The sequence below is a fragment of the Bufo bufo genome, chromosome 3 (genome assembly GCF_905171765.1).
Source record: "Bufo bufo chromosome 3, aBufBuf1.1, whole genome shotgun sequence".
NCBI lineage: Eukaryota > Metazoa > Chordata > Amphibia > Anura > Bufonidae > Bufo > Bufo bufo.
This window is the reverse complement of record NC_053391.1, coordinates 404930600-405218957: the sequence shown is the minus strand read 5'-3', so window position 1 is coordinate 405218957 and position 288358 is coordinate 404930600. Positions and strand designations below refer to the sequence as shown.

The 288358-nt window shown below is 42.6% G+C and overlaps 2 protein-coding genes across 2 annotated transcripts; one reads left to right on the top strand and one right to left on the bottom strand.

Annotated features, from left to right (window-relative positions):
- Positions 1-3108: 3108 nt before the first annotated feature.
- Positions 3109-39568, top strand: RCC1L (RCC1 like). The gene is made up of 12 exons (XM_040424826.1): positions 3109-3312; positions 6505-6795; positions 7322-7451; positions 15680-15808; positions 18587-18653; positions 21356-21407; positions 21579-21663; positions 27328-27509; positions 29229-29316; positions 37190-37363; positions 38867-38952; positions 39277-39568. Exons 2-12 carry the CDS (start codon positions 6517-6519, stop codon positions 39352-39354), a joined length of 1350 nt encoding a protein of 449 aa, XP_040280760.1. The 5' UTR covers positions 3109-3312; positions 6505-6516; the 3' UTR covers positions 39355-39568.
- Positions 39569-84812: 45244 nt separating this feature from the next.
- Positions 84813-248858, bottom strand: CASTOR2 (cytosolic arginine sensor for mTORC1 subunit 2). The gene is made up of 9 exons (XM_040424824.1): positions 248468-248858; positions 165763-165833; positions 117631-117824; positions 114925-115057; positions 110044-110167; positions 103240-103350; positions 99755-99837; positions 99119-99213; positions 84813-86564 (listed from the first exon to the last, which is right to left on the bottom strand). The coding sequence occupies exons 1-9, from the start codon at positions 248578-248580 to the stop codon at positions 86499-86501; spliced, it is 990 nt and encodes a 329-aa protein (XP_040280758.1). The 5' UTR covers positions 248581-248858; the 3' UTR covers positions 84813-86498.
- Positions 248859-288358: the final 39500 nt, after the last annotated feature.

The window sequence follows — 288358 nt, the reverse complement described above, 5'->3', positions numbered from 1 at the left end:
ACACTGCTGGCACCTTGTTCTGCGCATCCATCTTGATGTCTGGGATGTAGTCTTCAGCTCCACCGCTGCCATATTTGCCAGGGTCCTTGGTTAGCGTGCCTGGCTCTCCTTACTATAGCAACCCCGGGAGCACTCCCCTCCTCCTTACAGCTCCCGCCAGCACTCCCCTCCTCCTTACAGCTCCCGCCAGCACTCCCCTCCTTCTTACAGCTCCCGCCAGCACTCCCCTCCTCCTTACAGCTCCCGCCAGCTCTCCCCTCTTCCTTACAGCTCCCGCCAGCTCTCCCCTCCTCCTTACAGCTCCCGCCAGCTCTCCCCTCCTCCTTACAGCTCCCGCCAGCACTCCCCTCCTCCTTACAGCTCCCGCCAGCACTCCCCTCCTCCTTACAGCTCCCGCCAGCACTCCCCTCCTTCTTACAGCTCCCGCCAGCACTCCCCTCCTCCTTACAGCTCCCGCCAGCTCTCCCCTCCTCCTTACAGCTCCCGCCAGCTCTCCCCTCCTCCTTACAGCTCCCGCCAGCTCTCCCCTCCTCCTTACAGCTCCCGCCAGCACTCCCCTCCTCCTTACAGCTCCCGCCAGCACTCCCCTCCTCCTTACAGCTCCCGCCAGCACTCCCCTCCTCCTTACAGCTCCCGCCAGCACTCCCCTATTCCTTACAGCTCCCGCCAGCACTCCCCTATTCCTTACAGCTCCCGCCAGCTCTCCCCTCCTCCTTACAGCTCCCGCCAGCTCTCCCCTCCTCCTTACAGCTCCCGCCAGCTCTCCCCTCCTCCTTACAGCTCCCGCCAGCACTCCCCTCCTCCTTACAGCTCCCGCCAGCACTCCCCTCCTCCTTACAGCTCCCGCCAGCACTCCCCTCCTCCTTACAGCTCCCGCCAGCACTCCCCTATTCCTTACAGCTCCCGCCAGCTCTCCCCTCCTCCTTACAGCTCCCGCCAGCTCTCCCCTCCTCCTTACAGCTCCCGCCAGCACTCCCCTCCTCCTTACAGCTCCCGCCAGCACTCCCCTCCTCCTTACAGCTCCCGCCAGCACTCCCCTATTCCTTACAGCTCCCGCCAGCTCTCCCCTCCTCCTTACAGCTCCCGCCAGCTCTCCCCTCCTCCTTACAGCTCCCGCCAGCTCTCCCCTCCTCCTTACAGCTCCCACCAGCACTCCCCTCCTCCTTACAGCTCCCGCCGGCTCTCCCCTCCTCCTTACAGCTCCCCCCTCCTCCTTACAGCTCCCGCCAGCACTCCCCTATTCCTTACAGCTCCCGCCAGCTCTCCCCTCCTCCTTACAGCTCCCGCCAGCTCTCCCCTCCTCCTTACAGCTCCCACCAGCACTCCCCTCCTCCTTACAGCTCCCGCCGGCTCTCCCCTCCTCCTTACAGCTCCCCCCTCCTCCTTACAGCTCCCGCCAGCACTCCCCTATTCCTTACAGCTCCCGCCAGCTCTCCCCTCCTCCTTACAGCTCCCGCCAGCTCTCCCCTCCTCCTTACAGCTCCCACCAGCACTCCCCTCCTCCTTACAGCTCCCGCCGGCTCTCCCCTCCTCCTTACAGCTCCCCCCTCCTCCTTACAGCTCCCGCCAGCACTCCCCTATTCCTTACAGCTCCCGCCAGCTCTCCCCTCCTCCTTACAGCTCCCGCCAGCTCTCCCCTCCTCCTTACAGCTCCCGCCAGCTCTCCCCTCCTCCTTACAGCTCCCGCCAGCTCTCCCCTCCTCCTTACAGCTCCCGCCAGCTCTCCCCTCCTCCTTACAGCTCCCACCAGCACTCCCCTCCTCCTTACAGCTCCCGCCAGCACTCCCCTCCTCCTTACAGCTCCCGCCAGCACTCCCCTCCTCCTTACAGCTCCCGCCAGCTCTCCCCTCCTCCTTACAGCTCCCACCAGCACTCCCCTCCTCCTTACAGCTCCCGCCGGCTCTCCCCTCCTCCTTACAGCTCCCCCCTCCTCCTTACAGCTCCCGCCAGCACTCCCCTATTCCTTACAGCTCCCGCCAGCTCTCCCCTCCTCCTTACAGCTCCCGCCAGCTCTCCCCTCCTCCTTACAGCTCCCGCCAGCTCTCCCCTCCTCCTTACAGCTCCCGCCAGCTCTCCCCTCCTCCTTACAGCTCCCGCCAGCTCTCCCCTCCTCCTTACAGCTCCCACCAGCACTCCCCTCCTCCTTACAGCTCCCACCAGCACTCCCCTCCTCCTTACAGCTCCCGCCGGCTCCCCCCTCCTCCTTACAGCTCCCCCCTCCTCCTTACAGCTCCCGCCAGCTCTCCCCTCCTCCTTACAGGCAGCACAGGCAGCATTGATGCACTTACATGCCATTCAGAGCGCCTGCGCTGATGAATGGCATGGAAAAGTCTACGGCGTATTGGTTCACCTTAAACGTTTTTCAGAGAGTAAAACAACCTGAACAGGCGTCTCTGACGCTTGTACAGGCGTTATTGTGACCTCTGGTCTGAAGTCATCCCAACATTCCCATATCATCAATACAGTGTAATACCGCCAGTAATTACCCGATGAGCAAGCAAAGGGGAGATCGTGCTAATTACAGTCTGCCGCTGACAAATAACTGTACGGCATGGAGCCAAGCGATGGTACAACGATTGCTCCTCCCCATCCTGTGGACAAGATGGCTGCATGTAATAGGAGCCATCACCTCAGCAAGCAAGCAGGCGATTCCTTCCTTATCGCCTGGAAAATCTGCCTATGTAATACAGCATTACACACACTACCAACAACATACAATCCCACACAAGACACCCCCCTCAGCATCCACACAGCTGCCCCCCATCTCGGTGTACAATCCCTCACTGCCCCCCCCCCCCCATATACAACCCAAACACCTACCTAGAACACAGGCCCCCAGTCTCAGCATAAGAACCCCTCCCCCCATATCTCAGCATACAATCCCTCACAGCACGTCCGCTAACATTTCCAATACAAAATAAGTCTATTAGTAGGATTCCGCATTTCCAATACAAAATAAGTCTATTAGTAGGATTCCGCCTACTTCTACTGCGCTGCAGGGTTTTTAGTTCACTCTCGCGGGCTCCATGATGCATATCAAACTGCGCGCGGCTCTCCTGTTTCCGAGCCACGTGATCTCGGAGTGCCACGTGATGTTGTGACGTCAGCAGGTCCTTTCCGGGTATAGTATTTAGCCATTACCAAGGCTGCTCCGCGTTCACACATGAGCCATGCTGCACAGTGAGCGAGCTGTTCCTCCAGTCTTATGGCGTGCAGTGTCTGCTATGAATGACGCTGGTTATTGGCAGCCATTCTTCTAGTGGTTGGCTCTACTCGCATTCATCCTAGGCCTGGAGGAGAAGTCTGTCACAGGTATACAGGGCTCATTGAGACCCGTTCACACTGATGGCATTAGCTCCCCGGTTTTGTAGGACCCATGTTGTGTATGACAGATCTGTTTGGCAGGTAAATCATTTTGTGTAGACTATTCTGACCAAGGAAAGGGAAGCTGGAAGAAAAGCACTAATGTAAGGGTGAGCCGGATCTAAGGCAGCCCTAGTTCATCTACTGTAGGTGGCCTCATTGACCAGACATAAGGCACCAAGACGGAGGGGCTGAAATCTGTCATTGTAATGATGAAATATGCAAATGATTACAATATTAGCTTATTGGGGAAAACTGTACAATAAAAGGAGGCTCTAGGACCCTGTTGGCCGCCTCTAGCCTGGATACAGATACAGTTGGGCATGGAGGCATACAGTTTCTATATGGTATCCTGTTGGCCGCCTCTAGCCTGGATACAGATACAGTTGGGCATGGAGGTATACAAGCTCTATATGGTATCCTGTTGGCTGCCTCTAGCCTGGATACAGATACAGTTGGGCATGGAGGTATACAAGCTCTATATGGTATCCTGTTGGCCGCCTCTAGCCTGGATACAGATACAGTTGGGCATGGAGGTATACAGGTTCTATATGGTATCCTGTTGGCCGCCTCTAGCCTGGATACAGATACAGTTGGGCATGGAGGCATACAGGTTCTATATGGTATCCTGTTGGCTGCCTCTAGTCTGGATACAGATACAGTTGGGCATGGAGGCATACAGGCTCTATATGGTATCCTGTTGGCTGCCTCTAGCCTGGATACAGATACAGTTGGGCATGGAGGCATACAGGTTCTGTATGGTATCCTGTTGGCTGCCTCTAGCCTGGATACAGATACAGTTGGGCATGGAGGCATACAGGCTCTATATGGTATCCTGTTGGCTGCCTCTAGTCTGGATACAGATACAGTTGGGCATGGAGGTATACAGGTTCTATATGGTATCCTGTTGGCCGCCTCTAGCCTGGATACAGATACAGTTGGGCATGGAGGCATACAGGTTCTATATGGTATCCTGTTGGCTGCCTCTAGCCTGGATACAGATACAGTTGGGCATGGAGGCATACAGGTTCTATATGGTATCCTGTTGGCTGCCTCTAGCCTGGATACAGATACAGTTGGGCATGGAGGCATACAGGTTCTATATGGTATCCTGTTGGCTGCCTGGATACAGATACAGTTGGGCATGGAGGCATACAAGTTCTATATGGTATCCTGTTGGCTGCCTCTAGCCTGGATACAGATACAGTTGGGCATGGAGGCATACAGGTTCTGTATGGTATCCTGTTGGCCGCCTCTAGCCTGGATACAAGGTGAGATACAGTTGGGCATGGAGGTATACAGGTTCTGTATGGTATCCTGTTGGCCGCCTCTAGCCTGGATACAAGGTGAGATACAGTTGGGCATGGAGGTATACAGGTTCTATATGGTATCCTGTTGTCTGCCTCTAGCCTGGATACAGATACAGTTGGGCATGGAGGCATACAGGTTCTATATGGTATCCTGTTGGCTGCCTCTAGCCTGGATACAGATACAGTTGGGCATGGAGGCATACAGGTTCTATATGGTATCCTGTTGGCTGCCTCTAGCCTGGATACAGATACAGTTGGGCATGGAGGCATACAGGTTCTATATGGTATCCTGTTGGCTGCCTCTAGCCTGGATACAGATACAGTTGGGCATGGAGGCATACAGGTTCTATATGGTATCCTGTTGGCTGCCTGGATACAGATACAGTTGGGCATGGAGGCATACAGGTTCTATATGGTATCCTGTTGGCTGCCTCTAGCCTGGATACAGATACAGTTGGGCATGGAGGCATACAGGTTCTGTATGGTATCCTGTTGGCCGCCTCTAGCCTGGATACAAGGTGAGATACAGTTGGGCATGGAGGTATACAGGTTCTGTATGGTATCCTGTTGGCCGCCTCTAGCCTGGATACAAGGTGAGATACAGTTGGGCATGGAGGTATACAGGTTCTGTATGGTATCCTGCCGCACAGATGTTGCACCTGGGCCTGTAGATCCTACACACTTGTAGGTTGCTGAAGCTGACGTCCTGGCTGGTCACATAAATACTTGCTCCATTCAACTCTATAGGACATCCGGAGATGGCCAAATGTAAGCACTCCCCATAGACTTGAATAGAGCGTGTGTCTGCTACCCCATTCATACAGGGGCACCGACACAAGTTATTGTACCTGAACAACCCTTTAAATGTGCCATGTTGCCACCTGACTGCGTGATCTTCTTAACCAGGAAAGGTGACATCTATTAGACCCATGGGTCTCCTGGTTAGGCCCACTTTGCATATGTCAGTTGTGTACAGCACTTCAGGGCACAGGTCTGACACCTGTCTACTGATGTCACCAGACCGCCATGGAGACATTCTGTAAAGCAGAACTGGCTTAGTTACCCATAGCAACCAATCAGATTCCACTTTTCATTTTCCAAAGAAGCTGTGAAGAATGAAATTTGGAATCTGATTGGTTTCTGTGGGCAACTAAGCCAGTTTTCTACTTTACACCAGTTTAATAAATGACCCCATCAGTTTTTAGTGTGCCTATAACCTTTAATGACGGTGTAGATTTAGGGAACTCTCACACTAGCTGCAAGGAGCTCCGGCAAATTCCTTGCCGCTAGTGTGAAACTAACCTTAGGGTACTTTTACACTAGCGTTCTTCTTTTCCGGCATAGAGTTCCGTCCTAGGGGCTCAATACCGGAAAAGAACTGATCAGTTTTATCCTAATGCATTCTGAATGGAGAGCAATCCGTTCAGGATGTTTTCAGTTCAGTCTGTTTGACTTTTTAGGACGGAGATAATACCACAGCATGCTGCGGTTTTATCTCCGTCCAAAATTCCAGAACACTTGCCAGATCCGTCATTTTTTACCATTGACATGCATTAATGCTGGATCCGAATGTTCCGGCAAAACGGATCAGTTTTTGCGGTCTGCGCATGCTCAGACCGCCAAAAAAATGTGAAAAAAATAAATGCCGGATCCGTTTTTCTGGATGACACTGGAGAAACGGATCCGGCATTTCAATGCATTTGTCAGACGGATCAGGATCCTGATCCATCAGTTTGCATACGTTTTGACGGATCCGGCAGGCAGTTCCGGTGACGGATCCGCAAGTGTGAAAGTAGCCTTAAACCTTTTTGTGCTTGTGTATGTTTTCCAGCTATATGTTACAATGCGGCCTTCATCATTACTTTTGCGCCTCAATATTTGGAACCCTAAGTTCACATCTGTGCGACTGCTAACAACGGCTGTGGGGAGAAGCAAGTCAGGAGATGACCTTCCGACCTTTCAGTACGTTGGGCACAAACCTAGAAGAAAGGACCGTGTTTTTGTATGGGGCTTCTCTCACACGGGAGCATTGGGGATCCCAAGCTTTGTAGTACCTGACAAAGGGAAGAAAAAGCCGAAACAATACCAACTAACTCCTTATAGGCTCGATGTGGATGAAAAGGTAATGCTACATCATGTATTCGATAAAAACAAGAAGTGTTTGTAATATGTATGCGTGCCTTGATATGTCGGGGTAGATTAAACATACTTTAAGCCTATTCTGCCCACAATAAAAATTTGACCTTGAAGGGATTGTCCAGGATTTTGATACTGATGAGTCCAACCCCCTGCACCCCTCCCCCAGTAAGCTGATAACTGCAGCACTGTCCCCGTTCATGTCAAAGCTACAGTAAACCAGCTGATCGGCAGGGGTGTGGGGCGTTGGAGCCCTGCCTATCTGATATTGAGGATAGGCCATCAGTATCAGAATCCTGCACAACTCCATACAGAACCCAAGCGCATAGGTGTATGGAGGTGTGGTACAAAATGTTTAAAAAGATGTGTAAAAATAAATAAAAAAACGGTTAAAAAAATTAAATATCTTTAGGAGGTTACCTAAAGGTTGTGTTTCACAAGTAGGTTTTGTCGCATAAGGTTTTATGTGCATCAGTGTTTAACCATATCATTTCCACTGTGTCCTTTCTCAGATATCATCTGTAGCCTGTGGTTACGGCTTTACTCTATTATCGTCCAAGACAAGTGACGTGACAAAGGTGTGGGGCATGGGGTTAAATAAGGATTCCCAAATAGGATTCCATAGAAGCCGAAGAGATCGAAGTAAGCATTTTCCTTATAAGCGTTGGGTTTGGTCTGTCACCAGACCATATTTTACACTTTATAAGCATATATGTAGTCAAAAGTGGGATAACAAAATCCTAGCATAAAATATGGCATCAAATTATTGTATATTGAGGCTATCACGCCCTCTAGTGGCTGCAGTCAGTCAGTATTTTATTATTATTATTATTATTTTTTTAAGAGTAAATCTTTTTATATAAACTTTTAATATGATGTCCCTAATAAAACGATCTCTAATATACTTTATTAATACATTTTCTATTTTTACTACACTTTTCCCTGCCTAAAGTGCACTATTCCCCGTGTGCTTAAAACTCTGTTCTCTGAACACCGCTGACCGCTCAGCGGTGTACAGAGTACATTTTATCAATGGGCCGCAGCAATATGTGCTCCTGCCCGTGCTCCCCAGAGGATTACTAACTCCTGGCATAGAACATGGGTACCCTGTACCTGTGTACTATGCCAGGATTAGTGGAGCGGGCTCCTGCTTCTGCCTACTCCGCTAAGCTAAGAGCCGACATGACGTCCTCTTAGCTTAGCGGAGCAGGCAGAAGCAGGAGCCCGCTCCGCTTATCCTGGCATAGTAGATGGTTATTGGGTACCCATGTGCTATGCCAGGAGTTAGTAATCCTCCAGGGCGTACAGGCAGGAGCAGCAATGTGCGCTCCTGCCCGTACTCCCTGCGCTGCGGCCCCATTGATAAAATGTCTCAGCGGTGTACAGAGAACAGAGTTTTATGGGCACAGGGAAACGTGTAATAAAAATAGAAAATTTTATTAAAGTACATTGGAGATAGTTTAATTAGGGACATCATATTAAAAGTTTAAATAAAGGTTTAGTTACTCTCTAATTTCTATCCTGACTTGAGATTTTGAGAGCTTTGGTATCATATCATCAGGTGCAGATTGAATATGTTTTCTCTCCCCAATGGTAATACCCGTCGGTAAGATTTTGGTTGTGACCTCACTGTGGAGACCATTCCAATTCTATGAACAGGTACAATGTAGTCCCATCAGCAATGACTTCCATGAGGCCATAGTCACATGTTAGACATTCCAAGTACAGTACATTGCTGGTGAATTGTGCCGTTATCCTGTTACAGTAAAACTGTGCACCGGTTTAGAGCATGGTGTAGATTTTCATATCTGCAGCTTGTTTCATATCTGCAGATTTATTTTGGAAGTTTGCAACACAAGGATTTTGTTTCAGCAGAAAATTTCCACCATGTTTAACCCCTTAGTGACCACCAATACGCCTTTTTGCAGCGGTCACTAAGGGGCTCACTCTATGCGCTGCACAAGTCTCCCATGCAGCGGAGAACGGGGGGGCTTGGCTCTAACATGAGAGCCATGCTCCTGCTCTAACAGCCTGGATCGGTACTTCTGCCGTTTAAACCCTTACATGCACGATAACCTGCGCCATGTAAGCGTTACAGAGGGAGGGGACTGTCGGTCTACCATCGGCGCCTCACAAATAGGACATAAGCAGGACAAAAAAAGTGTCTTTTTACATCAGTGCATGAATGCCGGATCTGTTTCTCCGGATGACACCGGAGAGACGGATCCGGCATTTTCCTATCGCCCATGACAGCACCACCGGAGAGAGGAGGATCCGCCCCACAGAGACAGGAAACCTGCAGAATAAAACGGGCGGGCATACTCCTCCTCTTCAGTGTGGTTTCCTGTCTCTGGTGGGAAGCCTGCAGCATGGATGCAATAAGATCCCTCTCTCTGGTGGCGCTCCGCTACTGACCTGCGGTCCCTGGAAGTTGGCGGCATCGAGGTGCGCTGAGGGCCGAGCAGAGGCACAGCTGAACTCCGGAGGGGGTACTCAGTGTGCTGGAGCTGGGGAAAGCCGGCACCTCCATGGAGATGCCGCGAAGATTGAACGCCGGCCACCAGGGGGAGGAAGAGGAGCGGCTTCGGCAGTGAGTGCCGGATAGCGCTCCTGTAGTCATGTGACCGGCGTAAGCGTCGGCGGTGACGTCATCTGCCTGCGCCCTAGGAGAAGGAGCACGATTGTCGTTGCCGGTGTCTGTTTACGACCTGGCTGAGCTGCCTGCAATGGAGGAAGACAAGCCCTCTGAGGAGCCTGCTGTCCCTCCTGCTCCGGTACCTCTGAAGGGGTGAGTGTGGGTCTTATGACCTAGATACTCTTATACTGATAGGCATTACTGTTTATTTACAGGTTAAGCCTAGGAAAGTGGTCAAAAGAATAATAGAGAATGTGTTTTGTGTAAAGTGGGGTTTCCCTCCGGCGGGAAAAAATGTGCCAGACCTGTATAGACAAAATGGTGGCAGAAGAATCTCCTTCCTTTTATAAATGTCTACAGGCTGTGGTTCGGTCAGAGGTTAACTCCTCCTTAAACCGCTAAAAGGAACAGTGGCCTTTCGTTCTACTATAGAGGGAGGCATCAACTTCATCTTTTAGGCCCAGTATAGCCTCCACCTGTACTGCCCGTTCCTTAATTGTTTGGCTGTCTGAATTAGAAACGAGATTCTGGCCTCCCTCCCTAAAAAAAAAAAAAAAAGCAGCTGACTTTTTGGCGGATGCGTCTACTGACTCGGTCAGACTAGCCGCTAAGTCAGCAGCCCTATCCAATTCGGCTCGGTGAGCACTGTGGATAAAAAATTGGAGTGTCGATACTGCCTCCAAGACAAAGCTCTGCGGAGTTCCGTGTGAGGGGGAGTACCTCTTTGGTCCTAGTTTAGATGACCTCCTGCATAAGGCGGCTGTCAAAAAGAGAAAGTTTCCCGGATTTCAGAGCTCTTTCCCCAGTAAAAGCAGGTTTAGTCGCTCCTTTCGTCCCTTTAAGGGAAACCAGGAACAAGATAGAAAACCTAGAGAAGACCGGTTTAGGGGTCAAAGGAAGAGCAGGAACTTTTTCTTTAGCCAGCCCTCCTCGGATAAAAAAATAAAGTCAGGCCAACAATGACGCCAGCACTCCGGTAGGGGGCAGACTGAAGGATTGTGCATTAGAATGGAGGAAGATTTTCTTGAGCCCTTGGGTACTCGATACCATATCCAGAGGCCTTTATCTGGAATTCCTTCAGTCTCCTCCTGCTAGATTCTTACCCACCGTAGTTCCTTGTTCCATGCAAGGAAGATCCATCAGGGAAAAAGAGGTGTTAAAATTATTAGAGAAATCCGTTTAAATCCCGGTATTGGAAGAGGAAAGAGGAAAAGGGTTCTATTCACCGCTTTTTCTGGTCAAAAAACAAACAAAAAACAGACGGTTCCTGGAGAACCATTATAAATCTAAAGAGATCCCGTCCACTAAGAAACAGGTGTTCCTTGGCTTAATTTTGGACTCTTCTCTCCAGAGATGTTTTTTGCCCATAGAGAAGATACAGACCGTTCAAAGCAAGATTACAAGTCTAACCCAAAGATCGGTGACCTCCATAAGGAAGGCAATGTCAGTCCTGGGCTCCCTCACGCCCTGTATTCCAGCAGTAAGGTGGGCACAATTTCATTCCAGGGCCTTACAGTGGGAGATTCTAGCCAGTTGGGAGAAGAGCAAATCACTGGACGCCAGTTTGGAAGTCTCTTCCCAGACTATCCAGGAACTAGCCTGGTGGCTAGAAAAAAAAAATCTCACAAAGGGGGCCCCGTGGAAGATCGAAAATTTGGTTGCCTGACTACGGACGCAAGTCCTTGGGGGTGGGGGGCCCACATTCAAGGTTCTTCCTGTCAGGGCCGTTGAAATTCCCTTCAGAGAATTCAATCCTCAGATCTAAAGGAACTTATGGCGGTAGGCTTAGCTATGAGGAATTCACTTTCAAAAATAAAAGGAAGGAATTTAAGAATTCTTTCAGACAACAGGACGGTAGTATCCTATTTAAATAAACAAGGAGGAACGAGATGCAGAGCCAAAAAATAATAATAAAAGGAGAAAAAAATAAATAAAAATCTAGGCAGTATCAGAGATCCGGGTTATCCTGAACAGGTTAGGGTGGATAATAAACGAGGAGAAGTCAAGACCCCGTCCATCGAGGAGGCAGACCTTCTTAGGCCTAATACTGGACTCTTCTCCAGAAAACCTTCTTACCTACAAGCAAGGTAGTAGTTGTCCAGAACAAGATCCGAAATCTAACCCGGAGACCGGTTACTTCAGTAAGGACAGCAATGTCGGTCCTCGGCTCCCTCACATCCTGTATTCCGGGAGTAAGGTGGGCTCAGCAGCACTCCAGAGCTTTACAGTGGGAAATCCTGTCTGCTTGGAAGGAAAGCCGGTCCTTAAATGCAAAAATGGAGGTCTCAGTCCAAACCTTACAGAAGCTATCATGGTGGCTGGATACGGAAAATCTCGTCCAGGGGATCCCGTGGAAAACGGGCGGATTAGTGTGCCTGACTACAGATGCAAGCCCTTGGGGGTGGGGTGCCCACATTCAAGGAACTTCCTTCCAGGGTCGTTGGGACCCCCTACAAAAAGTAGAGTCCTCCAACCTGAAAGAATTGATGGCAGTCGGCCTTGCGATGAGGGCCTCCCTTCCAAAGATAAAAGGGAAGGACCTAAGGATCCTTTCGGACAACAGGACTGTAGTCTCCTATTTGAACAGGCAGGGAGGGACAAGATGCAGGGCTCTTATGGAGGAAGCTTATGTCACTCTGAGTCTGGCAGAAAGAATATGCACCTCGATTTCAGCAGTCCACATCAGAGGGGTAGAGAACAGACAGGCGGATTTTCTGAGCTGTCATACCCTGTCCCAGGGGGAATGGTCCCTAGACCCCATGGTTTTCCAGAGGATAGTAGATCTTTGGGGGTTCCCCGAAATCGACTTATTTGCCACGTATTCAAACAAGAGGGTGGCCAAATTCTATTCCCTAAGCAGAGCGGGATCCCCCTGTGGGATAGACGCCCTGACACAGGAGTGGAATTTCCGCCTGGCTTATGCCTTTCCCCCTCTTCCCCTGATTCCCCGAGTTTTACGGAAAATCAGGGAGGAGCGGGCCACAGTGATCCTGATTGCGCCCTTCTGGCTCAGGAGGTCCTGGTTCTCGGGACTCCGAACCATGTCGATTGCCGATCCCTGGGTACTTCCGACGGTCCGGGGCCTTCTGAGCCAATGACCTGTGAGACATCCAGCTGTAGACAGCCTACATTTAACGGCCTGGATTTTGAAAGGTGGTTATTAGAAAAGGAAGGGTTCTCTAATGCCTTGGTTTCTACCCTGCTAAAAAGTAAAAAGGAGGTTACTATAAAGATCTATAGCAGAGTTTGGCGCAAGTTCTTAAATTTTGCCCAGATCCAGTTAAGGAGCCTACCTAGGGTTGCTCCCTTGCATTCTATTCTTGAGTTTCTCCAGAAAGGTCTAGAGATGGGTCTGTCAGTACCCTGAGAGTTCAGGTCTCTGCCCTGTCGATTCTTTTTAATCAGAACATAGCTAGTAGCCCTTGGGTTGCCAGGTTTTTTAGAGCTGTGGAGAGGTCTTCCTTGGTGGTAGTTCCAAAAGCCCCCCCTGGAGTCTGGAGGGGGTATTAAAAGCTTTGTCTGGGCCCCCCTTTGAGCCCATTGATTCTATTTCAATTAAACACCTTACCTTAAAGCTATCCGTTCTGATAGCCTTGACTTCTGCTCGGAGGATTGGTGAGATCCAGGCCATCTCCATCAACCCTCCGTATACCTTGATTTTAGAGGACAAAGTTATCATCCGTCCTGACCCGGCTTTCTTCCAAAAGTCGCCACCAAACTCCACCGCTCTCAGGAGATTGTTCTTCCCACTCTCTGTCAAAATCCTTCCTCTGAGGAAGAAGAATCTCTCCACTGTCTGGATGTCAAGAGAGCTCTTTTGGCCTATCTGTCCTCTACCTCTTCCTGGCGGAAATCTTCCTCACTCTTCTTACAGTTTCAAGGGAGAAACAAAGGTTCTGCTGCCTCAAAGAGTTCCATATCTCGGTAGGTCGTGTCAGCCATCTCCTTATCCTACCTTTCATCGGGTTGTCTCCCCCGGGGGGCCTAAGGCCCACTCGACCAGGGCGGTGGCTGCTTCCTGGGCTGAGAGGTCTTCTGTTCCAATGGAGAAAATTTGTGAGGCAGCGACCTGGTCTTCCCCTTTGACCTTTTTTAGGCACTATAGGTTGGACTTGAACTCTTCTGGTGATCCTTCCTTTGGTAAAGGGGTTCTTCTTTCTACTTCCCACCCTTATGGATTACTCTAGTAAATCTCCGGTGGTGCTGTCATGGGCGATAGGAAAAAATGGTATTACTTACCGGTAATTTGATTTTACAGAGCCCATGACAGCACCCTGGGTTTCCCTCCCTGGTGGTTCTTTATTACACGGGTGTTGCAAAAAAATAAAAAATAATAATATATGTTCCCTGTATACAAATTGCATGTCTAATTCATGTGGCGGCCTTCCTCCGATACTTGGAAAACTCACTGAAGAGGAGGAGTATGCCCGCCCGTTTTATTCTGCAGGTTTCCTGTCTCTGTGGGGCGGATCCTCCTCTCTCCGGTGGTGCTGTCATGGGCTCTGTAAAATCAAATTACCGGTAAGTAATACCATTTTTCAATGCATTTGTCAGACGGATCAAGATCCTGAGCTGTGTGACAAATACCATCAGTTTGCATACATTTTGACGGATTAAATATTATATGAAACGCTCTAATCCTTTAAATAAAATTAAAGAATTAGACATGCAGATGCTGAAGAACCTCTTTTCTGAAAAGTAAGGAAGAGATTGCTGTCCACCGTTGATTGCTTGGTTAAGGCCTCGTCCTTCTCACAAGAAGGTCTGCAGTATATGAGATGCTGCTTTTTGTGTTGTGCCCACACTAGTGATTATGAAGGGATTGTCTAAATTCTAGAGTACATTTAATTTCGGCGAACCCATTGACACCAGAGTAATATACAAGTGGTGCGCAGCCATAATATAGCCCCCAAAGTAGTCTATGGGGCCTTACTGTACCCAAGGGTGTAACTAGGCGCAGAACTTGGAAACACCCAAAGCAACTTCCCCTAAACCTCTTCTCCCGCAGCGAGCCCTGCACCGTTTAGGAGGAGGAGTCAAGAGCTTATTAATCAGTGGTTGATGAATGTACCCCCCTCCCCTCCATCTACATGCAGCAGCTTCCTGATAGTCCTCTTCTCTCAGGGTTTGGGTCCCTGTAGTTTCTAATCTTCTTCCTTTACTGTAACCTAATCCTCTCTCCTCATACTGACCTTCCACTTACACACAGCAGCAAAATGTAACAGGCAGTGCTGCAGTGTAAAGCATGAGGGAGATGCAGAACAGCAGACCAAGTTTATATGGAGACAGCACCTCCTATACACAATGCAGCTAAGCTGCAGTCAATGATTATAAGTCCGCGTAAAAAATAAAAGAATGCCTGAATTGCTACTTTTTGCTTAGTGTTATGTACCCTAAAATAATACCAATGAAAGCTATAAGGCATCCCACAAAAATCAAGTCCTCATACAGCTCTGTATAAAGAAAAAAAAAGAAAAAATGTTATGGGTCTTGTGATGGGGCGATACCATTTATTTATTTTTTTTAACAAAAGAAAGTTTCTATTGTGCAAAAGTAGTAGAATGTAAAAAAAAAAACAAAAAAAAAACCTATATGTATTTGGTATTGATGTAATCGTACTGACCCAAAGAATAAAGTTATCATGTTATTTATGCTGAAAAATGAACCCAGCAAAATTTATAATGTAAAAACTCAGTGGCAGTGTAGCTGTATTTTCCCATCCTCCTCCCAGAAAGAGTTTATGAAAGTTAGTCTGTAAGTTATGATGCCATTAAAAACGACAACTTATCACGCAATATACAAGCTCTCATATGGGCACATCGAGAGAAAACGAAAACATTATAGCTCTTGGAAGGTGATGAAAAAAATACTTGGTCATTAAGGCCCAAAGGAGGCTGGTCACTAAGGGGTTAAACACAGCCTTATTTTTATGAAGGAGCAGGCAAATATTCCAAACCAAGACTTTGCTTACCCCTGTGATGTGGAGGCTTGGGGAAAAGGTTGGCAGTCCGATCCTTGGTTTTATATTGCTGAATTTAAGGCGGCCTTGTTTTTTAGCGATTGTTGGCATTATTCCTAGTACTGATGTGCAGGGTACAGCAGCTGGTAAGTCATTTGCAAATGTATCATAACTGTGCTGCTTTCTATATAGTATAAAAATGCCAATTCACTTTCATTTATGTTTTGTGCGTGCAGAAGGTTTGGTTTTTCACTCATGGCCTGTCCTCTTTTAAAGCTAAAGGTTACGAATACATCCTGGAGCCATCACCTGTACCCCTACCTCTGGAGAAACCACAGGCTACACGAGTTCTGCAAGTATCTTGTGGCAGAGCACATTCCCTTATTTTGACAGATAATGAAGGAGGTAATTAAAGTGATCTGAACTTCATGAAAATTTCACTCTGTAACATTAAAGGGGTCTTGACTTCTATGGGAGAGTCTTCTAGCCATGCTCTGTCACCTGTGTAGGAAAGAATAGATAAGCCCTGACAATCGCCTATTGTGAATGGTGGATCCTGTCTTATCTATACACAGAGGTGATAGCATTACCGGCAGGATTACAATGACAGATAAGCAGATAACTGCAGTAAAGGGATCTGTACAGACCAAGAAGTAGCGCCAATTATTAGACATAGGGCCAGTGCAAAAACTGCAGGATTTTTTTGTTTTAGTTTAAATATAAAAAGTAACTTGGAAAATAAAAAATAACATCATCAAAAATTTATTTAAGAATGTTAAAAAACAGCAGATCATTTTCTGATGATAAATTCCCCCTAAAATGAGATCACACCATTCGAAGGAATAACTCGTACAATAAACTTTATACTGTATTTTTCGCCTTATAAGACCCACCGAAAAAGTGTGTGGGGGGGTGAGGGTGGCAGTTCGTCTTATAAAGTGATGGTGTCATTTTTACATGGCTGACACTGATGTATCAGGGGCCGGTATGCTGCACAGCTCGGCCGGCGATACATCAGTTACAGTTATGTGGGGTGGGAGGAGGGGCTGGAGGTTGGCAACTCGCGGCGAGGCCCGGTGCAGTCACTGTATTACACCAGGCACTGTGCACAGCAGTCTCTTTGTATGTAAAGTCTATTTCTTTAATGCTGAAGCAATAGCTCTTTGATAAACTAGCCTAATCGAATGAAACAGTACTCATTCTATGAATGCAGCGGTCCGGCCGGCGCGTGACGTCAGTCGCGCTCCTGCTTCATTAATGAAGTGGGAGGAGTGTGACTGACTGACGTCACGCGCCGGCCGGACCGCTGCATTCATAGAATGAGTACTGTTTCAGGCGATTAGGCTAGTTTATCAAAGGAGAGCCATTGCTTCAGCATTAAAGAAATAGACTTTACATACAAAGAGACTGCTGTGCGCAGAGTGTAATGGGACACATATTAATAAAGTAATGCTGTGAAACAAAGGGCCATGAGGGGGACCAGCATAAGTTGCTATGTGTGTCATCAGTACTAGGAATATAGCTGTCCCCCATGACAGTGCGTCAGCCACAGGTCCCCCATGACAGTGCGTCAGCCACAGGTCCCCCATGACAGTGGGTCAGCCACAGGTCCCCCATGACAGTGGGTCAGCCACAGGTCCCCCATGACAGTGGGTCAGCCACAGGTCCCCCATGACAGTGGGTCAGCCACAGGTCCCCCATGACAGTGGGTCAGCCACAGGTCCCCCATGACAGTGGGTCAGCCACAGGTCCCCCATGACAGTGGGTCAGCCACAGGTCCCCCATGACAGTGGGTCAGCCACAGGTCCCCCATGACAGTGGGTCAGCCACAGGTCCCCCATGACAGTGGGTCAGCCACAGGTCCCCCATGACAGTGGGTCAGCCACAGGTCCCCCATGACAGTGGGTCAGCCACAGGTCCCCCATGACAGTGGGTCAGCCACAGGTCCCCCATGACAGTGGGTCAGCCACAGGTCCCCCATGACAGTGGGTCAGCCACAGGTCCCCCATGACAGTGGGTCAGCCACAGGTCCCCCATGACAGTGGGTCAGCCACAGGTCCCCCATGACAGTGGGTCAGCCACAGGTCCCCCATGACAGTGGGTCAGCCACAGGTCCCCCATGACAGTGGGTCAGCCACAGGTCCCCCATGACAGTGGGTCAGCCACAGGTCCCCCATGACAGTGGGTCAGCCACAGGTCCCCCATGACAGTGGGTCAGCCACAGGTCCCCCATGACAGTGGGTCAGCCACAGGTCCCCCATGACAGTGGGTCAGCCACAGGTCCCCCATGACAGTGGGTCAGCCACAGGTCACCACTGTAGCATTAAAGGGTGTTGCCCATTTTCAGGGTTAAACAGGGCAATGCAATAAAATAAAAAAGGACACTTTACTTTCTGAATAGCATAAAGAGTAACTGTTCTTTCACACAATTTAATTTAATAGAGAATATAATTTAATAGCAAATTTCTAAATCGCTTCATTTAAAAAAAAATATGCCTGCATCCACCAGAAAAAAGCTGCAAAGTCATGACCACTAGGGGTCTCACTTCCACTTAAGGTGCAGTCAACTGCCTGTTGTCAGGCAAGATTTGTTCCTGTTAACAGAGACTCAGAAGACTGCTGAGGGGAAGTAGGGGTGTGTCAGAGCTAGCTGCGATTGTAAGCCTGATGATAAAACAACTGCTTCCAAACTGAATTTGGACATGACATGAGCCTCCTGCTTTTCTGTGTGATTTGTATTCCTCCCTATAAGCTTTCTGAGCTCCCTTGTAGAAAACAAACATAGTAGGAAGTGAGGTCATATTAGTAAAGTGCTGGTAGACTTGCATAGAAGGGAAACTCCCTCTGTTCTGAGTGAAATGCATCTAGCTGTGCAGCTGAAATGGTATATTATGGCTAAAAAACATTAGTGAAGCCCAAACATAACTGTTATTTTACAAAGAAGCACAGCCATTATGCAAACTTTTTTTGAAAACTCTGGTACGATTTAAGGTGTGCTGCTGTGGTCCTCTCAGACCACACAGGTACATAAAGTATATTGTAAACTGGAAGGAATATACAAAGTAAAATTAATAATCTATAATTGTTGATCATACAACCCATTTAAATTTACAAGCCTTAAACCTATCCTAAATCTTAAACTATATCAAATCAACATTTCAGGACCTAATATGATTGTTTCAGTTTTCAGCATTGGGAATAATTCCTATGGACAGTGTGCAAGACGAATTGTTGAAAGTGAGATTTACAGGTGAGAAATATTCAAAGCATGGTAAACCTAAAGCCCACCTTATCTACATTTATTGTCGCAGTGAGACAGATTTACCAACGACGGGCATGTCATAAATTTGCCACATCTTTAGCAGTCTGTGTAGCAGACGCACGCTATGAATGTCATAGATTTGAGCTATGATTTACATCGGTTCCTGGCACACATTATAGTAAATTTGGTGGGCCACACTTGGCCGCCCTACCCACTTCCATTAAACACTGCTCACTTTTCTTTCCATTTTGAAGAATTGTCAAAAACTGCACAAAGTTGCAATTTATGACTCAAATATGGCATGCTTCATAATTTGTGACTTTGTCTGTGGTGTAATACATATCCCCCTATTTGTTTTAAAGAGATTTGTCATTAGGACAGTCTCTGGTAAACGATTCCTTCGTTCTGGAGAAAAAGTATTTTTAATCCATATGCAAATGAGCAGTAAAGTGCACCAAGGGTGGTCCTAAACCACTCTGTGCATCCTTGCTTCTCCTACTTCATTTGCCAGAACCTCCCTCTCCTTTTTGATTAACCAGGCCAGGTGAGATGGCTATGCAAGAACCTGGCACTGTTAATTGAGAAGTAGGAGGAGCAAGGGTGCATACAGTGGCATGGACCCACCCGCAGTGCTCTTAATTGCTCATTTGCATATGGATTAAAAACTACTTCTCCAGGAAGAAGTAACGGATAAGTAAGTGAAAGGTGTCAATGCCGTGCAAGGCATTAAGGTGAACTTCCTGCATACACACTCCCTTTAAGTGAATAATCTTATTGTTACACAGATTTATAGATCTCTAATAATGGTATTATGACTTTATTTGTGTAACACTTGTAAATGTGTATTGGAGCCAGACTTTTCCTCATAACTGCATGCATTTCTTAATCTCCCCAAAAAAAAAAAAAAAACCTCAGTGCAAGCCTTTGGGAAATGCATCAGTCACCCCTCAGTCAAGCACTTTGTATTCCGGTCTTACAACTTTATTGCTTAATCGGGCAGACTTATTGTTTGCCAAAAATTGTTCATATTTAGGCTCCATTCACACATCCGCAAAATGGGTCCGCATCCTTTCCGCAATTTTGCGGAATGGGTGCTGACCCATTCATTCTCTATGGGGACGGAATGGATGCGGGACAGCACACAGTGTGCTGTCTGCAGCCGCAATTGCGGAGCGCAGCTCCGCAAAAAGATAGAGCATGTCCTATTCTTGTCCGCAGCTTGTGGACAAGAATAGGCATTTCTATGGGGTTGACTGGCTGGTGTGTTGCAGACCCGCAATTTGCGGGTCCGCAACACACCACGGACGTGTGAATGTAGCCCTAAAGGGTTTCTACCACCACATTTTGACCTATTTAGCTGTCAGACACTAGCGATCTGCTAGTGTCTGCTCTACCTAACCATGCTATTGTAATTCCTTTCTGTGCAGCGGTTACCCTAAAAAACATAGTTTTATTATTGCTATGCAAATGAGCCTCTAGGTGCTATGGGGGCGTCTTTTCAGCACCTAGAGGCTCTGTCCACTCACTCACTATTTCCGCTGCCCAGCGCGCTCCAGCCCGCCCCTCTCCTCAAGATTGACAGACTACTTCTCTGCATCTCGGCCGAATTCTCGCGCCTGCGCCGTGTGCTTCGGTGTTCGGCGCAGGAGCAGTGACTGTCTCCCTGCGTCGGCATCTTCACTGCGCCTGCGCCGATTACGGCGCAGGGAGCATTATAACAGTCACTGCGCTTGCGCCGAATACAGAAGCACACGGCGCAGGCGAGAGTGGGCTGTCAATCTAGAGGAGAGGGGCGGGCTGGAGCGCGCTGGGCGGCGGAAATAGTGAGTGGACGGAGCCTCTAGGTGCTGAAAAGACGCCCCCATAGCACCTAGAGGCTCATTAGCATAGCAATAAAACTACGTTTTTTAGGGGAACCGCTGCAGAGGTAGGAATTACAATAGCATGGTTAGGTAGAGCAGACACTAGCAGATCGCTAGTGTCTGACAGCTAATTAGGTCAAAATGTGGTGGTAGAAACCCTTTAAACCACGTTTACCCTTATACTTTATTTATTTTTTTTATGCTATCTTACCGGCAAAATAAAAGAGCCTGACACTCTTTACCATCCCCCTTTTCTAAGACATGGTTGTGTTTTTTTTTTAATGGTTTGTAGTAAGGTGTGCATTTAAAGGGGTATTTTGATTCTATAGGAGTTCTGGAGGTAGCCAGGTGCTGTACTTGGCTATCTTTTGAACTCCCATAGAAATGAATGGAGCCGGTGCGTACATTTTGGTCATTTCAGGGGAGCAGCAGGGGGTACAGGGCCTCGTTTTCGTGCTCGGTGGGCATCCCAGTGGTAGGACCCTCCCCGATCTGATAGTTATCACCTATCCTTTGGACATTCTCTGCTAGATTTATATAAAAGCTGGCAGCTTAGGGGGTATGCACCTTCTCGGGGAACGTGTCCTTTCTACTGCAGCTAGTGTCAGTTGACGGATAGAACTGAGCATGTTTTCATCTCAGAGAGCAGGACAGAAATTAGAAGGCCAGATGGCGCTGTACAGATAGATTTCAGTGAATTACTCACTGGCTATACTACATTTTTAATTATATGCAATTACAGAAGTATTCAGATTCAGGTGCTGGTTTCAAAAATGTAGAATATTTATTGTGTGACAACCCCTTTAACTACTGTTTGTTTGTTGCTAGTGAAAGCCAGTTGATTCACAGGGTAAAGCAGCTTGACAGCGCAGTTGTCCAGGTAAGGCACAGTATCGGTGTACTTAAATTGGATTTTTTTTTAGTTACACTTTACCACTTCTAACAGGTACAAAAATATTAACAAGGAAAACGGGGGAGAGGTCTGAAAATCTTTTTAAAATGTTTTAGGTTTATTTCCAAACATTTTGATGCTTGGTCTTTGTGTTTGCAGGTTGCATGTGGACAGGATCATTCTCTATTCAGGACAGAGCGAGGAGAGGTTTATTCCTGTGGCTGGGGAGCTGATGGGCAAACAGGTTCTTTTCTAATGGGTTTAGTTCTTGTAGATTTATTCCGGTGTCTGCTGATGTATGATATAATAAAAAGGTCATATTAAAGGGTAACTGTCATGTTTTCATAAAAAAAATCAATTTTGCATATGTTGCTGCAGCAGCATTATGCATAAAGCAGTCTTTAGTTTCTTCACATACCACTGTTTTTCTTGAGTTTTTCCTTTTAGTTACGGCTGTTTAAACATTTACAATATGAGGACCTTCTCAAGATGGCTCCTCTGCCAGTTCTCTGAGGCTAAAACTGCTTTCCCTCACTTCCCATACACACTTGCTGTAGCCAGCAGCTCCCTGCCAGCCAATCAGATTGGATTACTGAGAGACACGCCTCCTCACTCTGAAGCCTAATGCAGGCATGCAATGTGAAGGACCGCCCCTCCGTCTTCCTGTCTTCTTAGCCAGAGACAGACAAGCCATAGCAACTGTCTTTTAAGGGAGCAGTGGAAAGGGACAGACAGGGCCGGATTAACGTAGGGGCTGATGGAGCTGCAGCTCCAGGCCCCTACCATAAAATAGGCCCATCTGCCAGCCAAAAGGCCGTCGGGAGGGTTAAAAGTCCTCTGTTGTACACAGCGCAGCCACATAGCACACAGTCAATGCAGAGACGCTCACCTCACGCTGGCAGCAGGGAGCCTGAGGGCGGGACTCGGGAGGAGCGTAATATGATCCTAGAGTGGAAGCTGCTTCTGCCAGCCCCTCCCCGCCCACCAACCAATCAGAGCTGAGGCAAGGCAAGCACTTCACAGGTCCTGTAAGGGAACTGCACAGTGTTAAAGTGTAGTTCCCAGGTTAGAACAGTGCATCTGCCAGGACCTGTGATGACATCATCTTCAGCATCACAGGTCCTGCAGAATCTAGCAAAGGAACTGCACCAAAAATGGTGTAGTTCCTAGGTTTCAAAGGTACATCTGCCAGGACCTGTGATGACATCATCACAGGTCCTTCAACCCCTAACAGCAAGTATTTGAAGTTCACAATCAGCTCTGCATTGATCCATACAGACTGGAATGGAGTGGTAAGAGGAGGTCCTCCACTTTTCATCATTTACCCCCCCTCCATGCCCTGTTTTTACTCATTGCTCACTCATGTATAATACTTCAGACAGGTACAGTGACCACAACCTCATGTACTTCACACACACAGTGACTATAATGTATAACTGACCACATATTTCTATAAACACTGCATCTACAGTATTATACCTTGTATGCCTCACATCTATCTATATATATATATATATATATATATATATATATGCACACACACACACTCTGCATATATTAAACAGTATTATAGATGCAATATGTACAGATATATAATATATATTGCAGTGTACTGATATGTGAGGTACAAGGTATAATATATGCAGTGTGTATAGATATATTGTATATACAGCAGTGTACTGATATGTTAGGTACAAGGTATAATAGATGGTGTGTACAGGTATATTGTATATACAGTATTGGATTGATATGTGAGGTACGAGCTGTAATTTATACCTCATATATCAGTACACTGCTGTATATACTATATACCTGAACACACTGCATATATTATACCTTGTACCTCACATATCAGTACACTGCTGTATATACTATATATCTGTACACACTGCATATATTATACCTCGTACCTCACATATCAGTACACTGCTGTATACACTATACATCTGTACACACTGTATCTATTATACCTCGTTTGTGTGCCAGGCCTGTTTTGTAATCCCAATCCGGCCCTGATGGCATAAATTATAAAACAGCAGCGAACATAGTTCATGGAACAAAGAGAGAGGCCTGGAATGGGTAGTGGGAGGGGCTATAAAAGGGCAATGGGGGCCCAATTTAGATTCTTGCTATGGGGCCCAGTGATTTCTATGTACGCCTTTGACAGGAGCAGAGAGATAAGAGAAGTGACAGATGACACAGAGTTTAGATTACAGGTTGAATTAACCCTTTAGGATCAAATTGGCTTCTCAGGAGATATATATGTTAAAGGCATCTCATTCAGTAGCTATATAACTAAGGGTGGGTTCACATCTCCTTTATGGATTCCGTTAAGTGGGGACTGTGGGGACTATTTTATTATCAGCCAGTGACTGTGTTACTGTAATACTGTTATCAATTCAGCACATAGTTTTCCCTGTGTGTGCATTCACATTTCACTTCACTTGGTTCGTTGTACTACTGTCAGTGTCAGACTGTTGTCACTGTGGGTAACAATGCACAACAGACAACAATGCACACCACAGTGACAGCTCCTGACTCCTGTCCTGAGTACTCCTGTCCGGCGTCAGCCTCAGCTTCCCTTCACTATCACTATAATCAATCACTCTTCCTGATCCTGACTCACTCATTAGAGAGCTGAAGAGCCGACTGAGTCAGCAGCAGCAAGTGAATCGAATGGATAGCATCTGCGCATGCGCACCGGCACCTAGAGTCTTCAGTTCACTTGCGAGTCAGCTCAGCAGTCAGTGACTCACCAAGTGAACCGAAGATCCGATTCATGAATCGGTTCATTTGAATGAGCTGATTCAAATGAACCGATTCATCTGAAAGATCCGAACTTCCTATCACTACTGAGGTCATATCCGGCGGGCCGCGGCATTACAGGAACAGCACCAGCTGCTCTGACGTCCTGCCGCCGGATATACGTCACAGGATATCCGGCGGCAGGACGTCAGAGCAGCTGGTGCGGTTCCTGTAATGCCGGCCCGCCGGATATGACCTCAGTGCGCCCGCGGTTATCCCTCCTGCACGCTGCGCTGTGTACAACCTACTCAGCAGTTTCGACCAGCACACGGCCCACAGCGCTCAGCCACACCAGCCCGTGAGACAGCAGGAGCTTCTGGAGCAGGGCAGGTATCAGATAAACTCATCCAGTTGGAAGGGAGGGCAATCATAGTGCTGTTCTGATTTATGGACACAGCTCTCAGCATGCTTATCCAGCCTTCTATCTGGCTGTTTCTGAGCCTGTGGACTGTGACTCTCAAGAAGCACAGCCAGATAGAAGGCTGGCTAAGCATGCTGAGAGCTGTGTCCATAAATCATAACAGCACTATGGAAATTACTGACTGGCTAAGCATGCTGAGAGCTCAGTCTAAATAACATAACACATTAAAGAAATTACTGTTTCTAGTTGCTAGTCCACAGCAGCTAGAAACAGTAATTTCTTTAAAGGGATTCTGTCACCAGGTTTGACCCCTGTCAGCTAAAAATATGCTGATGTTCAGGGCGTCTTCACGATTCCTAATGTGGGCTTATAAATGTCATCTGTGGGCTTATTTAGCTAAAAAACAGCTTTTACTAACCTGTCAGTCAAACAAATAAGGTGCCCAAAGGAATGTTAATGGGTGCAAGATGCCCGCCGCACCCACCGCCGTTCGTGCCCAGCGCCGCCTTTCCGGACTTCTGCACCGCCTCCTAATCCTCTGTGCCGCCTCTCGCTCTCCCTCCCTCCCCCCTCCTTCTGCTGTAAGATCTCGCGCTTGCGCACAGGGCTCTGCCTGATGCGCCCGTGCAGACTTCTCCATTTGGCTTCTTACAGCGAAGTGCGCATGCGCCGGCACTTCGCTCAACCCCTGTATGCGCAAGATCTTACAGCAGGAGGAGGGGGGAGGGAGGGAGAGCGAGAGGTGGCACAGAGGATTAGGAGGCGGCGCAGAAGTCCGGAAAGGCGGCGCTGGGCACGAACGGCGGCGGGTGCGGCCGACACCTTGCATTCATTAACATCCCCTTGGGCACCTTATTTGTTTGACTGACAGGTTAGTAAAAGCTGTTTTTTAGCTAAATAAGCCCACAGATGACATTTATAAGCCCGCATTAGGAATCGTGAAGACGCCCTGAACATCAGCATATTTTTAGCTGACAGGGGTGAAACCTGGTGACAGAATCCCTTTAATGTGTTATGTTATTTAGACACAGCTCTCAGCATGCTTAGCCAGCCTTCTATCTGACTGGCTAAGCATGCTGAGTGCTGTGTCCATAAATCATAACACAGCTCTATGAAAATTACTGTTTCTAGCTGCTGTTGTCCACAGTCCACAGCAGCTAGAAAACGGTAATCTTCATAGTCATGTTAAATGATCACTATAGTGTCAGGAAAACAAAGCGGTTTTCCTGACACTATAGTGCCCTGAGGGTGCCCCACCCTCAGGGTCCCCCTCCCGTGGTCCCCCTCCATGTTGCCAAGATAGAAGCCAAATGAAGGGGTAGTTGCAGGAACAAAATACTTTAATGGTATCGATAAAATATATAGGTAATTAAGACACTGAGTGCAGTTCCATAAAAAGGCCCAGCAAAATCCTCAGCACCAGGCCCATGATGCTCTTAATCCGGCCCTGGGGACAGAGGACTGTTATTATGAGGTAATTACAGATCTTTTGACAATCATTGACAGACTAACTCATGTATACATGCCTAACTCTAATAAACTAGCAAAAAAAGTATGACAGTTACACTTTAAGAAGAAACTCTTGAGTCTTCCTTTGCCAGAAAGGCTACTGCTTAAAGGCTATGTACACCTTCAAGGGGCATTTTTTTTTATGATTGCCTTTTACTCATTTCTGCTAAGAATTTTTTTTTTCCATTGGTCATTATTAAAAATGTTCAGCCGTTTCTGAGGTACACGTGTTAATCAGTCTGTTTGCAAATTGTCACATTCTGTTTTGTTTGAATCCCCATCAGCTGATGGCTCATGTGTAACTCTTATCTTTGATCTCCTGACCTCATAAACACTTATTTAAGCAATATTCTTATCAGTTTAATAAGAATTGAGCTATAATAAATGGTTATGAGGTCAGGAGATCAGAGATTATACCTCTTAATGAGTCATCAGCTGATTGGATTCAAACAAAACAAAGTAACAGCTTGCAAATAAACAGTTTTTTAAGCCCTGTATCTCAGAAAATACCAATTGAAGAAATGATTTTAGCCCAAAATGTGTAAAATGCAATCGCCAAAGGTGTCCATAGCCTTTGATATTCTTTGGATTGTGAATCCTTCAGTGATCCAGTGTTATCACTAACATGCTAGGGTGAGGAGGTTGGTGGTCAGGACCCATTAAGGGGGCTTACTAATTCCCAGCTATGTGGGGTTTTTTTTGTTTGTTTTTTGTGTATTATATCTTTTGTGCAGTAGTTTTGAACAAATGCATAAAGTACTATGGAGCTTGTAGTACCTCTGTTGGTGTGAATTTTTACTTCTATTTCTTAGTACATGTTTATAAAAGTAAGCAGCCCTTATCCACTTTTAAAGCAAAAAATATATTTGAAGATTAGATCATATACTAAATGAAAGCTTATTTTTCTTGGAAATTTCTCTACCTTGTGTAAAAGGGTAGCTTAATTTACATTTTATATGATGACACATGCCACCATTTTTATTTTTTATATTAGTACTTTACCCATGTGTAACTCTGTATAAAATAAGAGCGGCCTGAAGTTGTAGCAGGCTATAGCCACCATATTTCAGATCTGTAGTACTTGTCTGTGTATAAGTGCCTTAGGGAGCCAGCGCCCATGAAATAGGTATGTTGTCCTGGACCACGTCCCCTTCCCCACCTCTTAGTGGCCTCTACTATTACAGAACTGTACATATTGTGAATAGCTTTCTTTTTTGTTCCCTGTTTCTGCAGGTCAGGGACATTATAACATCAGCAGTAAACCTACCAGGCTGTCTGGTGATTTGGTCGGTGTGAATGTTGTGCAGGTAGCCACTTTTGGAGATTGTTGCCTGGCAGTATCGAGTGAAGGAGACATTTACGGCTGGGGAAATTCTGAATATTTGCAGTTGGCATCTATAGCTGATCTCACGCAGGTAAGATAATCCTTTACAAAAGTAAAAGCAAGAGAAAAAAAACACATTTGTTTTAAAGGTTCCCCTAAGAAAGTGCCTTTTCCTCTATATTGTGTCTGCATGATACAAATCTTTACCATGATCCGATACAGGATACTCTGTGACATGCACTGAAGGTTTTTATTGCAGGGATTTCGTGTCATATTATATTGTCTTTGTAGCTTTTTTTTTTTTTTTTCAGATAGTTTTTATTAAACAGCTTTTCCAAAATTATACAAACAATAAGGACTCCTTCTTTACAGATAGTATTGCAGCCAATCAAATGAATTACATACAGAGCCATTATTTAAGCCCACCCAAAACAAAAGGAAATAAACTCTCCCAACCGCCCACCCCCTAGCGAAGAGACGGTCCGCCATTTGTAATAACCATATCGCATCTCATCATACTGTCCAACTGATAGTCAGTAAAAAAACATATCCCTCCCATGTACATGCGTAGGGCCTATCAATAATACCTAACCACTTAGGCAGGCCACCGGAATCACTCATTAGTCCACCCTGGTTTGTTTCTTGTCATATCCTGACTTCTACACAAATACTGATTTCCAGTCACTCATCCCGGTCTGCCCCCCACCAGCTTAAGGGGAGTCTAGACAGACCCAGTGGAGGAGGACTCTGCCCCAGCGGAGAACCACTTATCCCATATTGCTGTAAACTTGGCCTCACACTTCCTCTTAACATACACCCACCTTTCTAGATGGAGTATATCATTCATCCTGTTAAGGAATTCAGCCACCGAGGGAGGCTGAGTTCAGAGAAGAGCTACTAAACTGGTACATGGATTGCAGGATAAAACTTACCAGGAAAGATTAAAGGAACTTAACATATATAGCTTGGAAGAAAGACGAGACAGAAAGGATATGATAGAAACTTTTAAATACATAAAGGGAATCAGCATTGTAAAAGAGGAGAGAATATTTAAAAGAAGTAAAACTGCTTCAAGAGGACATAGTTTTAAATTAGAGGGGCAAAGGTTTAAAAGTAATATCAGGAAGTATTACTTTACTGAGAGAGTAGTGGATGCATGGAATAGCCTTCCTGCAGAAGTGGTAGCTGCAAATACAGTGAAGGGGTTTAAGCATGCATGGGATAGGCATAAGGCCATCCTTCATATAAGATAGGGCCAGGGGCTATTCATAGTATTCAGATATATTGGGCAGACTAGATGGGCCAAATGGTTCTTATCTGCCGACACATTCTATGTTTCTATGAAATCAGTATCGAACTATCAGTTTTTGGGCTTGAAGTAATAGGCGTTGCACCCCAGTCTTTGTAGCATTTGTAGTATGTATTTTTTTTAAATCAAATCTTGCATTGTAATATAGATGTTTTATTGATATACCTACGGTATATTCATTTAGGGCTCATTTAGATTAACGTAGTGTGTGCTGCACGGGCACCACCCGGAGGCATTGACCCGAAATCCCACAGAAGTGCATCATAGTGCTTCTGTGGGCTTCTGATCTGTGCCTCTGTTCCGCAAAAGATAGGACAGGTCCTATCTGTTTCCATATATTATGGATCACAGATCCTTTCAAGTCAATGGGGCCGTGCCGTTTGTGGGCCACAGTACGGGCACTGAGCCCTTACGGTCTTTTATATTAATATGACTTTTAACTGTATGCTGTATTACCATTTGTATTGTTTGGGTCAGAGTGTATTTTACTTTTTCCTTTAGGTCAATGTTCCACAGCTCTTACCATTCAAGAATGTTGGGAAGGTGAAGCAGGTGGCTTGCGGTGGAACTAGCTGTGCTCTTTTAAATGGTCAGTGTAAACTGTGATGTTAAAATAAACTCTAATAGCTGGCTGATATGGGTCTGAACACTGGCACCTCAATCGGCTAAATGTCAGGGTAGCTGCATAACAAACTGGAGTTGTCATGATGGAGCGTGTGCAGGTCCAAGCAGTGTTATTTTGTATGTGCAGCCATGCACAGTTGAAACCAGAACTTTACATACACTATATAAAAAGACACACATGCATGTTTTTCTCAATATCTGAATTTCTCAATATCTGAAATCGAAACAGACCTTTCCTGTTTTTGGTCAATTAGGATTACCATAATTATTATTTGCCAAATGCCAGAATAATGTCAAAAGTTTACATGCCTTTAAACAATTCTGGACTGCCCATATGATGATGTCATGTGTTTGGTATATCTGAGTTAAAGACACGACTGTGGATGTATTTAAATGCCCAGGAATAATAGTAAGTGCACTTAGATCCCTGGGCGCCGCTCTATGTAGCCTGCTACTTGGTTCATATTCTTTGTACCCATGAAAGGTCCTCTTTAATTACATTCATTGGTGGCGCAGTGCACCCCCCCTCCCCCTTAGAATTAGTATCATTGGTGGTGCAGTGCGCCCTCCCACCCCCCCATTATTAGTATCATTAAATAAACATATTACATATCGCCACATCCGAAAAAGTGTGAGCTATTAAAGTATTAAAAAATATTTCCGCTCTGGTGAAGGCCATAACAGAAAAAAAAAATCAAAACCGCTCAATTTGCCATTTTTAGTCACCTTGTCCCCCAAAAGATGTCACTGTATGTGAGAGGTATGTGGTGCTGTATTCTCTTATATGTACCACAATGGGCAGCACATTGAACACATTTTATAAGTTGTCAGAAACTTGTAAATAACTCATGAAAGAATAAAGTTACGTTAAAACCAAGCACACCATTGTTTTTCTTGTGAAATTCCCAATAAGTTTGATGTGTCAAATGACCCTCTTCCTATTGAAAAAACAAAAGTTGGATTCAAAATGGCCGCCATGGTCATCACCCATCTTGAAAAGTTTCCCCCCCTCACATATACTAATATGCCACAAACAGGAAGTTAATATCACCAACCATTCCCATTTTTTTAAGGTGTATCCATATAAATGGCCCACCCTGTATAATGCAGGAAACTATTGGATTTGGGAACTATTCCGGACTCGCCATTAACTGGGATAAGTCCACGATTCTTCCACTTGATCCACTCCCAGCCTCACTAGATCTAAAAGGCTTACCCTTACAAGTAGCTGATAGATTTAAATATCTAGGGGTGGTGGTGACTTCATCTCCGACCGACTACATTAAATTAAACATGGATCCACTGATTGCTAAATTTGTCACTAAATCCAATACTTGGTGTAAACTACCGCTTTCAGTTATAGGTCGCAGCAATTTTATAAAAATGGTGCTTATGCCTCAGTTGTTATATCTCCTCCATAACTCTCCAGTTTGGATTTCACAAAGAGTATTTTTAAAAATTCAAGGGATTTTTAGATCCCTAATTTGGAGGAAAAAGCAGCCGCGAATAAGTATTGCAACGCTCAAAAAAAATAAAGAGGGGGGGCGGACTATCTTTACCGAATCCATGGCTCTATTTCATAGCTGCCCAGATTCAACATTTTAAAGGATGGCTCCGGACTGAAGAGTTGGATTCTTCGGCTGCCATCATCTCATCTCATCGATTGCCACAGTGGAAATGAGACCCTTGCGCTTGACCACGTTCCTTACTCTGTTCTTAGTGACCAAAGTATTGTCTAAATTTTAAAGTATGATAGGTATCAGTGCTTTTTGTGATGCTACCCCTTTATGGCATAATCCCCAAGTGCCTGAGATATTTCGCCTGGAGGGTTTTTCTCCATGGGAGAGAAAAGGTTTATTGTTCCTGGGACAACTTCAATCAGAAGGAGATTTCAAATCCTTTACGCAGTTGCAGGATGAGTCTAGCTTACCTAACTTTTCTACCAATATTTACAACTGAGACATGCGTTTCAGACGCAATTTCCCAGGGGTGTACGAATTTCTGATCTTCCCCCAGTGGTTAAACAGTTATTAAAAGCCTCTTCCACTAAGGGCCTTATATCTTTGCTATATAGGCATATTATAGATGTCTCCTTCTCTTCTACTACCATTAAGGCAAGGGTCCAATGGGAGAGGGATCTTGGTGCATTGTCCCAGGAACAATGGACAGATATTTTGGCCCTCACTCCCTCTCTGACGGTTAGTGAATCTCAGCGACTATCACAATTGTATCTCGTACATCGAGTATATAGAACCCCACAATTTCTCTTCAGAATTGGAGTGCGTTCAGACTCAAAATGTCCTAGATGTGGGGAAGGGGATGCGACATTGCTCCATATGATTTGGAATTGTGTACGATTGCGATCCTACTGGGAGGATGTCAGACATATTATAACAATGGCAACTCGAATACGTCTACCTGATGACCCTAGGGTTTGTATACTGGGGATACTGGACTCTCCGGGATTGGGAGACAGGAACTCCCTATGTATTCATAGACTCCTGTTCCAGGCTAGGGTACTAATAGCTAAACACTGGATACGAGAGGCCCTGCCCACAAAACAAGAGTTCATTAATAGGATGAATATAATTTTGAGATTAGAAAAGGGAGTATACGCTAAACGAAAATGTCCAAATAAGTTTCTATCTTTATGGCAGGGGTGGGTTGAGTCAGCACAGTTAGCGTCCCAGGCACTAGTTCAAGAATGTACACGGGGACAAATGTCTTCCTTACACTCTCTCTCCAGGGGAAACACATAGTTACCGTATAATGTTCAAAAGGCTGGCCTATTGTAGATAGACGGAACTGTTTTGGCGTCCAATTGTATAACTACTCTTACACATACTGATATGGATGTCTCTCTGCTCAAGTTAAGCTAGGGTGGGGGGGGGGGGGATGTTATTGTGTTATTTTATACAAGGTACAACGTTCAACTACCTAAATGCTGCAATATTCATATAGATCTTGATTTACCATAAATTGTCATGGGTGTCTGCGTACACCAATGTTTTTGTAAGTTGATATACTTATAACCGACTATACAAAGCTACGGACTCCTTGATGATATTCATGTGATGATGTTTATTTCAATAAAAAATAAACTGATTTAAAAATAAAAAAAAGATGGCCACTATACCTCGCCTGGTAAGGGAGAAATTGGACTGCAAGGTGCACCATAGAACCAGAGAGGTGTAATAGCTACAGAAAATCTGGAGATGGTACAGGAACTCTACCTCTAAAGGGAGCAATGTGGCTGCTTGGGGCATACTAGACCCAGGCATAAGTAATGGCTACAGCCCTTGGAGATGGAGCACCATAGGGCCAGACAGGTGTAAAGATTACAGCATCTGGAGATGGTATAGGTACTCTACCTATGAAGGGAGCAATGTGACTGCTTGGTGCACACTAGAACAGATAGGTGCAAGAGCTACGCCAATTGAAGATGGCCTCTATACTCGCCTGGAGGAGGAGAATACGGCTGCATAGTGTACTGAAATGGCTACAGGCACTCACTTTGGAGAACCAGGGCTCCCTCTGTATATATGGTTGCGTGTCGCACGCTAGCACCAGAATGGCTGTTTTAGCTGCAGCGCCTGGCGGGAACACTCTCTTTTACTAGGAGGGTGTGTTGAACATAGCTCCTGGTACAGGGAAATAGCTGAAGTGCTGGCAGTGGTACATGTACCCCCCTGATAAGGGGAAGGCGTACGTACTTGCGACACCACGTAGGTGTGCTGGCATGCTAAACACGTGGCGGGCTGACTTACCAGTGTGCAGCCAGGGGAGCGTCATCCGAAAGTAGACTAGAGGGGATACCAACCCTGGAGAGGAGAGGTTCCTCAGTGGACATTTGTCTTTAACCACCCAGAGAGAATCTGTATGGTGGAAGACCGCCTGATGCTCTGTTACCGAGAGAGAATCGGAGCAGAGGTGTACCCCCGAGGCAGCGGATGAAATGGCAGGGAAGGATTTGTCGCCAGCCACAGACCTGTCCTGGGAGGGACCCGAGGATGCCGAGGATAGATGTGACAACCCAAGGTCGTCCTAGTAGAGTGTGCCCCATCCGCGGAAGGATCCCTGGGAGGGTAGAGGTGGCTGCAATTTTGGGCAGGCAATCTGTGCCGTGACCCTGCCATAGTTTTGGAGAGTCAGACAGGATTCCCTATTGCTTTGGACAGGGAAGAGGCCCAGTCAGGAGAGACCGACACAGAAGTGGGTCAGGGCGACCATGAGGGGGCTGGGGAGCTACCGCTCTCAAACAGGGACAGGCAGACCGCGTAAGTGGTGTCTGTATGAACTGTGCACGGACGTCACTGCAGTCCACACCCAGAGAAGACATTACTAGAGGGGTCAGGTTACATCATGTGGGGAAAATATATATGTATACAACATAATACTGGACGGTCTGGTCATCTCAGAACAGTCCGACTGCCAGAGAAACGCAATCACTGGAGGGGACTCGGGGAAGCAGAGGGGGAGGCTGGGAAAGGGAAAAAAATGCCAGCCAGAGGCTGTCCTACCAGGCCCCAGGTGCTGTCTCCCGAAGAGGAGCTGCAGAGGGGACCAGGGAGGTTCCAGGAGAGATGCCAACAAGATGGAGTCATCTTCTTCCAGGCAGAGGGAGGAGGGGGAAGCTTGGAAGCCTAAGAACACCACCCCAACTGTGAAACACGGGGGTGGCAGCATCATGTTGTGGGGTTGTTTTGCTGCAGGAGGTACTGGTGCACTTCACAAAATAGATGGCATCATGAGGAAAGACGATTATGTGGAAATACTGAAGCAACATCTCAAGACATCAGCCAGGAAGTTAAAGCTTGGGCAGAAATGGGTCTTCCAAATGGACAATGACCCGAAGCATACTGCCAAACAAAGTGGCTTAAGGATAACAAAGTCAATGTTGGAGTGGCCATCACAAAGCCCTGATCTTAATCCTATTGAAAATTTATGGGAAAAGCTGAAAAGGCAGGTGCGAGCAAGGCGACCAACAAACATGGCTCAGTCACACCAGTTTTGTCAGGAGGAATGGGCCCAAATTCTGACCAACTATTGTGAGCAGCTTGTGGAAGGATATCCAAAAAGTTTGACCCAAGTCATACAGTTTAAGGGCAATGGTGCCAAATATTATTGAAATGTATGTAAACTTTTGACTTTGCAGAGCGTAATAAAATGCCTTATAGGGAACCGGTCACCGGGATTTTGTGTATAGAGCTGAGGACATGGGTTGCTAGATGGCCGCTAGCACATCCGCAATACCCGGTCCCCATAGCTCTGTGTGCTTTTATTGTGTAAAAAACCCCGATTTGATACATATGCAAATTAATCTGAGATGAGTCAGAGCTTGAAAATATGACTCTTTGGTCACACAAGTAAGATATGACTCTTTTTTTATGTTAATTTGCATAAAAGGTGGAAAGTACAAAAATGCATAATACTTATTGAATTCATCTGCTTAAAAGTGTAATTTATATGTTTAGGGTAACACCATGAACATTTAGAAACGCTCAGTGAGGGTAGCATAGTAGAGGTGACAGGTCCTTTCTTTCTTTCTTTCTTTCTTTCTTTCTTTCTTTCTTTCTTTCTCTCTTTCTTTCTCTCTTTCTTTCTTTCTCTCTTTCTTTCTTTCTTTCTTTCTTTCTTTCTTTCTTTCTTTTTTTTTTTCTTTTTTTCTTTTTTTTTCTTTCTTTCTTTCTTTCTTTCTTTCTTTCTCTCTTTCTTTCTTTCTTTCTTTCTTTCTTTCTTTCTTTCTTTCTTTCTTTCTTTCTTTCTTTCTTTCTTTCTTTCTTTCTTTCTTTCTTTCTTTCTTTCTTTCTTTCTTTCTTTCTTTCTTTCTTTCTTTCTTTCTTTCTTTCTTTCTTTCTTTCTTTCTTTCTTTCTTTCTTTCTTTCTTTCTTTCTTTCTTTCTTTCTTTCTTTCTTTCTTTCTTTCTTTCTTTCTTTCTCTCTCGTAAACTTCTGGTTTCAACTGTAGCAAGGTAACAGTGCTTTCTCTTCATGATGGAATTTGTAGTTCCTAGAGATAATAATCTTGAGATTTTTAGTCCAGGACTCTATATGTTAATGCTGTATTGAGATAAAAACTATAAAATGGGTTGTCCGTCCTTAAAGGATAACTGTCGTATTTTATTGTTTTTGGAGTATTGGATTGTGGTGATTAAATACACAGTGAAAAGTTGAAATAGGGCCACCAAGGAGATATTAATTACCCCTTAATTCCACATTTTTGTTCCCTGTACTGCCTATTTTTACCTGTGCTTAAAATAGGGTTGCTAGGCATGGTCCCACAAAAGTCTCACTAGGCATGCGCCGAGCCCAGTGACGTAATCTGAGCGCTATTGCCTCAGGAGCTTGATGATCATGCAGGCGGTACTGCGCCTGCGCGAGATTTCTGGTGGCCGACAGGAAGAGGAACAGGGGATTTCTTGAAGGTAGAAGATGACGTGGCAAGGGGGCGGAACCATTTGCCGGGGCTGTGGGCGTTCTTGGGCTTCAAATTAAGGCGGGCTGGGCACTGCAGGGGGGGGGCATCACTGGGCTCCAGAGAGGAAAAAAACGCCCCTCTGGGCACCTTGGAGCTTCATTAGCATATCGGAAAAAGAGCTTTTTTTATCAAAATGACAAAACGAAATAAAGTAAGAAGACCACTGCAGGAAATAAGGTACTTTATTGAACATAGCAATGTTGAAAGCTTAAAATGCTAAAAGCAGGTGACAGATTCCCTTTAATTATAACTTTTTGTGAATTGGGACATTTAAACTTGCTTTTTTTATTTTTTATTCCAATTTAAATTTAGTAGGAGTCGGTTCAGGTACCCAAAATTGCCTCAGACTCCGATTCCTCAGCCCTGATCAACAGATACAGCCCCCCCCCCATAACAGTGCGTCCTCAACAGATCACCCTCCCATAACAGTGCGTCCTCAACAGATCACCCTCCCATAACAGTGCGTCCTCAACAGATCACCCTCCCATAACGGTGCGTCCTCAACAGATCACCCTCCCATAACGGTGCGTCCTCAACAGATCACCCTCCCATAACGGTGCGTCCTCAACAGATCACCCTCCCATAACGGTGCGTCCTCAACAGATCACCCTCCCATAACAGTGCGTCCTCAACAGATCACCCTCCCATAACAGTGCGTCCTCAACAGATCACCCTCCCATAACAGTGCGTCCTCAACAGATCACCCTCCCATAACAGTGCGTCCTCAACAGATCACCCTCCCATAACGGTGCGTCCTCAACAGATCACCCTCCCATAACGGTGCGTCCTCAACAGATCACCCTCCCATAACGGTGCGTCCTCAACAGATCACCCTCCCATAACGGTGCGTCCTCAACAGATCACCCTCCCATAACGGTGCGTCCTCAACAGATCACCCTCCCATAACAGTGCGTCCTCAACAGATCACCCTCCCATAACAGTGCGTCCTCAACAGATCACCCTCCCATAACAGTGCGTCCTCAACAGATCACCCTCCCATAACAGTGCGTCCTCAACAGATCACCCTCCCATAACAGTGCGTCCTCAACAGATCACCCTCCCATAACAGTGCGTCCTCCACAGATCACCCTCCCATAACAGTGCGTCCTCCACAGATCACCATTAGTTCAGAACCCACCAAAAGCACACCTTTTGGTTCAAAATATTTTTTCTTTTCTTATTTTCCTCCTCAAAAACCCAAGTGCGTCTTATAAAATGAAAAATATGGTAGGTCCATAGCATAGGGATTGCTGACTCCAAGGCTAGAAGACCCCTTTAACATTATTGTTATTAGAAATGTGAGAGTTGATTTTATTCTTTCACATTGATGTTTATTGCTTTTATATTTACTTTGACTGTAGAAGATGGACATGTCTTTGTTTGGGGTTATGGCATTCTCGGAAAAGGACCAAACTTTACAGAGTCTTCTGTACCAGAGCTAATTCCGCCAACGCTGTTTGGCTTAAATGACTTCAACCCAAATGTGAAGGTGTCCGCGATCTCCTCAGGCCTCGGGCACTTTGCTGCAATAACAAGTAGGTTAATGCCGACATTTTAAAAATATCTACATCCAAATCTACAGAATTTACAGTACCAGTAAAGTGGACAAAATGTTAGAAATCTCATCTTATCCTGCGCTGCAGATTTTCAAATGGAGGATGTCAAAGGTTGAAAGCAGTGGAGGTTACTCTGCAGTCCCGGCAGCGATTCCTCTGCAGTCCCGGCAGCGATTCCTCTGCGAAAACCATAATTTTGTGTGGTTTTCTTCCTGATCCACTGCATTTTCCTCGGTCACTGGATTTTTTTACTGCATTAAGGGCAGCATGAACTAGTGACAAATTCCTTGAGAAAAGCACGATCGCTTTCTTAAATTGACTAAAATCTTGTATTGAAGATCTCCAGAGCTAAAGCCTTTATTAACACGGTGCAGGATGATTGGGTAATAAAATTTATGAGGCTGGCCGCTGTAGCAAATGTTAATCAGTGGCGGGAAGAGCAGAGTACTCAGGAGTATCGGGACTTGCCAAGCCCATGTCCTGGGTATTGAACAGCTCCAGCTCTGGAGCTGTTCAATACATGATTTTAGCTAAAATGGCTATAAAGTCCGGTATTTCCCTATGTTTATTCTACATCACACATAAAGCCATATTAAACCACTGGGATTGATCACTGATTCTGCTTTAATTTTTTCCACTATTGATTATGGAGAATGTGTGAACTAAAGGTTATAATTTAAATGGTCAGTGTTCGAATGTATTTGCTCGTTATGTTTCGGTAACACAGAGAGCACAGTAGAATTTCTAAGAAAAGCCTGTTTCCCTGACAGATATTTAGGGATGCACTCTGATTTTCATGTCTAAGGCTACTTTCACACCTGCGTTGGGTGCGGATCCGTCTGGTATCTGCACAGACGGATCCGCACCTATAATGCAAACGCTTAGATCCGTTCAGAACAAATCCGTTTGCATTACCATGAACAAAAAAAAAAATTACAATTTTTTTATTTATTTTTTTGTTCATGATAATGCAAACGGATCCGTTTTGACTTTACATTGAAAGTCAATGGGGGACGGATCCGTTTGAAAATTTAGCCATATTGTGCCAACTTCAAATGGATCCGTCCCCATTGACTTACATTGTAAGTCCAGGCGGACACCCGAACGCTGCAAGCTGCGTTCAGGTGTCCGCCTGCTGAGCGGAGCGGAGGACAAACGGTGCCAAACTGATGCATTCTGAGCGGATCCGCATCCACTCAGAATGCATTAGGGCTGGACGGATCCGTTCGGAGCCGCTTGTGAGAGCCTTCAAACTGAACTCACAAGCGGAGCCCCGAACGCTAGTGTGAAAGTAGCCTTAGCCTGTATTTTCTTGTCACCTATAGGCACACTGTGCCTAGTCCTGGTGCTGAGTCTGTGTTGGGCCACATGGCACAGAGATTCAGTGCACCCCTGTGTCGTGCACCCGTGGCTCTGCATTAGGGACAATAAAATGTGCTTGCTTGGAGTTTTTCTTTATAAAACCTTTTTTTTTCCTTGCAGATATTGGGGAGCTGTTTGTTTGGGGTAAAAATTTGAGAGGCTGCTTGGGCACTGGAAGACTTGAAGATCAGTATTTTCCATGGAGGGTAATATGTCTTCCTACACATCAACAATCTCTTAGTCTGAGCTTCGACCTTATGTTTAATTTGAACGTCATGAGGGCAGTTTCTAGGGTCCTAAAATATCCAGGGTGCAGTCACATATGTTACAGAATCCAGCAGAGGGTATATACAGGTAATACAGTAGATGGGGACAATGCTGCCTCCTGAGATCTGTGCATTGAGGGACAGCTGGTCTTTTTGTCCCATTTGACTGCAAAAATAATTTTGATTTTAGTTATTCTACATTTGTTATGTCCATGTACATTGCATAAGGAGCATGATATAAAAACCTATTTTACTTTCATGCAGGTAACTGTTCCTGGAGAAGTGGTGGATATAGCTTGTGGTGTCGACCACATGGTAGCACTTGTGAAGTCACTTAACTGATGAAAAGGGGAAACGGTGGCTTCATTGTTACATATTTTATTTGCTGTTCCTCATGTTGGACATATAAAATCTTCCTGTATAATCATGTAAAACACAAGGATGGAACTCGGCCCCGACAGTGCAGCGCCTTTTAGTCAATGGGCTGCGTTTATCGGATAATTATAGTTTTCAAGGTACTGTAAATGTGAAGACTTTTATAATAAACCACTTCAGTCATGGAAATCTGTAAGCAAAAATGATTCTTTAGAATACATTGCTATTTTGTCAACTTCATAAGTTCCTTTTTTGGAGATACTGTGAAGAATCTTTTTTTAGACTATAAGACGCCATTTTAGCAAGAAGAAATCCTGCTAAAAAGTGTCTGTCTTTTAGTCCACAGTCAGGGTAGTCCAGCAGTGCCAGACCCCCTGACTGCTTCAATAATGACTTGTGCTCCCTCTCCCTCCTACTGCTGCACCACAGCGCTACCCCAGGGTTGAACCCAAACCTCACCCCCAGAACGCATCACTGGCCCTCGACTGTTCCTGATAGGTGCCGCTCGGTATCTTGCCTCTGTCTGGTGCTTCACCATGATGGCCAGTGGCAAGCAGAAGCAGGAAGAAGAAATTGCTCCGGGACATGACCAGCCTCCCTCATAACCACAAGTGCCTCCTGTGACCAGCACGGCCTGACCTGCGCCAATATGACGGCAGGGTCCTCCTCTGTCTTGTACTGGCTGTTGCCTGTCACGGCTCATGCATGGGAATTTTAGACAGGGGAGATCGAGAGGGCTGGGTGGCGAGCATACATGTACATTTACAGCTTACATATGACATTTCATACATCTGCCCATAGAGGGGCCACAGAGTGTGTAAAATCAGGGCTAATGGCTGCAATAGAGGGGCCACAAGGTATGTACTGTAACATCAGCATAATATGACTCATTATTAGTTGCCATTATGAGAAATAAATGATCGGGTCACTTATTAATGTGATGTACATGGTGTTATTAGTTTAGCACGTTCGTGTGCCTCACATTAATAGTAAGTGACCCCATCAAGTACCTCCTCATAATGGGCAACATGGGGTTAATATGAGGTACATGATGAGGTTACTTAGTATTTATGTGAGGCACAAGGAGGTTTAAAAGTAATAACACCATGTGGCTCACATTAATAGTAAGTAGCCGCATCATGTACCTCACACATTAACCCCATGTTGCCCATTAGATGAGAAGGTACTTGCTGTGTGTGTAAGTTACTGATATTGATCCCTCCACTTCATTAAGGGAAGCTTTAAAAAGTCAAAAAAAATAATTCTAATTTTGTCTAAACCTGGGGAGTCTTACAGTGCGGAAAACAGTTACCGTATACTCCTTGTAGCTGCCGGTGCTTTCATATAATAAGTGTGTATTCAAACATTGTGGTCATAATGCAGTTTTTGCTGTGATCACAAAATTTTAAGAGAATTGTGGCAAAAAAACAAGATATATGTCCCATTTATTGAATACCAGCTTATATGCATCGGTGCTTGGAATTTCATATTCCATACCCGTTTACCGATCTGCATTCACGTGTCCTGTGGGGCGTAGTGACTCCACTTATAAAAGCGTTTTTTTGCCATAATGCATTAAGCAGCCGCAATTTACACAATTATGTTCTTTAACCCTTTAGTGACTAATCCTGTTTAGGCCTAGAACTACGTAAAGGTTATGCACATCCAAATAATTCTGACGTCATTTTTGTGTTTTTCCGTCACACATTGTATTTCACTTAGGTGGTAACATTTAATCGATATGATTTCTGTAAACTTATAAAAATTTGCAAACATGTATGAACATTTTTAAAAATGTTCACTTTCCTATTTTCAACTGGGATATTTCAAGTATTGTTTGAGAAATATACACTCACCTAAAGAATTATTAGGAACACCTGTTCTATTTCTCATTAATGCAATTATCTAGTCAACCAATCACATGGCAGTTGCTTCAATGCATTTAGGGGTGTGGTCCTGGTCAAGACAATCTCCTGAACTCCAAACTGAATGTCAGAATGGGAAAGAAAGGGGATTTAAGCAATTTTGAGCGTGGCATGGTTGTTGGTGCTAGACGGGCCGGTCTGAGTATTTCACAATCTGCTCAGTTACTGGGATTTTCACGCACAACCATTTTTAGGGTTTACAAAGAATGGTGTGAAAAGGGAAAAACATCCAGTATGCGGCAGTCCTGTGGGCAAAAATGCCTTGTGGATGCTAGAGGTCAGAGGAGAATGGGCCGACTGATTCAAGCTGATAGAAGAGCAACGTTGACGTTACAACCGAGGTATGCAGCAAAGCATTTGTGAAGCCACAACACGCACAACCTTGAGGCGGATGGGCTACAACAGCAGAAGACCCCACCGGGTACCACTCATCTCCACTACAAATAGGAAAAAGAGGCTACAATTTGCACGAGCTCACCAAAATTGGACTGTTGAAGACTGGAAAAATGTTGCCTGGTCTGATGAGTCTCGATTTCTGTTGAGACATTCAAATGGTAGAGTCCGAATTTGGCGTAAACAGAATGAGAACATGTATCCATCCTCTGATGGCTACTTCCAGCAGGATAATGCACCATGTCACAAAGCTCGAATTATTTCAAATTGGTTTCTTGAACATGACAATGAGTTCACTGTACTAAAATGGCCCCTACAGTCACCAGATCTCAACCCAATTGAGCATCTTTGGGATGTGGTGGAACGGGAGCTTCGTGCCCTGGATGTGCATCCCTCAAATCTCCATCATCTGCAAGATGCTATCCTATCAATATGGGCCAACATTTCTAAAGAATGCTATCAGCACCTTGTTGAATCAATGCCACGTAGAATTTAAAATATTTAAATTTTTCAGAAGTTTAGGAGACTTACAATTTTAACATTAATTTAAACATTTTTGAAGTACCGTGTTTTTTGCTTTATGAGACGCAAATTTTCCCCCCTAAAGTAGGGGGGGGGGGAGGGAGGGAGTCAGTGCGTCTTATAAAGCGTACCTGTGAAACATGGCTGCTGTACAGGTGGGCTGAGTGAGGACGGGTGCAGTGCAGGGAGTAAGAAGTGAGCGCAGGCACCGCACCGCACATATCAAGAAGCGGGCCTGGCTTCATGACCGATCATCTGCTGCTCGGCTGCTTCAACAATCCACTTCAACCAATCAGTCTCCCGCCCGGCCACTCGCCGCCATAGGATAAGAGAAAGAAGGAGGGAGGGAGTGTTACTGACCCTCCGATCCCCCAGCATCAGTGCTATCCCTTGGGACTCCTGGACTGTCTACACCTGGGTAAGTGACAGCCAGGATATGAAGGGGAGCTCAGCAATATGCATGAAATAAGACTATTAAGCTTCTCATTCACAGGAATAACCCATGGACTGCACTATATGGGTGCATTCCTATGGATGAGGGAGGTTATAGTCACATTTAATATAAACACTGTCCAAGGATTGTACTGTAATTAGCCTAAGTGTTTATATTGGGCTACTTTCACACTCGCGTTTTGGCTTTCCGTTTGTGAGATCCATCATGGGCTCTCACAAGCGGTCCAAAACGGATCAGTTTTGCCCTAATGCACTCTGAATGGAAAAGGATCCACTCAGAATGCATCAGTTTGCCTCCGATCAGTCTCCATTCCGCTCTGGAGGCAGACACAAATGCTGCCTGCAGCATTTTGGTGTCCGTCTGACGAAACTGAGCCAAACGGATCTGGCACAATAGAAAACTGATCAGTCTCCCATTAAATTTCAATAGAGTTCATGACTGATCCGTCTTGGCTATGTTACAGATAAAAACGGATCTGTTCATGATAGATGCATGCGGTTGTATTATTGTAACTGATCTGTTTTTGTTGATCCATGACTGATCCGCCCAAAACCCGCATGTGCAAGTAGCCTTAAATGTGACCATAACACCCTTCATCCATAGGAATACACCCATATACTGCACATATTTTAGTTCCGTTTGGTTCCAAATATAATTTAAAAAATTTTTTCCCCCTTTTATCTAAACCCTAGGTGCGTCTTATCATCAGGTCATCTTATAAAGCGAAAAATATGGTACATAATTTTCTCCTGCACCGGGCCAAGTTTGCAGAGGCATATAGGTGCCAGAATAATAGAAACACCCTAGAAATTACAACATTTTGAACCTACATCCCTTGAGTTATTAATTGGAGGTGATACCAGTATTTTGACAGTTTTTTTTTTATTATTTTTTTGCAGGAATTAATGTTAATCTTTTAAGGACTCAGCCCTATTTCACCTTAAGGACTTGGCCATTTTTTGCAAATCTGACCAGTGTCACTTTAAGTGCTGATAACTTTAAAACGCTTTGACTTAGGCCTCTTTCACACTTGCGTTGTTGGGATCCGGCATGCACTTCCGTTGCCGGAGGTGCCTGCCGGATCCGGAAAAACGCAAGTGTACTGAAAGCATTTGAAGACGGAACCGTCTTCCAAATGCTTTCAGTGTTACTATGGCACCCAGGACGCTATTAAAGTCCTGGTTGCCATAGTAGGAGCGGGGAGCGGGGGAGCGGTATACTTACAGTCCGTGCGGCTCCCGGGGCGCTCCAGAATGACGTCAGAGCGCCCCATGCGCATGGATGACGTGATCACATGGATCACGTGATCCATGCGCTTGGGGCGCCCTGACGTCACTCTGGAGCGCCCGGGGAGCCGCACGGACGGTAAGTATACTGCTCCCCCGCTCCCCACTACACTTACCATGGCTGTCAGGACTTTAGCGTCCCGGCAGCCATGGTAACCACTCTGAAAAAGCTAAATGTCGGCTCCGGCAATGCGCCGAAACGACGGTTAGCTTAAGGCCGGATCCGGATCAATGCCTTCCAATGGGCATTAATTCCGGATCCGGCCTTGCGGCAAGTGTTCCGGATTTTTGGCCGGAGCAAAAAGCGCAGCATGCTGCGGTATTTTCTCCGGCCAACAAACGTTCCGTACCGGAACTGAAGACATCCTGATGCATCCTGAACGGATTACTCTCCATTCAGAATGCATTAGGATAATCCTGATCAGTATTCTTCCGGCATAGAGTCCCGACGACGGAACTCTATGCCGGAAGACAATAACGCAGGTGTGAAAGAGCCCTTATCCAGGCCATTCTGAGATAGTTTTTCGTCACATATTGTACTTCATGACACTGGTAAAATGAAGTAAAAAAAATATATTTTTATTTATATTTTTTTTTTACTTCATTTTACCAGTGTCATGAAGTACAATATGTGACGAAAAACTATCTCAGAATGGCCTGGATAAGTCAAAGCGTTTTAAAGTTATCAGCACTTAAAGTGACACTGGTCAGATTTGCAAAAAATGGCCAAGTCCTTAAGGTGAAATAGGGCTGAGTCCTTAAAAGATTAACATTAATTCCTGCAAAAAAATAATTAAAAAAAAACTGTTAAAATACTGGTATTATACCCAAATACCAAATTTGTAACAAATTTAAAATTTCCAAGTTTCAATTTCTCTACTTCTATAATACATAGTAATACCTCCAAAAATAGTTACTTTACATTCCCCATATGTCTACTTCATGTTTGGATCATTTTGGGAATGATATTTTATTTTTTGGGGTATGTTACAAGGCTTAGAAGTTTAGAAGCAAATCTTGAAATTTTCAAAAACCCAATTTTTAGGGACCAGTTCAGGTCTGAAGTCACTTTGCGAGGCTTACATAATAGAAACCACCCAAAAATGACCCCATTCTATAAACTACACCCCTCAAGGTATTCAAAACTGATTTTACAAACTTTGTTAACCCTTTAGGGGTTCCACAAGAGTTAATGGCAAATGGTGTTAAAATTTCAGAATTTAGATTTTTTGGGCAAATTTTCCATTTTAATCAATTTTTTCCAGTAACAAAGCAAGGGTTAACAGCCAAACAAAATGCTATATTTATTGCCCCGATTCTGTAGTTTGCAGAAACACCCCATATGTGGCCGTAAACTACTGTACGGGCACACAGTAGGGCGTAGAGGGAAAGGTGCGCCGTATGGTTTTTAGAAGGCAGATTTTGCTGGACTGGTTTTTTTGACACCATGTCCCATTTGAAGCCCCCCTGATGCACCCCTAGAGTAGAAACTCCATAAAAGTGACCCCATCTAAGAAACTACACCCCTCAAGGTATTCAAAACTGATTTTACAAACGTTGTTAACCCTTTAGGTGTTCCACAAGAGTTATTGGCAAATGGAGATTAAATTTCAAAATTTCACTTTTTTGGCAGATTTTCTATTTTAATATTTTTTTTTTTTACAGTTATAAAGCAACGGTTAACAGCCAAACAAAACTCATTATTTATGGCCCGATTCTGTAGTTTACAGAAACTCCCCATATGTGGTCGTAAACTGCTGTACGGGCACACGGCAGGGTGCAGAAGGAAAGGAATGCCATACGGTTTTTGGAAGGCAGATTTTGCTGGACTGTTTTTTTTTTTTTTTACACCATGTCCCATTTGAAGCCCCCCTGATGCACCCCTAGAGTAGAAGCTCCAAAAAAGTGACCCCATTTTAGAAACTACAGGATAGGGTGGCAGTTTTGTTGGTACTAGTTTAGGGTACATATGATTTTTGGTTGCTCTATATTACACTTTTTGTGAGGCACCGTTTTTTTTTTTTTTGTTATTTACAACATTCATCTGACAGGTTAGATCATGTGGTATTTTCATAGAGCAGGTTGTCACGGACGCGGCGATACCTAATATGTATACAATTTTTTTTATTTATGCAAGTTTTACACAATGATTTCATTTTTGAAACAAAAAAAATCATGTTTTAGTGTCTCTATAGTCGGAGAGCCATAGTTTTTTCAGTTTTTGGGTGATTATCTTAGGTAGGGTCTCATTTTTTGTGGGATGAGATGACTGTTTGGCACTATTTTGGGGTGCACATGACTTTTTGATCGCTTGCTATTACACTTTTTGTGATGTAAGATGACAAAATTTTTTTACACAGTTTTAATTTTTTATTTTTTACGGTGGTTACCTGAGGGGTTAGGTCATGTGATATTTTTATAGAGCCGGTGGATACGGACGCGGCGATACCTAATATGTATACTTTATTTATGTAAGTTTTACACAATGATTTCATTTAAAAAAAATAAAATCATGTTTTAGTGTTTCCATTGTCTAAGAGCCATAGTTTTTTCAGTTTTTGGGCGATTATCTTGGGTAGGGTATGATTTTTGCGGGATGAGATGACTGGTACTATTTTGGCGTACATGCGACTTTTTTGATCACTTTTATTACCTTTTTTGGGAAGTAAGGTGGGCAAAATTTCAATTTTCTCAGTTTATTTTAATTTTTATGGCGTTCACCGTGCGCGGAAAGTAACATGACCGTTTTATAGATCAGTTCGTTACGGACGCGGCGATACCTAATATGTGTAGTGTATTTTTTTATTTATTTTTATTCAGTGATAAATGTGGTTTTTTTAATCTTTACTTTTTTTCACTTTTTTTTTTTTTTTTTTTTTTACCCAGACCCACTTGGTTCTTAAAGATCCAGTGGGTCTGATGTCTGTATAATACAGTACAGTACACTATATAGTGTATTGTACTGTATTTTACTTACACTTTGTCTGAACACATCTATGCCTTTAGCACAGATCTGTTCAGCACCATGGACAGCAGGATGCCTGAGAAGGTGTCCTGTTGCCATGGGAACCTTCCCCGTCTGCTCGGTTGTGGCCACAACTGAGCAGACTGGGAAGGGTAAGGAGGGGGGCTCCCTACCTCTGTGACCCCATCCTGTCTGGGGGCTGCAAAGGCACAGCAGCCCCCCCCGATGGGAGAGGGAGGGAGCTCCCTGACAGTTAACCTTTTCCATACAGCGGTCCGTACGGACCGCGGTATGGAAAGGGTTAAACGGCTGACATTTGCACAGATGTCAGCCGTTTATACCACTCAATTTATTTGGGCAATCATGACCTGGATTTTTTCAGTGGGACTTGAGTATTATCACTAAAATGCATAACTGCTAAAATACAGGAGTGGCATAGGCAGCACTGGTTACCCAGCAAGAGTTGTGGCCAAGAACATTTGTGGGGGTCCACATTCTGGAACAGATAAATATAGTCTTCCACACAGTAAACTGCCTTGATAAAAGTAGTTTGTGAGTCCTGGAATAATTGAAATAAAAAGTAAGTAATTTTATTTTTTGTTGTCTGAAAAAATATGTTCCACAGCCTTTCCCAAAGGATCCCTCCCTTCCTCCATGGAAAGTACACAAACTAAACTAAAACTGAGAATAAATTGACTTCCAGAAAAGACTGCTCCCACCCTTTTTGGTATTACTCCCTTTCACTACCAGAGCCATAACTTTTTTTATATTTCCGTTCACATAGCTGTAAGAGGGATTATTTTTGCGGGACAAGTTGTAATTTCTAATGGCACCATTAATTATGGTATGCAATGTAGTGGGAAGCGGTAAAAAAAAAATCCAAATGGGGCGGAATTGAAAAAAAAAATCTCCACCATTTTACGGGTATTGTTCCCTTGGTGTTTCGTTTGCGGCAAAACTGACCCATTCCTCTTATTCTCTGGGTCAGTACGATAACAACGATACCCCTTATGTATCGGTTTTGTATGTCTAAATAGTATAAAAATAAATGTAAACTTAAAAAAAAAATTTTTATTTTTTTTACATCACCATATTCTGACCCCCATAACTTTTTTTTTTTTTTTATACTCATGTCTACCGAGCTGTATAGGAATTCATTTTTTGCAGGACAATCTATAGTTTTTATTGATACCATTTTGGAGTGTGTGACTTTTTAATCACATTTTATGAATTTTTTTTTTGGTGAAGAGAAGCAATAAAAAAAAAAATGGCAAATCGGCCATTTTGACCCTTTTTTCCCTGTTACGCCATTCGCAGTATTGGAATTTGATTTTGCTTTTTTAATAGTATGGACGTTTTCAGTTGTGGTGATACCCATGATGTTTATTGTTATTTTTATTTTATTTTTATTATCTGGAAAAGGGGGTGATTTTAACCTTCTTTTTTTTTTTTTTTTTTGCAATCATTTTGAGCCTATAAATTCTGTTTTTTAATTTTGTACAATCGACTAAATTTTTTAATTGAGTATGACTGTTAATTGGTCATTTCTTATGTTGCCCTGCCATCTGGTGGCCAAAATAAGAATTGCCACATGAATACTATAAGCCTCGTCCGTGAGAGGCTCATAGTATTCAGTGCAACTACCGACAGCCCCACTGGCCCCAGTGGGTGTCGGTAGGTTGCACATTTAGATGCCGTGATCTCACTTGATCACGGCAGCTAAAGCCTTTAATTAGTGCGATCGGCATTATTGCAGTCACGGTAATTAGCCTTAGGTCTCTGCTGTTTGAAACTGCAGAGACCTGCCGGCCATGAAGCCCACTGCCCGTGCAAGCGGGCGCCATGTTTACACAAGGTGCTGGTAGCGAAGGGGTTAAATAAAATTAATAATTAAAAAACGTTTGGTACACTTCAAAACAGGGGTGTATTTGCAGAGGTCTGGCAGTAAAAGCAGGTATCTTTCAAATTGGAAACTCTCAACCACCACCTCCTGGAAGTCGAGGAAGCTGAGCATTCCTTGGGCCTTTTTAAATAAAACAAAAACATTATAGGCAGAAATATGATCGATTTGCTACTAATTTGAACCAGACCCTGTTTTTTCACTTCATAGGGTTGAAGTGCCTGGTCCAAGAGGTTTACACCGCCCATAAATTTGTTGTGGTCTGTTAACCAGACTGGTTTGTGCTGATCAGAAGTAGCCCCCCTCTCCTTAAGGGCTCAAGCACATGTATGTATTTTGCGGTCTGCAAAAAAATACGGATAACGTCCGTGTGCATTCCATATTTTGCGACAGAACACCTGGCCCCTAATAGAACAGTCCTATCCTTGTCCGTGTTCAGACATACGGAATGCACATTGAGTCACTTCAGTTTTTTTTGCGACCCCCCCCCCCCATTGAAGTTAATTGTTCTGCATATGGCGACAAAAAAACAAAAACAGAATGGACATGGAAACAAAATGCGTTCGTGTGCATGAGCCCTAACTGCTATCGTGGTGTCTGCGTGCACGGTGGTCAGCATGTAAACATCCTTCCTGTCCTTTCACTTCACCGCAAGCAGCTGGTCACTTGCAAGAGCAAAGGATATTCCTCTCTCCAAACACTTGGACACCAGTGGTTATGGGAATTCCACTCTGTTTTTACGTAATGTCCAACAAGCCCCTGTGTTTGCAGCATGAAGAGATTTAAAATAAAAAGGGGTACAATTGTATAGAAATTATCGATGTACATGTGGTACCCTTTGTGTAGGAATGGCGCTAATAGGTCCACACAATTTTGCCTGATGTCCCAATAATTTCTGGGCTGCTTGGGGAATTAAGTTGGCAGTCTCTGCTCACATACACAGAAAAACTTCAGGCGTAACCTGTTGTGTTCCCACACATCTTATATAATTTCACCCTATATCTGGCACAGTTGGAGAGAAGGAAATGTGGCCTTCGAAACTGAAAAGGGACTTGGGGGGTGTATAATTTTAGGAATGAATCTTTGAGGACAATTAAGGGCCTCCATTTATTTAGCCGCTAATAAGTTAGGTCAGTTCTGGGGGGGCACTTGGGAATTCTCAAAAAAATGCATAAACCACATTAGGGCTTCATAGTAGTTTCAGCACATAACTGCTACAAACACAAGGTTTGAGACAGCACTTGCAGACCAGTACGATCGAACAGATTATTATTATTATATATTTTTTTTAACTAGGCCCATATTAATGGTACAGCCCAATTTATTTATTTATTTTAATTTTATTTTTTACGGTTTCCCTAACTCGCAAACCGCATAGCTTGCCATGCTACAGGATTCTGTAGCTCTCATGCACCACAATCGATGCTACTAAAACGGAGAGTGCTGGAGCACGCTGTTGTTTCCCGGCCAGCTATATACCGTATTTTTCGCCCTATAAGATGCACACCCCTATTCCCCCCACAAAATGGGGGAAAAATGTCCCTGTGTCTTATGGGGTGAATACTACTGAGCGCTTCCATTATGGAAGTACTCTTTAGTACTGGCTCTGTTCTCACCGCTTCCTGTTCCTTCGGCTGTTGGTCGCACACAGTGTGAGGGCGCTCTGTGACTTCACGCTGTATGTGTTGGGTCACAGCACAGCCGCTGCAAGAAGACAGGAGGTAAGGAGCTGCGGTGTCTGGAGCATGAGAGAAGTGTTTTTTTTATTTTTTTATTTTTTTATTTTATGTGCTATGTGGCATTGGGGCTGATATGAGGCATGGGGGGGCTCAGGTCTTTTTAACACTGGGTGTCTGGTTGGGGCTGTGAGCTGAGGTCTGATTTAACATTGGGGGTCTGCTGTCTGATCTGAGGTCTAATGAAAATTTTTTTTTCTTATTATACTCCTTAGGGATGAGCGAATCGACTTCGAATGAAACATCTGAAGTCGATTCGCATAATACTTAGTTTGAATATTGGACGGAGCAGAGCGAGTATTAGAATGTATTGGCTCTTATGAGACTTCGCATAATAACTTCATACATTAATTTCTACTGTAAAAAACCGATTTCCCGAACTCTGGTTTGGTTCCTCCTCTAAAACCTGTCTAAAATGTCACTGTCTCTCCATGTACGTGGATTACATTTTACTTTGATCCTCTCTAGTGAATTCTTTTATTTCTTTTGAAAGGAAGAAGCAAAAAAGTAGTTCTAATTCTGAAAACATACTTGCATTTTATTATTCCCCACAGTTCACACCAGAGAGCAGCGATTGTTTTTAATCTCAGAGTCTGTGAAAATAACAATGGTAGCTAAGGCAAGTTAATGATATTCGTATTTACAGCTGTTTAGAAAGTGAATGGCGCAGTAATTGTTACTGTCGTGTTTTTTTTGTGTTTTTTTTCTTCTGCTGCGGCTAGTTATGCTTATATACTGCCTAATCTTCAAAGCATTGTTTCCTGCCACTGGGTGCCATTTAGAAACTGTCTATAGATTTATACTGAAAATTGATCTGTACTGTGCAAGTAGAAATGAAGAATGTGTAAAAAGCTCCTTGTGGTCATGCCCGAGTGTGATTTAACCTTTAGGCTGCTGAGTATAGTGAGAGCAATCACAAAGCAGCTACACAATGGTCTTGGTGATGTGATCACATTTCTGCAGCAGCTTCTAAGGTTGGACGGCTTGGATACATGCAGTGCGCGGCTGTGCTTTGCTAAATATCGAAGGGCTTGATTTTTATTCATGGTGTGATTGTGCTGCCAGCTGGGCTTTGTTACAGAGTAGTCTGCCTTTGTGATAGCAGGATTCAGTTACCTTGAGGCAAGCACGAAAACAGATATTTCAATAGCCAACCTGTAGCAATACAGTAATGAATAATAATTAGCGCCAAGATGAGACAATGAGCCGAAATCCTGGAAACACCTTCAGCGTGGCCAGTGATGCCCTTGAAATGAAAGGAGTATTGTGATTTCTAGGTCACAGTGATTTTCTAATTCAAATTAGAAAGCAAGGTCTTGGTAAGAAATATATTCTGCCATTTCATCCTGGGAGAGTGACTCAGATAGCAGCAGGAGGGAGCGCTTGTTTTCTCGGTGTGCAAGTGCTGATGTCATTATCTGTCATAATTTATCACTAAATGCAGCTCTGTGCACTAAAGAGAAGACCTGCATCGTCAAGACTGTACTCAATGGTAAGGAAACGTATCAGCATCACAATGTAAAATGGAGGGGACTATAGAAACGGAACCCTTCTCCATATATCGTCACTCGTGTTATGTTACTGCTTCAATGGGGTTTATGTCGAAACTAGTATTTTACAAGCCAATCCAGTGCTGAAACAATGGACTCCCGTTTTCAGTGGGAAAGATCTGACAATAAGCTTGCTGGGCTGCAATCAATTCAAATTTATCACCGTTGCCTTTTATTCTTCCTATAGGAAGGTGGCCCAACAGTGTCAATTAATTGCTTTTTACAACCAGTATAAGCAAGTTAGACCATTTCCTAATACATAATTGTACACCAAACATACAATTTTCATTTTAGAACAAATAGTTCTCCTGAAACTAAATGCAATGCAAACCCAAGGAAGCAGGTAGACCACTAAAAACACAACATTCGAAGAGCCACACTTAGAACACCCAGTTGTAATGCTAATGTAACGATCAAGCCAAACTAATGGCCAGCAAACGCGGCATACCAAACACACTTTGCGCAAGCCGCCACACTCTGAACACCCTTGAAGCCCGGGGTACTCTTCACCCACCTTCAGCAGGAAGGGGGACTTTGGCAGAGCCCTCCACAGGTGTTAAATAGCGTGGTGGCTGGGCACACCGACTGCAGTTGGGCAAAACCCCAAAGTAAATACTGTGACACTATGCAATGGTCAATAGGGAAACACAAAAATGACACTGCCGACGTCACACCAAATCTCCATCCTCAGACCAGGGAAGCATAGGTGAGGGTTAAGAGTGTGCAGAGGAAGGAAACTCCCACCACATGTCCAGTCGGGAGACATTACAACAGAGGTTCCCTGGCAACAGCTGACGCTAGGAGTTCCGGAGTCCCGGGACCCCTGAGAAGCGTCAACTATGGGAATGACGGCGTCCCGTCTCCTAGCAGTACCAAGATCCGGAGTGGATCTCACAGAGCAACGCGCATGCGTAAAGCGGGAATCTTTATTGGCTCCGCCTTCCAGTGGCGACACCCCGGCCCTCGTGGCCAGTGAGGGATGTCAAGCTAGAGACCACCTGAGAGAATAAGAGACATGTCTTCACTTGGTGACATGCTTCCTGTGAGACTGCGTCTGTCTCCCTAGCTGCCTGACACCAGTATATAGAGCCAAGGTGCTGAATACGTTTGCCACCATCCAGTTGATTTTGTCATCTAGGTGACCATGATGTTTCTTTGGGTATGGCCACACTTGCAGGTTTTTTTGTGCGGTCTTTGAAGTCAAAATTAGTAGTAAATCAAAGTGAGATGAGGGCTGGCACTCCACTGTTTCAGTAGAGTGTATGGGAGCTGCAGAAACTGCGTAGCGAAACAGGCAATAGGAAAATAAAAGTAGTGATCTGGACTCATTACTTGCAGTACTATTCATGTAGTTTATTGGAGAAACAATCAGATGGTCGCATGTCTAAAAGTCCTCTAGGGGAACTTTAAAAAAAATGTTAAAGTTTTTAAAAATATTTAAAAAAATAATCAAGTCACCCCCTTTCCCCATATTAAAAATAAAGAAACATGTTTTTTTTGCCTTCCTCTGGATAAACTTGCAGGATGACAGGCCGAACTGGATGGACAAATGTCTTTTTTCGGCCTTATATACTATGTTACTAAGTATATCCCCTAGTACGTTATATATACTGATTCATGCACTTATCTACATTTTTCCTATTTTTATTCTACTGTAGTCATCTTCAGTACACTATGCGCACATTGGAATTAATTATACAACTATCCAATAGTCTGAAAGAACAAAACTTACTTGGTGGCACCTGCGGCAGCCCCATGTTCTTTCCTTCTTGTTTTCTATGTTATAGTCTGCTAAAGCCTGATGTAGCACTTGCATGCCAGGCTTTAGCAAGCAGCGCTAGCAGACACCAGCAACGCTATGGAGCTCCTGCCTGTACAGCACTTACAGTACGGCCCAGCCACAGGTAGAGAGTTTAGGTACACTTTAACAGCCATTAATTTCCAGACACTTGGACATGGCTTTTTCTTTCTACACCGGTGAATTTCTCATTCACTTTCTGTAGATTGTGGCAGTGTTCTTGTAGAAATTTCTTGATTACTACCTTGCTTTCATTCTGACCTTTACAATGTGGAAGATCTTGGTTGCTTTCATTGCCGCTAAAGCTAGTAGAAATATTTATTAAAGGGTTTCTACCACCACATTTTGACCTATTTAGCTGTCAGACACTAGCGATCTGCTAGTGTCTGCTGTACCTAACCATGCTATTGTAATCCCTTTCTCTGCAGCGGTTACCCTAAAAAACATAGTTTTATTGGTATGCAAATGAGCCTCTAGGTGCTATGGGGGCGTCTTTTCAGCACCTAGAGGCTCCGTCTACTCACTATTTCCGCCGCCCAGCGCGCTCCGGCCCGCCCCTCTCCTCTAGATTGACAGCCTACTTCTCTCCATCTCGGCCGAATTCTCGCGCCTGCGCCGTGTGCTTCTGTATTCGGCGCAGGCGCAGTGACTGTCTCCCAGCGCCGGCATCTTCACTGCGCCTGCGCCGATTACGGCGCAGGGAGCAGTCCAACAGTCACTGCGCCGAATACAGAAGCACACGGCGCAGGCGCGAGTAGGCTGTCAGTCTAGAGGAGAGGGGCGGGCTGGAGCGCGCTGGGCGGCAGAAATGGTGAGTGGACGGAGCCTCTAGGTGCTGAAAAGACGCCCCCATAGCACCTAGAGGCTCATTTGCATACCAATAAAACTACGTTTTTTAGGGTAACCGCTGCACAGAAAGGAATTACAATAGCATGGTTAGGTAGAGCAGACACTAGCAGATCGCTAGTGTCTGACAGCTAATTAGGTCAAAATGTGGTGGTAGAAACCCTTTAAAGCGGTTTTCTGGGATTATTTATATATTGATGCCTAGGGATAAAACCTCGTTCTAATACTGTACAGAGCATGAGCTCCGTACAGTATTAGAATGTATTGGCTCCGATGAGCCAAAGTTATTGTCTTGCGAAGCAATAACTTTGGCTTATCGGAGCCAATACATTCTAATACTGTACGGAGCTCCTGCTCCGTACAGTATAAGAACAAAGTTTTATGCGAATCGACTTCGGATGTTTCATCCGACGTCTATTCACTCATCCCCATTGATGACCTATGCTCAGAATAGGTCATCAATATCAGATCAGCTGGTTGAAGAGGCCCTTCATTGTCTATCTGCTCGCCGTCGACATCACAGCGGTGCGCAGGTGTAACTACAAGAAGCTGTCCTATAGAAGTGAATAAGTAGGCTTGTGGTTACACCTGCTTACCTCTGCGATGTCGGCAGCGAGCAGGTAAACAATGAAGTGAAGGCTGTGCTCACACAGAGCATAGCCTTCTCTTCCACCAGCTGATCAGCGGGGCTGCCAGGTGTCGGACCCCCATGGATCAGAGGATAGGTCATCATTATTAAAATTTCAGAGAACCCTTTTTAAATTTAATAAGGTCAATTATTCACATAAAAGATTGCTCAATTTATTCAGTATTGTAAATATGAAATAACAGGTACAAATACTGTGCAAAGGCTTTAAATAGTTTTAGGCGTGTGCTGTGTAGTCATGTGAATAGAAATAACCTCTAAATGACACGTATGGGCTGACACTATTCTAGTGGGTTGACATACATTCCTTTTAATATGCTAAAATAATGTAGGTTAGCGAAGTGATTTTGTGTTAGAGTTGGCGACTATATCAAAGAACTATCTGAAGTCCTCATGGAATAAGCGGCAACTGTAGATTTAAGCAGCTGACTGTACAGTTGACTAAGTGATTGAACAGCTGCCAGCACTTCTGCTGTCCGATCAATGAACTGTTGTAATGTCACAAGAAAAGGTCCAGTGCTGTCCCTGTCATTATTCTGTAAAGGGTTAGTGTGACTTTAAAGTGGACATATCACTTAAAGGGGTGTTGAAAACCCTTTCAACTTTTATAGACAGAATTCCTGTTCAGGACCCTCATCGATCTCATAATGGAAAGTGGCAGCAGAGGGGGTATTTTATTATAAGGCTCATTTTGGAAGTCATTTTTTATTTATTTTTTGGGATTGTCTGCTGTTGGCTTTTTTTTTTGTGACAAATTTAACAGATGTTATGTGCTATTCTTAATTTTGTCACTTTTTTTATTTGTTTTTATCATAACTATTTTCTTATTTTATTTTTTTTTGCTACCAGGGGAAGTGGAATTTTGTTGTTTTTTTGCGACATTTCAAAATATTTCAAGTGCTAAAAATCAGAGTTAAAGGGCTTCTGTCACCCCACTAAAGTCATTATTTTTTTTTTGGGCTAGTTAAATTACTTATATTGCGATGTATGAAAATATAATGGTCTTACTTACTTTGATTCAGCAGTTTCTTCTAAAAATGAAGTTTTATAATATCTAAATTAGGTCTCTACCAGCAAGTAGGGCGGCTACTTGCTGGTAGCAGCTGCAGAAAACCGCCCCCTCGTCGTGTTGATTGACAGGGCCAGCCGGGATCTCCTCCTCCGGCCAGCCCTGTCGGCATTTCAAAAATCTCGCGCCTGTGTTCATTCGGTGCAGGCGCTCTGAGATGAGGAGGCTCGCCTCCTCAGAACTCCCTCAGTGCGCCTGCGCCGATGACATCACCGAAATAGAAGACGTCATCAGCGCAGGCGCACTGAGGGAGTTCTGAGGAGGCGAGCCTCCTCATCTCAGAGCGCCTGCGCCGAATGAACACAGGCGCGCGATTTTTGAAACGCCGACAGGGCTGGCCGGAGGAGGAGATCCCGGCTGGCCCTGTCGATCAACACGACGAGGGGGCGGTTTTCTGCAGCTGCTACCAGCAAGTAGCCGCCCTACTTGCTGGTAGAGACCTAATTTACATATTATAAAACTTCGTTTTTAGAAGAAACTGCTGAATCAAAGTAAGTAAGACCATTATACACTGCTCAAAAAAATAAAGGGAACACAAAAATAACACATCCTAGATCTGAATTAATTAAATATTCTTCTGAAATACTTTGTTCTTTACATAGTTGAATGTGCTGACAACAAAATCACACCAAAAAAAAATATGGAAATCAAATTTTTTAACCCATGGAGGTCTGGATTTGGAGTCACCCTCAAAATGAAAGTGGAAAAACACACTACAGGCTGATCCAACTTTGATGTAATGTCCTTAAAACAAGTCAAAATGAGGCTCAGTAGTGTGTGTGGCCTCCACGTGCCTGTATGACCTCCCTACAACACCTGTGCATGCTCCTGATGAGGTGGCGGACGGTCTCCTGAGGGATCTCCTCGCAGACCTGGACTAAAGCTTCTGCCAACTCCTGGACAGTCTGTGGTGCAACGTGACGTTGGTGGATAGAGCGAGACGTGATGTCCCAGATGTGCTCAATTGGATTCAGGTCTGGGGAACGGACGGGCCAGTCCATAGCATCAATGCCTTCGTCTTGCAGGAACTGCTGACACACTCCAGCCACATGAGGTCTAGCATTGTCTTGCATTAGGAGGAACCCAGGGCCAACCGCACCAGCATATGGTCTCACAAGGGGTCTGAGGATCTCATCTCGGTACCTAATGGCAGTCAGGCTAACTCTGGCGAGCACATGGAGGTCTGTGCGGCCCTCCAAAGAAATGCCACCCCACACCATTACTGACCTAATGCCAAACCGGTCATGCTGGTGGATGTTGCAGGCAGCAGAACATTCTCCACGGCGTCTCCAGACTCTGTCACGTCTGTCACATGTGCTCAGTGTGAACCTGCTTTCATCTGTGAAGAGCACAGGGCGCCAGTGGCGAATTTGCCAATCTTGGTGTTTTCTGGCAAATGCCAAACGTCCTGCACGGTGTTGGGCTGTAAGCACAACCCCCACCTGTGGACGTCGGGCCCTCATATCACCCTCATGGAGTCTGTTTCTGACCGTTTGAGCAGACACATGCACATTTGTGGCCTGCTGGAGGTCATTTTGCAGGGCTCTGGCAGTGCTCCTCCTGTTCCTCCTTGCACAAAGGCGAAGTTAGCGGTCCTGCTGCTGGGTTGTTGCCCTCCTACGGCCTCCTCCACGTCTCCTGATGTACTGGCCTGTCTCCTGGTAGCGCCTCCATGCTCTGGACACTACGCTGACAGACACAGCAAACCTTCTTGCCACAGCTCGCATTGATGTGCCATCCTGGATAAGCTGCACTACCTGAGCCACTTGTGTGGGTTGTAGACTCCGTCTCATGCTACAACTAGAGTGAAAGCACCGGCAGCATTCAAAAGTGACCAAAACATCAGCCAGGAAGCATAGGAACTGAGAAGTGGTCAGGTCACCACCTGCAGAACCACTCCTTTATTGGGGGTGTCTTGCTAATTGCCTATAATTTCCACCTGTTGTCTATCCCATTTGCACAACAGCATGTGAAATTGATTGTCACTTGGTGTTGCTTCCTAAGTGGACAGTTTAATTTCACAGAAGTGTGATTGACTTGGAGTTACATTGTGTTGTTTAAGTGTTCCCTTTATTTTTTTGAGCAGTGTATTTTCATATATCGCAATATAACTAATTTAACTAGCCCAAAAAAAAAAAATTACTTTAGTGGGGTGACAGAAGCCCTTTAAAATATAATTCCTCCCGCAAAAGAGCGACCCATTAGTAAATACAAAATGGCAGGATTCTCACAAACCACATAAAGCAATTTGCAAACCCTAGTCCAACAACAAAACAGCTAAAAACACTCCAGTTTTCTGGTGCAAAGCCTTCCATACATTACCCCAAACAGTTTCTCTTGGTCTGGGAAACTGAGTGTATTTACGTTACATGGACCAGACATTGATTTCCATGGGCGTCATGTAATGTTTGGCAATTGTTAGCATGCAAGGATATTGCTACTATGTTTCCCTACAGATTTCAGCTGACCGGGGTGCTGTGCAGAGCAGCCATTTTTCCTACGGGTACAGGGAGGTTTTTCCGCCCCCCTGCAGCCCCAATCGCTGCGATTGGCCGGTTTCTGCAGACCGGCCAATCGTAGCTCCTGATCATTCATGGAGCTGCAGGGGGTGGTACAGGGCTTGTACAGGGGTGACTGGTGCTGAACTAGTCAGCACCAGTCTCCCCTGAGGTCCGGCCGGGGGACACCAGTGTTTGGCGTCCCCTGCCAGCGCTGCGATTGGCTGGAACAACGCTCCAGCCAATGGCAGCGCTACAGCAGCACAGGTAAGGGCAGAACCTGTCTGTTGGCTTGCTGGGACTTTTGGTGCACCACCACTGCTATTTAACACTTTCCTGCTGAAAAATAAAAGAAGAAGAAAATCTGGAATTGCTGCAGATAATTTTTTACATTTTTTTTCATATGCAGCAGTTCCAGATCCCTAAACCACTCCCTGTCCCTGTTCCTTACGGCCCCCCCCCCCCCCCCGTCCTTTTGTTACGGGCGCCATTTGGTCTGCGCTTTTTTTTTACTTTACAATATTCCAGCTCTGCACCACTTTTTCTGCGTGCGAGCTGTGACTGCCAAGTGCTGTTCAGTGCATATCTGCCTGATCAGCACCTGGGAATTATTCTTTGCATTATTATTTTTTTTTTTCCCCACATCTTTGCTTATTATTTTTTTTTTGGGGGGGGGGGGGGGGGGGGGGGTTTGCCAATTTTTATCCTTTTTTTGGTTCAAAAAGAAGAAATTGTAGATAGGGTTTTATATAAATATATTTAGAGTTCTATATTTCTATATCTCTAGATATGTTAATTTTTAGTCAGTGTTCACTTTTTTTTAACACTGTAGTGAATTTTTATACTACAGTTTTTGCACGCACGCTCGATCTGTGTGCATGCTGCAGAGCACCAATCAGTAGTGTGCTTATTTACATCTGCACATTTATATTTTTTTAATTTTTAATATTTTTTTTTTGTGTGAAAAAAGAACTGCAGTTAGTGGTAGTTAGATATATTTCAGTTAGGCCTCATGCACACGGCCGTGTTCCACGGCCGAGAGTGGTCCGTGGTAACCCGGCTGGGATTCCTTCTGACAGCAGGAGCGCACGGCGTCATTGGTTGCTATGACGCCGTGCGCTTCATGCCGCTGCTGCTGTACAGTGATACACTCGTATAGATCATACGAGTGTATCACTGTACAGCAGCGGCGGCATGAAGCGCACGGCGTCATAGCAACCAATGACGCCGTGCGCTCATGCGGTCAGCAGGAATCCCGGCCAGGTTACCACGGCCGCGTGCATGAGGCCTTAGTGTCAGTTTAGATTTTTGCAGGAACGCACCATCTGCGTGCGTGCATTTTGCAGAGCACTGTAGTGAATTTTTATACTACACTTTTTGCACAAACGCACCATCTGTGTACGTGCATTTTGCAACCATTGAGCACCGATCAGTAGTGTCCATTACTGATCGCATCTGCTCAGTTTGCACTGCAAGTTTATTTTTGTCCAGAAAATACTTTTTATTTGCAGAAAACTTTTTAGTATTTTTTATAAAAAAAAAAAATCTCCTAAATTTCATTTAAAATTTATTACAAGCCCCTTCACGTGTGAAAACACTACATACACACCCCTCACACTAAATAAAGATTTACACATTTCACACCCCAATAAAATAAAAATGGCCTGTCCATTCCAACGAGTATACTCAGCTGAAGAGGCATACTCAGGTATACTCAGTTGAAGTGCCTCCGATACATCGTCTGCCAGTGAGGGAGAAGAGGATGCTACTTTCCTCTACTCCTCTACCCCATCATCCTCATCTGCTGATGAAGGGACTCTCTAGAAGGTGCCCCAGGGTAGCAGCGGAGGAAGCCCCCCCAGAGTGAGCCCACATGGACCCCACTCACTGATGATTATCAGCCCCAAATTCCTGAGTTTGTGGGCAACTCAGGAATTGAGATTTTATTTTTTAAATCGTATTTTTTTTATAAATTTTTGATGGTAACCCAAACAAATTTATACGCTGAGCAATTTATTTCCCAGAACCCCACAATGCCATAAGCTAGACCCAAAAGTTGGACCCCAGTAAATGCAGTAGAGTTGACCTTTTGGGGGCTCTTGTTGCATATGGGCCTTGTTAAAAACCAAAGATTAATCAGTATTGGAGTGCGAATGTCTTGTACCAAACTCCAATTTACAGTAATACCATGGCCCGTAATTGATTCCAATCAATACTTAAGTTTTTGTATTACAACGATAATGTACAGTGCCCTCCCCAGAATTACCCCGCATTTGACCGTCTGTTCAAAATTAGGCCCATCCTTGACCACTTCAACCTAAAGTTTTCAGAAGTGTACACCCCAGAACAAAATGTCTGCATAGACTATTCCCAATTACTTTTCAGAGAGGGTAAAATTCCGCCAGTACCTGCCCAGTAAGCGGGCAATGTATGGCATAAAAATTTATAAAATCTGTGAGAGTAGCTCTGGGTACACTCACAAGTTCCAGGTTTATGAAGGGAGGGACACCCGGATTGAACCCACAGAATGCCCCCCCCCCCACCCCCGTCCTAGGAGTTAGTGCAAAGATAGTGTGGGACTTACTGCACCCACTGCTGGCTAAGGGTTACCATTTATATGTGGATAATTAATACACGAGTCTACCACTGTTCCGGTCACTAACTTCCAGAGGTACTGTGGCGTGCAGCACAGTACGCAAAAATCAGAGAGGCCTCCTGTTGCTGGCCAGCTAAGGAAAATGCAAAAAATCCGCAGCACTCGCCAGTGGAAAATCAGGTGGTGGTTTATTCACAAAACAGCATGGTTCAGCTAAGACCAGTCCTAGGTTCTTAACATAGCTTATATGTTTATACAGCTAGACCTGCCAATAACCTTTAATACAGTTCCTATGTTTGTGTGTTAAAGACAAAAGCAGAGTTATTTACAGTGACTTCATGTTTGGATGTCATATAACTGTTATATATATTGTGTTTACAGAAGCAGAAAAGATAATATGCCTTTGAGAATCATAATATGGATGTGAGGTAAGCTCAATGACACAGCAGAAACAGAAAGCATAGAGTTAAACTGCTGTTGCTGGGCAGGAGTCTAGACCAATCACAGCCAGCCTCACACACAGCAGGAGTCTTAGCCAATCACAGCCAGCCTCACACACAGCCTGTGTGGGAAATTCCCCAGCAGGAGCTGCTAGAAATTATTATTCACCAGAGAGAGAAGCTGAACAGACATTCACTCCACTAAGAGCTGTGTTTTATGGAAGCAGAGAGGCCAAAATAGGTATTTAAAAAGTTATATAATGTTCCTACTGTTAATATAGTGATTAGAACTGTATACTGAACCAGTTATGTGTGTTTACTTACAGTTCCACCAATTGCAAATACCATACAATTGCAAACTACAAAGTTCACAATTCAAATTCCATATTGCAATCCAAATTGCATACAACCATACCAGATCATACTCAACCAATCTGCAAATAGTTATTGCTAACTGCATATTGCAAAGTGCGACCAAATTCAGCAAGTGAACAATTAGTTAGACCTCAGATATACCTCTCAGAGAGATCATAAAGTGCTTAAATAACTTAAAGTGAGAGTACAGATACTCAAGAGAAATATATCCACCATTTTATGTCGAATGACAAGATTGAACAGTTGAATCACCATCTTATGCATACTGCCATCTTGTGCTATCTTTTCAACACGTGTTATGTACATGGACTATCTGATGCGGAGGCGGCAGTGTTATATATGAAGAAAAGTTGAAGTTAATAAAAAAGTTATTTCAAGCATTTGGTGTGCTCATTAAACCTACTGTTTCCATAGAACGGCGCTAGAAGAATTACAGCATAATAGACAGTCTGGTTAGACCAGTGATGGGCAAACTACGGCCTGCAGAGCTGTCCGGAGGCAGCAGGAGTGGAGATGAGCGCTTCCATTGTGGAAGCGTTCATCTCCATATTAATCTGTATCGCCATCCTCAGGACAGCGATACAGATGAACAGTGCGGGGCAGGGGAGAGGCGTCTCCCTTGCCCGTTCCTCTTATAGGCTACAGGCACTAGGTCTGTAGCCTATCAGAGGCCTGCATCGCATCACTGACAGCAGAATAAGGTAAGTATATGTGTTTATTGTTTTTATTATTTATAGTATACTGTGGGGAAAAAAGGGGGTGGGGGCCCTATACATTGGCACAATATGGAGGGGTACTATGGAGAAGAGGGGAAGCACTATGGGGGCCCTATATACTGCCAAAATATGGGGGCACTATGGAGAAGAGGGGGAAGCACTATGGGGGCCCTATACACTGGCACAATATGGGGGCCCTATATACTGGCACACAATATCTATTCTGTGAATTGCCACAACAAAGCTAACTCCAGACTTTGATGCCTTAGCATAGCAGAAAAGGGAGACCAACAACACTGTTCCCACTAAAATTGAAGGTGAGTTATACATACTATGTTATGAAAGAAATACATAGCATAAAAGTTTTGTACAATAACTCTCTTTATGCTTTTCTAACCTGAATTAAACTATGAAATTTAATTTATATGAATTCACACAAACGCCCCATCCATCTACTCTTGGTCTGGCCCCCAGGTCCAATATATGAACCCATTGTGGCCCATGAGTCAAAAAGTTTGCCCACCTCTGGGTTAGACTAAAAGTCAGAGATACCAAAATTCTTCTAATGCCACAGCGCAAAAGGCACTTCATAGTGCTGTGCCTGCCACACCTCCCTAGATCCCTGGTAGGGCAGCCACTAAGAAAAGGAGACAGCCATGCTCTCCTCAATGAGAACATGTTGGCGGTTGACTACAAGGACAAGTGGGATGTCCTTTTGCTGAACACCATTCACAGTAACACCAGTTCCCCTGCCCCTGTACATGGTACCACTACCACTGTCCCGAAACCAGACTGCATTCTGAACTACAACAGGCACATGGGCGGGATTGATCTTTCAGATCATGTTCTGAAGACCTACAGTGCCACACGAAAAACAAGAGTGTGGTACAAAAAGCTGGCCATGCACATTGTACAGATGGCGCTGTACAACGCGTATGTGCTATTTAGATCTAGAGGCCAGACAATAACATTCCTACAATTTCAAGAGGTGGTGATAAAGGCCCTAATTCTTCCAAACCAAGCAATGGAGGGCCCCAGTACTTCTGCAAGTTACCGTGCCCGAGTTGTACCAGGGCAAAATTTCCCTGGTAAAGTCCCCCAAACAGCAAGGAAGGGAAGGACCCAAAAAAGATGATGCAGGGTGTGTTCCAAAAGTGGGATAAGGAAAGACACCATTTACCATTGCGAAAACTGGCCTGTGCATCAAAGATTGTTTCAGAATCTACCACTCATTCATGGAGTATTAATTTAATTTCATCCATGATGTACCGGTTAGGTCAAAAGTGCTTTTTCCACCCCTTAAAATGTTCGGGGGTGCTCTTTCCAAAATGGGGTTATTTCTTATGGTTTTTAATTTCTGGGGACCTCGGGAATCTTTTAAATGTGACAAGGCACCTAAAATCCATGTCTCTTTATTCAGGCCTGCAAAAACCATATTTTGCACTTTTCCTCTAGAGCCCTGCTGTGCACCCATACAGCAGGCTGCAAGCACATATGGGATGTTGCTGTATTCGGAGGGAAAATGGTAACAAAATGTGGGGTGAATTTTGTTCGGTTACCCCTTGTGAAAGTGAAAAATGTGGGTGTAAAGCAACTTTTTCTGGAAAAAATAGTAAATTTTCATCTTCACATCCAAGTGTTTCCTAATTCTGTGAAACGTCTGGGTCAAAGTGCTCACTACACACCTTGAGGGATCTAATCAGGGTAATAAATAATGAGGTTTAGTTTTCTTTTAACCCTTGCTAGGTTATAGCAAGAATGGAAGAAAATGGAAAAAAAACTAAATTTTTTAATTTTACCTAAATTTCCTGTTAATTCTTGTGGTACACCTCAAGGATTACCAATAATTGAAGGGGTTTAGTTAAAAAAAAAAATTGGGTCATTTATGGGTGGTTTCCATTACGTAAGCCCCTCAAAATCATTTTATAATTGAATTGATGCTTAAAAAATGGTTTTGGAAATTTTGTTGACAACTTGAAAAATAGCTTCTAGCTTTCTAATGTCCTAAAAAAATATAATTACATTTACAAAATTATGCCAACATAAAGCAGACATATGAGAAATGTTGATTTGATAAACATTTTATCAGGTATTACTATTTGCCTTTAAAAGTAGAGAAATAAAAATTTTGAAAATTGTGAATTTTTCATTTTTTTGTTGTAAATTTGGGATTATTTTATAAATAAAGTTGAAATATATTGACTCAAATTTACCATTGTCATGAATGTGTCACGAGAAAACAGTCTCAGAACGAATTGGATAAGTAAAAGCGTTCCAAAGTTATTACCACATAAATTTACACGTCAGATTTGCAAAAATCGGCCTGGGATTTAAGGTGAAAAGTGGCTCGTTACTGAAGGGGTTAAAAAGACATTAGATGGGGTGAGGAAGAGTTTTCAATCTACAAGGGAAGGGTGAAGAACGCAGTAGGTGGGAGTAAATGCAGCTCATTTGGCTGTGTGGTGGCAGCATTCTTATTGCAGATGGTAGGCTTTCCTGAAGACATGGGTTTTCAGTAGTGATGTGCAAAGTGAGCTTTGGATGCTACATCAGAAGTCGCTTCGTTCAAAACTTTGGATTAATGATGTACGGAGATTTGTCTCTGTACAACATTAAAATGTATGGGCTCTGATGAGCCGAAGTCAGTTTTATTAGCGAAGTCGCGTGAGACTTCGTTGAATAACTTCGGTAGAACCTGGATACAAACTCGTCTTCGGTTCCGAGGTACTAGTCAGAACCAAAGCAGAGTTAGGTTCCGCGTTTTAACCCCTTAGTGACCATCTGTATAGCTGTATGAGGGCTTTTTTTTTGTAGGAAAAGTTGCAATTTTTAATGGTGCCTTTGTGAGGTACACCTAACTTTCTGATAAACTTTTATTCTCTCTTTCTGGGAAGGGAGATGGGGAAAAACAGAAATACTGCCACTGAGTTTTTCCGTTATAAATTTTACGGCATTCATTTTTCGGTATAAATAACATAATTCTCTGGGTCAGTCCGATTACAGCGACACCAAATGCATGTATTTTAAAGTTTAACTACTTTTGTGCAATAAAATACCTTATTTTAAAAGGAAAAAAATCTTTTTGCATCGCCACTTCCCAAGACCCATAACTTTTATTTATATGGAGTTGTGTGGAGTTTTGCAGGATGACTTGTAGTTTTCATTGGTAATATTTTGGAGTAAATTTATTCCTTTTGATCGCTTGTTATTAAAGGGGTTGTCCGGGTTCAGAGCTGAACCCGGCCATACCCATATTTTCACCCAGGCAGCCCACCTGATGTTAGCATCGGAGCATCCCATGCTCCGATGCACTCCCTTGCCCTGCGCTAGATTGCGCAGGGCAAGGGCTCTTTTGTTTACAATAACACTCTCTGATGGGCGTGCTTTAGTGCTGCCCTAGCAGTTTTACTGGCTAGGGCAGCGCTAAAGCCTGCCCATCAGTGCCAGTGATGTCACCGGGCTTCCTGGCAGCCCCAAGGAGAGCCTGGTTCGTCAACGGAACTCCAGAAAATGCCTTTGCCCTGCGCGATTTAGCGCAGGGCAAAGGAGAGCATTGGAGCTCAAGTCAGGGGGGCTGCCTGGGTGAAAATGGAGGTATGTTCGGGTTCAGCTATGAACCCGGACAACCGATTTTAAGTTTTTTCGGTGGTAACGAAGAATAAATTTAACAATTTTGTCTTTTTATTTTATTAATTTTTTCACCGTAGGGAATAATTTACATGATATTTATGGATTGTGTGTAGTTACGGACGCAGTGATACCAAACAATGCAAATTTTCAATTTTTTAAATTAAAAAGTGTATTTTTTTTTTTACTGGAATTTTTATTTATTTAATAAATGTGTTTGGTTTTTTTTACCACTTAATAGTCCCACAAGGGCACTATAACAGACAACATTTTGATTGCTTTTAAAATGCGTTTTAATGTTGGTGCTATACTGACATTGACCAGCAGGCTCCACCAGGGAGGCACAGCCGGCTGGAAACTACTCAAGGCTGGCTTGGGGCCTATACCAGACCCCAGCCAGCCTTTATGCACATCGGCACCCAGCAAATTTGATCGCACTTGCGGTGTGTTGATGGGAGACTGAGGGAGTTCAGCTCCCTCTGTCACCGCTTTACATGCTGGCGAGCGGCATTGCCCACAGCATATAAAGGGTTTAATAGCCCGGATTGCCACTTCTGCCGGTCCGGGCTGTTAGAGCAGAAGCGTGGTTCTCATGTAAGACCCTGAGCCCCCGCTCCCGGCTGCACGGGGGTCCCGTGCATTGCTTAGACCGGGCAGCCGGACTCATCGGAGCCCATACATTTTAATGCTGTATGAAGACTGATCTCCGTACAGCATTAATCCAAAGTTTTGAATGAAGCTTTGCTCAACACTAGTTTTCAGATTACTTTTGCATGTTGGGGGAGTGTCTGATGTGCTGGGGAGCAAGTTCCAGAGTATGGGAGATGCACGTGAGAAATCTGGTCAATTGTGGGAAGAATTGATGACAGGAGAACAGAGAAGTAGGTATTGTGAAGATCAGAGATTATGTGGGGATGAATCGAGAAAGCAGGTCAGAGGTGTACGGAGGGGACTGGTTGTGGACGGCCTTATATGTAGTTAATATTTTAAACAGAATTTGCTGGGCGATGTAGAGCCAGTGAAGAGATTGGCAGAGGGTGAAACAAGGGTAGAGGCGGATTAACCGGTAGCAGAGTTGAGAATACATTGGAGGGGAGCGAGTGTGCTAAATGGAAGGTCACAGAGGCGAATGTTGCAGTAGTCTAGGTGGGAGATGGCGAGGGCTTGCACTAGGATTTTAGTTGACTCGGGTGAGAAAGGAGCGAATGCAAAATATGTTCTTAAGTTGAAAGTGGTGGATGGAGGTGAGGGTTTGGACGTGTGGCTTAAAGGACAGGGCAGAATCAAATGTTATTCCCAGGCAGTGGACCTGTAAGACTGGAGAAAGCATTGTGCTGTTAACTGTAATGGATAGGTCAGGTAAGGGGGCTGAGTGACATGGTAGAAGGACAATAAATTCAGTTTTCTCCATGTTGAGTTTTTGGAAGCGGGAGGAGAAGAATGAAGATATAGCTGACACACACTGGGTTTCTGGATAGCAGATAACTATTATCTAGGCCAGATTAGTGTCATTAGCCAGATTTGAGTGTCATCAGCATAGAGGTGGTATTGGAAGACATGGGACTCTGTCCCAGGCCAAATGGAGAAAAGTAGGGGACCCAGAACTGAGCCTTGAGGGACACCAACAGAGAGGGGTGTGTGATGAGGAGGTGGTGGATGAATGGGAAACACTGAAGGTTCTGTCGGCGAGATACGAGGAGATCCAGAAGAGGGCCAGGTCTTTGATGCCAAGGGAAGAGAGGGTTTGTAACAGGAGAGAGTGGACAACTGTGTCAAAGGCAGAGGACAGGTCAATGAGGAGGAGCACAGAGTAGTTGTGAGATAGGGTGATAGTTGGATAAAGACGATGGGTCTATGGAGGGCTTCTTGAGTATGGATATGATGTTTGCATATTTAAGAGAAAGGGAAGACACCAGTGGTTAGCCATAGGTTGAAGAGGAGGGTTAAGGCAGGGATAACTATAGTGGTGAGGATGAGGTGGGATGGGATTGGGTCAAGGGTACAGGTAGTGAGGTGTGACTTGGAGATTAAGGTGACAGTGGTAATCTGGGTTATGTAGCAAGAGCACTTAACAGCTGTGTGGGGGGAAATGGGACCAGGTCAATTCCTGGTGGGTCCCTAGTCCCCCACCCCCTGCATGAGTGGCACAGTAGCCTGACTGCACTACATACAAATAGGCAGTTTATTATTATAGATTCATTAGTTGGCTGAGATGACTTCAAGGAATGGAGGCAGGCCATCCAGTATCCTTTTTCTCCATGACCTGCCTTCTCACAATTGCTACAGGGACAACCATATTCCATAATTATTGATACAGTGGTCCCATTGTGGTAAAAAAGAAGCACTAATTCTGACATATGTATGCACAGGCCTGTTGTAAAACAGTATTATATCTGCTCCTAACAAAATTATACAACACAGAAAACTTAGAAAAGTTGCAATTTATTTTCCACACAATTAGCAAAGAAAGTATGTTAGTTGTCCATTAAGGCTCAGTTCACACCTGAGCGTTTTACAGCGCGTTCGAACGCGCTGTAAAACGCTCAACACATGAAAACCAATGCTTCCCTATGGCCCTGGTTCTCACTTCAGCGTTTTACAGCGTGTTTGAACGCGCTGAAAAACGCCCTACGCTCAAACAAGTTCTTGAGCTTCTTTGGGGCGTTTTGACGCGCGTTTATGGCCATAGGACACTGCAGTCAATCACACAAACGCGCGTCAAACGCGCGTTTACTATTGCAAAAAACGTGCATAAAAACGCGCAACAAAAACGCGCGTTAAACGCGCATATCAAATACGCTCAAGTGTGAACCCAGCCTAAATGTGATTTTCAATCTGAAGAAGCCATGAGGAATGGCTTCTTTTAATAACCACTTCAATCATTTATTTGCATTAATTGATTTCTTAGGATTCCTTCTTATACCTAAACGAATATTGTTCTTAAATTCAAACAGTTCAAACTGTATTACAAGGAATATAAATCTCAGGGATTTGATGAATACAGTCCTGGTCGGATGGGGGTGTATGTGTGACTGTTACATTTAATTAAAATAATAAACCAGCCAGTGGGAATCTCATATCCACAATGCAGTAGTGCTATGGACACCCTTTGGGGGTTTTTTTTTCCATTATTGTGTTGTACCTATTGTGGACTAAAAACATATTTTCCCATCCCGTGGTACCAAGATTTTTTACAGTAATAATTAATTCCTGAAGGTATTAGGGCTCTTTCACACTTGCGTTGTCCGGATCCGGCATGTACTCCACTTGCCGGAATTACACTCCGGATCCGGAAAAACGCAAGTGTACTGAAAGCATTTGAAGACGGAACCGTCTTCAAAATGCTTTCAGTGTTACTATGGCAGCCAGGACGCTATTAAAGTCCTGGTTGCCATAGTAGGAGCGGGGGAGCGGTATACTTACAGTCCGTGCGGCTCCCGGGGCGCTCCAGAATGACGTCAGAGCGCCCCATGCGCATGGATGACGTGTCCAATGCAATCACATGATCCATGCTCTTGGGGCGCCCTGACGTCACTCTGGAGCGCCCCGGGAGCCGCACGGACGGTAAGTATGCTGCTCCCCCGCGCCCCGCTACACTTTACCATGGCTGCCAGGACTTTAGCGTCCTGGCAGCCATGGTAACCATTCAGAAAAAGCTAAATGTCGGCTCCGGCAATGTGCCGAAACGACGTTTAGCTTAAGGCCGGATCCGGATCAATGCCTTTCAATGGGCATTAATGCCGGATCCGGCATTGCGGCAAGTGTTCCGGATTTTTGGCCGGAGCAAAAAGCGCAGCATGCTGCGGTATTTTCTCCAGCCAAAAAACGTTCCGTTCCGGAACTGAAGACATCCTGATGCATCCTGAACGGATTTCACTCCATTCAGAATGCATGGGGATAATCCTGATCAGGATTCTTCCGGCATAGAGCCCCGACGACGGAACTCTATGCCGGAAGAAAAGAACGCAGGTGTGAAAGAGCCCTTACACGGTCTCGTGGAACTTCGCGACGTAATAACTTCGGCTCTTCTGAGCCAATACATTCTAATACTGTACGGAGCAGGAACTCCGTACAGTATTACAACAAAGTTTTTTGCAAATCGACTTCGGATGTACCATCTGAAGCCGATTCGCTCATCAGTATCTGATCAGTGGAGGTCCAACACCCAGTACCCCCTGACGATCAGCTGAGCGGCAGTGTGCTCCTGTGAGCACCATGGCCTTTTTCTCTGCTTTTCCTAGGCCAAGTGATGACATGTTCAAGTGTCATGTGGCCTAGGAGCAGCTCAGACCGATTCAAGTGAATGGGGCTGTGCTTGGTAAGCTTCGAGAAGGCCATGACACTCACAGGAGCACCCGTGTCTTCTCAAACAGCTGATTGGCGGGGCTCCAGGGTGTCAGACCCCCACCGATCAGATACTGATGACCTATGCAGTGGATAGATCATCAGTTAAAAAAAAATCTCGGAAAACTCTATTAAATGTTAAAAAATACAAATGAGTTAGTTTATTTTAAATCTAAGTACATGAAGATTGCTTGCTAGTAAATTAATGTATTTTATACGGTATTTGTAGAGCTACAAATTCCCTGCATAGACATACATTTAAAGGGCATCTGTCAGCAGATTTGTACCTATGAAACTGGCTGACCTGTTACATGTGCACTTGGTAGTTTAAGACATTTGTGTTGGTCCTATGTTCATATGTGCCCGCATTACTGAGAAAAATGAATTTTTAATATATGCAAATGAGCCTCTAGGAGCAATGGAGGTGTTGTCGTTACTCCAAGTGGATCAGCTCTCTCTGCATTTTGATTGACAGGGGTAGGCATTATGATGTTTACACTGCCGAATATTGTCAAAGTGCAGAGGGCACGGCCATTGCTGAGAAAGTGGAGTCTCTAGATCAGGGATCAGCAACCTCTGGCATTCCAGCTGTTCAGAAACTACAGCTCCCAGAATCCTCCAATCCAGAGTTACAAGAACAGCTGAATAAATGTGCATGCTGGGAGTTGTAGTTTCACAGCAGCTGGAGTGCTGTAAGTTGCTGATCCCTGCTCTAGGAGTAACAGCAATACCCCCATTGCTCCTAGAGACTCATTTGCATGTATAAAAGCAATACAACACAGATGCCTTCACCTGCCAAACGCACGTGCAACAAGTCAGCCACTTTCATAGGTACAAATCTACTAATAGATGCCCTGTTGACATTCTGTTTACGAGTAGCCATCATTAGAGGGAGCATAGGAGTTTACTGCATATGGTTTATACCAGAATGCATTGAACTCCTATGCTCCCTCTAGTGGTGGCTTTGAGAAACCAGAATGTAATCTTATCTCAGTGGCCTTGCAATCGTATTTGAATTTCAGAAACGTAGAGTTCCTACTAGTTTAAAAATATAAGAAATCAGTGTGCATAATTTAGGACCTAAGAACAACATATTAGAAAGTGGGTATTTAAGCAGTTTGGTTCAGTCTTTTTTCATGTTCTTTCATTATGCTTTAGGGGATTGAGAACACAGGGCAGATGAGTGTATGAACTATAGTAATACTATTTTCTATAACTATATTCAAAACACATAAACTGAGTTCCAAATTGCTTCCATTTTGCACGTTATGCCTCTCCTGTAGGAATTAGATGCCAATTACACAAGTGTTTTGTTTTTTTCTGTATACTTTTGGTAGACTTTTCTGTTCCAGGAATATACATTTTGGACATCATATGATACCTGCAGGAGAGTATTCTAACAGTAATACAATCCCTTACAAATTTCTGCTATTTTCAGAAAAGTGCAGAGATGAAAATGGTGTTATAGGGGTTAAACATGCTGCAGTAGAAAATATGGAAGGCATTAGAATGTTTGATATAGTACCAAAATGACTTCATCCGGGAAAACTGGACAATAATACAATGTATGCCACATTTTTGCATGCCTCATTGTGCATGAGCCTTTACTGTGTGTTTTACCCAGAAATCTGCAGAATAATTGTGCATTTGTCATCCTGCACATGTTAATATAACTGAGATTAATGCACCTATGTTTAGAAAATAGAGAACTGTTGGTAGCCGTTAATCAACCTCATCTAAATGCATGTGTTAAGCTACTTGACCATCCTTATGTTAAAACAAGATCATCTTTGTTTGCCATTCAGAAAAAAAGTGGTTATTGCATCCCTGACTCGTCTGCTACTATTTTGTACTGTCCATATCCTGAAAATACCAGACTATCAAAAGGATGCTAAATGAATACTACTCTTGGACTGTAGTATTCAAGGTAAATTGCCATATTATCACTTTGCAATAAATAAGTGGGTTGTAGGGTTGCAGTTTGGGAATTCGGCCTCTAAAAGGTTCACCATCACTGATGTATGGTCATTTTCCTATAAATTTTCAAATAGGATTGCAGATCTGTGTTACTGATAGAGATGAGCGAATTTCATATTTTGAAATTCGTTCACACTTCGTTTGTTGGTAAAAGGTGAATTGCGTTATGGATTCCGTTACCACAGACCATAAAGCTATTCTATAACTGAATGCATAACGGAATGCCTTTAGAGGCCTTCCACTATTCATTCCGTCATAATAGAAGTCTACGGGCTGCAAAACGGATCCGTCCCGTTTCCGTTATACAGGGGAGTCCTCTCCTGCATAACTGAAACGGGACGGATCCGTTTTGCAGGTTATAGACTTCTATTATGACTGAATGAATAACAGAATGCCTCTAGAGGCATTCAGTCATAGAATTGCATTTTGGTCCATGGTAACTGAATCCATAATGCAAATCACCTTTTACCAACAAATGAAGCGTGACCGAATTTCATAAGCGGAAATTCGCTCATCTCTAGTTACTGACTTTCTAAGGCTCCTTTCACACTAGCGTAATCTTCAAGCGGATCCGTTCCCCATTGACTTACAATGTAAAGTCTGAATGGATCCGCTCAGACTACTTTCACACTTAGAAAATTTTCTAAGTTTTAATGCAGACGGATCCGTTCTGAACGGATGCGAACGTCTGCATTAAAGGAGCGGATCCGTCTGATGAAACATCAGACGGATCCGCTCCGAACGCTAGTGTGAAAGTAGCCTAAATGACATTGGTTTAGCATCAGTGGATTGTACACTGTAGAAATTAGTTGTTTTAAGCAGATGGCACCGGAATATTTCTCAGCATGGCTCGTCATAACCAGGACGACTGTTATTTGTTTCACTGCTCAGCACAAGCATGTGCATTCGTAAAACCTCCAAATGTTATGTCCCATACAAACCTAATAATGAAAGTCTCTTTATTCTATGGAGATCATTCCTACGACAATTGAGACATGAACGCAATTGTTGGTGCAGAGGAGCTGACTTTTCTCCCCCCATAGTCCTGTTAAACAGTTACAGACTGCAATAGACTAATCTAATTGTTCGTCATTGCCAAGGATGCAACTTTCGCTAGTTAAGCTTCATGTCTCTTCACTTGTGTCTCATTGATTTGATTTTGGAATTGAAATCCAGAGTTGTGGTTTCAAAATGTGCAAAACCTATTTTAGGCTACTTTCACATCTGCGCTTTCCCTTTACGCTATTGAGATCCGTCATAGAATCTCAATAGTGGGGGGAAAACGCTTCTGTTTTGTCCCCATTCATTGTCAATGGGGACAAAACTGAACGAAATAGAATTCACCAGAATGCATTCCATTCGGTTGCATCCCCATCGTGGACAGAATAACGCTGCAAGCGCAGTGTTTTTTCTGTCTGCGATGTGGTACGGAATAAGGCAGATCTGTCCTGACACACAATGTAAGTCAATAGGGAAGGATCAGTTTTCTCGGACACAATAGAAAATGGTGTTCATGACGGATCTGTCTTGGCTATTTTAAACATAATACAACTGGATCCGTTCATAATGGATGCAGATGGTTGCATTATCATGACTGAAGCGTTTTTGCAGATCCACGACGGATCCAGCAAAAACGCTGGTGTGCAAGTAGCCTAAATGAATTTCCATGGTGACCGCCTGTATGAAGATAACTGTTTTAAGACAAGATGGTTGTATTTTTTTTTTTTTAAGTCAGAGAAAAGGGAGGTAGTTGTAGCAGAAGAAAAACCACATGGAGAGGACAGTTCCTAGATTAAGAAGACACCTTATGTTTAATCAATGGCTGTGTGAGGCCGTGTAGGAAAACAGGCAAGGGGGGAATAGCCTTCTTATTCTATATTGAGAATTGAGACAGAATGAATTGGCACTTAGGAGGGGATGATTTAAAAAATGTTGTCATCGCAACCCTGAAACCAGAGATGTTAAGATAGGTCTTGGTATGACGAATGGTAACAAGATATTCTTTATATGATAGTGGGTTTGTTACTGTTCTTCGGAAAGATGTGCTTTTCTATGAAACTGTATTAGCTGAATACCAGCTCCCTTTTGAAGGGCGTTGATAAGGGTACTTTCACACTTGCGGCAGAGGATTCTAGCAAAACGTATGCAAACTGATGGCATTTGTCAGACGGATCCGGATGTGGATCCGTCTGACAAATGCATTAAAAAGCTGGATCAGTCTCTCCGGTGTCATCCAGAAAAACAGATCCGGTATACATTTTGTTCGCTTTTTATTCGGTATGCGCAGACCGGAAAGCTGGATCCGTTTTTCCGGAACACTTAATGCCGGATCCGGCACTAATACACTTCAATGTAAATTAATGCCGGATCTGACATTCTGGCAAGTGCTCAGTCTTTTTGGACTAAGATAATACCGCAGCATGCTGCAGTATTTTCTCAGTCCTGAAATGGCAAAAAAACGGAACTGAAGACATCCTGAACGGATTGCTCTCTATTCAGAATGCATTAGGATAAAACTGATCAGTTCTTTTCCGGTATTGAGCCCCTAGGATGGAACTCAATACCCGAAAAGAATAATGTAAGTGTGAAAGTACCCTAAGAGAGGGAGAACAACCCTTCGATTTTTTTATGCAATTTTTTAATGCAATTTTTTTAAGAATGATGCTTCACAATGTTATTTCCATGTGAAATAACTGCAACTGTTGAATTTCAGTCAACAAGTGTCATCCCTACCCTAAGTGTAGTAATATTGTACCTTGTGTTCACTAGGAAACATAAGGTTTCCACATCTTACAATAACTGCATTCTCCAATAGTAGATGTAACATGTGAGACAAATAAAAATGCGGTACACAGAAATATGGTCGTTCAAGCATAAAAGTAAAATAATTTGCTTTTATCTATTCATTCACAAATCCTACACAATGAGACTAAATCCAAGGGTATAATTATCAATAAAAACACAATTGCAAATGTAGGTATGAGAAAGGCACCAATACTAAGGAGAATGAGCAAAGTAATGAGAAAAGACTTGCTTCTTTTTTATTATAAAAGTAATACTTCTTTTCTTTGGATAACTTGTGCAAATTAACACCAAAGTAATTTAACCTGGAGTGTGAAACATATTTGGAAATGTACAGAAAGGAAAAAAAATATAAAATTAACCAAGTTACATAGATTCCTCCCAAAAATTTCAATCACAGAAGTTAAAAAAAAATCTGTGTTTATCGCCTTAAAACAAAAATTGCCAAAGAATTAGCAAAGGCTTCCAATCCCTCAAGGCTTACTTAAAGGGGCTTTATGGAATTTTAATATTGATGACCTATCCTCAGGATAGGTCATAAATATCAGATTGGTGTGGGTCCGCGATCAGTTGGTTGAAGATAAGGCCGCACTATTTGTGAGCGCAGCCTTCCCTTTATTGTTTACCTGTTCGCCTCCTTCCTATTCAAGTGTATAGAAACGAGCCGCCCCATAGAAGTGAATGTGATGACTTTTATAATTACACCTGATCACTGTTGTGAGGATGAGCAGGTAAACAATGGAGGGAAGGCTGCGCTGGTATGGAGTGTGGCCTTCTCTTTAACCAGCTGATCGGTGGGGGGTGCTGGCTGTCGGACTCCCACCGATCTGATATTGATCAATATTACAATCCTGGAAAACTCCTTATGAGATTGGAAACAGCACCACTCTTGTCTTCTGTCTCTGGTATTACAGCTTTTCCCTCAATGACCCAAATGCTGTTGAGCTGCAATACGAGACCCATGCAGTGCCCATGTTAAAAAGTGGTGCTGCTTCTTGGAAAATAATCTCCAAAAGAAAACATAACCATTATACAGATATATGGTAGCTGAACCCAGTGATAAACAGATATCTGCATAAATGAAAGATTATCAACAGAGCAACCTCAGTATTCCCTAAGTAATATGTCCACTTTAATGCGGACGTTAAGCTGTGAGGAGGCCTCAGCGCTCAAAGGAGTGCTGCATACTCAAATATATCCCAGAGAACCCTTTAATATAATTAATACACCTCTTCAGTCAATGTGGGTCATACCACAACAAGTCCCCTCTATCCGTCTCTAATTTGCTATTATTAAAGGGGTAAGAGTCAAAATATGTAGTAAAGACAAAGTAACACAGGCACAACATGTTGTAAGTGAAGCAATGTCTACTGTATGTTCCATATGTAACACTCCTGCACTAATACTAGATGGATGTCTAAGGAGTTTAAATGGGAAAAGTATGAAGCTGCAACTCCCCCCCCCAAAGTTGAGTAAACACGTTAACCTGCCTTGCAATAAAGATCTAGACTAGGGGGTAGCACGATGGCTCAGTGGTTAGCACTGGTGCCTTGCAGTGCTGGGGTCCTGGGTTCAAATCTGACCAAGGACAACATCTGTACGGAGTTTGTATGTGTTCTACCGTGTTTGCGTGGGTTTCCTCCAGGTACTCCGGTTTCCTCCCACAATCCAAAGACATACTGATAGGGACCTTAGATTGTGAGCCCCATTGGGGACAGCTTAATGCTAAGGTCTGTAAAGCGCTGCAGAATATAGTAGCGCTATATAAGTGCATCAGAATAGAGTTCCATATTAGAGTCTATTTTATAGCAAATACTTCAATAGAATAGAGTTCCATATTATTAAATCACACAGTACATAGGGTTAGGATTGTCAGAGAAAAAAAAAAAGATCTGCATCAACCAAGTCATCCCACGCTGCATAATTAACATACAGTATGAATTCCTGTACTATATTAACAGCTTTATGTATACATGCCTATTTCCAAATTGGACAATGATGGAGGTTGATGAAGGAGATTTAATAGGTATTCTAGCAGAGTTGTAACTCACTAGACAACCACCTCCATGAAACCTCTGTATAAAAACATAAGCCTGGCGTGTCTCACACATTTTTTTTTTTCTGGTATTTTTAAGGGGGCTTTAAAGTTTTTGGTGTGTGTGGTTTTTTTTTTTTGGTTTTTTTTTTTAACGGTGATTATTTGCAGCGTTTTTAATTGCCTTTTCCAGATGTTGCACAGAAGTCTATGGGAAATTTTAAACGCAGGACATTTTTTGATCCTTGAGGTGCATTTTTTGGGTCAATGGTGTTGAATCAAATGATGCTCTGGGTCTGTTGTTTTTTTCCTCCATTGCCTGGTGATTTTCACCCATGGACATTGTTTTTGCTTTTTTTAAAAAAAGTTATGTGCAATGCGTGTTGGCATTTTTTGTACCAATATTTTTTTCTCCATACTGCTGTACAGACGAAGTAACATTACAAGGGGTACAAAAGCGCCAGGTGGTAAACCACATTATATAGCCAAAAATGCTTTAAAAAAGGCTACAAAAACACTCAGCAATTCAGACCTTTTTCATCTTAGATGGTAAAGATCTTTCACTATAGTCAGTGTCAAATTAAATGCCAACTATAATTGTTAGATATCATGTTAGATATCATTAGGGATGAGCAAATAGACTTCGGATGCAACATCCGAAGTCTATTTGCATAAAACTTCATTTGAATACTGTACGGAGCAAGCACTATGTACAGTATTAGAATGTATTAGCTCCTATGAGCCAAAGTTATTATTTCGCAAAGTCTTGCGAATTAATTTCTACTGCAAAAAAACTTTTACTGAACTGTTTCGGTTTCAGGTGGAATTTTTAATTATTCTTTGTATAGTTATTGTAGGAGTCCTGAAGATATAATGTTTGACTGTAGGGTTAAAGAAGCATAAGATGCCTTGCATTTCAACATGCAGATCCTTTGTTCTAATGAAAGGTAAGTCATTGCCAGAGATGTATGGGAGCGGCTTATTCCCCTTTACTTTCTGAGAACACATGCATTCTTGGCCAAAGTAAGAGTAATGCTGAACGTAAAGAAAGTGTATGGGAACCTTCCAGCTTCTAACAGACAAAAAAAAGTTCACACATAGGGAGCCACTTCTAAAAGGTGGCAACGTGATTCTCTTTCCATATTATTTTCCTATGGAGCACTGTCACTAAGTCTCTATACACAGGTGGCCTCCTTAAAGGGCATCTGTCAGCAGATTTGTACCTATGAAACTGCCTGACCTGTTACATGTGCACTTGACAGCTAAGGACATCTGTGTTGGTCCCAGGTTCATATGCGCCCCCATTGCTGAGAAAATGTATGTTCTAATAAATGCAGATGAGCCTCTAGGAATTACGTGGGTGTTGCTGTTACACCTAGAGGCTCTGTTCTCTCTGCAACTGCTGTCCCCTCTCGACTTTGATTGACAGGGCCAGGCATGATGACTTTTTCACTGCCTGGCCCTGTCAATCAAAGTTGACAGGGATCCAGCAGTTGCATAGAAAACAGAGCCTCCCGGTAGAATGGGAAAGCCCCCGTGGTTGCTAGAGGTTCAATTGCATATATTTAATTTTTCTCAGCAATGCAGACACATATGAACATGGGACCAACACAGACACCTGCACATGCAGTTTCATATGTACAAATCTGCTGACAGATGCCCCTTCATAAGAAGCTTCCAATGGACAAAGTTAAGCTGCCAGTCCATCAGGGAGAACACTAAGGAACTCAGGCAACATAATATGGGTCAGTTTTTGAGTGGGATTTTTCCTATTTACCATATTATTGTAGATTAGTACTTGAACAATGCACAGGATTTAGCAAAATCTTTTACAACTAGAAATCATCTTTGAAATCATCCTGGAGTTTTGGATGATGGATATTGCTGGGTAGTCCAATGATTAACCCCAGTATGGCCCACCTCTTGGGTTTAATAACATGGAATAAAAAAAAAGGCATCACCTTTAAGGAAGAAATGCACATCACACATCCTGTATCAAGAAAGGGCCTGAGTGCAATGTATATAAAAATAAAAACTATCAATGTTTTCATTCCATTAAGGCTTTGAATGGTTGCTGTCAAGTTCTACTCTCTTGTTTCATGGTCCTTCCAGACAGCAATACTATAGGAGAAACTACTTGCTGGTGCACATATACTACAAACAATCCCCCACCATACCCTATGCTGCATGTTTTCTAAAAGCAGAGTCTTTGGCAGAGCAAGAAAATAAGCCAAGACGAAATGCTGAGAATTCAAACATCTCATTGAACAGGCTACACAGACTATATAGGATTTATTTCAAGGCGTGCTCTGCTAAATATGCTCATTCACTAAATGGGTTAGCACTTTCTAACAGATCTTTGATGGAAATTTCTCTAAGCTATTTAATATTTAGTCATCACCTAATTACAATAAAGGCAATGCAATCTACGGACCAACAGCAGTAAATCAATGCACTGGATCAAAGTAAACCAATAAAATCTATATTCTCAAGAATACCAATAAACTCAAACAACTGGACTGATAATCACTGAATTAACTCAATATAATGATGTCAATGGTACATTTTATGTACCGTGAGTACCAGATTAGAAATGGGCGCATTGATTTTAACAAACTGATTTGTCTCATCAGCAGGGCTTCTTTAGCTGTGGATAAGGGGGGGGGGGGGTCGGGGGTTGTACCCAAAGGTGAAGAAGCTGCCACCTGCCACAAGATTGATACGGCCAGACATACAGCCCAACCCGGACAATTTCCTGCCTGCACTGTTTCTCCAATTAGCAGAGCTCGGCTTCAGAGCAGTGTCTCGGCAGGTGCCACCCCTTCAGAGATGTTACTCCAAAGAAGTGCCTGTGCCCTTGTTCTGTTAATAAGAGCAGAGGTGTAGGCAAGAGATTGTCAGGAATCCTAAGGCAGGTGGTGCTTCTTCACCTGTGGGGACAGCCCCCACAGGTAAAGAAGCCCTGCTGATGAGATGAATCAAGTCGTTAGAATCGATTCGTTCATCTCCATTGCAGATATAGTTTTTGGGGAATCTGTCTTTCAGAAGACTTCAAACCTGAAACCCACATGCCTTATGTAAAGTAACTATTATTCATTCATCTTGAGATATGTTAAAATGTGTAATCACAACTATTTTAAGATTTCAAGACATTTCAGACTGTGGTAGACTGCCTCTGATGTTCTTCATTGGGTTTAATGACAGCAAGCCTCCTGTGTGATGGAAAATGGGCTCTTCCATCATGATATCATGTTAAGGCAAGTATGTTCAGCTTTAAGAAGTTCCTGACAATGTCCAAATATATCTTAATATTAGGCTAGAAATTAAAAGTATCTTAGACTAACATGGAACACTGCTTCTACAAAATAGACAAATAACAAATATGTAGGGGCAATCTGAACCAGGATTTATCTTTGGTTCTGCAAAAATTCATGAAACATCTTTAGTACCTTTTAAGGCCTCATGGGTGACACTACAGTCCCCATTATACTTCATTATAGCTTATGCAGGTTGACTTCATGTTCACGATATGACCCAGATTGTCAGATGGTTACAAGCCGTATGGATCTCCATATGCCAGTCATATCAGACTAACTTTACACAATTACAGGTTTTATGTAGCACCCATGACATCCCCTGTACAGCCCTTTCAGTATTCTTGCTGGCATTATAAACTACAGACTACTGATTCATATTTTTTTGTACAAGGAGATAATGACTTTCCAAAATTAATGCCTGGTTGCACCAGAAAAATAATGGGTTGTATAAGACAACGCCATGGCTCTACCTTTGCACTTAGTACTCTCCCCTTTACATTTGAGTTTGAGCAAAAGTCCATAAGAAAAGTGCAATACTAGGAGATGTGCAAAAAAGTGACACATGCCATGTGGCTGAAAGACTCAACAGAAGCAACAAACTGATATTTCTTCTGTTGTCTTAGCCAATTCTTGCTCTCCTTGTCCTGCAGGCACTTTTCCAAAAGTGGCTCTAGTTTCTGTATATACTGCACAGTTGGGAAAAGGAACCATACACTCGATGTGAAAGAATCATATCTAGAATTTTACAGTTACATTAAAGTTGGGCAATTTTCTAGCAGCTAAACAGAATGTTTATGCAGACACCTGCAATAAAAAAAAACACAACATATTTTTTCGCTTTATAAGATGGACTTTTTTCCCTCAAAAGTGGGACAAAAATGGCAGTGCGCCTTATAAAGCAAATACTAATGAGTGCTTCCATTATGAAAGTGCTCATTAGTATGTGGGGAGCGGTGTGTGTAGCTCTGCTAGAGCTGGCTTTACTCACCTCAGCCTGGTCTTACAGGTTTCCTGCTTTCTTGTGTCCTGACTGCATATAGCGTAAGGACGTAGTGCAAGTAGGAATGTACTATAACCTGACGCAGTGCGGCGTCGGCAGAAGACCTTGGAGCGGTGAGTGCAGAAACAGCACGCCGTCCAGAGCAGGAAAGGTAAGTTGTTTTACTTATTTTACGGTCTGATTAAGATTGGGGGTCTAAACTGAGGTCTGGAGAATATTAGGGGTCTAATCTAAGGTCAGCATAAGATTCCAGTCTGATGAAAAATTATTTTTCTTATTTTCCTCCTCTAAAACCTAGGTGTATCTTATAAAGCAAAAAATACAGTATAAGGGTCACTAATGAATTGGGATTACACCTCCCTCATATAAATAATTCCTATGTCTTGGTACAAAAATGTTTGATCATTAATGATTTATTAATTATACCATAAATAAATTGCAAATTGTTAAAAGATCATGTAAATCTTTCATGAATTCCCTTAAGGCCTCATGCACACTACTAGGATAGAATAACTAAGGTAGCATTGCTTCCATATGGCAGCACATAGAGTGTATGTTGCTGTACAGGTTCTGTACACATAGCCATACAGTGTGTATGAGCCCTTAGCCGAATGTGTGTACTAGGATTACTCCGTGGCTTGTGTGAGGAGTTTCCCAAAGGCTCCAAAAATTGGTAGTTCATTCTCTATAATGGTTCTAGCTATTATCTCAGCAACTCCAGTCGGCTCCATTTTTTGTATCAAAGAAAATAACATGAAAGTAAACTTAAACTCTGTTCATGTACAGGTGAAACTCAAACAATTAGAATATCGTGCAAAGTTCATTTATTTCAATAATGCAACTTAAAAGGTGAAACTAACATATGTGATAGACTCATTACATGGAAAGTGAGATATTTCAAGCCTTTATTTATTATAATTTAGATGATTATGGCTTATAGCTTATGAAACCCCAAAGTCACAATCTCAGGTACCCTTTGCTCAGGGGGTACGGATTAATTTGCTGACTAGAGTGTGACACTTTGAGCCTAGAATATTGAACCTTTTCACAAAATTCTAATTTTAAGTTGCATTAACGCAATTCCTTTTAATTTGCATTACTGAAATAAATGGACTTTTGCACGATATTCAAATTTTTCGAGTTTCACCTGTATGTGCTGCAGGTTCTGCAAGGAACCTGCAATGCAGAATCAATCACATTTCACACAAAAATATAATGCTGCATGCAGTGATTTTTTTTTCCAATGAAAATAACAGACACCATAGCAGAACCAGACAAGGCCTATTATGAGTCAATGGGGCTGATAGGCGCAGTTGGTATGCGTTGTATGACAGAAACAAAGGTGACCATGATGCAGATGTGAACAGAATGTAACTTTACAGAAACTTTAGTTTTTATTTATCTTACTGTGCAGTGTCTCTATGAACTGGCAGAAAACCACAAGGGGCAAAATAATGGCACGAATGGTCATATGATGGTGCCTTTTCACAACTGTTTGTAATGATAGTGCAAGAGAAGTGAATCGATTTACATACATGAAGGGTTCATGACCAGTGATATGATTATTTTAAGTTCCAAACACAAATCTTTAAATACGTTGATATGGATTCTTATTGGCTGGATACTGCATATGTTAAAGTTTCAGAAAAATGTAAGCCTTTACCAAACAAGCAGGTGCTTGCCAGGATATGTCTACTAGGAAGAGGTCTATTATTTCATAATGTCATCTGTGATGATTGGTAGGATTATTAGTGTCTTCCAGTTAGTTAAGAACTATGTAAGATCTAGATTTTATGAACGGGAGATTATTGACTTTTAGATGGCTAAATAGACCAAGAACATTAACAATGAATGTAGTAAAATTGATGTCGTTTGATGTATTTTCAAAAAAACGGTAAAACATTAGAGGAATACAAGCTGGTTTCAGAGTGACCACCCAATCATCTAAAGTGTATAGGGATGTCTCGATTAGGGAAAAGAAGGATCAGGCTCTTGGATTTCAATATTCGCAATCCTTTTCTTCTCAGAGGAGATAAGCAGCCACCAGAGGTGTCTAGCATCAGCTTATTCACCTTTCCTCATTTAGAACACATGCAAACTCAGACAAACACACGTGTATGGGCGTTCGAGAGGAATAGCTTTCAGCCAAACAAAATCTAAACTGTTCATCAACAGCAATCTAAAGGGGTTCTCCAGGAAACAAAAGAATTGTACTCACAGGCTGAAGAGTTTTGCAATGACCTACCTCACCCACAGCAGTGTGTGTCTGGTCTTCATTCCTACACTTCAGCCTTTGAGTACCAGGTGAGCTCTATTCCGAGGCCCATGGACACAGATGAGCGCTTCCCTCAGGTGTGATCTGCACATAATATTCACTTTCACAGTGCTGACGCACTCAGAGAATGGGGCTCCTGTGCTCTGCATTCTGACATCCTGCTATGTACAGTAATTAGGACGGATTCCATGCTTAGTAATCTGAAAATGGCCATTTTAATTTCTCCCGATTGTCCCTAGACTAAACGAGCCATTATAAATAATGAAAGGCATTTAGGAAGGTATTTATAATAACATGATTTTTCAGTAGTTTCATTTTTATTTTATTTTTTCCCCTGGAGAACCCCTTTAAAAATCTGGTAAATAACATTTAACCTCAACCTATTTTGCTGACCCTTAATAATATGCAAAAATTCTAGAGGTCAAATGCAAATATGAGATCAATGCCATTGTCTTAGATCAGGCATCCTCAAACTGCGGCCCTCCAGCTGTTTTAAAACTACAACTCCCACAATGTCCTGCTGTAGGCTGTTCAGGCATGCTGGGAGTTGTAGTTTTGCAACAACTGGAGGGCCGCAGTTTGAGGATGCCTGTCGTAGATTGTGTATAAATCTAAATTATCATAGCCTCTCCCCCTAACAGAGACAGCCCTTCTGTGGTTATACCTGTACTGGTCAGTATGTTATTGTAGGAGGTGACTGACAAAGGTTAAATGTCTGCCACTTCGAGGAGAAAGGTTAGGAGTGGCACTCGCAAATATCACAAAACGATATGGAAAATAACATAAGTAGAAAAGAAAAAAACAAAATCTGATTTACCATAATATGGCATAGATACCCTAATGTCTGCCACAACTTGGTATTCAGTCACAATTCAGTCTTTAGTACAGTAGTCCTCTGTGTTGCATAAGCGCCTAGACGTAGAAATTCACACAAGATAAAACTGACAGTATTTCAAGGGATAGCCTATAATATATAGTGTAATAGGGAAGGGCTATGACGAAGTCTCAAACTCTAAGAGTGAAGATCCACTCTTGACATGCAGCAGATTTTCTCTTTTCTTCGCTCAATAATCAAATGAAACCAGTTTATGAACCACTGAAGTCAAAATTACATTTTTTTTTGTTGCAGCAAAGCACTTTTTTTTGCCTTTTGAGGAGACTTTGAAAACAAGTCCAAAGAGATGATGCTTGCATGACTGGGGTGGACATGGTTCAACAATTAAAAACCTCTGAAAAAGTTTTTTTTTTTTTTGGGCTAGAAGAGTCACTATGAAACAAAAATACAACAATAACACAGTTCACCATGCGTAGAAATAAAAGGGGGTCAAAGCAGAGTCAAGGTGCAGAGAACTATACAAAGCTGCCAACACTCCCTCTTTCATCCCTGCATGGAAACTGCAGTGCGATCAGCCGATGGGGATCATTGGTTCTGCCCAACAAACTTCAATCCGTGTCTCAAGCAGGAGCAGCCTGCAATCTATTGCTCTCAGGAACTGGCAAGGATAAGAGACGCAGGACTATTCAACATGTAGTACTAGTTGTGGTATTACAATCTTTGAGACGTGTGACGAGGAGTAGATGGATACAGTGCAATATTCTTTACCATTTTGTGATGTTCATTCCTTTTTCAAGCGTCTAAAACTTTCCACACACGTTTCTGAACAAAATTTTCACACTCATCTATAAGGTGCAGATCATGTCTACAGACAAGGCTGCACAGCATCCCGGTAATAACTAATTGCAACTGTGCAATGATTTTTTTAAATATTTTTTTTCCTTTATCTTTTTTACTTTTTTCCTGGTTTTCTTTTTTTTTTCCATACCAAGTTAGCAGGAACGTTACAGAACACTTTGGAAACTAACATAAGAGAATAAAAAGAAAACAAAAAACTTGCTGAAGACTTTCACATTCATCTCTATTTCAGTGTCTCTCTTCCTTCATGGCACTTCTTGAGATTCAGCTTGTTTCGAAATACTGCACAGATAATAAAAAGAAGCTAGCCACCAGCCAGAAGACTTCTAATGCTTTTCTGCTTGGCTGACCTGAAGAGCATTAATGACACCATTGATGTTTTCTTCGGGTACCTGCAAAGATCAAACAGAATATGAAGAAGAAATCTGCTGTAGTAACATGCCCGTAAATAAGAACAAATGCAATAATCAATACTTCTCGTTAGCAATGCAGAAAAGGGTCAGCAAACAGCTATGTAAACAACTTTGAAGCAAGACGTAAGGAGCGTTAACCGTCTAGTCCATTTACCAACATCACATGTTGCAATAACATAGTATAATGTTTTCGTAGATACATTCATGTCGCTCTCCCACAATCAAATGATAAGTAAAGCCACACATTTTAAACAACCTATACTGGACTCCCTAGCAGGGCCGACTCCAGGTTCATGTAGGCCCTTAGGCGATAAAGACACTGTGGCCCCCCCCCCCCCCTCCCCTTGTGGTACTTTGCACAAATTACTCAGCAATGAAACTGCAGTGGGGGGAGGGGTCATACTGTATGGAGAGGGCACTGGGGGACAATATTCTGTATTGGGGTCACTATAGTCTGTGAGGAGGCCAAAGGGGGTCATAATACTGTATGGGGGGGCAGACCCATGATCCATAGTCACAATGGACAGGAGAGGAACCTATTGACTTCTATGGGAGAGTCTTCTAGGCATGTTCTGTTCCCTGTGCAGAGGTCATTGTACAAGGAAAGAATAGATCAGCTTTGATAATCACCTATCGTGAATGGTGGATCCTGTCTTATCTATACACAGAGGTGATATCATTACAGGCAAGATTAGAATGACAGATAAGCAGGTAACTGCAGTAAAGTGATCTGTACAGACCAAGACGTGATGTCTATTATTAGGCTAAAAAATTAAAAATTAGTGGCCAGTGCAAAAACTGCTGGATTTTATGTTTTTTGTTAAAATTTAGATAGTGACATTGAAAATTAAAAATAACATCACCAAAAATTCTTTAAAATATGTTAAAAATAAAGATGTTCTTTAAACAATAGGTCATTTTTTGATGACGACCATATGCTGTCTGCAAAAATGTGGATCCGGTTTTTTGCGGACAGTTCAGCATGTCCGCAAAAAAACTGACTGCATTCCGCATAGAGTTCAATGGGGCCACGTCCTGACTTTCACTGACAAGTATAGGACATGTTTTATTTGTTTTGCGGAGACGTAGAACGGAAGAAAAGGGCCCCACAGAAGTGAATAGGTCTGCATCTAATCCACAAAAAAAACAGATCCGCATGTTTGCAGACAGCATACGTCCGTCTGAATAATCCCTTAATTTAATGACCCATCATGGATTGCAATGATATGCATATTTAGAAAAATTAGAGCAACTGAAAAAAGGCGCAGTACTCCGAAAAGTATTACTGTACAGTATGTCCACTGAGGCAGACTGCCTTGAATAGCCTGCAGTTCTGACAAGAGCTCATTGTAAAGGATCTGTCCCCATACAAATGACACATGGCCGCATTACATACACCATGTTTCGAACCCTTCGTTTTGTCTCAGTAATGATTGACCGCCATCAGTTAGTCCACTCATAGATCTCCATGGCTTGGTGTATTGACAGATTTGTAAAAGAAAGAAGCTTCAGTTTATAGGTTTGCTTTATTTCAGTTAAAAACTTACTGGTGAAGAATAGATGTAGAGGTTAAAACATTAGGGCACAGCAGACTGGAGTATACACTATGTACAAGGTTCATAACTCCAATAGAAAAGGGTGAGGGGCTTTACTTAACACCATTGCACCTTACTTTCAGAGCTCCTTTGGAAAATGAAAGGTGAAATATTGCTGGTTGCAATGGGCAACTAAGCCAGTTTTCCTTTACACCAGTGTTGATAAAGCATGTTAGCCCTCCCCATCTGATGCCCTGTATGGTTTAAAAGTAATGTGTCATATATAATTTTATCTGTCACTTAAAACCAGGTAGTAACACACACTTTTTCCTAATCTTTTTTTATTTCCTGATTGCAGATTTTTTTATTCTATTTCCTGGGGGTTGCCATCTTGGCTGAGCTGCTGTTTACAGCAGCCACCAAGGGCCATAGACATAGTCTACTCTACAGGGAACCCACTGGCCCTGATTTGTCATGCCTTCTTTCCAGAATTCTGGCTTTTGTGACTATTTGCACTACCTTGAGGAAAAATTTTGCAACATTTTGCATTTTTTACACCACTCACTCCAGTTTTGAAAACGTGGGTGGAAAAGTGGATGTGATAAGCTATGTTAATGAGTTTCACTGCAGATTTTATCACTCAGCCTTTTTTTTAAAGAGTAGGAAAACTGGAGTAGCTTTTTAGACAAAAGTGTTAGATTTAAGGATAAGACAAATTTATCAAACATGCGACATTTGATAAATGTGACAAAGTACACTAACAAAGACTCAAGCAAAACTGACTTCAAATATTCTCCTCATGATAAATCCCCCCACTGACTTCTATTGGAATTTTCTAGGCATGCTATGTGATGCAGAGGGCACTGTACAAGAAAGGAGTAGTCAATCTCCCATATGAATATAGCTACCAACAGGCATTACATCTGAATCTGCTAAATCTGCTGATAAATAAATAACTATGAGGCCTAGCTGACCTGCATCCAAAGACCATCAGGGTAAGGGCTCATTCAGACGGCCGTATGCTGTCCGCAAAAATGCGGATCAGTTTTTTTGCGGAATAGATGTCCCATTTATTTTTATGGGGACCTTTTCTTCCATTGCACAGCTCAGCAAAAAAAATGAAACATGTCCTATACTCGTCAGTGAAAATCAGGACACGGCACTGTTGAAATCTATGGATCAGCAAAAAATACTTCAATTACTCTTACCGGTAATATGTTTTCCATGAGCCCATGACAGCACCTGTGAGAGATCCTCCTCCTTCCGGACAGGAAACAGGAACTTCCCAGATCTTTAAATTGGTCCCATGCCTTCCACCTTCAGTATTTGACAAGATTCCTGGGACCAGCAACGCACCTATATATAGTAAAAACTAACAACATAGGCGAGAAAACATAATAGAAAAAACTCTGCGCCAAATATATGCCAGGCATATCTCTTCTTTGGCACTATACTAAAGAGTAAATTTCTCCTTCTCTCTTTTTTCTTTTTTTTTTTTTCTTTTTTCCCATCATCATTCTTTATAAATAAAAGTCTTATTATTATTATATATATATATATATTTTTTTTTTTAAATAAGGGAGGGAATTATGACGTTGCTGTCATGGGCTCATGGAAAACATATTACCGGTAAGAGTAATTGAAGTATTTCCATTACGCCCCATGACAGCACCTGTGAGAGACTAGACTAGATAATTATTAGGGAGGGACTACAGCCTGCAGCACCTTTCTCCCAAAAGACATATCCTGCACAGATGAAAGGTCCAACCTGTAGTGCTTGTAAAACGTAGAGGGAGAACTCCACGTTGCAGCCCTACAGATCTGTTCTATAGTAGCACACCCTTTTTCTGCCCAGGAAGAGGCTACTGCCCTGGTAGAATGGGCTGAAAAATCTGAAGGGACCTGACACTCTGATAGTGAATATGCCAAACCTATCGCTCTCTTGATCCATCTGGCTAAGGTACGGCTTGTAACCTTTGAGCCCCTGTTCTGACCCCGAAATTGAACAAAGAGTTGCGGGGTCTTTCTAAAGTCCTTTGTAGACTCTAAATACTCACAGACACACCTTCTAACGTCTAAAGTATGAAAGGATCTTTCTCCCTCATTCTTTGGGTCCTGACAAAAGGAAGGGAGAACTATCTCCTGAGACTTATGGAATACAGACACTACTTTGGGCAGGAATGCAGGGTCTGGTTTGAAAACAATCCTATCCTCCAGAATCTGAGTATATGGTGGGGAAGAGGACAAGGCGGACAGCTCTCCTACTCGTCTGGCAGATGTAATGGCCACTAAAAATACGGTCTTATAGGACAACATCTTTAAGGGGATGTCCCCCAGAGGCTCAAACGGAGCCTTGGTAAGAGCAGAAAGAACCAGGTTAAGGTCCCAGGGGGCTGACTTAGATCTAACTATAGGACATAGTCTAGAGGACCCCCTAATGAACCTTTTGACCCAAGGATGAGTAGCCAATCGAAAGTCAAACAGGACACTCAGAGCTGAGACCTGCACCTTGAGAGTGCTGGGTTTAAGCTTTTTGTTAAGGCCTTCCTGCAAAAAGTTCAAAATTAACGGGATGTTGGGTGAGCTCAAGTCTAAGCCTGGACCTGCAAACCGAAGGAAGGTTTTCCATACTCTCAGATAGATTTCGGAGGTGACTTTCTTCCTACTAGCTAGGAGAGTCCCGATGACCTGTTCTGATAGGCCTCTAGACCTGAAGAATGTCCTCTCAAAATCCAAGCCGTCAGGTGGAGGTTCTTGACTTCCGGATGATGTAGAGGGCCCTGATATAATAGGTCCTGTCTTTCCGGAAGCACCCAAGGATCGGCTATTGATAGTCTCCTCAACCAAGCAAACCAGACTCTTCTTGGCCAGAATGGTGCTATTAGTATCACCGTCGCCTGCTCCCCTCTGATCTTCTGGATCACTCTGGGCAATAGACTGATGGGAGGAAACGCATAGACTAGGCCTTTCCCCCACGACTGTGAGAGCGCATCTGTGCCTATCGACTGATCCTCCCTGCTGAGAGAAAAGAACTTTTTGCACTTTTTGTTTTCCACTGAGGCGAATAGATCTATCGTAGGGGATCCCCATAGGGCCTGTATTTGGTGAAACACTTCCTGATTCAGACACCAATTCGCCTGACTGAATCTGTGTCTGCTGAGAAAGTCCGCCTGGTGATTCTCTGAGCCTTTCAGGTGCACCGCTGAGAGGGACAGAACTTTCCTCTGTATCAACAAGAAAATCCTGGATGCCAGCTCCATTAGTCGATAGGATCTTGTCCCCCCTTGTTTGTTTATATAAGCCACCACCGAGGCGTTGTCTGATAGGATCCTGACATGCTTTTGGGACAAAAAAGGGAGACTTTTCTCTAGTGCGCACAGGACTGCTCTTAATTCCCTGGCATTTTGGGACTGAGCACTCTGGTCTCTTGACCAAGGACCTTGGAAAAACCCCAAAACTGAATGGGCCCCCCATCCCCAAGGGCTTGCGTTGGTGGTAATTATCAAGGGATCGTGTCTCACCCACTCTACCCCCTGACCGAGGTTCGAAGCCTTTAGCCACCAAGCTAGGGACCGGGTTACTGAACCCGGGACCACAATCTTGTGATCCAGGGATAGCGACCTCCCATCCCATTTGGATAGAATGAGCCGTTGCAGTATTCTGGACCTGAATTGGGCCCACCTCACAGCCGGAATACAAGCCGTCATCAGACCCAGAATAGACATAGCTTTTCTTAAGGGGACTTCCTTGACCTTGCTGAAAGACCTGATCTTCTGCTGAATCCCCTCCTTTTTGTCTGCTGGAAGATAAGATTTCTGAGTCTGAGAGTCTAACAGGATGCCGAGGAAAACGCATCTGGATGTTGGAATCAGGGATGATTTGTCCCAATTTATTAACCAGCCCAGGCTCATGAGGATCCCCAGGACCTTCTGTATGTGAGATTTCAACTGCTCTGGGGACTGCCCTACCAGGAGAAGGTCGTCCAGGTATGAGACTATAATGATGTCCGACCTCCTTACTTCCGCCATTACCTCCGCCATCAGCTTTGTGAAGAGCCTCGGCGCCTGTGATACCCCAAAAGGAAGTGCTCTGAACTGTAAATGGACGATTGATTCCCCCATCTTCACTGCCACCCTCAGGTATTTTTGGGACGAGGGATGGATGGGCACGTGGTAGTAGGCGTCCTTTATGTCTATTGAGGCCATCACGCAGTTGGGAAACAGATGGAGGACCGTGGAGGAGATGGACTCCATCCTGAACTTCTGGTAGGACAGATACTGGTTGAGACCTTTTAAATTTATAATCAGTCTGAACGTACCGTTGGGCTTGGGGACCAGAAATAGGGTTGAATAGAAACCCTCTCCTTGTTCGTCCATGGGGACTGGGACAAGGACTGCCTTTCCCAGGAGGTTGTTTATTTCCTCCGAAAGTGCCACCTGTTTTGGAGAATTTTGATTTAAAGAAGTAACTTTGAATGTCCTGGGTGGTAGTCTCTTGAAGTCTAGGCGATAGCCTTCCTTTATAATATCCTTTACCCAGGCGCTTGCGGTAATATTTCGCCAGGCTGGAAAAAATAAAGAAAGACGACCGCCCACCTGGGGTCTGGCGTCATTGTTGAGTGGAACCTGATGTTTGAGGTCTGGGTTTAAACAGGACACTTTTTGATTTATCAGATCTCCACTCCCTCCTTTTCTTTGGATCCCCAAAAGCCTTCCTTCTTTCATTATTCCGAAATGGCTTCCCCTGTTTAGGAAAGGACGGTGCTGGAAATCCTTTCTTTTTATCGGATGCCTTATCTAAAATGTCATCTAAGGCTGATCCAAATAAAAAATCTCCTTGGCAAGGCAAGGCGCAAAGCTTAGATTTTGAAGCTACGTCGCCCCTCCACCCTTTCAACCATAAGGACCTTCTGGCTGAATTGGATAGGGCAGCCGCCCTAGCGGAAAGCCTCAATGCATCAGCAGAGGCATCAGAAATAAAGTCCACTGCCCTGGACATAGTTGGTATTGCCTCAAGCAGCTGATCCCTAGGAGTCTTATTCTCTATATGAGACTCTAATTCCTCCAACCAGAGCTTTAATGACCTAGCCACCGAGGTAGTTGCTATATTTGGCTTAAAGGCAGAGGTGGAAGCTTCCCAATTCTTCCTTAAGTATGCGTCAGCCCTTTTGTCCATGGGATCCTTAAGGGACCCTAGATCCTCAAACGGAAGGGCTGACTTTTTATTTATTTTAGCTACAGGAGCGTCTACCCTTGGTACCTCCTGCCAAGCTGAGACCTCCTGATCATCAAAGGGGTACTTTCTCTTGACCGCTCTAGGGATAAAGAATTTTTTATCGGGCTTCTCCCATTCACGTTTAATCAGGTCCTTTATACAGTCCTGAATGGGGAAAACTCTAGACCTTTTGGGCTTAAGGCTCTCAAACATCAGCTCTGGTCTAGACCTGGACTCCTTTTTCTCCCCCAGCTCCATCGTGGATCTAACCGCCTTCAATAATAGGTCCGTATCTTCAGCTCTAAACAACGGCTTCCCTGTCAAATCCTCGGAAGAGGAATCTGAGTCTACAATAGCGCCCTCCTCAGACTCTGAGTCCGTAGTATCCTCCGCTACCGCCTGGGCCTTCTTATGCCTGGATGAGCTAGGCAGGGATTTTCTAAGCTCCTCTACGGACGAACGGACTTCATTTTTTACTAAATTCTGGATACTCTGTAATAAAGATGGCGACTCCTCTGCCACTAACTTATCCAGACATGGCTGACAACATGTCTTGGAGTAAGATGAATCCAACTTCCTCTTGCAGATTCCACACTCCTTAGCTCTTTTGTGGGAAGCTTTCCTTGGGGCCTCTTTAGCCTGCATTTAATAAAACATCCCATCAGTTTAACCTGGCCAAAATAATAACTCCCCAAAGGGAGATGGTGGGGGTTAACCCCTCTTACCCCCAGGAGTACCATGCTGGGTTCCAAAAGCTGCTCCTGTCTGTCGGTGCGCTGTTGTACATCCCCTTCTTCCTGCATCATCGTGCTGTGTAAAGGGGGGCAATCGAGGGCTGTAGGTGCCGCTTGTGCCAGTCGATCCTGCTGCTACTCCCTCGACGCTGGCTGGCCGGCGTTCCCTTTTTCAAATGGGCCGCGCAGCGCCCGCCATGTTTTAGCTCCTCCCCTTCCGGCCGGTGGAACGCACGCGTCACTTCCGGCGCGACGCGCGCGTCCAGCACAGCCAGCCTCAATGAGAGGGAAGACGCAGCTCCCCCCTCATGCCGCGACTTCGCCGGCAGGCAAACGAGGCAGCCCAGGCATCCCCCCATGGCTCCGAAGAAGGGAAGAAAAATGCAGACGCCGGACTTCTCAGCGGCTCCTAGTGGAGACTTACGCCGACAGGTACCTCCACTAGGTTTCGTCTTAACCCTAGAGGTCCTGCAGCCACAAAATAGACCTGGAAAGAAATCCTCCTGTCCCTGGACAGGAAACAGGAAAGAACTGAAGGTGGAAGGCATGGGACCAATTTAAAGATCTGGGAAGTTCCTGTTTCCTGTCCGGAAGGAGGAGGATCTCTCACAGGTGCTGTCATGGGGCGTAATGGAAAATGTAATGCAATCCTTTTTTTGCGGACATGCTGAACTGTCCTCAAAAAAACATCCGCATTTTTGCGGACAGCATACGGCCGTCTGAATGAGCCCTAAGAGAGAGTGTTTTTCCTGAATGATATTGTATACAAGAAAATCTGTTAGGCTGGCCCCACACATTTGATGTATATCAGCTGGACTTGGGTGGGTTTTAGTGACCATCTAATATATATGAGAACTTCTGTTCCTCTCCTAAGGATAAAGCATGTTGGATTTCAACTGCCCAACTATTTTGTTTGCTGAGAGATAAGCAGTGTCAGAGGACTCTGGCAGTGGATTTCTCCCTTCTCCTATTCACTACATATGCTTGCTTGGCCAAGCATGCACAAATATGGGAGGACTGGGAGAGAAAGCTGTCGCCTGAACGATGGCTATCTCCCGAGTATTGCCAACTTAGTTACTAAATGGTGGGGCAGGGGAAGAAGAACTAGGCATTTAAACCATACTTGTAAACTGTCTTTTAATGTCCAAATAAAGGGGAGATCTTCTGGACTTCCAAAAGAGCAGGTAAGCTTTCTGGGCATCGCCTATTTGAAATATAAAATCTATCCCTGTTCCTGAAGTCCTCAGTAAGCCTAGGCACCACTACAGAGAATATCTATCTGTACATCTCGTCTGGGGTATGTTTTTGAGGGTAGTCTGTTATGTAGTTTGTATTTTGGGGATAATCTCTTATTTACTTAGGGGGGAGTCTGATATAGGATCTGTATTAGTTCCTGTGAACTGAAGGGTTTGTATTTATTCCAGCATTCTCGGGTCAGGGATCTATATATGTTGAGGAAGTCTGCATTTATATAGGAGGTCTTTTTTGATGGTCTGTATTATTTTTGGCCTTGATTAAGGGGGTCACATGGATTCTTTGGGACTCTAATACTGTAGATTGAGGATATGTCCTATGTAAAGAGGTGGGACATTTGGCCCAAAAAATTGCAGTTACAGTGTTTCATGTGTTTATATCACTTTATACCTCTCTGATGTTCATTCTCAAAAGTTAGCATGGATAATTTGAACAGCTTGTTACATGAAAACACAGAATCAAATCATCGAAACTATGGGGCAGATTTTTCATAGCCCGGTGGCGTACGTCGGTCTAAGATAACCAGGCATGCTGCCAAATGCTTTGCCTAATTTATGACTAGGCTTACGCCCCAGATGCTTTGACAGGTCGTCCTGTAAATTGATTCCCTACCCCATTTAACCCCTTAAGGACACAGCCTTTTTACACCTTAGGACCAGGCCATTTTTTGCAAATCTGACCCTTTAAGTGCTGATAACTTTAAAACGCTTTGACTTATCCAGGCCGTTCTGAGATTGTTTTTTCGTCATATATTGTACTTCATGACACTGGTAAAATGAAGTAAAAAAAAAAATTTTTTTTGCACCAAAAAATACCAAATTTAACAAAAATTTTGAAAAATTTGCAAATTTCAAAGTTTCAGTTTCTCTACTTCTGTAATACATAGTAATACCCCCAAAAATTGTGATGACTTTACATTCCCCATATGTCTACTTCATGTTTGAATTGTTTTGGGAATGATATTTTATTTTTTGGGGATGTTATAAGGCTTAGAAGTTTAGAAGCAAATCTTGAAATTTTTCAGAAATTTACAAAAACTAAATTTTTAGGGACCAGTTCAGGTCTCAAGTCACTTTGCGAGGCTTACATAATAGAAACCACCCAAAAATGACCCCATCTAAGAAACTACACCCCTCAAGGTATTCAAAACTGATTTTACAAACTTCGTTAACCCTTTAGGTATTGCACAAGAGTTATTGGCAAATGGGGATGAAATTTAAGAATTTCATTTTTTTGCCTAATTTTCCATTTTAACCCATTTTTTTCACTAACAAAGCAAGGGTTAACAGCCAAACAAGACTGTATCTTTATTGCCCTGACTCTGCCGTTTACATAAACACCCAATATGTGGCTGTAAACTACTGTACGGCCACACAGCGGGGCGTAGATTGAAAGGTGCGCCGTTTGGTTTTTGGAAGACAGATTTTGCTGGACTGGTTTATTTACACCATGTCCCATTTGAAGCCCCCCTGATGCACCCCTAGAGTAGAAACTCCCAAAAAGTGACCCCATTGTAGAAACTACGGGATAGGGTGGCAGTATTGTTGGTACTAGTTTAGGGTACATATGATTTTTGGTTGCTCTATATTACACTTTTTGTGAGGCAAGGTAACAAAAAATAGCTTTTTTGGCACTGTTTTTTTTTTTTTGTTATTTACAACATTCATCTGACAGGTTAGATCATGTGGTAATTTTATAGAGCAGGTTGTCACGGACGCAGCGATACCTAATATGTATGCTTTTTTTTTTTTTTATGTAAGTTTTACACAATGATTTCATTTTGAAAACAAAGAAAATGTTTTAGTGTCTCCATAGTCTAAGAGCCATAGTTTTTTCAGTTTTTGGGCGATTATCTTAAGTAGGGTCTCATTTTTTGCGGGATGAGATGACGGTTTGATTGGCACTATTTTGGGGTGCATATGACTTTTTGATCACTTGCTATTACACTTTTTGTGACATAAGATGACAAAAAATAGCTTTTTTTACACCGTTTTTATTTTTAATTTTTTACGGTGGTCATCTGAGGGGTTAGATCATGTGATATTTTTATAGAGCCGGTCGATACGGACGCGGCGATACCTAATATGTATACTTTTTTTTAATTTATGTAAGTTTTACATAAGGATTTCATTTTTGAAACAAAAAAAAAACATGTTTTAGTGTTTCCATAGTCTAAGAGCCATAGTTTTTTCAGTTTTGGGGCGATTATCTTGGGTAGGGTATGATTTTTGTGGTATGAGATGACGGCTTGATTGTTACAATTTTGGCGTACATGCGACTTTTTTGATCACTTTTATTACCTTTTTTTGGGAAGTAAGGTGGGCAAAATTTCAATTTCATCATAGTTTTTTATTTTTTATTTTTATGGCGTTCACCGTTCGGGTAAAGTAACATGACCGTTTTATAGATCAGGTCGTTACGGACGCGGCGATACCAAACATGTGTAGGGAATTTTATTTTTTTCATTTTTAATCAGTGATAAATGCGTTTTTTGATTTTTACTTTTTTTTCACTTTTTTTCACTTTTTTTTTTACCCAGACCCACTTGGTTCTTGAAGATCCAGTGGGTCTGATGTCTGTATAATACAGTACAGTACAATATATATTGTTCTGTACTGTATTTTACTTACACTGAACAGATCTATGCTTTTAGCACAGATCTGTTCAGCACCATGGACAGCAGGACGCCTGAGCAGGCGTCCTGTTGCCATGGGAACCTTCCCCGTCTGCTCAGAACTTCGCAGACGGGGAAGGGTAAGGAGGGGATCTGTCGGGGGGCTGTCTGGGGGCTCTCTCCATCGGGGGGCTGCAAAGGCACTGCAGCCCCCCGATGGGAGAGGGAGGGAGCTCCCTCTTACTGTTAACTTTTTCCATACAGCAGTCCGTACTGACCGCTGTATGGAAAGGGTTAAACGGCTGACATCGCATTGCAGATGTCAGCCGTTTATACCAGGGTGCCAGCAATGTGCTGGCACCCTGGTATACCCACTAGAAGCCAACGATTATACAAGGGGAGGTGGGCGGGGGATCGCGATCCCGCCTGCCGCACCGCCTGCCGCACCGCCCGCCTCTCGCACCGCCTGCAACCCTCCCCCTGCACCTCCCACGGGGCCAAAATCACTCAGGGGTGCAGGGGGGGGATACAGATATAATTTGGACATTATAAAGTTTCTGATCCTCACGGTCAGGGACCGCGGGGATCAGAAACTGCAAAAAGCGCATCAAACCGCAGGTCTGAATTGACCTGCGGTTTGTTGCGATCGCCGACATGGGGGGGTCACTGGACCCCCCCGCGCATTTAGCCTAGGTGCCTGCTCAATGATTTGAGCAGGCACCTTGTTCCGATCACTGCCGGCCGGGCGGCAGTGATCGGAACACCACATGACGTACCGGTACGTCATGTGTCCTTAAGTACCAGGACATCATGACGTACCGGTACGTCATGTGTCCTTAAGAGGTTAAACTGCTAAGAAGGTCATCACCGTATACAGCAATCATCTTTTAGTTGATTTAATTAGGCTTCTTTTTCTCCTTTGTAAGGAATTTATTCACAGAACAAAGCTCCGAATCCCTCACTTTCTTTGTAGACGTACACTGTACTGCACTTGCCATCCTTTCACTTCCAGTGCTTTCATCAGACTAAACTGCTACTGTGTGTGTTGCATGTCCAAACAAGTCTTAACCTGCAGAGACCAGCTCAGCTAACACTGACTGAACATGCTGGGGTAGATAACTTATGGAACACCCCTCGTAACATATACAGTATTGTGTCTCAAAACATAACATATAAACTTACCAGTGCATGATCAAATTTAAAGGTACTGATATAATATGCTGGGATGTCAGCAGCAGCTAAAGGTTCTGAGATTTGGGCAACAATCCCGCATTCATCTGAAACAAGAAAATAATTTAAATTTCTTTAAGAAATTGCAATTTTGTTAGCTTTTTTTCTTTTGTGAGTGTATGAAGCTGTATAACACACACAGAACAAGGCTCATGAATATTGTCCTTGATGCAATGCACATCATGAACAGTCCATAACACATTATATACGCAGAGGAAGGAACCACAATAAATGCTACTGCACAATGAGACAGCCAAAGGGTTCAGTTTTCCCTAAACTTGCCCATCGTACCACAGCTGCACTGAACCCCAGAGAATGGAAACAGTAACTTCTGACCAGATGAGAGGGCTACCTACTCTTTCTAGAATGTGTGCAGAAATAAATCAGCGTCATGTCACTACTGGTGAAAAGATAATTTACCACTGGGATTCTTCCTTCTGGCCAGGTGTGTAACTAGGTGACATTTAAAAATCATTCATCAGTTATCACATGCTGTTGCAGCACATAGTATGATCTTTGAGTCTTCAGTCTGCATAAAATCCTTTGTAAAACTATTTATTTACTGATAGAATTAGTTATTTGACATACCGAAACCTAGAGGTTGTCCGCCTATACGAACCATCTTCCAAAGCTCGCCCGACGCACTTGTAAACAGCAAATTATTAGGAAACCTATAACACACAAAAACCATTAAGCTAGGATAAACTAGGTCTAACTCAAAGATTCAAAGTGAAACCCTGAATAATGAATAAATTAATCCCTGACAAATTTCTAATGAATTAACAGTCATGTGACCAGGGGCGTAGCTATAGGGAGTGCAGAGGTAGCAGTCGCTACTGGGCCCAGGAGCCTGAGGGGGCCCAACAACCCTTGTGCCGCATATGAAGACACCAGTATTATAGAAAGTGCATGCTGGTCAAGTTAGACCTCTGACTGGAGGGAAGGGGTTAGGTCAAGAATTTGGCATGGGGCGGGTGTACCATTTCAATTTCTGCCTCAGGCAGCATGAAGGCCTTGTGCTTCCCTGCCCCTGGCCACAAAGCACTGAGGGAAGGGGGGCCCAAGCTGAACTCTTGCATCAGGGCCCATGAGCCTTTAACTACGCCCCTGCATGTGACTCTCCAGCCAAACACAAAATTTGACTATACATAAACACATGTATGGTTAACAAACCTGGTGCCCTCTGTTCTGGTCCTCCTGATGATTCATTTGAAGATGGTTGGCATCTCAGCCTTCCCCATGCAGAGTGCTTTAGGAAAGTCTAAGACACAACCCCCCACCACACTTCTTGGATGGACAAAGCACCTACATCACTGGCACTGTTCTATCCAAGGGCGGTGAAGATGAGGGAGTCTCAGACTTTCCTATAGAGCTCTACATGGGGAAGTCTAAGACGGTTATGGCTATCTTGAAATATGACAATGAGAAACACAGGTGACAGACTGAGCAGTACCTTTGCCAAGACAACTATACAATGGTGGAAGCCTCTCATGCCTCCAACATGTTACACTTGCTTGGTAGCAATGCTGCTCACTCTGCCAGCTGTGTTTTCCACTGTCACAGTTAATTTAAAGGAATTCTGTTGCTAGGACATTCAGTGGTAAACCAGGCACCATGCCTTGTAGGACTAGCTTAGCTGAATGTAATGATACATTTCACTTAGCAATCAGCTGCTTCATTCGGGAGAAGTACTTTTAATCCAACATTAATAATAGGCAGTTTAGTGCACTGAAAGTGGGTCAGCCCACTTTGCACACCCTTGCTCCTCCTGCTTCCTCTTCCAACCCCTCTCTCCTTCTTGATTGACAGGACCATGTTCCTGCATAGTCATCTCTTCTGGCCTTGTCTATCAAGAACTAGAGGGAGGGGCTGCCGGAGAAAGCAGGAGTAGCAAGGGTGCCCACTTAAAGGAGTTCTATACCTTTTTCTTGATCTATCTTTTGGATAGGTCAATAGCATCTGATCGGTGGGGGTCCCACAACAGGGACCCCTGTTGAACAGCTGTTCAAGAAGGCAGCAGATGTCATGGTGATGCCATGGCCTTCTCGCTGCTTCCCACAAGCCAGTGACATCACCACTATGTCACGTGGCCTGAGCATAGCTCAGCCCCATTGCAGTGAATAGGGCTGAATTGCGGCCAAGCCAGAAAAACATCACTGGCCTGCGGGAAGCACCTCTACCTTCTCAACCAGCTGATCGTCAGGAGTCTAGGGTGTCGGACCCCGTCAATCAGATATTGATGATCTATACAAAGGATAGATGATCAGCAAGAAAAATGGATATAACCCCTTTAACCACTCAATTGCATATGGATTATACAGTGGGGGAAATAATTATTTGACCCCTCACTGATTTTGTAAGTTTGTCCAATGACAAAGAAATGAAAAGTCTCAGAACAGTATCATTTCAATGGTAGGTTTATTGTAACAGTGGCAGATAGCACATCAAAAGGAAAATCGAAAAAATAACTTTAAATAAAAGATAGCAACTGATTTGCATTTCATTGAGTGAAATAAGTATTTGAACCCTCTAACAAAAAAAGACTTAATACTTGGTGGAAAAACCCTTGTTTGCAAGCACAGAGGTCAAACGTTTCTTGTAATTGATGACCAAGTTTGCGCACATTTTAGGAGGAATGTTGGTCCACTCCTCTTTGCAGATCATCTCTAAATCCCTAAGGTTTCGAGGCTGTCTCTGTGCAACTCTGAGCTTGAGCTCCCTCCATAGGTTTTCGATTGGATTAAGGTCCGGAGACTGACTAGGCCACTCCATGACCTTAATGTGCTTCTTCTTGAGCCACTCCTTTGTTGCCTTTGCTGTATGTTTTGGGTCATTGTCGTGCTGGAACACCCATCCACGACCCATTTTCAGTTTCCTGGCAGAGGGAAGGAGGTTGTCGCTCAGGATTTCACGATACATGGCTCCGTCCATTTTCCCGTTTATGCGAATAAGTTGTCCTGTGCCCTTAGCAGAAAAACACCCCCAAAGCAAAATGTTTCCACCCCCATGCTTGACGGTGGGGACGGTGTTTTGGGGGTCATAGGCAGCATTTTTCTTCCTCCAAACACAGCGAGTTGAGTTAATGCCAAAGAGCTCTATTTTGGTCTCATCAGACCACAGCACCTTCTCCCAGTCACTCTCTGAATCATTCAGGTGTTCATTGGCAAACTTCAGACGGGCCTGCACATGTGCCTTCCTGAGCAGGGGGACCTTGCGAGCCCTGCAGGATTTTAATCCATTGCGGTGTAATGTGTTTCCAATGGTTTTCTTGGTGACTGTGGTCCCTGCTAATTTGAGGTCATTAACTAACTCCTCCCGTGTAGTTCTAGGATGCTTTTTCACCTTTCTCAGAACCATTGACACCCCACGAGGTGAGATCTTGCGTGGAGCCCCAGAGCGAGGTCGATTGATGGTCATTTTGTGCTCCTTCCATTTTCGAACAATCGCACCAACAGTTGTCACCTTCTCTCCCAGCTTCTTGCTAATGGTTTTGTAGCCCATTCCAGCCTTGTGCAGGTCTACAATTTTGTCTCTGACATCCTTGGACAGCTCTTTGGTCTTTCCCATGTTGGAGAGTTTGGAGTCTGCTTGATTGATTGATTCTGTGGACAGGTGTCTTTTATACAGGTGACTAGTTAAGACAGGTGTCCTTAATGAGGGTGACTAATTGAGTAGAAGTGTCTAACCACTCTGTGGGAGCCAGAACTCTTAATGGTTGGTAGGGGTTCAAATACTTATTTCACTCAATGAAATGCAAATCAGTTGCTATCTTTTATTTAAAGTTATTTTTTCGATTTTCCTTTTGATGTGCCATCTGCCACTGTTACAATAAACCTACCATTGAAATGATACTGTTCTGAGACTTTTCATTTCTTTGTCATTGGACAAACTTACAAAATCAGTGAGGGGTCAAATAATTATTTCCCCCACTGTAAGTACTTTTTCTCCAGAATGAAGCAGCGAATCACTAAGTGAAAGGTATCAATACATTCAGCTGAGCTAGTCCTACAAGGCATTGTGCCTGGTTTACCAGTGAATGCCCTGGTGACAGATTCCCTTTAATACTTGCTCACCTCTGCTGTGTCTGTACATCCATTACCAAGGAAATGTAGCCCTCAATGAGAGAGAAGGAAAAGAAGCGGATATGACCAGATTCCTCACTGCCCACCACCGAATCTTTTACTCTGTAAAACAAATGGTCAATGACAAAGACATCACGTCATGAATTACACATAAAGAGAATAACAAATTTCCTAAACTTCACAATTGTGTATGATTCTCTAGCCTCTCTTAATGAGCTGAACCCGGATATATCCCCATTTTCACCCCCATGGCCCCTCTAACATGAGCATCAGAGCATTTCATCCTCCAATACTCTCCCTTGTTCTGCACTGGATCTCACAGGGCAAGGGCTTGTTTGTATTTTCACATTGCTAGGCGGAGGCTTTAGCGCTACCCTAGCAGTTTTACAGGCTAGCCTCCACTGAGCAGTCCGAGCATTTCATGCTCTGATGCTCATTATCAGGGGGGCTGCCAGGGTGCAATTGGGGATATGTCCGGGTTCAGAGCCCAGACAAACCCTTTAACTACTACATGTAAAGATATAGCAATATATTTAGATCTTTTTAATGGGGACCATGCCACAATTAAGCCCATCACAGCATTCTATAAAAAGCCTCGAAGGAAAAGCCTGTCGGATCTGTCCTGCCGCTAGTGAACGTGTGCCCCCTGACTGCCGCTCCGTCCCCATTGACTATAATGGGGGCGGGGGCGGAGTTCCCGGCGAGGCACGACGAGAGGCTGCCGGAATAATTGTCGGACATGTCGTAGTTTTATTCCGGCAGGCTCTCGCCGGGAACTCCACCCCCGTCCCCATTATGGTCAATGGGGACGGAGCGACAGTCTGGGGGCACTCGTTCACTAGCGGCATGATGGATCTGACAGGCTGTTCACCCGATGGAACAACCTGCCGGAGGTCTGTGCCTCTAGTGTGAAAGTATCCTAAATGTGCGCCTGAATGTATAAAATACCAGTTATACTGTATCTTTTCCCCCAAAACTACATCAAGCTGCTCAGCTCCTCAGCTCCTCCTGCTCCATACCACGCTGCCCACAGATTGCACTGCATGCACACCTGGTTCACCCATTTCAGCCATACTAATAGTCAAATTCATATGATCAAGCACAATGCAGTGTCATTTCTAATTAAGTAAAGATTACTCTACTAAGGCCTTTTTCACACATGCGTTTTGCAGATCCGACATGCTGTTTCGGCCAGGAACATCCTGCCAAATCCATCACTGCCAGAATTCCGTCCAGCTCCAATTACTATGATGGGGACCGGAGGAGATCCGGTCGCCACCTGTAAAATACGTATGCCGAAAATCGGGTGAACACGGCAGTTTTCGTCTGGCTGATTCTTAGCATGTTTGCCGGGTTGCGGCCGGATCTCCACCTGTCCCTATTATAGTCATTGGGGCGGGTGTCAGCATCCTGCAGTACCGGATCCAGACATCTCCAGCAGACTGCTCCTTGCCGGAGATGTGTAAAGCTACTGTGAAACTAACCTACCAAGTCGGTTTTTTTCCCAGTTTCCCCTCCATGGCAGACAATGAAAGGTTGTCTGCCACTCACCATAGACATGCAATCTATGAACAGTTTTAGTTTTGTTTATGTGAAGTGATGACATCTAGGACCAGCCATGAAGTAATAGATTAAACATTAAGCAACACATTTGGGAATTACAGTGCCCCTCTGCTCAAAGTGCCAGGCGTTAATATGGTAATCCACTCATTTTATATTGATGGCCTATCCACTGGAGAGGCCATCAATATCTGATCAGCAGGGGTCCCACACCATGCACCACCGCCGGCCAGCAGTTTCAATATCTTATATGTGGGGTTCCAACACCCTGTATCCCCGCTGATCAGCTGTTTGAGAGCATCTTCAGTACCCGAAGTTGGTGCAGACACTACACAGCTTGTAACTGCAGCACTGCTCGCATTCACTTCAATGGATAGAGCTATGTTGCTCTGATGCTGACTTTCTGAGCCAGAGATACTCTGAAACAGCTGATCTGCTGGGGTGAAGAGCATCTGAACACTGTCAATTACATATTGATGGCCATCAATATAACAAGAGTGGACAATCCCTTTAATAACAAACAGCAGTGGCCAATCTTACTAATGCTCTTATTAATATATAAATATATAGATCCCTTGAGTCATGTGGGGGGATCAAAACTAGTGTAAAGGAAATGTGGTTTAGATGCATATAGCAACCAGCCAGACTGATCCTTTTATTTTTAGAGCTCCTTTGGAAAATGAAAGTTTGATTTTGATCGGTTGCTATGGGCAACCAAGTCTGTTTTCTTTTCCAACAGTTTTGATACTTCTCCCCATAGCTACATAGTTCCCAACTGTCCCGCATTTGCAGGGACAGTCCCTGGTTTTCTGAGACAGTCCTGGCAAATTCAGGCTGTCCTGGGCCAAAAATGAGTGAAGCTAACGATAGCCCCACCCAAACATGGGTGTTCCCAGTGGAGTTGGGTGTTCCCAGAGGCAAGGTTTTCACCTTGGTAAGTATGCATCTATAATTTAGTGGAAAGTATTTTCAGAAAAGTGGAGCGTTACAGCAGCAGTAGAGGAAGGACACCAAATACAGTCTGTACTTTTAGAATAACACACTCAACAAAAAATGTTTAGGTAAAAGTGCTCATCAAAAACCTAATTGCATCTTTTAAATTAGGGTCTGTTCATATTTCGATTTTACTTTTACGCGTGTGCCGGCAAATATTCTAAATGTGGTCCACCATTTATCCAGTGGAGGAAAAGAGTGCCCTTCTAGCCTCTGTCAGGGTTGGTATGCCTCAAATGTTAGTATGTCCCTTTCAAACAACTCAGGTGCTGTTCACACTAAATCTTGAAAGGGAAAAACTTGATAAACATATGACTTTTTATATGTTTATCCTAGTATTAGCTACTTGTGAAGTGTAGTGATGGTTTTGAACCTAGTATCAAGCAGTACTGTGACTTACTGTAGGTTGAGCGTACACAACATTATTGGCATCAGCTGGGGAAACCCATGCAGGAAGCCCGAGAGCCACATATTGCTCATTATCTTGAGCCACTGGTTGGGGTCCACTGTTCTAGCTAAAAGTTAAAGGACATCTGTCAGCAGATTTGTACCTATGAAACTGTTGAATGTGTGCTCGGCAGCTGAAGACATCTGTGTTGGTCCCATGTTCATGTGTGCCCACAGTGCTGAGAAAAGTGATGTTTTAATATATGAAAAAAAGCCTCTAGGAGCAACGGGGGCGTTGTCATTACACCTAGAGGCTCTGCTCTCTTACTGCTGCGCCCTTTTCACTCTGACTGACAGAACCATGCAGTGAAAACGTCATCACACTTAGCCCTGTCAATCAAAGTGGAGAGGGCTCAGCAGTTGCAGAGAGAGCAGAGCCTCTAGGTGTAATGGCAACACCCCCATTGCTCCTAGAGGCTCATTTGCATATATTAAAACATCATTTTTCTCAGTAATGTGGGCACATATGAACATGGGACCAACACAAATCCCTTCAGTTGCCAAGCGCACATGTAACAGGTCAGCCAGTTTCATAGGCACAAATCTGCTGACAGGTGCCCTTTAAGACCGATATGACTTGGACATATCTTTGATAGACATTTTCCCTTTCAATATTCAGTACTGCCCAACACAACATGTCATTATTATTTTTATTTTTTTAAGAAAAGGCTGGGGACCGAATGCCCAGTTAATACAAGATGGCATTAGTCCCAACTGCTTTGTATTATATTTTCAGTTGTGTGTGTGGATAAACATACAGCAGTCTTCTTCAGTCCATCCACAAACTGTGCTCATTATACCTCTCTATTTCATAAAATATTAGTCATTTATTGTCATTAAATGCCTTCTGACACTTTTTGGTAGAAAACTGTCTTGTAAGTTTTTTTTACGTTTAACTTTTTTTTTTAAAGATAATTTACTTGTTACAGTCCTCGCTGTCATTTTCCTCTCTGTACTTGCTTCAGTTTTACTTGGCAGACAGCCAGTCCATTTCTAAGTTAATTTTTGAGAACATCTAAACAGTTCTAAAGCAAAAAAAAGAAACATTACAAAACATGTTTCTATATGGTGGGAAGTAGCATTCTGATTAGGGATGAGTGAATCGACTTCGGATGAAACATCCGAAGTCGATTTGCATAAAACTTCGTTCTAATACTGTACAGAGCAGGAGCTCCGTACAGTATTAGAATGTATTGGCTCCGATGAGCCGAAGTTATTGCTTCACGAAGTCTCGCGAGACTTCGCACAATAACTTCATAAATTCATTTGTACTGTAAAAAAACATTTCCTGAACTCGGGTCGCTTCCAAGGTACCACTTGGAACCGAACCAGAGTTTGGGAAAACTAGATTCTTGTACTTACCGTAAAATCTGTTTCTCTTCCGTTCATTGGGGGACACAGACTTGACCATGGTTATAGCTGCTGCCACTAGGAGGCGAACACTAAGCACAAAAAGTGTGAGCTCCTCCCTTCAGCTATACCCTTCCTACAGGGACTAAGCTAAATCAGTTAGTGCAAAAGCAGTAGGAGAGGCAACATACAAATTCACACTATGTTCAAACCCAGAACCACACAGGCGCAAAAAGGGTGGGAGCTGTGTCCCCCAATGAGCAGAAGAGAAACAGATTTTACGGCAAGTACAACAATTTTGTTTTCTCCCCTGAATAACACTCTGCACTGTGCATGTGCTAGTATCCTGTGTTGTGTGCAGTATTATTCAATGTAGGTGGCTGTTTCAACGGATCTGGTCTCGTGCCCCTCTGTGGCCATGTTGGGACTCAGCCAGGGACATTGGGGCTGAAGCTGTAAGAAATATATATTAAAAATGTCTATACCAATGATTGGCTAATACAATTGCAGCCGAGTACAGTGTCCACTTCTTTCAGTCCGTGTGCTTTCAATCAGATTGGAGACCCTCCTGAAAGGATTATGTCCTATAACCCGTATTAAAGAGCTGATTTTGCTAGGGGAAGCTGCTGCAAAGAAATTTTTAGTATTATATGGCAGCCATTGAAATGGAGTCATCTTAGGCCAGTGATGTCTAACCTTTTAGAGACCAAGTGCCCAAACTGCAACCCAAAACCCACTTATTTATTACAAAGTGCCAACACGGCAATTTAACCAGAATACTACAGTCCAATACAGTATATCTTCCATGTATTTATCATTTAGCTATTAAAGCCTGCCTACATTCAGTGCGCTGCCTGTGCTGTTCATAGTGCGCCCTGCTCTGATGAACGGCAGGAAAAGTCTAAGGCATATTGGTACACCACAGACTTTTTCCAGGGTGCGGGTGCCCACAGAGAGGGCTCTGAGTGCCGCCTCTGGCACCTGTGCCATAGGTTCACCACCACTGCCTTAGGCCATACAGGATGGTCCTGAGCAGGGGCGGATTGCCCATAGACCTTACAGGAAAATTTCCCGGTGGGCCGATGTCCAGGGGGCCACCCAAGCCTTCCTCTCTGCCGCTGGTCAGGTATATAATGAGTGGTAATTAATGCTGTGAGAATCAGGTATTCATGTACCCGGCCAGTGACCACACGTATCCACCTGCATTGAGCTGCTGTGGCTCGCATCTCATCTCCTAAGCCCCCTGCTCTATACCTTAATCAGAGACAACTGGAGGAGGAGGACAGCAAATGGCATCTACCGATGGCCACCACAGAGGGACCGCTTTTGGGGCAATATATTGTGCTGCACCATGGTAGATAGTTCTGCTGGGACGGCCCTACAACATGGGGCCACTTTTAGGTTTTTAAGTTCCCAGTCCACCCCTGCTCCTGAAGCAGGCACACACCTATCCAATTACATCCATAGGTAAATAGGCAGGGTTATCTTCATTTTAAAAGCATAGCAACATAGAGGTAACTAGGATTGTCTTGTAACACGAAAGCTATTGGTTCAGTTCTTGATATCAACACAATACACATGGCAGATGTGTTCTCCTCATGAAAACATACAGTATGTCTTTTATTTGTACCCTAATGTCCTTTTATTTTAAGCCCCCCCCCCCTACCCGCAAAAAAAAAAGGAAGATCTTGGTGTATCATTATCTGACCAAAGAGTAGTAGACACTGTTCACATTTAATGTTTTTTACATTAAAGAAATACAGAAAAATTCACATTCTCTATTCAATTGGTCCTATTTTTTATCATGTTACATATAAAAAAATCTTTCCGTGTCCCAGGAGCTCATGACCCCCTTCTAACAAGATGTACGACAAGTGACAGCAGCAGGAACCTCCCTGCTGTGTCCTGTCCGCAGCAGCCATCAGTCTTGTGGGAAAAGATTCAGTAAAACCTGTAATTTATACATTTATATATATATCAGTACAGGAGGGAGGGGTGATCAGTAACTGACAGCTATCTCTTATGCACACAATAACTCCTTCCTCCTGTGCCAATGCTGTTCACAGGAGATGAGAAAAGCAAAGATAGAAATGTATAAATTACAAGTTGTTCTGAATCTTTTCCCACTAAAAATATATATTAATCCACTCAGCTTCTCCTGCTCTATAATATGTGCTTTCAGATTGCATTGCAGTTTGTGGTGACAGGTCCTCTTTAACCCCTTTGTTCTCGACAGGATTTCTATAAGACTGTCAGGATCATGCAGACTAATGTCACTCACGATACCCCTCATAAAATAATATACAGCACTGTATTGATCCCTTTGGAAGCTCTATTGGGACGTGGGCAAGTTTGGTGAATGCAGTCTCCGTAAAGCTCTTGCTTTACACACCACAATGCAGTACAGATGTTTTATGTCAACAACCAAGTATTTTAGGTACGTACCCATTGGAGTAAAACATAACATCCATTAGGAGTGTAGTCACACTTGGAAGGGTATAGGGATCCAGGCTGGTAACACAGAACATATTGCTTGGACTGGAAAGTGGGTGGATAACTGGCCTCTGAACTAAAAGATTAAGCAGTACAGAAATGACAAAGTAAGGTTAAGATATACAAAACAAAATACAATTATATCTCGAAATGGTAATTATGGGATTATAATGCAACAAAATAGTATGTGACGTATAAATATAAAATAACAATATAATAGTGGCAGAATGCATTCATAGATGATAAAAATATACAAAACCAACTCTCTGGAGATGAGAGTAACAATGTGAAATATATAGAAGGATTTCAGTAACAAAAACCTATCTGGAGGACAGCTAAACAGGAAGGTACCTTAACCCCTTCAGGACCCTGCCATTTTTCACCTTAAAGGGCTTCTGTCACCCCACTAAACAGTTTTTTTTTTTTGTGTACTTATAATCCCTATACTGCGATTTATCCATACATAATGTGATCATTTTGGTTCAGTAGATTCTACCAAAAACGTACTTTTATAATATGTAAATTACCTGTCTACCAGCAAGTAGGGCGGCTACTTGCTGGTAGCAGCCGCATCCTCCTATCATAATGACGCCCCCTCCGCATGTTGATTGACAGGGCCAGCGAACGGGATCTTTCTCTGGCTGGCCCTGTCTGCTATCAAGATCTCGCGCCTGCACCGTAACGGTATTCAATCGGCGCAGGCGCACTGAGAGGCGGACGCTCACTCGGCCACTCCATTTTCAATGCGCCTGCGCCGATGACGTCACATCTACACCCGGCGCAGGCGCATTGAGGATGGAGCGGCCGAGCGAGCGTCCTCCTCTCAGTGCGCCTGCCCTACTTGCTGGTAGACAGGTAATTTACATATTATAAAAGTACGTTTTTAGCAGAATCTACTGAACCAAAATGATTAATTACATTATGTATGGATAAATCGCAGTATAGGGATTATAAGTACCCCAAAAAAAAAAAAACTGTTTAGTGGGGTGACAGAAGCCCTTTAAGGACCAGGCCATTTTTGGCAAATCCGACATGTGTCACTTTATGTGGTAATAACTTTAAAACGCTTTTACTTATCCAAGCCATTCTGAGACTGTTTTCTCATCACATATTGTACTTTATGACAGTGGTAAAATTTAGTAAAACATTTTGATTTTTATTTAAAAAAATAAAATAAAAAAATTATAATATTTTTTTAAGAATTAGCAAATTTCAATTTCTCTACTTTTATAATACATAGTAATACCTCCAAAATAGTTATTACTTTACATTTCCCATATCTCTACTTCATGCTTGGATCATTTTGTGAATGCGATTTTATTTTTTGGGAACGTTAGAGGGCTTAGAAGTTTAGAAGCAAATCTTGACATTGTTAAGAAAATTTCCAAAACCCATTTTTTTTAAAAAGGACCAGTTCAGGTCTGAAGTCACTTTGTGGGGCTTACATAATAGAAACCACCCAAAAATGACCCCACTTTAGAAACTACACCCCTCAAGGTATTCAAAACTGATCTCACAAACTTTGTTAACCCTTTAGGTGTTCCACAAGAAGTAATGGAAAATGGAGATGAAATTTCAGAATTTCACTTTTTTGGCAGATTTTCCATTTTAATCAAATTTTTTCCGCTAACAAAGCAAGGATTAACAGCCAAACAAAACTTTAAATTTATTGCCCTGATTCTGTAGTTTACAGAAACATCCGATATGTGGTTGTATACTGCTGTACGGGCACACGGCAGGGCGCAGAAGGAGAGGAACGCCATGTGGTTTTTGGATTGCGGATTTCACTGGGAAAATTTTAAGCTGCCATGTCACATTTGAAGACCCCTCTGATGCACCCCTAGAGTAGAAACTCCAAAAAAGTGACCCCAATTTAGAAACTATGGGATAAGGTGGCAGTTTTGTTGGTACTATTTTAGGGTACATATAATTTTTGGTTGCTCTATATTCAACTTTTTGTGAGGCAAGGTAACCAAAAAAATAGCTGTTTTAGCATCGTTTTTATTTTATGTTATTTACAATGTTCATCTGACAGGTTAGATCATGTGACATTTTTATAGAGCAGGTTGTCACAGACATAACAATACCAAATATGACTACTTTTTCGTTGTTTGTTTCAGTTTTACATAACAATGCATAAAAATAAAAATAAAATTTTAGCCATATTTTTCTTTCGTTTTTGGGCGACTGTCTTATGTAGGGGCCCATTCTTTTCGGTACGAGATGAAGGTTTGATTGGTACTATTTTAGGGTGCATATGACTTTTTGATCGCTTGGTATTACACCTTTTGTGATGTAAGGTGACAAAAATAAATTTTTTACACGCTTTTCATATTTTTTACGGTGTTCATCTGAGGGGTTAGGTCATGTGATATTTTTAAACAGCAGGTTCTTACGGACGCGGCGATACCCAATATGTATACTTTTTTTTCATTTATTTAAATTTTACACAATAGTCTGAGAGCCATAGTTTTTTTTTATTTTTTTAGAGAATGTCTTAGGTAGGGGCTAATTTTTTGCGAGATGAGGTGAAGGTTAGATTGGTATTATTTTGGGGGGTATATGCCTTTTTGATCGCTTTGTGTTGCACTTTTAGACCAAAAATGATTTATTTAGCACAGTTTTTATTTTATTTTTTTGACGGTGTTCATCTGAGGGGTTAGGTCATGTGATTATTTTATAGATACGGTCGATACGGACGCAACTATACCTAATATGTCTACTTTTCTTTTTTTCCCTATTTTGTTCATTTTTTTTTTACTTCATTTTGGGAAAAGGATGCTTGTTTTTCTATTTTTTTTACTTGAAACTTTAAATGATTATTTTTTAAACTTTATTTTTTTTAAATTTAATACTTCTGTATTGTTATTTATTGGCTGCAAGTGTATTACTCAATGTAATACACTTACAGCCTGCGTGCTGTGAGATCCAGGGGGCTGGATCTCACAGGCTGTCGCAGAAGGCAGCCATGATGCCTAAGTAAGGCATCGGGCTGCCTTCTCTGCCATCGGGTCCCCTTCACAGCAGCGCGGGGACCCAATGGCCACCCTACACATGTCTGAAGCCCGCACGTGCCGCAGTCAGCGCTGACCGCGGCCGTGCAGGGGTTAATGCGCAGGCATCAGTGATTTCACCAATGCTGGCACATACAGCAGGGGTCCGGCTATCAGTCACTGTCGGACCCCAGCTCCTCCACCCGCCCGATCACCATGACGTACATGTACTTTTCTGGTCCTTAAGGGCTTAAAATCAAAAATATATGAACCTGACTAAATTGAAGGCATAACAATAAGTAAGTCCACAAGGAGAGAGGGAGCTCGTTCTATACATCCCCTTAAAGCATATGACATACATGTATGTAAATATGCGTTAAGGGGTTAATTGGAAAACCTTCAGGTGTGAACTTGGACATAAGAACCCACTGCAGCCAAACACCTCCAGGACCAGGGCCACAGGCGCCTGACAATCAGTGTGCAGGAAGTGAAAGTAAACAGTCCTTGCAGACCCCATATTCCAGCACTAGATTAATTCACCCCTTTTAACCCTAAACACTGCAGTACATGGGTACATTCTTAAAGGCTATGTACATCTTTGGGGGCATTTTTTTTATTATTGTATTTTACTCATTTTGGGCTAAAAAATTCTTTTTTCAGTTGGTCTTTATTAAAAATATTGAGCCGTTCTGTCACAAAGGGTTAACTGTTTTTCTAGCTGTGTGAATGGTACTTTCACTTTTTGCAGTCATCTAATAAACCTTATGTCTAAATTACTAAAAGGTCATAAAACTAATGCCTGTATTAGACAAGAAGATCAGCAAGCGATTGTCGGGAGGGGAGCATTCCTTCCCGGCAATCGCTTGTTAGCTAGCGGAGGAGACCACTGCTATTACATGCAGCGATCTCCTCTGCAGCATGGAGAGGAGCTATCACTATGCCATCACTCCTCCCCAGGCCATCTAGTGGTTTTCCAGTGGCAGATCGGTATTAGATAGCATGATCTGCCGCTGACAAGTGCTAATTTTTAAACGTGCTTAAAAATCTGAATTGCCCGATGAACAAGCGTTTGCTCGTTTATTGGGCAATCAGCAGCAGTATTACACTGCAAGATGATCTCTAACTAGTGTTCATGTGTCTAGTGTTCATGTTATTTAAGCCACATTCTTATCAGTAAGATCATAATTAAGCTATATGAGTGAACTTCAAGTTTTAAAATTCAGGTTGCGGTTCGCCTATATAGTGAATTGCGTTATGGATTCCGTTACCACGGGCCATAAAGCAATTCAATCATGGAAAGAATAACGGAATGCCTTTAGAGGCATTCCATTATGTATTCCGTCATAATAGAAGTCTATGGTCAGCATAACGGATCAGTCCAGTTTTTGTTATGCAGGAGTCCTGCATTATGGTCCGTGGTGACGGAATCCACAACGCAATTCACCATATACCTGAACCCAAACTTGAACTTCAAAACTTGAAGTTCGCTCATCCCTAATAATGAGTGTTTATAAGGTCAGAGATCAAAGATAAGGATCCTGTCAGCTCCCTGCCTGATGGAGCAGAGAGAAAATTAAGAACCAGCTACTAGATAAACTCAAAGCTGTGCAGGGAAAACACTGAATAATGATAATAAGTCGAGAGAGTTGTGAGGGATAAGAACACATTTGACTGGATTTGCTTTATGCAAGTGGTCTAAGACAGAGGCCCTTAGCTTACAATATACAGAACTATGACCTATCTGCCTCATATCTATCCAAAGTCATATCTGTCCTTCTATACAGATGCTGCAATTTGTATTACCACAATTCCCATAACCCCCTTTCTGCATGGCTCATACCAAGCTTAGGTTTCACAAATCCATTTGTTACTCCAAGATTATCAGCAGCTACAGTTTCTCCATTCACCACCTGCAAAATGGTAAACTCTGCAGCCAGTGTGTGCATTACAAAAGGCAAATCCCTCTCACGTACCTGAAAGACATAGCAAATAAACAGTCAGCTTTTTGTTATTCAGAGAATAAGACTGTCACGTGGTGGGATATATTAGGCAGCAAGTAAACAGTCAGTTCCTGAAGTTGGTGTGTTGGAAGCAGGAAAAATGGGCAAGTAATGACATGAATAGGGATGAGCGAACTTGTGTTTTCAAGCGTACAAGGTTCCGGTTATCTAAGAATTCCGTTATGCTATTTGAATAAGTTATGGTCCGTGGTAGCGGAATCCATAATGAAATTCTTAGATAACCCGAACCCTACCCTCGTACGCCGAACTTGAAAACACAAGTTCACTCAACACTAGACATGAGCGACTCTGACAAAGGCCAAATTGTGATTGCTAGACAACTGGGCAAGAGAATCTCCAAAAAGGCAGGTCTTGTAGGGTGTTTATGGTATTCAATGGTTAGTAGTACCTACCATAAAGTAGTCTGAAGAAGGACAACCAGTGATCCAGTGACAGGTTCATAGGCATGCAAGGCCCACTGACTGCTAGCCTGTCTGGTTTGAGCCCTCTGAAAAGCTACTGTAGCACAAATTCAGGTAATGCTGGCGATCACGGAGAGGTAAATGAAGGAAAAATCGATCTTCCTCCTTAAATTTCCCAGTGGGCCAATGCCCAGAGGGCTGAACAAGCCCTCCTCATGGCAGTCGGCCAGATACATAAAGATCTGAGGCTCTCAGCATTAATGTAGGAGCATCAGGCACTTACACACCTAGCCAGTGGCCGCAGCTGCCCTCCTGAATTCAACTATATTGATATAGCTTCATACTGTGGCATGGGCTGCAGTATTTTGTTCTGCACGGTGGTATCTGGTTCTGCTGAGGCAGTGTATTGTGCTGCACTGTGGTATCTGGTTCTGCTGGGGCAGTATTTTGTTCTGCACTGCAGTATTGTCCCCCCCCCCCCCCCCCCCCCCCCGCCTACTTTTGTTGCCATGCCTTTTGTCAGTTTGGACCCACCTACAACATGGGGCTGCTTTTAGTTTTTTTTTTTCACCTGCCACTTTAAGTTCCCAGTCCGCCCCTGCCCATGACTGATGTAAAAAGTGAAAATCAAATAGTTTAGTACATGACAATCTGTTTCTAACAGAGCTAGAACCAGCCCTGTACCTCATATGGATCCAGAGATCTCCCCATTCATTGCTCCAATTGCTCTTCTAGATTTATTTCAAGCTGGCAGCTCAGGAAGGTGTCTCTTCTGCTCCAGCTCTCTCCCTGCAATTGTCACAGCTTCTAACAGGAGATCCATCTGGTGCCAGTGTAAGGTAGGAACTGAGCACGTGCGACCACCTCAGTAGGTAGGCGTGCACATTACTATAAAGGTTAAACACCAGCAGGCACCATTATAATGAACAAAAGGGAACATCTCACAAAGAGAGCATTTTTGTAACAGAAAGTAACTTACAGAAGTACCGTAACTATATTTTCATGCTAAATTATATTAAAATAATATTTAATGGTGGCACAATCCCTTTAAGGGGATCTGTTACCACAATTCTGGTCTATTTTCTGCAGTATTACTCCCAGGTTGGTATTTTTTAAATGTACCTAAACACAAAAAGTTTATTAAAATCTACTGTAAATGCCATAAATGTTTTTTTTCCAATACATATTTATTTTTGGGCTTTCCATGCAATTTCAGGTGTCTATCTCGCTTTGCAATCTGTATTCTTGTACACTGCTGTGTATGGGAGTACGGATTTCCCTGCCACGCTCTGAGCGCTGTATAGGCAGGAGCTCCATAATATGTAGCTGCTCCTGTCAGTACCAGCGCTGCTCTCCTAAAGCCCTGCATAGATGTGCTATGCCAGCCCAGGCTTTAGCAGAGCGGGCACAGGCAGAGAAATGATGTGCTCTGCTGAACCCCTGCCCTGTGCCTGCTGGCTCCACACTGCTGGACTCTGCACCAGTCTGCTAGGCTTTAGCTAAGCGAAATGAGCGGGAGCTCAGCATGGCACATCACTCCTCTGCATGTCCTCGCTCTACTAAAGCCTGGCATAGCACACCAGTGCTGGTATAGACATGAGCAACAATGTGTGTCTTTACAGTGCTCAGTGCGGCTACAGGGGAATCCGTACTCCCATACACTGCAGTTCACGGGAGAACGGACTGCAAAGCGAAATAGGGACCTGAACTTCAGGTGCCTATACTGCATGGAAATCAAAATAAAAAATAAAGTATATTAGAAAAAATTATTAAAGGGCATTTACAGTAGGTTTTAATAAACTTTAATAAACCTACAGTAGATAGGAGAGGGCAGACTACCTAGAATCAAACCTAGGCAGATATTTATTTTTTATTTTTTTTACATCTATGCTGAATAAAATACATAAATGATACATCTGTATATACTACTATGTAGTATGCATGAAAAGGAAAACTTCAGCAAGCTTTAACATGGATGTATACATCTGGAGAGTGGTCTACCAAAGTGAAGGTCTCTTATTTTTTATGCAAGATTCACTTTAGTCACAAAAAAAAAAAATCTGAATGGAAATAAAATTATTGAAAAGAATAGAAATGATAATTAAAAGAAATCAATTGTCTTACCAATATAAAGTCTGTTTGATAAGTGGATAACATAAACACAGAGATGTTCTGGTCTGCAAGTGGTGCTATGACTGATTTTGCTATTTTGGTCACTCCGATTGGCTGGGAGCTGGAGGAGCTTCCTCCTCCTGAGACCACGTTAAGGGCTAACCATGTTGCATCTGCTACACTTAAATGTTCTGAAGATGGTAGTTCTATAGAGAAAAAGAAAAGAAAAAAACTGTTACAATTGTGTAAAAAACAACACAGGTATGCATTTATTGTTCAGATACTGTAGCTTGAGTAAAAACGCCACAATGAGGAAATTCTAGTAGCCAGTAGAATTTGACTCCGTAGCATATGGCTATGATTTCAATGCAAATGATGTAAAAGAACACTAAACATAGAAAATACAAAATCCAGGCATTTCTCTCTTCTTTAAAGGACTTGTGAAAACTTCCCAGATTCCACAAAATGTTCCTAAATAATCAGCCCATCTTGAGCACTGTTGCTCTGATCTTCCTCACAATGTTTGTGTACAAGGCAGCAGCAGTGGTGACAGAGGTATACTGCAATTGACTGGTGCAGCCAATCACTGGTCTCAGCGGTTTACATCTCACTGTAGTATCTCTGCATAGGGACTACTGTAAAACTAAATGCTACTTCTTCCTCCTTTCATAAAATAAATTTCAAGGTACCCATACACCTTAAATGCTATGTACACCTTTGGAGGCAATTTTTGTTTGTCTGAATTTTACTCATTTTTTGGCTAAAAATCATATTTTCAATTGGCCTTTATTAAAAAATAATGAGCCATTCTGTCACAAAGGGTTAACTGTTTTTCTAACTGTGTGACTGGTACTTTCACATTCACTTTGTGCCGGTCATCTAATAACCCTTATTTCTAAACTACTAAGAGGTAATAAACACATTCCTAACAGTAAGACCAGAGCTGAGCTATAATGAGTGTTTAGAATATCAAAGATAAGGAGCCGTCAGATCCCCAGATGACGGAAAAGAAAAAATCCACTGGCTGCTACAATATCTCTGCTCTGTACGCAAAAAAGAATTCCATATTTTTAATAAAGATAAAATTGAAAGAAATGATATTTAGCTCAAAATAAGTACAATGCAATACTTAAAAAAAAAATGTGGTGGACATAGCCTTTAAATAGCCATCGGCCAAATGCTGGAACAGCTCTCTCCCCTGACTCCACCATATATATGCATGCTCTTTTGGCAAACCATGTATGTGTTTTCAGTGGGGAGAGTGGAGAATCATATAGCAACCAAGGACCCTATCTGGGTGAAGGTATATTAACAAAACCAAACAACTAGCCACGAGGGCTTATTACCAAAATTGACCCAGATAATCAATTACTACTATAAAAACTATATATAACTTTTAATGGTGTGTTAAAACAACTGTGAGCAAAAGAAAAATGTTTTAAAAATAAACTGTTCCCCGAATACAGTGTCTGATGATTGTGTTTTTCTTGCCCGTAGTGGAGATGTGCACTCTCTCCACCACACAGCACTGATACTCCTACTCCTAGCCGTTCACTGGTGGTCAGTTATCTCACTGACTCACTAAGAGATCTGGACTTGTTAATTCGCACTGACTGACATACTGGCATATGAGAGAAACAAGTGAACAGATCTTAAGGGGACAGCTTTATTTTTTAAAGGGAACCTGTCACCGGGATTTTGTGTATAGAGCTGAGGACATGGGTTGCTAGATGGCCGCTAGCACATCCGCAATACCCAGTCCCCATAGCTCTGTGTGCTTTTATTGTGTAAAAAAAAACGATTTGATACATATGCAAATTAACCTGAGATGAGTGCTGTACAGGACTCATCTCAGGTTAATTTGCATATGTATCAAATCAGTTTTTTACACAATAAAAGCACACCGAGCTATGGGGACTGGGTATTGCAGATGTGCTAGCGGCCATCTAGCAACCCATGTCCTCAGCTCTATACACAATATCTGGGTCAAGTTTGGTAATAAGCCCTCGTGGCTAGTTGTTTGGTTTTGAGAGTGGAGAATGCAGCTGTCTGACACATGTGGAAGTGGTTTAGTTCCATGGAGAAAAGGATTGGGCGAAAAAAATTAATTTTGACCCCTTCTTCTCTCCCCTGATATCATGTGTGTCTGTACATTTACTGAGGGATATAGAAAGGCTGTTCAACAGAAACGGCAGGTGTCGCTATACTAACATAATTCCTGAAATATCTGGGGATAGAAGCATTTTGAATATAATTTTGAATGCAAGTACAAAAATTTCCAAAATTATGAGCTGCTTTTTTTGTCGGACAACCCCTTTAAGTGTGAAAACTACCAAATATATGTGAATTTAAACATGCTTAAAATAATGTACTGCCATCGAGGAGTAGAGCTATTCTTACGTATTGTACACTGTAAAATGTTGCCGGTTTTATCTCCCTGGGCACACACTCCTCTCTCTGTCGTGTGCTTGCAGGACACACTACCAAGACTAGAAAAATAAAATGAACCTTAAAGGGGTTATCCAACATCAATAACTGCCCCCCAATGTGTTGGGCCCCTCACACTGAATATACTTACCTGGCTCCCCTCGCTGCTCCTGGTCCCGGCACCGCCGCTTCTCCCCGTGCACGGATGAAAACATCCGGTGTCGGAGGGGGGGGGGGGGGGGAGCAGCCAATGTCAGGTGGGGACGGGGATGAGCCTCTCTAGCACCTGCCATTGTCTCCCCCCCCCCCCTTCCCCCGACACCGGATGTTTTCATCCGTGCACGGGGAGAAGCCACAGCGGCGGTGCGGGGACCCGGAGAGGCGTGGGGAGCAGGGTAAGTATATTCCCTGTGAGGGTCCCGGCACATGTGGGGCAGTTATTGATATTGGATAACCCCTTTAACAGCACCTCCACTAACTCAGCCTTAGTCCTCATGCACACGACCGTTGTTGTGATCCGTTCCGCAAAATGGGGTTCCGTTGTTCCATGATCCGTTTCAGTTTCAGTTTTTGTTTCCGTATGTCTTCCTTTATTTTTGGAGGATCACCAGACAGGAAGGAAAGTAAAAAAAAAGTCTAAGTCAAGTTTGCCATGCAAATGATAGGGGAAAAACGGACGCGGATGACAATCTTGTGTGCCTCAGCGTTTTTTCACGGTTCCATTGACTTGAATGGGTCCGGAAACCGTTTTCCGTGAAAAAAATAGGACAGGTTATATTTTTTGGACGGACTGGAACCACAGATCACGGACGCGGATGACAAACGATGCATTAGCCGAGTTTTCAACTGACCCATTGAAAGTCAATGGGTCCGCAGAAAATCACGAAAAACGGAACAACGGACACGGAACACAACAACGGTCGTGTGCATGAGGCCTTACTCAAACGACAGTGAAAAACGGCTGTGTGACAGAGTTTTGATAGCCGTCACACACCCGTTTTCAGAACAATGACAGTGAATAGCAGCTGTCAAAAAATAGGACATGTTCTATTTAGTCCATTTTCATGGCCCAACAGCCCCCAAACAATTCAAATAGGTGGTTTTAATGGCCGCATTTCAGTGAAAAAAAAAAAAAAAACCTGTGAAAAATGAATTGAATTGTTTTAACATTTTTAACATCCATTTTTCCTTTAAGAACAACACAAATGCATAATAAAACACGTATCTTATAATGAGTGAGAACTGTATATACAAAAGATTGCAGAGATCTTAAAACATGATATTCATTTTTAAATTAATCAAAACTGTGGATGCTCACAATAAATGTAAATATGCTTTTATACTGACTTTTCGGTGTATACATACATTTATGAACTGCTCTACATCTTTTCTAAGTACTGTCCTCTAAAACAAATAATTTGAAAACATACATATTGACCTTTAAACACAAAGGCTTTTCAGTATACTTCTCTCCGCTATAACTGCTCAGTAAATTGTTTGTGTGCATCACATCCCACATGTTGTTCTCTGTCTCAAGCAAATGATCTAGTTGCTAGGCAGATATGTCCACTTCCAGTACGGGTGTGGGAGTCAGCACGGACATCTGGGGTAGTGGGATGACTACAGAGAGGAATTATTCAATAGGAGGGAAATCTTATCTGAAAGGGTTATTTAAAAAACAAAAAACATTATTATATAAATGACCAGCTGACAGAACCAGATGACCAGGCATCTTTCACACGACAGTATGGCTTTTTCAGTGTTTTGCGGTCCGTTTTAAACGGATCCGTTGTTCCGTTTTTTGTTTCCGTTGTGTTTCCGTTCCGTTTTTCCGTTCCGTTTTTCCGTATGGCATATACAGTATACAGTAATTTCATAGAAAAAATTGGGCTGGGCATAACATTTTCAATAGATGGTTCCGCAAAAAACGGAACGGATACGGAAGACATACGGATGCATTTCCGTATGCGTTCCGTTTTTTTGCGGACCCATAGACTTTAATGGAGCCACGGACCGTGATTTGCGGCCAAATATAGGACATGTTCTATCTTTCAACGGAACGGAAATACGGAAACGGAATGCATACCATATTTTTGCGGAACCATTGAAATGAATGGTTCCGTATACGGAACGCAAAAAACGGACCGCAAAGCGGAAAAAAAAAACGGTAGTGTGAAAGAGGCCTTAATCTGAAAGGAATTGTCTTTGATTAGACTTCAACATGACCATAGATGGAAAGATTTGCCACTGATCCAAACAGTGTTCCTACATGACACTGATCATAAATTTGGTATATGAAAAATCTCAGAATACTGTAGATATGGAACAGCTATATGATTACTCATATCTGATATAAGAAACTGGGAGCATGTGGATATTGGGAAGCGGAAACTACAAAGGGGGGGGGCATCCAACATTCTTTGCAAAGGTACTGCGAATGTGACTGTTAATGTACAAGATGACGGTAAAGCTGGCCATGCACAATAGATGAACTTAAGCTGAACCTGCTAACTTTGGTGGGGTAGGCCGACTCTCCATGAACAGCAAATGTCAGGGGAGACAATTGGGCAGAAGAATTTCAACATGCTTGATCCTTTAGTTCTAGAGGAGCTAAGCTGCCACTATCAATTCAGAATATGGGTATGTTTGGCTCGCCCAAGCATGTATATGTATGAGGCGTCATGAGAGAGAGCAGTCGGCTAAACAAAGACACTTGCCTTTTCTGACCTCTGCTGCCATCATGTCAATGTAAAGTTTCAAGCGGTTACTTCATGAGAAATCAAATTGTGTATAAATAAAAATTTAGTAAATGGCCTAAATGCTTCACAAACTTATGGCTGCCTGCACAAATCAGTCTGACCTGCAATAACTCTGAATTGTGCTCTGAGGAGCTCAGTCTTGGCAAGGACAGTCACTAACAGCCTTTAGAGGCTGTCAAGTACCTCTGTGGCCGTCTACTGCGTCACTAGCGTTATTGCATTTACATTTTTTAGGCATACTCAATTGATGTAATCGTAACAAGACAAGACTAGAAGTAACAAATAATCTCAAAGTAAATGGAAATCTCTAACAAAACAAGTATCGACGAAAAAGTAATGTGAACTTGTTCTAATTAACGCTGTTCTAAAAAAAAATTGGGAAATTTTTTGTAATGAAGACTTGATTAAGTAATTTCACATAATTTTGTGGTGCTGAACACGAAAAGGACATTGAAAATGTGAGATTGTTTCTTGTTTGGAAATTACAGAGGGAAAAATTTTAAAAACGCTGAAAAAACTGAAAATTCCAGTGTCGGTTGAGGGTTGGCGACAGAAAACATGGAAAGCTTTCAGAATTGTGTCAGCTACTGTAGTTTGTTAAGAAATGTCAAAGTTGAAAATTTCCATCAGGTTGTAGATGAACTTCTAACAGCATATGAGAAAATGGGCTGCAAAATGTCTCTTGAGACTGCATATCCTCTATTCTAAATCAAATATCTTCCCCATTAAAGGGGTTGTCCCACAAAAAAAATTCTAGTTTTTAAACCAGCACCTGGGTCTGAATACTTTTGTAATTGCATGTAATTAAACATTTAGCACAGTTACTAAGTTATATAGTAAAATGTATCTATATAGGGCCACCTGCTGTTTGTTCTTTCTTATTTTTGTCCGTCACACTGAGATGGCCGCACATGCTCAGTTTCATCCTTCAACTGCCTCCTGAGCTGCAATAGGGAGAGCTGAGACACACCCCCTGAGGTCCAGCAGAATGGACACTCCCCTTGATATAAATCTAGTAAAGCAATGAATGAGGAGATCTCTGGATCCAAGTGAGGTACAGGGCTGGTTCTAGCTTTGGTAGAAATAGATTGTCATGTACTATATGATGTCTGATGTCATTTTTTACATTAGTCACGGGATAACCTCAAAGTGCGGTTCATTCGGGGAGCGTTTTCATTAGGATATAGCACTCATTGAAAGTGTTACAGAGGTAAATTGAAAGCATCTCCAGCATTATATGCACCAGAAACTCAAATCTTCACCAGAGGCGTAGACTTGAGCTATTAGATACGTAATAGTATATAGTAAACCCAGCTGCTCTTGGTAGGTCCCGCCCCCTCCTACTTAGCCCCACACCTTTAGAAAAGTGGCGCCCGGCATAATTTGGAACTTTTTAATGCCACAATAGTGAAGTAAATAGCTTGATAAATTCCCTCAACGTTCTTTCCTTTTTCTCTCTAACTTCCAAACAAGAACCAGTATCACATTTTCAAAGTCATCTTCGTGTTCAGTAACCAAAAATTACATAAGATCAATTAATCACATCTCCACTACAAAACCTGTGTAGGACTGTAATCAATGTCATTTTCACTATTAAAGGGAACCTGCCACCATGAAAATGCAGTGTAATATGCAGGCAGCATGTAGTGCTAGAATAGCTAAGCAGATTAATACATAGATTTGTGGGAAAAGATTCAGTAAAACTTGTAATTTATATATTTAAATTAAACCTCTGCCCATTCTGGCTGTCAGTCACAGACGGGACCACCCACATGACTCCTAAAACCAAGAATGAACAAAGATTTAAAGGGGTTGTCCAGGCTTTTACTATTGATGACCTCTCCTCAGGATAGGTCATCGATATCAGATCAGATCAGCTGTATGAGGAGATGGCACGCAGTGTGCACTGTGATTAAACTAATATATTGATCACAAATGCATGCAGGACGAGCAAGGATGGGACCCAGTACTGATATGTATATGATCCACCTGATAAATTAAACCAAGGTTCATTCGTCATGAAGTACAGCAATGGGTTCAAATGTCTGTAAGCAATCAAGTACAGTAATTTACACGTTTCGCTTTGTACTTTGGACAACTAAGGCAGATGTACTATTAGGCAGTTTGACTTGGAGATATTGGAGGCAGGAGATTATATATATATATATATATATATATATATATATATATATATATATATATATATATATATATATATATATATAGATAGATATAGTTTCTGTGCCAAAACTGCCTGTATCGATTCTAGGGAACCTATATATAGCCCAAAATAAGTTCAGGGCCCACCCCTGATTATAGCATGAAAACCGACCAGAAGGAGTGGGTCAATAGAGTACAAACAAAACACTTGTGGTACCAAAGTAATCCAAAATTAACACAATTTTATTAGAAAATCACACAAGACATGATTGACACAATTGTATCGATTCTAACAAAGGCCTTATTAACAAAGACAGAGGATGAACCCATTATACTATTCAGTTTAAACCCGACTTTGGAGAAAAATACACAAAACAAAAGTTGAATCTAAAATTAAGCAAAAGTTTGTGCAAAAACAAAAGTAAAGAAAAAAGGTTAAAAAGTTGCAAATTTGTGACACTACTGTAAAAAGTTACAAATGCGGGCTACAGTGTCCCTGATAATACTTTGTTTAACATTTATAAATAATGGCATATTTTGCAGCAGGAAAATTTGAGAGGGTATGTGTCTATACACTGTATAGTGAACACGCCAGTATGCATTACGCTTGTTGCAGAAACTTTATAGTGTATGGAGCCTTCTGCTTCTGCTCCATACACTGCACAACTTCTGATGCCATGTCAGACCCCCTTCCAATCTGATTATGATGCCCGATTCTGAGGTTAGGTGATCAATATCTGCAGCCCAAACAACTCCTTTAACCTCTTCCGGACACATGACGTACCGGTACGGCATGTTGTACAGGTACTTAAGAACACATGTTGTACTAGTACGTCAGGTGTAGTCCGATCACCACCACCCAGCGGGCAGTGATTGGAACAAGGTGCCTGCTCAAATCATTGAGCAGGCACCTTGGCTAAATGCGCGGGGGGGTCCATTGATCCCCGCCGTGTCGGCGATAGCCGCAAACCGCAGGTCAATTCAGACTTGCGGTTTATGGCTTTTACATGCGGCGGTGGTTGTGGTGCCATCGGGCCCCCATGCGGCTGTAGGGGGGACCCGACGGCATGGAAGGCAGCGCGATGCCTTCCTGAGGCATCTGCGCTGCCTTCCGGTGACGAGCCTGTGAGATCCAGCCCCCTGGATCTCACAGGCAGGAAGCTGTATGAGTAATAATCGCTGTATTACTCACACAGCCAATGCATTCCAATACAGAAGTATTGGAATGCATTGTTAAGGAATAGACCCCCAAAAGTTGAAGTCCCAAAGTGGGACAAAAAATAAAGTGAAGAAAAAAGTTGAAAAAAGAAAGTTTCCCCCCCCAAAAAAAAATTAAGGCCCCTTTCACACGGGCGTTGCGGGAAAATGTGCGGGTGCGTTGCGGGAACACCCGCGATTTTTCCGCACGAGTGCAAAACATTGTAATGCGTTTTGCACTCGCGTGAGAGAAATCGCACGTGTTTGGTACCCAAACCCGAACTTCTTCACAGAAGTGTTCTGTAAATAGTATTATTTTCCCTTATAACATGGTTATAAGGGAAAATAATAGCATTCTGAATACAGAATGCATAGTAAAACATCGCTGGAGGGGTTAAAAAAAAATAATATATTTTTTAACTCACCTTAGTCCACTTGTTCGCGGCCCGGCATCTCCTTCTGGCTTCATCTGATCTCTGTGCAGCAACAGGACCTTTGGTGACGTCATTCCGGTCATCACATGATCTTTCACCATGGTGATGGATCATGTCATGACCGGAATGACGTCACCAAAGGTCCTGTTGCTGCACAGAGATCAGATGAAGCCAGAAGGAGATGCCGGGCTACGCGAACAAGTAGATTAAGGTGAGTTAAATATTTATTTTTTTTTAACCCCTCCAGCGATGTTTTACTATGCATTCTGTATTCAGAATGCTATTATTTTCCCTTATAACCATGTTATAAGGGAAAATAATAATGATCGGGTCTCCATCCCGATCGTCTCCTAGCAACCGTGCGTGAAAATCACACCGCATCCGCACTTGCTTGCGGATGCTTGCGATTTTCACGCAACCCCTTTCATTTCTATGGGGCCTGCGTTATGTGAAAAACGCACAAAGAGGAGCATGCTGCGATTTTCACGCAACGCACAAGTGATGCGTGAAAATCACCGCTCATGTGAACAGCCCCATAGAAATGAATGGGTCAGTATTCAGTGCGGGTGCAATGCGTTCACCTCCCGCATCGCATCCGCGCGGAATACTCGCTCGTGTGAAAGGGGCCTAAAAGTTTCAAGTAGAAATAAACAAAAACCTTAAATTTTCCCCAAATAAAGTTAAAAAAATTGGTAAAAAATAGGGGGGGGGGGAGTATACATATTATGTATCGCCGCGTCTGTATCGATCGGCTCTATAAACATATCACATGACCTAACCCCTCAGATCAACACCGTAAAAAATAAAAAAATGGTTTATTTAGCACAGTTTTTGTCACCTTACATCACAAAAAGTTCAACGGCAAGCGATCAAAAATGCGTTTGCCCACTAAAATAGTACCAATCTAACCGTCACCTCATCCCGCAAAAATCATACCCTACCTAAGATAATCGCCCAAAAACTGAAAAAATTATGTCTCTCAGACTATGGAAACACTAAAACATGATTTTTTTTGTTTCAAAGAAGAAATAATTGTGTAAAACTTACATAAAAAAAAAAAAAAGTATACATATTAGGTTCGCTGCGTCCGTGACAACCTGGTCTATAAAAAGACCACATGATCTAACCTGTCAGATGAATGTTGTAACTAACAAAAAATAAAAACTGTGCCAAAACAGTTATTTCTTGTTACCTTGCCTCACAAAAAGTGTAATATAGAGCAACCAAAAATCATATGTACCCTAAAATAGTACCAACAAAACTGCCACCTTATCCCGTAGTTTCTAAAATGGGATAACTTTTTTGGAGTTTCTACTCTAGGGGTGCATCAGAGGGGCTTCAAATGGGACATGGTGTCAAAAACCAGTCCAGCAAAATCTGCCTTCCAAAAACCATATGGTATTCCTTTCCTTCTGCGCTCTGCCGTGTGCCCGTACAGCGGTTTACGACCACATATGGGGTGTTTCTGTAAACTATGGAATCAGAGCCATAAATATTGAGTTTTGTTTGGCTGTTAACCGTTGCTTTGTAACTGGAAAAAAATTATTAAAATGGAAAATCTGCCAAAAAGTGAAATTTTGAAATTGTATCTCTATTTTCCATTATTTCTTTTCCATCTAAAGGGTTAACAACGTTTGTAAAATCAGTTTTGAATACCTTTAGGGGTGTAGTTTCTAGAATGGGGTCATTTTTGGGTGGTTTCTATTATGTAAGCCTCACAAAGTGACTTCAGACCTGAACTGGTCCTTGAAAAGTAGAATTTTGAAAATTTCTGAAAAATTTCAAGATTTGCTTCTAAACTTCTAAGCCTTGTAACATCCCCAAAAAATAAAGTGACACTGGTCAGATTTGCAAAAAATGGCCTGGTCCTTAAGGTGAAAATGAACCCAGTCCATAAGGGGTTAATAAACCTGGTACATTAACCTAAAGTGAATGGCGCACCACCAAACACCATTGATATACAAATTCCACTAACAGACTTTTCTATTGGTAGAACATTCAGGAAAAACTATTCTATGCACAGCCCTGAGGTACAAGACAAAAGACTTCAATGAACACAAAATAAAATCCCTGGTCCTGTACAACGCATAATACAATACATTAGATTTACTAATTTTGTCCAAGATTTAGACAATTAAAATTGAAGTCCCTTACGTACTGTACATTATTGTCAGTGAAACTCACCATTTTTGGACGGCAGAGAAAGCAAGGGGAGAAGGATTGGACATGTTTAAGTTCTGGTCATGTTCTCCTGGGAGATAAGCTGCCACCAGAAGTTGTCTGTCAGTGGCTTTGGAAGCACTGTTAGACTAGACAGTGTAACTTAGATTAGACCATGATGGTCCAGATTGATCATCCATTTGATCCAGGATAATACATTTGGTGCATCTTTACACTGTTTAGTATTAACTGGCTTAATCTGCGGCAAAATTTTGGTGCACAGTGTTGCAACTCAAGCCACGCTCCTTTCTGACAGGCCCTGTCAATTTCCTGCCAAGTCATGGCTGCTTGCCAAGCAAGGTGAAAACACATATAATAAATTGGGCAACTGCATAAGTGCCAGAATTCTGCCACCTATTCATGAGAAAATTTGTCCCACTGTATCAATTTTTTCTGAAGTGCTCCCCTAATGATTCCATGATGATTCTGAATACTGTTGCTACACGGTAGGGTGGATACATCTCAAATGCTAAATCTAGATACTGTAAAATCAAGAGGCAAACCATGATATAAATTAGTAATATAAAACATTCTCAAAATCAAAATAAAATGGGGGTTTCTTCAAGAAAATTTAAAATCTTGGACAAACCTCCCCATTGACGACAGTGATTGGCTGCAGCAGTGCCATATACCATCAACGTTGCCGTTTGTAAAAAAGCAACTGTTGGAGGACCAAACCGACAGCGCAGGAGAAAGAGATGACTATAGTGTCATTTTTTATTTTAGCCAATTGAGGGGCTTGTCTGACATTTCTAGCTCTCCTTAAACCTTTTCTGCAGATCACCTACACCATAAGAACAAACTGCTTAGTGTATTTCTTTTTTAATAGCCTTATGTGATGCCTTCTGCTCCAAGCTCTGTGATTTTCACACATACTGTTCAATTCATGCCACACTGTTTTCCTCCAGAGAACCCCTGAGATTTCCTGGATCAATACATGTACAAGATATCTTACAAGGCAGACGATGTAACTCACACCATTATATGGAGTTTGCAGTGTCAGTCACTAGTAGTGTGCGCCAAACCTGGCAGAATGAATGGGTAGCATACTTAAACTGTAAAATATCATCAAGGCTACATAAAGCCACCTTCGATTTCTAAACCCTTGGTCATCAGTCTATACATTAGGACACTAATGGGGTCATTTATCAAACTAGTGTAAAGTAGAACTGACTTAGTTGCCCATAGCAACCAATCAGATTTCACCTTTTAGTTTGAACAGCTCCTTTGGAAAATGAAGGTGGAATCTAATTGGTTGCTTTTGGCAACTATGCCAGTTCTACTTTACTCCAGTTTGATAAATGACCCCATAAGAGGCCATCTTGTTGTAGATTCCAGTTGAAACATTGTAACTGAACTTCTAAATGAGAATTTTATGCCTCATCCTCCCCACTGTCATCAGTGAAAACATCTTCTTGGCAAGCAGAACCATTAGTTATGACACGTGAGGTCTGTAATTCTACCAATATGCATTTATTTCCATCACTTCAGTCCCAAACATGTCTCCATATTCACCCTAGGCCTGGAAGCTGATTTCCCACTGGATCTAAAACATGATGTAAACACCAGCACAATTATTAGATTAAGGCAGATGAATTAAAGGTGTCATTATTATGAGATAAGCGAAAGCTCAGATGAAGAATTAGACTGAGCAGCAATCATACTGAAATGAAAACCTATAATCATAGGCAAAATCTATTGGTACATGAAACCCAGCTGTTCGCATGGGAAATCGGCTTCACTAATTAAAGCAATTTGCAACTTCTACTAAAAGATATTAGGCTATTTCTATATACAGTATGTCCCTAGGAGCAATCTCAACCGTGAAAGCATGTCAAAGTACATTCTCTCTCTAAAATATGTGAGAAAAGACATCACCCGAACACTTCAGGATGTAAGAGCCACACAATAGTGAGAACTACTAAAACTCCTAAAAACTGTAATTAGAGAACCCGTCAACTCTCCTGACATGACTGTTAGTAGATATTTATATTCCCCATGAAATAACAATGCTGGAGCATCTTTTCTTAAAGGCACCCCACAATCAATTTTTTTTTATCACATATTAACAGCCTACATTTGAATGTCGGTCTACATTCTATGTCATATTTTTTTATATTTATTAATTAATACAAAATATTGGTAGATGGTTCTGGATATAAATTTTTAATGTACTCTACTTCTTTTACTGCCTCTTAACTCCCTCTTTATTTGGACTTTTAGCATGGCAAATTGTCTCATTTGACGTCCTCGGTCCGATCGTTCACTGCAGCCAGAGAGTGAAGAGGGATGAGTGACTTTCATTATACTGATAAATGATAGAGTAGGTCCCACTTGAGGAGGCAACTTTGGCGTGGGCTTAAGCATTTTGATCAAAATGTATACTAGGATCTTCTGCCAGTTCTAAATGTAAGACAGCTTCCTAGCAGTCTTACATTTAGACCTTTTTCTACACCTAAAACACTTCCCCGCCCACAATATTAGACCGGTGTGAGCAGGAAGAAGTCGCAGGTGACGGTGCAACGGTATTTCAGTATAATAAGTTACCCCTTTGTGTTTACTTTGTTCTGTTGGATATTACCCAATATCTCTCCAAAGTTGTGCCATGTAAATCTGCCTTAGGCATCCCCCAGCAAAAGCCATGGTCCACAGAGAGCTTCCAAAGCATCAGAGGGATCTCATTGTTAAAAGGTATCAGTCAGCAGAAGGGTACAAAAGAATTTCCAAGGCATTAGATTACCATGGAACACAGTGAAGACAGTCATCATCAAGTGGAGAAAATATGGCACAACAGTGACATTACCAAGAACTGGACGTCCCTCCAAAATTTATGAAAAGACAAGAAGAAAACTGGTCTGAGAGGCTACCAAGAGGCCTACAGCAACATTAAAGGAACTGCAGGAATATCTGGCAAGTACTGGCTGTGTGGTACATGTGACAACAATCTCCCGTATTCTTCATATGTCTGGGCTATGGGGTAAGACGAAAGCCTTTTCTTATGAAGAAAAGCATTTAAGCCAGGCTACATTTTGCAAAAACACATCTGAAGTCTCCCAAAAGTATGTGGGAAAAGGTGTTATGGTCTGATGAAACCAAGGTTGAACTTTTTGGCCATAATTCTAAAAGATATTTTTGGCGCAAAAACAACACTGCACATCACCAAAAGAACACCATACCCACAGTGAAGAATGGTGGTGGCAGCATAATACTTTGGGGCTGTTTTTTTCAGCTGGAACTGGGGCCTTAGTTAAGCTAGAGGGAATTATGAACAGTTCCAAATACCAGTCAATATTGGCACAAAACCTTCAGGCTTCTGCTAGAAAGCTGAACATGAAGAGGAACTTCATCTTTCAGCATGACAATGACCCAAAGCATACATCCAAATCAACAAAGGAATGGCTTCACCAGAAGAAGATGAAAGTTTTGGAATGGCCCAGCCAGAGCCCAGACCTGAATCAGATTGAAAATCTGCGGGTTGATGTGAAGAGGGCTGTGCACAGGAGATGCCCTCGCAATCTGACAGATTTAGAGTGTTTTTGTAAAGAAGAGTGGGCAAATCTTGCCAAGTCAAAATGTGCCATGCTGATAGACTCATACCCAAAAAGACTGAGTGCTGTAATAAAATCAAAAGGTGCTTCAACAAAGTATTAGTTTAAGGGTGTGCACACTTATGCAACTATATTATTTTATTTTTATATTTTTTCTTCCCTCTACCTAAAAGATTTCAGTTTGTTTTTCAATTGAGTGGTACAGTTTATAGGTCACATTAAATGTGGGAAAAGTTCTGAAATGATTTATCTTTGTCTCATTTTTTTTTTTACATCACAGAAACCTGACATTTTAACAGGGGTGTGTAGACTTTTTATATCCACTGTACATACACCATATATATGCAACACACATAAATACACCATATACATGGTACACATACATAAATACACCATATATACACACTACACACATACCACCCAACTTTTAGAAAGCCTAAGGAGCTAAACTCTGAAATGGAAGCGCTCATCTCCAGCTGCCGCTGTAATTTTAACAACCGGATCTGGAGAATCTGAGCGAACTGGCTGAATCCCATGTCTGGCCTGAGGTCTAAAGTTAAAGAGAACCTGTCATCACGAATTGTAGTGCAATTTGCAGGCAGCATGTTATAGAGCAGGAGGAACTGAGCAGATTGATATCTAATGTAGTGGGAAAAACTTATAATTTATAAATTCAAATCTCTTCTCTTTTTAAGTTCATGGTTCACAGGGTTGGTGTCATCAGTAACTTATTGCTAAGTCAGAGGCAATGTAGCAGAGATATAAATGTATAAATTACAAGTTTTGCTGTATCTTTTCCTATAAAACAACTGAAATGCCCCTGCGTCTTATGGGGCGAATGCTGCCATTTTACATCATAGCCTGCGATGTATCAGCGGGAAGGGAGGAGGGGCTGGAGTCTGGGAACTTGCGGCGGGGCCCAATGCAGTCACTATACTCTGTGGGATCTGTGGATGGCACTATTATGAGGTGAAGGATCTGTGGCTGACACTGCTATATATGTGTCATCCACAGATCTCCCCCCCCCCCCATCATAACAGTGTCCACAATACACGGGGCCCCGCCACTCACAGCAGTATTTCTAAACAGTAATCCTTAACCTCTTAATAACTAACTAAAGTTGCGTTCTCCCCTGTATCAGCACTTACTAACAAGCATCCGTAGCAGGTAGAGCGGTTGGCAGCGTTACGTCACTCACTGACGTTGCGCGCCTGCCACTTTATGAATGAAGCAGGTGCGCGACGTCAGTGAGTGACGTTATGCTGCCAGCCACTCTGCCTGCTACGGATGCTTGTTAGTAAGTGCTGATACAGGGGAGAGCGCAACTTTAGTTGAAGTTATTAAGAGGTTAAGAATTACTGTTTAGAAATACTGCTGTGAGCGGCGGAGGCCAGTATATTGGGGGACACTGTTATGATGGGGGGGGATCTGTGGATGACACATATATAGCAGTGTCAGCCACAGATCCTTCACCTCATAATAGTGCCATCCACAGATCCCCCCACCCCATAGCAGTGCCATCTACAGATGCCCCTCCCCATAAAAGTACCATCGACAGATCCCCTCCATAATAGTGTGTCATCCACAGATCCCCCATAATAGTGTCATGCACAGACCACCATTAGTTCAAACCCCACCAAAAGCACACCTTTTGGTTAAAACATTTTTTTTTCTTATTTTCCTCCTCAGAAACTTAGGTGCGTCTTATAGGGCGAAAAATATGGTATATAATTGATCTGCTCAGCTTCTCCTGCTCTACAATATGCTGCCTGCAGAATTTGCTGTGTGTTTTGGTGACATGTCCTCTAAGATTTTATGTTCAATCAGCTGCGTCACCCTCAGACATCTCAGCTTTCCATACAGAGGTGCTGCATTCTTTTGAGACAATGACGCTTTAACACTGAAAATGAGCTGATGTGACATTTTGCGGACCGCACATCGCCGGCACTAATAGAATATGCCTATTCTTGTCCGCAATTGTGGACAAGAATGGGACATGTTCTATTTTTTTCGGGATCGGAATTGTGGACCCGGAAGTGCAGGTCTGCATTTCCGGATCAGGGCCGCACATCGTGCGACCCCATAGAAATTAATGGGTCCGCAATTCCTTTCCGCAAAATGCGGAACAGAATTGCGGACGTGTGAATGGAGCCCTATGAACATGTTTCTCAAAGTTCCTAAACCAGTGACCCCCCACTCATACAAATCATATGAAAGTAACTCGAATGGTAGATTTCTGGAGAGGTTGTGGATCCTTATCCATTCAGAATGCATTGGGGCTGAACTGATCCGTTTTGGCCGCTTGTGAGAGCCTTGAAACGGATCTCACAGGCGGACCCAGAAACGGCAGTGTGAAAGTAGCCTTACTGAAATAAATAAACTTTTCGATGATGTTCTAATTTATTGAGATGCACTTGTACAGGGTGGGCCATTTATATGGATACACCTTAATAAAATGGGAATGGTTGGTGATATTAAACTTCCTGTTTGTGGCACATTAGTATATGTGAGGGGGGAAACTTTTCAAGATGGGTGGTGACCATGGTGGCCATTTTGAAGTCGGCCATTTTGAATCCAACTTTTGTTTTTTCAATGGAAGAGGGTCATGTGACATCAAACTTATTGGAAATTTCACAACAAAAACAATGGTGTGCTTGGTTTTAACGTAACTTTATTCTTTCATGAGTTATTTACAAGTTTCTGACCACTTATAAAATGTGTTCAATGTGCTGCCCATTGTGTTGGATTGTCAATGCAACCCTCTTCTCCCACTCTTCACACACTGATAGCAACACCGCAGAAGAAATGCTAGCACAGGCTTCCAGTATCCGTAGTTTCAGGTGCTGCACATCTCGTATCTTCACAGCATAGACAATTGCCTTCAGATGACCCCAAAGATAAAAGTCTAAGGGGGTCAGATCAGGAGACATTGGGGGCCATTCAACTGGCCCACGACGACCAATCCACTTTCCAGGAAACTGTTCATCTAGGAATGCTCGGACCTGACACCCATAATGTGATGGTGTACCACCACATTATGGGTGTCAGGTCCGAGCATTCCTAGATGAACAGTTTCCTGGAAAGTGGATTGGTCGTCGTGGGCCAGTTGAATGGCCCCCAATGTCTCCTGATCTGACCCCCTTAGACTTTTATCTTTGGGGTCATCTGAAGGCAATTGTCTATGCTGTGAAGATACGAGATGTGCAGCACCTGAAACTACGGATACTGGAAGCCTGTGCTAGCATTTCTCCTGCGGTGTTGCTATCAGTGTGTGAAGAGTGGGAGAAGAGGGTTGCATTGACAATCCAACACAATGGGCAGCACATTGAACACATTTTATAAGTGGTCAGAAACTTGTAAATAACTCATGAAAGAATAAAGTTACGTTAAAACCAAGCACACCATTGTTTTTGTTGTGAAATTCCCAATAAGTTTGATGTCACATGACCCTCTTCCTATTGAAAAAACAAAAGTTGGATTCAAAATGGCCGACTTCAAAATGGCCACCATGGTCACCACCCATCTTGAAAAGTTTCCCCCCTCACATATACTAATGTGCCACAAACAGGAAGTTAATATCACCAACCATTCCCATTTTATTAAGGTGTATCCATATAAATGGCCCACCCTGTATATGTGAATTTTTCCAAGCCTGAAAAAACCCTTTAAGACACACCATAAAAAAAATGTGAAGTGCCATTCAGTGCTGCAATTCTGTTGTGACAGCTGTGTACTTGTCCTGCAAGCGTTACTTCCTCTCTGCCCGACAGTCCAAAGACCATGTCCTGATAGAATGCAACTTCTGATACCCAGATCCAGCAAGCATATGGATGGTAGCCAGAACAAACTGGAATTGGTACAAATTATGAGTTGGTGCAGATAGGAATAGCATTTAATAAGAAAGAGTTGCACTTTTACTTATAATTGCAACACTGTGACATTCATGTGACACTGTGACAAGATTAAACAATCAACACTATCTTTCTTAAGTTGGCCATAGACCTTAAAGAAAAGCTCTTTAGCTATTATTTGCTGCTGATTATCTGATCAATGAGCAAAATGCTAGTTCGGGAGGTAATTTGCTCATTTGCGCGGGCACCTAAATTTTTTTTGCCAAGAGCAGATCTTGCCATCTAAACAGCGCTCTGCTGCCAGCAAACAATGATTATGTATGGGGACAAGAGATGGCATTAGTGATCGCTCCTCCCCATAATGTGGAGGAGATTGCTGCGTGTAAATGCAGAGGTCTCCTTTACTGACGAGCAGGCGATTGACGAGAAGGAATGGTAGCTTCACGACAATTCCTGATAAATTATCCCGTGTAAAGGGATCATAAGGGCTCATTTACATGGGTCGATGCACAGGGCAATGACTGGGAATAAATCATTCATCACTTTATCATTGCCCGATCATTCAGCCCCAAAGATGTTCAATAGGGTTTAGGTCTGGAGACATGCTTGGCCAGTCCAGCACCTTTACCCTTAGTTTCTTTAGCACGGCAGTGCTCGTGATCGTGTTGGAATACTTCCCTGCGGCCCAGTTTCCGAAGGGAGCGCATCATTCTCTGCTTCAGTGTGTCACATTACATGTTGGCATTCATGGTTCCCTCAATGAACTGTAGCCCACAGCTGGCAGCACTCATGCAGCCCCAAACCATGACACTCCCACCACCATGCTTGACTGTAGTACCAGCCACACCTAAAAACGTGTTAAATAGGCAACAGTCATCCATTATCATTGGATTCTCAAGGAGTCTCACTGTTCTGTAGAAGTCAGATTTGCGCTGTGCATATACTTTGCCACAGCATTCATATGGTATTAGTCATATTTTAAAAATTCTATAAAAATACATAGAGGTCCATTTATTAAGACTGGAGTGGAGTTTTAGACTCCGGTCTTAATACCCATGGCAATGGATGCACCGAATTTATGTAGAGGCACTGGCCTCTACATAACAGTGGTGGGTCTACCGCCTGTCTAAATCTATGCCAGATCCCTGGCACAGATGTAGACCATTTTCTATGCCTAAAAATGGCGTAAAAATGATAAATGAGACGGGCCTACTGGGTCGCCCCCTTCGCCGCCAACACCACATCCCCTTCTTTAGGCCTGCTGTAAGCTTGGAAAAGTCATAGATTATGGCGCAAATAACCTTGGCCGCAAGTGGCGCATATACACTCACCTAAAGAATTATTAGGAACACCTGTTCTATTTCTCATTAATGCAATTATCTAGTCAACCAATCACATGGCAGTTGCTTCAATGCATTTAGGGGGGTGGTCCTGGTCAAGACAATCTCCTGAACTCCAAACTGAATGTCAGAATGGGTAAGAAAAGCGATTTAAGCAATTTTGAGTGTGGCATGGTTGTTGGTGCCAGACGGGCCGGTCTGAGTATTTCACAATCTGCTCAGTTACTGGGATTTTCACGCACAACCATTTCTAGGGTTTACAAAGAATGGTGTGAAAAGGGAAAAACATCCAGTATGCGGCAGTCCTGTGGGCAAAAATGCCTTGTGGATGCTAGAGGTCAGAGGAGAATGGGCCGACTGATTCAAGCTGATAGAAGAGCAACATTGACTGAAATAACCACTGGTTACAAACGAGGTATGCAGCAAAGCATTTGTGAAGCCACAACACGCACAACCTTGAGGCGGATGGGCTACAACAGCAGAAGACCCCACCGGGTACCACTCATCTCCACTACAAATAGGAAAAAGAGGCTACAATTTGCACGAGCTCACCAAAATTGGACTGTTGAAGACTGGAAAAATGTTGCCTGGTCTGATGAGTCTCGATTTCTGTTGAGACATTCAAATGGTAGAGTCCAAATTTGGCGTAAACAGAATGAGAACATGTATCCATCCTGCCTTGTTACCACTGTGCAGGCTGGTGGTGGTGGTGTAATGGTGTGGGGGATGTTTTCTGGGCACACTTTAGGCCCCTTAGTGTCAATTGGGCATCGTTTAAATGCCACGGGCTACCTGAGCATTGTTTCTGACCATGTCCATCCCTTCATGACCACCATGTACCCATCCTCTGATGGCTACTTCCAGCAGGATAATGCACCATGTCACAAAGCTCGAATCATTTAAAATTGGTTTCTTGAACATGACAATGAGTTCACTGTACTAAAATGGCCCCCACAATCACCAGATCTCAACCCAATAGAGCATCTTTGGGATGTTTTGGAACGGGAGCTTCGTGCCCTGGATGTGCATCCCTCAAATCTCCATCAACTACAAGATGCTATCTTATCAATATGGGCCAACATTTCTAAAGAATGCTATCAGCACCTTGTTGAATCAATGCCACGTAGAATTAAAGGCAGTTCTGAAGGCAAAAGGGGGTCCAACACTGTATTAGTATGGTGTCCCTAATAATTCTTTAGGTGAGTGTATATTTGTAAATTCCCCCCTAGAATATACTGTGACATCTGACATGTTAAAATACTTTTTGGCACAGAGTGAAATTGCATAATTGCAGATTATATAACTGCAGTATTAATGTAAGTATTTTATTTTGTTTGACCGAACACAGTAATAGAGTTGCCTGAATAAACTCCAAAACTCCAGTACGGCTCAGCTATTTCTAGAAGACTAAATGTTTAATTTTACTTGTGGATGGAATGGCTTGATAAAATCCTTCCAGCAATATACATATTTAAAAATCTGTTCTAGTACTAAGAAAACCTTGGAAACCCAAACTGACCTCTCATGAGAGGAGAAAATGGAGATGAATGGACTTATTAATCAACCGCATAAAGGGTATTACCGTCTGTTGCATGCCGTGCTGCTTTAAACAAACCCTACTGCTAGTAGACCTTGGTTAACCAGTGACAATTTTTTTTTTTCAATTGCTCCTTTGGTAACTGAGAAAGCTTCCAGCAGATGTCCATGTTTTTCTTATAAAACAAGGTTAGAAAGTTCCACACATACATTTATACTACTTGCCAGTTTACTGGAGTTGGGATGTGTTAACAAATAGAATGTATGGAAAAATCATTAATACCTGGGGTCGGTAGTAAAATAACAGGATAATGTAAGATTTTACAAAAAGTGAATGGAAACCTATATCGACTAAAAGTTTACTTAAAGGGGTAATTAAATTGGCGGATAACTATTAGATTGATTTGGGACCTACCCTGTGGAGCCCCCCGAAATGAAAGAAGTGGCCAGGCATGTGCCCGGCCACTCCATTCAGTTCTATGAGTGCAGATCGTAGACGAAACATAGTTCCTCGTGAGAGGAGAGCCCTGCACAAGTTCATGCCACCTAGTAGCAGTAGAACAAGGCCACCAGGAATGGGCCCTCTCTCACCAAAGACCCCATTGTTTAGTAGATCCAGACTTCATCACAGTGAGAAAATCCAGTTAGCTCATGTTGCTATAAATCTCTTTTCAGTCTACAAATCCTTATACCGTGTTTCTCCGAAAATAAGACAGGGTCTTATATAATTTTTTTCTACAAAAAAAAGGTTAGGGCTTATTATTGGGGTAGGGCTTATTTTGGCTTCATGAACACATTTTATATAGACACATGCCAATTACAGAACAGTCCCTAGAAAGTGTTTATATTAAATATGACTATAACCCCCCTCATCCATAGGAATGAACCCATATACTGCAGTCCTATGGATGAGGGGGGGTTATAGTCACATTTGACACACATTTTTTAATCTGGTACTGTCTATTGCCCCTGAGCTGTCCTAACCCAAGGGAACTAGGCAGCAATCTACGGTACCAGGGAGAGCAGATATGGCACGGGAGAGATGTAGGGAGCTCCTCCAGGCAGCAGAGAGGAGAAGGAGATCCTCCTGCTGCCTCCTACATGTAAGTAAGAACGTACGGGCTGGCGGCAGTACAGGGCATACAAAGAAGCCGGCAGTCCACCCAACGTGAAAGTGAAGGGAAGCACGGACTGACGGCATAATTTAGCATTTAGTGCGCCTTCAGCCGCCCGTCAGGTGCTACGATGTATGCGCGGGCTGGCGGCTTCACTGAAGGCTAATTCATGCAGTTTCATGGCAGCTCAGGAGCCATTAGTGAGCGCTCCTGAGCTGCTGCAGCCCGCACATTTCCCCCACCTTCCCTTTATATAAAATAAAATACGGCTGTATCTAGGGCTTATTTTTGGAGTAGGGCTTATGTTTTAAGCCTACTTCAAAAACCCTGCAAAATAGCGTAGGGCTTATTTTCGGGGAAGCACGGAAGTACTTACTCAAGTCAATATGTAACAGAAAATGAATGTCTAGCATCAAACACTTGCCCAAGCTTGCATGCATTGATGGGTTTAAAATGACCAGCAGCAACAGAGGCTATATCAACAAAATAGGGGAGAAGCCAGTAGTGAAGGACATTGTAGACTTACATTAAAGGGGTATTCCACCTTTCTGGCTGTTTACTGTATGTAAGCAAGCTCTACATTGGTCCAGTAAATTGGAATTGAGAGGTTACGGTTTTCTGCTCTTACTGGATATGAGACCTTGTATAGACAGTGGCCATCTATTAAAATACATGGAACATTTTTGAAACCCATGGTCATTTCAGTTGAGAGGGACAAACTATGTGCAAGTTCAACTCAACTACGAACAGTGATAGAGAGGTGGAGGTCCATTTGCCATTGATTACAGTTTTATGGCATGGCTATGGTACAAAACAAATTAAAGATTTTTTTTCTACAGTGAAATATCTACTGAGTGTGTAAAAATTGTTTAACTCTTTAACAGGCAGATTGCCAGTAACATATACACTTAATATACTGGCACATTTACTACATTATATTCCCAAAGGGACCACAAACATAACAAGGAGCATGACTATGATACATATAGTGAATATAAAAAGTCATTCAAAAAGATCCACAGCACTCTTCCATAATCAAAGAATCCTCTCTTTTATTTGTCCAACAGCATACAAAAAATGTGACGTTTCGACTTAAACAAGTCTTTATCAAGGCTTGATAAAGACTTGTTTAAGTCGAAACGTTGCATTTTTTGTATGCTTTTGGACAAATAAAAGAAAGGGATTTTTTGATTATGGAAGAGTGCTGTGGATCTTTTTGAATTATTTATGCATCAAGGAATCCTTGGCCTGGATCCCAATCCGCGAGCACCACCTTTGGACCATTGTTTTTGGTACCAAGAAAATTGGACGTCTGCCCCATGGGAGGGTATGTTGTGCTGCTGAGTATGTTTGTTTTCTTGGATATAAAAAGTCTACACACCCCTGTTAAAATGTCAGGTTTCTGTGCTATAAAAAAATGAGAAAGATAAATCATTTAGGAACTTTTTACACCTTTAATGTGACCTATGAACTGTACAACTCAATTGAAAAACAAACTGAAATCTTTTAGGTAGAGGGAAGAAAAAATCTAAAAATAAAATCGGATTCAGGTCTGGGCTCTGGCTGGGCCATTCCAAAACTTTAATCTTCTTCTGGTGAAGCCATCCCTTTGTTGATTTGGATGCATGCTTTGGGTCGTTGTCATGCTGAAAGATGAAGTTCCTCTTCATGTCCAGCTTTCTAGCAGAAGCCTGAAGGTTTTGTGCCAATATTGACTGGTATTTGGAACCGTTCATAATTCCCTCTAGCTTAACTAAGGCCCCAGTTCCAGCTGAAGAAAAACAGCCCCAAAACATGATGCTGCCACCACCATGCTTCACTGTGGGTATGGTGTTCTTTTGGTGATGTGCAGCGTTGTTTTTGCACCAAACATATCTTTTGGAATTATGGCCAAAAAGTTCAACCTTGGTTTCATCAGACCACCTTTTCCCACATGCTTTTGGGAGACTTCAGATGTGTTTTTGCAAAATGTGACTTGGATGTTTTTCTTTGTAAGAAAAGGCTTTCATCTACCCCATAGCCCAGACATATGAAGAATACGGGAGATTGTTGTCACATGTACCACACAGCCAGTACTTGCCAGATATTCCTGCAGTTCCTTTAATGTTGCTGTAGGCCTCTTGGTAGCCTCCCAGACCAGTTTTCTTCTCGTCTTTTCATCAATTTTGGAGGGACATCCAGTTCTTGGTAATGTCACTATTGTGCCATATTTTCTCCACTTGATGATGACTGTTTTCACTGTGTTCCATGGTCTATATAATGCCTTGGAAATTCTTTTGAACCCTTCTCCTGACTGATGCCTTTTAACAATGAGATCCCTCTGATGCTTTGGAAGCTCTCTGTGGACCATGGCTTTTGCTGTGGGATGCGACTAAGAAAATTTCAGGAAAGACCAACCAGAGCAGCTGAACTTTATTTGGGGTTAATCAGAGGCACTTTAAATGATGGCAGGTGTATGCTGACTCTGATTTAACAGGATTTTTAATGTGATTGCTTAATTCTGAACACAGCTACATCCCCAGTTATAAGAGGGTGTGCACACTTATGCAACCACATTATTTTATTTATTTTTGTTTTCTTCCCGCCACCTAAAAGATTTCAGTTTGTTTTTCAATTGAGTAGTACAGTTTATAGGTCTCATTAAAGGTGGAAAAAGTTCTGAAATGATTTATCTTTGTCTAATTTCTTTTTACAGCACAGAAACCTGACATTTTAACAGGGGTGTGTAGATATTTTATATCCACCGTATAATACTGAAGTCATAATACAATATTATCTGCTTCAGAGTTAGTTCTTTACTACCTCAAGAAGCATCATGATGCTGCACTCACCAGATGAAAACTTCTTTATGGTTTTGAGTGTGCAGGTACAAAAAAAAGTAAATAAAACTTAAAGGGGTTATCCAGGAATTTGATAATGATGACTTATCCTCAGCATAGGTCATTAATATCACATCGGCGGATGTCTGGTCCCAGCACTCCTGCCGATCAGCTGTTTCAGGGAGCTGCCAAACTCACAGGAGGAAAGGTCGTCAATATAAATTCCTGGAGAACACCTTTAAAACTAATTATGTGTATAATAAGAATATGTAAAATATTCTAATTGAATAGTACTTAAATTGTTTTCCCCAATGAAGCCTAATTTTTTTTGTTTATAAAGCAGAAACATGTATAAAACGTCCAGAACAATCTACTGGAATCCATGTTTAAGAAATACAAGCTAACACATCTGACTGGTTGATGTGGGTAAGAAGTTTTTCTGTGACAGTTGTGAGGCCCCGGTGTGTTTTTTGTGTGGTTGGCCCTAGTTATGGTTTATATATGTTTTATAAATGTTACTGAGTTTATTTTGTTGCCCACATAGAAAGTGCACACAAACAGTAGACCAGAGCAGTATAGCAATGAATGGACCATTTGATTTCCACAAGAAAATCAACACCCAGCTTTTTATACAGATACCATGAAACCTCAGTGTTAGTTCATCTCTAACAAAGAAGCCATACATGAGATTGTAAGCAGTAGGCCAAGCTCAATGTGTTTACTTGGTAGTGCTATGGAAAACATGTTTTTCACTGCAGGGCATGAGCTCTATATGCAGTATGTGTAGGACATTCATTCTGCGAATGGTTGACAGATGACTAGCAATTGACAGGACAAAACATGAAGACTGTTTTCTCCTTGCCAAATCAGGCTAACATCTCAAGGTCAGCCACAGTGCTATTTCCCCATGGATCTGGGAAGATCCAGACTTCACTCTGCCTGGCTGTTTCACGGCATAACATGAACAAGACCAATCTGTGAAGAAAAGACTGAGAAGGGATATAAAACATTAAGAAAACAATGCTAATGCCAAATAAACTCCATCCAGTTACCGTATATTCGAAGTGACTCTTGGTAACAGTGTTACAATCACAGTCTAGAAAGATTGTCACAATTTTGCAAAACCTTAATCTCGTCTTTTTTTGTTCTTCTTTATTCTTCATGGCGACCCACCATTGTGAAACAAGTAATAGTGAAAATTAGTAGTTCATTTTTTATATTACAAAAGGTTCAGATTTGGGTTGAAAAAAATAAAATAAACGGAGCAATACTCACTTCAAAGATTCCCCACGGCATCTGTTCCGCTGCTTTCCAGATGTTCAGCCGGTCTCTCCTTTTTGGTGCTTCTTGACATACAGTAAATGATCAGTTACCAAATCACTGACTGAGAGGGTCACTGCTGCAGCCAATGATTAACTGAAAATGCATTTCTTGTGTGTTGAGAGGGATCAGGAAGGTGAGACCGAAAGAGGACCTGAGAAAAGTTGGGACAGGCTGAACTGGGGATCAGTAACGTGAGTATTGCTTCTTTTATATGAATTTTTTTAACCCATTCTGAGCCTTTTGTAAAAAAAAAAATTATTTAACCGACAACTCTTACTATATTCAAACATGACACTGATCACCCCTCTAAGGGTGACTGCACTGCTAGAGATTACTTGTGTTGCTTAGACCTCAGTGGATTTTCCAGTCTCAATTCGAGTTTTACGGTTAAGCTGCTGTTTCTCACGATTCTAGATCAAGACATAGTAGAAGTAAAGTAATAACGATCTGCCTTTAAATTTCTTTCTTTTGATGCTGCTGATAATACTATTAGTTTGCGGGACATGATGAGTGTTTGCTTCAAGTTCACCAGTGTCATTATGGTTTGTGCGATTTGAGAGCAAGCACTGGGGAGAAGTATTAAGGCTTGCTCAGGCTCTGTGTTCAAGGGTTCCATATCAGTTTAAGCCAAAATGTCTTGGAATTTTTGATGCTACCAGTTAATGCAGTCTGCAGCGATATTCTTGCCAGAAGCCCAATGGAAACTTGATTTACTGGTATTAAAAATGGATAAAGCATAGCAGTCATGGCTCCATTATAAAAGAAAACCAAGGTGCTATCTATTGTCAGTCGCTAGCCTTAACATATCAAATTCATATGTAGGGTTGTCTTAGTGACACAACACCTTTAAATGAGTTCTGTCCAACTCTTCTAAGCAATTTTTAAAATGTAATATGGCCTGTTTTCTGTTCACTCTGCAGAATCTAACCTGATGTTAAGACTGGCCAAAAAAAAAGAATCTGTAAAATATGTGATCAGAATAACACATTATTTGGTGCGCTTGGCATATTCGTGAAGCAAAATTGAATGAATCTGGTCTTTAATTTTAGCAGTGAATATGAACAGATATACAAGAACTTTAAAGGGGTTCTGCAGTTTGTTTAAACTGATGATCTATCCTCTGGATAGATCATCAGCATCTGATCGGCAGGTGTCCGACACCCGGGACACCCCCGCCAATCAGCTGTTTGAGAAGGCAGCGGCCTTTTCACTGTTTACCGCTGGCCCAGTGACGTCACGACTAGTATCAACTGGCCTGGGTGGGGCTAAGCTCTGTTCATGTGAATGGAGCTTAGCCCGCCCAGGCCAGTTGATACTAGTCGTGACATCACTGGGCCAGCGGTAAACAGTGAGAAGGCCGCGGCGCTGCCAGAGCGCCGCTGCGTTCTCAAACAGCTGATCGGCGGGGGTCCCGGGTGTCGGACCCCCGCCGATCAGATGCTGATGATCTATCCAGAGGATAGATCATCAGTTTAAACAAACTGCAGAACCCCTTTAAGAAAAAGTGATGCTTGCCAGAGCATGGCTCTAAGAGGCCTCAGAGAAGTTAAGGTAATTGAACCCTGCATTTTATAGATTAGTGATGGCAAGGACTTAAACTGTGGGGCTGGTATTTTTCTTTGAATGGGCACTGCCACACAACTTTGCATAAATCAACAGTACAGGCAAATACCTGTGAAACTTTAGAATATATCTTCTCAGAAAAAAAAGCCTTGTTCTCCAGTTATCAGCTCTCCCTCTTTCCTAAACTAATATTCTCTCTGAATTCTGTAAAAAAAAAAAAAAAAAGCTATAATGTGAGACTGAGGCAGGCTGCCTACTCACTGAGGGATCAGATTACTAGCTCCCATAGGAGTCTACAAAGAGAGGAATACCAGTGAGCAGCAGTGTGATATAGTAAATGTTATATGTCAGCCCAAGTGCTTTATTCACATTAGTACTGTCCTGTGTGTCTCTGTATTAACACATATGATACTTCTGAGTGATTCTGTGTGAGTGAGCAGATAGGAAGCAGAATTTGCAGTCTCTGGGTACTCTATGGCAGACATAATTACACCTAGGAGAAAACTGCTAAATACCAGATATAAGTCATATAATGGTCAGATATAGTCCATACACACAGCTTATTCTGAAAAGTTATCTGATGAAGAGATGTGGCTTAAAAGAATCTTTGGAGAAAGACTGAATTTTAATTAGGTTACAGTCGATGCTAGGCACTACTGTAGTAAGTTTTAAGGCGGCAGAAACTGACTGACAAAAACCTATGCAAAAAGTCACCTTTTTGATGAGGCGGATCTTGATTCTCAGCTAACTTTGTATGGTAACACTAGACAATGCAGATGAAAAAAGGAAACACATATCTTTGAAACCGAGATAATTCACTAGGAAAACATTCTTGCAAAAGTTAGATTACGGCCATATGGTCAGGTTTCTGCATGCAGTATTGGAAGCCAAATCGGTGGATCATAAAAGAAGTTAAAGTATTAAGGACAGATACAGCTTCTCCTCTTTTTTCAATTCACTCCTGGTTTTGGCTTCCAAAACTGCATCAAGAAACTTGACACCCTTACATGTTTATATTGCAGTAGATATTATATTGCAAGTTATCTTTTTGTTCTGCTGTGACTGGCTTCCAAAATAACCACCTAAAGATGACCTGTCACCACTCCTGACATGTCCGATTTAGTAAATATTTGTATTCCACATGAAATGTCATTTCTGGAACATTTATTCTTATGATCCCTTATTTTTCCATTCTTCTGTTCTTGCTAGAAGTTTATAGATTATGGTACAGATGGCAGTTAACAGTTGGGGGTGGTGACTGTGCAGGGACACTACCTCAACTGGTAACAACCATCTGTTCCTTCATCCATGAACTAGCAGGAATAAGAGGAGACCGGTATAAGAAACAATTCTCCACAATTGCAAGTAGCTACTAAAGCAGACATGTCAGGAGAGGTGACAGGAGTACATTTTTCCTTGTCTTGAAATTTCATATCCCCTTGAGAAAGCGAACGCAAAACGGGGTGTCTGGGACCTTCTCTGGTTAGTATACTACAACCTGCTTTTACCCTGTTGCCTCCACATGTTGGATATGCACTTGGCACTTTATATAGCATGCTGCTGATGTTTGTTATACCCCATCACTGTGAAGGTGTCGCTCATGGGGTGGTATAAGTAATTGCTTGAACATGCTTGTAGGAGGATAGCAGTCTTATCAATATTTCCATTGAATATTGGGTCCCTATTTTTGTCCTGTGTATTTTATCGCCTATGTCTATGTTATTATATGTATTAATAAAGGAGGTACTCATTTTCATACTACCATGTTTGTCGTGCACAATTAATTGGTGAGGCTTGTCTTGAAGTTTGCAAAACAAAAAGCATGGAACCTCTCCAATATCCTTCCTCATGACATCTTCCAATTGCTGACCGCCAGAAAAAGGGGTTATTAAGAATGGCATCTCAAACGCTGGTTTTAATAAATGACCCCTATAAAAACTATATCTTATATTGTTTCTGTTATTTATATTAAAATGACTACTTACAGTACATACTTATTATGGGATTCAGAATGAATACACTCTAATTACTCTACCTAAGCAGAAAGAAAGCCAAGCTTCATAAATCTTTATACAGCCTGGATGGATACTGTAATTTATAAGCCCAAGTCCCCCCAAGGCGGCTAGAAATAGTGGATCTCAGAGTTCATCAAAAAGCGACAATGAACAATTACCAGCTCCATGATCAGGAGTGGATGCATAGAGTTTCACAGTGCAATGTCATTAAATGTTTGTTTGGTGTTAAGGTAAGAGAAGCTTAACGCACTGTGCAATGCTGCAAGCGAAGGGATCAATCAAATGGCTGCATCAGGGATAATAAAAGGCAGGCGATCACCGTGAACTGACGCCTGATATTACTCATGTCAGCACAATTAATATCTGCTAGTGAACTTTAGATATGGTGTGCTTTATTAGATTAAAGCTTGAATGCCGATCTTTAATAAATTAATAAAAATATAAATACACACAATAGGGCTGATAAACTTTCATAGATAAGCCATACAAAAAAGTTTAGTCATTGCATTACATATTTCTAATATCTTAGAATTTTGATACTGTTTGCTGAGGCATTTACTAGATATTAAAGAGTTTCTACCATTAGAATTACTGTTATGTAATTAATTGAATACACGAAGCATGCCAAAGCAATAAAAAACCTAAAAAGGTCACCATGGTGCGCATTAACTTATACGGGCCAAGATTTGCCCAAGCTGTAACAATGTACTACTGAACATTTTATGGACATAACACTGTTCAACCATAACAGGTAAAATGAAGAACATTGATTATTTGACGACAACTGCACCAGTTCAGCGGTGGGATATATATGGAAGAAAGTGAACAGTCAGCTCTTAAAGTTTATGTGTTGAAGGCAGAAAAAAAATTGGTAAGCGTGAAGGATCTGAGCCACTTTGACAAGGGCCACATTGTGGTAGCTAGATGCCTGGTTCAGAGCATCTCAACAATGGCCTTGTGAGGTATATCCAGTATGCAGTGGTCCGTACATACCAAAAGTGGTCCAAGGAAGGACAACTAGTGAACCAGCCACCTGTCATGTTAGTCCATCTTGACTGATTATACAGAACAGCTTCTGTAGCACAAAGTGCTGAAAAAGTTAAAGGACTTTTTCGGGAACTTCTATTGATGACCTATCATCAATATCAGATCTGTGGGGGTCCGACACCCAGGACCATAGCCCAGGGATGGCCAACCTGAGGCTCTCCAGCTGTTGCAAAACTACAACTCCCATCATGCCCGGACAGTCTACAGCTATCAGCCTAAAGCAGGGCATGGTGGGAGTTGTAGTTTTACAACAGCTGGAGAGCCGCAGGTTGGCCATGCCTGCCATAGCCCATCAGCTGTTAGAAGAGGCCGGTGCTTTGCGAGCACCATGGTCTCTTCCTGGGTTTTGCGACGTCACCTTACATTGGTCACATGCCCTAGATGCAGCTCAGCCCCATTCAAGTCAATGTGGCTGAGCTGCAATACGAAGCACTGCCACTAAATGATGTAAGGCGCTGTGCTTGGAATGTTGCAGGGAGCCGGTGGTGGTGACCAAAGCTCCAGTGAGCACAGCAGCTCCCTGAAACAGCTGATCGGCAGGGTTGCCGTCCTGAGGATAGGTCATCATTATCAATTCCTGGATAACCCCTTTAATGCTGGCTATGATTGAAGTGTCAGAATACAGTGCATCGCAGCTTGCTGTGTATGAGGCTACATAGCTGTGCAGTACACAAGTAATATTAGGTAGATGGTTTCAATGCTATGGCTGATCAATGCGTAAGGGTCTCGGGTTTGGCATTTGCAGGTATTCTACTATATTCAGCATGTGGTTATAGGTAGTAATAATTATTAAATAGACTTCAGTTTTTTGTTTTTTTTAATAAAAGCAGCTATGCGAGTCAGATCAATGCTGCACCATTCCCACATCAGGTGTGAAGGATTCTTGTCAAGATCAGCATGCCTTCTATATTTTGCTACTTCTATTCTTAGAGGTTGTGCTCTGTGACATGCCTGAATTCATTTATCACTTATAATGCTGACATATTCTATTGCCACGTACATTACAGTCTCTTACATTGGTCCCTGTCCACAGGGGGACTCGTTGGGTGTTTTACAGTTCGCATATTACAGATTCTGAATCAGAAGGGCTGGTCCCTAATAGAACAGTCCTATCCTTGCCCGTAATGCGGACAATAATAGGACATGTTCTGTTTTTTTTTTTTTATAGAACATGGACACAGAATGCACATTTTACTGTATGTGAGGACATAATGGGACATTTTACTGTGTGTGGGGCATAATGGGTCATTTTACTGTATGTGGGGGCACAATGGGGCATTTTACCACGTGTGCGGGTAAAATGGGGTATTTTACTGTGTGTAAAGGCACAAATGGCCATTTGACTGTTTGCGGGGGCACTAAGAGAGCATAACTATGGGGGAAGAAAAGGGATGGAACTACTGTGTGGGTGCACAAAAGGGACCCAACTACTGTGTGGGTCTACAAAAGGGACCTAACTACTGTGTGGGTGCACAAAAGGGACCTAACTACTGTGTGGGTGCACAAAAGGGACCTAACTACTCTGTGGGTGCACAAAAGGGACCCAACTACTGTGTGGAGACACAAAGGGGACATAGCTACTGTTTTGGGGCACAAAGGGGACATTAATACTGTGTGGGGGTACGAAGGGGATCCAAGTACTGTGTGGGGGCACAAAAGGATATTGGCAGAATTGGGTGTGTACAGACAGGTATTGGGCAGAGTTAGAGGCATGGCAATATTTCTCCTCAGACTTTTAAAAGTTGGGAGGTATAAATATACAGAAGTTTGCTTTCGTTTTCAGTCAGAGGCATAAAAACACCATACAAGTAACACACAAAATGCCGCAGGATTAAAAAATGTTCTGGAAATTGTTCACCTTTGGCCAGGAATTACATTTTCACTACTATAGGACACTTACAAAACAATGAAAAAACTGAAACTGACTTTAAAGGGGGCTTCTGAGCTATAGATAGTGATGACCTATCAATATGAGATTGGTAAGGGACCAACACCTGGCATCCTTCACCAATCAGCTGTTCTCAGCAGCTGCCAGTGCCAGTATTAACACAAAGGATGAGTCTGGAACCACAGCTCCATACTAAGTGTAGGGGCTGTGCAAGGTTACAGCAGCTCAGCTCCCATTAACTTAGGGCTCATGCACAGGAACGTATTTTGAACGTAGGGTTGGATGTGGACCCATTCACTTCAATGGGGCTGCAAAAGATGCGGACAGCACCCCATGTCAACAATCAAGCTGAACAGGCACGAGTGACTAGAAACATAGAATGTGTCGGCAGATAAGAACCATTTAGCCCATCTAGTCTGCCCAATATACTGAGTACTATGAATAGCCCCTGGCCCTATCTTATATAAAGGATGGCCTTATGCCTATCCCATGCATGCTTAAACTCCTTCACTGTATTTGCAGCTACCACTTCTGCAGGAAGGCTATTCCATGCATCCACTACTCTCTCAGTAAAGTAATACTTCCTGATATTACTTTTAAACCTTTGCCCCTCTAATTTAAAACTATGTCCTCTTGTAGCAGTTTTTCTTCTTTTAAATATTCTCTCCTCTTTTACCTTGTTGATTCCCTTTATGTATTTAAAAGTTTCTATCATATCCCCTCTGTCTCGTCTTTCTTCCAAGATATACATGTTAAGGTCCTTTAATCTTTCCTTGTAAGTTTTATCCTGCAATCCATGTATCAATATCCTTCTGGAGATATGGTCTCCAGTACGGAGCACAATACTCCAAATGAGGTCTCACTAGTGCTCTGTAGAGCGGCATGAGCACCCCCCTCTTTCTACTGGTAATTCCTCTCCCTATACACCCAAGCATTCTGCTAGCATTTCCTGCTGCTCTATGACATTGTCTGCCTACCTTTAAGTCTTCTCAAATAATGACCCCTAAATCCCTTTCCTCAGATACTGAGGTTAGGACTGTATCACTGATTTTATATTCTGCTCTTGGGTTTTTACACCCTAGGTGCATTATCTTGCACTTATCAACATTAAATTTTAGTTGCCAGATTTTTGACCATTCCTCTAGCTTTCCTAAATCCTTTTCCATTTGGTGTATCCCTCCAGGAACATCAACCCTGTAGAGTAGCGATTGCTCATTCCCACACAGAGGGGATGACTGCTGCATGTAAATAATGCTCTCCCAATTGCACAATGATAGGCAGTTATCGTGAACAAATAATCCATCCCAATAATTGCATTTCAGTCAGCCCATGTATAGGGGCCTTCAGGTATCTATGGACTTAAGCTAGATACATATTTGCCAAACCCAGAAATTTGAGCTGGACTGGCCAATCTAATGTATATTTGGGCCACCTAACTCTCCCCCATCAGAAAAAGAAACTAACTGCCTAATCATTTTGTTCTCTGGAAGATAGGCTAAAACCAGGAGTCTGCAGTATTTCTGTGTGGCCAAAGACCATAATTTATGCCGGAAACCATCCAGATGCTCATTGGTTCCCATTATAGTCAATAGTTTGAGCTATATATATTATATATATATTTTTTTTTTTTTTTCTCTCATCACCCTGGAGAACAAATGGATCAGGCGCTAAAATTTACCATACCCAATGCTTTTCTCACTAACGTCCATTAGAGCACACCTCAGGCCGCATTCTAACATAGCTCTGAGAACAGTGATATTCTTAGCTGTAGCGGCAATTATGTATGAGAAAGGCCTACTGTATGGGACCAAAATGTCATGTTTATTCGAATTGCCCACAAATACCTGTAATAATATTCACTTGAAGAAAGACTTGCTCTTGTGTGAGGAGTCCTTTGTTGCAAAGCTATGCGGTTGTGGCCCTAATCCTGCACCTAGAGGCTAAAGTGCCATTGGCCTGCTTACGTCTGTCAGGGGAGAATTGGATCATCCCCATACATAAAAAAACTAAAAATAAAATAAAATCTGCCAACCTGATTTTTTTATAGCCACAAACAGACAACATTTTTTTACAAATGGAAAAACCACAATAAATAATAAGTAATACAGGTCTATAGCTCAATATACTGATATGAATGCATTAGCAGTCTTTAATTTGAGTCATAAAATGATAATTACAATCACAATGATCTGATCAAGTACCACTAGCCTAAAAATAAAAAGTCACAGACAGGTCTAATTTTTTTTTCCACAGATGTTGGAAAGGTCTGTTATTCCTGTTAAAGTAGGTCAAAGCAAGAGGTGTGCAGTAGAGAGATTCTTAGATACGCTAATGAAATTTCTCATTATGCAAAGTTAACAGTTTTATTGTCAATTTTCCACAAAGATGAGGAACCGATTACCTGGCTAATTAAATAGGACACGGCCTCAACAATACAAACTGTTGTTTAGCTATCTAATACAGAAATAGAAACAGGCATTTACTGATGCATCACCAACAAATCAAATAATTCACATGCGAATCAAGGTGACCATCGATAAGAGATGAAGACCTATCCTCCACCAACCAGTGTCTATCTATAGCTGCTTGATATGAAAAACTAGCCGAAAATGAGCAACACCCTAAAGCAACATGGACAAATACAAATTATAAAACCAAAAGCGATCTCAAAAAGGTTTGGTTGCAACTAGTATAGGACTAAACAGTTATGCACACCTCACCTCTCCTCTGCATAGGTCATCATCACTACCTGATCAGTGGGGGTCTGACACCCAGGACCTCCACCGATGAGCTGTTTGAGACAGCACAAGCGTTCCTGTGAGCACCGTGGCCTTCTCTCTGCTTACCAAGCACTGCACATTGTATAGCAGCTGTGCTTGGTATCGCGCTCAGCCCCTAGGCCATGTAACCGATGAACTTGTCACTTGGCCTAGAGAAAGCTACGAGAAGGCCGCAGCGCTACTGTGAGTGCCGGTGCCTTCTTGAACAGCTGATCTGTGGGGGTCCCATGTATTGGACCACCACTGATCAGATACTGATGACCTATGTAGAGGATAACTCATCACTAGTACAGTCTCAGAAAACCCCTTTAATATCACAAAGCTGCTATGCTTTACAGTGAGAAATTTGAATCTTTGTATGTTCATTTTGAGAAAAAGGTGTTGCTAAAACAGAAGAAAAAATGGTATTCTATACAATATTCATTTCTATAATTTCTTTGGTCATTCATTTCTTTGTGCATTTATACTTGCCAATAATCTTTATGATCTCTTGGAAACAAATTATGATACATATAAACAACATGCTACTGAGATCTTTTGGATGCCCGCTGTATACTCTGCCCATTTTTCTGTAGCTCCTGTATGTTCTGCCCAGCAACTAATGTTCACACAGCCTCGTTCTGGACTGGGTCTTTGTCAGATTAGCAGGATCGGTTATATACATCTGCCAAAAACAAAAAGCTTCTCCCTCTTCCAACACTTTAGAAAGATAGTTGCTAGGAAGTAAGTTTAGAAATGTTTACTTCCACCGACATCATTATCTGGTTGTCCATTGTCTGCATTTGCCTCACTCAGCGTTTCATAGCCGTGCCTAAAGTCTGCTGCATCCCAATTCTGCTGAGCATCGCCACATTAAATTCTTTAACCTACATATTTGCTGCAGCTGAGCCTCCGAAATGCCACAGATTCTTCTCGTGATTGATTATGCTCATGTTTAATTGATGTACATTGTCTTTGCCAATATTTCACACCACTGAAGAAAACAGCAGAGATGACCACAATGACCTGAGTGACGCAGCCTCGACAATACAAGCTGATGTCTGTGTACCACATACAAGAAATGTCTTGACCAACAGAACTGCTATGACAAAGCCAAAGAAGGCCTGATCTAGATTAAGACCTTTTTCACAAGAGTGAGTTTTCTGGCCGGATGCGGTCTATCTTGAGAACAGATAGCATTCAGATTGAATCTTGTCCCATTAATTTTAATGGGTCTGTGTACATGAGCATCGTTTTTCACTGCTCATTTCTGCGTTCAGGAAAAACTGCAGCATGTTCTATATTGTGAGGTTTTTTTTTAGGCAGTCCTGACTCCACAGATATGAAAGTGGCTTGCAAGAAAAATGGAAGACATCCAGATGCAATGCGTTTTTCATTGATGGCTGCTAGGAAGTGTAGATGGTTATTCTTCACTGAAGCACTAAACGCAATTGCAGACAAAACAGATTTAACTTGCGTGCAAAACTATCAGTTTTTTCCTGAACAGACCCTGACTCATTCCATATCGCTTGTGTGAAAGAGGCCTAAAGTTGCAGACTTATTTAAAACGTTTATCATCTATACACAGGACTGGTAATGTAAGATTGCAGGGGGTTTGACCATTGAGACCTCCACCGATCAAGAACAAGATCAATCTATATAGGACTGGCAGAGATAGCTTAGCCTATCTCAGTCAGTCCTGTAGACTTTGAATGGAGCAGTAGTGAGCATGTATTACCATTGCCTCATTCAGAAGGGCAACATGAGAGGAGACCCCTATTCTCGTGATCAAAACCCCAGTGATCATGCACTAATCACCTATTATTTTCAACCACTATCTTATGACCAATAAAGGTAAATCTCAGTGAAGGTGGAACTGTACAGTTGGTATTATATAGGATTGAGCTTCATGCACATCTATGTTTTGTAAATCCAGTAGTCTGTTCCAGCAGAGGACTTACTGTATTCGGCATAGCTGGACACCGGCAGATTCCCATTGTCATGCATCTGTACTTCTCCAGTAGAAAGTCAACATTTATGCCAGGAACCCACTGGATCGAGAATGGGAATATGGGAGTGCCCAGCTATGCCAGATTAGGTAACTCAGTAGTCTGTTTCTCTGTCAGAACAGACTCCTGGTATACAAAATGTAGATGTGAACCTAGCCTAAGAATGAGACAATGATTTTTTTTCTTCTTTTTGTTTTTTTCTCTCAATAGAGGGCCTTGTTGAAGATCAGATACAGTATTTTACCTTTATACATTCTACTATACAGGCAATCAGGGTAACTTTATCATATTTTTCTTCAGCCTGCGTTACAATAATTTGCACCAAATTTCTGAAATGTTGCCCATTGCTTAATAAATTTGACTCATCCTTATTTAGGACACTTGTCTAGATTTGTTACTCCATTATTTCTACACAAATCCCCTAATGCTCTTTTTTCTGCAATTTTTAAAAAAAGTCGCAGTTGATAAATCTGGAGTTAAACTAATTAACATACATAGCCATGCCCACTTGGCCGTCCACTTTTTTTTATAACTGGAGTAAGTGATATAAAAAATAAAAAAAATAGCATTTTTTTGGGGGGGCAAATAAACCAAAAGGTCGCAAAGCCTTAGGCTCCATTCACACGTCCGCAAAATGTGTCCGCATCCTTTCCGCAATTTTGCGGAAAGGGTGCGGACCCATTCATTCTCTATGGGGACGGAATGTGCTGTCCGCATCCACATTTGCGGATCCGCACTTCCGCATCCGTGCTTCCGTTTCCGCAAAAAAATAGAACATGTCCTATTCTTGTCTGCAATTGCGGACAAGAACAGGCATATTCTATTATGTCGGCAATGTGCGGCCCGCAAAATGCGGAACGCACATTGCAGCTTTCCGTGTTTTGCGGATCCGTGACTCCGTGTATCCGCAAAACACATTGCGGACGTGTGAATGGAGCCTAATCTTAATCTGAGACAAAGTTACATTTCCTACAATTAATTAATTTACTTAGTGCAGGAGTGATGCCACAAAATATTAAACCTCAAACAGCTTGAAACCCTGCCCTATGCTCTAAACAGCAGATTGTATAGAAATTTTCTATCACAAGAATGACTATTGACTGTATCACTGGACAAAACAAGTCACAGCAAATTAACATCACTGACATTTATTGTAACCCTTTAATGGATCACACATTTAGGGCTCATGCACACAAACAAATTTTCTTTCCATGTCAGTTTCGTTTGTTTTTTTGCGGACCGTATACGGAACCATTCATTTTTAAAAAATAGAACATGTCCTATAATTGGCCACATTACGGACAAGGATAGTACTGTTCTATTAGGGGCCAGCTGTTCCGTTCTGCAAAATACGGAATGCACACGGATGTCATCCGTATTTTTTGTGGATAGTTTGCGGACTGCAAAATACATATAGACGTGTGCATGAGGTCTTAAACGGAGGGTCTATATGATTCTTATAGATAGGATTAGTTTCTGAGGGACATTTTCCAATCATGGGTCCCATTTAGGCCTCATGCACACAACCATATGTATTTTGCAGTCCGCAAAAAACGGATCTGCAAAAAATACGGATGACGTCCGTGTGCATTCTATATTTTGCGGAACAGAACAGCTGGCCCCTGATTGTAATGTGGACAATAATAGGACATGCTCTATTTTTTTGCGGAAAGGAAATACGGACATAGGGAAACGGAATGCACACAGAGTACCTTCAATTTTTTCTGCGGACCCATTGAAATGAATTCCGCATACGGTCCGCAAAAAAAAACAAAAAAACGGAATGGACATGGAAAGAAAATACATTCGTGTGCATGAGCCCTTAGGCTGGAACATATTAATGTAATAATGCACCAAAACAGTGTCCAAGAATGATCCCACTAAAAGATATGTAAAAAATGAATATGCAAAATGGGTTCCATGGGATGAATTATATATATTTTTTAACATAATCAAAACATAGCCTCATTTACATGTTCAGGATTTATGTAGGTGCAGATTACCCGCCAAACTATCAAATTTGCGGGGGGAGATGGTGGGGGTTAGAATAAAGGGAAAAGAAGCAAAAGATGAGGCTGAATATAATAAAGTTACCTCTGTAAGAAACATATGAAACCACATGTAATAGCTATGACCTGTAATATTACACTCCAGAAATACACCCACGCGCCTCTTGAACTCTTTTAGTGAGTTCACCATCACCACCTCTTCCAGCAGAAAGTTCCATAGCCTCACTGCTCTTACCGTAAAGAATCCTCTTCTATGTTTCTGTAACAGCACTACTCAAATATCTGATGCAACACTTACTGCAAGATTAACTGCTGCACTGTGAATTGGGAGTATCCTCTTGATTCTGTTGGACGAATATCATTCAACTTTAACAGATTATTGTATACGTGGTCAGGACAATAAAGCAATCAGGCTGTAGACAAACTGCAGAAAGTCCTGCATTTTATAGGCAACATCTTTCATAATTGGTGTTCTTGCAAACACTCATTCCTCTTATAATAGAAGGTGAAATGCATTTCTTTTGCTCTGAAAAGCACTAATATTTCTGATTGTGAGAACCTGTTGCGGTTTACCGCTGAGCTCTTCCTTTTCACTACATTTTTCATAAGCCTAACAATCCAGGACAACAATATTCATCAAATTGGATCTGAACACCCTGGATTTCACTGGCACATATAGAGAGAAATAGCATGTGATAACCTGCAAATCCCAATTACCTGCAATAGAAAGGATTTTACAGAAACTTCTCTCTTAAAAGATGATTAACAGTGATGTAATCCCTCACCAGAGAAAGATTAGTATAAGTAACTATGCAGCAGCAGATCCCGTCTTTCAAGTTGAATTCAGAGAATTACACAGCATGAACTGAACTAGAGCAATGACTTTTTATATTCTAATGATTATATTAAAAGTTAAATTGTAGTTATTTTTTTGTTTGTTTCAGTTATAATAGAGCAATGACTAGCTAAATCTTTTGACTTTGTATTCCTCTGACTTGTATCTGGGCAAATCTTTCTTATTTCCTTTCACAAGTCCTATATCATGTGCTCACAAACTAATAGAGAAAACAGAAACAAAAATATGCACCAGTATTAAAAGTAATAAGATGAACTGAAACAGCAAAACAAGAAACAGTCATAAGAATATAAAGACAATAAAAAGAGGAACTAAAGCAGAATAAATCTTTCTTTTACTCTTTTACTTTCTGGCCAGGCTTATATTTGCTTTCCCATTTCCAATTTTTTTGGTTCTGTCATAGGTACAGAAAAGCGAAAATCACAGCAATGCCAGATCCATTACATGACAAACTCCAACGACGCCAGACTATAATGGGCTCCATCGAGTTTTTGTTATGGTGTCCATCATTTTACCAGAAGTAATTAGCACCGCATGCAAATTTTATGGAATCTGCATCGGAGGCTCCTAACAGATGTGAACCAGACAACAGGAATTGTCCTATTCACTGTTCAGAGTGCCAAACACTGTTTGCTCGCCTTTAGTTTTCTTTTATGTTTGTATATTATTAATCCATGTGGAAAAATTAATAAAAAAAGTTTAAAAAAAAACAGTCCGTAACTGCTTTTCACTGTCAAGTATTAGACACCTAATGCAATGTGTTATGGTTTATTGTGCCCGATTATGTGAGTAACCATATATTTTACTGGATCAATTAGAATGATGTGTAAATAAAAAAAAAAATCACTGAGACAGATTTACTAATCCTGTAGATGGTGTAAAGTCTAGATTTATCACAGGGGCTTAGGCTGGATGATAAATTTGGTGCACGGCTAGTCACTTTTGCCTCTTGTAAGAGAGCATATGGAGACAGCTCAGCGAGCTCAAAGTCGGGTCTATAAAAATCGGCAGGCTCAGGTCCAGATCTTTAACCCGGGAGATCGGGTTTTGGTTCTGGTACCAACCGTGGACAGTAAGTGCCTGGTTAGGTGGCAGGGACCCTACGAAGTAATCGAAAAAGTTGGAGAGGTAAACAACAAGGTACACCAGCCAGGGCGGCGAAAGCCGGAGCAGGTGTACCATGTGAATTTTCTCAAACCTTGGAGAGATAGTGAGACCTGTACTGACGACAGCCCGCGGCCGAGTTTTCTAGGGGAAGAGGTTCCGGCACCTTGGTCTGATGCAAGGGAAGCATTTGCCACAGTGAAGATTGCGGACAGCGTCTGCTCTAAACAGACTCAGGAGGCCAGGGAGTTCGGATGTGTTCTCAGACCTCCCCGGACGCACTTCTACAATTCAGCATGACATTGTCACTGATCCTCAGGCAAAAGTCCGGTTAAAACCATACCGGGTAACCGAGGCTCGGCGACAAGCCATCTGGGAGGAAGTGCAGCTAATGCTGCAACTAGACGTTATTGAGGAATCTAAAAGTGAGTGGGCCAGTCCTATTGTTTTAATACCCAAACTGGACGAGACGTTACGGTTCTGTAACGATTTTCGTAAACTAAACGAGATATCCAAATTCGATGCGTATCCCATGCCCAGTATTTTTCTGTTTTGGACCTTACCAAAGGGTACTGGCAGGTACCCTTGACAGAGGTTGCCAAAGAGAAAACTGCCTTCATCACACCAGAGGGGCTGTACCAATATAAGGTGTTACCCTTGAACATGAACATTGTGCTTCGTCCACATAGTCAGTACACTTCGGCTTACCTGGAGGATATTGTTATCTACAGCATTGTTTCCCAACCAGTGTGCCTCCAGCTGTTTCAAAACTACAACTCCCAGCATGCCCACACAGCCAAGGGCTGTCCGGGCATGCTGGGAGTTGTAGTTTTGCAACAGCTGGAGGCACATTGGTTGGGAAACACTGATCTACAGTACCGACTGGGAAAGTCACCTACCCAAAGTGCAGTCCGTAGTGGACTTCCTTCGGAAGGCTGGACTAACCGCTAACCCCAAAAAATGTGCGATAGGGTTAGAGGAGACTAAATACCTGGGGTATGTCATTGGGAGCGAAGTCATCAAACCGGAAGTGAACAAAATATAGGCGATACGGAATAGGCCCCGTCTTGTCACTACTAGGCAAGTAAAGTCGTTCTTGGGAATGGTGGGCTATTACATGAGGTTTGTCCCCCACTTTGCTACATTGGCCGCGCCATTGACAGGGCTCTTGAAGGGACGCAAGTCAGTGATGGTTCGATGGGATGATCAGGCGGAAGAGGCTTTCTCCGCTTTGAAGTCGGCCCTGTGCGGGAAACTGTTTTGGTTACGACCGACTTAAAAAAGGAATTTATAGTACAGACCGATGCCTCCGAAGTAGGCCTCGTGCTGTACTGTGTCAGGAAGTCAACGGAAAGGAGCATCCTGTTGTCTTCCTCAGCTGTAAACTCAACCCAGCCGAGACCAGGTACAGTATAGTAGAGAGAGAGCCTGGCTATCAAGTGGGCACTCAAGTCTCTCTGTTATTATTTGTTGGGGAGAAAATTCCACCTGGTAACCGACCACTCCCTTCTTAAGTGGATGAGCCAGGCCATAGACAGAAATGCCTGGGTCGCCAGATGGTTCCTTTCCCTACAGAACTTTAAGTTTACAGGGTTGAACAAAGGGGGGGGGGGAGTATGTGACACAGTAAGGGGAATGGTCTGGGAAAACAGGTATTTTCCTCCCAGCGTGTGCTGCTGGGCTGATTTGCAGCCAGGTGGGGTCAAATACCGAACTGGATTTTAATTGCCGGTCTGAGTTTCTGGCAGCACCTGGCGGTCCTTAAATAGGCAGCTGGGCTCAGCAGCAGGATCTCTGTGTTGGGATCTGAGGCTTGGTGCAAGGTTGGAAGGGTGAGACCCATGGGCCGAGGAAACAGGCCCCCTAAAGCCTGCCGTGGACTGCTGGAGGCAGAACTGACCTCAAGGAGACTTGTCTAATAGGAACTTTCCAATTTGTGTGAAGTAACACCAAGATGTACTTTCCATTGTGTGTAAAGTAAACACCAAGACTGCAAAGTAACGCATTGTTTTGTGCATTTGCCTCAAGTGTGAATAAACACTGAAGTTTTGCGTTACGAACTTGTCTTTTGCCTCTGTACTGTGTCCGCTTACCCTATCTACCAGAGCAAAATCACACTATATATATATTTAATATTTTATATATAGGGGGAATGTGTCATCAGAAAATATAACTGTTTAACTCTTTTCCATGTTAAACATTTTTAAAGAATTTTCCATGGCAATATCTATATTTTTTAAATGTAAAAGACTCCATGTTAAAAAAAATTTGAATAAAGCAAAAAGTATAGTGTGCAGATAAAATATTTTTATGTTTATTAAGGGATTATTTTAGTTTCAGTCCACTTTGGAGGAAAATAATTCTTGTGGAGATACAAAAAAAATTAAGAATAAGTAAATCTGGCTTCATCCAGAATACTAATTCAAGCTTACCTATTAACTGATAAAAAAGTAGAAGTCTGTAGAGGCTCCTAAAATAAGTGCATAATTTATAAAAAAAAATAAAAAAAATTTGAGAAAGTGTGTATCAACATGGAGGTTAAAACAACTCTATAACAAAATCTTGAAACCTTGGGTGATGCTTATGGACCATCATTGTTAATAGAAAATAGATGCAGTGTTTTATTTTTTTTATTATTTTTTTTATTATTTTTTTTTATTTCCTTTTCCCCTGTTTTCTCTTTCTTCCTAAGGTCTCAAGCACATAACCTTATGCATGAGGCACATTTTTTCCTATTACAGACCTATTCATGTTTATGGGGCTGCAAAAATGTGGACAGCGCATCGATGTCACCCATGAGCTGTCTGCATCCATGCGGCTGTTCTGCAAATTATAGAACATGTCCTATTCTTGTCTGTTTTGCGGCAAATAATATGCATTTCTATAATAGGGACCGAGGAAAGTGCGGGAAACACATGGCCGGTATCTGAATTGTGTGGATCCGCAGTTTGCGGGCCACAAAACGGGAACGGCCGTGTGCATGAGGCATAACAGGGAGAATAGTTATTAATCTTTCAAGGGTTTTAAAAAAGTTGCAGATTCGAGGTTGAAAATTACCAAACTGAATGTGGCTAGATGGATAAAACTGCAGCCAGTTTTAAATGTCTTTTAGAATATGTAAATTTCGATGGAACATACTTTATAAAATGCTGTATTGACTAGAAAAGTAAAATTTCATTTACATATGGTTTTAGTTTGAAAGTTCTACCAAAAAGTGATATGCCAAAGACTATGATCACAGTCCAAATGGTTGCAGTCTGCTGACACCGAGGAAGCTGACAGTCTAGGGGCAATATACATAGCACAAGTGCAGGATTATGATTTATGGCAATGTAAGGTGGTAAACAAGCAGACATGACAATTAAGAAGGATTTTGTTTTTGAAGTATAAATAGCTTATTTCTCCAGCATAGACCTCAGAGCATGGAATAACATTAACAACCCACACAACTGTTCAGAAGAACAAAAACGAAAAGGCCCCTTTCATGCAGAAAGACAAGAAAGCTTTTATAGTAAGAGGAACACTTGGAACTTATGCATCATGCAGACCATAAACATGATGCCGATCAGCAAGTTACTGTTTTCCATCCCAAAGCACAGGTAAGCTTATTTATTAGGTTTATATATTTGGAAGTCATTAAAATACATTTAGACGCTTTGCAGTCTTTCAAAATTTTTTACTTATGGTAAAAACAGGTGTGTCTTATGTATAAGTACCTTCTGTAAAAATTAGGACTCTTCCTGTTGCTCTCTTTTTGTAAAACCCCTACTGGTTGTAGGGAACACCAGTATTCCATGGTACCCTATTAGGAGAACACTTTTCTACACAGTGTGACTAAATTCTTTCTTTGAGTTGCCTAGGGGAGGTTATTTGGGCCCCCACTTATGTATCATAGACTTATAGATAGTATTATAGATAGTAAAAAGTAGGCTCCGATCAGACCCTGTTTGAGATACAATGTTTTATGCCAATCACATGTCAAGTAGGGTAGCTTATAGGTCATGAAATTACATACTATGTCATGGCTATCCTATGTTTATTTCATGGTGGATAAAATCCTGCCAGATGCCCTACAAACAAGGCATTTAAAACAGTTGCTCATCAGATTACTGAGAATTGGGACAATTGTCGGGAATGAACATTCTTACAAATGCTTGTTCCCGATAATGGCCAATGTAAAAGTGAAACTATTAACCGAACAAACGCTTGTTTGTCAAGTGATTCACCTTTCATGCGGTGCCAAAAATCATTGTCTATCAACAATTATCTACAAGTAAACTTTAGTTGAACAAACAATCGTAGTAAAGATTATTCTTCCCCATACAACTTGCAAACAGCCAGTGATTGGGAATGAATTGTCTTGATCAGTGCATGCTCTGTTATCCCATGAACGGTGTTAAACAATAACCGATACCTTACCGTTTCTGCTCTGCTCCCATTCCAATGCTTCTGGATGCCGCACCAGTCTCTACTTCCTGATCCCTCTCAACATACAGGACATAACTGTCTGAGGAGCATCACTACTGTGACCAGGGATCCAGAAGGACCAGGAAGAGACTGGCAGTGGCCCAGGAATAGATAAAATGGGAGTGGTGGGGAATTTGTAAAGTGAGTATCACTTAGTTAATAACATTTTGAGCCAGTTTAAAAATAAATAAATAATGGATCAGCCCTCCCTCTTTAACTTACATTCTAATTCCTATTTTTCACATGTTTTTACAAAGATTTAAACGTGTAAAAACTACTAGATATAATCCTTCGAGATGCTTCATTTTTGTTTAATCAGTGAAAGATTAATTTATGTAGATATCAGTCAAACAAAGACCGTTTCCACTTGAGAACAATTGCTGACCCCTTGACCTCTCAAGCTGTGACTGCTCGGTTTACTTTTAACAGTTAGGGGCCCCATTTTCTCTCTGCTGGATAGAAAACATGAGACATTTCTGTGCTTTGCAGGCATAACATCCCTATGATTAGTATTCAGTTTCTTTGTGAGCTGAACATAGGGGGGTCAAATATTTATAGAGCTGCATATAGCTCTAACCAATGTCGGACTGGGATGCCTAGGGCCCAGCAATAAAACTCATTCTGGAGGCCCACTGTTCAGCAACATGAAAATAATACCTGCCCATACAGAGGCTGACATCAACAAGATGCTACAAAATGATTGATTATGGGGGTCCCTGCAACAACTTCAAAAAGGTGGGTCCCAGGGAAGACAAGATATTGGCTGGCCTGCCTCTATTCCTAAAGGCCTTAACCTTCCGATGCGTCTATAATAATAAACTGGATAGTCTACACAGTTTTTTATATTGATGTAGATTATTTGAGATGCTGTGCTGGTGGACTGGGGGCCCACTTTTTTCTGTGGCTCACCGGGGAATTCCCCTGTTCCCCTGTGGGCCAGTCCAAGCCTGGCTCTAACCCTGGGAGAGATGTTAAAGAGCCCATTTACAAGGGTCGATGCGGAAAACAGTGGACGGGAACATCAATAATCCACCGTTCAGCTGCAGCTCTGTATAGGGATAACATATCGCAACTGCGATCGTTCAGAGTCATTGTTTGTCAGCAGCATATTCCTATTTACAGAGCAATGTACAACCCATAAGTGATGATTCCATGTGCTGCATACATGACGGGCCAGTGGCTATACAAGGGTTTTGCTTGTTTGTTAATCAGTCGCCTTTACAGGGGCCAATTGCTGGGAATGAGCATTCATAGGAATGTTCGTCCCAGTCCTCAGCCCATGTAAAAGTGCCTTAAGTCTCCAAGGGATTGCATGTAAATCCAGGGTCAAGTTTTACTTCATGTTATACGTATATACATAAATAGAATATATGGTGACTGGAGTTTTAGAGGTTGGGGAGCAGTTGACCAAATAATACTTGTTACTCCGTAAAATTCACTGTGTCTAATATTTTAGAAAAAAAAAAATAATACTATTCTATAGGAATATCATTTGCATGAAAATATGTAAAAATCTCAGTGCAGTACAATACATTCAATATTGCAATGACTTGCAATGACTGTCTTGATTTAAGGCAATGATTTAAAGAGTAGCTGCTATATGTGGAAGTTTTCTACCAACCATCTGTTTTAAGGATGGTGGGTATAAAACTTCAACACATATTATATAAATCTCTCCAAGAGAAAAAAAATCCATACCTAGAAAACCTTCTTCATCCACGATAATAGTATAGTCTTCTGGAGTTTCCGTCAGACTGAAAAACTTGCACCTATGTGGGGGGGGGGGGGAAAAACACAGTTTAAATATTCATACTTCTGCTCACACAATAAATCATCAGCTCTAAAGATTTATGGGGTAATTTATCAAAATGGTGTGTTACTTGTTACTTGATAAATTTGTCTTAACCTTAAACCTAACACTTTTGTCTAGAGAAGCTTCTCCAGTTTTCCTACTTCGCACTCCTACTGGAGTGAGATTGTGACTTTTTTTATTTATTTTTTAAAGTCTCAATGATAAATCTGAAGTGAAACTCATTAACATAGCTAACCACACCCACTTTTCCACCTACATAAAAAAAAAAAACTGGAGTGAGTGGTGTAAAAAATGCAAAAAGTCACAAAATTTTGCTCAAGCAAGTAGAAAAAAAAGTTGCGAAAGCCCTATTTTTTTTACTTTTGACACCAGATTTCTGGAGTGAAGGTATGATAAAGCAGGGCTAATGTGTAATAACCATTGACCAATGCACTGACTATACAAGTATTAAACACACCTGTCTTAGGAAAGAAATATAGATATTAAAAATGCAGAAGCATTATTGATTGTTATGCTAATGAATCAATGTGCAGAAAATATATACTACTGGAGAACGGAAAAAGAACACCTGGAAAACAATGCAACTGAGCTGAGACTGTGGTGCCTGGTCAATGCTCACACAACCGAGGTGGTGCAGAATACACCTCTGTGGAATGGATAGAGACGGTTGCTGCTGCACTACTCTTATTCACTTTAAACGGGAGCAGTGCTGCTGTAACAAAGATTGTCCATTACACAACGAATGAAGCTATGTCGTTCCGGCGCCAGAGCTACTCCTAAAAAGCTGATTGGTAGAGTTGTGTGGTGCCGGAACCCCCGCTGTTCTGATCTTCATGATCTATCCTAGATATAGGTCATCAGTTGTTAAACACTAGACAACCCCCTTATGCAACGACAATGTGGTCCTTGTGCACCCACGTGTCCACCCAGTCACATAACACCGCTTATTTCCTTGCATCACACATAAAAGTGGTCAGTGCAGATAGAGCACAGAAATACAGCATTCTGAATGGTCTTCTACACTATGATAATCCAGTGTTTGGTCTTCAAGCGTCTCCCCCTCCCTTCTAGGCTTGCAGCATATGAGTGTTGGGAAACATATGTCTTGTTTTTATCTTGGCAGCTCACAGAATGTAGATGTATTATTAGATCAGCAAAACCTCGCTGAGAAGAAAGCTCAACCCATGGTACAATTACATCAGTGTGTCTCGCCCATTACCCCCACCATCTCCACACATACCTTCTTCTTAACACACTCCATCATCTCACTAATGGAAGTGGGAATAATTGTGATGCTTGGCACTTTCCTGCACCTCTCAAACCCTTAATCTATATTTTCGGTAATTAAACTATTTAAGCAGCAGCCTATCACAGCCAATTTATTCTTCAAGATGCAACAACATTGCCAAACACAAGCAGATTCCGAGGTGTGAGGAAGATGGTTATATATAGCAATGGAAACATGCTTTTCTTGGATGACAGGCCTCGAACACTGAAATAACACTTGGCTTATACAAAACAGATATAAATAACACCAACAAATATATATTCAAGGAAACTCAGGACTATATTAGCATAGGGTAATAAATAATACCGCATTATGTCTACTTCAGGCTTATAGCAGTGAACAATAAATTTCTCTAAAACACAAATTTTATGCAAAAAAAGAATATAACACATTTATGTGATCAATATTTGTGTATCTTCATGCCATATATCATAGTAATGTGAACAACGGCCCAGATTTACTAATTCTGTAGATGGCGTAAGCTTAGACAGGCAGTCTAGACCTGCACCAGATTTATCACAGTGGCTCAGCCTAGATGATCAATCTAGTGCAGGGATAGACACTTTTTTCTAGCTCTATACCAACTATTACTTGGCTTACTTTGAGACAGATTCTTACACCAGAATTGCAGCACAAACGGCGCATCTTAGGTCCGCCCCTTTCTTGGAAAAGCCTCACTCCTTTCCGCAAAGCCTGCCCCCTTGATGAGCATGTCGGGAAAAAGTGTAGACACTCTAGATCAGTGATGGGCAAACTCGGCCCTCCAGATGTTGTAAAACTACAAATCCCTACATTCCCAGCGTGCCTACAGCAGGGCATGATGGGATTTGTAGTTTTAAAACAGCTGGAGGGCCGAGTTTGCCCATCCCTGCTCTAGATGCACCAAAATTTGTGCCACTTTTTAGACAGATTATTGGCGCAGACACAGTAAATCTGGCCCAATATCTTAGAAAAGTGATGGCATATGCCTAGGATATACCATCACTTTATGATCAGTAGGAGACTGACCTCTGGAACCACCAATCTTGGGAACTGCAGCATGGCACCATTCACATGTTCGTTTATTGTCATTTTATGTATTATGGTTTGACACTTTGGAACCAATTATTAATTTTCCATAGAGTTCTGGTCTGATCTTACAATATTTTCCAGTTACATTGGTTGTTCCAAAACAATCTAATGGAGGAGCACTTGAATATGCTAAGCTACTTCTTATATATTTTATAGAAATATTAAAGTAATTTATCTGTAATGACTAGAAAGGCATGATGGCGAAGTGTAGAACAGCATAAATGGCTAAAAACTAAATTTCTATTTCAATAAGCATTAACTAAATGAGCAGCCTAAAAATCCGCCTGACTGGTAAAATAAATCTGTGTTGCTTCCACATCAAAGGGTCATCTGTTTCCTATGTATAATCAAGTTCCCCACATTGTGGAATACATAAATGTCTTCACAATAAGGAATAATGGCAATAAAATAGTATTTATGACAGTCCCCTAAAGCATAACACTATATTGGTAAGATCACTCCAGTGATTTTACTGCCAGATGCATATGCTGTAGACACTTGTATCAGAAAATGGAAATTCACCCGCAAAGTATATACTGCTTATTTCAGTGCTTCAACAAGTAGACATATAGAAACCCTTTTAAGGAGGTCAACCTCTATACATTTGCTGTACAGTATACATTATAATCCCTGCACCATGCGTACAATATACATTATTATCCATACACCATGCTGTTCAATATACAATATAACACCTACACTGTGGGGTTATGTTGTATATTGTAAGGCATGGTGTATGGATTATAATTTATACTGTACAGCAGTGCAGGGATTATAATGTATATTATACGGCATGGTGCAGGGATTATACTGTATTTTATGGGATGGTGCAGGGGTTACACTGTATGCTCTTTAAGGTGACAATTATCTTAGGTTTTCCTATCGCCCACCTTTGATGGCGCTGTGACCAGCTCAGACCGACCCCGCTCAGCAGCTGCCAAGGTTTAGAGGGAACACTGTTCCCATGTCCTACATTGTAAGGCTGGGTTCACACCTGAGCGTATTCGATAAGCGCTTTTTACAGGCGTTTTTATCTGGCGTTTTTTGGAAACACGCGTAGTACGTGCGTTTGTGTGATTAATCCAATAAAAAACTGCGACAATACGCCCCAGAGAAGCTCCTGTACTTCTTGGGGCGTAGGGCATTATACAGCGCATTCGTACGTGCCGTAAGACGCTCAGGTGAGAGAACCATGCCCATAGGGAAACATTGGTTTTTGCCTGTTGAGCGTTTTACAGCGCGTAGGAACGTGCTGTAAAACGCTCAGGTGTGAACCTAGCCTAAGGCTCCCCTGCAGGATTTAACCAACAGCAAGTGAAAATCAAAACCGATTTGCCACAGGACGCAATGGTAGGCTTATAACTCTAAAATAAGGAAGTTTTGATAAATGGTGGTATTTGGGGAAAGTGATATAACAGTGATATCTGTTGGGCGGAATACATTTATATTAGTGGCACAACCCCTTTAATTAGATTCTGCATAGAAGTGAAAAGTGTCTAATAAGCCTGGCCAGTTTTACTTTTACTTCTCATTTCAAACTGTTACAAGCAGCCCAAGCGAATACACAATTCACGGCACAATTTCTGGCATTAAATATTGGGGCAATAAATGTAAAATGTAAACATGAAGAAGTGTTGCTTTAACATGCAGAACAATGAAGGGATGAGAAGCTACTACTCAGCATTCATAATGATAAAAAAAATTAACTTTTTACTGGTTCTCATAAACTACATTGTAAAAACTCTGCTCAGCAAGCCAGTCTAATATGCATTCTGATGGCTAAATGGCCTGAATAACTCAGTGATATGTTTTCATCTCTGGGTAGCTCCACATAATTAAATAGTCATGAACCTTGGTGAAAAATGCTTTTTCTTTCAGCAGTATTCATGAAAATGCATCAGAAGATTCTCAGCTGGGTCAGATCGCATGACAAAGAGAACAGTGCTAGACCAAGCATGACAGTCACAGTGTCAGGATGAATCCTTCTGCATTTGCTGGGTATAATATATATATATATATATATATATATATATATATATATATATATATATATATATATATATATATATATATATATATATATATATATATATATAAAAACGCTGGATTCAACAGTATTAAAAATACACATTTTAAGTGCCTTATAAAATTATATCCTTGCCTACTTCTACCAACATCCAAAATCGAACATTCTGAACAGAGAAATAACATGGAATAACTAGTGTAGAATCGATGGAGGCGGATCACTATTTTATCTGTTTAAAGGGGTTGTCCGGGTTCAGAGCCGTAAAACGGCTAGGGCAGCGATAAAGCCCGCCCATCAGAGCCGGTGACGTCATCGAACACACTGCCGGGCGGGAGAGAGAGACCTTGCCCTGTGCGATTTAGCGCAGGGCAAGGGAACGCATCGGAGCATGAGATGCTCCGATGCTAGCCTCAGGAGGGCTGCCTGGGTGAAAATAAGGGTATTCAGCTCTGAACCTGGACAACCCTTTTAAAAGGGCCTGCCTGTTTTGGAAATCTAATTTTACAAAACATAGTAATAAATGTTGATATCTGATTAATTGGGGACTTGTAAGGCCTCTTTCACACAGGCGTCGCGTGTGAGGGCTGGACAAGATGCGGGTGCGTTGCGGGAAAATGCAAGATTTTCCCACGCGAGTGCAAAGTGTTTAAATGCGTGTGAGAAAAATCGGCATGTTTGGAACCCAGACCCGAACTTCTTCACAGAAGTTCGGGTTTGGGTTAGGTGTTGTGTAGATTTTATTTTCCCTTATAACCATGTTGGAAAAAAATTATTGAACTCACCTCATCCACTTGTTCGCACAGCCCGGCTTGTCTTCTTTCTTCTTCTTTGAGGACCTGGGAGGAAAAGGACCTTTGGTGACGTCACTGCGCTCAAAGATCCTTTTCCTCCCAGGTCCTCAAAGAAGAAGAAAGAAGACAAGCCGAGCTGCGCGAACAAATGAATGAGGTGAGTTAAATTTTTATTTTATTTTTTTTAACCCCTCCATCCCTAATTTACTTAGCATTCTGTATTAAGAAAGCTATTATTTTCCCTTACAACTACGTTATAAGGGAAAATAATAAACGGGTCCCCATCCCGATCGTCTCCTAGCAACAATGCGTGAAAATTGCACCCACAGTGCGGTTTTCCTACAGAATACATCTAATTGCTGGGAGTCCTTGAAATGGTAAACCTGGTGATAAGCTTACCTAAAACAGACCACTACATTACCATTTATTAGGTTACCCTGTTGGATGCCGGAGCCAAGGAACAGAATATTGTAATCACTGGATCCAGAATACAGCGGACATCACTGGCACCTATCAGTTCACATTCACTATAATGGGGCCCATCAGGTTTCCAGTATGAATTAAAAATACCCTGCATGCAGCAGTATTTCATATTTTCTTTATTTTTTTGCTGGAATCAGCCATTGAGGCTCATCCCAGAACCTCCACTAAATAGGTCAACTTAGTAAGCAGCATTTCAATGGGGTAAATAATAGGAAGTTCAGAAAATATGTCTGCTATCATAATAATTACTATCTCAGATGCTTGCAAGCCTGAAAACCTTCAAAATGATTTACATATTATGTAATTATTTTATGGGATCTTTTCTATCCCAGATTTAAAGGGAATGTGTTATCAGAAAATGACCTATTATTTAAATCACATTTTATGTTTAACAAATTTTTTAAGAATTTTTTAATTATGTAATATTGTATGTATAGTTTTCTATGTCAATATGTATCAATGAAAGACCACAGAAGTCAATAGAGTCAGCTGTAGACCATTGTGTCAATGGCCCATGTGGCTGCCATAAAACAATTTTCTTAATGCTTTCAAAATGTTTTTAAAAGAGGACCTTTTATGGGTCCAAACATTGAAAACTAACTATCAGGATATTTAGCGTGGTGCCCAGGGATCTCACTGCACTTACTATTATTCCTGGGCGCAGCTCCGTTGGCCCCCGGTATATTCTCCCGCTCTGTATGCTAACTGCTAGCATTGGAGCAATGGGGGCGGACGGCCCTTTTTCTCAATGGGCGTTCCTTCTCCCTGGCTGTAGCGCTGTTCAATCAAAGCGCAGAGCATCACAGCTAGGGAGGAAAAAAAAAAAAAAAAAAACTTACCTTCTTCCTGGCTGCGACGCTCTGCGCTTTGATTGGACCGCGCTACAGCCAGGGAGAAGGAACGCCCATTGAGAAAAAGGGCAGTCTCCTCCCCATTGCTCCGATGCTATCAATTAGCATACAGAGCGGTTGAATATACCGGGGGCCACAGCGGGCGAACGGAGTGGTGCCCAGGAATAATAGTAAGTGCAGTGAGATCCCTGGGCGCCGCGCAACATATCCAGATAGTTAGTTTACAATGTTTGGACCCATGAAAAGTCCTCTTTAACCACCTCAGCCCCCAGTGCTTAAACACCCTGAAAGACCAGGCCACTTTTTACACTTCTGACCTACACTACTTTCACCGTTTATTGCTCGGTCATGCAACTTACCACCCAAATGAATTTTACCTCCTTTTCTTCTCACTAATAGAGCTTTCATTTGGTGGTATTTCATTGCTGCTGACATTTTTACTTTTTTTGTTATTAATCGAAATTTAACGATTTATTTGCAAAAAAATGACATTTTTCACTTTCAGTTGTAAAATTTTGCAAAAAAAACGACATCCATATATAAATTTTGCTCTAAATTTATTGTTCTACATGTCTTTGATAAAAAAAAAATGTTTGGGTAAAAAAAAAAAATGGTTTGGGTAAAAGTTATAGCGTTTACAAACTATGGTACAAAAATGTGAATTTCCGCTTTTTGAAGCAGCTCTGACTTTCTGAGCACCTGTCATGTTTCCTGAGGTTCTACAATGCCCAGACAGTACAAACACCCCACAAATGACCCCATTTCGGAAAGTACACACCCTAAGGTATTCGCTGATGGGCATAGTGAGTTCATAGAACTTTTTATTTTTTGTCACAAGTTAGCGGAAAATGATGATTTTTTTTATTTTATTTTTTTTCTTACAAAGTCTCATATTCCACTAACTTGTGACAAAAAATAAAAAGTTCTATGAACTCACTATGCCCATCACGAAATACCTTGGGGTCTCTTCTTTCCAAAATGGGGTCACTTGTGGGGTAGTTATACTGCCCTGGCATTCTAGGGGCCCAAATGTGTGGTAAGGAGTTTGAAATCAAATTCTGTAAAAAATGACCTGTGAAATCCGAAAGGTGCTCTTTGGAATATGGGCCCCTTTGCCCACCTAGGCTGCAAAAAAGTGTCACACATCTGGTATCTCCGTACTCAGGAGAAGTTGGGGAATGTGTTTTGGGGTGTCATTTTACATATACCCATGCTGGGTGAGATAAATATCTTGGTCAAATGCCAACTTTGTATAAAAAAAATGGGAAAAGTTGTCTTTTGCCAAGATATTTCTCTCACCCAGCATGGGTATATGTAAAATGACACCCCAAAACACATTCCCCAACTTCTAATGAATACGGAGATACCAGATGTGTGACACTTTTTTGCAGCCTAGGTGGGCAAAGGGGCCCATATTTCAAAGAGCACCTTTCGGATTTCACTTGTCATTTTTTACAGAATTTGATTTCAAACTCCTTACCACAGATTTGGGCCCCTAGAATGCCAGGGCAGTATAACTACCCCACAAGTGACCCCATTTTGGAAAGAAGAGACCCCAAGGTATTCGCTGATGGGCATAGTGAGTTCATGAAAGTTTTTATTTTTTGTCACAAGTTAGTGGAATATGAGACTTTGTATGAAAAAAAAAAATCAAAAAAAAAAAAATCATCATTTTCCACTAACTTGTGACAAAAAATAAAAAATTCTAGGAACTCGCCATGCCCCTCACGGAATACCTTGGGGTGTCTTCTTTCCAAAATGGGGTCACTTGTGGGGTAGTTATACTGCCCTGGCATTTTCCAGGGGCCCTAATGTGTGGTAAATAGGTAAATGACCAGTGAAATCCGAAAGGTGCTCTTTGGAATGTGGGCCCCTTTGCCCACCTAGGCTGCAAAAAAGTGTCACACATGTGGTATCGCCGTATTCAGGAGACGTTGGGGAATGTGTTTTGGGGTGTCATTTTACATATACCCATGCTGGGTGAGAGAAATATCTTGGCAAAAGACAACTTTTCCCATTTTTTTATACAAAGTTGGCATTTGACCAAGATATTTATCTCACCCAGCATGGGTATATGTAAAATGACACCCCAAAACACATTCCCCAACTTCTCCTGAGTACGGCGATACCAGATGTGTGACACTTTTTTGCAGCCTAGATGCGCAAAGGGGCCCAAATTCCTTTTAGGAGGGCATTTTTAGACATTTGGATACCAGACTTCTTCTCACGCTTTGGGGCCCCTAGAATGCCAGGGCAGTATAAATACCCCACATGTGACCCCATTTTGGAAAGAAGACACCCCAAGGTATTCAATGAGGGGCATGGCGAGTTCATAGAATTTTTTTTTTTTTGCCACAAGTTAGCGGAAATTGATATATTTTTTTTTTTTCTCACAAAGTCTCCCGTTCCGCTAACTTGGGACAAAAATTTCAATCTTTCATGGACTCAATATGCCCCTCACGGAATACCTGGGGGTGTCTTCTTTCCGAAATGGGGTCACATGTGGGGTATTTATACTGCCCTGGCATTCTAGGGGCCCTAAAGCGTGAGAAGAAGTCTGGAATATAAATGTCTAAAAAATTTTACGCATTTGGATTCCGTGAGGGGTATGGTGAGTTCATGTGAGATTTTATTTTTTGTCACAAGTTAGTGGAATATGAGACTTTGCAAGAAAAAAAAAAAATAATTCCGCTAACTTGGGCCAAAAAAATGTCTGAATGGAGGGTGATCAATGACAGGGGGGGGTGATCAATGACAGGGGGGGTGATCAATGACAGGGGGGGTGATCAGAGAGTCTATATGGGGTGATCACCACAGTCATTGATCACACCCCTGTAAGGCTTCATTCAGACGTCCGTATGCGTTTTGCGGATCCGATCCATCTATCAGTGGATCCGTAAAAATCATGCGGACATCTGAATGGAGCTTTACAGGGGGTTGATCAATGACAGGGGTGTAATCAATGACAGGGGGGTGATCAGGGAGTCTATATGGGGTGATAACCACAGTCATTGATCATGCCTCTGTAAGGCTTTATTCAGACGTCCGTATGCGTTTTGCGGATCCGATCCATCTATCAGTGGATCCGTAAAAATCATGCGGACATCTGAATGGAGCTTTACAGGGGGTTGATCAATGACAGGGGTGTAATCAATGACAGGGGGGTGATCAGGGAGTCTATATGGGGTGATAACCACAGTCATTGATCACGCCCCTGTAAGGCTTCATTCAGACGTCCGTATGCGTTTTGCGGATCCGATCCATCTATCAGTGGATCCGTAAAAATCATGCGGACATCTGAATGGAGCTTTACAGGGGGTTGATCAATGACAGGGGGGTAATCAATGACAGGGGGGTGATCAGGGAGTCTATATGGGGTGATCAGGGAGTCTATATGGGGTGATCACCACAGTCATTGATCATGCCCCTGTAAGGCTTTATTCAGACGTCCGTATGCGTTTTGCGGATCCGATCCATCTATCAGTGGATCCGTAAAAATCATGCGGACATCTGAATGGAGCTTTACAGGGGGTTGATCAATGACAGGGGTGTAATCAATGACAGGGGGGTGATCAGGGAGTCTATATGGGGTCATCAGGGGCTAATAAGGGGTTAATAAGTGACGGGGGGGGGGGGGGTGTAGTGTAGTGTAGTGGTGCTTGGTGGGACTTTACTGAGCTACCTGTGTCCTCCGGTGGTCGATCCAAACAAAGGGGACCACCAGAGGACCAGGTAGCAGGTATATTAGACGCTGTTATCAAAACAGCGTCTAATATACCTGTTAGGGGTTAAAAAAAAACACATCTCCAGCCTGCCAGCGAACGATCGCCGCTGGCAGGCTGGAGATCAACTCTCTTACCTTCCGTGCCTGTGTGCGCGCGTTCACAGGAAATCCCGGCTCACGCGAGATGACGCGTATATGCGTCGCTGAGCGCAAGGCTGCCACCTCCGGAACGCGAATCTGCGTACAGCGGTCCGGAGGTGGTTAAGAAAAGGTCAGGCAAGATGGCCGCCCCATAATCATGTTCATGAAATAATATAAAAAACAAATCTACAATCAGAACATAAAAACAGTTTAGAAAAAAATGAGATTTGTATGTGCCGATATCTGGTTTTAACTGGCAGATAAAAATTTGGATGATACATTGGCTTTAAGCTAGCTGATAGCCATCTCTCCCAAGCCCCCCATATATATGCATGCTTGCTCAACCAAGCATGCATATGTAGTGAATGGGGAGAGGTCATCAATATCAGACTGGTGGGAACCCGACACCCCAACGATCAGCTGTTTTGAGCAGCTGCTGATGCCAAATACTATTCAGTGGGTGGGGCCAGAAGCAGAAGGCTCCATTTACTGTGTACTACTGCGTACGGCAGCTCAGCTCCTATCCTGAAGACAGGTCATCAATATCTAATAACAGATTTACATGGGGCAATTATAAGGCTGCTAACGAGTTCTTATCAGCATGTTGAGCTATAGACATATATTACTTATAATCTTTATCTTTCATTATGGTTTTTTAAATTTGTCTGTAATTTTGGGATAGGTCGTCCAGAAAAATTCTGATTGGCAACCCTGCATATCTCCCAAAGAGGGTCATGAGCGATCACACGAGCGCTGTGGGCTCTTGATCAGCGAGGGTGGCGGGAGTCAGACCCCCATCAATCTGATAGTAATGATCTAACCTGAGGTTATGTCACCAATATTTGACACTGCACAATCCCTTAAAACAAGAAAATTCTACATACAGATTTTACCATTCCAGTTAAAAGGAACCGCTCTTGATTTTATCCTACATAAAGATTTATACAGCTTGATTTGTCAAACCACTATGATAGCATTACACTGCTTTGCAATAACTTTGTCAACATGTCCTCTTATATACTGTGCATTTTCATGTGTAGAAAATGAACTTGTAATAGCGTGTGCACTAATATTACCCCTGAAGAGTCACCTGGGTAGTGCCATTCTGCTGAGGAGTCATACAGTCCCACACCCCTCCTGGCTTGATTAACATCCTACAGGCTAGGATATAACACAGCTCTGGCTGTATTCAGGGCCGGTGTTCGTGATATTTCCCTACCCGTGAGATTTCCCTACCCTCGTCACTTCCTGTTGTGACGCGGCCGCACCAGACATGACGTTCCAGCTTTGGGAGGAGGTGTGCCTCGCCGCGCAGGCGCACAATGACGGGGTAGGGAAATTTCACACGAGAGTTGGGGAAAAGGGGCCACCTAATGCGCTTGCACCTTACCTCTCAGCTGGACACCGTCCAACACTGCACATGTGCAGGGAGCCTCACCAGCGGTTAGAGGGTAGGGAAAAACTACGGGCCAGTGAGCACTGTAAGAGATCAACCAAGAACCAGCACAGATGAGACTAGCTCCAGCAAAGGCTAACGGTCGAGGAGTAGTCAGCCGCACTTGCGCACTGGCGGCGCACCTCCTTCCAAAGCTGGAACGTCATGTCCGGTGCGACCGCGTCACAACAGGAAGTGACGAGGGTAGGGAAATTTCACGGATAGGGGAAATATCACGGAACATCGGCGCAGTGAAGCGAGGTGTACTGACCTTGGCTTCATCTGCAAACTGCGCATGCGCCAAATGCTCCATGCAAACAAATAGTTTGAGGAAAGACTTTAAAATAATTACATTTATGTCACTAGCAGCTAGGACAGCAGGGGAGTTCAGTAAACCTATATTCCTACCCAGTACAGTCTATGCATTTTATTGGAGAAAATTATGTCAGGAATTTAGAGCTATAAAGCTCAGCACTTGGATTTTATCTCCACTGATAAAGTGTTGTAAAATTGATGGAGGAATTCATCCAAGTTGAAGGTGTTTATATCCCATTTCACATGTAGGACACGGAGGACTGCAGGAATGATCAAACTTTGATAAAAATGAATTTATCACCTTATTACAAGTGATGTGCGCAGAAAGGCATGGCCTACAAAACATTTCATACCATGACAGAAAGTTCCGCAGTATCACAGGATACCAAATGCCTACCACTCCTTTGTGTGTTGTCCACTTTCCTATTCTTATTCCATTGAATAAGCTAGAAAATGCTAATCAACTGCCTCCATAAACATTGCCATAGGAGGGACCCCATTAGTGCCTGAAGAGTGCCCAAGAACCTTCATAGGGTGCTTTATCTTTTCTCATACAGAACTAAACATCCTCACAATTAGGGCTCATTCAGATGGCCATATGTGTTTTGCAATCCGCAAATTGCGGGTCCAGGAAAACATTGATACCGGCCGCGTGTGTTCCGCAATTTGAGGACCGCACATGGCCTTCACTCTCATAGAAAATGCATATTTTTGTCCGCAATTGCGGACAAGAATAGGACATGCTCTATATTTTTTGCGGGGCCACGGAACGGAACAACAGATGCAGACAACACACGGTGTGCTGTCCGCATCTTTTGCGGCTTCATTGAAATGAATGGGTCCACACCCGTTCCGCAAAAATGTGGAACGGGTGCGGAACAAAACATACGGCCGTCTGAATGAGCCCTAACAGGTTATTAATGTCTGGCTTCTTTCAGCCGCCACTGGGGGTGCTCAATGCTTGCTCCTCCTAGAGCAGATCGTCAGCAGTCTTTGCATGGCACTTACCTCCTCTACTTAATGGCAAATTTCTGGACAATGCAGAAGAGTAGGCAAATAGGATACACAGCATAATAACTTTTCAGTAGGAAAAGTGGTTGTCTACTGAGCCCGGATATATATTTTGGTGATAACTTTTTAATTTTTAAGGAGAATTAATCATATGTAAGGTATTTAATTCTAGTTGCAGTAATTAGACCCAAGTTCTGCCTTTTTTTTATGGTTTGTAGCGGTTTATCAGTATAAATAAATAATAATGAAAAATCCTAAATTCACGCAATTTTTGCACTGGTTATTATGTTGAGACTTCCTGTTCTGTACAGATCACTTTTCAGCAGCCATCTGATCATCATCACAAACAGAATTACAAATGACAGATAAAAACACTCTACGGATAAACACAGGAGTCAACATTCACAATAAGTGATGGTCACAGTTTATCGACTTACCCTCTCTGCACAATAACCTCTGCAGAGAGGGCAAGTCATCTCCTGTCCATTGCACCTATGGTCCATGTGTCTGCTCTAAAGCAGACTTCTAAATGGCTACTCAGGCAAGATGGCAACTACCATAATCATGTACAGATAAGACAAAAAATCTACAGTCAGAAAATAGCCTGAGCCACTGGAATAAATCTGGTGCAGATCCAGACAGCCTCTTACACCATCTACAGGATTAGTAAATCTGGGCCAATAAATTCCACAGATTTGAACTGGCAGAAAAAAAAGTAGATGGCACATTTTTTTTTAAAGGGGTCTTCTATTAGTTTGAAATGATACTCTATCAACAGGATGGGGATAACTATTAGATTGGTAGGGGTGCTAATGCTGGGACCTCCACCAATCACCCTGTACCCTGCAGAACCCCCTGAAATTAATGGAGCAGCAGGTTGAGCATGCGACATGCCAGTGCTGTACTCCGCTAACTCCGACAGTCTCAAAGAGATGAATGGAGCGGCACTGCACATGCTCGACCAACCCCTCCTGTGGGTACCCTAAACATAAGACAATATATAAAAGAAAAAATAAAGTTCTATAAATTGTTAACCAGCCTTCCTGTACATAGAATAATGATAGTGTACAAATAGATTTTCTGACAGTTGTCAATTTGAACCTCCCCGTTCACGAGGGGCTACTTGCACCACTAGTAGTTGATTTCTACCCCTGCCCGCTCACATACATTGATTTTGCTATAGGTCTGAAGTGTCACAGATCGACACAAAAGGGAGATGACTTTTCCTATCAGTGTTGATCATACTTTAGTTGTTTTGTTCCAATAGCTTCATGCACAAAACAATAAATTCCATTCAGCACAGAAAATATAGGAAATTAAATCTTGTATTATTTACAAAAGGAATTCTTTTGAAAAACATCCCAAAAAGAATATATGGTTTGCAATCTGTTTGTGACAGAAAGCCATATGGTGGCAAACTTTAGCATAAAACACTTGAAATACGCCACCTAAACATTGCCTGGAGGCTTTGTTCCTACAGCAACACATTGGCGTAGTCACTCATTTTTGTGCTGCTGATGACCTGTGGATTAACTGCGTTTGGCCCAGCAAATTCAGCAAGTTAGGCTGCCAGCTAAGCAGAAGGAGCTTTACCATGAAAGACATTTCAGGATCCGATAACAAAGGAAATTGTATTAAATACAGCAATCCAAGAAAACCTCAGCCTCAAAAGGTGCAACACCGTATTGTGGTTTGCTTTAAAGGAAAATATGAGCTTATAAAAGTAAAACATTTTATATCTGTCATTCCCGTTTACATAGTTTTCTGTATAAAACACTGTACTATTCAGAGAGATTCTGACAGTCCCCCTATAAATTACAATTTAAAGCACACGTCAAATGATAGGAGTAAAAATTCATTATGTTAGCCTCTTACTGACAAGTGATATTTCTTGCTGGCTCCCAAAGGATGCTTGTCTGAGTAAACTGAAATCCTAATTTGGTCAGAATGGAGGCTGGTTATTATCTTTTCATACCATATATATTTCTATATTGACAACGATGATATAGAGCGTAGATACAACACATCTGGAATAAAGTTTAAAAAAATAAAATAGATAAAAGTAATATTGATACTTAATAACAATCCTGTCTGCCACTTAGCTGGTCATTCTGAGAGTTAGGGCTCATGCACACAACCCTATTTTTCTTCAGTAAGCTGTCTGCATATTTTGTGGATAGCACATGACCGATTCAGATCTATGGGGCCATGTACATATCTGTATTTCTTTGTGGATTTGTGTGGGCATTCTGCAAATTATAGAACAGGTCTTATTCTTGTCCATTTTGCACACTAGAATAGTCCTTTCTTGTGACTGGAGTGAGAAAAATAAGGAATGCACTCAAAAGCAATCTGTATTTATCTTGCGGAGCCGTTTTTCCAAGCTGAAACAGACACATATTTGTGCATGAGATGAGGCCTTATGGACTATGATTTATATACCAAGATTTATTGTAGTACTCTTTATCCTTAGGGATAGAAAGCAGGAAGAAATGTTCTCTGGGGGGGAAAAAAATGTAAAATTAAAAATAAAAAAGGAGGAAAACTGTCTCCTCCAGAGTGAAAGCTTGTTATATGGTACCATTGGGCTACCTTGTAAACAATAAAAATCTTCATAGTAGAAGCTGTTCCTTCTGATCAGCACAGGACACACTGAGGTGGATATTCTGAGAGGAAATCAAAAGAATACTAGATAGCGCTAAAACAATTATGTAGCACAGGACATAGGAACATTTAGTGTACCCTCTGTGTACAAACAGTGTGAATCAATAGAACATTTTAATATATCTTATAAGACAAAAAAATGCCTCTTTCTCCACTTATCAGGCTCCTTTCCTCCTCCCCTGCCTCCTTAACGGTTTACTGATCAAACCAGTCTCCAGAGAGGAAATTACTTTTCATCTTCACTCAGAGATCAAAGTATATGCTATCCACAGAAGTCTATTGAGAGATTAGGGCAGGAGAAAGCAGCTTCAAAGTGAGAAAGAGAGACACAAACACTGTAGAAGGCTTTTTTCAATGCTATATCTCAACCCAGTGCTGGTTATTACATCCCCTTGCTGCTGCTTTTGAGGGTGTGCTACAAAAAGAGATAGAATCTCCTCCAAAAGCAGCAGAATCACCTCTCCTCTGTGTGTGCTGTGTATAGGAGACATAATAGCAGCTAGTCTTTATTTCTGTCCCCCTCAACTTTTCATAGAGTTGGAAAAAAATGAGCCTGATAAGTGGAGAAAAGAGAAATTATTTCTATAATTATAGATATATTACATAGCATTACATTTCTTATCTTTGCAAATACTATTTTAATATAATCGGAGATACTCTTTAAAGGGAATGTGTCATTAGCAAATTACCTTTTGATCAAATCAAGTTTTGTGGTAAACATAGTCTAAGAATTTTTGGTGATGTTATGTTCCTTATATTGTGACTTTTTTTTGATGATCATGAATTTTTGGTGTCTACATAAAAAATAAATAAATCCTAAAATCCTGCATTTTTCACACTAGCCACTACGTCTAATATTGCCAACAATTTCAGTTCAGTAGAGACAATTTTCAACAGTCATCTAATTATCATAACAGGCAGGATTCCAAAGTATAGAAGTAGTACCGGTTCAACTACGCAAAAAATGATGGCCAAAGCTTATCTACTCTCCTCCCTGCACAATGACCTCTGCACTGGTCACAGAAGAAGTCTGGAAAACTCTCCTATAGAAGTCATTCCCTATCCATTATAGCTACAGCCCATGTAGCTGCTGTAAAGCATATCTCTAAAAGTGGTTAACTAGTGGAAAATTTTATGTTTTTGTAATCCAATAGAAAAAAGTAATATTAATCGTGAGACAACCATAAAATAACATTGCAGGATATTTTGTGAATCAAGTGAATAACAATCTCATGACAACATTTTTGGCAGTAATTTCCTTCTAGTCAGGGACTCCCTAACACTATATTATAACCTCTAACATAACGCTGTGTACTGTACTGTGTATTCTGCTTACAGGACTACACAATATTACATTTTGCCAGAGGTCTGCAGTGGGATTCCAACTGGTAAAGCCCAAGTAGCCCACAGTTTCTAATAGAAGTTTCACTAAAGGAGATAGTATATCATGTGTGTGGCAGTGGAAAAGACGATTAATACCAAAGGGCACTGAGCAGCTCTTGGGAAACTGCAACTGCTATTCAAATGACTGCCTTTCACATGCAAATAAAGCCCACTTACTATGCAGTTCTGCCATACATACAGTATGTAGAAATTCAGTCAAGTATCTGTTGTGTGTACAGTATAACTTTATAACGATTGGAATTATGCTGAATGCATTCAATTAATCAAATTAATTAAATATCTTAACATATAAGGCATTAATAAAAGATGATTTAATTCAATAATTAAAGAGACAGTTGCCATTTCCAACCTCCTCAAAACGAGGGGACCTTCTTTTAAGATGGGGGTGGTGGTGTTAGTTTAGTCTGTAAGGGTACGATCACAGTTAGGTTTCAGCATGCAGTTTTGGAAGCCAAAAACAGGAGTGAATTAAAACATAGGAGAAGTTGTATCTGTCCTTTATACTTACTCTCCTTTCATGATCCAGTTCTGATTTGGCTTATGACCAGGAATCATCCTCCTAACACAACAACTTAACCCTCTGATGCTGTGATTTTCCATTTTTGCATTTTTCTTTTTTCACTCCCTGCCTTCCAAGAGCTAGAACTTCATTTTTTTCATTCAGAAAGCCGTATAAGTGCTTGTTTTTGTCAGGATAAGTTGTACTTTTTAATGCCACCATTTAATATTGCATAGAATGTAGTGGGAAGAGGGAACAAAAAAATTCCAAATGGGGTGGAATTAGAAAAAGAATGCAATTCCGCCACAGTTTTACTGATTTTTTTATCAATTTTTTTTTACAGGTGTTCACTATGCGGTAAAACTGACTTTCATTCTCCAGATCAGTACGAATCCAAGGATAACACATATGTATAGTTTTTCTTGCATTTTTATTCTCTTTTCATCGCCATATTCTGACCCCCATAACTTTTTTATAGGTATGTCTACAGAGATGTGTGGGGACACATTTTTTGCAGGACAATCTTTAGTTTTTCGTAATACCATTTTGGGTACCGGTGTATTATTACCAGTGTGTATGACTTTTTAGATCACTTCTTATTCAAATTGTTTTGGGAGATGGTGATAAAAAAAAAAGACAAATCATTATGCCAGTCACTGATAACTTTTAAAAAAAATATTTTAATAGTACGGGTGTTTTCGCAAACAGTGATGCCCATAATGTTATTTTTTTAATCATTTATCTTTATTCTGGTTTGGGGGAAAAGGGGGTGATTTGAAAATTTTTTTTTTACATTTTCCAAAACTAATACCTAAAGGACCTTGCCATTTTTCATCTTAAGGACCAGGCCATTTTTTCTAAATTTCCTAAATTTGAATTTATCTGCTTTTAAGGCAGATAGCGATGCATAATAAAAAAAAGTTATTACTTTACATTTCCCATATGTCCACTTTCATGTTTGCATCATTTTGTAAATGCAATTTTATTTTTTAGGATCTTATAAGGCTTAGAATTTTAGAAGCAAATTTTTAAGAAAATTTCCTAAACCCACTTATTTTAAAGGACCACTTCAATTCTAAAGTCACTTTGTGGGGCTTACATAGTGGAAACCACACATAAATAAATTTAACTTTTTTGGCAGATTGTCCATATTAATTCATTTTTTCCCGTAACACATAAAGGGTTAACAGCCAAATAAAACAATATTTATTACCCTGATTCTGCAGTTTACAGAAACACTCCATATATGGTTGTAAACTGCTGTTCGGGCACACGGCATGGCACAAAAGGAAAGGAGCGCCATATGGATTTTAGAGGGCATATTTCACTGGGATAATTTTAAGTTGCCATATGACATTTAAAGCGCCCCTGATGCACCCCCAGAGTAGAAAATCCAAAAAAGTGACCCGATTTTGGAAATGATAAGATAAAGTGACACTTTTATTGGCACTATTTTGTGGCATATATGACTATTGATTGCTCTTTATTACGCTTTTTGTGAGGCAAGGTAACCAAAAAAATGGCTGTTCTGGAACAGTTTTTATTTTTTGTTTTTCAGGGTGTTCACCTGATCATGTGCTATTTTTATAGAGCAGGTTGTTATAGACATGACAATACCAAATATGTATACTTTTATTTTTCTTTTGTTTCAGTTTTACATAATAAAAAGCATTTTTTAAATAAATAAAATTTTTATGAAAGCCATATTTTTTTTTTTCGGGCGATTATCTTATGTAGGGGCTCAGTTTCTGCAGCATGAAGTGACAGTTTGATTGGTACTATTTTGGAGTACATACTACTTTTTGATTGTTTGGTATTACACTTTTTGTGATGTATAATGACAAAAAAATATTTTTGGCACAGTTTTTATTTAAGTTTTTTGTGGATTTCACCTGACAGGGTAAATCGTGATATTTTTATAAAGCAGGTTGTAACGGACGCGGCGATACCTAATTTGTCTATTTTTTATATTTATTTTGGCTTTACACAATAAAAGCATTTTTATAAGAAAAACAATCATGTTTTTATGCCTCCATTTTCTGAAAGCTATTGTCTTAGGTAGGGTCTCATTTTTTGTAGGATGAGATTACGGTTTGATTGGTACTATTTTGGAGTACATACGACTTTTTGATCATTTAGTATTACACTTTTTGTGATGTAAGGTGACAAAAAAAATTTATTTTTTTTGGCACGGTTTTTATTTTATTTATTTTACAGTGTTCACCAGACGGGTTAGCACGGTACAGATGCGGAGATACGGTCTGTTTTTTTTTTATATATTTTGGTTTTAATCAATAAAAGCATTTTTGAAACAAAAAAATTATGTTCCTATGTCTCCATTTTCTGAAAGCCATATCTTTTTTATTTTTTAGGCGATTGTCTTAGGTAGGGTCTCATTTTTTGCGGGATGATGATTTGATTGGTATTATTTTTGGGTACATATGACTTTTTTATCACTTGTTATAACACTTTTTGTGATGAAAGGTGGACAAAAAAAAAAGCTTTTTTTAGCACAGTTTTTATAAATTTATTTTACAGTGTTGACCAGATGGGGTGGATCATGTGATATTTTTATAGAGCAGGTTGTTACGCACGCGGTGATATCTAATAGGTCTGTTTTTAATTTTTTTCCTATTTTTTACAATTTTATATCTCTTTTTATGGGAAAGGGACGTTTAGTTTAATTTGAAACTTTAATTTTTTTTATTGTTAAAAACATTTTTATTTCACTTTTATACATTTTTTATCTTTGTCCCACTAAGGGACTTCAACATTACAGTGTCTGATCCCTGTTTCAATGCAGCACAATACAACTGTATTGTACTGCATTGACTATCAGTGTATTACACAGTGTAATACACTGATAGTTTGCCTATGACACCCAGCCTGGGGGCGGAATTCTCGCCCGTGTGAAAGGGGCCTTAAACAATCTATATTTGTCAGCCAAAACACTATTAACATAGTCATAAAACATTTGAAAGATCCTGTCGTAGTTGGTGGGCTCAAAAGTGTGGCTCAGTTAACACATAAGTTTTACGTTTACAAATTTAAATTCACCTTTGGCTCACTATATGCATTAAATAACTGTTAGTTAAAGGGACAATTCTGTCAGAAAGGCAGATTTATTTAAATTAACATATTAATCATAGAAGAATTGGAACACATGCTGGCACTCGTGTTTCCGGTTTTGTACCATTTTGGCGTACATCTGGTCAATGAAAAGGATGTTGGAATGCATTTCCAGAATTGTTCCATGTTGTGCTTGCGCAGGGTTGCTCCTTGAACACCACAATGTCACTCTTTAGTGTGGGAGGGAAACCCCACACCTAACATAGGAGGGAAAGGGGAAAGGAAATAAGGCCTGAAAACTTGGGAAGGAAGATGGACACATCTAAGTGAAAACCCTAATCAAAGCCCTGTCTGACTACCAGTATGAACAGACCCCAGAGGTAGGAGAGTTCATACACAGGAATACCTAAAGTCCTATCTAACCCTAAAGAACCCTGGTACTAATGACAAGAATGAGACATCCTGATCATTCGAAAGGAAGGATGAACGGGAGTCTCCCTAAGGCCTAATACAAAACAAGGAAATGCAACACACAGAAAAGCCAAAAATACAAAAAGGGAAAGGTAACACTTAACTTCCAAGAAGCTATGGCAGCACCAGAAACTCAGCCAATATCCAAACACCAGCTATCCACAGGTCCAACTGAAGCTATAAACCGCACAGCATTGTGGGAGAAACAACTATAAATAGGGAAAGTTAAATAACCACAATAGCAACACCTGGAGGTTAAGGGTGTGGCCAGTATCAGAAAAAACACGGACGCCTATTGATCCACAAGGTAAACATGTCAAATCAAACCACGTGTTGCAAGTCTCAAAGATCTCCTGCCACTCACTGTCACGGGGGCGTCCGTTTGTCTCGGTATGTCCGTGACACACACCTCCTTCACATAACATTGCGCCTCCTAACAGGTGATTATTATCCCTCTATTATGATATGCTTATATGTCTACAAATATGCAGTACAACACTTTCGTTAGAGACCCCTGAGGAAGCTGGTAATCCCAGCGATACATGTGGGGCGTTTTTACCGATGCACCATGTCTGCCTGGACTTGTCTTTGATGGGTACTGTTATTTGACTACTTGATGTCTTGATTATCATGCGTTAGGTATTTTGTGTTCTTTGACAGCATATATTTGTCCATATCTCAGACTAGGCGTGCATAACGTTGCGCATTGGGGCTACTATTTTGCCCGCCACAAGGTTCTTATTCTATACAATGTTTTTAACCTTTTCTTGTGTTGTTTATAAAATAAGTATGACTTATGTGGTGATGTGCAGCCTTTTGTGTGGTTTTTCTTTGATCAGTAGTCTATTCTGAGGTTCAAATACCGTGGCTGGCACTCCCGTTAGATTAGAAATGTGCCCCCTAGTTGTTCCTTCACAATTCCTAGTTGTCCACCACACTTTTTAGCTAAAGAAGTGCTATTAATACTTCCCATTTTAATTGTTAACTTTTTGGGATTTCAGCAGCTAAGTGTTGTAATATCTGTATTGCTTCTTGGGGAAATGAGTCAACATTTTTATTAGTGCAATAAACCTGAAGTTTTTTGACTGATCAAATCTTCACAATCTCAAAAGCTATCAATGTGCTACAAAAAATAAAATAAAAAAATAAAAATCACAAGTTCTCTTTAAAGAGCTATTTTTGAAAGACCCTAAAGAATGCATTTATGGTCTTTTCACATAATTTATTCATATTACAAATTTTGTCTGTTTTTTAATTATTCTATAATTTTACATTAAAAGGCATCTGTCCCAGGCATCATTATGCCTATCCCTGTCAATCAAAGTGCAGAGAGGGAGGCAGTTGCAGAGAGAGTCGAGCCTCTAGGTGTAACGGCAATGTCCCTGTTGCTCCTAGAGGTTGATTTGCATACATTAAAACATCATTTTTCTCAGCACATATGAACATGGGACCAACACAGATGCCATCAGCTGCCAAGCTTCATCTTGAGCTTTCGAGTTCTTGAACAGATATCCAGAATACAGGGAGTGCAGAATTATTAGGCAAGTTGTATTTTTGAGGATTAATTTTATTATTGAACAACAACCATGTTCTCAATGAACCCAAAAAAACTCATTAATATCAAAGCTGAATATTTTTGGAAGTAGTTTTTAATTTGTTTTTAGTTTTAGCTATTTTAGGGGGATATCTGTGTGTGCAGGTGACTATTACTGTGCATAATTATTAGGCAACCTAACAAAAAACAAATATATACCCATTTCAATTATTTATTTTTACCAGTGAAACCAATATAACATCTCAACATTCACAAATATACATTTCTGACATTCAAAAACAAAACAAAAACAAATCAGTGACCAATATAGCCACCTTTCTTTGCAAGGACACTCAAAAGCCTGCCATCCATGGATTCTGTCAGTGTTTTGATCTGTTCACCATCAACATTGCGTGCAGCAGCAACCACAGCCTCCCAGACACTGTTCAGAGAGGTGTACTGTTTTCCCTCCTTGTAAATCTCACATTTGATGATGGGCCACAGGTTCTCAATGGGGTTCAGATCAGGTGAACAAGGAGGCCATGTCATTAGATTTTCTTATTTTATACCCTGCATGAAAATCATGTTTTTCTTGAAGGATGCAGACTTCTTCCTGTACCACTGCTTGAAGAAGATGTCTTCCAGAAACTGGCAGTAGGACTGGGAGTTCAGCTTGACTCCATCCTCAACCCGAAAAGGCCCCACAAGCTCATCTTTGATGATACCAGCCCAAACCAGTACTCCACCTCCACCTTGCTGGCGTCTGAGTCGGACTGGAGCTCTCTGCCCTTTACCAATCCAGCCACGGGCCCATCCATCTGGCCCATCAAGACTCACTCTCATTTCATCAGTCCATAAAACCTTAGAAAAATCAGTCTTGAGATATTTCTTGGCCCAGTCTTGACGTTTCAGCTTGTGTGTCTTGTTCAGTGGTGGTCGTCTTTCAGCCTTTCTTACCTTGGCCATGTCTCTGAGTATTGCACACCTTGTGCTTTTGGGCACTCCAGTGATGTTGCAGCTCTGAAATATGGCCAAACTGGTGGCAAGTGGCATCTTGGCAGCTGCACGCTTGACTTTTCTCAGTTCATGGGCAGTTATTTTGCGCCTTGGTTTTTCCACACGCTTCTTGCGACCCTGTTGACTATTTTGAATGAAACGCTTGATTGTTCGATGATCACGCTTCAGAAGCTTTGCAATTTTAAGAGTGCTGCATCCCTCTGCAAGATATCTCACTATTTTTGACTTTTCTAAGCCTGTCAAGTCCTTCTTTTGACCCATTTTGCCAAAGGAAAGGAAGTTGCCTAATAATTATGCACACCTAATATAGGGTGTTGATGTCATTAGACCACACCCCTTCTCATTACAGAGATGCACATCACCTAATATGCTTAATTGGTAGTAGGCTTTCGAGCCTATACAGCTTGGAGTAAGACAACATGCATAAAGAGGATGATGTGGTCAAAATACTTATTTGCCTAATAATTCTGCACGCAGTGTACATTTATAGATGCAGCAGATGAAGGTAGGGAAATGCAGTTGTATATTGGAAATTATAATAATTTAGAGCCTGTATACAAAATATTAGGTTGGGTTCACATGTAGGTTTTTGCTTTCATTTTTTGGTGCATTTTATTGCTGCAAAAACGCCAACTCTAGATGTTAGCTAAAGGTCTTTGGGAAATATGAAACATAGGCCACACAAGCATTTTTTGTTGATTAGGTGACTTTAGGTTTCTGGCTTTTAAAAAACTCAGCATCCTGTAGCTCTTGTCATTTTTTTTTTTAGGAGTTTTCACATCATCTCTATAGGGACAAAACAAACAAACAATGAACAAAATAGTAGTGGTGAGCAGGGTTGGACTGGCCCACTAGAGTACCAGAGGATCTTCAGGTGGGTCCAGTGTCTGAAGCCATAGTGGGCCTGCTTATGGATCAAATCACTTGCCACTAGCACTGGCTTAACAATAGGGGTCGCAGCGGTCGCCCCTAAGTCTGAAGTGGTCTAATGGGGGGTCTGGAGAGGTCCGACTGGGGGGTCTGGAGAGGTCCGACTGGGGGGTCTGATTGGGGTCTGATTGAGGGTCTGGAGGTCTAATGGGGGTCAGATATGGAAGTCTGGAGCCATAATGGGGGTCAGATATGGGGGCCTGGAGGTCTAGTGGGGGTCTAGAGGTCTAGTGGGCGTCTAGAGGTCTTATATGGGGGTCTGGAGGTGTAATGGGCTCTAGAAGTCTAATGGGGGTCTTAGATGGGAGTATGGAGGTCTAATGGGGTTCTTATCTGAGGTCTGATATTGGTTCAGGGTCTTACATGGAGGTCTGATCTGGGGTCTAAAACTGGGGTCTTATATAGAGGTTTTTTTTTGTACTAGAGCACAATAAAAAGGGGTGTTTTTGTACTGACGCATTATATATGTGTGGTACCACTATTTTCAGGGGCACTGTTTCTGCAGGAAAGTATTGGGGAGCACAGTGGACACAGTATTGGGGTTGGCAGGATGGGGTGGTGAGAAGGTGAGGAGGAGGATGGAAAAGTAGGAAAGTAAGATGTCTGTTTGAGACTATGAGCGGCTAAAAGAAGTCACCATGGCGGTCTGGTCTGACAGGAGAAGAAAAGGAAAGAGAACATCTACATCAGAGATGTAAGAGGTACATATCTGGTGCTGTATTACCCTGTATGTTCTGTAGCACTGTATGTAATGTTTTCCAAATATGTCTTTAAAAGGGGTTGTCGGCTTTTTTTTTGTATGAGCGCTGCTTTCTCTGCTCTGTATACCTGCTCATCACTGCAAATGCTATGGCGAGCAGGTGAACAGAACAGAGAAAGCATCTCTCATATGAGCGCTGCCTTCTCTTCAAATAGCTGATAGTCATCGATCTGATATTGATGACCTGATGATCAGTAGTAAAAAGAGCACAACCCCTTTACCAGTAGAACTGGAGGGAAGGGGGGGGGGGGGGCATTTCAATATTTGCCTTGGGAAGCAGAAAAGCTAGGTGCACCACCGCTGAGTGAAGGGGGGGGGCCCAAGCTGAACTCTTGCACCAGGGGCCATGAGCCTTTAGCTACGCCCCTGGCCACTAAAGTCTATTTCTTTGATTCAAAACCTATCAGACCTTATTAATGATACAGAGGTTGGGTCCAGGGAATAATTTACTCTGGTGGGCCCAATGAACCCCAGTCTGATACTGGTGTAAAGACACACTGTGTGCAAAATAAACACCCGAAAATAATAGCCACACAAAATTCTGTAAAAATTGCAGGTGGCCCTAAAAAGTCAGTGCAAATTTATTTGAATTTGTTATATTTAAGCTTGAGCCTTTTTAACAACAGTTATTCCAGTGCAATCCCAGCAGAGGGGATTCAAAAACACTAGAGGCATTTATCTACATAGTTTTTCCAGCGTAGCCTTTGCATTAAAACATCAAGTGTTATGAAAGAGCTGAACAAGATTACTCTCATTACAAGGCAGCTCATTACAAATGTCATTAAAGTCATCAGTGCAGACGTTAGTTCTATGGCAAGCCGTAGCTTGCTTTTCTACTGAATATTAAAAAACTGGCACATTTGGTGTTGGCTGTTCTGCAACACAGCATAACTTCTTCTAAAGGGATTCTGTTTTTTCAGTTTAGGGAGAAAAGGCACATTCTTCCATATAGAAGTCTATCAAGACAGATATAATATAAAGGCAAGGGTATTTCAGGAGTATGATATCACTAACCATTAAACTGTGCTGCCATTAAAATCAATGTAATACACCATTATGTAAAATGCAGCAAAACTACTGTTCTAGCAAATAGCGAGGGTTTCAGCTCACTGAACCCTCACCAATAACATCTTCTGACATGTCTCATTGATATGTAAAGGTGAAAAGAACTTTTAGAAAAACAAAATCTGACTGAGGGTCAGAGCATAATCTAGTTAACTAGGGAAAAATTGCATCCAAGTGCGCAATAAAGAGAAGCGCTCAATTTACTTTTTTTAATCCATTAAGTATCTAAGCTTTTGTAACAAATTAATTAGTAACCAAAGAGTAGACCTTCAAGTGAGCGTGTCCTCAGAAAATGGCCCAGTTTAAATCAAGTTTTTATGTTTTTTACATTTTTAAAGAATTTTTTGTGATATTTAAAAAAATATCTTAAAATCCTGCAGTTTTTGCTCTGACCGCTAAGCCTAATAACAGGTGCTATTTCTTAGTCTGTACAGGTCACTTTTCAGTATTCATCTCATTATCATCACAGGTAGAATTACAATGACAGATATGACCTATATGGATGGATAGCTAGCTAGATGGTATAGCAGGTAATTACAGCTCCTCCGCCACATTCACTTCAAATGGGATGGCTCCTTCCTATTCAAGGGAATAGAAGATACACATAAAGAAGATAACTGAAGATAAATGTGTCGGGCACACTGGCCCTGCCTCCTGCATGTACCCTTTTCAGGAAAGTGCCAAGGGCAGCAGAGAAATGCCACTTACACAACATTTTTAACTGAGTGGGAGAGAGAGAAAAAAGAGAGAAAAAGAGAGAAAAAGAGAGAAAAAGAGAGAAAAAGAGAGAAAAAGAGAGAAAAAGAGAGAAAAAGAGAGAAAGATTTGGAACCAAGTCTATATTTCAAATGGGAAGGGGTGCGACATATGTATCGGAAAGGAATGCAAATCTATGCCCAAAAGTAACATAAATTACCATAATTCCTGCAAAAGTTATTAACAATTTTATTTTTATTACAGACACAGATATGGCTCAAAGATTAACACAGGAGAAGACATTGTGCTGATCTCCAAAGAGCGCAGTACCAGAGTCATATTAGACTACGGCATCTGAGGGGTTAAATGTCTGTAATTTGCGTTACTGCTGATTAGCTTTGAGCGTCTATTGTGTGAAGCGGCAGTCACCTGACAGTTATTCTGCCTGCTCCGTACATTTAAGGCGGATGTCCAGAAGAGGTTAAGTATTGCTTTAAAAACGCACACAAAATGCATCCACACTGCAGCCAGCCACTATCATATACAGTACAGACCAAAAGTTTGGACACACCTTCTCATTCAAAGAGTTTTCTTTATTTTCATGACTATGAAAATTGTAGATTCACACTGAAGGCATCAAAACTATGAATTAACACATGTGGAATTATATACATAACAAACAATTGTGAAACAACAGAAAATATGTCATATTCTAGGTTCTTCAAAGTAGCCACCTTTTGCTTTGATTACTGCTTTGCACACTCTTGGCATTCTCTTGATCAGCTTCAAGAGGTAGTCCCCTGAAATGGTTTTCACTTCACAGGTGTGCCCTGTCAGGTTTAATAAGTGGGATTTCTTGCCTTATAAATGGGGTTGGGACCATCTGTTGCGTTGAGGAGAAGTCAGGTGGATACACAGCTGATAGTCCTACTGAATAGACTGTTAGAATTTGTATTATGGCAAGAAAAAAAGCAGCTAAGTAAAGAAAAACGAGTGGCCATCATTACTTTAAGAAATGAAGGTCAGTCAGTCAGCCGAAAAATTGGGAAAACTTTGAAAGTAAGGGCAATTTGACCATGAAGGAGAGTGATGGGGTGCTGCGCCAGATGACCTGGCCTCTACAGTCACCGGACCTGAACCCAATGGAGATGGTTTGGGGTGAGCTGGACCGCAGAGTGAAGGCAAAAGGGCCAACAAGTGCTAAGCATCTCTGGGAACTCCTTCAAGACTGTTGGAAGACCATTTCAGGGGACTACCTCTTGAAGCTCATCAAGAGAATGCCAAGAGTGTGCAAAGCAGTAATCAAAGCAAAAGGTGGCTACTTTGAAGAACCTAGAATATGACATATTTTCAGTTGTTTCACACTTGTTTGTTATGTATATAATTCCACATGTGTTAATTCATAGTTTTGATGCCTTCATAGTCATGAAAATAAAGAAAACTCTTTGAATGAGAAGGTGTGTCCAAACTTTTGGTCTGTACTGTATATCTATCAGTTACTGATTGCATCTCTGCATACTAGCACTACATCACTGTCTGTCTATTAGTCACCAAAACTCAGTTCCGACATTTAGGCTAGGAATACACGGCGCTGTGTAGAAGTGAACCCATTGAACAGAAGCCAGCACTACAGCCACTGAATGGTGACAAATAGCAAGTTGTCACACCTGCGACCCCAGAATTAAAAAAAAATACTGTGACCCCATTCAGTCCAATGACTGTAGTGTTACACAGTGATCATTGGTCACACAATGAGTGTGGTGGCCAAGTTCATGACGTAGACACAGACTTGAGTTGTGCCAAGTTTAGAAGCTATTGTCTATCCATAGGATAGGAGATAACCGATTGGTGGGGTCTAACCACTGGGACCCCCACCGACATTGAGAATAGGGGTCCCATTTCCCTGACCTGCCTCTCCATTCATTTTTTATGGGATTGCCATAGATCGCCAAGTGCAGCGGTCCCATAGGGAATGAATGGAGCAACAGGGTGCATGTTTGACCTGCCGCTCCATCAGATCTGGGGATACATTCTTGGGAATTAGGGGGGGTCCCAGCAGTCGGAACCCCACAGATCAATTAGTTTTTGCCCATCATGTGGACAGGGGAAAATTTCTAAACTTGGAAAAACCCTTTAGGGTGAAAAACCTAGGAACAACATATAGAACAATCAAGGCACTCACACCTACACAGTGGTTCCGATGCCAGATCTATTTTGGGGATGTTTTCAATCAAAATGTAGCTGTCTTACAGCAGGGCTTCTTTATTCTGTCACCTGGTCATCAATAATGAAATTCCTAATTGTGCTCCAGCAATAAATCAGAATCCTCTTTTTTAGTTTATAGGCTGTATAAGTAAAACAGGGCTTGGTTCCTTCTGTAACTGCCATAGACATCAATGGAGAGAGCTTCATACAAGCATGACCGCCGATCTACTGGTGGCAATTGGGAAAAGCAGCCAGTAATGGGTTGTTTTCCTGGTAGGTGACGTTTGTAGAGGCCAACTATCAGGCATGTTTGCCATATCCTGTGGATAAGATGGGAATAAGAGTAGGAGAATAAACATTAGTACTTTTCTAGGTTGACTGGCTACCTGACTCCTGGAATTTGTCCAGCCTTGGAGGGTTTGTTGGAGGGAATGGCTATAAAATACATTCATACATTCTGCATTACTAGATGACAGATACTGGAAATATATTAAAGAAGAGATCAGTCATGCTGACAGTTTGTTGAATCTCTGAAGTAAACCTAGTTAAATTACCGCAGCTTACTTCTTCAGCTTATTTTAATGCCCTAGTGGTCAGCACAGAAATAGATAACTTGAAACATTAGCAGGCAAATCGAAAGTTGATCACATACTCTCAGGGCTCTGGAATCCTCACCCATCTACTGCTTTCCAATCAAAGCATTTCTTGAAGTTATGAAGTGCAGCTGCTGATCCTTTTTTTTATCTTAGCCAAGTACAGTAGAGTCTAGAAGAAATGTAACACCACTGAAAGTGGGACTGGCCAATTCTAAAAGTGCACTGAGTAATTCTTTCGAGTAATAATGCCAGAGGAATGCACTTGAGCTATATCACTTAAGACTACCACTGCCAGCCTACTAAACATCCCTGCCACTGTTCACAAGTTCTTAGAATGTCTTCAAGCAGGCAGTTGACCTTTCCCAAAGTCTTCAATAATGCTCTGGTTTCTTGTAATCCCAAAAGACTTTAAGCGGCAAGAAAATTAATTGCAAAAACAACCAAACACACATCTGTTCACAAGCAATGGGAAGCAGTATAATAAATTATTAGACTTGTCTCTCTACAAACACAGAGATAGTACTGCCAAAAGATACTAACCACTACGGGTTAACCTTATGTTATGATCAGTCTTTGCTTATTGTTCGATTGTTTCCTGGGAGTATAATCCTGATGACTTCTCCCCAGGATAGGTCATCAAGATCAGATTGGTGGGGGTCCAACTCCTCGCTGATCAGCTGTTTGAAGAGGCTGCGGCGATGTGCTCTCTTTCTAGGCCAGTAACATCACTATTATTGGTTACAAGGCCTAGGCACAGCTCAGTCCCATTCAAGTGAAAGGGCCTGGACTGCAATACCAATCACAGCCACTTTACAATGTATGGTACCGTGCTTGCTATGCTGTGAGGAAGCCACATCACTTGTACAAGCACTGTGGCCCTTTCAAACAGCTGATTGGCTCGGATACCATGAGTTGGAGCCCCACTGATCTGATGTTGATGACCTATGCTGAGAATAAGACTCCTGGAAAAGGCATTTAACTCTTTGGAAGACTACCATTAGGCTTAAGCGAAATCAAGAATTAGTTTGTAATGCTGTTTCCGTACAGCATTAAAATTTGTGGGCTCCGTGTAGTAAAACTTTGTCTCGGCTGAAGTTGTGCAAGACTTCGGCAAATGACTTCAGTATTCCTATCTGCATATTTAAAGGGAACCTGTCATCAACTTTAAGCTGACCTCACTGAGGGCATCATAAAATAGTGACAGAACTGCTGATTTCAGCGGTGTGTCACTCATGAGCTAAAAGTAAGTGTTTCCTGAGAACCCGCATCATAATCATTGCAGTCCAGGCCTTGAAAAGAGTCAAATCTACATGAGAAGAGTCATGGTTATTATAATCTCCTGCACTCTCACCCATCTGCTGATGATTGGCAGTTTTCTCCTAGACAGAAATGGAGAAAACTAGGTAGAAGACAGTCAGTCATCAGCAGGTGGGCAGGAGAGCAGGAATCCATGAATAACCAGGACTCTTCTCAGGTGGCCATGACTCTTTTCCAGGCCCAGTCTGCAATGATTGTGATGTTGGTTCTCGGCAACCACTTACTTTTAACGTATAAATGACAGACCACTGAAATCAACTCACCTGTCTCTACTTTATGCTGCCGTTAGCATGGGCAACATAAAGTTGACAACAGCTTCCCTTTAAAAACATTTTAAGATAGGAATCCGAAGTGGGCTTGGGTATTGGCTGGTACCTCGGTACTAAGGCTGACTTGGGATTCCCATTTTAAAATGTTTTTAAATAGACAAACAGCAATGCCGGTCATTCACCAAAGTCTTGCGCAACTTTAGCCGAAAATACGTTTTTCTATACGGAGCCCATACATTTTAATGCTGTACGGAAACAGCATTGCAAGCAAAGTTTTTTAACAAATCGACTTGATTCGCTCAAGCCTAAATACCACTTTAGAAAAACGCTGCATGATGTAAAATTGTTGTTTTCTGGCTTTTAAGAGACATAAGTATTTGGGACCTATCCATTTTATTACAGTAGATTCATCGAAGACCTTGGTAATCAGATGTAATTACTACTCCTTGAGTTCGCAGGGCTAGAGTATAAATTAAATTACACAGTTTGCCTGGATTTTTTGGCAATATCTACTAAATCCAGCATCATCCGTCAGAATGCTAACCAGCTTCTGGCTTGCTGTTTAGATTAATAAATACCCATGCATAAGAGGTTGATATCCCAGCACCATGCAGTCATTTGTTTCCCCTTTATTTTAGGACAGGTCTTCTGCATACATAGCGCTTCTATCCCAGCAGAGGGTCTTGCATCATCAGGATTCTCAGAAGCCATAATGGATATGACAGAACCAAATTAATTATTTTTTTTCGACTGGATAAAATAGAGACAAGGTGCCATTGACAGTTGTTCTTCAGTTGAAATGTTCAGAAAGAAAATGTTGATGTGACTCCAAAATCATCTGGCCAGCAAAACATCCTTTGTAAACAGGGACAATGGGGGACATGTACTAAGCATGTTGCACCAGAATTATGGCGTAAAATGCGCCAAAAAGAATGGTGTTTTTATTTGCGCAGATATATCAACTGTTTTCTCCCGAATTTTCACCATAAAGATTGCATCACGCCAGAAAGGAATTCTAAATGTCAAAGTGGGCGGGGCCATCAAATTGACTCATATTTTGCCTCATTTATCATCATCTTATCGGCAGAAATGGTTCAAATTGTTGAGGACAATTAAGCCAGCTTATGTGGTGGTGGTCTGTGTAAAGAGTCGCATTTATGGCAGAAAAGAAAACCAACTCGTGGGAACAAGTGATAGGTGAGTATTAAAACAGGGTGCACTTATTGTTTTCTAATCGAAATTAGCTAAATCCACAATGAGGCCCCCAAAGGGAAGGAGATCATTCGCAGTGTGCTCTCCATTCACTGCTTTAGGAGTTCCAAAAATCACCAAGCAAGCGAATTTGGCTATTTTCGGAAGCCCCAAAGCAGTGAATGAAGAGCGCACTGCACACGCACGGCCACCTCCCCATTTAACACTATGGGACTGCCTGAGATAGCAGATATAGCACTTAGCCATTTTTTAAAACTCCCATAATGGTGAATGGTGGGTGGCTGTGCTTGACCATTGGGCTCTTCTTAACTTCAGGTTGGGGGGGGGGGGGGGGGGGGGTGATCCCACCTGTGGGAACTGGTCTCATCTGGCATTGATGGCATATGTTACCCAATAGAGTATCAATGTCTGAGATGGGAATACCCCTTTAAATGCAAGAAATTTGTTTTTTTACAACAGCTGCTCTGTTTGGTGTCCAATATGTCTTGAGTTATAGCCCAGGAAGGATTATACTGCAATGTATATGAGGACCACTTTCTGGTAAGAGACAGTTCACACAGACATTTTCAGAACAGTGACAGTCTAGGAGTGTAATCACATATCATTTTTTAAATGAACCATGAATACCAGCCGTAAAGAAAATAGGAAATGACAGGGAAACGGATAGACACATGGATGCAAAGTGGCCATGAAAAACTAGCAGTTTAGGCTACTTTCACACTCGCGTTTTGTGTGGATCAGTCATGGACGGAAAATACAACCGTCTGCATCCGTTCAGATCGGATCCATTTGTATTATCTTTAACCTAGCCAAGACGGATCAGTCTTGAACACCATTGAAAGTTAATGGAGGACGGATCAGTTTTCTATTGTGCCAGTGAAAATGGATCTGTCCCCATTGACTTACATTGTGTGTCAAGACAAAATCAGTTTGGCTCCGTTTCATCAGACGGACACCAAAAGCCTGCAGGCAGCGTTTTGGTGTCCGCCTCCAAAGCGGAATGGAAACTGACCGGAGGAAAACTGATGCATTCTGAGCAGATTCTTTTTTCATTCAGAATGCATACCGATCCGTTTTGGACCGCTTGTGAGAGCCCTGAACGGATCTCACAAACGGAAAGCCAAAACGCAAGTGTAAAAGTAGACTTAACCATATTTAATAGCCATTTTTTCTTTACTCTCCTGTGAATAAGGCCTAAAAGGTGTTATCACGCTCTACCTAGTTACTGCACAAAACCTACTGTTCACTTTTCATTCTTTAATGTTGACTGCAAGTAACAAATCCCAACTTATAATTACGGTAAACCGGACAAAGTTGCACGACTTGAATTACATGTAGAGCACACTCTGCAGCCAGGCATCGCTGTATGTTTACAGGGAGGGCAGAATTATTAGGCAAGTTGTATTTTTGAGGATTAATTTTATTATTGAACAACAACCATGTTCTCAATGAACCCAAAAAACTCATTAATATCAAAGCTGAATATTTTTGGAAGTAGTTTTTAGTTTGTTTTTAGTTTTAGCTATTTTAGGGGGATATCTGTGTGCAGGTGACTATTACTGTGCATAATTATTAGGCAACTTAACAAAAAACAAATATATACCCATTTCAATTATTTATTTTTACCAGTGAAACCAATATAACATCTCATCATTCACAAATATACATTTCTGACATTCAAAAACAAAACAAAATCAAATCAGTGACCAATATAGCCACCTTTCTTTGCAAGGACACTCAAAAGCCTGCCATCCATGGATTCTGTCAGTGTTTTGATCTGTTCACCATCAACATTGCGTGCAGCAGCAACCACAGCCTCCCAGACACTGTTCAGAGAGGTGTACTGTTTTCCCTCCTTGTAAATCTCACATTTGATGATGGACCACAGGTTTTCAATGGGGTTCAGATCAGGTGAACAAGGAGGCCATGTCATTAGATTTTCTTCTTTTATATCCCTTCTTCTTGCCAGCCACGCTGTGGAGTACTTGGAGGCGTGTGATGGAGCATTGTCCTGCATTAAAATCATGTTTTTCTTGAAGGATGCAGACTTCTTCCTGTACCACTGCTTGAAGAAGGTGTCTTTCAGAAACTGGCAGTAGGACTGGGAGTTGAGCTTGACTCCATCCTCAACCCGAAAAGGCCCCACAAGCTCATCTTTGATGATACCAGCCCAAACCAGTACTCCACCTCCACCTTGCTGGCGTCTGAGTCGGACTGGAGCTCTCTGCCCTTTACCAATCCAGCCACGGGCCCATCCATCTGGCCCATCAAGACTCACTCTCATTTCATCAGTCCATAAAACCTTAGAAAAATCAGTCTTGAGATATTTCTTGGCCCAGTCTTGACGTTTCAGCTTGTGTGTCTTGTTCAGTGGTGGTCGTCTTTCAGCCTTTCTTACCTTGGCCATGTCTCTGAGTATTGCACACCTTGTGCTTTTGCGCACTCCAGTGATGTTGCAGCTCTGAAATATGGCCAAACTGGTGGCAAGTGGCATCTTGGCAGCTGCACGCTTGACTTTTCTCAGTTCATGGGCAGTTATTTTGCGCCTTGGTTTTTCCACACGCTTCTTGCGACTCTGTTGACTATTTTGAATGAAATGCTTGATTGTTCGATGATCACGCTTCAGAAGCTTTGCAATTTTAAGAGTGCTGCATCCCTCTGCAAGATATCTCACTATTTTTGACTTTTCTGAGCCTGTCAAGTCCTTCTTTTGACCCATTTTGCCAAAGGAAAGGAAGTTGCCTAATAATTATGCACACCTAATATAGGGTGTTGATGTCATTAGACCACACCCCTTCTCATTACAGAGATGCACATCACCTAATATGCTTAATTGGTAGTAGGCTTTCGAGCCTATACAGCTTGGAGTAAGACAACATGCATAAAGAGGATGATGTGGTCAAAATACTCATTTGCCTAATAATTCTGCACGCAGTGTACTGTGGTGATCCAGGCCTATTCTCAGAAAGAAATTTAAATTCACACTTGTGAAATGTGTTTTCCATGTTTTAGAGTGATCGCTCTGCGGTGCACAATAATTACATTTCCTTTTCATGAACGTCTTAGTTATTAGCCCTCTTAGGCAATAATGAATGAATTAAGAAATGTGTTATAAATAATACACCATATCTTTGGGGAAGAGTGTCTGGCTTTCACCCAAGTCCTCTCTATCTAATCTCAGTTCACTCAAACAAAGCTATTCTGAGCCAACTCTCGTGCACACACAGGAGACTGTAAACAAGTCCGTCTTTAGGGAAACCTGTGTTCTTTATGTGCTACAAAACTGCATCATGTTTGTGTATATATATTGTAGGAAGGCAAAAGGGTCCGTCATTGATGGAAGGTATGTGTCACCGAGATTCCTGGCCTCGGTGAGGTAAGAGACAGTAATTTTAAGTGTCAGCGGCAGTTAGTGCTGACTGACACTATTTGTTATTTAGTATGGCTGTAGAGCCGATCCGGGCCAGCTCTTACTGGGAGCAGCCAAAGTGCAGGGTGGGTGGCTGGTCCCCACGTTCCAGGCCGGGTTTTGGTTTGGGATATAAAAACCCAGCCAGCAGTCTCAGCTGAGTGGATTATCCTTCACTTCACAGTGAAGCTGTGGAGACGCTGTGGTTTTGGGATCTGCATGAGGTGTGCCGTGGTAAAGGGCAGAGAGCCGCATTGCTGGAAAACAGGCCCCCCTAAAGCCTGCAGTGGATGGCTGATGAAAAACTGCTAAACAGGTGAACGTTTGTGTTCTGTGGACTGTCCATGGTGTGAACATAACACCAATACTGCGAAAGTTAAAGACGTTGTGATTGCCTCTATACAGCTTCCACTAAGCTGCCTACCAGAGCAAATCCCCACTATATACACTCACCTAAAGAATTATTAGGAACACCATACTAATACGGTGTTGGACCCCCTTTTGCCTTCAGAACTGCCTTAATTCTATGTGGCATTGATTCAACAAGGTGCTGATAGCATTCTTAAGAAATGTTGGCCCATATTGATAGGATAGCATCTTGCAGTTGATGGAGATTTGACGGATGCACATCCAGGGCACGAAGCTCCCATTCCACCACATCCCAAAGATGCTCTATTGGGTTGAGATCTGGTGACTGTGGGGGCCATTTTAGTACAGTGAACTCATTGTCATGTTCAAGAAACCAATTTGAAATGATTCGAGCTTTGTGACATGGTGCATTATCCTGCTGGAAGTAGCCATCAGAGGATGGATACATGTTCTCATTCTGTTTACGCCAAATTCGGACTCTACCATTTGAATGTCTCAACAGAAATCGAGACTCAGACTAGGCAAGATTTTTCCAGTCTTCAACAGTCCAATTTTGGTGAGCTTGTGCAAATTGTAGCCTCTTTTTCCTATTTGTAGTGGAGATGAGTGGTACCCGGTGGGGTCTTCTGCTGTTGTAGCCCATCCGCCTCAAGGTTGTGCGTGTTGTGGCTTCACAAATGCTTTGCTGCATACCTCGGTTGTAACGAGTGGTTATTTCAGTCAACGTTGCTCTTCTATCAGCTTGAATCAGTCGGCCCATTCTCCTCTGACCTCTAGCATCCACAAGGCATTTTTGCCCACAGGACTGCCGCATACTGGATGTTTTTCCTTTTTCACACCATTCTTTGTAAACCCTAGAAATGGTTGTGCGTGAAAATCCCAGTAACTGAGCAGATTGTGAAATACTCAGACCGGCCCGTCTGGCACCAACAACCATGCCACGCTCAAAATTGCTTAAATCACCTTTCTTTCCCATTCTGACATTCAGTTTCGAGTTCAGGAGATTGTCTTGACCAGGACCACTCCCCTAAATGCATTGAAGCAACTGCCATGTGATTGGTTGACTGGATAATTGCATTAATGAGAAATAGAACAGGTGTTCCTAATAATTCTTTAGGTGAGTGTATATATATATATATATATATATATATTTATATTACACATACACACACTAATATAAAACTATAAGTATACAGATGTAGCTTCACTTACATTAAATACACGGTTGCAGCAAACTCTAAATTTATAAATACAATACAATTCAAAAAAGCCATTAAAAGTGAAGTTAAAGATTGCTGCAATTGTGTATTATGAGTGTCAAGATAAGGACTACTACATCTGTACTTTAAAACAATATTCCTTCTTTGCTCACAGATGTAAATGAATCATGTAAGATGTGTGTCTATCCCATACAGGGCATACAGCAAGTCGAAGCAACAATTTGGCACCTGGCATATAGATGTATTCCACTGGATTTGTAACGCCTTGCATCTTTCTTTCTCTCTCATTCCATAATTATATACAGTGGTCCCTCAAGTTACAATATTAATTGGTTCCAGGACAACCATGGTATATTGAAACCATTGTAAAACCTGAGTAATCCGTTCCAAAGCCCCAAAATGTCTTCCAAGATTAGAGAAAATGAAGAGCAGATAAGACTGATAAAACAAGTCCATACATATAACAGTCAGGAATAGCTGCTAACTGGCAACTAATACAATCTATTTTACCCGATAAGTGTCCTTGAATGGCTGGACTTGAGACTGAGGCATTGTAAAGTCTGTTTTCAACTTACGATGAGTAAGAAAAGACGATTGCATGTTAAAAATATTGTATCCTGTACATAGATAAAAACTACACATATACATGTTTACCGCAGTATGCAGGGTATAAAAGTACTAGTGACTACAAACTGTCAACAGAAAAAACAAAAAAAACACACCTTATTTTCATCTCTTGATGTCTCCAAAGAGCCTAATACTGTACCTATACTAAAGAATTACATAAACGTTCACTCCCCCAATTGTATGAAAATATTAAACTATTCTAAACCTATGTGAAGTATAATGAACATTACTTCAATAAAGCCTTTATTTACCTTTACAATAGTTTTTTGTAATTGGTCCAAAGCATATAAAATGTAATAATTTTGCAACTGAGTTTAATTAAATTAATAAAAATCCTCTTCTTGTGTCAAAAAGATCCTGTGCAGACCTATATTGAATGGTAACACACTACTTACATGGTGTAATGTAATCCTACATTTATGCTTACTGGACTTCCACTGGTCTCCTAATTTTTAGCAACACATTTCATAGGTTAGGAAAGAGCAGGGGGGACAGCTGGATAGCTACATGATTGGAAGATCGGACTACAGTTTGTTAATAGTCTGTTACCATGGAAATCCACAGGCCTTATAGTCGTAGACAAAACTGTAGATAGTTACCAAAGCCCTGCACATTATATGCAGTCAGAAATAACTGAGATGGAAGAGGTAGTGCAGAGGAACCCACTGAAGACACCCTGCAGCCAGGGTCTAGACTGGGGCTTTCTAATGCAGAAACGGCACATTACAAATCGATTAGGTATATTTCAGAGTACATCTCTAAGAAAGCTGTAGTAATTTAAATGCGCACTGTGCTTGAACATGGCTTGGCACAAATCAATAGTACAGGTGAATGTAAAATACCTTTTAAGCTTTCTCTTCAAAATTTCCGAGAAGTTCATCTTGTGAAACCAAGATGACCAAGATCAGACTACAGCATCCCATAAATGAAGGAATAGAGAGGAGGCGGGACCAAGTGCATCGAGAAACAGAAAGACAGTGACAACACAGGAATGACACTGCAGATTCAACATAAGTTCTGTATTACTCAAAGTGCTTTATTCACATCTCTACTGCTCTATAATGTCTGATATGGTGATACTGAGTGATTGAAAGATAGGAAACAGAACCTGCTGCCGCAAAGTGTATTCTATGGGGAGCCGCTAGAGTCCACCCACCAGCTCAGAGACAACTGAGATTTAGAGATGTATAATGCTATGGAGAAAACTGCAAAAAAAATAAAAAATGCCAGATACAACCATATAATGGTCAGATAGAGTGCTCTCACACTCAGAAAAAAGGGAGTGACCAAGTGGAGTTGCAAAAAAGGGCCAGACTTATAAATGCATGCACCACTATTTTAGCACAAAATATTTGTGTAAAGACAGCCAAGAGGTGGCATAAGGAAGCAATAAGTGCACTACTGTGATACAGCTTGCTTTTTCTGCCTGTCTCGTCTAGCTTTATGCCATCTATATTTAGGTCGTGTCATGTAAATACACCATTAAAAATGGAAAGGCCGTTGAAGGGTAAAAGTTATTTGAATCAACTGTAAACCCCTGATGAAAACTGAAAGTGGCTTTGCAATAATTATTTGAATTTTTGGTACAATTACCCTTTTACTCAACATGGTGGTAAAGAAATATTCAGGGCAAACTGAAAATATAAATGCGGGCATCTCCTCTCTTCAAAAAGCATGACTCTGTTCTGTTCGGTCATGTATTGTCCCCTTCACTAACACTACACCTACTACATGTCAAGTTTTGAGTGCTTCTTCAAGAAATGCTTGCACATATAAAAAGTAAGAAAAACACTGTAGACAATGCGATACACAATTCGGATGCATTCCTCAAAATTCTTTCTAGTCTTTGCCACCAGTATAAAAATATATTTTAGTTACATTCAGGAAAGTCAGACAATGGTCTGTTTCCTTGGACAAAACAAACCAGCCTTTAAAGTTTTTACTTCAAACAAGCCCATACTATATGATGCTTCTGAAACATTCCTGTATGTGGTCAATGTATACAGAGTGCACTCAATTCACAATGTGATTTATGCTAATATGTGAACCCTAATCTAAAACGTGATGAAAAACATGCCATTGATGGTATATGCTTAAAAGTATGGTGTTCAAGAATTTAAGAATATAAAATGAAAAAAAGATGATAGAGTAACTGAAAAAATGGTCAATTGGACTTTTTAGAGGCCAAAAACTAAGAACTATGATCCACTTTGAAAATTAAAAGCGGAAAAAAGAAGGTGTCAGCAATAGGTTTTTAGGCACATTGACAATCTGGCTACAGGGATTCGTCCTTCCCTTATTTAAGTGCCTACTAAGTGTTTACTGGTATCTAAAAGGTCATGGGGGTTATGTTTTTCCCAGATGACATTGCTGTAATCACCAATAAAATTAGCACTGTATTTATATGTACAGTTCTGAATATAAGGATGACTAAATTAGAACCAACACAACCGTACAATTTGCAACATGTCATACTTCAAAATGGGTCAGGCTACTTTCACACTGGTGTTTTGGTTTCCGTTTGTGAGAGCCGTTCAGGGATCTCACAAGCGGTTCAAAACAGATCAGTTTTGCCCTTAATGCATTCTGAATGGATAAGGATCCGCTCAGAAGGCATCAGTTTGGCTCCGTTCTGCGTCCATTTCGCTTTGGAGGCAGCGTTTTGGTGTCCATCTGACGAAACGGAGCCAAACTGATCCGTCCTGACAAACAATGTAAGTCAATGGGGACGCAATATGGCACAATAGAAAACGGATCCGTCCCCCATTAATTTTCAATGGGGTTCAAGACGGATCCGTTTTGGCTATGGTAAAGATAATACAAACGGATCTGTTCTGAACGGATGCATGCGGTTGTATTATCTGAACGGATGCGTTTGTGCAGATCCATGACGGAGTGTGAAAGTAGCCTCAATTGTACAACACTTTCTTTTTTTTGCAATGCTACAGAAACAGGAACTTAAGAACTTTATAAATACAATACAATTCAAAATGGCCAATAAAACTGTAAAAGCAGGTCTGGCAGGACATGGTTTTGGTCATTAATTATTAGTATTTGTGAGAAAAATTGGCTTAAAAAGGGATGTCTGAGTTTTATTTTACCAAAGTGTTGGGATCCTTCCTGCGCTCGCTCCAATACAGTCTCTGTCCTCTTCTACGGGCTGCAGCCAGTGACAGATTGTTGTGGCCATAGCGAGCATGTCCCATATAGCACTGCAGCCAAAATACATCACTTGCTACAGCCCAAGAAGACAGAGTGAGGCTGCTGGTTTGGAGTGGGTGCAGATAGGCAAGACAAGTTATGGTTCTCTACAAAAAAACAAAAAAACTTTGGACTAGAAAATACACCGGAAAATGAACTTTTGATCAAATGAAGCTTTTGACCCATTAGAAAGGTAGATGTAAACTGTAGTGAATGTAATCCTATTATCAGTTACTGTATTTGTGAGTTAACCTCTTTGTTCTGTTCCTCAGCTGTGTCATGTGACTGACACTCTGACTCTCCAACTGACATTGTGTGGGTACAGGAAGTCATTTTTTTAAATTCACTCCTATGAGAGCCTTAGGGCTCATTCAGACGTCCATATGATGTCCGCAAAAATGCGGATCCATTTTTTGCAGACAGGTCAGCATGTCCACATAAAAACGGATTGCATTCCGTTTTTTTGCTGACCCATAGACTTCAATGGGGCCATGTCCTGATTTTCACTGACAATCAGGTTTCATTTGTTTTGCTGAGCCGTACAATGTATAAAAAGGGCCTAACAGAAGTGAATGGGACAGTATCTAATCCGCATTTTTGCGGACAGCATACGGCCGTCTGAATGAGCCCAATGTAAGCCTCATAAAAAGGAATAGAGAAACTGACTGAGAACTATAAAGAAGCGCAAATACACAAATACAGACACAATTAAAAGGATTACCTTACAGTGTACATCATGTACTTTTCTAACGGGCCAGAGAATAGAAATGTTGGTGGGAGTGATTCTTTAAGAAGTTTACGTTGATATTGTTGCTCATTTGCTCGCAAAAGGGGCATAGGGGCATAGCTTATGCAACTTAAAGTGGATGGCATGTGGCATTACAATAAGTTTTTGGGTGTTCCCAGGTGATCCAAGGGTTGTGACCTTAAATGGTAACTCGTTTCAACAAACTTTGTATAAATCAACAGTACATGTGAATATAAGAAATTTTGTAATACATATTATCAAAGAGAAATGCTTTTTTCTTCCTCTAGCAGCATTTTTCTTCTCCTCTCCATGGACTACTAAGGGAAGCATGAGTGTCTCTTTAAATAAAATGTTTTTTCATGCAAAGTTTGTTGAAACGACAATGATCATTTAACAGTCCCGATTTTTATATTCTCAGTGTTGATAAGTATGTAGTCATCAACGTTAACGCCAGTTGTTCACAAGACTTCAGTTATAGCAGTTACCTTTTCCAGGTACTGTGTCTGCCAGTACTCATATACCATTACGACACTATATACAACAACCGATCAGTCACAAAAAATATAATACGAAGCACATATCAAGACTGGCGAGTAACAAATATACATAAGTGAAACTCCCTGACAACATGAGATGTAAATGCAAAAGGGACATTTATGAGAACTAAAGAAAGGGAAAAGTGTTTGTTCACACTGGCTTCAATGCTTCCATTTATGACAGCTCCATGATGGATCAATTTCTCACAGATTAGAGCATAATTGTAAGAAATCCCACCTTCTCCGATTATCTCATCACTGCAATATTTCACAATGCTGCAATTATCCCCCTTTTTCCACTAGAGACTTGTATGGACAAAAGCACTGCCCTAACATAGAAAGGTCGCCACATAAAAAAAAAAATGTTTTGATTAGGGTCCAAATCGATTCTACACGAAAGAGAGAGACCAACGTGTAATGCTTCTCTGGAAAAGAGATGTGCAAATCAGTCCTCCTTCCAAAAGGAAATGCCTAACATGGGAACAGGGGCGCACACAGATCTCATGGGTACTATGGGTAAAACTCCCAGGCAGGAATCCATGAATCACCTGATTTCTAATGAAATATTTTATATTAGGTGGAAGGAATTTTTTATAAAAAAAAAATATATATAATAAAAAGGTTGCACTCCACCTCACCCATTATATCCGACTTCTATGCCAGAAAACATGATACAGGTGTTTTATAAATAAGATGCATAAATACTGCTTCATTTCATATAGTATATTATAAAATTAAAAGCTTGTAGCCACCACTAGGAGGAGCTCAGTGTATAGGAATTAAAACCGCTACCATTGATAGCAATGGAAGCTGTTAATAAACTCTTTGCACTGAACTCCCCATAGTGGTTGCTGCTGGAAAATGCAGTAAATCCATGTTGCAAACAGTGGAAGCAGTTGAGCACCAGGATCCCCTTTCCCCTGGGTCCCAGGTCACTCATATGGTCTGTCTCCATGGTATTGGGTTAGAATACCCTTGAATATCAAGCTGTCAAATTTTCATATAAAATTATATAAAAACTGTTCTTCTGCATAACATCAAGTATTTAAAGTAAAGTAATTTTATGTTTTTATTTTTTCAGATCTTTTAAAGTAAATCTCTAGTTTCCAAACCAATCTGTAACAGTTGGGGACCCATGCTCTACACCCGCCAAAGGATATTTTGTTTTTGCTCCACATGACCACAGCAGGGAACATCCTAACTTTCTAAGCCAACAAGAACAAAGTGGTATAATCATATTGCAAATTATAGCAGTTTGCGAAAATGATGTCTCCTGGTAACAAAAAACTAGAACTGCAGTATATCAATCAATTAGCAATGCAAGAAAGTGTGTGAATCTTCCCTCTTCGCTATAGAGTTTGGCTTCATTTTAGAAGAAGAGGGCATCAGTTGCCTTTTTTCTTTTAAAGCATTTTCTGTCAGTTAATGGAAAAAAACTGTCAGTAAAGGGGTTGCGCCACAATGGATATTTATCACCTAAATGTCTGATTTCTGAGGGTCTTACAATCACAAGAACTTGAGACTGAAGTGAGGAGGCTTTGACTGGCGCAGCGGTGGAGCATATGAACTGACTCTCTATGAGGGCAATGGAAGCAGCGACGCACTGTTAAGAGTAATGGGTGGCTAATGAGCCTTGCTCTAGTGACCAAGGTGGTCCCAAGCAACGAAGCACTGAGTGATCAGACATTTATCACCTATCCTGTGAACAGCTCATAAATGTCTATTGTGTCACAACCAGTTTAAAAAGTCTGTATATTCTACTGATAATATTACATACGCGAGTTCCTAATAAAATTCATATCGTGTCAGACCTTGTAGGGCATATCCTACTGACAATGGTAATGCCCAAGTGTCAATTAAGTCATGATGTTCCAAGAGGAATGGTACAACACAGTCTTCTAAAGAAACGATCCTGCAGAACAGTTACTTATTGGAGAATACAGGTATTTACTGTCCACCAGAAAATTTAATGGATCCAGTTGCATGTTAATAAAATACATACAGCTCGAATTTCCTTAAAAAGCAGAGAGAATGATGCAAAAAGGGTAAAAAATCAGCTAATAACGTCAAGATGTTGAGGCCTAGTCTTTTCTTGTCCTAAGGGTACGTTCACATCAGCATTTGAAATCCGGCAAGCTGTTCCAGCAGTGGGACAGGGTGCCGGAGTCCACCATATCTGGCATAGCCGGATAATGCTGGGAACACTGGATCCCTATACACTATAATGGGATCCAGCAACATTACTGGATAAATGCCAGGCTGTCGGATCTCCTAATGCTCGTGAACTTAGCGTTAGGAGATCTCAATTACTTTCCCAGGTGGAAGCAGCAATAACAGACAGAGGAACTAACTAAACACAAAAGCTGATGTTTCAGCAGTTTTAACCTTTATATTTTATTAAAAGTTAAGAGCTTCAAAAAGAAACTGACATATATGATTTTATTGCAATGGCTTTTGTTTCTGCCAATTCCATTACTTCAAAAGCAAACATAATACAGTGGTCCCTCAAGATACAGTAGTACGGTAATTCATTCCAGGATGAGTACTGTTCTTATTGGACTTCAAAATATTGTAACCATAACTCTATGGAAAACTAATAATTTGTTCTAAGGCCCCAAAAATGTCAACGCACACAAGATAAAATATACCGTAGATAAAGCAAGTCTTAAAATATAAAAGGAAGTCTTAAAATATAAAAAGAAGATCTGAAAGCTGTAAAAATCACTTTCTATGTAGGGGACATAAGTTTCTTTAGAGGCCTGTGCATCCGGGTGTCCAAAGGAGCAGCTCCTCCTGGCAGAGTAGCACTGTACTACGGAAAGGCACAACTAGACAGTCAATCCATCTTTTACCAGAGAATGCCAATGCTAATGGGTTGGCTCTTGCAGGCAATCACACATACTGCAGATGCCAGTGACACTCTTATGTAGAATGTGGTTTCATGGTTCAATGGCCCAAGACCATTGTATGTTGAAAATCTTGTAACCCGAGGCATTGTAACTTGAGGGAACACTGTATATGATTATGTAAAAGACATTCAAATATGGCGGATCTAAGAGTGTCATGGGTGGACATCAAAATCAATGTAATGAATAATGATTTTTCAAGACTGCACTACAATACAGCTGTCTCTGTAAGCGTTTTCTTTGATGAAATATTGATTTCCTATCCTTATGTGATTGTTCCGGGTTCAGCCTCTGGTACACCCAAAGAGCAATAAAGAACAGGGGCCATGCAGTACACGATACAATGTAGCCGTCACCCAAATGATTGTCTACAACTGACAGACCAACTCCAAGACCCATTTGAACAGCACTTTGTCCAGTAGTGCAGCCTGCAACAGTGGGTATACCGTCAATGAACCCCCAATAATGGCATGTTGATGGCATGTCTATACTAATGTTACAATGTCTAAACATATCACTAGCAAATGCTTTACAATTCAAAATGCCACGGATCCAACCTCCAAGACCACACATCCCATAAAAACGCAAACAGAAGGACTGAGTCCCTTCAACAATTCTACGCTGTGCCCCTCCAAACCACCCACTGTGCAGAGAACTGCAACACAGCTCCCTTCAAGTAAATTGGGTCATGTTGTAGTTTTCTGCACAACAGATGGACGAGAGCAAAAATGTGCAGGGAAAAATCTGCCATTTTATACATTCTGATGATTGGTAAGGGATCCTAGCATTTCAGTTCCCACCAATTAGGAATGTGTCATCACTTCCTAAAATAGTAAAACCCCTTGAAGCCAAATTTTATTTTTTTGTATTGAGGCCATAAAATGAGGTAAAATGTAAACCATACAAGAAATGTCAGATGACATGTAAACCTCCCGCACATGCTGTGAAAACTCAGACCATTCTGAACATTAATTCTGAAAATATATAGTTTGATAAAATAACTACTAAAAATGTATCTTACGGTATTTTACAAACAGATCGGCAGGTGAATGTAATATTATAAATGTATGAATAATGAGTAAGCCACCTCTCACTTAATAAACCCTTGATGCCTCTAATTATTGGAACACACATTTACATATACTAATTACATATGAAAAACCAAGACCGGATCTAAGGAACTCTTTTACAGAACCACTGCTGTGAAGGATTGCAGGATGCTAATGGTTACTTTGTAGGACGCGTACCGTGCAGTGAAATTAAAGCTGCTCGGATCCCAGAGACAGGAAAACATTGCTAATAGATAAAAGCTATGCTGCCAGTCTTTATACAGAAACTTAATTTCCCATATGATTTTTCTCATTCTTGGTGCATACTAAATATTTTTCTTCCTTTTTTTTTGCTATACTACATTTTAAAATACTGTCAATTCACTACACCTTGTGCTAATAGTCAGACATATGAGGACTACTAGAGTTTTATCAATTACTCCGTAGAATGTACACAATCATGCGCTGTGACGGTGGCATGACGGAAACTCAACAGACATTCAGTTGGTAGAAAATGACATATAAAGTAAGACGTGGCCCTTTGGACTAAAGGCAACTGATGCCTCAGGGAGTTGTTAAAAACATGCTTGGGCAATAATATACCCATAAAAACCAAGAAAATGTGAATACTATGATATGGATGATTAGTACTTGATTTCTATGACATCATGTTAACAGAAAAGACAACATCTGGAGCAAGCAACTGGAGAGATCTGTGTCTGACCATTTTCAACATTTTATTCAGGACTGTCCACCCTTTTCAATTTTTGGGACATCTTTTAAAAGGAAAGTTATTCATCAAACTCCAACTGTAACGTAATGTAGAAATACTATTGTTTATTTTCAGTTGTTTTTGTTTTCCATAAATCAATAGAGAACATAAAAAGCAACTTTGTAATCTACCTCATTACAGAAAATGCATCCATCACTCCTTTCCTCTGCCCTGCCTCCTGAATTGATCACTCGCTCTCAATATTCTGATTAGATTCATTGACTGTAGGTAGAGACATTATGAATTTTGAGTATCACTGAGGGATCAGGTTACAGCTGCTGCCCATAGGAGAAGAAAGGAAGGAGGGAGCAGCTACTGAGTGAGAGGCACATTCACAGAGATGCTGCAGAGTCTAATAAGTGTTCTACTGGTTCATCACATAGTTACACTTCTCAGTAATGCTGTGGCAGCTACTTCTGCATGTGTGTTTAAGACACAGACAGGGGGAAGCAGGATCTGCTTTTTTCTCTGTATGCATGTCTTCTTGCATATGCGCGGTGTCTCCTGGTCTCAGTGCTTGCTCATGTGGAATCTACACTGCTCGGAGAGCAGCAGTAGATCCAATGCACAAGCGCCAAGATTGGGAGGCACGGAGCAGGCACAAGAAGACAGATGGGATGTCTAGTCCTGTCAATCCAGGGGAAGGAGAGAGGGACTAAAGCTGCAGGGGTGTTGCTAACGGGTGCTCCAAGGGCTCTATCTGGCCCCTTGGTGCTCCAGTAAGCTCATTTACAAATCAATATAAATGTGCTTTTCTCAGAAAGGGGACAACAGAAATACACAATCAGGGTATCATATTTGGAAACGCAATAAATAATGAGGGGCACTCCAAATTTAGGAAAATGGCAGCAGGTACTATATAGGTAAATCAAATGACAATCAAACGGCTCACTGTCCCAACAGACACAGACGCGTTTCAGGGCATACACCCCTTCCTCAGTGGGGAAGGGGTGTATGCCCTGAAACGCGTCTGGTTCTGTTGGGACAGTGAGCAGTTTCCCACTTACCAGGATTCACCTACAGGTTACATCTACAGTCGTGAGGATTATCCCCTTATGGACTATTCACATTTTCTGGAATTGAGTCCTATCCTCTGAGAGGAGGCACGATTGCAGTAAACGTCTGACATCACACCGCTGCTAAGCCGAGGAGCCACGTGAGACGTCACGCTAGAGACTCCATACCACGTGGGACGCTGCGTAGGGTTAGAACGGCAGGAGGACAGAGCAGAAGATCCAGCAGGTGATGGAATGCGGTAAGGTATATCCTTCACGATTATTTCTACCTGGCCATTTGATTGAGCCACTGGGAGAGATCCTGGACATTGTGTGACGCTATCACTGCTGTGAACAGCGTGTCCTTCCATCCGGCTGGGTTGAAGCCTTTTGTTGGGCTGGATATAAGGGCTGCCATCCATAGATCGCCGACCTCTTTTGCGACTATTTGCAAACAGAGTTGCATTGGGATTATATTTATCTATTTGAGATCCAGATATACTGAATATATTGTTTAATTATATGTATGTTTTTACTATCACCATGTCATTTTATTAATTGGCTCATCATATTAAACATTTGATTTACCTATATAGTACCTGCTGCCATTTTCCTAAATTTGGAGTGCCCCTCACTATTTATTGCGTTTCCATTTTTCTAGACGGTCTGGGTGGACAGAGAGGTGAGCACCCTGATCCATTCGGTCGATAGGTCGAGTCGCTGTTCTCCATTTTTTTCAGGGTATCATATCCGTCAGCATGATCAACCATGCTAGCCTATATGCTTGGTTTAATAGGGTTGATCATGCTGACAGATGCTCTTTAAGAACATGCTTGGATGAGATGGAAGTAATCCCTGTGTTTCTATAACACTATTCCCTTTTAAGAAAGCTCAAAGCCAACTTCTAGGTTGTCCTTGTAATTTATTCTCATGACCTGATGTCAGCATGCCACTGACAGGATGTGTAATTCATTGTACATCAGAGGAAACAGCTGAAACTGAAATAGGATGCAGGGCAGGTACACACAGTGACAATGCTGAAATACATCAGCACAAGTTTGTTCTTTGAAACAATTGTTTAAGTCAAAACATTGTCCCTGGAACCAGAGGAGAGGAAATAGCTAAAACTTTTGCTAGCTTGCAGCAGGCCCGCTGTCAGAACATTACCATGAGTGAACTGGCAAACTGTCACTTTTACTCTTTATCCATCTTATTGCCAATAAAATGTACTGCTTAAAGGGTCACTGAATTTTTGCAAAACTTTTGATATGCCGTAGAGACATATCAAAAGTTTTGATCCGTGGGGTCTGAGCACTAATCGCTATAACAAAGGGAGAGAACTGTGCGCATATTGCTCGCTCTCTTCACTGCAGTGTAAGGAATCGAGACGGGCTCATAGACTTTTTACTGAGCCGGTCAGCGAGCACAGAAATCACTCAGACCACCCACCAATCAAAACTTTTGATAGGACATCAAAAGTTTTACGAAAACTCAGTAATAATACTTTCACATTAGCGTTTTTGCTGGATCTGGCAGGGTTCAGCAAAAACGCTTCAGTTACTGATAATACAACCATCTGCATCCGTTATGAACGGATCCGGTTGTATTATCTTTAACATAGCCAAGACAGATCCGTCATGAACTCCATTGAAAGTCAATGGGGGACGGATCCGTTTTTGTCTCCACATCCTAATGGGGACGGAAAACAAATTGCAGCATGCTGCGGTTTTGCTCTCCGGTACGAGAACGGAATGCATTTTGGAGCACTCTGTTCAGTTACATTTTTTCCCCATTGACAATGAATGGGGACAAAACTGAAGCATTTTTTTCTGGTATTAAGTCCCTATAACGGATCTCAATACTGGAAAATATTAACGTTAGTATGAAAGTAGCCTAAGGCTAGTTTCATACTTGCATTGTGACAGGTTTCTCTGGATCCGGTATTGCCAGAAGCCACAATGTTGTCACCCAGCCTCGATGAAATATAATGGACAGCTCCTTCCTACTTAATTATATAGGTATGAGGCGTCCCATAGAAGTGAATGGGACGGCATGTAATTACACCTGCCTACCGCTGAGCTGTTGACGGTGACCAGGTAAACAAACAAGGGAAGGCTGCGCTCACACGAAGAGCGGCTGCCCTCACAAGGAGCACAGAAGAATGCATACATAATGGATGAAACCACCTCTCTGGTGATGCTAGTAAATAAAAATTAAAAAATATTTCAATAACAAAACTGGGGTAAAAAAAAAAAAAAAACACTTATCGGGTGAGCAGCTAAACAGGAAGGTACCTAAAAATCAAAGCTGTATAAACGTGACTAAATTGTAGGTATACACATGAGTAAACCAACTAATCACTGCAGCCCTGGTTCCTCAGACGTCCTAAGTATACATTTTATCACTGGAATAAATAGCTGTTCTATTGGAACTTTTTGTACTCTAATCAAAATCAGAATTTAAAAGATATGATTCAGTAATGCTAGGGGCATTCATAATACTAAATATGAAGATTACATTTCCATTTCATACCATTCCTCCATTTTCTTTTAGAAAGGTATGAATTTATTTTCTCCTCATATTCTTACATTTTCAGATCGCAACGAGAATTGATAAGGAAATAAAAATATAAGTTGGAGCTCCTGACACTGCCCTTATATTAATCTGTCATGTTTGTTTTTTTAACAGTCCCCACACGCTAACATTTTTGGAACACAGACATCCCATTTTAGTTAAAACGTACCCTTCCATATCCGACACTCGAGCACCGCTACTATATCTGATGACTCAAGACAAAGAGAGACTTGTAAACTGCTGATCAAATTCTATTTATTTAGATACTTTTGTACAAACTGTTCTACTGAAGTAGTAGTAAACATGTTATGGAAGAGGGAACCTCAGTAGACTTCATGCTTCCAATTTAATATCTTTTTATGTGAAATATTTGAAGTAATAAGGATTTTAAGAAATAGAGGAACATTGGTAGAACAACTTTTGAGAATAATATTCTACAGTACATGATATTTCCAGCAGGGTGGCTGTCCCATCGGAGGGCAAATGCCCTTAGCAAAACACTTGGTCACTTACTGGAATTAATCCAGTTGTTGAAATCTATATTTGAAAGCTCTAGCATGGGCCAAGCAGTGGACACGTTCAGTCCTCAATTGTGAGCTCCTGGATCTCCCCGCACCCCACTACCTGACAGGAGGCAAGGGGGCAGCAAGCGCATAAATATTAGGACTCTCTGGCATGTGCTGTGTATTGAACAGGGCTAATACTAGGCTTGCGCTACAGCTGTTCAATTCAGACTTCAGCAATGACTGGATTAATTCCAGTAAGTATTTTGTAAAGGACATCGGTCACCAGCCTATGTTGGTCTCATATAGGACAACACAAATATATACATTCAGTATCAGTGATGGCCTGTTCGCATTGTTCGCCTGCGAACACATGCGGGCTGCCATCTTTTTTCACAAGTCCGGCGAGGCACAGGTAAGCCCATACCTGTGCCTGTGCTGTGAGCCAGTCTGAAAACAAATGCGGTCACCAGGAGCAGGCAGTTCCAAGAACAGCCCGATGAAGACCCCCGGTGGCTGTTCTCGGAACTGCCTGCTCCCGCTGACAGCACTTGTTTTCAGACCGGCTCGCTCACACTGTGCCTCGGCGGACTTGTGAAAAAGATTGCATCCCGCATGAGTTCGCGGGCGAACAATGCGAACTGGCCATCACTGTTCAATATAACAGTTTATAGGTTACTTGAAGAAAATCTAGAGCAGGTATATAATGTTTCTTATGCTGACCGCTCCCCACTGTAATATTAAAACTCACGAACATGAACATGTTATGACCTTGTACAAACACCAAATTGTACAGTGCTGTAATGTGGCATCCACAGACTCCTAAAAGGTCCTACTGTACCTAGACATGCCTCCAATATTAAGCAGAGTTTTTTTGGGGTTGTTTTTCTTGCTGGACTTGCTATGTATTCAGCAGAAAACAAATTGTGGCATTGTCCATTGCACCACATGTGTGGTGGCACACAGAATCTACTGTGCCGCAGTATGGAGCCACATAGACTCTTTTTGTCTCCATACAGCTGTGAACCAGGTAAAATGCTACCAGTCCATCTCAAATACACTGAACAACACTGTGGGCATTTGGAATAAACAAAAGGAATAATAATGATACAGAATCACAATTCTTAACATAAGAAAACATTAGGTGTATACAAACAACAAGTAGTACATAGCCAAAGCCAAATCATTCCCAAAATCAATGTGCCTAGTGTACAGTAAGTTGACTTTCGTAGGTCACCTTTGGTGTTGTACTTAATGGTCGAAGCAATTGCAATCATATTATAATGGTGATAGACGGGGCTAGATATTTTGTAATAATGGAGAGATTACTGATACAGGTGGTTATGTGTTCAGCGTGTGTGGCCAGTATTATACATGAGAATCATTAGCAATGAACCTTCAACCTTCTTCCCAAGGAAGATAAATCTCAGACTCATAATTACAAGGGATCTTGTTGCGGAACCTGCTTCACAGCTCACCAACCCTGCATTTATCTAATCAGAACTTTTACAGAGGCCTTTAGTGCATCTTAGCTGGTCTGCTGGCTTTGAACAATTCTTAAGACAAAAAGAGTACAAAAATCTAAGGTCTGTCCTATGGATGGGATGGGCACTAGGCAATAAAAGGGAATGAGTTTGAGTTACAGGTCTAAGGGGCTTTTGGGCACTTAATAAGTTAATCCGTGATCAATTCTAAACATTACTACAGATGCTATAAGGCAGTGAAGGCTAACCTCCGGCACTCCAGCTGTGGTGAAAATACGACTCCCAGCATGCTCCATTCATTTCTATGGGGTTCTCAGAACAGCCAAGCAAGTGGTCATCTTGGGAGTTGTAGTTTTACCACAGCTGGAGTGCCGGAGGTTGCCCATCACAGCTATAAGGTATATGAATGCAAACAAGATTTAAACAAAAAGTAATAGTGGTTCTATAGTCATTTACACAGTATTCTACGTATTGTTTCTACAAAAAAAGACAATCAGTTTAGTTTTGCAGCAGTATGGGGTTGGGAGATTCTGCATTACATGGAAAAGTCTCATACAGACTACCTGATGTTGATACCCACAAGTTCGACATTCAGGGCCTAAATTTTAACACCAGAATCTAAGAAGATTATAGGTTTAAAAACAAAAACTCAAGGTAACACATAAATAGGGTGAAAGACCAAATGTATATGAAACAGATTGTCCATTAACAGAGAATCTCTTTATTAGAGATACATTTTTTAACTGTAGAAACAGCATCACTGTTTCTCATGGGTTGTATCTAGCATTTTAGTTAATAGTTATGGACAAACATCGGCCGGGACGTTTCGCGAACGCGAGTTCGCGATCAAATGTTCATGAACCACGCGTTCGTGGTGAGGCCCATTCACTTTAATGGCAGGTGAACCTGAAAAACCTTCAGGTCAGATTTGCAGCCACCAAATGCTTACTAGAAGTGCACAAACAGTCCCACAACATGGACAGTGACATACCAGAGGGGGATCAATGGCAAAAATTCCCACAAAAAAATATATATATTTTAAATCAGGGGCCATTTTTATGCATCTTAAAGGGAAACTCTCAAAAATGTGCCCTGCTGGAGCCTAGAAAATTATATTTTAGGCCACGGGAGTACAGGCCCCAAAAATTAGGCATTCACCTGACAGAAAAGAACAAGTGATTGTGTGGCTGGAGGTACATTAGACAGACCGTGGATAACAATTTTACTGTAGGCCAATGAAGTACAGGCCCCAAACATTAGGCATTCACCGGACAGAAAAGGCCTTTTATGCCGCTGTATATACATAAGACAAGGACCATTCTTTGTTCTGGGTTGCGGCGGATATGTGTGGGCTGGCATGAGGAAATTCAATTACACGTGGTCTTCGCAGGTGTTGAATTCCTCCGAGATCCATGCCTCATTAATTTTTAGAAATGTGAGGTAGTCCACACTGTCGTGCGCTAGGCGAGTGCGCTTATCGATCACGATCCCCCCTGCTGCGTTGAACGTCCTTCGGACAGGACACTCGACGAGGAGCAAGCCAAGAGTTCCATGGCAAATTGTGCCAGCTCTGGCCACAGGTCAAGCCTGCACACCCAGGGTTCTTTGCTTCTCAGAGCGTCCACATCGCCTGTCGGTCTAGGCCAGTGATGAACAAACTGCGGCTCTCCAGCTGTTGTAAAACTACAAATCCCATCATGCCCTGCTGTAGGCTGATAGCTGTAGACAGACTGTGCATACTGGGAGTTGTAGTTTTACAACAGCTGGAGAGCCGCAGTTTGCCCATCACTGGTCTAGGCGTTTCCTGAGCCTGAATCTGGAGGGCGGCTCTCGATGGGTTGGCTGCAAGAATGATCTCATATCCGAAGTGACCAACACATCTTCAAACCGCCGTCTTCTTGCAGGTGCGGTAGGATTGGTACCTGCACCTGTTTCTCTGTGGGTGGAAACTCCTCTGCCAGCGCCCGCAACAGCAGAATGCAGCATCTCTCGCAGAAAGGCCTGGAAATGCTGCATTCTGACAGCCCTCTGTGATGCTGGTAACATGTCCGCCATTTTGTGTTTTTACCCGGGTCTAAGTACGTTACCACCCAGTACTGGTCCTTGCCCTTTATGCTTTTTATACAGGGTCCCTCTTCAAACACTGGAGCATGAAAGCCCCCATTTGCACTAAATTGGAAGCGGTTGAGCGCCCTGGCTCCTGCTCATCGCCCAGGAGAATGTCGTCCTCGGTCTCCTCCCCCCATCCACGGACAACACCAGGGATCCCCGAAAAGTTTAAAGTCCACCTCAAAGCCTGCTCTTCTTGCTCCTCCTCCACCCCCAGCAACCACCCTCCTCTGACTCCTCTTCAGACTCCTGCTGACTTGTCTCAGATGGAGTAGCCCCCCTGGGAATTCATTCAGCATTGCGACTTCCTCATCTTCCTGCTCCTGCTCCTCGATGGCTTGATCAATGACACAACGTAATGCACGCTCCAGAAAGAAGGCGTAAGGCACGGTGTCACTGATGGTGCCCTGGCTGAGACTGACCAGTTTGGTGATCTCATTAAATGGCCGCAGAATTCTGCATGTGTCGCGCATGAGCAGCCACCGGCACGGTAAAAAGAAACCAAGCTCCCCAGAACCTGTCCTGCCGCAGACTTCGTACAGGTAGTCGTTAACGGCACGTTGCTGCTGGAGCAGCTTATCAAGCTTATACAAGGTGGAGTTCCAGCGCGTCGGGCTGTCACAAATCAGACGTCTGACGGACAATTGGTATCGCCGCTGAACGTCAGCAAGGTGAGCCATGGCCATGTAAGATCTTCTAAAATGGCCAGAGATTTTCCTGGCCTGCCGCAAGACGTCCTGGACCCTGGGATATTTGGCAACGAATCACTTCACGACTAAGTTCAGGACGTGTGCCATGCATGGCACTTGTGTCATTTTGCTCTGTTTCAGCATGCTCAGCAGATCCACATATGAACGCAGAGCTGAAAGCAGTGCAGGATCGGTGTGGCTCTTGGCTTCCAGGCACAACAGCTGCAGCACAGCATGGCAACGTCTCACCTGGCACGTCGAATAGGTTCTGGGGAGCTTTGGGGGTGCGGTAGAAGAGGCGGTATCAGTGGAAAAGGAGGAGTCAGCCGAGGAGGAGATGGAGGATGGAGTCTGTCCTTGCTCCACAAAGCAATCTCTCCCTACACTGGCAAAACACATCATGTAAAATGGCTGCCAGATCTGGTTCTGTTATAGGGTGGGGGTGTGTCCATGTGCTGAAACATCTCAATTGGCTGTCCTCTCCCACCTGATGGATGTGTCACGGGTCAAAGTTCAGCGCAAAGCAAAAGAATATGGCGCATGCGAACATCGCCAAAGGTTTGCATGTTCGGCGAACCGCGAATGAGTAAAGTTCGCCTCAAAATGACCACCGGGCGAGCCGCAAGGCCATCTCTAGTTAACAACCCTTAACTCAACTAAAAAAAAATAATAATAAATTGCAATACCAGACATGGCCCGTGGACAATGATTCTGTAGCCAGTATGAAAGAAATATAGCGCTATTTTTCTTGAATTTATGTTATAGGCATCAGAGACAATATGCTGTACAACATAGGAGTTAAAGGGGTTTTCCAGGAGTTAAATATTGATGACCCATCCTCAATATCTGATCAGTAGGGGTGCAACTCCAGGCATCCACACTGATCAGCTGCTTGAAGGAGTCAAGACGCTAGGAGTGCTGTGCCCTCTACACGCCATACCAAGTACAGTACCACTGTATAATGAATGCACCTGGCACTGCAGCACAATGGGGCACTTGAATGGGACAGAATTGCATGAAGGCCACGTGACTGATGAATGTGACATCACAGGCCAAGGAAAAGGACCAGCATTCACCTAAGTACCACAGCCCCTTCTATCAACTGATCGGTGAGGTTGCCAGGAGTGAGACCCCTACCAATCTGACACTGATGACCAATCTGGAAGATAGGCCATCAGTAGATAACTCTCAGAAAACCCCCTTTAAAAACAATAAGGCTGGGTTTGCACTTCAGGTTTTCTGGTGCAGCTATTGGGGCTAAGGCTACTTTCGCATCTGCGTCTTTCTTATCCGGTATTGAGATCTGGCAGAGGATCTTAATACCGGAGAAAACCGCTTCGGTTTTGTCCCTAGTCATTGTCAATAGGGACAAAACTGAACAGAACGGAAAGCACCATAATGCATTCCGTTCTGTTCGGTTTCGTTCCCATACCGGACAGAAAACCACTGGAAGTGGATCCGGCATGACACACAATGCAAGTCAATGGTGGCTATTGTGTCCGAGAAAATGGATCTAGCACCCATTGACTTACAATGGTTTTAATGCCTAATCCGTCATTGCTATTTTAATAAAACCTTATCCGCTCATAACGGATGCAGACGGTTGTATTATCAAAAAACGGAAGCTCTTTTGCTGATCCCTGTCAGATCAGACGAAAACACAAGTGTGAAAGTAGCCTAAAACCAAGAGTAGATTTAAAAACAAGATGTGGCATGCCTGTCCTATTCTTATTTATGATCTACACTTGCTTCAGAAAGCCTGAATATGGAAAACCCTCCTAAAAGAACTAATTTGCCTTTCTATATTTCCTAGCAATAAAAAAGAAAATAAAAAAAATGCCATAGCCATAAACAGCAGAAAGCAGGTGCCAATGGCAAATGTTTGGCTCTAGTAGGCTCCTGAGATTTATAGATCCATACATTTGAGTAATGACTGTAACTGAGATATCCGACGTATTGTAAAGCAGATATGTGAAGAATGAAGGTGCACAATTCTCTTAGGCTGGGTTCACATGAGCGTGTCCGGATTAGGTCCGGATGTGTCCCGGTGTGTTGCGGCAAACCCGCACGAGTAGGAATGCAATTGACTGCGATTGCGTTCAGATGTTCAGTTTTTATCGCGCGGGTGCAATGTGTTCTGCACGCGAGTGATAAAAAACCGACTGTGGTACCCAGACCTGAACTTCTTCACAGAAGTTCAGGTTTGGGTTAGTTGTAGTGTAGATTGTATTATTTTCCCTTATAACATGGTTATAAGGGAAAATAATAGCATTCTGAATACAGAATGCTTAGTAAAATAGCGCTGGAGGGGTTAAAAAAAATAAACAAATTAACTCACCTTCTCCTCTTGATCGGGAAGTTCCCGGTATGATGAGTTGTGGGCTAAAGGACCTTTGGTGACGTCAGAGCACATGCTCCAATCACATGGTCCATCACCACGGTGATGGACCATGTGATTGGAGCATGTGATCTGACGTCACCAAAGGTCCTTTAGCCCACAACTCATCATACCGGGAACTTCGCGATCAAGAGGAGAAGGTGAGTTAATTTGTTTATTTTTTTTAACCCCTCCAGCGCTATTTTACTAAGCATTCTGTATACAGAATGCTATTATTTTCCCTTATAACCATGTTATAAGGGAAAATAATACAGTGAATAGACTGTCACCTAGCAACCATGCGTGAAAATCGCACCGCATCCGCACTTGCGTGCGGATGCTTGCGATTTTCACGCAACCCCATTCACTTCTATGGGGCCTGCGTTGCGTGAAAAACGCAGAATATAGAGCATGCTGCGATTTTCACGCAACGCACAAGTGATGCATGAAAATCATCGCTCATCTGAACAGCCCCATTGAAATAAATGGGTCCGGATTCAGTGCGGGTGCAATGCGTTCACCTACCGCATTGCACCCGCGCGGAAATCTCGCCCGTGTGAACGCAGCCTTAGTGTACCTTCACGTCTTACCTCTAATTAGTTCAATTATACGCTTAGGCTACTTTCACACTAGCATTTTCAATGCCGCTATTGAGATCCGTTATAGGATTTTAATAGCGGAACAAAATGCTTCAGTTTTGTCCCCATTCATTGTCAATGGGGCCAAAACTGAACTGAACGAAACGGAATGCACCAAAATGCATTCCGTTCTGTTTGGTTGCTGTCCCATCACGGACAGAATAACGCTGCAAGCAGCGTTTTTCTGTCCGCGATGTGGTGTGGAGCAGCATAATAGAAAACGGATCCATCCCTTATTGACTTTCAAAGGTGTTCATGACGGATCTGTCATGGGTATAGAAGACATAATACAACCGGATCCATTCGTGACGGATGCATGCGGTTGTATTCTTGTAATGGGAGCGTTTTTGCAGATCCATGACTCTAATGTGAAAGTAGCCTTAGTTGTTAGTTCACGGGTTCGGGCAGAAAGTCATGCTTACGTCAAACACATTTGGTGAATATGGCTTCTGGGTCCATAGCATTTCCAAATTACCAGTCGATTATACAGCCCCCGGAGAAAGAAGCAATTCATTCTAATACAAAGTAGCACATGAGACTGAAAACAAATAATTCATAGGCTGTTTGCTTCTCTCAAGCTCCTGCTAAACCTCTGGGTGGCTTCTTAGCAGAGGTCTAATTTGGGTTATCTGATACACATGACCAGCAGCTCATTCCACGGGACGCAGAGAAGAGCTTATTGTCACCAAGTAACCAGCCATTCCATAATGCTCTCCATTTTATGCGGCCAGCCTGATCAGATGCTAGGCTCCAACAAGCAAACAACAGATTTTACATAAAAGCATTGGAAATATGTAAAGAAAGGGAATACAAAAATCACAGACGAGCGCAATGGAGGCTGGGGAAGTAATGACATTATTTAAAGTGGCTGCACTAAATAGAATCTAATATATTAGGTCACATTAAAAGTGTTATTTAAAAAAAAAAATAAAGGGTGCGGGACAAGAAAAGGTTAGATAGATAGGTGGTGACCTGATGTAAAACGAGAATAATATTTAAACAAAAAGTTTTTGAAGAGACTATTTCAGGTAACTGCCACCAAATGGAAGTTGGCAGAGATGGACATTAACTCGTGGACATACGAGTGCATTTGGATAGCTTATTTACCTCATTGGGGTGTATATGTAGGGCAGTTGAAGGTTTTAGTACAGGGAATGTATTTAGATAAGTTCTCTCTTCTTGTTCTATGTACTTGTTATGTTCTTTCTTTCTCTAGACGTATGAGGCTTATCGCTAGGAGCCTCGTATGGTATTGTACAGGGTTAATCGTCTTTGATGGCGGTTCAGAAGACCCCATATGCCTTTTGGTCTGAAATGTAATTTTAATTGCATTGAAATGGTTGTCTAATAAAAAAAATTAAAAAAAATAAAAACGTTATTTCAGATTAAAAGCAAAAAGGGTCTGCTATTTTACCCAGACACAGCACCACTCATGTCCATGGGTTGTGAAAAGTATTGTTACTCATCCCTACTCCCTATTAAAGAGACCCAAACGGCTAATACTTTGTTTAAAGATTACACTGCATTTCATGGCGACAGGTTATCTTCAATACGTTATATAGAGCAGGAGGAGCTGAGCAGATTGATTCCCACATAGTTTTGTGGGAAAATATTCAGTAAAATGTGTAACTTCATACAGTAACCTGTCCTGACATGTCCGTTTTAGTATCTACTTACATTCCCCATGAAATAACAATTCTGGAGCATCTAGTCTTTTCCTTTATTATTCCTGCTGGAAGTGAAGACTGAATTACTAGCAGTTTGTAATGAAGGTCCACATGGGTATTAGCAATTGCGGGTGTGTCCCTGCAGTCTGACGCTGGCAGCACTGATCGGAGAATATGAGACTGCGCGGGACACATCCCCAACTGACCTTCAATTCAAGTTCTGCCAGGAATAATAGAGGAATGGCACAACATAGAATAGATGCTCCGGAATTATTACATGGGGAATGCAAATAGTTACATGTCACAACCTCGACCTGTCACTATGAAATGCCGTGCCATCAGTGAAGAGCTACATGTACATGCAGCGATCACCTCGACAGTATGAGGTGCATGAGCTGCTGCTCAGTAATGATCAGTTACTTGCCGGTACAAATGACTGTTTCACAATAGGAACAAGCATTTAATTTGTTTTACTGGATGATTGGCGGCACCTTTAGATGGGCAGATTGTCGGAATGTTCGTCCCCGATTATCTGCTCGACAATCTAGTTGTGTAAACCCGTCATAAGTGTGTATACAGGGGGCACTATCCATCACTGATAGCTGTGATTGATAGTGTTCTCTGTAATGCCTCAGTCACACATCAGGGTTTTGGTCAGCGATTTTCATCAGTGATTGTGAGTAGGGAAGAGCGAATCAACTGTGGATGAAACATCGGGGGGGGGGGGGGGGGGGGGGGGGAAACAGGATCCTGTAAAAAAAATAAATAAATGATCCTGTTGCATCAGTTGTCATCCATTTGAGCCATTTCCATCTGAGATTCGTTTTTTTTAGAGATGGAAACAAAAAGTACTGCATGTCAGTCTAAAAAAAATAAAAAAATAAAATAAAAAAGGATCTTAGACGGAAATGGTTTAAACGGATAACAATTGATGCAGCAGGATCAGTTTTGTTTTTTTACAGGATTCAGCTTTTTTTCCCCTCTCTCTCTTCTGACGGATCAGAAGAACGGAAAGCTAAGTGAATGCACCCTAAGCTACCAGAATTATCAGCAAGGTCCCATGCATGGCACTCGCTGGACTGAAGATTTAATATATAAAATAGGAGAGGGGTAAGGCTACTTTCACACTGGCGTTTCTGGGTCCGCCTGTCAGATCCGTTTCAGGGCTCTCACAAGCGGCCCAAAACGGATCAGTTCAGCCCCAATGCATTCTGAATGGATAAGGATCCGTTCAGAATGCATCACTTTGGCTGCGTTTGGTCTCCGTTGCGTTTTTTAGACGGTCACTAAAACGCAGTTTGCAGAGTTTTGGCGACCGTCTGACTATGCGGAGCCAAACGGATCCGTCTAGACCAGGGGTGCACAACGTTTCCTGGTTGGGGGCCACATTGCCAGACTAAACCAATGACGAGGACCGAAATTAAAATTTAAAGGTGTATTAACAACTGAAATATTGTACTTATGGCATATTGAACACACATTATATACCATTAATGTCTAGTTACACTTCCAGGACTCCCATCTAATGGGAGAAATACATAAAAAATACATATGAGCAGCCACAAGACATAGGCATACATGTCTGTTACCAGATGGTTGGGGGCCGCACAGAATGGTATCAAGGGCCGCATGTGGCCCCCGGGCCGCAGGTTGTGCACCCCTGGTCTAGACTTACAATGTAAGTCAATGGGGACGGATCCGTTTTTCACTGACACAATATGGTGCAATTGAAAACGGATCGTTTTGACTTAGACTTTTTTTTAATGAATAATGCAAACGGATCCGTTATTAACGGATACAAGCGTTTGCATTATTCGTGCGGATCCGTCTGTGCAGATACAAGACGGATGTGCACCAAACGTGAGTGTAAAAGTAGCCTAAATGTGATATGGTATACTTTTACTGGTTTGCTATGCAATATATTCTAAGACAAAGAGCATCAGGGATAGCTTTTATATCATAATACGTGCCTTGTCAGCTACCAATATATTGCTTATTTTTTAGCTTCTGTGAATCCACAATCAGCAAGAAAAGGGAACATTCTTACATTCCAGACAATTCCACTGCAAACTGCTTAGCTCAATCAATAGTGTTTGAATGGTGCCATCTGGCACAATACGTTTCATACTCGCATCTACACTGAATAAACCTGTACTGTGAAACCTGCCTTATCTTTAGAAGCAGAAAGCCAAATGTCATTGGATCCACTGATTATGGCATAAAAAAGATGATGTGCTAAAAGCAATAGATGTGTGATCAACCAGATTATGATACCTTGTAGAAGTCATGCATTACAAGAAGTCTGGTATTTGTTCTCAATCTCATTCAAGTAAAGGGGACTAAGATGTTATACCAGACTCCCCCTATAGACAAGGCTGGCACTAAGGCTACTTTCACACTAGCGTTTTTCTTTTCCGGCATAGAGTTCCGTCCTAGGGGCTCTATACCGGAAAAAAACTTATCAGTTTTATCCTAATGCATTCTGAATGGGGAACAATCCGTTCAGGATGCATCAGGATGTCTTCAGTTCAGTCGTTTTGACTGATCAGGCAAAAAAAAAGAGAAAACCGTAGCATGCTACGGTTTTATCTCCGGTGAAAAAAAACTGAAGACTTGCCTGAATGCCGGATCCGGCATTTATTTCCATAGAAATGTATTAGTACCGGATCAGACATTCAAAATACCGGAATGCCGGATCCGTCCTTCCGTTCTGCGCATACGCAGACCGAAAAAATTCCGGATCCTTTTTGCCGGATGAGACCGGAAAGACGGATCTGGCATTCCAATGCATTTTTTTGACTGATCAGGCATTTCTAAGACTGATCATGATCAGTCTTAAGCCTTATTCACACGTCAGTGTTTCACGTACGTGTGCTGTACGTGTTCTCCGCGGACAGCACACGTCCCCATTTATTTGAATGTGTGCATTCAGTGTTTTAGCATGGTCCGTGTTTTGAGCACGAATGCATGTCCTATCTTTGTCCGTATTCCCGGATCCCTGACGCCCATTATAGTCTATGGGTCTGTTAAAAACACGAATGCAACACGGATGCCATCCGTGTTGCATTCGTATTTCACGGATCATTTAGAAGAGATGCTTTGAAAATTATTTTTAATGCCATCAGTCGGCATACGTTTTGCCAGATCTCTCTGCCGCAAGTGTGAAAAAGTAGCCTAAGGCCTCATGCACACAACAATTGTTTTTTGTGTCCGCAAATTGTGCGTCCACCCAAAAAAAACTGATGCAGCATCAGTTTTTTTCCACAGATCCCTTGTAATAAATTCCTATCCTTGTCCGCAAATGTGAAAAAAGTAGAACATGCACTATTTTTTTTGCTGAAGGGAAACACGGACAACGGACGCGGGACATAAAGGGATGAACTATCAGCATTTTTTTGCTGACCCATTGAAATGAATGGGTCCCCATCCTATCCGCAAAAAAAACGGAACGGAGGCAGAGAAAAACAACCATCGTGTGCATGAGGCCTAACACAGAAAAAAAAACTGCTCCTTTTTTACCATTATACAACCCATTTAAGAGAGAACTCTTACTTAACGAGGCCCTGTCACTTTATTAAACTATAAAACGAAGGTTGACACATACTCTAGCATGATAGAAAAAAATAAATAAGAATAAAAATAGCTAAAGAAAAAAGAAAGCAGCAAATAAAATAAGAGATCCATTCTAGTAGGAGGTAAAGCATTAAGAGGCATCGCATAATGCAATAATCTAGCTTTACAGGAATCATGAGGAAAAGATTAAAATGTAGGCTTACTGCACGTCAAACTAACAAAAAAAAAGCATAATTCTAGTAGTGGGGGTTTATCAGTAATCTTCTGAGAACTGTTGCAAGTAGAACAGTTATTCAATTGCAGACATAATTAACAAGTGTAATTAAAGGGGTTCTCTAGGAATGATGTAACATTGCCACAACATGACCTAGAATGTGGGCAGGACTGGTTGCCTCCACTTGCAGAGCTGACTAGGCCTCACTACGCACTACGCTCTGGCACTTTTTTCCTGGCAGGCTGCTCAGCCATGATGGCATATCATAGACAGGCTGACATCATTACCATCTACTGTAGAGCAGTGTAGTGAGGCCTCACCCCGAGGCAGCTCTGCTAGTGGTGGCAATCAATCCTTCTCATACTAGGAAATGTTGCTTGTGGTCATTTTAAATCATTCCCAGAGAACGAACATTTTACTAAAAGCTGACTATACAAGCAAAAATAAAAAAAGACAGGTGAATGATTAATTTCATTATAATAATGAAATCCCAAAGAAATCAAAAATACCCTATTCATTCCAAAAATAAAAGAACGCGGACCATAGAGATTAGAAAGCGGTCAGCTAAACACCCAGCTAGGCGTGCATGTGCTCTGAATGGGGACAGCCATTGGCAGATACTTCTGGTGGTGGCTCATCTCCCCGACATCAAACGATTACACATGTTGACATCCAACTGCCTGATCCTTCTCTCCACTACATCTGCCAGGCAAACTGGAGAAATGACGCTAATAAAATATATAGTGCAGTAAACACGTCATAATTATACCCTTTTATATGCATATTTTCATTGTAAACCAGCACTTAGAAGAAGGGAGGATTCTACGAAGTGATTTATAACTAAAGGCACCCTCAGCTTGAGAGTTTTCTTTAGTAACGTCTGTCCAGAAATGGAAAATGGGAGTTCTACAAAGATTTAATTGATCATCTTTACAAAGTTTGGCGAATTCTTTCAATAACATGAAGACCTTGTAGACAACTAATACACAAAATCATATTCCTGGAGCACTGTAGTTGACCTCAATATAGAGATTCATTCATATCCCTTCATGCATGAAGAACAATATCAGACTACTGACTCTTGTGTCCTTACCTTCTCACCAAGACCGACCTTCTGCTGCGCTGTGTCCACAAACTAAAGTATCATCGCACAAAAGAATTCAAGTAAAGTACTGGCACTGCAGTAAGATCAGTCTTACTATTCATGCTGTCCTTCCTTCTCTACGCCCATTGTAGGATTATGGCCACCACCGCCATGTAGAGGCAGTGGGCGTACTTGCACACCTCCCTCTTCACAATTTGCCACTGCGGTGCTCAGGATTGAGGGATTGTACATTTTCCAGATGTGTGATAGCCCCCTACATCTCTATGGAACAGCTCATGGTCCTGCACAGTACTCCTGGAGCTCGTTATACCTGCAATGCAGCTATAGGTGATACATTTGGGCCATGCGAGGCAATGAAGTCATCGCGGTGCCACTTGTCTGACCTATTAATCAACAGCGACATTGCCACCCACAGATCGAGCAGGAGAAAGAGAAAGTAACTACCAACACACCCAGCCAGGTAGTAAAGAGGGGAGATTGGAACACCCCTATCGGGCTCCTCCACGCAACTGGATCCATTTTTGGTAATAACAGATCCACAAAAGACGGATCCCTGCCAAGTGCTTGCGGTCATGTTTTTTTTTTTTTCTCCTCAAGAAATGTCCTATCCTTGTCCGCAAAACGGACAAGTATAGGACATGTTCTACTTTTTTGCAGGGGGCGTGGAACAGACTTACGGATGCGTAATAGAGATGAATGGGTCCGCATCTGATCCGCTAAGAAAAAAAATGCAAATATAAACGGCACAGTCTCCGATCTCACGATCTCCAAGGTGAAGCCTACTAAAATAGATCACCAATTTGGTATAATGTCCTTTACACTTGGGCAGGCATGATTTGCTATGCTCAGAATGACCTACCGTTCCGTTTGCATTGTAGCGGGAAAAAAAAATAAAAAATCACGTGGCTTACATACTATTCTGTAGAGTTTTACATCTTATTGTCTTTGGGCAGCACAACTTCTCTCTGATGCCTTGATATGGGGCAACAAGGGATGGATCATCCATTTTTGCTCTGAGAGACTAAATGGTGCCAGAAAGACTTATTTCCATCTCTATTGAAATAACATGTACCCACTGTGGTAGATGTACGAATCAAAATGCACTAGAACTCTGGAGTCATTTGCGCTAAAACTTGCCGCATCTGTGTTGGTCCCATGTCCATATGTGCCCACTTTGCTAAGAAAAAGTATGTTTTAATATAGGCAAATAAGCCTCTAGGACCAACGGGGGTGTTGTCATTACACCTAGAGGCTCAGCTCTCTCTGCAACTGCCACACTCTCTCCACTTTGCTTGGCAAGGCCAGGCATGATGAGGATTACACTGTCTGGCCCTGTAAATCATAGTGCAGGTGGCGCATCAGTTGCAGAGAGTGCAGATCCTCTAGGTGTAACAGCAACACCCCCATTGCTCCTAAAGGCTCGTCTGCATACATTAAAACCTCATTTTTCTCAGCGATGCGGGCACATATGAACATGGGACCAACACAGATGCCTTCAGCTGCCAAGCGCATATGCAACAGGTCAGCCAGGTTCATAGGTACAAATCTGCTGACAGATGCCCTTTAATAGCAGAGACAGCAATGCTTGATGACATATGCCAATGAGTTGGCAAGTGCTCACTGGGTGGTCCGGAATATGGCAAGCGCTCAGGGTCTACTCACTATACCCTGCTCCACTCCCTTGGCATTGATTAAAAGCTCCCACGTCATACTGCTCTGGCCCAAAATATCTGGAGCTTCAAACACCAGTATGTAAAAAAGTAATCTACAAATTTTGACACTATGGGTCCGTGTGTGTTTTGCAGATCCACAAAACATGGACAGCGGCAATGTGCGTTCCGCATTTTGCGGACCGCACATTGCCGGCACTAGGAGAATATGCCCATTCTTGTCCGCTATTGCAGACAAGAATAGGACATGTTCTATTTTTTTTTCAGGATCGGAATTGCGGGTCCGCACGACGTGCGGCCCCATAGAAATGTATGGGTCCGCAATTCCGTTCCGCAAAATGCGGAATGGAATTGCGGCTGTGTGAATGGAGCCTTTATTAGAGTGTCCGTATATGGCTATGTTACATGAAAACAGTTCCAGATAGTTTCATTTATTCACTTCATAGAAAATCTCTCTTGGGCAAAAACGAACCAAACTATGCCTGCCCCCTGTGATGGCCATATCCTAGCAGTAGGATAACGGCATGTCTCACCTTTCATGCCCTGGTTTCTTTGCCCTTGGTTATCTTTCTGATTATCAGAATGTCACAACAAGTAAAGTGTATGCAGACACCTCCTCATATTCCCTGGCGCTCTGTATACACAGCATGCAAAGCAAAGTCATTTTCATCTTCTCTTGCCTGGTAACCAGCAGCTTAAAGCAACTTTACAATGTGCTGACCTTACAAGCAGGCTGCGTTAACCCTTCAAGCCCTGAACCTTTTCCAGAGCAATATTCCTTTAAATATCCTGCTCCGTATAATCTGTCACAAGGTTTACTAAACACATTATTATGTTTGAAGATACAATACTAACGAATTATAGAAAAATATGTTATTCTGCCTACAGACAAGTATGCCCGTGCTATTAGTGTGATTGATGGTGATTACTGTTTATGCCTTTCTTTTTACACAATGGATTCTTGTACGCATTCTGATCAACTCAACAATGTTAGGCTAGTTTTAGTCCGGCTGCCTCTCAGCGTGCGCTGCCGTACTGCCGCCGGAACTCCGCCCCCATTATAGTCAATGGGGACGGAGTGGCAGTCCCGGGGCACGCGTGAACTAGCGGCAGGACGGATCCGACAGGAACAGCCTGCTGCTAGTGTGAAATGACCCTTACAAGGAATTTTTTTTGCCCTTCATTATTAATGTAAACCAAACAAAGAACCCTAAGGCCTCTTTCACACGGGCGTTGCGGGAAAATGTGCGGGTGCGTTGCGGGAACACCCGCGATTTTTCCGCGCGAGTGCAAAACCTTGTAATGCGTTTTGCACTCGCGTGAGAAAAATCACACATGTTTGGTACCCAAACCCGAACTTCTTCACAGAAGTTCGGTGTTGTGTAGATGTTATTATTTTCCCTTATAACATGGTTATAAGGGAAAATAATAGCATTCTGAATACAGAACGCATAGTAGGTGATCAATTGAGGGTTAAAAAATAAAATAAAAAATTAACTCACCTTCTCCTCTTGTTCGCGTAGTTCCCGGTCTCTTCTTTACTTCTTTAATGATGAGCTGTGGGCTAAAAGGACCTTTGGTGACGTCAGATCACATGCTCCAATCACATGGTACATCACCATGGTGATGGACCATGTGATTGGAGCATGTGATCTGACGTCACCACAGGTCCTAGCCGGTATTTTCATCTTTTAAGAAGTAGAGAAGAGACCGGGAACTACGCGAAGAGGAGAAGGTGAGTTAATTATTATTTTTTTTTTTTAACCCTCAATTGATCACATACTATGCATTCTGTATTCAGAATGCTATTATTTTCGAAAATAATACAGTGAATAGACTGTCACCTAGAAACCATGCGTGAAAATCGCACTGCATCCGCACTTGCTTGCGGATGCTTGCGATTTTCACGCAACCCCATTCACTTCTATGGGGCCTGCGTTGCGTGAAAAACGCAGAATATAGAGCATGCTGCGATTTTCACGGAACGCATAAGTGATGCGTGAAAATCACCGCTCATCTGAACAGCCCCATAGAAATGAATGGGTCGGTATTCAGTGCGGGTGCAATGCGTTCAACTCACGCATCGCATCCGCGCGGAATACTCGCCCGTGTGTAAGGGGCCTTAAACCTTGCTGGTCAATTCAGGAAGGTGATGGTATGACACAGGTGCAGATCTAGCTAGCTGTGTCAATCTGTATCACTCTGTAGGTCTATTATAGGGTCCTGACACTAAAGAGCTGGTTAGGTTTGTGATGATCATGATGATGAACTACTAGTAACTTAAAGGGAATGTGTTATCAGAAAATGACCTATTGTTTAAATCACGTTTTTATGTTTAACATATTTTTAAAGAATTTTTGATGATGTTATTTTTACATTTTCCAGTCAATAACAAAAATCATAAAATCCTGCAGTTTTCACACTGGCCACTAAGTCTACTTTCACAATCGCGTTTTGGCTTTCCGTTTCTGAGATCCGTTCAGGGCTCTCACAAGCGGTCCGAAACGGATCAGTTTTGCCTTAATGCATTCTGAATGGAAAAGGATCCGCTCAGAATGCCTCAGTTTGCCTCTGTTCCGTCTTCATTCCGCTTTGGAGGCAGACACCAAAACACTGCTTGCAGCGTCTTGGTGTCCGTCTGATGAAACTGAGCCAAACGGATCCCTCCTGGCACACAATGTAAGTCAATGGGGACGGATCTGTTTTCACTGACACAATCTGGAACAATAGAAAACGGATCCGTCCTCCATTGACTTTCAATGGTGTTCAAAACGGATCAGTCTTCGCTATGTTAAAGAAAATACAAACGGATCTGTTCTGAACGGATGCAGACGGTTGTATTATCTGAACAGATCCGTACAAAACGCGAATGTGAAAGTAGCCCAAGTGTAATAATAGGTGCCACTTCTTTGTCTGTATGGATCACTTTACTGCAGTTACTTGTCATTCTAATCCTTCCTGTAACGATATCACCTACATATAGATAAGACAGGATCCACCATTCACAGTATGTGATTGTCAGAACTTATCTATTCTTCCCTTGTACAGTGACCTCTGCACAGGTCACAGAGCATTGCTAGAAAACTCTCCCATAGAAGTCAATGAGGTCTCCTCCTGTCCATTGTGTCTATGGCCCATGGGGCTGCCATACAGTATATTTCTAAATGCTGTTAAGAACTGCTTAGGCAAGACGGCTGACCCCATAATTATGTTCAGGAAATAAAATAAATTTTTTTTTAAAAAAATCTACAATCAGAAAATAAAAACATCAGAAAAAAGGAGATGTGGTGCTATCTGATTTTAACTAGCAGGTAAAAATTTTGACGACGCATTTCCACACAGGTCACAGAGCATGCCTAGAAAACTCTCCCATAGAAGCCAATGAGGTCTCCTTCCTTCCATTGTGTCTATGACCCATAGAACTGCCGTAAAGCAATTTTCTTACTGCTGTTAATGAACAGCTCAGGCAAGATGTTGGCCCATATAATCATGGTCACGAAATATAATTAAAAAAATAAAATAAAAAATAATGATTAGAAGAAGAATCTGGTTTTAAATGGCACATTTCCTTGTACTAATACAGCACCTCCAGATGGTCAAAATGTATTTTTGACTCCTGGACTCTGTAGAGACCCTATTTTTATATTTCAAGAATAAGGCTACATAGGGCTACATATACACCTCTAGAGCACGTCATTTCCCAAAGAAGAGTATTCCAACATTCTCTTTCCAAGACTAGAATTATTTGAGTAACATAAAAACAAACCTGCCTTTTTAGGTGCAACTTCAAATAACTTCTGATATATCACAGCGACATACGGTATCAAAGGTCTTGATTGGTGGGGGTCTGAGGGCTGATACCCCCGCCAATCACCAGAACGAGAAAAGTGCTTACATATCTCGCGCTCTCTCTTCTCTGCAGGAGATAGACTCAATTGAAAGCCTATGGGCACATCTTGATTCAGTCTCATGTAGTGAAGAGAAACAACGCGCTATGACAATGCTTCACTCACCTCACTCTAGTGATCGGTGGGAGTTTCAGCATTCAGACCCCCACCGATCAGAACCTTTGAAGGTTATTTGAAAGCTCAGTGACACTTTAATTTTGTACTGTCCACGCCTTTTTGGTTCCACCATTTCTTATTTTTTCCTTACTTCGGACCATGTTCCATAACCTCGAGAAGTCTTCATATTTTTTAAATGCAATGTGAACAAACATATTTAGGAACAGACGTATGGATCATCCATTTCCTCCCAAGTCATTTGGTTACAAGTTTCAGAAATGTAAAAATACCATAAGAATTCAGGAATCGTTAAAAAACAACGAGGAGGGCTATCAAATAGAGGATCTGGTTTCCCCAAGTGCAAATGAGGAACAGAATCTTCATAGTAAGGCCTCTTTCACACGACCGTATGGCTTTTTCAGTGTTTTGCGGGCTGTTTTTTCCGAATTTGTTGTTCCGTTTTTTGTTTCCGTTGTGTTTCCGTTTCGGTTCAGTTTTTCTGCATGGCATATACAGTATACAGTAATTACATAGAAAAAATTGGGCTGGGCATAACATTTTCAATAGACGGTTCCGCAAAAAACGGAACGGATACGGAAGACATATGGATGCATTTCCGTATGTTTTCCGTTTTTTTTTGCGGACCCATTGACTTTAAGTGAGCCACGGACCGCGATTTGCGGACAAGAATAGGACAAGACTCAAAATCTAGCAGAACGGAATTGCGGACATACGGAAACGGAATGCTCACGGAGTACATTCCGTTTTTTTTTTGCGGACCCATTGAAATTAATGGTTCCGTATACGGAACGCAATAAACGACCTGTATACGGAACACAAAAAACGTTTGTGTGAACGAGCCCTAAAGAGGATCATTTGAGGTTTAGTACTGTGAGAAATTAAGAGGTATTTGAGGCTACACCCAATGTCGAAAAGAGGTGCCTAGGGTCCATCAGTAAAAGTCATTCTGTGGGCCCACTGTACAGATACATTATTATCTGGTCACACAGCACCAGGCAGCAGCAAGACGCTACAGCAGGCATCCTCAAACTGCGGCCCTCCAGCTGTTGCAAAACTACAACTCCCAGCATGCCCAAACAGCCTACAGGTATCAGCCTACAGCAGGGCATTGTGGGAGTTGTAGTTTTACAACAGCTGGAGGGCCGCAGTTTGAGGATGCCTGCGCTACAGGGTAATTGATTATGGTGTCCCTGCAGCAACATCAAGAAGGTGGGGCCCCTGGGGATAAAGAATACTGGCTGGCCTGACTCCATGATATTCTCTTCCAGGGAGAATGCTTAAAGGGGTATTCCCATCTTAGATATTTGTCATATCCACATATCTCTAGAATGGGGATTACTATGTTGTGCTACACTGTTTTTGTAACTTCCATAGAAGCAAATGGAATTTAGATATACTTCTTAACTCCCGTTCATTTCTAGAGAAGTTATAGACTAAAAAGGTGGGGTTTGATAGGAGAGGATGTTGCCTGAGAGCTGCAGGGAGGGACTTGATGGATGTTGATGTAATCCAGTAGTCTGCAGGAAGTCCGCCACACAAAAAGGAGACTGACATGGACTGGTGGTCAGACTTCGGATATAGGACTCAACTTCTCATAAAAAAAAGGATTTAAAATATATGGATGTAACTGAGCAGGGCTGAAACAAATGGCACTGCTAGAATATCTTATTGCACCCAAGTCAGCATTAGATGTCCTAAAAAAAACACAAAAAAACCTGAAATGATTCTTTAAGCAAGAAATATACATCTAAAATAGTACAAAAATGCAAAAGAGCTATTCTGATTTTATAAGCATTCCTGAAGAAGTGTTAAGTCAAGCACCCTCAGATTACCAATGCTGCCTGCAAGAGTGCCGTGTATGTGTGAGGGATCAAAGGCAGATTAGAAGAAATCATTTCCACATTCAGTCGGGTCAAGTGTGCCTACCTGGGATTAGAACCTAAATGAAGAGGCTTGCAAAGGAAACAAGGAGGGGATGTTTTTATTTTTAATATTACTAGGTTTGTATAGGCAGACTACCTCCCTTAGGCCTCCTGCACATGAATCAGGGTGGATAAAAATCTATGATTTAAAAAGAAAAAAGAAAAAAGATTTTTTTTATTTATATCAGATTTTTTTGAGGAAAATATATTACCATCCAAAGGTTATTCCATCATGAAATAAAGATTAGTTTGTTTTAATTATGTAGAATAAGGCTGTACGTGGACTCCCATATTGTTGAATGGATTAGGCAGTGGCTGAGGGACAGACAACAGAGGGTTATAGTCAATGGAGTATATTCAGACCATGGTCTTGTTACCAGTGGGGTACTTCAGGGATCGGTTCTGGGACCCATATTGTTTAATATCTTTATCAGCGAAATTGCAGAAGGCCTCGATGGTAAGGTGTGTCTTTTTGCTGATGACACAAAGATTTGTAACAGGGTTGATGTTCCTGGAGGGATACACCAAATGGAAAAGGATTTAGGAAAACTAGAGGAATGGTCAAAAATCTGGCAACTAAAATTTAATGTTGATAAGTGCAAGATAATGCACCTGGGGCGTAAAAACCCAAGAGCAGAATTTAAAATCAGTGATACAGTCCTAACCTCAGTATCTGAGGAAAGGGATTTAGGGGTCATTATTTCAGAAGACTTAAAAGGTAGGCAGACAATGTCATAGAGCAGCAGGAAATGCTAGCAGAATGCTTGGGTGTATAGGGAGAGGCATTACTAGTAGAAAGAGGGAGGTGCTCATGCCGCTCTACAGAGCACTTGTGAGACCTCAGTTGGAGTATTGTGCTCAGTACTGGAGACCATATATTCAGAAGGATATTGATACTTTGGAGAGAGTTCAGAGAAGAGCTACTAAACTAGTACATGGATTGCAGGATAAAACTTACCAGGAAAGATTAAAGGACCTTAACATGTATAGCTTGGAAGAAAGACGAGACATAAGGGATATGATAGAAACTTTTAAATACATAAAGGGAATCAACAAAGTAAAAGAGGAGAGTATTTAAAAGAAGAAAAACTGCTACAAGAGGACATAGTTTTAAATTAGAGGGGCAAAGGTTTAAAAGTAATATCAGGAAGTATTACTTTACTGAGAGAGTAGTGGATGCATGGAATAGCCTTTCTGCAGAAGTGGTAGCTGCAAATACAGTGAAGGAGTTTAAGCATGCATGGGATAGGCATAAGGCCATCCTTCATATAAGATAGGGCCGGGGGCTATCCATAGTATTCAGTATATTGGGCAGACTAGATGGGCCAAATGGTTCTTATCTGCCGACACATTCTATGTTTCTATATGTGTAATTGTTTTGGTAAATAAATTCCATTAATCCATTCACAATGTCCTGCTCTTCCAGAGGTTTTTGTAAGATTATTGGGCAGTTTCTCTGCCTACAAGATATTATCACAGATGCTTGGTTTACTTTTGTAGTTCTCAAAACTGAATTTGACTCAGCAGAGATCACATGCCTCTTCTTCACAGTAAAAATGTTATAACATGAAAAGAGTTGAGAAAAAGACCTTAACCCTAACTTCTACAAACCTATGAATGCAGAATCAACCTAATCAAACTAATATGAAAAGTTGTTATTCTAAAAATCTTCATCTACTTGCATATTATAAGTTATACCAGCAAGAATTAGTCTTTATGTAGAAAACTATGATTTAAATCAAGCCTTACTGACTAGTGATTTAAATCATTTTAATTTAAATAAAATCCACCCTGACATGAATGCATCCATTTTGCAGTCCGCGAATGCGGATCCACAAAATACAGATGAAGTCCTTGTGCTTCCTGCAATTTTCACGGGACTCACTGCAAAAAAGCCAATTCTTGGCAGCAAAATGGACAATAGGACAAGTTCTATAATTGAATGCAGAAAGCAGATGACATCACTGTGTGTTTTTTTGCGGACCCATAGAAATGAATGGGTAAGTGTGCGATCTGAAAAAAAAAAGCAGATCGAACATGGACCAAAAATACAGTCGTGTAAATGAGGTCTTAGTGCAACTATTGTTTTCTTAGAGTACAAAATAATTACAACGACACAGAAATCTAGAAGAATGATGGCAGAAAAATACCTCATGGTCCATCCAGTCTCACCATTAGAATAGTTCTATTTTTAACATAGGAGAGATATGTTTACATAAAATGTCAAGACATTTTTCTGAATTACTTTGTGTAAGATCTTTTTACATAATTTCTTAACTTATTTAAAAAATTCTTTATAAAACTTGTGTAACGTCTTTGACAAATGTCACAGCCGAGTGAGAAAAGGACAGGATTAACGTTATTACTCACCGTGCTCTCCGTGAACGCCTCTACTTTTATTGTTGCCATTTTCTCAAAGTAAAGGTGTTTAGTATACAATGATAATATAGTATATTATTACTGAATCCTAAAGGCAAAACAAAAATGTGGGCACTGTTACAGACTTTGAATTTTGGTGAAAAGCTATAGGTTATCCCTCTAAACAGGGGTGAATTTTAATATGCAAGCAGATTAAGGCCTTATGCACACGACCGTTGTTTTGGTCCGCATCCTAGCCGCCATTTTTGCGGCTCGGATGCGGACCCATTCACTTCAATGGGGCCGCAAAAGATGCGGACAGCACTCCGTGTGCTATCCACATCCGTTGTACTATTCCGTGGCCCCGCCAAAAAAATATAGCATGTCCTATTCTTGTCCGTTTTGCGAACAAGAATAGGCATGCCTACAATGGGCCACCCGTTCCGTTAATTGCGGAAGGCACACAGGCGGCTTCCGTTCTTTGCAAAAAACAGCACGGTCATGTGCATGTAGCCTAAATCTGATCTCTGAGCAATAATCCTGAGGCTGTAATGGGCATCAATGTCTACTTACATTCACGTACCCATATAGGTTGCATGTACAAGATATAGAAGTTTATGTACGTCTCAAATACACTCTATAGGGATACATCAAGTATAACCAGAGAAAGGCGTTAGACTGGCCATACCGAAGAGATACCTGTTCTAAGCAGGGGGAGAGGAGAAATCCACTTCCAGACTCCTATGTTGGTAGCTCATGGATTGGCCTTGCTGAAATCCAACAGTTCAATCCATAATAGGTTGAGATTACGTCCGCATTCAACGCTCCGTTAGGCGCCTCTGTCGCAGATTCTGTCATACTTGTCAAACAAAACAGGGCAATGAGCAGCGCTAGGTTTATCGGCAAAACAGTGGACGCCATGATGGAACCCGATGGACCGGATTAAAGTGAAAGAGGTCCATTGTGTGACAGATCCAGCACAGTGTTGTGGCTTACTTACAAACAGAATCCACAAGGCAGCTTTATAGGTCATTATTTGGAGATGCCAAGAAAAGACTGAATCATATATAAAAAGGTGAATAAACCTGTATTTTACAAAATAATTAATAATAATGTATTATATTTTATTGATTATTGACTATGGATTATTTATGTATTGTGTTTTTTTTACTGTGTATTAATTTTAATGTTAAATAAACGCTTGTTTTTAGGGTGACTCTGGATGGTTGAGCGCCGATCGAAATGATAATATTTGTTAATAATAAAAAATAATAATAGTAATATTAATAAATAATATAATAATCTAAAATTTTTCTCTGGCAGCATCACAGTTAACATGTGAATAGTTTATAAAACTTTACTACTGAATTGAATAAAAATTTAGTTTTCGGTCACATGCACAGAATAAACTAAATATGCCTGCAAACGGCATATAATTCAGTTACCCCGAGTCATTGGTATGAAGAAAAAAAATCTTAAAGGGGGTTGTCTCATCATGGACAATGGGGGGCATATCACTGGGACCCGCACCTATATCGAGAACCGAGCCCCCCAAGGTGGTGGCTGGAGGACTCCAGTCCGGCCACCACAGATGTGAATGAGTGCCCCCCGCTCCCATTCTTTTCTATGGGGCCGAAGGAAATAGCCGAGCCAGCGCTCGGCTATTTTCACCGGCCCAATAGAAAATAAATGGATGGCGGCTGCGCATGCGCTCTCCTTCACTTGCGGGGCTTTGTTCTAGATATAGGTGAGGGTCCCAGAGGTGGGACCCACACCTATGGGACAATGGGGGCATATCCTAGCGATATGCCCCCATTGTTCATGATGAGACAACCCCTTTAAAGACTCATTCTGGTCTCAAACCCTAGAAAATACCTCCTATGAAAATTGACAGCTGGCAATTTTTGGTGGTTCCCTATGGGATTTTACACTTTACACAAAACAGTGAATTCCTTTTTGAAATTATATATATCACACAAAAAAGCGTATTCTAAAATATAATAGGTGTGTTGACTGGCTGAATACATTGCTGGCCCTGCTCCTTTTCTCTGCAGTTATATATACACACACACAAGTAAACATGCCAATGAATAAATGATTATGTAATGTTGTTATGGAGAGGGGTGGAAGGAGGCCAGAACTTTTGTGAACTGCATTTATTATGTGTGGGTATCTGATAGTCTGCAGACAGAAAGGTATGAGCCTCTAGCAAAGCTTACTGAAAGCCTTTCATAGACAATAGGAGGTCTACAAGTAGATACAAATTACCAAAAGATAGAATTGGTATTAAAAATAGAATTCTTAAAATTAAAAAAATAAAATACATTAAAACATTTCCTATGCTAGGGGAATTTATGCTGTAGGCAGTGGCGTACATAGAGAAGTAAGGGCCCCGTAGCAAGGATCAAACCAGGCCCACCACACAGGACGCAAGGGTTTCCACCTAAACCCTTTTCAATGACCCTTGGGCCATTTATTTCACTGCCTCGTTTGCTAAAAGTTTTTCCTTTAGAGGGTAGAGTCCTGACCATCTAAAGACTGGGCCCCCTCTTGCCCTGGACCCCATAGCAGTCGCATGGTCTACCGCTATGGTAGTTACACCCCTGGCTGTAGGTACAGTAGGCGAGTCGCCATATCTGTCAAGCTGCTTATGACTAGACCCTTTTGAATTGTGCCTTACAAAAGGGGGCGTGGTGCGCGTGTGATAGGTGTGGCTTTTGGATGCAAGACATAAGTATTGCACAATATACGTGTAGTTCTTTTTTCCTATTGCTACTCCATACTTTCATCTGCCCAGTATGCCACCAGCTACTGACCATCTACATAGCTTCAATCTCAGAAATCTAGTAAGATCTAGTTCCTGCTTGTACACAGAGCGCTGAGTGCTCATACACACAAGCGTATTTTTTTCCCCGTGTTCGCTGTTTTTGCGGCCCGTATGAGGAACCATTCACTTCAACGAGGCCACAGAAAAACGGAAACTACTCTGTGTGCATTCCATGTCTGTATGTCTGCATGGCAGTTAGGCAAAAAAAATAGAACATGCCCAATTATTGTCCACATTGCGGGCAAGGATAGAACTGTTCTATTAGGGGCCAGACTTTCAATTCCGAAAAATTTTGAACACACACAGTCGGTATCTGTGTTTTGCGGATCCACAATTTGCGAACCGCAAAACAGATAACTGTCGTGTGCATGAGCCTTAAGAGTGCTGGCATAAGTAGGTGCCAGCATTTGTTTTGGAGGAAATGACGCTGCTGCCAAATGTTACAAGCTAGCCAATAGGAAATTCTAAAAAGCCCTATAAGGGTCCATTCACACATCCGTATGTGCGGATCCGCATTTCCGGATCCGGACAGCACATCGTGTGGCCCAATAGAAATGAACCTACAAGCCATGATGCCACCCCATTCATTATTATGGTTGACGCCCTACACTGGGATATTTGGGCATAACCCCTGTCATACCCAAGATCGCTGTGTAGCCCTAGTCTACTCAGAATGTGAGGGTTGGACTGTAATAAATTTAACAAGCCCTGTGTGCCACTTTCATAAATTGAGTGCACAGACTGTCACCATTACGCAAACAGACAAATGCGAAGACAAACGTCATCTTCTCCCCTGCTGATAAATCAGGGCCTATACGTGAAATCACTGTATACACTTGTTTTTTCCCGTACTTGTGTTTCACTAAGGCTCCTCTCACACGGGCGAGTTTTCCGCGTGGATGCAATGTGTGACGTGAACGCATTCCACCCGCACTAAATCCTGACCCATTCACTTCAATGGGGCTGTGTACATGAGCGGTGATTTTCACTCATCACTTGTGCGTTGCGTGAAAAATCGCAGAATGTTCTACATTCTGCGTTTTTCACGCAACGCAGGTCCCATAGAAGCAAATGGGGCTGCGCGAAAATCGCATTGCATCCGCAAGCAAGTGCGGATGAAATGTGATTTTCGCGGATGGTTGCTAAGGAGATGATAATAAATAACATGGTTATAATGGAGAATAATAGCATTCTTTAATACAGAATGTTAAGTAAAATGTCCCTTGAGGGTTAAAAAATAATTCAAAAATTACTCACCTCATTGACTGCGCAGCCATTATCGTCGTCTTTCTTGTTCTTGCCAGACCTGCAAAAGGACCGTTGATGATGTAATCGCGCTCACCATGTGATGTCAGCGCAGGTCCTGCTGAATGAAGATAGAAGATCCTATTATCTTCATTCAGCAGGACCTGCGCTGACATCACCACGCTCATCACGTTGTGAGCGCGATGACGTCAGAGCAGGTCCTTTTGCAGGTCCTGCAAGAAGAAGAAAGAAGAGGATCCCGGCTGCGCAATCAAGTGGATGAGGTGAGTAATTTTTGTATTATTTTTTAACCCTCAAGGGACAATTTCCTTAGCATTCTGTATTAAAGAATGCTATTATTCTCCATTATAACCATGTTATAATGGAAAATAAAATCTACAGAACACCGAACCCAAACCCGAACTTCAGTGAAGAAGTCCCAGTTTGGGGTCTGGGTACCACATTCAGTTTTATATCACGCGCGTGCAAAACGAATTAAAACGCTTTGCACTCGCGCGGAAAAAAAATGAACAACGCAATCGCAGACAAAACTGACTGAAATTGCGTGCGCACTCGCAAGGGTTTCCTGCAACGCATCCGGACAAAATCCGTGACGCCTGTGTGGAAGGGGCCTAAGGCTGGTGCCATCTACTCGGTCATTTCTACAACTCTGCCTCAAACCCTACTTTTTGACATACAGAGACACATTCATCAGTAGGTAAGAACTGCCAGTGATGCTAGGCCACAGGCCGTTTTATAAAATTGCCTCAAACCTATTGTATGGACTGTTTTGCACTTTTTGTGTGAATGGTTTCCTAGGAGTGGGTGGCTAAGGCTACTTTCTCACTCGCGTTTGGTGCGGATCCGTCATGAATCTGCACAGATGGATCCGTTCAGATAATACAACCGTCTGCATCCGTTCAGAACGGATTCGTTTGTATAATCTGTAACATAGCCAAAACGGATCCGTCTTGAACACCATTGAAAGTCAATGGGGGACGGATCCGTTTTCTATTGTGCCAGATTGTGTCACTGAAAACGGATCCGTCCCCATTGACTTACATTGTGTGTCAGAAACTCAGCACGGATCCGTTTGGCTCAGTTTTGTCAGCAGCAAGCAGCGTTTTGGTGTCCGCCTCCAGAGCGGAATGGAGGCGTAACTGAGCCAAACAGGCATTCTGAGCGGATCCTTTTCCATTCAGAATGCATTAAGGGCAAAACTGATCCGTTTTGGACCGCGTGTGAGATCCCTGAACGGATCTCACAAACGGAAACCAAAATGCCAGTGTGAAAGTAGCCTAAGACTCCTCATATTCGTGCACCATTGACCAATTTCTAAAGCAGTTATTGTATAAGCATTAGATACCACATTGATACAGGTAAGTATACGAATAGGCATGTAAACAGCAAAAGAAAAACAAGGCCACATGAAAATCAAGCAAGTAACAAAGACAACAATGACCCACTCCAGACAATTACATAGGAGTGTAGTCCAGTCCTCATTGACCACCCTCGGTCAACATCTGTTTGCTATCAGAATAGGTGCCCAACATTATCATGGACAGTCCATCATCCCTGTCTAATATTCAGATCTGGGGTAGAAATCGAGGCCATTCATTGATACTCGCCGCTCCACACATTTCATATTTCTGCAAACGGCAAAACGAAGACCCAGTATGCTAAAAAAAAAAAGGGGGTTCACCCAACTCCCAAACCCCCGCGGCGTATAGCACTGCATCCATGGAAAAAGCCAGGCCTCAGTCTCAAGCTTCTCTTTGTGTTAAGTACTGAAGTAACATGGACTTTTTTTTCCCCTACTCCTTGTAAACATCCATTTCATCAAACATGCAACAACTGGAATGGCAGGATTAAAACAAAAGGAACAGGAAAATATTTCATCCGCCCGTCGCGTCTCTGGCGCTGGCTTTTATGCCCACCTATTTGCTGCTTGTCATAAACAACCTATGGAACTATCATTACAGCATTTAATTGATGGGGGGGGGGGGGGGGCAGAGAAATGTGAAAAAGCTTCAGCAGCTATTACCAAATAATTGAAATAACCCCTTCACTCCCCACAGGGGGACTGCCTGGCCTTGGAGTGATTCGGAGAGCTGCGGGCGGTCTGGTACACCTCACTTCACACAGTTTCGGCCCCCCCAGAGCAGAGGCAAAGTAAGTAAACAAGGGTCTGGAATAAATTACTTTGCAAACAATGGCAGAGCTCAACCACTGGGGAGACAAAAGCTTCAAATAATATCTGGGCACATTTCTGCAAGCTCTCCCTAGGCTGCCACTCCCCCCTATCAAAGCCCAAGCCATTGTTTCAAATAGGACCATTGATCCTATAGGCAAACTTTAGCTATGTGTTTTTCTAAGTTGTCATAGCATGGCAGAACAATGGGCACAAGTGTAATCCGAAAAAAAATCTAGTCCCATGGGCTCCTGGAAAAAGGTGCAGGAGATGGACATCAGGCCTCAAAAAAAAAAGCAAAAACAAATTCACTGCAACCTAAAACATCTAAAAAAGCAAGGCTAGCACTCAGCCCCGGGGGTAAGCGTACACAGGCATACATCCGGAGAGAAAAAGGGGGGCCACGGATGGCTGTTTATCCAGATTCCAGCCCCGCACCGTAGGGGTATATAGAAATAAACAGAGCACCCAGCCAATAGGATCCCTGCGTCTACATCATATACAGAGATCCACACACATCTTATTTTAGATTTCCATTTTCTGCCTAAAAACAACACCTGTTCCATTCATTCAATGTCCCCCCCCATGCATCCCAATGACAGTCACAATCGCCCAATTCAAGGACCTGAAGTTGTTTTTCTCAGGGCTTTGTGCATCCACAGCTAGGGAATCAACCAGTGAGAAGTGACCCAATTCTTGTGCCCCCCATGCCCCCCCTTTGCAGTGCCCAGGATGCCACTTACCTGGTTTTGGAGGACAAAAAGGCAAGTTTGATTAATCCATAGGTAAACAACTGGATGTTCTCCTTGGCTATGCTGGCTACTTTTAGCCTGTGCTCTAGGATATGCAGTTCCATCTTTTTCTTCTTCTCATTTGTAGAACATCTAGAGGGAATAGTGTTGTTGCCTTTTGTGTGGATTGCAGATCTTTATCGTTTTGGAGGGGTTTTTTTTTTTTGCCCCCCCAGGGCTGCTGGTGGGGAAAGTGGAGGAAGGGGCAGTAAGCGGGGAGACAGAGGGGATTCACGGGGAGAGGGGCAGCTGAGAAGCTGAATGAGTTCAGGAAGACTCGCACAGCGGCGGCTCCAGAGTGCAAAAAGCAGCTGGTGCTACACTGTAACAAACAACTTGCCACTCAAAGCCGCTCCTCACTGCGCATGTGCGCCGGCCCCGAGTGCTGCCGGGAAGTGTAGTCCACGGGGCTGCTGAGGAGGAAGGCGCTGTGGTGTTGTTTGTGGCTTTATGTCGTCTACAGTGCGACGCAAAGGAATGCTAGCGGGCTTATTAGGAGGATATTTACCCGCCACCGTCGTGTGGTGTCATTGAGACTAAACCTAAGGTCCAGTCTGGCTTATATGCTTTGTATTGGACAATATAGTCTATTGTTCCCTGGTATTTGCTATGTCATGCTGGGGTGAGGGTATGTTCTTCCATGATATTACTGACAGAAGTTTAGAAAAAGGCTCCTTCTGTGTGAGGAGCTCCAGAGAAGGGCACATACTGTATAATATGTGGGTGAGGGAAGTTCTAGTCCTGACAGTGCCCCATGAGAGGCAGTAACTGTATATTATCCATACTATTGCCTTACTTCAGGGGTGGACATCTCTGAACACTTTGCAGAGAAAGACAGAGGAAAAATGGTGTGGTTACCAAGAGCAACCAATCAGATTGCACCTCGTATTTGTCAGACACCCACTGAAAAATGTAAACAGCAACCTGATTGGTTGCCATGAGCAAATACTCCACTTTTGCTATATACCAGTTTTAATACATTTCCTGAATGCAGCCGGAAAGTAGGCCACAGCTATAAAGCTAGCCACGAGGCCCTGCAACAATGGCAGCTGCTGTGTCCGTGTAGCTGTCATGGTTTCCTCATTAGTCCTATATCTGAGGAAGGTTGTCCTTCTCAAGCACCTACAGCAGATAAAATGAAAGAGAATAACATGATCTGTTGGCAGCTTCCTACACAAATACAATATATTCATTAAAGGGGTTATCTGGTATATGGATGGTGTTACATTGGTGGCCTGTGTCTTTCACGCCCCACTACTTCTATTAGGAACGTTATTTATTGAAAACTACTACTCCCATTTTTGCCTTCACTACTACTTCCCTCCTCTCCTTGCTCTGTGTGCAGCTGCATCCCTTCTTAGGGTACTTTCACACTAGCGTTTTTCTTTTCCGGCATAGAGTTCCGTCACAGGAGCTCAATACTGGAAAAGAACTGATCAGTTTTGTCCTAATGCATTCTGAATAGAGAGCAATCCGTTCAGGATGCATCAGTTCAGTCCCTGTTACGTTTTTTTGGCCGGAGAAAATACTGCAGCATGCTGCAGTTTTCTCTCCGGCCAAAAATCCTGAACACTTGCCGGAATTCCGGATCAGGCATTAATTTCCATTGAAATGCATTAATGCATTAAAATTGCCGCATTGATGAATCCGTTGTTCCGGTCCGCGCATGCACAGACCTTTAAAAATGTGAAAAAAATAAATACCTGATCCGTTTTTCTGGATGACACCGGAGAGACGGATCCGGTATTTCAATGCATTTGTCAGACAGATCCGCGTCCGGAACTGCCTGCCGGAATCCTCTGACGCAAATGTAAAAGTAGCCTAACTACCAACCAGCTTCTGCTATACGGGTACGGCCACATGGTCAGGTTTCCTGATAGAGTTTTGGAAGACAAAACCAAGAGTTAATAAAAAAAAAAAAGAGAAGTTATATTTGTCCATAAAGTGGTTGTCTCCTCTTACTATTACTAAGGCGAGATAAGACACAGTCCTGACCACCTCCCGGCCGGGAAACAGCAGAGTGCTCTGGCGCCCACTGTTTCAGTGGCTCCCATTGTGGTGCATGAGAGCCACGAAAACAACATAGCACACCAACCTATACTGTTTCCCTAACTCAGAAACAGTGTACCATGTGGTCGTACCCTAACACTGAGCTGCTGACCTTTCCTTGGCAGAACTTTAGGTTCTTAGTTGTCTAGCTAACCAGTGAAGGTGTGGTGTTTTTCAACTCTGATACTTAGCTGCCTGCCCTGACCTTGGGTTAGTGTCTCAGATATGTAAAAACACTGGCTGCCCTGAACTTGGGTTAGTGTCTCAGATATGTAAAAACCCTGCCTGCCCTGACCTTGGGTTAGTGTCTCAGATATGTAAAAACCCTGTCTGCCCTGACCTTGGGTTAGTGTCTCAGATATGTAAAAACCCTGCCTGCCCTGACCTTGGGTTAGTGTCTTATATATGCAAAAACCCTGCCTGCCCTGACCTTGGGTTAGTGTCTCAGATATGTAAAAACACTGCCTGCCCTGAACTTGGGTTAGTGTCTCAGATATGTAAAAACACTGCCTGCCCTGAACTTGGGTTAGTGTCTCAAATATGTAAAAACCCTGCCTGCCCGGACCTTGGGTTAGTGTCTCAGATATGTAAAAACCCTGTCTGCCCTGAGCTTGGGTTAGTGTCTCAGATATGTAAAAACCCTGCCTGCCCTGACCTTGGGTTAGTGTCTTATATATGCAAAAACCCTGCCTGCCCTGACCTTGGGTTAGTGTCTCAGATATGTAAAAACACTGCCTGCTCTGAACTTGGGTTAGTGTCTCAGATATGTAAAAACCCTGCCTGCCCTAACCTTGTGTTAGTGTCTCAGATATGTAAAAACCCTGCCTGCCCTGAACTTGGGTTAGTGTCTTAGATATGTAAAAACCCTGCCTGCACTGACCTTGGGTTAGTGTCTTATATATGCAAATTGAAAATAACAAACAAAGAAATCCCTCAGGGGGTTGCTACGCCACTATTTAACATAAAATTGGAATTTAATGGTCACTAGGACCAGGCGTATATTTGCAGCTCCTCTGACTAGTAATAATAAAACTTTTAAACCCTCAGATTGCCTGGGCTATATTATTTGTCCAATCTTCCGCTGGTGTGGGTGGGCTCTCAGAAGTGACTGCCAATAGGTGAGGGCTATGTGTGTGCACTACGTCCCCATACGTATTGACGTCACTCCACTCACTCCTGTTGCTGTATCGGGCCTAGCTGGTGATGTCACATCCAGTGCGCCACGCTTCCTTCCCGAAGCGGCAGCCGCTCATACGTCATGCGCCTGCACCCTGCATCCTCTCGACACAGTTCCTCTGCGCATGCGTCCGAACTTTATATCCCCTTCGGCCGTCCTGTTGAATTGCGCATGCGTGCGATCTTCATCTCCAACGGGATAACAACTTCACTAGTAGAGCTGCGGGGATGGCCAGAGAGGGATGGTATGTGTTAATGACTTCTATAGATTCTATTCTAATAACGGCCTCCCACCAGCTATTGTATGACACTAAACTTTGGGTACCATCATATGTATGTACTGTCACGGCGGATGTGCACAGTATAAAAGATAACACACCAACCAGGCTCTGGACGAGAGACAGGGGAAGGGTCACCTCCTAGTTTATCCCTGACCTCTTTCGCCTGCTCAGCCCACAGGCAGACCTTGAAGGTAGGTGTGCTGTGTGTGTCCTCCAGCCTGGACTGACAAAACCCTGAACTCCCTGAGATGGTGAAGGGGAAGATAGGAGCAGCCTGCTCACACAGAACCTGGATGGGATAGATGACACCAACAACCAAACAAGAAAATACACTTATCTTCTGAGAGCAGGAACTGACAGCCAACCTTCCCTCCAAACTTCCCAGACCAAAATGATCAGTATAATCCGCTCAGAGCACTTAGCTGGAGACCATTTAAACTAATGACTCCACCCAGTGCACCTGATGAGAGGCGGATCCAGCACGGCACCAAAACAAATACTAAACTCGTGCTGCTATCCTGGCCGACCTCCGCACATCGTCAGAGTGGGGCATGACAGTACCCCCCCCCCTTCTACGGGTGACCTCCGGACACCCTGGACCAACCTTATCCGGATGGGACCTCACCAGTCGGCTGGCGTTGACATCTGACGCCGGAACCCACATCCTCTCCTCAGGACCGTATCCCCTCCAGTGCACCAGGTACTGGAGGGAACCCCGCAGGACTCTCGAGTCGAGAATCCTGGAGATCTCGAACTCCAAGTTTCCCTCGACTAGAACAGGAGGAGGAGGCAATGGCGATGGTACCACCGGTTTAACATATTTTTTTAGTAAAGACTTGTGGAAGACATCATGGATCCTCCAAGTCTGCGGCAGATCCAGTCGAAACGCCACAGGATTGATCACTGCAGAAATTTTATACGGACCAACAAATCTTGGACCCAGTTTCCAAGATGGCACTCTCAACTTGATATTCTTAGTGGACAACCACACCAGATCACCCACACACAGGTCCGGACCAGTCACACGTCTCCTGTCAGCCATTCGTTTATACCTCTCACCCATCCTCTCCAAATTCCCTTGAATGCTCCGCCAGATAGAGGATAAGGCAGAAGAGAATCTCTCCTCCTCTGGCATCCCGGAGGAACCAGACCCAGAAAAGGTACCAAACTGAGGATGGAAACCGTATGCGCCAAAAAATGGCGACTTACCCGTGGACTCCTGCCTACGGTTATTCAATGCAAATTCTGCTAAGGACAAGAATGAGGACCAGTCCTCCTGATTCTCAGCCACAAAGCACCTCAAGTAGGTCTCCAGGTTTTGATTGGTACACTCCGTCTGACCATTCGACTGTGGATGAAAAGCCGACGAGAAAGAAAGTTGAATGCCAAGTCGAGAGCAGAACGCCCTCCAAAACCTGGAGACAAACTGCATGCCCCTATCAGAGACCACATCCGAAGGAATACCGTGCAATTTCACAATATTATCCACAAAAATCTGCGCAAGAGTCTTAGCGTTAGGCAGACTTGTTAGTGGTATAAAGTGAGCCATTTTACTGAAACGGTCGACTACCACCAAAATCACTGTTCTCCCGGAGGAACTCGGCAGGTCTGTAATAAAGTCCATGGACAAATGCGTCCAAGGACGAGATGGAATAGATAATGGAAGAAGTGAACCAGGCGGTCGAGTATGAGCAACCTTTGACCGAGCGCAGGTTTCACAAGCTGTCACGTAATTCTCAATACTCTTACGCAACCCTGGCCACCAGAACCTCCGGGACACCAGATCACAGGTGGACTTACCACCAGGATGTCCAGCGAGAACAGTATCGTGATGTTCCTTGAACACCTTGTATCGTAGGCCCTCAGGAACAAACAACCTCCCTGGGGGACACGAACCAGGAGCCCCCTCCTGAGCTCCCAATACCTCCATCTCTAATTCAGGGTACAGAGCGGAGACCACCACTCCATCCGCCAAAATCGGCGCTGGATCTTCTGAATCACCTCTCCCAGGGAAGCTGCGAGACAAGGCACCTGCCTTGACGTTCTTAACCCCTGGGCGAAAGGTAACCACGAAATTGAACCTGGTAAAAAACAATGACCATCTGGCCTGTCTAGGGTTCAGACGCTTGGCAGATTGCAGGTAAGCCAAATTCTTATGTTCTGTATACACAGTAACGGGGTGAGAAGCCCCCTCTAACCAGTGACGCCATTCTTCAAAGGCCAACTTGATAGCCAACAACTCCCTATCTCCAACATCATAATTCCTCTCGGCGACCGAGAGCTTCCTGGAGAAGAAGGCACACGGAACCCACTTGCCAGGAGAAGGACCCTGCGAAAGCACCGCCCCAACCCCCACCTCTGATGCATCAACCTCGACCACGAATGGCTGAGATACATCCGGCTGCACCAGAATGGGAGCAGACGCAAAACACTCCTTAATAGCCGAAAAGGCCTGCAATGCCTCATCCGACCAGACAGAGACATCAGCGCCCTTCTTGGTCATATCAGTAAGAGGTTTGACTAGCGTGGAATAATTCGAAATACATTTTCTATAATAATTTGTAAACCCCAAAAACCGCATCAAAGCTTTCTGATTCTCCGGTCGGTCCCACTCCAGAACCGCCCGGACCTTTTCGGGGTCCATACGAAAACCGGAATCAGAAAGCATGTATCCCAAGAATGGAAGCTCTTGCACCGCAAACAAACATTTCTCAAATTTGGCGTATAACTTATTCTCCCGAAGGATCGTCAAAACCTGTCTCACATGATCCTGATGGGTCTTCAGATCAGGAGAATAAATTAAAATGTCATCTAGGTAGACTACTACGAACCTCCCCACCTAGTGATGAAAAATATCATTGACGAATCGCTGAAATACCGCTGGCGCATTCGTCAACCCAAAAGGCATTACCAGGTTCTCAAAATGACCCTCGTGCGTATTGAAGGCCATTTTCCACTCATCCCCCTCCTTGATCCTGATCAGATTGTATGGTCCTCTCAAATCCAACTTGGAGAACACCTTGGCTCCAACAATCTGATCAAAAAGATCAGAGATCAAAGGCAGGGGATATGGATCCCGGACTGTAATACGGTTCAGCTCCCGGAAATCCAAACACGGTCTCAGTGATCCATCTTTCTTCTTCACGAAGAACAAACCTACAGCCACTGGAGACTTAGATGGTCTAATATGACCCTTTGCCAAACTCTCGGCGACATACTCTCGCATGACCTCTCTCTCGGGTTGAGAGAGGTTGTAGAGCCGAGACTTAGGAAACTTAGCCCCCGGAATGAGATTCACTGGACAATCATAGTCACGATGAGGGGGCAATTCCTGATCCCCACCCTCCGAAAAGACGTCCGAAAAATCCGAGAGATACTGAGGCAAGGCTGTAACAGACACTTCAGAAATAGATGTGACAAGACAATTATCCGAACAAAACTTGCTCCAACCAATAATTTGTCTCACTTGCCAGTCTATAATTGGGTTATGTCTAGACAACCATGGCAACCCCAAAACTATTGGAGCTGGCAAATCCTTCATGACGAAACAGGAAATAATCTCAGCATGTGAATCACCCACCCTTAAATGAATACCATGAACAACGTGAGTAAGGCTCCCTTGAGAAAGAGGGGAAGAATCAATAGCAAAAACACGAATCTCGTTCTCTAACGTGCAAGTACTTAGTCCCAGACCCTCAAGAAACAGAAAGTCAATTAAATTTACCCCAGCACCACAATCAAGAAAAACATCAACAAACACATTTCTAGACTCTAGCGCCACCATAGCTGAAAGGAGAAAACGGGAACTGCAGGGAACTTGCATACCAGTCTGCTCCACCACACCATTCATACTACCAAGTGTGAGGGGAGTTTTTTTTTTTCTCTTTTCTTTTCTTTATCTCTTCCCCCTGTGGTTCAATATGCGGACAAGAAAAAACAAAATGACCCCTCTTCCCACAATAGAAACATAAATTGTGCACTTTTCGAAAGTCTCTACTATCCGAATGGCAAGATATATGTCCTAACTGCATGGGTTCCTCCCCTACCCCAGAGTAACAAGCAATATCACCCTGGGCAGCTGGTGAAACAAAACCACACGCGGGAGGAATCCCCTGCACGGAGGGACCCTTACACCTCTCTCTGATACGTCTATCCAAACGTATAGCCAAAGACATTGCGTTCTCCAAAGTATCTGGGTATTCATGAAAAGCCAGAGCATCTTTCAACCTTTCAGATAACCCCTGACAAAACTGACTACGTAACGCGGGGTCGTTCCACCCCGACTCAGTAGCCCACCTCCTAAACTCTGCAGTAAACCTCAGCAGTATGTTTACCCTGTAGTAAGTTACGTAGTTTTGATTCTGCCATCGAAACTCGATCTGGGTCATCGTAAATCAATCCCAGGGCTTTAAAAAATTCCTCCACAGACCGGAGGGCCAGAGAACCGGGCGGCAGAGAAAAAGCCCAGGATTGCGCGTCCCCTTTAAGCAAAGACATGATGATACCCACCCTCTGATCCTCATTACCTGATGAAAATGGGCACAATCGAAAGTACAAATTACATGACTCTTTGAAACGGAAAAAATCATCAGTACCCCCTGCAAATTTCTCAGGAAGAGCGACTTTAGGCTCCCCAACAATTTGACCTGTACCTGAAGCCAACCCACTGTGTGACTGTACTACACAGATCCGCAACCTCCAGGGACAAACCCTGCATGCGGTCAACCAGTGCATCAATTGACGCCATCACACAAACGCTGAGCAATGGCAGTCACAGTATGGCGGATTATAATGTCACGGCGGACGTGCACAGTATAAAAGATAACACACCAACCAGGCTCTGGTCGAGAGACAGGGGAAGGGTCACCTCCTAGTTTATCCCTGACCTCTTTCCCTGCACTGCTCAGCCCACAGGTAGACCTTGAAGGTAGGTGTGCTGTGTCCTCCTGCCTGGACTGACAAAACCCTGAACTCCCTGAGATGGTGAAGGGGAAGATAGGAGCAGCCTGCTCGCACAGAACCTGGATGGGATAGATGACACCAACAACCAAACAAGAAAAGACACTTATCTTCTGAGAGCAGGAACTGACAGCCAACCTTCCCTCCAAACTTCCCAGACCAAAATGATCAGTATAATCCGCTCAGAGCACTTAGCTAGAGACCATTTAAACTAATGACTCCACCCAGTGCACCTGATGAGAGGCGGATCCAGCACGGCACCAAAACAAATACTAAACTCGTGCTGCTATCCTGGCCGACCTCCGCACATCGTCAGAGTGGGGCATGACATGTACTCATACTTTTGGATGTTGATCCGACCCTAATTTTAGCGCCAGTATTCCTATTCTTAATAATTCTAGGATATTATATTAGGATTTTTCACCTTTACTAACTTCTTTTTTATTATTATTATTTTAGATGTATGGGGCCACTTCCTTGCCACACTCAATATGGGGCCGGAAAACATCTCCCCCTCCCAGGCTAGTATTCCACCAAGAGAGGATTAATATTTTTTTTACCCTCTTAAATGTGCTATATGTGGGGATGTTCTATTGCTCAATGGAATTGTATATTCATTCAGAGAGTCAGCATTCTCTCTGGTTCTGGACCAGTTAATTAACCATAGTCCTATTGCTGTTACCAATGTTGGATTACATCTATATACCTCCAGTTTATATCTGTAGCACCGTCCATTGACATCTAGATGTATCCAATCAGAACAGATCCGTCCCGATTCCATTTTTTTATTATTCAATTTTGTCTATTGGTGCACTATGTGTCTCTACTTGGATCGTCCTGACTACTCACTGTTTTTTTTTTTTTTTTTATAATTCCAATTCCATATATGCCCTAGACAGTCCTCCATCTGTAGTTATTTCAATTTGCACAAATGTTGTCTCCCTAGTGTCGATCTAGACGGATCTAGTACCTTTTACCCTATTCATGTCATTCCTCAAACCTAGAGGGGATGTATCTTTATTTCTTATACCGTCTATAGATCTGCTACTTGCCAGTGTAAAATTAAATCCAGAGTCGAAATCAAGTTAGATTTATTATTAGCAACTTTATTGACTATCCAAGTTGTTATAACTATTTGTCCCTTATTTATATCTGTTTCTATCCTTAGGTACCTAGGATTCCTCCAGTCGGATGTCTCCCCAACCGTAAGCATTGCTCATACCAGCCTATATTCCCTAGCTGTCTTAGGGCCTCTCAAGATTGGACTTTATCCTGCCCGTTCCACAACTCCCATACCCCACATATTATCCTCCCGTTTCTCCACAGTGTGAGAACAATTTTTGGGGGGGATTATCCAAATTTTTGCTCCATGTATTTCATATAATTTACACTCATTATATTGTAGGTAGTGCTCTGACCGGTCCTATTTACCTTATAAGAATGAAGCGAAGGTAAATCCTTCATTCAGCCCATTCGGGGCAAGAGAATGGAGACGATAGATCCATTTCGTCTCCTCTTGTTGTAACTTGCGGTCTATGCTGCCCTGTCTGGGAGATGCCCCGATCCTCTGTATCCCCCAGATCTTAAGACCACTTGTTTTGCCATCGTGGCATGTTAGTAAATGCCTAGAAAGGGGTGTCTCTTCATTGGTGTTTAACACACTAAGATGCTTGGAGATCCTCCTCCTTAATTCCTGGATGGTTTTACCAACATACAGTTTGTCGCATTCACACTGTATGCAGTAAACCACCCCAGTGCTCTTACAGTTGATAAATTCTCGTATTTTCTATGTTTTTCCATCTTGAGGATTTTTGAACTCCTTCTTTGGGATCATAAATTTGCAGAAACTGTAAGCTCCACATGGGTATGATCCTATAGTCTTAAGCCATGTAGTTTTACTTTTGGAGGTTCTTTGAAAATGGCTCCTAACTAACATCTCTTTCAAATTCGTGCCCCGTCTGTATGTAATACCTGATAAGCCAAGTATAACGTATAGACGAGGCCCCAATCTAAAAGAGTTGCTGGTTCGAAGTCATTTTCAGAGGACATCAAAGAGTAAGGGAACATGGCTCAAAACTACAGGATCCTACCCATGTGGAGCGTGCATTTTTTGTAAATATATGATCCCTAGAAGAGAGTTCATGAATCCACAAAATGGGCGAACCTTTAAAATCCGGGAATTCATAAATTGCAAAAGCACCGGAGTAGTATACTGTATACAATGCGAGTGTAATAAATTGTATATCGGCAAGACTGTTCAGTAATTGAGGAGGAGGCTCTCCAAACACTTTAGCATACTCAATACCAGCGAGGAGACGCCACTATCAAGACATCTACAGGAATGTCATAGTGGGAAGACACAAGGCTTGAAGGTTTGGGGGATACAGAAGGTGCGGAGCTCTCCCAGGCAGGGCAGTGTGGACCGCAGATTACAGCAAGAGGAGGCGCGGTGGATATACCGTTTCCGCTCTCTGGCCCCTAATGGGCTGAATGAAGGATTCACCTTCACATCCTTTTTGTAAATACAAACCGGATTCCAAAAAAGTTGGGACACTATACAAATCGTGAATAAAAACTGAATGCAATGATGTGGAGGTGCCAACTTCTAATATTTTATTCAGAATAGAACATAAATCACGGAACAAAAGTTTAAACTGAGAAAATGTACCATTTTAAGGGAAAAATATGTTGAATCAGAATTTCATGGTGTCAACAAATCCCCAAAAAGTTGGGACAAGGCCATTTTCACCACTGTGTGGCATCTCCCCTTCTTCTTACAACACTCAACAGACGTCTGGGGACCGAGGAGACCAGTTTCTCAAGTTTAGAAATAGGAATGCTCTCCCATTCTTGTCTAATACAGGCCTCTAACTGTTCAATCGTCTTGGGCCTTCTTTGTTGCACCTTCCTCTTTATGATGCGCCAAATGTTCTCTATAGGTGAAAGATCTGGACTGCAGACTGGCCATTTCAGTACCCGGATCCTTCTCCTACGCAGCCATGATGTTGTGATTGATGCAGAATGTGGTCTGGCATTATCTTGTTGAAAAATGCAGGGTCTTCCCTGAAAGAGATGACGTCTGGATGGGAGCATATGTTGTTCTAGAGCCTGAATATATTTTTCTGCATTGAAGGTGCCTTTCCAGACATGCAAGCTGCCATGCCACACGCACTCATGCAACCCCATACCATCAGAGATGCAGGCTTCTGAACTGAGCGTTGATAACAACTTGGGTTGTCCTTGTCCTCTTTGGTCCGGATGACATGGCGTCCCAGATTTCCAAAAAGAACTTCGAATCGTGACTCGTCTGATCACAGAACAGTCTTCCATTTTGCCACACTCCATTTTAAATGATTCCTGGCCCAGTGAAAACGCCTGAGCTTGTGGATCTTGCTTAGAAATGGCTTCTTCTTTGCACTGTAGAGTTTCAGCTGGCAACAGCGGATGGCACGGTGGATTGTGTTCACTGACAATGGTTTCTGGAAGTATTCCTGAGCCCATTCTGTGATTTCCTTTACAGTAGCATTCCTGTTTGTGGTGCAGTGTCGTTTAAGGGCCCGGAGATCACAGGCATCCAGTATGGTTTTACGGCCTTGACCCTTACGCACAGAGATTGTTCCAGATTCTCTGAATCTTCGGATGATGTTATGCACAGTTGATGATGATAGATGCAAAGTCTTTGCAATTTTTCGCTGGTTAACACCTTTCTGATATTGCTCCACTATCTTTCTGCGCAACATTGTGGGAATTGGTGATCCTCTGCCCATCTTGGCTTCTGAGAGACACTGCCACTCTGAGAAGCTCTTTTTATACCCAATCATGTTGCCAATTGACCTAATTAGTGTTAATTGGTGTTCCAGCTCTTCGTTATGCTCAAATTTACTTTTTCCAGCCTCTTATTGCTACTTGTCCCAACTTTTTTGGGATTTGTTGACACCGTGAAAATTGGAATCAACGTATTTTTCCTTTAAAATGATACATTTACTCGGATTAAACGTTTGATCTGTCATCTACGTTCTATTACAAATAAAATATTGACATTTGCCATCTCCACATCATTGCATTCAGTTTTTATTCACAATTTGTTTAGTGTCCCAACTTTTTTGGAATCCGGTTTGTATAAGAATAACTGGCTACACTGGTTTTTGGGGGGTGGGGGATTTTTTGTGCCAAATAAAGGGGATATGGGTATACATTAAGTATGACTGTCTAGACAATAGATATGTCATCTCTTACCTGAGGAGGAGCTGTCCGTTTCACGAGTGGTCTCCAGACCGTTGGACGCGTTGTGTCTTGGTTGCTGGCTCCTTGGCAGGATAGGGGTCGATCTGCAAGAGAAAATAAGCACTGCAATGACTATTAAATTAGGATCCAATGGGCATAGATGTAAAAAAACAAATCAACACATATTCACCATAGAGGTTAGATCTAGGACAATTATGCAAAATTGGGGTATATAGGCATGCTAATATTTATGAGCAACATTCAGAACACAGTAGGGAATGCAGCAATAGATGAGTTGGGGGGTCATGGACAATCACCCCCAATCTACATACCCACTGGGAGTGGAATATGCCCCAGGCCAATATGGACACTAGTGCTAGATATGGTGCCTCACTATAAACTTCTTATTATTAGGCTCAAAATCACATATAGATATTGATCAAGCAATCTAATTTGCAATATGTATAACTTACACCCTAATCAATACAATGTAATATCCACACAATAGACAATAAGTTTAGGGTTATAAATAATCTATCCACTCCCACCCAGTGTGTAATATGCCCCTGAATGAACCTAACATATAGAACAGAGGCGTGCATGGATCTACACAAGAATGCAAGTCCGGACGAAGTATAGTGCATTGACAGGATGCGAGGAGCTATTACCTGGAGCATGCGCGATGACCTGGAAACAGGATCGGGATAATAAGAAGTACTGCGCATGCGCGAAAGGACGCGACTAGCTACGGACATCAGCGCCCGATAGGCGCATGCGCCGCGCACTTTGTGTGATGTCATAGACATCCGATACGATCACAGCGAATCCCGGCCCCGATTCAGTAAGGCACAGATGACGTTGACACGCTCCCCATGAGAGACAGCCACAGTGATTGGCTGATAACGATAGTAAGCGAAACCGAGGGTTTAAATGCCCAGACCCCGCCCCCAACATTCGAACCTGTGAGTTTTCCCCTGAAGACGCCGAATCGCTCGGCGAAACATGTAGGGAAGCAGGCTTCAGTTTTTAGGCAGGAAGGTTGTGTAGGGATCCTGAATTGACACATCTTGGCATATAGTGTGCGATCCAAACCCTTTAGGGTCACATTAGTGTAAGAAGTGAATTACATCTTAGCCACAAAGACTGATATCCCGTTCATGACCGCTTCCTGATAGTTTTAATTGTTTGATCCCTAGACTTATATGTTCTTTTTAGTAGCAAAAACAATAAAGATTAGTTTTAAATGTACTGCCGGTGAGGCTGCAAAAACACGCTAAGGTCCTAGAGACCACCTGATTTTTCTTTTCTTGTTTGATTTATTAGCGTGGCAACCTCCTGTGGGATCCATATGTTTGTCAATAATGGCCGTCTGTATGTAATACTCGGATTCTTGGGTAGTATCTCTCTCAGATCCTTGTCCGCCTTCAGGATATGCCAGTGTTTTTGGAGAATCCTGCATATCCTATCATTTTGCACATCAAAGGTCCCTATACATCTAATGACCTTCTCACCATCCTTTTTTCTATTATTGAGGAGTTCATCCCGATTCGTATTAGCGGCTCTGTTATAGGCTCGATGTAGAACCTTCTTAGGGTAACCCCTCTTTCTAAATCTTAAATATAAGATATTACTTTCTTTTTGGAAGGTCTCTTCATCGGTGCAGTTTCGTCTGGCCCTCAAATACTGGCCCACGGGAATGCCTCTCTTTAATTGCGGTGGATGGTAGCTCTGCCAATGCAGAAAACCATTCGATGCAGTGGGTTTTCTATACACCTCTGTTCTAATATCTCCTTTCTTGTCCAGTGTGATTTTTAAATCAAGGAAATTAATACTTTCGGGTTGTATTTCTACAGTAAAGGTCAGACCTAGTTCGTTTCTGTTGAGTATATTCGTAAATTCTTTAAACGCAGTGACCGTGCCATCCCAAAAAATTTAAATGTCATCTATATAACGACCCCAAAACAAAATACAATCCGTGAATACTGTGTTGTCTTCAGTGAATACATATTGCTCCTCCCACCACCCAAGGAACAGGTTTGCGAAACTTGGTGCGCAAACTGTCCCCATTGCTGTACCGTGCATCTGTAAATAATAAGTGCCATCAAACATAAAATAATTGTGAGTGAGTAAAAAACGTAACAAGTGTATAACTAAATCATTGTGATTATAAAAGTGTGTACCCTTGGTGTATAAGTAGTGCTTCACTGCTTGTATACCCTTTTCGTGTTCAATGCTCGTGTAAAGGGCCTCTACATCGAGGCTTGCTATGAGAGGGTTGTAGCCTACCTGGATGCCATTAAATTTTTTGACCATGTCAAGCGTGTCTTTTATATATGATGGTAAAATTTCAACAAAAGGTCTGAGAAATAGATTATTCTCTATATTTTCGGCTGATTGTAGCCCCATTTGTCTCTGTCTCTTAATTGTATCCCTGGGACTAAAAAAGATGGTGGTATTGCGGGAGTACTCTGTGCTAGTGTATGTGTTATACTCCCATGTGCTCTAGCTACCAATGGAAGTGAGAATGCAGATGGCACAGAGGACAATGCCGCCTGCAAATTTGGCTCCTGAGCATCCGGCGTCCGATTCCCTTGCCATGGATTTTGCCACTTCGCACTAGCGTGGGGTACCCCAATTACATCCTGATTTTGTGGGTATTTTTTGGATTGATATCCTCCCCGATAGTACCTATTCTTCTTTTTGGCACTTGTTTTGGGGTATCTACCGCTTCCTTCTGATTCAGAAACCTCAGTAATGTCGGTATAATCCCTTTGCTCAGTCCTCCTAGAATAATAGGGGTTGTTACTATTTTTGTTGTTATATATATATGCCCCGTTTCAAAATCCCTTTTATCTCTCAGATATTTTTTATGTTTTCGTTCTTTAATTTCACTTTGTAAGCTTTCTATACTTTTTTGGAGTCTGATTTCGAGTGAGGGAAATTTGGATTGTGTCAGGAATACCTGTATATCACCTATCTCTTTTTCTAATTGCGCGGCTACCTTTGTCAGTAGTTTTTTTTCGTGTTCACATATTTACGATTGCATGCGGAGAGAATTTTCCGTCAGTAAATCCTCCCACCCTTTGACAAAATCTACGTCGTCCTGATGCGCATTAGGGGTAATCCGTATGCGCATACCCCTATAGACAATCTTTTGTTGGAGGTATGTCTCCAGGCTTGTGATCTCCCAAAGGGATCTAATGTATCTCTTGTAGGTTTTATTGATTTCTTTAAATGCTTGGGATATGTCTTGACAATTGAGTGGGAGGTTATCACTGGAAAACACAATATTCGCCTCAGAGAGCAAGGCTTGACTGTTCAATTGGCTTGAAAGAAATCCTGCCATATCCATACGGTTATCCCTCAGCTGTGTATTGGCTGTTTATTGGGGTCTCAGACATTGATCGTGGGTCTCCCTACAGAGCAGCATATACCTACTGACCGGCTAATTATGGATCCTTTGTGAGATTGAACGGATAAGCCCCTCTAAACAATTTAACATAACAAACAAAGAAATCCCTCAGGGGGTTGCTACGCCACTATTTAACATAAAATTGGAATTTAATGGTCACTAGGACCAGGCGTATATTTGCAGCTCCTCTGACTAGTAATAATAAAACTCGATTTTATTTCAATACTTTAAAACCAGTGTATTTCTTGGGAACATATTTAAAACTTCAGGAGTCACAGAATCAGGGTCAACTGCCAAGTCTCCATGTACACTTCTTATACTTCTTATACCTTAATCTTCCTAGTGTTTTAAATAAGCTAGTTGTGTAACTTCTCTTGATTCAGAGGATTAATCATAGGCACCCTGGCTAACTCCTGCCTAAAACTCAAAACCTGTGTCCCTACATGTTTCGCCGAGCCTGTCGGCGTCTTCAGGGGAAACTAAACAGGTGACTGTGGGGGGGCGGGGTCCGGGCTTTTAAACCCTCTGATTGCCTGGGCTATATTATTTGTCCAATCTTCCGTTGGTGTGGGTGGGCTCTCAGAAGTGACTTCCAATAGGTGAGGGCTATGTGTGTGCACTACGTCCCCATACGTATTGACGTCACTCCACTCACTCCTGTTGCTGTTGGGAACCAGGTTTGCCTATTGTTACCTCTTAAAAGCAGGAGTTACTAGAGGCTCAGCATGGGTGGAGGGCGGCTAAAATACATCTGAGGCCTAAGTGGGTCCCCAACTTGGGTAACGGAGTAACTTTACATTATGACCAATACCATTAGTGACTGAATAATATCATCATACTATTACTTAACAAACCAGTATACAATGACCAGTAATGCCCCCATATGGTGGTTGATATTACTTTGCAAAGTCACTCTGGAGTGTACAGAAAGTGATTACAGTAAAATCTGGTGATTTACAGTTCATGCACATATTCTCCAAATAGGGGTCGTTCACTTTTCCAGTCTTTTCCTTCTGGCCTGGACAACTATGACTACTTTCCAGTCACAAGTTCTGCCTGAAAAGTTTTCAACAGAGACATCTTTGGCTCCTCACTTTTCCAGCCTCAACCTCACCTTTCCATTACCTACACAAACTACCTGTCCTGCTGGTACCATCTATTTATCCCTTTTGCGGCCTCATCTTCCCCAATTACTCTAACTACTGTATGGGACAGTGCCCCAAATATTGTACTTCACTAATAGCATCAAAACCATCCCATATGACAGCCACAGTTCAAAACCAGTTACCAACAACATATGGCCCCAAAATTATATAGCAGCCACAGATGACACAAAAATAATAAAAGTTGTACTCACCTCTAAAGGATCCCCCCATGAGCGCTGCAACCAAGTCTCTACACAGTTAGGGATCTGACAGAGATTTCTTCTTTTATGCACCCTGTTATAGTAGGCTGCTTAATGCTTTCAACAGCGGACTCATTTTCCTTTTTTTTAGCTTTTTCATCCTTGCTTTCCAAGGGCCTTAAGTTTTTTACTTTTCCTGGCTACTGAAACGATTGGAGCTTGGGTGCAACAAGAGCAATTGTGACGCCCTCACTGCACCAAAGGCATATTAAGAAAAGTATCATAACTCGGGAACGGAGCTTAACATCAACAGTGTTTTAATCAGGTGAACTACAGCTTATGTGTCTGTGAAAATAAATTGCTTGGGAGGTCGCTGGTAACAGATTCCCCTTTAAGTGTGCAGTACGTAGCCCTGCAGGGTGAGTGAGTGGCAGGTCACGGTTAATGGGCAAAACGAGGGTTGCTCTTGGTACTCACAGTTCATAGAAGCAGTGGCGTCTCTAGCTTTCAAATTTTGGGGGGGCACACTGGGGGCTAGGACAAAAGTAGGGGGGGCAGCTATAACAACGATACATTTACACAAGTACGCTTAGAAATGCTGCGATACTTTACCCAATACCTAAAACCGCAACAGGGACGAAAAGTCCTGCTGTCTGTGGTTTAAAAAATAAATTAAAAAAATCACTCAGATTTCAACATGTCCTAGCTGCCTGTGGATGACACTTTTATAGGGAGGGGGATCTGTGGATGACACTGCTATGGGGGGGGGGATCTGTGAATGACACTGCTATGGAAGGGGGGGGATCTGTGGATGACAGATACCGTATATAGCATCTGATGCTATATGTGTCATCCACAGATCCACCCCATGACAGTGTCATTCCCATTTCCCCCTCTATAACAGTGTCATCCACAGATCCCCCACCCCGCCTCTCACAGGAGTGTACATTTGACATTTCTAAACTGTAATCCATATCCTGCAGTAACTTTAAATCCGGATTCAGCGGCCACTCATCTTTACTAGTACCTTAACCTTACACCACTCGGCTAGCTTCGGTAACAGGGCCAGGCTACAGCCTTCAGGTACTGCCTGTTAGTTGTTACCGAGCGAGTGCTGATTTCTGCAGGTCAGAGGATACGGATTACAGTTTAGTAATGTACACTCCTGTGAGCGGTCCAGTGGCGGATCCAGAGCCTGGTCTCGGGAGGGGCACTTCCAGATTATTTTCTGTCCGCCGCCACAGAACAAGGGTGCTTATAGAACAGACTACACAGTGTAGAGGTATACTGTACATTGTGTGGCACAGTGTAGAGGTATACTGTACATTGTGTGACAGTGTAGAGGTATACTGTACATTGTGTGGCACAGTGTAGAGGTATACTGTACATTGTGTGGCACAGTGTAGAGGTATACTCTACATTGTGTGGCACAGTGTAGAGGTATACTGTACATTGTGTGGCACAGTGTAGCGGTATACTGTACATTGTGTGGCACAGTGTAGCGGTATACTGTACATTGTGTGGCACAGTGTATGCTATATGTGTATAACATAAACATATTTCACATGAAAACTTACAATTACTTGGCTTGGCCCTTGGGGATCTCGGACACCACTTTAACACTTTGGCCGGGGGCTCGGCGGAGCTGATGTTGTGTTTCATCCTAATGAGAAAGATTTCATAATAAGGATTTGGAGAAGGGGCAGAGGGATAGCAGAGCAGGGAGAGGCTGGTGCTGCTACTAGGGGGTCATACCATGGGGGAGTAATAAAGCCCACCATAATGCCCCCCCAGTAGAAATAATTCTCCTTATAATGTGACAGTGCAAAAAATACCCCTTTGTAATGCCCCTAGTTGAGCTAATGTCCCCCATAATGTGCCAATATAAAATACCCCTATATAGTGACCCCAGTAAATGCCCCCATAGTGCTCCTCTCCCCCTTCCTCCTAGTGCCCCCCATAATGTACCAGTATAAAATGCCCCATATATCGTGCCCCAGTAGATGCCCTCAGTGTTCCCCATAATTTGCAAGTATAAAATACCCCTTCTAAGTGCCCCCCGTAGATGACTCCATAGTACTCCTCTCCCCCCTTCCCCATAGTACCCACCATAATGTGTCCCAGTATAAAATGCTACTGTACAGAGCCCCCCATATAAAATACCCCTTCTTTGTGGCCTCAGTAGATGCCTCTATAGTGCCCACCAATAACGTGCCAGTAATAAGTGCCCCCCATCACGTGCCAGTAACAAGAGCCCCCCAATACGTGCCAGTAACAAGAGCCCCCCAATACGTGCCAGTAACAAGAGCCCCCCATCACGTGCCAGTAATAAGCCCCCCATCACGTGCCACTAATAAGCCCCATCACGTGCCACTAATAAGCCCCCATCACGTGCCACTAATAAGCCCCCCATTACATGCCAGTAATAAGCCCCCCCATCATGTGCCAGTAATAAGCCCCCACAATGTGCCAGTAATAAGCCCCCACAATGTGCCAGTAATAAGCCCCCTCAATGTGCCAGTAATAAGCACCCCCCCAATGTGCTAGTAATAAGCCCCCCCAATGTGCCAGTAAGAAGCCCCCGCAATGTGCCAGTAATAAGCCCCCCAATGTGCCAGTAATAAGCCCCCCCACAATGTGCCAGTAATAAGCCCCCCAATGTGCCAGTAATAAGCCATGCCCCCAATGTGCCAGTAATAAGCCGCCCCCCCCAATGTGCCAGTAATAAGCCCCCCAATGTGCCAGTAATAAGCCCCCCCCCAATGTGCCAGTAATAAGCCCCCCCAATGTGCCAGTAATAAGCCCCCCCCAATGTGCCAGTAATAAGCCCCCCCAATGTGCCAGTAATAAGTCCCCCCCAATGTGCCAGTAATAAGCCCCCCCCATGTGCCAGTAATAATCCGCCCCCCCCCCACAATGTGCCAGTAATAAGCCCCCCAATGTGCCAGTAATAAGCCCCCCCAATGTGCCAGTAATAAGCCCCCCCTCAATGTGCCAGTAATAAGCCGCCCCCTCAATGAGCCAGTAATAAGCCGCCCCCCCAATGTGCCAGTAATAAGCCGCCCCCCCCAATGTGCCAGTAATAAGCCGCCCCCCCCCCCAATGTGCCAGTAACACTGTTGTAAAAAAAAAATAAATCATACTTACCTCCATGTCAGCGATGCGATGCAGGCCTCTTCCGGCCTGTGTCCTGCGCTGTATGGCTCAGGCGGCACAGCCTCTGATAGGCTGCAGGCACTAGGCCGGCAGCCTATCAGAGGAAGGGGAAGGGACACGCCTCTCCCTTCCCTGCACTGCCGCAGCACAGGCCGGCAGATGACTATGGAGATGAGCGCAATGGAAGCAATCTCCCTGTGCCCAACTGCGGCCGCGGCGGCTCACTTGTGGGGGGCATTTTAGTTGGGGGGGCACATGGGGGGCCACAGCATGATGTAGGGGGGGCCGTGGCCCCCTCTGGGCTCCCCCTGGCGATGCCACTGCATAGAAGACCCTGGGCAGGCGTACAGCAGTGATGGAGAGGCTGGCACGTGAATCCTCTGGGGCACTCTCAATGTATAGGGATCAGGCCGATGATAGAGGAGGTGCCCTGGGTGTTGCAGGTTTAATGTGCCGGTGGCAAGATCCCTTTAAGTTCGTGACGCCAGTGCCGGTGGCACACAGATTTATTGTGGTAATAAGTGAGGAACACAAGTTGCAGTGAACCAAAACTTTTGTTTACTGAAACAGTTAAATATTTACAGTTTTTTGTTCAGTTCCACATGTTGAAGAAGGTAACAGGCAGGCTTTACATCCAATGGCAGGCACAATGTTCTTGCAAGATACTCAGAGGGTTAAACACTTACAGATCAGGCTGCACTTTTCCTCAGAATCCTGTCTGTCTTTATCCCAAGGCCCGTATGCCCCATTACTGGCTTTATCCTTGGTTAGGGAAACTTCCTCAGGTATATATCTCCTTGCTTTGCATATATATCCTTCTGCCCTTCAGCTCTCTGTTTGGCTGGAACAATAGCTCTGCTCTGTACTCTTTTAGGAACTTCAGGTTTCTCAGGAGGCAGGCTCTTCTCCTGGTAGCAAGCTAGAAGCCTGGGCTGTCTAGCTGCATATCAGAGGCTGGATCCCAGCTACCCTCTGGCTAGGGTGCAACACTTGGCTTCTCAAAATCCACTCCTCTTTTCACTGACTCTCCCTGGTCTGGACCTGGCTATTTATACTAGGGAGTTCCCTAGCTCCCTCTACAGTCTAGGAGGAGGAATTACACCCCTAATAGGCCTGGTACTCAGGAGATAACATTAATAAAATGACAATTATACATTAAAATGACATATAAAATACCATAACCATGTTCCACAGGAGGTAGAGAACAACATGGCCCAATTGACCCTTGTGTAGTGCCCACCTTTACCTAGTGGGACACTACATACACCGTTGCTTTGACGTTGCCCGTCCTCGGCGCAACACAAGGGGCCCGCCCAGCTGGACACTGCGATCTGAAAGACAAAAATAAAAATGCAAAGCAGGCACACAAATCTACATTTGCAATACAAATATCAGGCAGCTCCGCTGGCAAAGCAACAAGTGCAGTGAAAAGGGGCGTCGTTCTCTTCACTCAGGATAGAACAGGGAACGGGGGCGCTGACCTGGTACAGCGTATCAGAAATAACCAGGATAGTCCATAATAATAAAAATGGTAACAATAACATAAGTTCCTGGAGGCTCAAAAGAACAAAATGAGTCCGTGCCCGGGTCTTGTAAACAGTTAAACAGGGGTTTCCCAAGAGGAGCTACTCTGGTCCACAATGTAGTCTCCGAACCTCACAGGTGGGTGCCCCTTAGTAGGCCGCGTGGACCTTCTTACTGGCAGAGGCTCTTCCTGCCTTGGTTCAGGAGAGCCAGAGGAGTCCACAGGATCTGGAGCTCTTTCAGGTACACTCTGGGACAGGTCACCCTGGGGTTGAGGACTAGCAGGAACTGGAGCTGGTACCACCAAGTTCAACCAGGGTGTGAGGAACCAATTAAGTGGCTCTTTGTCATGTATCAGGTTCTCAACAGCCTGCATAGGATCAGCAGGTTGGGCTGGCAACTCGGGCTCAGGAGACTCTGGCTCAATATCCCCTGCTGCAATTTCTCCTTCTATGCAGGGTTTTAAACGATTCCTGTGTACAATTTGGGAGCCTTTATCTTCTCTGGAAATTTGATAAATGTGGGCCTCAGCATTAGGAATAGCAGAAATGACATAGGGAGTCCTTTCCCACTTACTGTCCAGTTTACTGGTTCGGTGGTTATTTTTCAGCCACACCATGTCTCCTAAAGCTAGAGGTTCCGCATGAGCAGCCAGGTCATAGTCTCTCTGCTGTTGCTCTCGGGCACTTTCCATGCGCTCCTGAACAATCTCCTTAGCATTAAGGAGACGTCTTTGATGCTCCACCACCCAATCAGTCCTTGGTAGTGGGTTGATGACATCAGGCACCTGTACATCCAGGGAGTGGTCAGCAGGCAGCCTCCCTTGACGGCCGAACATCAGATAGAAGGGTGTGTACCCGGAGGAGCAGTGAATTGTATTGTTATATGAATACATGAGTTGTGGCAGCAGAGTAGGCCAATTACCCCTTGTCTCAGGATGTACTGCTCTCAACATTTCAATGAGAGTTTGATTAATCTTTTCGCAGAGTCCATTACCTTGCGGATGATAGGCTGTGGTCCGGACCTTCTGGCAATTATGTAGCAGGCACATCTCTTGGAACAACTGTGATTCAAACACAGACCCCTGGTCGGTGAGGATCCTCTCTGGGCAGCCGTAGGGCAGGAGGAAATGCTTCCAGAACACCTCCGCCGCAGTCTTGGCTGTCAGGTCTTTCACAGGCACTGCTACGACAAACTTAGTGAAGTGATCAATAATGGTCATGGCATAAGTATACCCTGAGCGACTTGGCTCCAACTTCACATGATGAATGGCAACAAGTTCTAAGGGAGTTTTACTCACGATAGGATGGAGAGGCGCTCTCTGGTCATGGCGTTTACTTCTCCCGACGGCACAGGCAGTACATTCCCGGCACCATTTTTCAATGTCTTCTCTCATCCCGATCCAATAGAACCTCCTGCAAATGGTGGCCTCAGCTTTCTGCACGCCAAAGTGTCCGGACTGGTTATGATACATCTCTAACACCAGACTGGCGTCTCGACGTGGTATGAGGATCTGGTACACCCTATAGCAGGACACTGGATCCAGGCTCCTTCTCAGCAACAGGCCTTTTGGACGGAAGGGTTGGTGGCGATGTCTCCACAGTCTCAATAGTTCTGGGTCTGCACTCTTCCTGCGGACTCTCTCAGGAGTTCTCCCACTAGTAAGGAAGTCGAGCAGTTTTAGAGGACTCTACTTTCTGACTGGAGCTTAATCCACCTTTCTTGTTCGCCCCTGGACACAGGGATATTTGATGAAGAGGGATCAGCAGCTGAGTGATTTTCAGTGCAAACATTATCTTGCTGAGCAAATTTGTCGTAAAACGCCGGCATCTCCACTTCTTCCCAGGCATCCTTTGGTTCATCTGGTGCTTCTGTAGTGGGGAGCCGAGACAGGGCATCAGCATTATCATTGGAGCGGCCTGCCCGGTATTTCACAGTGAAGTCATAGTTGGCAAGGCGGGAGGCCCATCTTTGCGCCAGCGCCCCTAACTTGGCTGTATTCAGATGCGCCAGGGGGTTGTTGTCCGTGAAGGCGACAAACGGAGTGGCAGCAAGATAGTCTTTGAATTTTTCAGTCACAGCCCACACTAAAGCAGGGAACACCAGCTTGAAGGAACTATAATTCTGAACGTTTTTCTCAGCTCCCCTCAGGGACCTGCTGGCATAGGCAATCACCCTCTCTTTGTTGTCTTGCACCTGAGCCAGCACGGCTCCCAGGCCTCTTTTACTGGCATCCATATAGAGGTGAAACGGCTTCTGATAATCCGGGTAACCCTGGACAGGGGGTTCAGTCAGCTTCTTCTTTAGGAGCTGGAAGGCAATTTCCCATTCTTCATTCAATTCTACAGGGATAGGAGTCTTTGGACTCTTTTTGGGATGCCCCCTGAGGAGTTCCTGGATAGGATCCGCAATCTGTGCAAAATGCGGGATGAAGCGTCTGTAATATCCTGCAAAGCTGAGGAAACTTCTCACCTCTTTCACGGTGGTGGGAGTAGGCCAATTACGGACAGCAGCAAGTTATCAGGATCAGGCTGGACTCCTTCGGCACTAACAACGTGCCCTAGGTACTTTACTGCTGGTTTCAGCAGATGGCACTTGGACGGCTTGATTTTAAGGCCATATTTAACAAGGACTTGAAACACTTCAGCCAGGTGTTTTAAATGATCCTCATACGTCTTGGAGTAGATAATGACGTCATCCAAGTATAGCAGTAAAGTCTCAAAGTTCTTATGGCCTAAACAACGCTCCATCAACCGCTGGAACGTCCCTGGAGCGTTACACAATCCGAAAGGCATGTAATAAAATTCAAACAGGCCCATAGGCGTAGTGAAAGCTGTCTTCTCCCGGTCTTCCGGGGCCATGGGTACCTGCCAGTATCTGCTGGTCAAGTCCAGAGTGGAGAAGTAGGGTGATGACCCCAGGGCAGTCACAGACTCTTCAATGCGTGGCAATGGATAAGCGTCTTTATGGGTGATTTGATTGATTTTTCTGTAGTCCACGCAGAACCTAATGCTGCCATCTTTTTTTCGGACAAGAACTAGGGGCGCAGCCCAGGGACTATTACTGTCCCGGATTATATTAGAGTCCTTCATTTCCTGTATCATCTCTTTTACAGACTGATAGGTAGTAGGCGGTATGGGTCTGTATCTCTCCTTAATAGGAGGATGAGAGCCAGTGGGTATGGTGTGTTTGATTACACTGACCTCTCCGTAGTCCGTGGAGTGCTTGCTAAAGGCCTTGTGGTGTTCTTTCACCAGATTTAGGACTCCCTCTATTTGGTCCTTCGGGTGGATTCGTTCCGCACATGAAGTTCCTCCCACCAGGTTACTGAAGAGGCGCTGGCAGGTGCGCTGCTGCTCTGTGCGGTCTGGAACGTCTCTGTGGCAGGCAGACGGATAACATCCTGGAAGGATACCTGGAAAAGCAGAGCAACGGGGCAGTGCTTAGAGAGAGTAACAGGGTGATCACCGAAATTAATCAAATGGACAGGCACTTTACCTTGAGATACGGTCACCAGGCTCTTGGCTGCTCGCACAAAGGGATGATTCTCAATTTGGATAGGCTCCACTAGGGCTTGATAGTCCTGGCCCTGGATCCCTAGCACAGCACGGCACCACAGGATGATTTGGGAATTCGGTGGCAGGATTACCGGCCGGTTATCCCGGATCCGGGCAGTACAGATTTCTCCTTTTCCATTTGCAAATCTTTGCTGAGCACACAGCACACTGATAGTCTTTTGAATGACTGTTTTAGAAGCAGGTGAAGCTGAAGGAATGGACTGGTTCAATGCCTCAAGCACCTCGGGGTAACAATTTTTAAAGACATTAGCCCTTAAGATCACGGGGTGTCCCCCTTTATCTCCGGCTTGCACCACAATCACACCTTGCTGTGGTAAGGTGGCTTCTACCACCTGAAGGGTAGGTTCCCAGTACCCATGGACTTTCACCGGCTTACTGTTGCTAGCAATGATATCCAGGCAGGATTCTGGTGGCTGGGTGAGGAGACTCGAATCCCAAAATTTGTCAAAGGCGGGTCGTTGGATGGTGGTGAAGCAGGGCTTCAAAAGGTATCCCTTTGATGCATATGCTAATTTTTGGACGAGATCCTACGTATCTGGGCATCCAACTTGGATCCTTTGGACCTACTGTTCTACCTCCCGAGGGGCGGTCCTCGGCCTCGGGGGTGGCCCGTTTAACTGCCAACACGTTGATTCACTATGTCCATATTTTTTACAATAGTGGCAGACAGGCTGCTTGCGGTTCTTAGACCGGTAATTCGGTCGTCCATCAGGTTCTTTGGGGTAAACCTCTTTATATGCAGGTGTGAGGAGCCTTTGAGGTAAGGGGCTCTCATCTTCCAATAACAATGGTCTTCCCCATTCCTTTTTTTTCCTGCACACCTTTTCCAGGCTCTTAGTGAGATGGTTAACTTGCTCCATTAATGCCGCCACCACATCTGTTACTTGAGCCTGGGTGGCTTGACTGGCTCCGGACGGCCTCACATTAATAGTCTTTGACTAGCAGGCCTGAGGTTCGAGGGAGGCCGCTGGCCCCGTGGGCTGGTTTTGGCCTAGGATACTGATGGCCAGCTCTTTAAAGTCCAAAAACGCACAATTGGGGTGTTGGGCCGACAGCATCCTCAGCTGGCCCTTTAAGTGCTCAGTGTTTACACCCGCTATGAACTGCTCTCTCAGAGTCCGGTCCTGGTCCTCAGCCTCCCGGGGGTCCACCTGGACCACAGCCCTCAGGGTCTCTTGCAGGGACAAAGCAAAATCACGGAGTTACTCACCAGGCTGTTGCTTCCTGCTGAAAAATCGCATCTTAACTTCGGACACCGTTCTGGCCTCAAACGTGGTGCCAAGGCGATCAAAGATCTGTTCCAGGCTATTCTTTTTGGAACGGGGCCTTGACATGACCTCCCTGTGGGCGGCCCCTTCTAACTGAGCTAAGAGAATCTCCATTTGTTGCTCAGCAGAGATAGGGTAGAGCCGGAATAAGGCCAGGATCTGGTCTCTAAAGTAATTCAATTTATGGGCTTCCCCGGAATATCGTGGGAACCAGGGGGCCCCAAAATAATATGGCATGGTCAGTGGCATCAGGCTTGATGCTGCCGCAGCAGCAGGCGCCCTGTTATCAGCTGCGTGCACTTCAGAAGGTATATCGGGGGCCACCTGCCCCGCTTCTTCCGGTGCGGACATGGCGTGGTCTCTGGAGGCAGCTTCTTTAGGCAGACACACGCTGGGTTCCGCTGGCTCAAGAGTTGCTAAGGGTGACTATGGAGTGAGTATGGCCCTTTAAGGAGCAGCGGAGCAGGCCAAGATCTGAATCGGATGTGTTCTCCCCTGGATTAGGTCTCTTATTGCTAAGGAGGGACCTCCCCCCAGCTTTTCAGCAAGATCGGAATTCACCCGGTGCTCAAATATCAAGGAATCGGTGCGTACCGAAAGTTTACTTACTCCGGTTATGCGCAGTCCAGGTCTCGCGAGGCACGGGATTACGTCGTGCGGAGGTCCCATGCGCAGCGTCGGGAGATAGGCGCGGCCTCTCTGAGCTCCGGGATTCAAGGTAGGCGGTATCTTCTTTACAGACAGGGTGGTACCTATCCTTTCGCAGGCTGGGCGGTACCTTCTCTTCTTCTTTTTCGCGCCAAACAGACACAATGAGGCGCACCGATAGTCCAGTCAGCTTAGGCGGCCATCCTTAAATGTAACGCTATCCATTCACTGACAGCAAGCGGTGACTTAAGAAGCGGCAAACAGTCCACAACAATACAATTTTCACACCGCGGTTTTCACAGTTCTTTTGCCCCACAATTTGCAAATAAACATATAGGGCTTTAGCACTTTATGGCAATAACGGCACACAGTTTAGATTCCACAATGGCGTAGGAATGATCCCATCCTGTTCGTGACGCCAAAATATGCAGTACGCAGCCCTGCAGGGTGAGTGAGTGGCAGGTCACGGTTAATAGGCAAAACGAGGGTTGCTCTTGGTACTCTCAGTTCATAGAAGACCCTGGGCAGGCATACAGGCATACAGCATGTTCCACAGGAGGTAGAGAACAACGTGGCCCAATTGACCCTTGTGTAGTGCCAAGCTTTACCTAGTGGGACACTACAAGTGCATCTGTCAGCAGATTTGTACCTATGAAACTGGCTGACCTGTTGCATGTGCGCCTGGCAACTGTAGATGTCTGTGTTGGTATCATGTTCATATGTGCCTGCTTAAAAAAAATTATGTTTTAATATATGCAAATGAGCCTCTAAGAGCAACGGGGATGTTGCCATTACACCTAGAGGCTCAGCTCTCTCTGTAACTGCTAATCCCTTTCCACTTTGATTGACAGGGACAGGAAATAAAAACTTCATAACGCCTGGCCCTGTCAATCAAAGTGGAGAGAGAGCAGCATTTGGAGAGCAGAGCCACTAGGTGTAACTGAAATTCCCCCATTGCTCCTATAGGCTCATTTGCATAAATTAAAACATAATTTTTCTCAGCAACGTGGGCACATATGAACATGATACCAACACAGATACCTCCAGCTGCCAACCGAACATGCAACAGGTCAACCAGTTTCATAAGTACAAATCTGCTGACAAATGCATTGCTAACTACCGTGTTATATTATTATAGATGCATCGGGTGGCTGAGGTCTAAAAGTCACTGCTGGGACCCCCTTAATCAATCATCTTACTACTGCCTGCCCTGTTTGAGCAGGTAAAATTTGCATGTAGCCTTACAGTGGGCTCCCAGAATAAATTTTGCTGGTGGGCCCTAGGCATCCCAGTCCAACACTGATTGTACCTACAGGTTTCTATAAAGTGAGCCTACATGTATGACTACTACTAGTTCATTTTTGATTTGTAGTCTGGCTTTGGGCTCTTTCAGATGAATATGTCTAGTGTGGAAAACATGCTCCGTGTGAAAGCTTTGTTCCGTTCCTTTTTTTTTGCGGCCCGTATGCGGAACCATTCACTTCAGAGGGGTGTGAGTCCTCTAGCCTGGCTCAAACCTCAAATCCCAGTACAGCCCTCAGTTCACAGCACACAGACTCCTGAGCTCCACTGTCAGAGGGAGGTAAATCCACACCACCTGGCGGTGCTGGCTGGTTTTTATGCCTGGAACATGGGGAGTAGTCACCCACCCAGCACTTTGACTACTCCCAGGAGGAGCCATCCCGGATCAGCTATGACAGCCATGCTAAATCTCAAGGTGTCAATTAGCTATAGCTGCTGCTGACACATAAAATACTGGCTCTTACTTCACCGAGGGGACACATACCTTCCATCCATGATTATTCCAGGTACCTTCTTACATCTCTCATCTACTAATTGATGGCTGCATTATTTCTGGATGCCTGTTTGAGGTTATGACGTGCCTCTTGTCTCTCTGTAAGCACATTTAAAGGGAACCTGTCATCAACTTTATGCTGCCCATACTAACGGCAGCATAAAGTAGAGACAGGTGAGTTGATTTCAGAGGTCTGTCCTTTATAAGTTAAAAGTAAGGGGTTGCCAAGAGCCAACATCACAATCATTGCAGACTGGCCCTGGAAAAGATTAATGGCCACCTGAGAAGAGTCATGGGTATTCATGAATTCCTGCTCTCCCTGCCCACCTGCTGATGACTGACTGTCTTCTACCTAGTTTTCTCCCTTTCTCTCTAGGAGAGAACTGCCAATCATCAGCAGATGGGTGAGAGAGCAGGAGATTATGACTAACCATGACTCTTCTCAGGTAGATTTGACTCTTCTCAAGGCCTGAGCTGCAATGATTATGGTCCTGGTTCTTGGCAACCACTTACATTTAGCTCATGAGTAACACACCGCTGAAATCAGCATTTCTGTCCCTCAGTGAGGTCAGCATAAAGTTGATGACAGGTTCCCTTTAACCCCTTAAGGACTCAGCCCTATTTCACCTTAAGGACCAGGCCACTTTTTGCAAATCTGACCAGTGTCACTTTAAGTGCTGATAACTTTAAAACGCTTTGACTTATCCAGGCCATTCTGAGATTGGTTTTTCGCCACAATTTTTTCTTCATGACACTGGTAAAATGAAATAAAAAAAAACATTTCTATTTATAAAAAAAGACAAAATTTACCAAAAATTTGTAAAAAATTGCAAATTTCCAAGTTTCAATTTCTCTACTTCTATAATACATAGTAATACCTCCAAAAATAGTTATTACTTTACATTCCCTATATGTCTACTTCATGTTTGGATAATTTTGGGAATGATATTTTTTTTTTTTGGGGATGTTACAAGGCTTAGAAGTTTAGAAGCAAATCTTGAAATTTGAAAAAACCCAATTTTTAGGGACCAGTCTGAAGTCAGGTCTGAAGTCACTTTGCGAGGCTTACATAATATAAACTACCCAAAAATGACCCCATCTAAGAAACTACACCCCTCAAGGTATTCAAAACTGATTTTACAAACGACGTTAACCCTTTAGGTGTTCCATAAGAATTAATGGAAAATAGAGATACAATTTCAAAATTTCACTTTTTTGGCAGATTTTCCATTTTAATAATTTTTTTACGGTTACAAAGCAAGGGTTAACAGCCAAACCAAATTCAATATTTATGGCCCTGATTCTGTAGTTTACAGAAACACCCCATATGTGGTCGTAAACCGCCAAATGCCATACGGTTTTTGGAAGGCAGGTTTTGCTGGACTGTTTTTTTTGACACCATGTGCCATTTGAAGCCCCCCTGATGCAACCCTAGAGTAGAAACTCTATAAAAGTGACCCCTTCTAAGAAACTACACCCCTCAAGGTATTCAAAACAGATTTTACAAACGTTGTTAACCATTTAGGTGTTATTGACAAATGGAGATGAAATTTCAGAATTTAAATTTTTTGGCAAATTTTCCATTTTAATCCATTTTTCCCAGTAACAAAGCAAGGGTTAACAGCCAAACCAAATTCAATATTTATGGCCCTGATTCTGTAGTTTACAGAAACACCCCATATGTGGTCGTAAACCGCCAAATGCCATACGGTTTTTGGAAGGCAGGTTTTGCTGGACTGTTTTTTTTGACACCATGTGCCATTTGAAGCCCCCCTGATGCAACCCTAGAGTAGAAACTCCATAAAAGTGACCCCTTCTAAGAAACTACACCCCTCAAGGTATTCAAAACAGATTTTACAAACGTTGTTAACCATTTAGGTGTTATTGACAAATGGAGATGAAATTTCAGAATTTAAATTTTTTGGCAAATTTTCCATTTTAATCCATTTTTCCCAGTAACAAAGCAAGGGTTAACAGCCAAACCAAACTCAATATTTATGGCCCTGATTCTGTAGTTTACAGAAACACCCCATATGTGGTCGTAGACAGCTGTACGGGCACACGGCAGGGCGCAGAAGGAAAGGAATGCCATGCGGTTTTTGGAAGGCAGATTTTGCTGGACTGTTTTTTTTTACACCATGTCCCATTTGAAGCCCCCCTGATGCACCCCTAGAGTAGAAACTCCAAAAAAGTGGCCCCATTTTAGAAACTATGGGATAGGGTGGCAGTATTGTTGGTACTGGTTTAGGGTACATATGATTTTTGGTTGCTCAATATTACACTTTTTGTGAGGCAAGATAACAAGAAATTGCTGTTTTGGCACCGTTTTTATTTTTTGTTATTTACAACATTCATCTGACAGGTTAGATCATGTGATATTTTTTTAGACCAGGTTGTCACAGATGAGGTGATACCTAATATGTAATCAACATCCAGCATTTACAAATACGTATCTATTGGGTCAGAGGTCAAACAATAGAGGTCCAGCTACAGCATAACCCTTTACAAAAATATAATATAAATGGATTTTAATATATCAAAACAGCAACCATGTCCCTGTATGTCCAGATCCACACCAGGCCACCCAAAGGATACTGCCAGGGAGTGGGGTAGTTGACCCTAATAATGTATACTAAAGCTTGGCCCTAAGCCCAGGGGCGGCCCCTAGTGGTGGAGCCCCCCTGTTCTCGAACCTGGCTAACAACTCCTATTAGGCCCTAGGGTGATGAGTATAGGTAGAAATACAAAAAGTGGTGGGCTGGTGTGGGCATGGACAGAGAGGATCAAAAGGATGCTAATGAGGCACCGTATATACAGCCCTGATGGTAAGAACTACCATCCGGTACACGGTGCACACGACTACAGATTAACATAAATTACTAAAATAAGATACAAAAGATGCCACAGAGTAAAACCGTGGTAAACCCCAACGCGTTTCCCCCACGGTGTGGGATCATCAGGGGGTGATAGGAAAAAATATATTAAATATAGATAAACCGATTTGAGCGGGATACAGGATAAACGGACGAAGGCCCAGATACAATTGGTACATCCGTAAATAGCCGTTCAAAAGTATCAGTTATGACATTCAGTAATCAGCATAAAAAATTATTATTTGGACCAGATAATAAATCCTGGGAGGGACAAATAAACCTATACCAACAGTCCTGATGTGTCACACACGTATGTCATACGTAAGAAAGGTAGATATCTGTAAAGAGAAAGGAGGATATCCATATATCAATATGCGTACGTCTATACCGCACCACCAGGTTAAGAATGTGACGAACCACCACCGGCATAGATAATATTAAGAGGAATCACTTACAATGTAAAGGGCCAACTCCATGTATTAATAGAGTCACTATCAGGCTCATAGATAGTACAGAGACTCCCATGTAGATAATGGAGTGCGCTGCTGCCAATCGTGTTAGTGATGTTCACATGGCGTAACCCACGTATCAATCAATAAAGTGAACTAAAGACATAATAGAATATTCATGCCAAAACACTGCACTCCACCCTCATAGGATAATATAGATAAATAGAGAGGTAGGCATACCTTCAAGTATAGACAGGATCAAATCAACCACCAAGGCAAGGTCAGACTGATAGATAAAGATCCACTATATAACAGAGAGGCATGTGTTACAAGAACACCACTAAAAGTAGCTCATGTCTAGGGGTGAAATTATCAGTTTACTTACTGTTGGTCAAGTAGTCAAGGACATGTATCCCCTCCCAGGGTCCAACTATGAATCTCCCAGAGGTGCCCCCTCTTATAGTGAACACCTAAAGTTCACTGATTGTTCACATGTGTCTGGGCAGAGGCCCAAATCAATGCCCCTCATTGGTCAGATCCGTGTATCGGGTTGGGGAGCATGTACATACCATTGAAGTCAGCATGCGTTCCACAGTGGAACGCACGCCGCGCGACCTCCGGTATACGCCCCCGGAAGTGGCGTCATCGGCATATGCGCTCCAGCCTGGAGCGCATCTATACAGCAACACAATCGCATGGAGACGTGCAGTCATGACGTCATCTCCCCGAGCCCTTGCGTTCCAGCATGGAACGCAAACAGCCGGATCTGACACATCTATATAGGTAAGATAAATCAGTAAGGGCTCTATGAAGATCAAAAATTGAATAGAGAAGTTGCCAAATAAAGGCAACAGTATCATCCAGCCCCATAAACCAGTAATAATATGAAGTGGATGATCAGGGGGACATATAGAAAGGACAGAGGATTATTGTCTGCATCGATAAAGAATATATAATTATAAAACGATATACAGCAAGAACAGTGAAGCCATTTATCATCACTGTTAAAGATAATAACGATTTCGGTGCTTCACGCACCCGGTCCAGTAAAGGGACAAGAATAACCACCGAGTCCACCTGTAGCAAGGGCAAAATGGGGGGGGGGGGAGGGGAGGAAAGGAAAAGGGGAGGAAGGGGAATATCGAAAGCAGGCCAGAAGGCCAAAAAGCAAAACAGGTCACAAATAGCATGAAAAAGTCAATCTTTCATTTAACCCGCGGGGGGATTGGGACCGGAGTCTGTGGATCCATTCGCTTTCCTTTTGTAGGATCCTCCTGTCCCAATCCCCCCCACGTGGAGATGGATGTACCAATTCAAGTACAGTGAAACGGAGGCATCCCGGATCACCCCCGTGAACTTCATTAACGTGTGTTGCAATCGGGGTGACTTCCTTGTTTTTAACGTCATTAACGTGTTCCAGGATTCGTCTTCTAAATTCCCTGATGGTTTTCCCGACGTAGTCAAGGGGGCAGGTACATTGACACAGGTAGACAAGACCCCTAGATTTGCAGTTGATAAAGTCACGTATCTGGAAGGTCTGACCCGAGACTGATCCTGTAATTGTTTTCGCTGTATTCAGGAATGCACACGCCTTACAGTCACCACATCTAAAAAGGCCTACTGGCCTACGATCAAGCCAAGTCACCTAAGACTTCTGCCCCGTCGGTACGAGACAGATGGACGATCACTCACGACCTCGGAGAGGTCGGGATCCATTCTCAAGATGGGCCAATATTTACTTAAGATTTTCTTAACACTCTGATTGGCTGTGTCAAAATTAGAGATGATTCTCGTGGGTTGGGGGCTATCTGGACACCTTGTTTTAGGGATAAGAAGATCGTTCCGTTCTCTCCTCTGGGCATGCTTAAAGGCTTCCCTGAGTATTGGTTGGGGATACCCCCTGAGTGCAAATCTGTCACGAAGGGCCCTCGCTTCTAGAAAGAAGGCCTCATCTTTCTAGAAGACCTCATACCTAATATGTATACTTTTTTATTTATGTAAGTTTTACACAATGATTTCATTTTTCATTTCAGTAAAGAAAATCATGTTTTAGTGTTTCCATAGTCTGAGAGCCATATTTTTTTCAGTTTTTGGGCGATTACCTTGGGTAGAGTATGATTTTTGCGGGATGAGATAACGGTTTTATTGGCACCATTTTGGGGTGCGTGTGACTTTTTGATCGCTTGCTATTACACTTTTTGTGATGTAAGGTGACAAAAAATGGTTTATTTTTGCACAGTTTTTATTTTAAATTTTTTACGGTGTTCATCTGAGTGGTTAGGTCATGTGATATTTTTATAGAGGCGGTCGATACGGACGCGGCAATACCTAATATATACCTTTTTTTTATTTATGTAAGTTTTACACAATGATTTCATTTTTGAAGCAAAAAGAATCTTGTTTTAGTGTTTCCATAGTCTGAGAGCTATAATTTTTTCAGTTTTTGGTAGATTACCTTGGGTAGGGTATGATTTTTGCGGGGTGAGATGACGGTTTTATTGGCACTATTTTGGGGTGCGTGTGACTTTTTGATCGCTTGCTATTACACTTTTTGTGATGTAAGGTGACAAAAAATTGTTTATTTAGCACAGTTTTTATTTAACATTTTTTACAGTGTTCATCTGAGGGGTTAGGTCATGTGATATTTTTATTGAGCCGGTCGATACGGACGTGGCGATACCTAATATGTATACTTTTCTTTATTTATGTAAGTTTTACACAAATCATGTTTTAGTGTCTCCTCCATATTCTGAGAGCCATAGTTTTTTCAGTTTTTGGGCGATTATCTTAGATAGGGTCTCATTTTTTGCGGGATGAGATGACGGTTTGATTGGCGCTATTTTGGGTTGCATATGACTTTTTGATCGCTTGCTATTACACTTTTTGTGATGTAAGGTGACAAAAAATGGTTTATTTAGCACAGTTTTTATTTTTTATTTTTTACGGTGTTCATCTGAGAGGTTAGGTCATGTGATATTTTTATAGAGCCGGTCGATACGGACGCGACGATACCTAATATGTGTACTTTTTTTTCCCCCTATTTTTTACCATTTGGGGAAAATGACGTTTTTGTTTATTTTTACTTGAAACTTTTAATATTTTGGGGGAAAACTTTATTTTTTCAACTTTATTTTTTCAACTTTATTTTTTGTCCCACTTTGGGACTTGAACTTTTGGGGGTATATTCCTTTACAATGCATTCCAATACTTCTGTATTGGAATGCATTGGCTGTAGGAGTAATACTGTGTGTATTACTCATACAGCTTCCGGGGCCTGTGAGATCCAGGGGGCTGGATCTCACAGGCTCTTCACCGGAAGGCAGCGCAGATGCCTCAGGAAGGCATCGCGCTGCCTTCCATGCCATCGAGTCCCCCCCCACAGCCCCATGGGGACCTGATGGCACCGCCGCCGCACCAGGTAAAAGCCGCAAACCGCAGGTCTGAATTGACCTGCGGTTTGCGGCGATCGTCATGTGTCCTTAAGGACTCGGGAAACATGCCGTACCAGTACGTTATGTGTCCCTTTAGGGGCTAAAGGTTCAAACTGTTCTTGTCATTATAACTAAACACTATTATTAACTAGTTATGTGACATAATGTGGAATGAAGTTACAGTCATAAGTTTGTGTGCATTTTGTGTACTTGAATAAGCGTGCAGTAAGTTAATTATGTACTGTATGTTGTCCTTTTTATTTTACAGTCAACAAAGTGAAAACACGTTGGCAGTCCTGCCATGACCAGTACCACAGGGAACAAATGCTATTAAAGGCCACAGTGGGGATGGTGCCCTTAAAAAGAAACGTACTTATACACTGCCCAGTTGCAGTTTCTTTCTCCAGGATCTAAGGAGGTAAGTTAAATTGCGTTATTATTATTATATAATGCAGTGTAATTGCGAACATATATGTATATGCACATAATGTAATTCCCTATTTTTGTGTATTTTTGATGCTCTTTAACCCCTTCAGGACCGGGCTCATTTTCACCTTAAGGACCAGGCCATTTTTTGGAAATCTGACCAGTGTCACTTTAAGTGCTAATAACTTTAAAACGCTTTGACTTATCCAGGCCATTCTGAGATTGTTTTTTCGTCACATATTGTACTTCATGACACTGGTAAAATGAAGTCAAAAAAATTTTTTTTTTTGCACAAAAAAATACCTAATTTACCAAAAATTTGGAAAAATTTGCAAATTTCAAAGTTTCAGTTTCTCTACTTCTGTAATACATAGTAATACCCCAAAAAATTGTGATGACTTTACATTCCCCATATGTCTACTTCATGCTTGAATTGTTTTGGGAATGATATTTTATTTTTTGGGGATGTTATAAGGCTTAGAAGTTTAGAAGCAAATCTTGAAATTTTTCCGAAATTTACAAAAACTCAATTTTTAGGGACCAGTTCAGGTCTGAAGTCACTTTGCGAGGCTTACATAATAGAAACCACCCAAAAATGACCCCATCTAAGAAACTACACCCCTCAAGGTATTCAAAACTGATTTTGCATACATTGTTAACCCTTTAGGTGTTGCACAAGAGTTATTGGCAAATGGGGAGGAAATTTGAGAATTTCATTTTTTTGTCTAATTTTTCATTTTAACCCATTTTTTCCACTAACAAAGCAAGGGTTAACAGCCAAACAAGACTGTATCTTTATTGCCCTGACTCTGCCGTTTACAGAAACACCCAATATGTGGCCGTAAACTACTGTACGGCCACACAGCGGGGCGTAGAGTGAAAGGTGCGCCGTTTGGTTTTTGGAAGGCTGATTTTTATGGACTGGTTTATTTACACCATGTCCCATTTGAAGCCCCCTGATGCACCCCTAGAGTAGAAACTCCATAAAAGTGACCCCATCTAAGAAACTACACCCCTCAAGGTATTCAAAACTGATTTTACATACGTCATTAACCCTTTAGGTGTTGCACAAGAGTTATTGGCAAATGGAGATGAAATTTGAGAATTTCATTTTTTTGCCTAATTTTCAATTTTAACCCATTTTTTCCACTAACAAAGCAAGGGTTAACAGCCAAACAAAACTGTATCTTTATTGCCCTGACTCTGCCGTTTACAGAAACACCCAATATGTGGCCGTAAACTACTGTACGGCCACACAGCGGGGCGTAGAGTGAAAGGTGCGCCGTTTGGTTTTTGGAAGGCTGATTTTTATGGACTGGTTTATTTACACCATGTCCCATTTGAAGCCCCCCTGATGCACCCCTAGAGTAGAAACTCCATAAAAGTGACCCCATCTAAGAAACTACACCCCTCAAGGTATTCAAAACTGATTTTACATACGTCATTAACCCTTTAGGTGTTGCACAAGAGTTATTGGCAAATGGAGATGAAATTTGAGAATTTCATTTTTTTGCCTAATTTTCAATTTTAACCCATTTTTTCCACTAACAAAGCAAGGGTTAACAGCCAAACAAGACTGTATCTTTATTGCCCTGACTCTGCCGTTTACAGAAACACCCCATATGTGGCCGTAAACTACTGTACGGCCACACAGCGGGGCGTAGAGTGAAAGGTGCGCCGTTTGGTTTCTGGAGGGCTAATTTTGCTGGACTGTTTTTTTGACACCATGTCCCATTTGAAGCCCCCCTGATGCACCCCTAGAGTAGAAACTCCATAAAAGTGACCCCATCTAAGAAACTACACCCCTCAAGGTATTCAAAACTGATTTTACAAACTTTGTTAACCCTTTAGGTGTTGCACAAGATTTAATGGAAAATAGAGACACAATTTCAAAATTTCACATTTTTGGCAGATTTTCCATTTTAATATTTTTTTTACAGTTACAAAGCAAGGGTTAACAGCCAAACAAAACTCATTATTTATGGCCCTGATTCTGTAGTTTACAGAAGCACCCCATATATGGTCGTAAACCGCTGTACGGGCACACGGCAGGGCGCAGAAGGAAAGGAATGCCATACGGTTTTTGGAAGGCAGGTTTTGCTGGACTGTTTTTTTTGACACCATGTCCCATTTGAAGCCCGCCTGATGCACCCCTAGAGTAGAAACTCCATAAAAGTGACGCCATCTAAGAAACTACACCCCTCAAGGTATTCAAAACTGATTTTACAAACGCTGTTAACCCTTTAGGTGTTCCACAAGAATAAATGGAAAATAGAGATTAAATTTCAAAATTTCACTTTTTCGGCAGATTTTCCATTTTAATATTTTTTTTCCAGTAACAAAGCAAGGGTTAACAGCCAAACAAAACTCTTTATTTATGGCCCTGATTCTGTAGTTTACAGAAACACCCCATATGTGGTCGTAAACTGCTGTATGGGCACGCGGCAGGGTGCAGAAGGAAAGGAATGCCATATGGTTTCTGGAAGGCAGATTTTGCTGGATTGTTTTTAGACACCATGTCCCATTTAAAGCCCCCTGATGCACCCCTAGAGTAGAAACTCCAAAAAAGTGGCCCCATTTTGGAAACTACGGGATACGGTGGAAGTTTTGTTGGTACTAGTTTAGGGAACATATGATTTTTGGTTGCTCTATATTACACTTTTTTGTGAGGCAAAGTAACAAAAAATAGAAATTCAGAAATTTCATCTCCATTTGCCATTAACTCTTGTGGAACACTTAAAGGGTTAACAAAGTTTGTAAAATCAGTTTTGAATACCTTGAGGGGTGTAGTTTCCAAAATGGGGTAATTTTTTGGAGTTTATACTCTAGGGGTGCATCGGGGGGGCTTCAAATGGGACATGGTGTCAAAAAACCAGTCCAGCAAAAACTGCCTTCCAAAAACCATATGGCGCTCCTTTCCTTCTGCGCCCTGCCGTGTGGCCATACAGCAGTTTACGACCACATATGGGGCATTTCTATAAACTAAAGAATCAGGGCAATAAATATTGAGTTTTGTTTGGCTGTTAACCCTTGCTTTGTTATGGGAAAAAATGAATTAAAATGGAAAATTTGCCAAAAAATAGCTGTTTTGGCACTGTTTTTATTTTTTAATATTTACAACGTTCATCTGACAGGTTAGATCATGTGCTATTTTTATAGAGCAGGTTCTTACGGACGTGACGATACCTAATATGTATACTTTTTTATTTATTTAGGTTTTACACAATAATATCATTTTTGACACAAAAA

Bases quoted from the DNA above. Each gene is read 5' to 3' on its own strand.
- RCC1L (XM_040424826.1), top strand. From the start codon at position 6,517: ATGCGGCCTTCATCATTACTTTTGCGCCTCAATATTTGGAACCCTAAG. The intron at 15,809-18,586 runs GTAATTAAAGTG...TGATTGTTTCAG, and splicing joins TTTGACAGATAATGAAGGAG to TTTTCAGCATTGGGAATAAT. The intron at 37,364-38,866 runs GTAGGTTAATGC...TTTTCCTTGCAG, and splicing joins GCACTTTGCTGCAATAACAA to ATATTGGGGAGCTGTTTGTT.
- CASTOR2 (XM_040424824.1), bottom strand. From the start codon at position 248,580: ATGGAACTGCATATCCTAGAGCACAGGCTAAAAGTAGCCAGCATAGCC. The intron at 115,058-117,630 runs GTAAGACAATTG...TATGTCTTTCAG, and splicing joins ATCAAACAGACTTTATATTG to GTACGTGAGAGGGATTTGCC. The intron at 86,565-99,118 runs GTAAGTTTATAT...TGATCTTTGCAG, and splicing joins TTAAATTTGATCATGCACTG to GTACCCGAAGAAAACATCAA.